General features: G+C 32.1%; 10 protein-coding genes, 1 long non-coding RNA gene and 1 other non-coding gene across 38 annotated transcripts; 7 read left to right on the forward strand and 5 right to left on the reverse strand.

Moving 5' to 3' along the window:
* Positions 1-8,317: 8,317 nt before the first annotated feature.
* LOC130898746 (uncharacterized) lies at positions 8,318-61,746 on the reverse strand. 4 transcript variants are annotated; one of them, XM_057808233.1, is made up of 8 exons: positions 61,540-61,746; positions 58,508-58,743; positions 57,560-57,806; positions 20,139-20,358; positions 19,301-19,414; positions 12,803-13,092; positions 9,209-9,427; positions 8,318-8,871 (listed from the first exon to the last, which is right to left on the reverse strand). In XM_057808233.1, the coding sequence occupies exons 2-8, from the start codon at positions 58,697-58,699 to the stop codon at positions 8,390-8,392; spliced, it is 1,764 nt and encodes a 587-aa protein (XP_057664216.1). In that variant the 5' UTR covers positions 58,700-58,743; positions 61,540-61,746; the 3' UTR covers positions 8,318-8,389. The 4 variants fall into 4 exon arrangements, with proteins under 4 accessions (XP_057664216.1, XP_057664218.1, XP_057664217.1 ...); XM_057808235.1 differs by having other exon boundaries at positions 8,324-8,871; positions 12,809-13,092; positions 61,540-61,737; XM_057808234.1 differs by having other exon boundaries at positions 8,324-8,871; positions 12,809-13,092; positions 58,508-58,809; positions 61,540-61,737.
* A 2,815-nt stretch (positions 61,747-64,561) lies between these two features.
* LOC130898502 (protein LSM12 homolog A-like) lies at positions 64,562-70,054 on the forward strand. The gene is made up of 5 exons (XM_057807858.1): positions 64,562-64,720; positions 65,080-65,213; positions 68,066-68,227; positions 69,004-69,084; positions 69,698-70,054. The coding sequence occupies exons 1-5, from the start codon at positions 64,600-64,602 to the stop codon at positions 69,770-69,772; spliced, it is 573 nt and encodes a 190-aa protein (XP_057663841.1). The 5' UTR covers positions 64,562-64,599; the 3' UTR covers positions 69,773-70,054.
* Positions 70,055-71,957: 1,903 nt separating this feature from the next.
* Positions 71,958-72,029, reverse strand: Trnad-guc (transfer RNA aspartic acid (anticodon GUC)). Its single transcript has one exon. It is a non-coding gene; the product is annotated as a tRNA-Asp (tRNA).
* A 284-nt stretch (positions 72,030-72,313) lies between these two features.
* Positions 72,314-89,603, forward strand: LOC130899132 (delta-1-pyrroline-5-carboxylate dehydrogenase, mitochondrial). The gene is made up of 11 exons (XM_057808910.1): positions 72,314-72,612; positions 76,329-76,536; positions 78,053-78,180; positions 79,362-79,502; positions 79,561-79,732; positions 80,515-80,702; positions 81,954-82,176; positions 82,635-82,813; positions 83,462-83,650; positions 85,460-85,578; positions 86,331-89,603. Exons 1-11 carry the CDS (start codon positions 72,569-72,571, stop codon positions 86,441-86,443), a joined length of 1,704 nt encoding a protein of 567 aa, XP_057664893.1. The 5' UTR covers positions 72,314-72,568; the 3' UTR covers positions 86,444-89,603.
* Positions 89,604-89,852: 249 nt separating this feature from the next.
* LOC130898702 (zinc finger matrin-type protein 3) lies at positions 89,853-99,658 on the reverse strand. Of its 4 annotated transcripts, none has more exons than XR_009059925.1 (8): positions 99,523-99,652; positions 99,176-99,466; positions 98,931-99,082; positions 98,577-98,764; positions 97,032-97,103; positions 94,975-95,243; positions 94,386-94,626; positions 90,419-94,090 (listed from the first exon to the last, which is right to left on the reverse strand). XR_009059925.1 is itself a non-coding variant. In XM_057808168.1 (7 exons), the coding sequence occupies exons 1-7, from the start codon at positions 99,536-99,538 to the stop codon at positions 94,460-94,462; spliced, it is 1,155 nt and encodes a 384-aa protein (XP_057664151.1). In that variant the 5' UTR covers positions 99,539-99,658; the 3' UTR covers positions 89,853-94,459. The 4 variants fall into 4 exon arrangements, 2 of the variants coding, with proteins under 2 accessions (XP_057664151.1, XP_057664150.1); XR_009059924.1 differs by having other exon boundaries at positions 94,386-94,644; XM_057808168.1 differs by having other exon boundaries at positions 89,853-94,626; positions 99,523-99,658.
* Positions 99,659-99,857: 199 nt separating this feature from the next.
* On the forward strand, positions 99,858-115,464 carry LOC130898429 (splicing factor, suppressor of white-apricot homolog). Of its 2 annotated transcripts, none has more exons than XM_057807723.1 (10): positions 99,858-100,146; positions 100,200-100,375; positions 100,441-100,601; positions 101,139-101,361; positions 102,447-102,529; positions 106,810-107,053; positions 108,486-109,127; positions 110,215-110,571; positions 111,299-111,749; positions 113,516-115,464. In XM_057807723.1, the coding sequence occupies exons 1-10, from the start codon at positions 99,959-99,961 to the stop codon at positions 113,619-113,621; spliced, it is 2,631 nt and encodes an 876-aa protein (XP_057663706.1). In that variant the 5' UTR covers positions 99,858-99,958; the 3' UTR covers positions 113,622-115,464. The 2 variants fall into 2 exon arrangements, with proteins under 2 accessions (XP_057663706.1, XP_057663707.1); XM_057807724.1 differs by having other exon boundaries at positions 111,302-111,749.
* Positions 115,081-140,759, reverse strand: LOC130898430 (hyaluronidase-like). 17 transcript variants are annotated; one of them, XM_057807731.1, is made up of 7 exons: positions 140,687-140,759; positions 128,604-128,941; positions 124,346-124,661; positions 120,643-120,696; positions 116,760-116,964; positions 115,489-115,726; positions 115,081-115,337 (listed from the first exon to the last, which is right to left on the reverse strand). In XM_057807731.1, exons 1-6 carry the CDS (start codon positions 140,749-140,751, stop codon positions 115,562-115,564), a joined length of 1,143 nt encoding a protein of 380 aa, XP_057663714.1. In that variant the 5' UTR covers positions 140,752-140,759; the 3' UTR covers positions 115,081-115,337; positions 115,489-115,561. The 17 variants fall into 17 exon arrangements, with proteins under 17 accessions (XP_057663714.1, XP_057663713.1, XP_057663711.1 ...); XM_057807730.1 differs by lacking the exon at positions 140,687-140,759 and adding an exon at positions 132,450-132,656 and having other exon boundaries at positions 128,604-129,146; XM_057807728.1 differs by lacking the exon at positions 140,687-140,759 and adding an exon at positions 132,450-132,656 and having other exon boundaries at positions 128,604-129,177.
* Positions 140,760-150,748: 9,989 nt separating this feature from the next.
* Positions 150,749-156,606, reverse strand: LOC130898431 (trigger factor-like). The gene is made up of 5 exons (XM_057807744.1): positions 156,469-156,606; positions 156,228-156,342; positions 154,466-154,771; positions 152,852-153,230; positions 150,749-150,927 (listed from the first exon to the last, which is right to left on the reverse strand). The coding sequence occupies exons 3-5, from the start codon at positions 154,562-154,564 to the stop codon at positions 150,842-150,844; spliced, it is 564 nt and encodes a 187-aa protein (XP_057663727.1). The 5' UTR covers positions 154,565-154,771; positions 156,228-156,342; positions 156,469-156,606; the 3' UTR covers positions 150,749-150,841.
* Positions 155,831-156,416, forward strand: LOC130898432 (uncharacterized). The gene is made up of 2 exons (XR_009059900.1): positions 155,831-156,073; positions 156,164-156,416. It is a non-coding gene; the product is annotated as an uncharacterized LOC130898432 (long non-coding RNA).
* Positions 156,607-157,226: 620 nt separating the features above from the next.
* Positions 157,227-169,362, forward strand: LOC130898433 (WSCD family member CG9164). 3 transcript variants are annotated; one of them, XR_009059902.1, is made up of 6 exons: positions 157,276-157,467; positions 159,374-159,605; positions 161,598-161,805; positions 164,956-165,207; positions 166,478-169,023; positions 169,129-169,362. XR_009059902.1 is itself a non-coding variant. In XM_057807746.1 (5 exons), exons 2-5 carry the CDS (start codon positions 159,495-159,497, stop codon positions 166,810-166,812), a joined length of 906 nt encoding a protein of 301 aa, XP_057663729.1. In that variant the 5' UTR covers positions 157,227-157,467; positions 159,374-159,494; the 3' UTR covers positions 166,813-169,362. The 3 variants fall into 3 exon arrangements, 1 of the variants encoding a protein (XP_057663729.1); XR_009059901.1 differs by having other exon boundaries at positions 166,478-168,006; positions 168,094-169,362; XM_057807746.1 differs by having other exon boundaries at positions 157,227-157,467; positions 166,478-169,362.
* Positions 169,363-169,872: 510 nt separating this feature from the next.
* On the forward strand, positions 169,873-177,349 carry LOC130898616 (uncharacterized). The gene is made up of 5 exons (XM_057808031.1): positions 169,873-170,067; positions 172,142-172,204; positions 172,266-173,102; positions 175,010-175,337; positions 176,959-177,349. The coding sequence occupies exons 1-5, from the start codon at positions 170,005-170,007 to the stop codon at positions 177,294-177,296; spliced, it is 1,629 nt and encodes a 542-aa protein (XP_057664014.1). The 5' UTR covers positions 169,873-170,004; the 3' UTR covers positions 177,297-177,349.
* A 2,791-nt stretch (positions 177,350-180,140) lies between these two features.
* Positions 180,141-208,197, forward strand: LOC130898457 (E3 ubiquitin-protein ligase COP1-like). Of its 2 annotated transcripts, XM_057807790.1 has the most exons (6): positions 180,141-180,401; positions 180,456-180,568; positions 204,879-205,042; positions 206,438-206,995; positions 207,085-207,360; positions 207,807-208,197. In XM_057807790.1, the coding sequence occupies exons 1-6, from the start codon at positions 180,309-180,311 to the stop codon at positions 208,139-208,141; spliced, it is 1,539 nt and encodes a 512-aa protein (XP_057663773.1). In that variant the 5' UTR covers positions 180,141-180,308; the 3' UTR covers positions 208,142-208,197. The 2 variants fall into 2 exon arrangements, with proteins under 2 accessions (XP_057663773.1, XP_057663772.1); XM_057807789.1 differs by lacking the exons at positions 204,879-205,042; positions 206,438-206,995; positions 207,085-207,360; positions 207,807-208,197 and adding exons at positions 184,339-185,507; positions 189,818-202,258 and having other exon boundaries at positions 180,158-180,401.
* Positions 208,198-216,566: the final 8,369 nt, after the last annotated feature.

Genomic DNA, 216,566 nt, shown 5'->3' on the forward strand with positions numbered 1-216,566 from the left:
AATGCAGTAATCTAACGCTGCCTCGATGTTAACAAAGAAATTCATACGAACTTTATTGATTACAAGAAGGCTTTTGATAGAGTTCGACGAGAAGAATTGATACAGATACTGATCTCAAAATAATAGAAATTGATCATAACCAGACAGCCAAGATAAATATAGAGAGAACTAACAGAAGAAATACATATGAAACGTGGAGTAAAACAGGGTTGCATATCATCACCAACAATTTTTAATATATTTTCGGAAGTAATTACCAAGGAAGCACTAGCAGAAGAGGAATCGGTGATTCGAGTAAATTAAGTCCCAGTTAATAAGATAAAATATGATGACGACACTGTTTTAATAGCGGAGAATATAGGAAACTTTCAAAGAATTACAGAAAAGGTAAGAAGAGTCAGTATGAATTTAAATAAAAATAAATACATGCACTTCACGAAGATGCAAGATCAGAATGCACAGTTACAAATTGGAAATAACCACATTGAAAAAGTACAGAAATACAAATATCTAGGGACTTGGATTAATTCGAGAAATGGCAGTACTGAAGAGGTAAAAGTAAGGATTGAAATTGCTCGCAGTGCATTTTATAAAATAAAAAACTTCATTCGATATAAAAATCAAATTTGAAATGTGGATATTGAGAAGTATATCATCAAAATATTATGGACAGATAAAATCGCAAATGAAGAAGTTTCACCCTAAAATCCCGTAAAATAGAGTACCTTGGTTATGTAATGAAGTAACAACGATACAAATTCCAGATATAATTATGCAGGGAAAGAAAGAGGAAAACAGAGGTATAGGACGGCGAAGATTATCATGGCAGCGAAACATAAGAGAGTGGCTTAACTGCACCAAACCAACTGTTTAGAGCAACTGTGGATAAAATACATATCTCTTTTGTAAGTATTTTTATTGTATTATTTCATATCAAATTGGACATCATATTCATTTAGGACAGCGTCAAACAACTCAATTCAATGCATATTTCTTTTTATCTTTATTTTCTTCGTGATTTAATCTTGTTCAGAGTTTTTTTGATGTCAGTTATTGGTATTTAATGTTTATATAGTTCAATAATTGGAGATATTACAATATATGTGTTAACAATACCTCATTATCTGTATCGCAAATGTTAATAAATTGATTGATCACCAAATATTCTATATTTCCTATATTTTGTTTATTAATATAACATAATGTGTTAACGCGGTAATTATGTGTTAACAAATGTTCAAGACACTACATCGTGTATTCGAATATATAAGAAATGAGAAATATAACAAAATAATCTTGGAATAACTCCAAGAAATCCTTCAAAATTTGTTTCGTCCACAACCAGACTACTACAAATTGAAACAACAGTTTGTTTCAATGACGTGCCAAAACATTGACGAAGAGATTATTTAAAATTTTCACACCTAATTATAGGGAGTAGTGTTATTCTTATAAATAACACTGTATAATGTACAGCATTGCACGGAATATCATATAGTCTATTTAATTATTATGTTAGAGTGCCCTCGAACAAACAATGTTACCGGAAATAACTGTTGATGATTTCATTGGAGATGGGAATGCGATATCAGAATAGCTCCATGCTAGAAATTCTAGAGTTGGTAACATAAATACTGAACTTATTATTTACTGCTACTGTAGGTAAAAAGAAATTATATAATTCCTACTTTCTTGCGCTACAGACTCTCAGATGGCATAGCAAGTTGTAGCCGACACCATTTGGTTTTCTTCTGAACTGAATTTACTTTGAGGCTGGAAGTCATTGGAAATTCGTTGAAGATGGTCTAGGTTAATTTCCTATGCGAATATATAAAAAACTTTTGCTTTTGCAACCGTACCACTCTTTGTAGCGAACTATTTTCGATATTTCGATTTATATAGCCTCTCAAGATTACTTAAAAACGAAACAGATGGAGTGACAATCTACAGCCTGAATGAGGGAAAATATCGAAGAAGGAACAGGCGATTGACCTGTCATGGAAGAAAGAAGAAACTTTGGTACCAGCTTGTTCCATCACAAATGAAGGAAAATAATAAGTTTTATCAAATTTCTACAGCTCTTTTTGGTAGTAACTTTTAATTCACAGAATATGTGATTTAACGTTATCTATGTATCAAATATTTTACATTAAATTAAATATGAGTACCGTGTTCCTAGCTTAAACTGCCTACTTCCTTTGCTTTAAAATTACTACCGTTATTCCCAGAGTAACTTGTGAATAGTCTTGTTGCATATATGTCATATAACTATCAGACTTTGAGCTATGATAAATTCAAGTGAAACATCCCTTATTCATGAATAAGATCGTCTCGAAAGGTTAACAGTTATGAATCGAAATTGACCGTCTGGAAACGTTAACAATTATCTATCCAAATTTATCTTTGGGAGGGTTAACAGTTATGAATTGAGAATAACCGTATCTAAACAGTAACAGTTATGTATCGAAATTTATTTTCTAGAAATGTTAACAGTTATAAATAGAAAATGACCGCCTCGAAAGGTTAGCAGTAATATATGGAAATTTACCTTTTCTAAAGACTAATAATTATGAGGTTGACCGTCTAAAAACGTCAACAATTATGTTTCTAAATTTACTTTTTCGGAAAGTTAACAGTTATGAATCGAGAATGACTGTCTGTAAACGTTAACACTTATGCATCTAAATTCACCTTCTGGAAAGGTTAATAGTTATAAATAGGAATTGACCACTTTGAAACGTTAATATTTATGTATCAAAATTTATATTAACCTTTCGAAAGTGTTACCAGTTATGTATCGAAATTTTGAATCTTCTTCGCGTGCTGTTATCATGTTCCATCACTAACTCCATTGTTAACGATTTCCTCAATCCATTTCAAATTGATTTTTTTCAAATCTTACATCAAGTTTCTTATATATTTCTTATTAATCATGAAATTTTTTTAATACGACTCTCAGAAGGCTTATTTTTCGAAAATCACTACATTTTTTAATTTATGCTTTTTGGAATTATCACAATAGTGAACCTCAACCTATCTGGACGAATAATATTATATTTTATTTTGTCCAAGCAGCTCAAGTGTTTCTGGCTGAATATCATCTACTCTGATTTTTGCGCAGTTTATTACCTTGGACACTTCGTCTTCCTTTATACTATAACAATAATATTTCGAGAGAACGCATGAAGTTATATCGCTTATCAATTTTACAAAAAATTAGAGAAATCAACGTTATAAATCGTTAACTTTGCATAGCGGATGAAAAAATCTTTTCTTCCCTAACAACATAAAAAATACGATTCAAAGCCTCGTTATCTCAATCCACAATGTCAATATTATTATGAAGAAAATAAATAATGGAAACTAATGATCAATAATATTTTTCTGAGAATTCACATCTACATTAATAATAAATGAAATGGAAGTTGTACTGATATATTTTTCCGATTATTGAAAGTTATAAGACTTTTTCGTGAATTCCACAAACAAGTAGATTAATGGTTGGCAATAACTGTCGAATCCCACGTGTTTTTAGGAAAATATTTATTTTTGCGAAGAAATAGAATAAAGTGAAGTCAATTGTGTTTAGATCCGTACTTATTTATCTACTCACATATTAGTTACAGATGACAAACTATTGAGTGGCGAGGTGGATTATGTACCATGTCCAATTCTCATCCTTTTTTCATTGATAATGATCGGTGAAAGATTGAGTTAGATTATAATTGCCCATAATACTCACATCAATAATCTTAGTCAACTCAACCTACTTATCAGAAAATTTTTATAATATAAAGGCTCGTCTCAGTATTTAGGAAATAGACTAAGAGGTCATCAATACGATAAAAAAACTAGAACTGCATTAACGAACCATGAAATATCAAAAGACATAAATTAAATTATAAAAATTCAAGTCGAAATGTCGAAATTTATCTTTCTTTTAAAAAATATAAAAAAAACAGAAATTTTAAAACAGAAGAGACCTAAAATCAAGAACACTTAGATACATATTTATATATATATTTACTAGATTTCAACTTCAATTTATTTTCTCTCTAATTTCTTGGATTAGAGTGTTAGTTATGTATTTGTAGAATGGATATAAACATATTAGTAGATATCTCAAAGACATTATTAAAAACGTACTATCTCGAAACGATATTATACCAGGTAGATTGAAATAAACCAATTAATCAATTTAGGGTAAATTTGACTGAGGTTTTTTATATCTTGTCTATCATTCATAGAACATTTATCTCGTTTTATGTATATCATTTCTTTGATTAATAATTTTTGATAGTTCGGGTTTTCAGCTAAGATTTTTGTTTTTTTAAAATCAAATTTGTTAATTTAGAAAAACAGACTTTTTTTAAAAAAGAAAAGAGCTCGTACACGTATTCGCAATTGATGGTTGCTAGATGGCGTGATTCAAATCAACTCCACTGTAGTTTTTGTTACAACACCTAAATTAGACCTTCGACAAATAAATCGTGACAGAATGTCGATTGATAACGACATGAATATGTTGAGAATTCAGAGAAGCTTTTGAGAATAGGCTATACCTTCACATTGGAAGTTACTACAGTACATTTTATGGTGTCAAAGATCTAATAATCTGAGAAGTTTTCTTTAAAAAGATGATAGGTTCCATATATAATGAAAACAATTGTGAAATGATATATTACTCAACATCTCACGCCATTTTAAAGTTTTTAAAATAGTATCTATGGACGTTAAAAAGGTAAAAATGAACTACAATAAAAATTGCGACCCTCCTAGGTTGAAGTTGACCATTTTTACCAATGAATATAAAAATAAGGACTGAATTTATATCAAAACTTTGAAGCCTATTAGAAAATTCAATTATTATGATACAGTATAGCTTAATAAAACTTTTCTGTTCTCTTATTTCGATTGAAAACCGATACAACCCTTTTCAATTGTGGTGAACATCTTCGCATTGTTAATCCAAGTTTATTATTCAAGCTTCTACGAATCCTTGAATCAATTAGAAACCATTCAATCAAACTATCGAATTATCCACTTGAAATAAAGAGCAACTCCATAAATTATTTGTCTTGTACTCAATTTTTAACATAAATAAAGATATTTCTTTATATCTGTACAACAATACAAACAAAAATTGTTGAAGTAAGTTATGCTATACGCCGGTTTTAAGTTAAGAATGAACACCCTAGATATTCTAATAAAGTAGTAACCAATATACAGTTCTGAGTATAATCCCATTGAACACCTGAATGAATGATAACTATTTCATTGAAAATTGACTTTTCCGTCAATCTATTCTCATATAAGGTTGGTGGTTTGAACTCGGGCTTGATTGATAGATTTAGTATAATACCACTACACTACGTCGACCAGTATTAGCCACTGTTTCAAATTATCAATAGCCAACTGCGGTCTCAAACTATAAACGTTCATAACTATTCTACCTTCATTCTCATTTATTCTAACTACCAAGCCAAACCAAACCGAAAGATTATACGAAAGAATCTTTTGGATTGTAATCGAATCGTACTGCAAACATCAAAAGTCCATCTTAAAGAAGAACACAGCTATAGCTAACACGATCATGCCTTTCGGTGGCTATTAGATTTTTCACAGTCTGAATAAAAATTCAAGTGCTTAGGTTAAAACACCTGCGACGCTTGGATCCATTTCAAATCCGATTCGAAATACTTGCATGGGTGTACCTCTTTCGGAATTTTGATATTTTTCAAAAATACCTTACTATGGAATATTAGGAATATATCGAAATCCATTGGATAATAGTAATTACTAAAAGTTTTGAAAATAAGAATATAATAAATGAAGACTCATTGTTTCTAATTGTTTTTTCTTTATTGACCGTTTAAATCTGAAGTTATTTCTTCAATTGTACCAGATCAATGAAAATAAAAATGATCACTTTGAGAAACATAAAATAGAAACAAAGTGTAACTGTTTAAAATTTATAATTATATATTCTGTATTTTTGAAAGATTTAGATTCTGGCGACAAAAAAATAATCTATAAAAAATCCTGAAGGATTTTTTATAGATTCTATTTCTAAAAAATTGATTAGTTCCAAAAATAAATCTTACTAATTATATAAATGATAGGTATGAGGAAGAATGAAAAATTTTTGAAGATAATCGAATAGAATTAACTACGCATTGAAAGCTATGGACGATAGTAACACCAAAAGAAAATAATATTGAGTAAAGGTATATTAAGGTGGTCTAGGTCCATATTATGAATTATCAGCATCTTATTTAATAGAGAAAAGGATGCTTAACAAAAAATTCAAGTTAAAAAACGTAGCTCAAGGTTTATTTACAAGTATTTCAATATACATAATATTTGAAAGTAAATAAAACTGATAACAAGTCATAATAAACGTTTTAATTTTTGAAAGTTTCTGTTTTTAACTCCTGTTTGAATGTACAAAAGAGTTTTCTGTTTTATTCTACATTGTGTAATGGAAATGTTTGCTTTTCTTCTTATTCTTAATGACTATCATGTTATAATCTTCAAATAGTTCAACCTTTTTCGCCGCTGTATAATTAACAGCATTTGAATTTTTTACGAAGCTTTCATCTTGAAGGTAATGAACACTGTTGTTACATATCTCAGAAAGTAATCGAGAGCAAGAGTTTTTGATATGACGAACAGACAGTATTTTCTTCGTTCTTTGCTCAGCAAAATCTTATGTAACCTCCGATGCAAGCTTAGAACAATTACTTCGTACTATTACCGTTGTCAGAATTTATTCTTTGAGCATTTGTCTGTTTATCACTCAGACAGCTTCTCCATTTACCGATGTATCTGCTAGCCGAGACATTTCGATCCATTGATAGGTTTGATGTTTATAAATTATTTTGAAAGAGAATCTTCCAAGCACACAGCAATTTTTCAATCCAACAGACATGATGAATGGCATCTGAAGTGGACCGATGCATTTCGGCAAGTGATCAAAATTTTTATTGTGAATTTAGTTTTCTGTAATCTTCTCTCTCCAAATAGAGAGGTTGTTGAAATTTTTAGAAAATTAGTTACTTACCCCAGCTTGGCGTAGATCAGCTTTTTTCTTAGATTACCTAAATGACATTTTCCTATTTTTACAGATGACATTTCACTTGTAAATCTATGCTATTTCTCATTAACGGCCTCAGAAGAGTACTTAGAAATAGTAATACTTCCTTTCATAATCTAGGTACTTGTCCTATCATTTTACTATAAAATTTGTCACCCCAACACTTGATGAATCCATTTGATAAGCAATCGCGCCCATCAAATTCACGATTTCTCGTCGTCTTTTCCACTTTGTATTCCATGAAATAAACTTTCAATTCAGCTCGATTCCTTACCATCAGGAATTCATGAATTATAGAACCCCTTTTTGCTACAAAATTTTTGGGATTGATTGTTGCAACTCCTGGTACCTCCACTGTAGTATTTTTTATTGTAATTATGTATTTAAGTGAAAATTCATCGGTCATATAGACTTTCACAACTCGTTCTACTTCTAATCATATTATATTTTGTGAAGATCAATTTATCATCGGATTATATATCCAATTAGTTTGAAAAGTATCATCTGACATTTACGAAATTCTATAATCTTAGAAATCCTAGGATAAAGCAGTAGAGGAACAATCTACTCCGCCTCTGAACTGATGGGAAAATCCAACCCAAAAGCTGCTGAAAGCCTACTTTCCACGTACTGGATTATCGGAAAACGTGTCTCCTCCGAGAGAATTCAATAACTGGATGAAGGAAAAGCAACAAATGTCTCTTGCCAAAGGAAATGTGAATAATGTAACGTTCCAGGTACCGTTGAGGTGGTCATTTAAATGAGAAAAAGATTTAACCAGTTTCGATTTTTTTGAAAATAATAAAATCGACTAATGTAATTTGCGAAATGTTTGGGCTTATGTATAAAAAATAAATAAGAGAAATTCAGGAACGTCAACTCTTTATATATTAATGAAAAAGTTGGCATAAAAATCAATTCATGCGAAAAGTTCAGAAACTAATAAAAAAATCTCAGTAAGAAATCGTAAAAAATTCTCTTTTGATTATTTACTGATTTCACTCTACCTGATATAACGACACATATTGAACAGAATCATTTTTGCAGAAGATATTCTGTCTAACATCATAATATGTTTTCCAAATACCTTCCATTTGAGTTTCAAAGTGAATTGAGCTGCTAATCTAACATATAAATTGTTGCCGGAGTTTAAAGGTTCATTTAATACCTATAGGTAAATTGTCTTCATAGAATGCGTTGAGTACTACAGTGAATTTTTTTAAAATCTATTTGGGAAAAAATACCAAACACTATTCATTATTTTTTATTTAAAAATAATAAACACATTTCATGTTAATCGTCTTCTTCGTCGTCAGAATCGCTTTTAATGATTCCCAATTTTTTGGCAACACTCTTAACATTTGCTATCACTTCTTCTTGAACCAAATTGAAGCTCATGGCTAGTAACGAAATTCCAAACAACAAATACAATGAACAGAGCGCTATACTTATAGTAGCTTTATCGCTTCTGCTCACTTCTTTAGCGGGTACCAAATCACCAAATCCGATAGTAGTTAAGGTAATGAAACAGAAATAGGCAGCGTCTAGGTATTCCCATTCTTCCCACGTCATAAACAGATACGCTCCCGCTAAAATATAACTAACAACTAAGAATACACATAACCATATAGGAACTGGCCGAATCCTTGGTTTACCGCTGTCGTAAGGATCGTCACTATAATAATAATCATCATCTGTATCTTCTTCTACATTACGGGTTCGTAGACCGTAACCTAATGGAGTCATCATTCTTGGACTGGGACTCTTTACAGTTGCTGAAAATAAAATATATTTGATCATTCGAAGGAAAACTGTGTTTCTAAAAGAAAGTCTCATTAGATCAGATAATATTTGTATATGGTTAGGATTGTCAATCCGAGTGGAAACGACTTGAATTATGCAACTATCATCAAAGCTCTTAGTTGTAAATAAAGCTTCATTGTTAAAAATATTTGTTAATTTTTGTTAATGAAAATTCATCTTGTTCCACCCGGACTGTTCCTATTAATATTTAAGTATTTAAACTTTTTCCAAAGTAAAATACAATGAATATCTCCGATAAAAATTGATATGAATAACGTTACAGCTTGAGTATGCTAAATATTAACTTACTATTTGGAGAGCGCGATCTCCCTCTTCTTGAAGGTGTAGGTTTTCTAGGTCTTGAGAGAGTGCGATCATCTTTGATAGAATCCAAATCTTCCTCGTCACTTGAAGAAGGTATTCCGGGAGGTTCCAAAAAATTTCTTGATCTCGGCCTGCTTTTGCAACTTCTTGATGTTGATAGATTAGCGAATCTCTTGTCAATTTCAGTTTGCCTAGGTGTGATACCTATAATAAAACTTATAGTCACTTCAGTCACTAGATAAGTAGGTTGTATGGCTTCATACTAGGCGACAAGGAGTGAGTCAAAAATATCGTCATCATCTTAAATTGAAAACGTACCGTATTAGTCAAGTCTTGTTACATAAGTGTGATACGTGAATAAATATCATATAATATATTCTGAAGTGCTTTGGTCAACTCATTGTTTACTTGGTCTTCCTTGTTGCCTTTTCTTTAATTCACCTGAGTCATAATTTGTTTTTGTTAATTTTCGTTAGCTCTTTCTCATTTCATATCCATACAAATTTATTTGTTTCTTTAATGAATTTGTCATTTAATTGATCTATTGCCACGTGTCTTTTCACGTCTTCTTTGCATAGATTTTGTAACTTGTTATGCGGCTTGTTTTCCTTCAAACATTTTGAATATTCCTTTGTTAACGTATTGTAGGACATTAGTTTGTTATCGGCTTCCCATTCCATTCAGAAAAACTCACTAAAACCTCGGAAAGTATTCGAAATCGTCCTGTAAATTTTGGTTGATTTATGATGATATTATTCATCATATTCGCTGGTAAGTTTTTGAATCTTTCTAACTTTGCTTTTTTATTATAGTGCTTAACAAATTATGTTATTTCTATTAATTCCTTTATGTTTCAAACAAATTTTATATAATGGTGTGAATTTTTTATTTATTTGGGGACCACAACGAATAAAATAGAACAGATTTCTGTTTTTTTTATTTGTTAGGGCATAAACCTCTTATTATTCAAATCTCTTTGAGTTACTCTCTCTTTTTTGAGTAATTTCCATCTGTGCTCCCCTTTCTTTCCTCATTTTATTTTTTTCCGTAGTTCTACAGCTTCCAGGTTGGAAGTTCAATAAAGGACTCAACCGGTGCACCACAACACACCAACAAATACAACTCCATCATCCGGGAATCCAGTTGAGGGCTACAACTCCCGTATTTCCATAGAAAAGTCACAGTCTTATAATCAATATACAGAAATTTGAGTTGTTTCTAATACATAACTTATAGCCTCATATACCCTGGCAGGAAACTCTTCTTCAGAAGTGGTATTCGGCGTCAGTTAAAGTATATAAAAACTGGTACTCAGATGGGGTGAACAATTAATATTAAATTGGACGCCACCAGCTTTTTAACGAACGAAGTTAAAAATTGATAAAAAAAGCGGAAAAGCTTGAATTACCTCATAAATTGCATTGAAAATAAAAATTAAACAATTTAAAACTATTTTCGAACACGATTATCCAAATTAATATTCATTACTAAGAGCAATAAAAAAGTTTCAGCAACAAATTCGCATCTGAACAAAAAGAGCTTATGTCCTAACATATGAAAAAACTGAATTGATATATTTTTAAATATAACCAAACAAGAATCTGTTCTGTTCTATTCGTTCTGTTCCCCAAATGAAGTCATATAAAAACATTAAGATAATTGGAATTTTTGTGAGCACAATATAAAAAGCGAAGAAAAACTTAACAGTGAATATAAAGAATAAAATCACCACAAATTTATTAAAATTTAATTTTACTTTAAGTGAAGATAGATAAAGGAAGAATTCAAATCCATTTCGGGTTTTATTGAATTTCTCTAATGGAGTGGGAGGTCGGTAACAAATTAATTTCTTCAAAAGCTCGAAAGTTAGAATAAATAAATCCGAAGTGAATATTCAAAATGTTTGAAAAAAAAACGTAACAAGCCCAATGGCATGATACAAACTGTTCTTTATTCGTTGTGTTCTTTTGGATACGCAGTTAATGCGAATTTATAATTTTTTGAATAATTTTATTTGCTGCTGAAACTCTTTTTATTGTTAACAGCAATAAATATTAATTTGGACAATCGTATTCGGGGATAGTTTTAGTTTGTTCTCAAGGTGTTTCCAGCTTTTTTTATTTACTTTTCACGTTTTTGTCAATTGTTCACCCCACCAGTAATTTATATACTTTAACTGAGACAGAAGACCACTTCCTGAGAATTCTTTTGTACACCAGTTATCTGTTCCTAATAGAATTTTTCCTTCAATTTTTTCATTGTTTTATTTCCTACCAAAAAAATAGCAACTCGCTCAAACTGTCGCCCATTTAGCCCCTTCTATAATTAGGAGCTCTTCTCATATTCATTGTCCTATCTCTACCTGGAATATTACTACTTCTCATTACTTTTACAGCTGATATTCGTATTTCCCTCATTTTTCTGACGTTTCCATATTTCTATCATATTTAGACATTATTTTTTGCAGTTCTAGATTGTTCAGTCTTCTGAATACAATCGATTCTTCACTAGTTCACTTGGCTTTTATAATAAGAACCTTCTACATCGAGCTCTACCCACAACTTGTTCCAATTCTCAAATCTTCACCAAATAATGAAAATTAAATATCTCATTTCTGGATGAAAGAATTTTTGTGTGCAGCATTTACTCACACTATCTCCATTTCAACTAAATGTCTCATATCGATATGTATTTAAACTATAATTTTACTGTAATCATGTTGTCATAATTTTCATTTTCATGGATGTTATTATATTACCACTAACTTCCTTCAAGTTGAAAAAAATTTCAAAGGAATTGACGATTCTGCCATTGCCCTAATCAACATCATTATTTGCATAAAGTACAATTGTAAACGATAAGCCAAGAAGATGTAATAACGGTTTTCTACTGTCAGTCTATACTGTTCCTCTTTTAAACAGAAATGTGCTGAAGAAAAAATTTTTGACATCATTCTTGACCATCTGAAGGCATATGACATAGCTGATGATAGAAAAAAAGTATCCATGAATACTGGAAGGAGTGTATTGCTAGTCAAAGCAATACTTTTAACAAGATTGTTATTCGGTTTCAATAAATACCAGATTTTTGATCATGTCTCGTATCTGCCTTTATTATAAGCTAAATACAATAAAACAGCGAAAACCAAACATGTTTTGAATAATAAATGAAAATCAGAAGCCGTTGTTCGACGCGTTTACTTGAAGAATCTGTTATAAAATACTCATTTGAATAAAATGATGATAATAATAATCTAAAGATTGAGATAATTATATGTAGATAGAATTAAGTGGGTATTAATGGTAAATCATATTCAAAAAAAACACGCATGTTAGCTGATTTTTTAATTGTCTAAGACAATTTTTTTCATGACCAGCATAGTTTTCTTCTATGTTCAAGTCAAATGCTACTTACGGTAATTAATAGTTGTCCACTACATGCAGCTTCCGTTAATTTTGTTTGATTCTCAAATAAAAAATAAAATCTGATGAGAAGAAATTGTTACAAATCTGGAAATTATTAAGAAAGTCCTAGGAGGTTCTGGTGTTGTTAGTAAAAAAACAATCCAGGGTATTTTACCTTTACCTGGTATCGTCCTGGTAAACCCACCGTCTTTACCTACGACATACTTATTGAACAGAATAGGAGTATTATCCAACAACATAGGATCAAGTTCGATTGCAGTTTCTTTCACTGACTTCTTTCTATCTAATGAATAACCCCTGAGAGGCGGGATGTGGTTTTGAGGATTATGGTTGGAAATTGTAGACGTTCGACTTATTTTTCTTTCTTTTTCGTCATGTTTCATGTATCTACTTGTCCTAGAACGGGGAAAACTCAAACTTCTAGATGGTATTTCATCCAAATATCTGTAAAAGAGAAATTTATGAAAATTAGTAGTTCATTGCAGTTCGAACTATTCGTGATATCTGATATATAATAAGAGTTTTTTGCAATTTTGAAAAAAAAACATCAACCTTTATTACACACTGAATCACTGATTGCCTGTGAGTATAGTTTGTACTTGTGATAGATCACTTTTCATAGAAAATGTTTCTACAATATAAAACAAGATGAAATATATATAAAGGATGAAAATGGTAGAATTTTAACAGAAGGAAAAATAATGAAAATAGTGAAGTCATAATTTATGCAACTACTGATAGGAACAGAAGATAATAATGACCTCAATAAAGAAGCTGATAAATAAATAAAAAAGGAGACCACGTTCTAAATAAAGAAAATATAATGAGTGAAGAAGTTATAGAAGCTATCAAATGGCTAAAAAATGAAAAAGCTGCGGGCTGCGACAAAGTAACACCTGAAATGTTGAAAGCTCTTGAAGGGAGTGGTATAGATCTATTCACAAAAAAAAAGGAACATAGCTTGTAATACTGTAAAGATACCAAAATACTGGAAAGTAACATTGTTACCACCCATTTATAAGTTAAGAAATAACAAGCATTCAAACAACCAAAGAGAAATAACGTCGATAAAAGTTTAGGTAGAAAATACACTAAATGATGCACACAGTGGATTCCATTAAACAAATTATAGATGAAGATGCATTATGTGAATTTATTGATATGGAGCAAGCTTTCGACAGAGTACGGAGGGAGGGTGAAAAAATGGGAAATTCAGAAAGAAGATTTTGACTTACGAAATGCAATCGTGAGCTTATATAAACGAAATATGAACCATTTTATTAGTAAAAACCTAATTTCATAGGCTTTGTAACCACAAAATGAGTGAGACAATGTAGGGGATTGAGTCCATTACTTTTCAACACGTTTTTTAGATGATATAATAAATATCTGCTCATCCAATTCAAAGAATGTGTGCGTTGGAAACAAAAAGCTGCAAATCGTGAAATATCTCAAGAAGCTTATTCTGATGTTAAAGTCCTTCGACATTTGAAACAACACACAAAGCAGTTTGGTATAAGAATAAATGTAAAAAAGACTGCAGTAATGGCATCCAAACAAAAAATGATAAGCATAGAATTAAAGAGACATATCGTTAAAACGGTGAGCACATTTAAATACCTTGGAACAGAAATAGGAAACACAGGCAATGAAGACGCAGAAATTGCCAAGAGAATTAAACATTCCTTAAAAACGTATAACGGCATAAACAACTCTCTGTTAAATAAAATAGTAGTTACAAGAAATACTAAACTAAATATTTAGATCTACTTTGTCTTTACCACGGTTTCGTTTTGTAGGGTAATTTTGCAGAATATTGTGGTCAATTTTACACACCCTTTAAGCAATGCACTTTTAGTTTATCGTGGTCACCAACGGTTCCAAAAATTCAAACTTAATGGCCAAAATTGATACAAATAAACCCATTGTAAAAGTGAAACCACTTAGCAAAGAACAAATAGATCCAGCATCGATGTCATTTTCAATTTAAGGAAATCTGAAGATCATAATAATAACTAACGAGTGATTTTTTTGCTGGTATCTTTTTGACAACACTGTTTTTGGCAGATCACGCGTGAATCGTGTCATTGTCAAACTTGTTCAGTTTGGTCTAACATTTGGTGAATGGTAGCTGGCAAAGTTGGGGGAGATCCACTTTTTTATCGAAAAATTGTGTTCAGCGACGAAGCTCATTTCTGGTTGAATGGATACGCCAACAAACAAAATTGCCGCATCTGTAGTGAAGACCAGCCAGAAGCATTACAAGAGCTACCGATTCATCCCGAAAAAGTCACTGTTTGGTGTGGATTATGAGCCGGTGGCATCATCGGTCTATACTTCTTCAAAAGCGGCCGGAACGTTACTGTGATTGGCGAGCGCTACCGCGTGATGATTGACGATTTTTTTGTCCAAAATGGAATTGGAGATTCCTGACATGTGGTTTCAACAAGACAGTGCCACATTCCGCACGGCACGGGAAACAATAGCCGAATTGAGAACTGCCTTCTGTGAACAATTCATCTCACGTTTGAGGCCCGTCAATTGGTCGACTACATCGCGTGATTTAACGCTTTTGGACTATTTCTTGTGTAGCCATGTTAAGGCTAATGTCTAGAGGGATAAACCAGCATTTATTGACGCACTGGAAGCCAATATTGAAGCTTTTATTCGTGAAATACTGAAGGAAATGTGACAAAATTAGACTGTGCGCATGGGCTATCTTAAGCGGAGCCGCGGCCAATATTTGTATAAAATCTTCGTTAAATATTAAATTATACTGATCGTTCTATCGATTTCAATCAAGATTTCATAAATTTTTTTGTGGTTTTTTCAAAATATACTTCTTAAAAAATCACTGATTACCTGAATGCTCTATAATTATATATCTGATCCAAGCATCCATATTTCTTGCAAAATGAATCCAAAATACATTTTATATAAAATAGTAATTGCCTAAATTTCATATTCAAACGAACAGAATGTTGGACAAATTGTATAAGTATATTGAGGAAAACAGAATGGACTTACAGTTGAAAATATAAAGCTGCACTACCTGGGGCATATGATGCATGGCAAGCAATGTTATATTTAGTAAATCAATGGAAAATAGTAGACAAAATACGAATTTCATAATTGAACAATTCGAGAAAAGGTTTGTTACAGTTTGGGGTTTTTAAAGTGGAAGAGGGTCATCAAAATATGTCAATATAATTTTGAAATATAAAAGCTTCATAATAACAACTGTTTTATATTTTGATTTTCGGAGAAATGAGGATCTACTCGAGTCAATTTCAAACGCAGGTAAGCAATTCACAAGATACAAAGAAGCAGAATATTTTCTTGTAACTTAAGAAATCTAATTTTCCAATTCAGTGCGTTTTGCAGATTTCAAAATAAAGCTGCTACCTATATGAAATCCCAGCGAATTGTATTAAAAAAGTACGAAAATAATCTGCTTATATACATCCTGATATATCTGCGTGCTTTCTAAACATATAACTACACTCGCAAATCTAATTTTTCCAAAGATAAAATGTCGTTATCTGACAAATTTCATAGCACATAAATAAAAAGTTCACTAGACTTTTCATAATATTTATAAGATTAATGATGATTACTTTATGACATGTTATATACAATTACTTTCAGTACTCACTTATTCTATTCATAGATTGAAAAATTGAATATTGGGAATATTAGTTAAATTCTGGCGCGAACCGATATTTCAAGAAAATGTATAATGAGGACAATAAATACTGATAATCTGGAAATTAGATCAAGGAATTATTGAACACCATTTATCGAATCAAAAATTGGACTGATATTGATGAGTTATTTAATCCAGCCAATGGGCTTGTAAAATTGAAAAAAGACTCGAAAATGTGTGTAGAACGTGATAGACTTAGTTTCAGCTGGATACGAGATACTTAATGTGGGATTTGGTTTTATTTGGGATGACTTTGATACAGAAATATTTCTCTCTATGGAGCTTTGGTTGTTTTCGTCGTAATTAGCACAGGATTGGTAGATATTTCTAGCGGATAAAAGCAATGTTAATATCTTTATTGCCGGGATGAAAAAGAATTACACGAGATAAATAACTTAAATCACAACTTTGAAAAACTATATATTAACAGAAAATATAAATAAATGAAATGGTTTCATTTGCATGTTTAGACTATATAGAACACTCTATGCGTCTTTATTCCCTCTTAAATACTAAACTTATTGTATGTAAAACGACAAATAAAAGGGTAAGTAATTTGATAAGTTAATGGAACTTCAAGTGTCTAAGGAATATATAGAACCAATTAAGTAAGACGTTGGGGACGGTCAGTCTACAATAAATCTTAACGAATACGAATAGTAAGTAGAAGTTACATAGGTAGATTTACGATTCTTCATAGTCACATTGATATAAGACAGAAACTAGGTAATCCGAGACGATACGTTAATGGAGGATAAAATTAGAGACATATTCTATAACTTAATATATGGGTAACAGATTTTAAATAGTTCAAATCAGGAGTGGCGAGATAATTCAAGTCTCTGCCTTAAGCATAGAGTGAACGTTCTGTTGTCAAGTATAAGAAAGTTATAATCAAGGTACGTACGTAGTTTGTTCTAAATCGTGTGCATTTTGGCACTAAAATGACTCTATATCAGAATTATATAAAGTATTCGTTTAGTTGTATCGTTAACTTCCACCAGTTTTCCATTTCATGTACTATCTAGCACAACGCGATAAATTATAAAATATACAATCAGAGTTTATTGTTAAATGCTTAAATACAAAACTGAAAAACGCCAAAATCAACAGTCGAAACCAAACGAAATATGTTTTTTTATATGTATGTTCCTTGGCGCACCTTAGCGTCACTTTGATTCCTTACCGGGGTTACTAAGAATACATTTACTAGTAAAATTTACTGACTTTGTCGAGCGTATATATTTTAAGCGGTTCTTCAAGACTCAGTCAGGTATATTAATTTTGTGGTTTAAAGTTTCCAAATTCTATGAGTTGAGTGATGTCAATTACGAAATTTTTCACCAAATTAGGGGAAAAGTCATCGGTAATCGGTCAAAATTTGAAAGAAGTTTAGGTACGGAGAGAGTCGATGAACCGAATATAGAGCACACATCAGAAAATGTTATGCGTTCACGGAGGTTAATCTGTTTGGCTTTGTGCTAATATTGCAGCCATGCTACTAAAGCTACAGGTTGATTCTTCCCATCGGAAAAGCGCCAGAGCATTCATTATTAAGATTCCATCAGTTTTTGGCTATTAGTTAGAAAGCAATGATTCCACACTATCCATACAGCACATATCTGACTCCATCAAAATTCTGGCCATTTCCTAAAATGGAAAGAAATCTGTATGAATCATTTGAGTTAATTCACAATTAGAAGAGGACAGTTTGGAAAAGTTATTACAGACAGGCCTCCAAACTTGCTACCTGAATTGGGAGGAGCGGTGGAGCCATTTTTTGGCATACTAGGGTAGTTACTATGAAGAAGTTACTGCTTGAGATATACCACTTTCTGTAAGTACAAAATTTATAACCAAATTCTCGTTATTTAGCTGCCCCGCCTCATAACCAGAATCCTAAGTGTGGATTAAGATCCAGACCCTGGAAAACTAATGGTTCAATAAGAAGTGATTGGAAGTTATGAAAAAGTTATCATATTACTACCAAATGTTATATTCACTAAATGGAACGGAAAACAGATAATATGATACAATTATCCAGTTAGTCAACCAGCCTCGCACACTTTTTCAAATGTACTGACTTTTTTACATTTTTCTTGGTATTATTGTGCCTAAAAGATAATGACTTCTATGCCTATTTAATGAGTGATGTTTTTATATCTGACCTATAAAACTCCTCAATAATCTAGGTCTCAATTGATAATGGAACTTTTAGATTCAAATCCGTATTTTTCAAGGTTAGTTATTACAAACAAACCTAAGAATAATCCAATTTTTCTACGAGGTACGATAGAAAATACGGTGAACTGTTATTTATTGCAGCACTTACTGACGTTTTTTAACTTTGGACCAGTTCTGAATTGTCATTGCTTTAGTAAAAGGAGCTTCGATCTTCAGTATTTGATTTTCATGACTTTAACCCCTAAAAGTCTCTCTACTTGTCCACATCGTCTTCACTTATATGTTTTCCACATTAAGACTTACAGCTCTAGCCGAGAATGATTCATAAGAAACTTTTCTTGATACAGTTCCTGACAGGACAGAAGACCACAACAGTACAAATAATAATCATCTAGAAAAAAAAACTTGCAGAAAACTTCCTGTTACGGCATGTTTAACAATTTTATAAGTAAAAATTCAAAGGGGCGTTTGGCAATAGGAAAATCTGCGAAAAAGAAGACACCCGCTATTTTTCCCCAATTAAAATTCAAATATACTGACCACTAATTTGTTTAAATGAACAATTTACGATGATTTCTCAACACTTCCAAATAGATCAATTCTAATTTCATGGTAATTTTATGGTACCGGTTTACTTAATTTCCAAAATGTTTGAGTAGCACCTCGTATCATAATATATTAAAATAAGTGAATACCACTATCTGAAGTGAATGAACTATATTGCTAACAGACTGTAATTTCTTTATTTGGATTTATACTCACCTCAATTCAGTATCTGAGTGTGATATTGGACCTCCCAAATCCCCATATCGTTTCAAATAAGCCCTTGGAGGACCAGTGTATCTCTGACCTTTAAACGATCTTGAATATCCTCTCCTATGAATGAATAACAAGTAATTGAGTATAACTAAAAAAAATGTACGGCGTGGTTACTGAGTATATAGTTTTTGAATATGAACAATCATTTTTTTAGTTGGATCTTAATATTGAATGACAAAGGAAAACGGGCAAACCCTCAAATGAGCAAAAGACAGCCAATAAATTCCTAACAAATAAGCAATCACCTAACCGAAATGGCTTAGATTGGCAGTTATCAATGCAGAATACGCGCACATAATTCTTGAGACTGATAAATACTTTTTCAAGAAAGAACAGAGACAAAGAAAAGATGAAACTGGAGAAGAAAAATGGATGAAAGAAAGCATTGAATGACAGTAATATAACTTCAGATTATAGAAAAGATCTTATAACAAGAAATAGGGAGCAAAGCGAACGAAAGGTCAGGAGAAAAGATGTATGTAATAGTAATTGCATATTACAACAACCCCTACGAAAGTCTTGTTTGTAATAGCTGAACTATTACTAATACACCTGTTGCTACTAAGAGATGAAAAGATCGATATGTCTCACGAATAGTGATGCATTTTTTGTTGAGAATTATATAATCCGTCCAAAAACTCAAATTTTTTGGTGACTTAGGATCGAAGGATATTTTTGATATTTTCTTTGAAAACTTTGAACGCGTATTTGAAAGCTGGATTCACAAGAGAATATTATAAATATGATAATGCTCGCTATAAAATTGAAGAGTAGCACTAACTCGAATCTTGATGATCCTTTAAGGGATTTTCCTCTCTTCATCTTTTTAGGTTTCTTCTGACACATGTAACAACAAACTCTCCAATACAAAAATCTGAAAGAACTAGCCATAATATCACCGATGTTGGATAAACAGAGCAGCATCAATGGAATACCCAATATCGCATAAAATATGGTAACGACCTTACCCCAAGTAGTTTTCGGAGAGATGTGTCCATATCCTGAAACAAAACGGGTTGTGAAAAAAAAAACTTCAAGTGACTCAAACCCAATATTATAAAAAATACCGTTATGTCATATTATTATTTTGAGATAAATGTAAATAAAGCTACAGATAAAATTAAATTTCATTATAGAGAAGAAAACCACAATGAGTAACAAAATTATAGGTGATAGTAATAAGTAAGAATTAGTATATAAGTCCATAGCAGTAGAGTAGAAGCCACTTTCCAGTAAATATGCCCTCAAATTATTGCGGAATGCAGGGAAAGATGATATCAATTTAATTTCAATTGGCAAGTGATTGTGCATTTTTTGCATTGTAAAATATTGAGCCCTTAACTAATTCTGAACGTGAAGTAGGTAGGTAAAGGTCGTGTTCAGCGTTCCTAAGTGGATAGCCGGTCAACTATCTTTCTGAAATTGGAGAAGTGTGTTTACGAATTCGGCATAGGGATTCGAAGATGAATAAGGAAGGAAGAGTCAGAATTTTTAATCTTTTGAAGAAGTCCCGTTAGTGAGTCTGCTGTTTAGTAAATATCTAACAGCTCTTTTTGGGTAGTTTGAAGATTCGCTCAAAATGAGTCGCACCACACGTACCCCAGAAGCAAAGGGCGTCTCGCTAACAAAAGAACCTGAGACTACAAGAAAGGGAAAAAAATCTTCACAATCAAGATTCCACGGAGACTATCGATGCCAGTGATTCTCAAGATTTTAAATCCGTAATATCAGTAACCGTAAGTGGACCATCTAAAATTTCAACTGTATCTCTAGCTTCTGTTAAGCGATATTTTTCAAGATTAACAAGAATTTATGAATTTTCAAAATTTAATGAAATTATTTGTTTTATATAAAGTTTCTTCTCATACAGGCTGAGGTTAATCAGTTTTCATTCTACATATTCAATTGATTATTATATGTAATAATATATTATTAAGGGTAGTATTAACATGTAATACACTAATAATAGAAGTAATTTAGGGACATTTGGTATTGTCCATCAGTATATTCTTCAATTGACCTTTACCTTAATGTCATATACAATTAGTAACCCAATGCCCACTTTAATTGCGTATAATCTAATATTTAATTATTACTATTATCAATAGACCTACACTGCCAGAAAATACATTTACTATCTATCCAATAATACACATGCAAAGTCGTTAACATTTTCATTCAGTAGCGTAGGAATTTGACAAAAAAATGAAATATTTTTTATCAAATTAACAAAGGCAACACAAACTAAAGTAATCGTCAGTTCTTCCAAAATACATAGAATTATCTATTTCATATTTTCTTCCATTACTGAGTTTTTGCCGATAAAGCAGATAAAGCTTGGTTTATTGTTTGATGTAAGATTTTGCATTTGCCATTTTATTGCTATTTTGACATTTTTATTGCTTTAGTTCTATGGAAAGATCTAGCTGTTATCAACTTCTTCTCTTAACTTTATTTTGTTGTTTGTTTTGTTATGAGTGAATCCGCGATCAAGCAAATTATCTCACCACTCCTTATAGGAACCAATTTTGTAATCACCAATTTTTTGTTTATATCTCGTTTTTATGTCAGTTTTGTAGATAGTCAACTTTAACCACATTAACGTATCATCCTCCATTATTTATCATTATTAATGTGACTGTGAACGGCCATAAATATTCATATCTACTGATTTTATAATTATTTACAGTAATTATTGAATACAATAAGATTTAGTATTCAATGCAGCTTGTACTCTGATACTGTGTTCTTATTATTTTGATATTTGTCGAATAGGTACGCTAATCAGATTATTGAGTTGTGAATTGAGCTATTTATCTTGCGGCACAGTTTTGATTTGGATTTTAAGGTACTGAAGCACCACAATCACTTTAAATGAATATATTTTCAGACGAAATAATTGGTTGAAATTTGTATTATAATTTCCACGTAAAAATGAACGAAAATATATTTTTGAGGCATGACATCAAGCGTTTTATATTTGACTCTTATTATATATCACATGTTCAAGATTCTTCCCTTTTCACTTCATTCCATCAATTGTCTTTTAGAAGTGAGCACCCAGTTCTATATCACCATTGTAACATTCAGAATAGCTTTGAAGGGGTTTTTCAGATTCAACACTAAGCAATTACCGATTTTTTCCAATATTTAAAAATACTTGCTTAGTAAATAATTCTTATAGCAAGGCTATAATATCGATCGAAATGGAGAGAGAGAACTATTCATTATATAAGAATCATAAATGCAAACGAGTTTAATAAGTAACCACTATCTCACTCAGAACTCGACGATATAATGATTTGTCGTCCATATTACTATTTCTAAATTTTTCCTTGTAATCCGATGTATAACTATTAAAATATCCAATTATCTAGTGTATTCTCATTAGTATTAAATGGATAACCACTTTATATACAAACTATAACACAATGAAGATGTTTGTTCCACCAAAATGAAGTAATTAACGATTTAATCAATATACTATAATCTGAAAACTTTCTATGTGGTATTGTGTTTCTTTTACTTTAGTGAGGCAATTACAATCCACTCATTAAAAAATATAAGTTGGTTTTGTGTCCATCTACAACAGACGATGGACATAATGAGGTCAATGTCGATTTTTATTTTTTTCATTGTAACTGATGCGTGATTTAATTTTAAAACAATAATGTGAGGAATTCCAAATTAAATTTTATGAAGTATTATGCTGTGACCTAATGTTGAGAAAACTTCAGTCAGAGATATTCGACATTACAATGATATACGTTTGAAAAAACTATGGGGAGTTCCTTCGGACATATTCAATAAATAAATTTGCTATAAAAAGCGTTTGTACATAGATAGTCTAAAACAATAAGAAACTAGTAGGAGAAGACTTTGTATTATATTCAAAATGCTGTATGTCCAGCAGACTTCGGAGGTTATAACCGTGACCATCATAAAATAGTAACATTCTAATTATTATATAAATTCATTACTAATATAATGTTTTTAAAAAGCCTCATATTTCTCGTAGTTGTTCTTGTGACACATATTTTTTAATATGCATATAAAACACAATTGAAATTGTTGGTAATAAGCAGATTTGGCTTCAAGCTTAATGATATGTTGGATCGACATATTAGTTGGTTGTCAAATGTCAAATATTATGGTTGCGTTCAGAAATTTAATTTGCGACAAAACTTATGATTTATCAATCTATATATAGTTGGTTGTCATATGTCAAATATTATGGTTGCGTTCAGAAATTTAATTTGCGACAAAACTTATGATTTATCAATCTACATATAGTTGGTTGTCAAATGTCAAATATTATGGTTGCGTTCAGAAATTTAATTTGCGACAAAACCTATGATTTATCAATCTACATATAGTTGGTTGTCATATGTCAAATATTATGGTTGCGTTCAGAAATTTAATTTGCGACAAAACTTATGATTTATCAATCTACATATAGTTGGTTGTCATATGTCAAATATTATGGTAGCGATCAGAAATTTAATTGGCGACAAAACTTATGATTTATCAATCTACATATAGTTGGTTGTCAAATGTCAAATATTATGGTTGCGTTCAGAAATTTAATTTGCGACAAAACCTATGATTTATCAATCTACATATAGTTGGTTGTCATATGTCAAATATTATGGTTGCGTTCAGAAATTTAATTTGCGACAAAACCTATGATTTATCAATCTACATATAGTTGGTTGTCATATGTCAAATATTATGGTTGCGTTCAGAAATTTAATTTGCGACAAAACTTATGATTTATCAATCTACATATAGTTGGTTGTCATATGTCAAATATTATGGTTGCTTTCAAAACATCAAGGAAAAACAAAATTGTTGTTTTTACCTAATCCCGAGCATTTAGTTTTAAACCTTCTCTGGACTTCTACAAATAATTCAAGAACAAAATTAGTCAAATCGGTCCAGCCGAATTTCATAGAGACTAACGAACAACAATCCATTCTCATATATATAGATAATAATCTGTAAGAGGACGGATTTGATTGGAATGCAGCAAATATTTTGTCAGATCAATCAGTCAGATCAATATACGAATTACAATAATCATCGATATTGAACTGTTTACTACCAATAAATTAACACTCACGATCACACTATCACACGTCTGTCTCTTTCGATAGTTAAGTTACCTTCTTGACACCTCTACAAATATAATGAAAGTAGGCCTCGTAAGTTTCAAAAATTTCAAACTAAATAAAATCAAGCCAACACATATTAATGAGGAGAACTGTTTAACGATGTCACGTCTAATAGCTGTAGCTTAAGTACGAATTTTATTTTCCTATCCTTCAATATACTTCCAACTCTAATAAACCCACAAATACAGATCCACTCTTACGTCCAGCTTTTTTTATTTCTTAACTGTTCAATTCTTTTTTCTAATTAAATTTAGTAATAAAATTATCTGTTTTTATTACATAGACAGCAATATTTCTGAATTCAGACGTGTTGAAGTAACAAATAATACCAGAATCAATCAACTCATGTTCCAATTACCAAAATTTGCCAAATGAAAATGTGGTATCAGCAAGACGATACTTTTTCCGATTATAATGTGAACGTTCATAATTAGTTATTTGGAATATTTCCAAACATTAGATGGGAATCCAATGACCAGCCATGTCACCAAAACTTACTTCTCTAGAATATTCTCGAGGTTATTTAAAGTCAAAATATACGCCAATCTAGAACTTTGGCTCATTTCTAAATAACTGATAGATCATTGTTGTCATGAAACATTTTATTTTAAAAAATATGAGGGATGGCCACTTTCATCATATTTATTTTTACTAGAATCAACAGTTCTTTCACTCATCATCACCTACTGCTCCTTCTCGAAAAATTGATGTAATTGTCAGAGCCAACAATTTCAATCGTTATTCTTCAAATAATATTTTCATTAAGAATATTTCCAAATCATAGTCTGGTTTATCACGTATTGAGATAGACCCGAACTGTATTTTATGAGTATATTGATATTGATATATACAGATATATTTGATTGAAATACTGTATTTTTGTATCCTTAATTCCATATTATGAGTTAACAAATTAATTATTTCAAAATATTAAATAATCTTATTTACTCCAAAATGTCAACTACTCTGTTGATATACTGTATAATTAAACTAGGTTACCAGACTATGAAAACATATTATTTAAGGTGTTCTGAAATAAATGGAGCATACAGAAATAATACATAATATAAAATACTTGGAAATGATATAAGAATGATCATTCATCCAAGTCAACAGATACCAAACCACTCAATACAAAAATAGAACGTCATATTCAATTGATTGAAACCTTTATGTAACTATTAGAAAATGCTGTGTCGGTGTTGCAACAACATTCTCTCGAGATACAAGTAACATTTTCGGGTTGTTGGATAGCCAGATGATGTCCAATGTTGAATTTGCCACAAATGTTACCTGATTCCAGCTCCGTGGACTTTTTATGAAATTATTGTGTAACCCAATTATATACCGGAGTTTATAATACTCGTAGATTATTTACATAAGTGTCAATGTTCAGGAAGTCTACGGATGAGCCTAGAAATTTCCAATCATTGCAATAACCTTGTAATATAAAGTATTTCTGTACCTTATATCGGAATGTTGTATTTCTTCATCGTTAAAGTAATAAGTACACTCACAATAACAGTTGGTATTATTATTATTTCTTCAATCTATGGCTATCGACAATAACCTATTTGTTCGATACTACTATTAGTTCGATTCCTTTTTATAAGATAACCAATTTCTAGAAATGGCTATATCCCTCCTCGGCTCTAGAAAAATGTCACCTTTCCAATCTCATGATGTGATATATTAGAAGAAAAAGAGGATGCCAAAAATCTACGTTTTAGTTAAACCGATTCACAAGTAATAATCCAAATTGTAATTAACCGTTCAGATAATGAATATTCAATTATTACATAGAATACGAGGTCTGGCTATTAAATAAACGAGACTGATTACGAAAAAGGATTTTATTATAGAAAATATTCTACATACGAATGCTCCCCTTCAATATACTCCCCTCCCCTCGCCATCGAAGCAGTGCTGAAAGTCTTCTTTGGTGAGCGACTTTAGCAGCTCTGACGTTTTATGGTTTACCGCTTCCATCGACTCAAATCGGGTCCCTTTCAAAGTAGATCTTTTTCTAACCTTTCTAACCTTTCAAGGAAATCTGAGCAGACTCGTTGACGCAAGAGCTTTTGGTTAGAAGTCATATTTTTTGGAGAAACTTCGCACAGACTTTTGTAATTTGTAATTCCTTGTGTAAAATGTTTTTAACAGTTTCTTTATCGGTATTTAAAGCCTCAGCAATCATCCGGATGCTCATTCGCTGATCTACACGCACAATTTGGATGAATTTGGTTACTTTTTTTGGAGTTGAAACAGTCTCCCCATAGACCTCTTGTAACAATTTATAGCACTCATAGTTTTTCGTCACACATGGTTTTCGATACGAGAAAAAAACACGTTCGTTTCAAATCGCTTTTGTACAAATTCTATAATAGTGACGGAAACGTATTTTGGTACATGCATAGACAAGATATCTAGATACCCAAAGTATTACTCGTTTTTTAGCCCTCTAGGCGCACAGTCTTGTTATTCAATAGCCAGACCTCGTATATCCAGAATATTTCACATGTTAACACTTCAGCTCTTTCGAGAGCGGTTGAGGAGCTCGAGCGAGCAGCTGAATCAAGAGGACTAAAAATCAATGAACAGAAAACCATGTACATGAGAACGTCAAGGAGAGCCCCCACCACCCAAATCACGTTCCAAGTCAGAGAACATCGCTTCCCTGTGCGCCACCAATTCAAATATCTTGGAGCCTTGATAACTGAAGATAATGACGTGACAACAGAGATCAAGGCAAGTGTTGCTGCTGGAATAGGTGCTTCTGGGCATTTCCAGAGAGTCTAGAAGGTTCTCATGAAGATGGAATTTCACAATTTACACGACAATAATCCGATATGCGGATGCGAAAGATTTTTGGCAATGTTTGCGAGATAGGTGTGTGGAGAATCCGGAGGAATGTTGAGCTGAGACAGATGTATGGGGAGCCAGATTTGGTGGCGCGTCTGAAGTGGCTTGGAAACGTAGAGAGAATGCTTTCTGATCCATACCCGTGCAGACCCACGTTTGAAGCTCCTGGAGGACATTGACTGAGAGGAAAACCGCGCTTTCGAGGACGTTGAAGCGGACCAGATCCAACTACAGATTCGACGCTGGAGGCCCCATTCTCAGGACAGAAAGGATTGGCAGTTGATTATTGAGGAGGCCCTGGTTCTCAAGGGACCGTAGCGCTGGTTAAAGTAAAAGAAGGAAGAAGAAGAGATTTTCTGTGAAACATCCATAAATAACATATGAATCCAACAGATCGTGCAGCCAGTATGAAGATATCACCCCGTAGTAAAAATATGAAATGTTAAGAGCTGCACAAAATTCCGAAATAAAACCACAATTATCAACAGCTAATGAATAAGCCAATCGTTTGTTGTTAGAATTTTCCACTAGAAAAATGTATATTTCTACCATTTAATACTTGTATTACTTCCAAGAGATTATCGTACGAGAATCAGTCAACTTAATTAACAAACAAAAAAGTATCTTAGTCGGTCAATATTTTGAAGATAAAAAAACTGTACCTAATTTCTACAGAAATGGTGAGACTATCCATAAGGAATAAATAAGCTGTGAATAATGTGTTTCAATTTGTAGCTAATTTGAACTAATCCTTTAATCCTATCACATATTCTTGTTTGCCCCAACTGAATCTAGTTCATATGCATATCACTAAGAAGCAGACTCCGACCCATTGTTTCCAAGAAATTCAGATGCCATGAAACAACGACATTGTTGTCAGATTGTGATCCTTTTTATTCCATTACCTTGAGTTTAATCACTTACCCATTATAAAATAACGTATAATGGTTTTACTTTATGGAAATATCTCACTGTCTGTAAGATTTAATCAGTGACGTGTATATTATTATTAAATTAAAATAAAAAGTGCTACAATATTCTGCATCGAGAATTTATATATGACTGGCCGGAAATTTGGTAAAAGTGAAAACTAATAAACGATTGAAGCTTTTCAAAAATTACTTTGTGAATTAAAAAATTGATCATTGACTCTAAATTTGATTTGATTTGCCATCAAAATATAAATTATTCTCATTTACATTTTATTATTTATACTTCCAATAAATAAAATATTTGTAGATTATCCCATCGTTGCTTCAAATCCACTCCACAGGCAACGACTTAACAATGTATTAATCTGAAATATGGAAAATATATGGATAAGTTAATATAATGCTATTAATGATATATTTGTTTTTGAAATCATAATTTGAAGCAACTCCTTTTTCTGAGAATACAAATAGAGTGGGTAATAACAGAGTATCAAGAATGCACTGCAATTTGGAGTAACTTGCAACCGATTCGTATAAAATTACCAACTGAAGTAGAATGGAGAAATATGGCAGAAGACTTCGAAATAATAAAGCAATTTCTTCATTGCGTTGGAGCCGTGAATAGGAAGCACATCTGAAGAAAGTACCCTCCTCATTTTATTCAATTGTCTTACTCGCAGTTGTCAATCCGTACAAAAAAATTATTATTAACGAAGCCGGCTCCATAGGCTGATTTAGTGATGGATAAATTCTCACCGACAGTGCATTTGGTAAAAAGTTGAAAATGGACAATTAAATATGCCTAATGATCAACTTCTAATTGATAGTGATGATCCCATATATTTATAGATGATCAAGCATTTACTTTATGAACAAATTTCATGAGACCAGATCCTCAAACTGCATATCGAAACAATCGAGAGGAAATTCCAACTATTGTCTTAGCAGAACACGTAATTTCGTGGAAGATACCTTAGGTATGTTATCAGCTTGTTATTTCGACAGCCTTTTGAGTCTAATTTAGAATTAGTCGATGGCATCGTGAAACTTGTGTTTTGCATAATTATGATAATAATGATATCAGCCAACAATTTGACCGAGAAGCAGCAGTCATTTACTACGTCTACATGACAATATACGAGCTACTAGAGAAGCATTCTGTGTCAGAGAGTTACTTGGTAATTGTTTTCTTCTTCTTCTTCTTCTCATGCCGTCTTCTCATTGAAGGTTAGCGACCACATTTTTAAATCTGTCCCTCGCAACATGGGACAGTTCTCCGACGCTGAGATTTGTCCATACTCTTAAGTTACGAAGCCAGTATTCCTTTTTCCTCTCGATGCCTTTCTTTCCCTCTACTCTGCATTATTTTCTGTTTTGGATATACACGCAAGAGATCCGAAGATCCTGATGGAAAACAACAAAGTGGAAGTCAGCCATAGAAAGGTGAACCAAAAATGCCCTGGGAACAAGTAATGCAGGATATTGCAACGATGAGGTGAGGATATGGAGACATGTTGTCGGTGGTAGATAAGAGTGGAACAGGATAGTGAGGATAGCTAGCAAGAAGCTGTGGCAGGTTGGAGAATACACCAATTCCCACACAATGAATCCATAAGTATTCGATAGCTCGGAAATATATTAGAGTTAGTACACTTTGGTGTTTAATTCTCCCATAATTCCACTACGAAAACTCGTATCATTTCATCGCGTATAGGATAAACCAGTTGACACTTTTCTTTGAAACTTTGTTTCCATTGAAGGAACTGAAAATAATATTTGGTTTATACGTCTAATGGCATGGATTCAAGTTTTTTTTTTGTCAATTTTAATTTTTTGTTGATGCTCTATCGCATTACTTGTTTAATTATTATGTACTTTCAACGTTTCATTCTAAGCAATCTCTAGTCTATTGTACATTAAATTTTATTGCATATTATATATGACGTTGATTACAAAACATTTTAATAACTGCTGATTAAATCACTACCACTTTTACAACGTTCCGATGATATCGTCTGCATACATTGATTTTTATCTGGATATTAGTTGATAACAATAAACTAAACTTCTTTTTCTAGCACATACTTCTTCGTTGAACGGCCATGAGAAATACATCGTATACGAAACAGATCCCCCCTAATTTCGGTAACCAATATATAAGAAAATACTTTTTAGTATTTCAAAATTATGTAATTGAATCCGCTGCTAACAAGTTTGTGATATAATTCTTTAAATTTTCTCGTCCGAGTGATTTTATTTTTTGTATTACTTAATTCAGTTTTCAAATAATTTATTCAATAATGGGTCAACAGATAAGTAAGTTTTTATTTTGGTACGTTATATGTAAATTTCATATAATAATTATATTCTATATGTATTCATAAATTATACAGGGATCAGCTAAATTATGGAATGAATCAATTTCTTGAAAATAAATTATTTTTCACAAAAATTCTAAAATAAGTCGATTTGAAATTTCACATCCAATTGAATTTGAATTTCAAAAGTTTTTTGTTATTATAATCAATAATATCTTAGTTGGTTTTTCTTTCTACAGGGCGAACAAGAATTTATTTGTTTTTAAGTTTTACGATTTATACCACTGTTAAAAATTATTAACAATAAGCTAATATTGTTGAATATTTCTGGTAACTACTCTATTATTCCATTAACTACTAAAGATCTATGGGAGCAATAGTCCAATTTTCGTCTAATTGAATTTTTACTGATTCTTGTTTATTTTTTCCATTTGCACCGAACAATAACAGCTTAAGCTGTCTAATGAATAATTTTTAGAATATATCAATGATTATAGAAACTTAAGTCCTTTTATTGACACAAAAACAAGGACACCAAAACGTAACTCCACTTTCTTCCGAACCAGATAAACTCATAGAGCTTCTATCCTCGGAAACTCTGGACTTTACACCATACATAATAACTCTAGCAATAAAACCTGGTGGTATGGTAGTATAACTGTGGTGTTGAGGTATATTTGATTTCTGTAAACAATTCCTAACCTCACCGATGTTAACCACAAATATATCTTGACAAAAATGTCCTATTCCGCTTTAATCAACAACAGTGTGACTTTATCTGCGGCAAGATGTATGGACATGCATATCTACAAAACTATTTACAAAGAAGATTTCACATATGGGTGATTCCATTATAACTGTGATATTCAATGTCCTGTATTGTTTTTTTGTACTAGTCATTAATTAATAATCAATTAATAAAAATTTTTTGTTAATTGAATAATTCTTAAAATATTTAAACATTATTTTTATACAATATAACTTGCCACTTAAAGAAAACTTATACTACATCACTTGAATGTCAGTACCGTGTCATGTCCATTCCTAGAATTTACCGATAAATTATTAATTTTTTTTGTCGTAACAAATGATTTAAACTAATTACCTTATAAATTCTAATGTTTATGATCAAACTGAGGAAAATTGATGCACTTGTTGTTTAATATCTTAAGTTACCATGTCAGTACCGTGGATAAATGAGTCAGTACCGTGGATAAATGAGTCAGTACCGTGGAACTCAAAATCTGACATTTGTGTCTTGCTCGTGATACTTTGAAGTTGTAGTAAATTCCTCTTAGAGTTTTATTTTTACAGTAAAATAGATGAATAATATGCATAAAAAAGTTAGAAAAGTTAAATTTTAAAATCTTGAAATTTTGAATACAAAAAATCACAGTTAGAACGGAATCACCCATATGTATTTATTTCCATGCCGCCGCCTATTCTTTCCATTTGAATGACTTGAATAACCATGAAGAATATTACAAGTAGGTAATAAATACAAAAATCTCATTTGCAACGAGAAGAAGAAGAAGTTGATTGCTTAAAACTGATTTTCATATTTTCTGCAACATTGAATTTAGGAGGAAAATCCAAAAAGTGCATCGTAGCGCCATTAAGTTTAACGAGCTCTTTCTTTTGGTCTAAAATTTGCGTAGAAAAAGTTAAAAATGTATCGGGAAAATGGATAATTTGTTTCAAACATTTGAATCAATTAAGCGAAAAGAAAAGCATTTTTTTAAAGGGTCTTGTAGCACCATGCAACTAAACGGATAGATGTTACGTAGGGCCGACCTCCATCCAAATTTCAAAATAGGCCTTTAAAGGTTCCTAAAAATTTCAGCATTATACGCCCATTTTCATAGTACTGTACTGTAGCCTCGAGAAATTCTTGCTATATTCTTTATTCATTATAATAAGAAGCCTAATCCACCCATGCACTCATAGGTATTGAATCACAAGTTTCAAACAAAACTTTTGGAATAGTTTTAGGCTGGAGAAAAGTCATTTTTCATAAGAACCTCATATTTATTGTACTTAGTTATAGTTTATAGTAAGAAATTTACAATTATCTCATTAGATTTGTTTTGTTTACATTCTTGTATCGATTAATAATTCACAGCAAGTTTTTCTATAATTAATTCACAAATCTGTATTTAACCTGATTACATAATTTAGCATTGATATATTACAACAAAACTCCTACGTTTGACCATGGAGACTTGGCCTTATTTTATGCAATGAATGAAACAGAGTTCTTTTTTAAAGGAAAATACGAAAAATTCGCAAGGTTTATCTCTCCTATTGAGATCAATAACATTATTTGTACTTGAATTATCTATTGACATCTATATACATGTGATGGGACGATCATATTTCTAAAACTTTCGATTTAACATAAGAACTTTCTAATTATTCAACTAAATCATTTATGCTTCCGGCTGAACTACATACTAAGTATAATCCAGAATCAACCGATTGTACTGTCTTTAATTCAGGTCTCTGCGATTATAAAGCAGTATTAACAAAATTTTCGGTAAAATCTAGTACTAAAAATGCTTCTCGCGAATTATTCCGTATGTCCAGAAGAAAAATTTTTGAAACTTCAAGCTCCGTTGTCAAACAACTGACTGGAATAAAAACACTAACTAGTCTGGCATCCACTACTTATATTCCTCTAAGGCATATTAAAAATAAGCAAAATAAAGGTCCACTGGTCCACCACCTGGTCCACTAAAGGTTTACGTATATCTGCAAAGAACATGCGATCTTCATCTCACTTAAGGAAATTCTCGGATAGTGTCTTCTTCAAAAATGCTGTGAAACTGTGTAGAAAAATTTATCATAAGACAATAAAAGCTGCCAAAGATATTTATTATAATAGGAGACTCGCCAATTTTCGTCATGTTTCTAAAAAAAAATGGTCCATTGTGAATGATCTAAGAAATAAGGCTTCTTCATCGAGCATAATCTCTACTTCACCTGTTAATAATTACTTTATGAATGTAGCCAAAAATTTATCAAATTCTATAACTCCTTCTCATGATCCGCTTTCATATCTCCCTGATGTTAAGGGTAACATTCTCTATTTTACTTAGTTATTTCACGTTTGTACTTTGTATTTTTTGTTGTGACTATCCATGTTCCATATGTCAGTATGGGTATGGCTACTTTTTATGTATTTTCCTTTCCATTTGTTTTGTTATTCCCTTTTTGACTAAAAACTGTGTCTTCATTGTATTGAATAATCTTTCACTTGCTTCAATCCTCTCGTTTATCTCTTGTTCTCATCTTCCATCTTGTGTTAGTGTCATGCCAAGATTCAAAACTTTTTTTTTCTATTCTTATTCTATCTTATATGTCTTCTTCCTTCAGATCATTATCATGACATGTCATGGCTTGTCGTGATTTAGAAAAACTCGTTTTATTTTTTATAATTTTATGTAGTCTGTGATGATAATTCATTCAATGGAAAGGCAGCTAAGCTTCTTTTCTTTACAATTACACACTCATCGTTTTCTCAGTACCATCTAGTATAGTATAGTATATAATTCAACAAGCGAGTAAAGATATTATTACTGTTGAGAATGACTTTTGCACCACAAGCGTCACAGTTGATTTCTACCTTTCTGGATTTTTCGCAGCTGTGATGTTACCAGTCTCACTCACACTAATTGTTACCCATTTTCGACAAAATGTACTAAACGTGACAGATATATTGACTGTGAAAATTAACTTCGTCGTAATCTTCTACATCTTCAGTTCCTTCAGTGTAAAAATCCTGGCTTTCGAACTGGCGTTTCAGGAATGCTTGCAGCTTTATATATCTTCTAGCTGGTAAATATTTAGGGTATTTTTTAGCATTAAAATGAAAGCCCATAGTAATAACGACTCGAACTCCTTATTCAATTTAACAAAGTACATTTTCTATAAAATTTTTGAATTTCCCTTTTGATTTTGTAGGTAGCAGATTTTCTGTCATGGTTGCGGCTGGCTAACTCCATTTTTTTAGAAGTATGAAATATTGGTATTGAATATTTGAAGTTTCTATAATTATTTTTCCAAAAACAAACAATTTTCTTCACCATTTTGTTATTGAAAAGGTCCATCTCATTTCAAACATGTAATCACCTTCTGAATTTGATTGCATGAATTCAGAAAACCCCTATTTTTATTTATTGTGATTTCGCCAGCGCAACAAAATTTTTCATAAATTCATTTGCCTCATTTGAAATGAATTTAAGCTTTATACAGCTACCCAGATCTACCAATTAAAATGAATACATGAAGAAAAGATATTAAAATGGCTAAACAAACTCAAAAGTTTCCTTCGGGTTTCTACTACAATGAAACAAATAACGGTGAAAAAACGTTTGTATTGATTCACATATATTTTTCTTACACACCAAGCGTACGTAATAGTAAATTAAATATAAACATTTAACGATGTTTATTTATTTTAAATAAATTGTCTCCTCAAATTGTTCAATTCAGGCTCCAATGGTCGTTGTAACGTAAATATATACATAGTATAAATTGTTTATACAATAAATCGTTTAGATTCAATGATATCGAGAATCAGAGTCCTCTATTTATACATCAGGAAGTATATAACATGTTGCCTATACAAATGACACTTCGCATATTTCGGAATTAGACGACCCTAGATGATTTAGAGCTGACAGTACTACATTTTCAAATACCACCAGCCTCAATTACTAAACTCTGAACGTTATCCAGTCGCGGGTATCACAGAATAAACAGTGGTACATACGATTAACCATCGAAATATGAATTTATTAAGAGAACTTGTACGCGATGATCTCCCATATAACTAGTTTTGTTTTTTCTACCTTTCTTACAACTCATGTTTCCGTATGTAACTGTTGATCCTATTATTGTTCGATATATTCTAAATTTCACTACTCTAGATAAATCTTTTCAGCTTATTAACTTTCTTTATCATTCCAAGCCATGTTTTTTGTCATTACTCCTCCTAGTTCGCCAGCTTTTTCTATTTTATATGTTCTGCTCTCGCACGCTTTGACCTCTATGTATTCTTTTCTACCAACCATATTCTGGTTTAGCACCATATACTTTCTTTTCTCTTGGTTCATTATTAATCTATAATTCTTGTTCTTCTAGTTATCAGAATGCTTTTTTCATTTCATTCTTTGTTTTGGTTATTAAAGCTGAATCGTCTGCATAAGCATAAGCATATCTGCTGCTTATGGTAGTAAATAAGCGTTGCGTATGTATCTTCCTATATGATTCAATTTTTTCTCAACACAATATTAAAACTAATGCCCATTTGTTTTGAACTGATATTGAGCCCTCGTGCGTTATTTTACTGTACGATCAATTTCACAATTTTCGTTTCTTAGGATTCCTACTCGATTCAAACTGTATATATTATAATTCCATTCATTGTGTCATGACCATACTCAAAATTTATAATCATACCATGTAGGCTTATAATCTTAATATATAAAAATTCAGTGTCCGTGTGTATATTCCGAGTGAACTCAAAAACGAGTCAACTGATATTCATGAAAATTGGCATATATATGAAATTTGTTAAATGATGAAATATATGAAATTAAATGATAGGATAGTTATTATTTAAATGAATAGTCTCAATAATTAATAATTGAGAATAAACTGATCATCAACGTTGATTGTTGTTATTAATCGTTGTGTCCATAAGTCTGAACCAGATGGCGCCTTAAGCGAATTTCTTTAGAGAGGACTGTAAAATTTTGTTCTTTACACCTCACAGATGGCGCCACAGTTTAATGTGATATATTTTCTTAGACCACACACTATACATGTCTTATTTTGCTTATAACACTTAACGTCGCTCCTTTCATAAAAACACAATCAAATGCATTATTTTGAATATCCATTTTATAATAAACGTCACGTTTTCAACTAAACGTCAAAATATGTCAAGTTGTTTTATAGTTCTAAATAATACAAAACTCGGTTACTATAGAAACCAATTTACCACTATCTTAGACTAACTATTTTATTTTTTCATCAAAGATAGGCCGGAAAATGAGTCCGGTAGAAGCTTTTACCGGACTATCACAATAATTTTCTGGCTCGGTCCGACAAAATGAGATTTTCTGACCTAAAACCGAAAAGTACTAATTTCCAGCCCGTGTCAAAAAAAATATGTGAATAGTTTATGGGAAAAATTTGACTATGCTTAGAAGGCATCGAATCTCATTCATTTTGTGTATGTCATAGCAATGGGTCTCCTTAACTATATTGAAATGACATGCTATCCCATGTTAAGTTTGCACTTATTCTATAATATGTTTTGGAGCTGATCCCAATTATGGTTTCTGTTTCAGAATTGTTATTTCCATTCTTGCTGATCATCTCGCAAATAAATGCGGAAGACGATAGCAAATGGGTTTGGGGAGGAAAAAATAGGGAGAGTAGCAGAAACTTCGATTCTAGGTAAAAATATATTCATTGCGTACAATAAATATAATCGTAATTCAAATATCTATCAAATTATATTCGATTGAAAGATTCATAATATACTGTTTCTTTGTTTTGGTGTTAAAACAACGTTATTCTCGCACGCATTTTCGTGTAAGAATAAACTCTATTTTCAAAAAACTTTCAGTAATTTTCTGTAGTGGGTTGGTGCCCCTAAATAACAGTTTAATTTTTTTTGACAGCTGATGCATTATTCGGTCATGCGTGAGAGTGAGTTTTCAGACAAGTAAATGTAGTCATGAAATATGGACAAAACCTACAAATCTACAGTGGAGAAATTTCTTGGAAAGACCTAACCTTAAAATGAATGACTAAAGCAAACTTTCAAATTCAAATAATATTTCCAAAGGGAACTGTCAAACATGAATCAGTACTACCAACTGACTACATACGTTACGATGTAATTTTCCTAAAATATATTTTTAACAATTCTTCTATGAATAAATAATGTGATAACAAGCCGAAACCGAGAAAATAATATAGAAAACACTCGTAACAGAAAACCATTCCAGCATTCGTTCCTACGGTCAATTTGTAACTCTTGCTGAAATGAAAAGTCTTTTGATTGTTATATTTTAATATACTAATTTCAAATTAACTTGTCAATAGGTAAATATGATTGAGACTGCATGGAAAATACTGATTTCCAATCGCCACAACAAATTCAATATTTCTAAAGAAAGCCGTTATATTTGCTGATAAATATTTCAATTTCTATAAGTTTTCCAAAAAAAATCTTGAATGTAAGTTATTGAGAATGGTTGTTCTTTCTTTTTGTTAAACATAAGCAAATTTTAATTGTTGTAATTAACAAATATATTGTACTAATGATAATGAGAAATGATTTATGACATTTAAACATAATCGATGATAGAAAAATCCACCACTATTTTTGATTATGTATAATTAACACATAATTTATAGAGTTCTAAAAGAATATTGACAAGTAATAAAGTTTTGATAGCTCAAAATATTGACAATTCGAAGAACTGAATATACTACAACGAGCGTATAATGATGGATTTTATTCTTCTTCTTCCTGCTGTGTATAGGCATCATTGCCTGTTTTTCTTCACGTCATTGCCTCTGCTCAGTCACCTGGGAGGTTGTCACTCCATCTTTTGCTAGGTCTTCCAAGGCTTCTTTGTCCTGCTGGTGATTTGTCCCTTGATATTTTCACAATTCGATCTTCCGTCATGCGGTCAATGTGCTCATTCCATTTTATCTTTCTATCCAGTCATTAATATTATCTATCCCGCATGTTCGTCTTATGTTTTCACTCCTTTCTCTATCCATTAGTGTTCTTCCCGCTAATCTTCGAACTATTTTCATTTCTGTAGTCTCCAATATTCGTTTCGTTTTAGAGGTCTCAGGTCGGGTCTCTGCTGCATAGGATAATATAGGTCTGATTGCGGTCTTGTATATGCGGGATTATGCTTCAGTTCGAATGTATTTATTTCGCCAGATTGTGTCATTTAGGTATGCTGCTGCTCTTAAGGCTCTTGTAGCTTGGTTTCTTACTTCCGTCTCCACGTCCCCATGTCCAGATGTATTATTTTGTTATCCACCACAAGCTTACATCTGATCGGTGTCTTGGATGTAACCATTGATTTTGTCTTTGCCGCTGATATTATCATATTGAACTTTTTTGCTGTTTTGTTAAATTGGTACAGTAGCCTTTGCAGATCGTCCTCGTTCTCCGCCAACAGTACCTCATCGGATTTTATTCAGGAGGATGAAAATTTCGACACGAGCCGAAAGCGAGTCCATAATTCGAAAGTAAAGACTATACGTTCTCCACGACTATATACAAAGAGGAAATTCCACTTTGAAAATATATGTTTTGGTGCATGAGCAAGAATCATTTTGTTATCTTGATACAGGTAGATTTGATAGAATCCTGTGGAGCAGCAGATAATAATATCTGTGGTTTATTTTACGAAGGAATTGAACCAGTTATCAGCGGTTAAATTCCTATTAGTCCCTGTTATTGTTGAGGTGAGCTTTAGAAGATATTTAGCAGGTATTGGCAAATCACCTTTCTTATTCGTTATCTCCTCTCCAACGTACGAGATACCTCTCATAAAATAGTACGAATCAGCGCCTACTGTAGGCGTGAAAACTAGCTTCAGTTAATGAAATATTACTTAGCAGAACAGTGTTCCTTGGGCTCTTGTACTACAAATATTGGTGGGGGGATGAGACACTCAATATAAAAGGAAGTGGGTCAGATGTGACCCCCACCTTACCTTTAGAGGGTTAGGAGTCCAATTAAGTGATAATTCGACGCTTGATTTTTATCTCCTCCTTTATGCAGAGGTATAATTATTGCCGACTTAAGGCAATTTGAAAAAGTGCCATTTTGAAATAAAATATTTATTACTCGAAAATACTTTCAATGTAAGTTCATCGATACCAGATGAGAATTGTCATTAATTAGACTGCGAAGTTCTGTTAAAACTAGCGTTAGGAAGAAAAATTAGCAAAATAGGCCTGCAGGACGTTTCCATAAATATAAGTTACTTTATTAATATTTCTCCATTGCATGAAAACCATATATGTTCGATTATAGTGTTTCCGACAGGGTAAATATTTCATCATTATTCATCATCACTTTTGCTGCTATCTGAATTCGGTTTGAGAAAGAAAAGTTTAAATTCTGACTTGTTTAGCGTGCGTCTTTCTGTTTCTTCTGTTAATTAACTACCTTGGAGTGACATTGCACCTTATATACTCCTATTCGATTGACAGAAAATTATTTGGAAAATTGTTATATAACATTTCCATGCAAACATTTTATAGACGGCGTTACAGTTTATTTTTTTTTATTCAAAGGAAATGACTTGCTGTGCAACCAAGTTATAAATCTCTACGAATATTGAGAACGATGTGTCCAGAGAGAGTTGACATAAAAATTAACAGAGAATCAGATTAATAGGAGGATGTATATTGGAAGCGCACTGTTATTCGAAAGCTTGTTCTACCATTAGTTCGGAAATGGAACACTGGAAATTATAGGATATAACGGTTGAAAAAGTATAGCAAATGACCGAATGGTGGAGAGAGGGGCTGAAGCTCGATCAGTAATAAAAATCTCGTAGTTAACAATAACAACAATGCTAACTTCTACATAAGTAATTTGAGACACAAATTTATCAGAAACTAGCTGACCCGATAGACGTTGTACTGTCTTAACTATGAATATTAAATTTAATTTTTTCGTATTTATTTTGAGATTTCTTAAATTCTACCGGTCCTAATCGGTCCAAATTTTATTCAAAATCTAATTTTGGTCAAGCCCTTTTGAATGGCGTCAACCGCGAAGAAATCAGTCAAGTCGTTATGAGAAGTTTACACACAGACACACACACACTCAGCGTTGGCAATAAGGAACCTGGTAAATGATATATTTGACCGTTACTCTTTGAAGTTGGCGTAAAATTTTCTCGAATACCTTTTGTTGCACCAAATTTTCTGATTGGAAAATATCTTTATCTTGAAATTCATTGTATTTTTATTGTCGGATAATTTCATACTTAACATGTTTTATTGGTTCAAAAATAAGGATCATTAAAACAAAATCTATTAACTTTGTTCTCAGAGAAGAAGCGTCCGCCAGATATGAAGTGTATGACGATGATCGGCCATATATCAATTATCCACCCAATGGAATAGGTCCAGTTCCAGAACAATATCCAGGGTCTACCATAAATAAGTGAGTATGGGATTTATTATGTTTTCCAGGTATCAAATGTTATGATGTAAAAATATGTCATTTCTTTAATGCTCAAAGTTGGATTCAAGAACCATATTTTGAATACTTTAGAGAGCTTGAAACATATCATTATTAGCGCTGCAACAACAAAAGTATGACTGTATGCCTGAAATGTAGCTGTGAACGATTTCCACAACAGTGCTGTCACTTGGTCATCATCAGCTTTCTATACAATGTTACCAAATCTGAAAAAGGTGAAGAATAGGCGAGAAAATTACGTTTTTTATCAGAAAAAAAAGGAAATACGCATCCGCACCATCAGTGGCCACACGAGACCGACCGTTGTGTGAAGCTGTATTACACGTGTAAACATTTGTTTTGAAAGGTCCAGAGACGTTGCAGGTTCGCTGCAATAAATGTATCCAATTAAGAGGAGAATATCTTGAGTTATAAAATATTTTGAAATTGAAATTTTGTTTGGTTCTATAGTAAGCTAAGAATTTTTCAATATATCCTAATAGTTGTTAGATGTGGCAATGTTTTGTCACGATGAGGGAAAAATTCTCATTCGCGAATTGGTAACTTGTAACCTTAAATCCCCAACAGGAGACTCTTCCTCAGGAAGTGGTATTCGGCCTCAGTTAAAGTATATAAAATTAATATAAAATTGGACGTCACCAGCTTTTTAACGAATGACGTTAAAATTGACAGAAAAAGGCGGAAACACCTTATAAATTGAATTAAAATAAAAATTAAACTATCCAAAACTATTCCCGGACAGGTAGTCCAAATTAATATTCATTGCTCATAAAATAATAAAGGCTTCAGCAACAAATAAATTCGCATTAACTGCGTATCAAAAAGAGCACTACGAACAAAAGCAATTATAAATTAAAAACAACTTAGATATATATTAAACATAAGGCTGGGATTTATCTATAGAAATCCGGGATGGTTGCAGTTCTCAACTGGATTCCCAGATGTTAGATTTGAGGTTGAGTTTGTAGTCTGGAAACTCCCAAGCTGGCAGCTGTAGAACAGCGAATATAAAGAATAAAATCACCACAAATTTATTAAAATTTACTTTTGCTTGAAGTGTAGATAGGTAGAGGAATAATTGGAATCAATTTCGAGGTTTTATTGAATTCCTCGAACGGAGTGGGAGGCCAATAATAAATTAATTTATAATAAATAAATCCGATAAATATTCAAAATGTTTGAAGAGAAAACGTAATAAGTCGAAAGGCATGTTACAAACTCAAACAAACAAATGTTGGACTTCCAGATACTCCAACACCAGACCTACCAACGAAAACCTCAGCCTCAGCCACTTGGTGCTGCTGACTTCTTTTCCTAGCCGTGCTGTAGGTTTCTCTTTTTCTCTGACCTTGTTTATGTTTTTATTTACTTCTCTGTCACCTTTTCTTGAGAGTATTATAATCTTCTTCCTTCTTCCCATTCTTTGTTAACTTCCTTGTCTTTAAGCATGAGTAGCACTAAGATACTTCCAGCATCTCATATTTCCTTTTTCAAGTCAACTATATATTATAGTTGCGTTTTACGAATTATTGCGTTTTAATCAGAAATCCTCACCTATAATTAGGTTCACTATTGCTGCCAAATTACAAAATTTGTTCATTGTTTTTGTTTTTTGAACCTGATCCCCGTTTATTATTGTTTCTATTACTTCTCTGGTCTTCTCATAAATTTTATCTTTTTGTTTTGTCCTTTCGGTTGGTGCATATAACTTTAGACACGATAGTCTTTCATCTAGTGGATTAAATTCTAGTGTATTATGCTTAGCTTCTTACCATTCCATATTTTTCTTATTTGTCATTTCCAAAGGACTACAAGCTAAATACTTTTTTCTATTATTCCTTATTCTTTTTATCGTGTTTCTTGTAGTGCCACTATGTCTACATAATATTTTTTTACATGTTCATAATCAGTTGTTTCCTAAACAAAAGCCTTTTTCTAAATCTAGGTAATTGTGTTTATTTACCATTTTTCTTGAGACGTTGATGATATTGAAAACAATATTTTCGAAGATATATTGCATTTCAAATGGAACATGTTTGGTTTTGAAAATAAATGCGCTAAAAGATCACTTATCTTATTTGAAATCATACTGTCATCGATGTTTTCGATTTGATATACCGTTTCACAAACATTATACGAGGGCGTTTCGACGGAAGTGGGACTTTCTAAGAAATTTATTTTTCAACGTAATCTCTTTCAGCTCTATACAGTTAGTCCAGCAAGTTCCAAATTTTTCCAAACGATCAAAAACACATCTTTCGGAAGTTCAGCAAAATACGTGTTTGTCACTGCCATCACCTCCTCATTTGTCTTATAACACATTCCAAATCGCATTTTTTTCAAATTTTGAAATAGAATGTAATCGAACGGAACTAGATCATGTAGATATTTTTTCTAATTTCGTCATCAAAACGTGCCAGCATCAACATAATACTTTTCGGAAACTATAACCCGAACTCATGTTGATGACCTACTAGCTGATTAAGGATCCTAGCCCAGAACGAGATTTAGGTCACAGTTTCTAACGTCATGTTCAATTTTTAGTGGAAATGTCAAATTTAAAACATGATGTACAAGAAATTTTGATTTTTATCACTTTTTGAGCGTTAATTCTTCCATGATATTTATTTAGTTGTATAATAGAATCTAGACGATTAATATGTATTATTGAACAGTTCTCTAAACTAAACTTTGAAACTAATAAGCCATTTTTATGCTAAAATATCAAAAAATATAAAAACCGGGACCCCAAAGTAACCTATCCATGACGTTACTCATGAGAATTAATATTAGAGACTAACTAGAAGAGATAAATAACATTCAAACTTCAAAAATCCTTGGATAAATGAAACAACCCGTCAGGTAATCATATTTTCTCATCGGTCTACCAGAGTAGAAATGATCATAACATATGAGTAGGATCTGATTAACTCGATCAGTTTCTGAACAACAATGAACGTAATCAGGTTTAGTTTCCGATCATAATTGGGTTAACCCGATCATTGTTTCCGAAACGTCCTTTATGCTAGTTAACTTTTCTAAATAATCAGTTTAGATTCAATATACCTTTGGACTTCAAAAATACTGTGGCCGTATCTTCATTGTTCAGTTTATTACTTGTAAACAAGATCTCCTTCATTGTTTTGACGGTATTTATGTTTCATGTGCATAATAGTGATCGCAAGTTGTGTCTATTGTGACATATCGATGAAAAAATTTACTTAGATGATATTTGAAGTGAGCGACCTTTCGATTAACCTTAAGCAATTGCGACACTCACCTTGTGGATAGTTCTACCATATGTGACCTTTGAAGCAAAATATTTGCATATTCGTTTGGTTGAAATATTCACTTAGTTGGCTATTACTACGACAAGGGCACGAATTTTATCACCCATTTACGAAATTGCTAAAATAAATGACGGTCCTAGAACTTTAACTATATTCGTGTTTACATGGTCAGTTTTCAAATCAGAGAACAACTCACAAATAATTCTACGGAACGGTGGCCTTTTAGAATCGCATTTAATCAACTTAGCTTCGATTTCATTCGATATTTGGTCTTTCTAAACAGCTTTCTCCATATGAGTATTGAAAAGAAACAATTTCTTAAATTTATGTAAAATATATATACACGATATCTCTAGTATGGCGAAAAATAACAATCACCATAGCGAAACTGTTGTCAACCTTCGAAAAATCCTTTTATGCCCTCGTATTTTATCAAAAAACTTTTTAAGATCCTTTCTCAGGCTACATACAATAGGAGTTTCCCCGTGGAGAAAAATTTCCATTTAATTTGATTTGAAAACTCAGTTAATGAGCAGTTAAATTAAATAAGTGCGTTGCTTTTAGGAAAGAATACAGTTTAATGAGTTTTTTCACAATATTTATTCCTTCCAAGATAATTATACGATGCAGGCTTCTTAAACTGAATGTTGAATTGAAATAGATTAAGAAAAGGAGAAAGATTTCGGAATGGAATATAAACATGATAATCAATCAAATTTACGTAGCTGTGCTTTCCCACTTCTCGACCTCACGTTCTTTTCTCGACTGCTACTATTCCATCAAAACACCTCCAATTCCCACAAGCTATATGTCATCATATCACGATATTCCTTTCTAAAAATCAATATTGACACTAAATTCTGATGCTTTTGTCCCGGAGATTGGATTGATCGGCACAGGAATCGAATTTTGCAATAATAGTACATTATTTTTTGATCGATTAGCTGATTGGATTCCAAATTCATAAGATGTAATTGAGATTCCTTATGTATCTCGATGGATACAAAAAAACCTGTTTTGTGGAAAATATCTTTATTTTCAAACATCATATTACGGGTACATAGCCGCACGCTATCCGACGGTGCCAGTCATAACTTGATTTAGTGGAAACTATAAAATAAATTTTGGATGTTTCTGGAGAAAAATTGCTATTACTGGGCACTTCTTCTATCATGCTCTAAAACATCGTAAATATAAGCGAAGAATAGTTGAATAATGGAAATACGAGGCGAGGAATTTTTAAATTAGAAGAAATACCGAATTATTGACTTCCGATTTTTTGGCTGTGCAGAGATTTCAAATATCGCGCCTAAATCAAGAAGACTAGAGCTTACTGTGCGTAATTATGATATTTCGAACCAACATTATGGAGAAATTGAGAAAATGATTTTATTGGGTTATTATTAACGAAGATGTAGCAGATTGATGTCGTGAATCTACCGAGTGGTAGTCAGTAAAGGATCTATTAAACACCTATTAGATAGCGATTGATATGACAGTACCTTTTCTACAAACGAAAAGAGATAATGGATATATCTTGGTGGTCCAGGCTACTTTAGTAAACAAACGGAAGTCTACGCACTTCCCAATCAAGAGAATCAAACTACACTATGAGCTAAAGTGGAATTTCGAGTCTCACGTGCTCCAGAGCTTGAGAATTAGGGAAGCAAGAACTGCTCTTCCGCACCCCCTAAGCCACGGAATGTTGTAACGATTTGATAATACCTTGGAAAACTTTCTTCGAATATTTGTCAGCTAACATTAAGACGAATAGAACGAATATATATCCGAACATATATGATATTGATGGCTCCCTAATTAATTGTACTTGAAACCACGGGAGCAAATAACGTGTTTGAAACAGAGTTTCGGTTTTATAATCTCTAAGAGCCGAAGAACTACGTTGAAGAATGCGGCTCATTCATACTGAGGTACGTAACAAGGTAAGGCTTGTGAAACGATCACATGAAAAGCCATTATGATATAGGGAGAAACGGTCCTCCAAAACGATATGGTTTCTCTCAATAATCCTACGAGGAGAAGGGGTAGGTTTATCAAGCTCTAAAATGACTGGGACAGTCCTTCGACGGTGATTACACGGATTAACAATCTGGTCCACCAAATACATCGATGCCCCAAAACAAAGATGAGGGTCACTTTTTTGAATCAGTTCCATCCCTTCGTGAGTCGGATGGAACAATCTTTTAAGGACATACAGTTTTAGGAGGGAGCAGTGTGGTGGCGACACAATCGCACACATAACTTTATAGTGGAAACTGTAAAGGAAATGGTGGGTTATTTCATTTATTGCGTAACCATTGAACTGTGCTTTAGCCACTCTTGGAATAAATCAGCTATTACTGAATACTCTGGAAAGTCAGGAGCTCACAGTTCAAGAGAAGTGGTTGAATATTGGAGATACGTGGAAAGCAATAAAAGGCAACAATTAATATATTAATTAACAATTAATTTTTTACTACTACTCATTTTGCCACATATAACGATTTTATGACTTAAAATCCGCGGCATGAACCATATGAACAGACAGATCGATAGAATGACATATTCATGGGGCAAAAACAAGATTTCATGTGCGTGGAACCTCTTAATTTTGAAATACGGAGTGTTAAAGTTTAAACAAATATATAAAATTTAATTTGGAGCAAATTGGACTCCGATTTTATTGGACTTATGGTGTTCGAGTGAAAAAAATTGTTTGATTTTCATCACAAAACAATTCAAATGAGATAAGGAACTACTATTGTTTTCTAAATGTTTGAGTATCCATAGATCTTATTAATTTAATTCAGTAAATGCCTGATAACTAGCAAGAGGTGTCAACTAACTTATGTAATGTAATGTTTTATAAAAGTGTTCAAAAGAAAATACCACATATTGACGATTTCGTCATGAACATCAGACTGAATTTGCTCCATGTTAAAAAACGTGAATTTTAAAATTATTAGTTCTGAAAAATAAGTGATGCTCCTTTTTTTTTCAAAAATATTTAGGCTAAATCCCGTTTGGACGTCACGCCAATGCAAAAAACAAAAAAAGTAGCAATTTGAAACTACTATATTATTGTTGTACTTCAAGCTACCTTGTATTGTAAGTTTTAAGTTTTGAATATGTTATTAAAAAAATGAAAGTACCTACCTACCTCGAAATGACCTTCACAACAAAACCGATTACCTGTACTTGATAAAACTTTTACTATCCTTTTTAATTGAATTAGACCATATTTTCCGTAAATTTTCTCCCTTGAGGATGCAGAGGTACATTTTGGTCTCTACAATATTTATAAAGAGCCTTTGTCGATCCAGGCTTCGACATCCTAACAAAAAAATACAACTAATACGACGGGATAGGATGGTAAAACAAAACAACGCTGCTGTAGCTTCTCAAGTAAACCTCGATCGGCGCTAATGACGTAAGCAAGCGATTGGCGCGTTGCAAGAAGAAATAAGGGCAGAGTAAAAATATTACTTTTGAAAATTCATATGAGGTTTATTATGGGTGCTAGAGATGAGCGGTAAATTGCAAAATTTTCCAGGCCCATTGGATTATGGTTTGGGATACTTTGAAAAGTCGTTAGACCAAAAATACCTAATGAGACACCACTACTTCATAATTGTGATTCTTTTTTTTTATTTTATTACGAAGTTTAGCAAGAACGTTATGATCTTGATTAATGGTTTCACCTTCAGGAACACAGTAATGGTACACATTCCTACGATTACGGAAATTGTACAACTGTTATATGATTTAAAAAAAAAAGACATTTTTCTAAGAATTTATTAAATCTCACTTCTATTTGTTTTGAATTTAGTGATATTCCATGGATCAACGTGATGCTTCAGTTTCTTATAAAACTATTAAAAACGTAAGTTTAAAGTTGGACAGGTGTTGGTAGACAGAATTAATAACGAACACGTGATGAGAACTATGTTGTAGCATTAGAAAATATCACACTTACAATATCGTTTGATGCCTCCCAGAATCACATAGATTTGGTTCTTTCATGATGCATATTGATTAACTACTGCATTTTCATCAATTATTGAAATTCATATATATTGTGGAAACTCAAAACAACGCACAATTAGAAAAACTGTGTAAACCAAACATCTAAATATTAAATAAGGAAATTCATCCCTTTGTTTTGCTCCTGACACGATAAAAAATTGTTGATGATATCACTTTTATTTATTAGATAATGTCCGTTTAACTACTTTTTTAACGATGTTCTAATAGCACTACTACTTTCCTGAAGAAGGTTGCGTCTTTTGGTGATGTTGAACCTGGATGGATCCATGACTCAATTATTGTTTCTAATCTAGTTAGAAAATACGACTGTCAATGTCTTTTCGAGATTGCTTGTTTGCATCTTTTAACATTTCTGGTTCTCATCAGCAGACATTTTTCGTAGTAAATATATTTTAAACTACATGGTATGAGTAGTTATTCATCAATCTTGTAACATAGGATCATAGCCTTTCAAACATTTTGGTGTGTAGTAGAAGTTATGGGTGCTTCAACTGGATATTTACCTGTGAAAGAGTGTTTACCACATTCAATATCACGACCAAAGGCCGACTATCTCCAAGCTTGGAGATTATCGTATCCCCCGACTGTAATTGAACCTAAAGATGTAGTAATGACGAGGAATGATCTGCCTTTCTTGATGTGGCGCACTCCCAATTGTTTGAAGATGGAAGCTCCTTTATATAAAACGACAGCAACCCTGCTCATTTATTGCTGTACCAAAGCTTGCCTACACCTCGCAAAGCAGAAAATATGTACCTAGAAAACGACAGGGCTATACAAGCTGATCAATACTGGAGCAAAAAAGCGTGCCCTGGACAGGCTAATCAGGTCCTTAACGCGATCCATACCAATAGTGGGATGTGATTCTCTCGATTTCGGGCTTCAACAAGTTAAAACTTGACAGTTTCTGTCATATGTCTATAGATATACGACTTAATGATGAATAATTATTTTGATTTATGATGGGTCAGTGGCGAAGCAAAGGGATCAACCTAGGTATCAAATTCGTAACAAAATAATTAATTCAACAATTTTTTGTAGACCCAATGGAGTTTACGATAATAGTAATCAAATTTACGGAAGTGGAGGACAGGACACCTATTACCCCGATGACAGACCTGGGCCTGGTATACTGACCGGACCTACACAAGAGGGTCCTTTCAAAGAATTCGACAGATGTAAATGTACCGAAAGATTCAATTGTAATACGCCTGGAATATCATATGTAAGTGAAATACGCATCATGCATTCTGTATTAATTGATGCATTAGGTACTGTATAATTTTTGTCTAATTTTTCCTTAAATAGATAATTTTGGTCAGATATTGAAGAATCTCAATAAATTCTTCAGTTATTAAGTATTCCACCTCTCAAATTTAAGGGCAAAATTACTATTGCCAATATATCTTGTCAAAATTTGAGTCATTTATTTTGTGGTTTACTCGTAATTTGAAGAGAAAATGTAGAAGAGTGAATTTCTTGAACTAGTTGAGCATCTATTGAAAGAAACTATTAATCAAACCGAGCTAAGCTATGAATAAGAAAAAATTTCAATCGTAAAAAAGTGATTTAATTATTTTGGAACAAAATTGAACGCTCTTGAATGTTTGGATGCTGAATTAAGTTCTGTATATTCTAAAAAATTTTGAAATATCAGCAATAACAACATGTGAACTACCTTTAGCAGGAAATCTTGCTTCAACTATCAACTTATCCATTGGTCAAACAACTTTTAATATAATTTTAAACAAAGTTTATAAAAAGATCTGCTGCAAGATGAAGTGGTATTAGTAAATAACCAATTAATTATTAAAAACAACCAATTCATTCAGGACAATCTAATTCAAGAAAAATCTAGACATTGTATTGGCAGATTGAGTTCTCTCAAGCTCTCATTGGGCATCCCCGTTACTTATTTTCACATTTCTCTACCAAATCCTTTTCTCTTGCTCTCCATTTTACAAAATATATCCAGCTCATCAAAGTTGTTGGTTTGTCATTGTTTTAATTACAGATTCAATATTCGAATATTCTCTTAATGTTTCATTTTTTATTTGATCTTCTCTGGTAACACCTCTGAATGCGTAAGTACTTTATTTCCGCTGCTTCATTTTGCTTTCAAGGTAATTTGGCAGTACCCAGTATAAGGACTGGTCGGAATATAGATTTATACACGTCCATTTTGTTTTTTGCTATTTTTCTTCTTCCCAGAAAATTTCGGATTAATGCAGTGTTTTCCATAGTGATCCACGTGAACCCCCAGGGGTCTAGTTCCTCGTTACTTTATATATAAGTACATTTATATTAATTCCCAATTTTTTCGGTCGGTGTCAAATGCTTTTTTTGAGTAGTTAAATGATAACTTTTATTCATCTACATTGGCTGTAATAACTTTATTAGTGTTTGTAGACACTTCTCGTTTGCTAGTTCTAGATGACTTTAATCTTGGATTTCGAGTTATTCCTTTGCTTCAGAGTTGAGATTAACTTATAAAAAAATATGAAAGACTCAATCAAAACTAGCCAGAAGCTTTCTCATTAGATTTCATGTTATATCGAATTATTATTATCATAAGTCTTAGAAATATTTGAAACTTTTCTGAAAGGGAAGTTCAAGCTAAAGTTCAAAAATACGCCAATGAACCATATGAAAATGAACTAATGAACCAAGTGATTTTGATATCAATTTGTAAATGTTTCTTCAAACCTTCCCCCCTTATTTGATAGAAGGAAATATTGTGATTCAATACCAATCGTTGAAAATCAAATATGGATTTAGTAATAAGTGAGGATTTTATTAGAACGTGGAAAACCGCCCGGGTGGCTCTTATTTTCAATGAAATATAAAAATCACTGTAAATTTCTAATTTGAATCTTTAGGGACATTGTGATGTTGGTAAACGTTACTGTTGTTATTCCACAAAAAAAAGTAATATTGGAGGTCCTTTTCCGAGTAGACCCATCCATTCTCCAGAAAATGGTGTTTTAGTTGGTCCAGGTGGACCAGTTGGTGGTAATTATCCTCAGAGACCAATTGGATCATTTGGAAGTTCTGTTCGACCAGGAGGCTTCGGATTAGTGGGAGGAAGACCCATAGGGTTAGGAGGTAAGCTACGCACTTTCTACAATTTCCAAATCATAGTAATAACATTATCCATCTTCTAAAACATATGAAAATTACTCCCTCTCTCTCTCTCTCATGAGAATTATAGTATGATAAAGATTAATAAAAGTAAGGGAGAGCTAATTAATCGGTAACAGTGCTAAAGGAGATTGGTAAACTCAGTCGAGATGCTCATACTATTTTCTGTACAACCTTGCAAAAATTATGAAAATAGTTGTCATTTTTTTCAAACGGAAAAATTAAATTGTCAGAATGATCTGTTACGTTTAATGCTGCTCTAGTGATCAATTCTCCAAGAAGTGGATTTGAAAATTAAAGTTACTATTATAAAATCGCCTCGAGTATGTAGAAGTTTTCAACTGGAATTTGTTGGATGATTGTTATGCTAGATACGATGTTTCCAGATAACCAGTGGCAAGTTGTTAAATATGCATTATCCTCCATAGACTTTAGCAGCAGTTGAGAAGACATCGACCAACATATCATATCCCAGTTCCAGTGTATGAGGAATACTGAATTCGTCATTTAGTATACAGCAAATAAAGAAGTATTAGCACCACCCTATTAGTCCTTAAAAATGATTAAACTTTTTTGGTCAGTAAGAGTATACTGACAATTGTTTTGACCCTTTTGATATAAATCATACTTAGATAGAACAAATAATTTTCTTTTCAGGTGGGCAAAACATACATTCGCCTGCTAATGGGATTCTTGTAGGACCTGGAGGACCATCTCGACCTCATTATGGGCTGAGCAATGGCTATATATCTAGATCAGCGAATAATCAAAAAGATTAATTTTATAAATGTTCATAACATTCTAAAGAAAACTAATTGCTAGAATTCAAAAGAATATTGTACCAAAAAGTATCGATACCATGGGTTAAAGTACTGCTAAAAATAAATCTTTTTAGTAAAAAAATCTTGTTTTTTATTGATTAATCAATTTACTTAATTTTTACGACTTTTTCGCCTGATGAGATATTTTATTATGAATATCAATAGCAACATTTCTAGGTTATTATTATGAGGTTTATCTATTAAATAATTGAGCCGACCTTTTCGATCCAACAACAATTATAGGAGAAATGTTATTTCCTTTAAAGCACATAATATCATAATTAATATTCTCAGTATGTATTGGTGACAGCGATCTCGTCGCTTTTGTTCAAGCCACTACCACTTCCAAATAATAGGCGAATACCGTAGACGGTAACGTCCTATTTTGATGAAAATATCTCTCCTGTAAGTGGATCTTTGAGGTTAGAAAACAAAAAATAGTCGCTGGGGGCATATAAAGTGAATAAGGTGAGTGGTAGAACAATTGCAGTGTCTTAAATATGGCCACAGCAATCACCGAAGTCCGAGAAGGTGCATTGTTCTAATTTAAAAGTACTTTCATGCTTTTCAAATATAGTCGCTTCTTTGCAATTTCTCCCTTTCCCTTATCAAACAATAATGCGTTATCTCCTGTATAATTTAATATAATAAGCCCATGACTATCTCAAAAAACGGTTAGCTTTCTGGTAGATGGAACCGTCTTTGCCTTTTTTGAAGCAGATTTACTTATTTCAATTCACTGTCTTGGCTATTTTTTCCTTACAGAAGTGTAGTGTAGGAACCAGGTAAAAAGCCCAATCTATTTTGTTCGAATCGCTTCAAAAAGGCCCGTGAGATGTTCAATTGAAGGCGCTTCAAGTCCAAAAAGAGCAAATGTGTCAAATGCGTTCGATCGTTCAGTCACATTTGGTGAATTTTTTTAATGATATTGCTGGTTGTTGAAGTTTTTGGTCGTCCCGAGAGCTCATTTTACGATCGTAAATAATGGTGCAGAGTATCCATACACAGTGTCTAACTCTTTTATTTGCGTAGACATTTCAAAATCAAATATTTAATGACAGCTCCATACTCTTTTTTTTTCATTTTTCAGGAGGTTCTTACTCGTATGAAATTAAGATGAGTCTTTCCTATAACAAAATGTCCTCAGATCACCACTTTTCCCAGATATCACCCTTAAAAGGTGGTCACTATAGTTTAGTTATTATTTGTTTTTTCTAAATTTTCAGTGGAGCTAAAAACTTGTGAAAATTTTGTAATTTTCGTGCACTAGTAAAGGGCTAACCACGGGAATTTTTTCAATATTCCTATTACATTATACGGTGGTGAAATTAGCAGCCCTTACTTTTTTGCAAGATGGAGTTTTATAGAATAATATTATAACGTTTTTTTTATTTAAAAATATTTATTGTTGTAAATTTTTTTCCCGACACCAATAGCTGAAGAGAAAAAAAATTAACATCGTAATTGTGTTTTTTTTTAATAAATTGAGTGGAAAACAGTAAATATTTGAAATGTAATACGATTTCTTGTGGTGTCACACGCTATTTGAATACGATTCTTCAAATCGTTGATATCAACTAAGGGTGTCGTGTATACTAATGATTTAAGGTAACTCCATAAACATAAATAACAAGGATTTAAATCTGGCGATTGAGGAGGCCAATGTTGGGGCCCTCATCGACCAATCCAGGTATATGTAGCTAAATATTGCCTAGCAGTCCAGCTGTAGTCTGATATTGAGTGCGATATCTTCAATTAGTTCAGGGAGATCATTTTATAGAAAACTGTTAAGGCAGAAAATGTAACCCAATTAAATTATTCCTTACAATATTGGCTGACATTTTAGGGTGTATATCAATTTTATTAAAAATTGCTTGTTCTTCCATTACATTTCTGGAAACGATCAGTGTTGAATTTCTCTTGCTTGTTTGCATATTTTAACATTCGTGGTACCCATCAGCAGATATTTTTATGTTGAGTAATTAATATTAAGTATTTGGGGTATTTTTACGCAATAGTTCTAAATAAAGTATTTGTGAGTGATGGCTATTACTCATTCGAATGAATTTCATCATTCAACCCATAAACAAAACAATCTCATGAGTAATAACCATAATTACTCGTTCATTGATTGATATAATATTATTTTCATTAGTATATTATTGATTGATACAATTATACAAATTGTTAATGGCTATTTATATTATCCTTAATGCCGAAATTAGATGGAACCGTCAAGAATATAATTTATTACCAAGTTGGCAAAGACTTCTCTTGCATTTATATACATCCTTCCATTCAAAGAATATTCTTTCATTCTCACAAACTTTTATGAACAACTTAGCATTTTGCATCTCCATAAAATATGGTAACAAGTTTTCCAGATACGCAAAACAAAAAGAAACAATTCCAATGTTTTATTGTATAGATTGGTTTCACACCATTAGAATTCAAGATTGTTTGCTACAAAACAACAGACCATCATCCAAAAGTTTACGGAAAGTAAACAAAACTTGAACTTGTAACAAAGATATTGAAACTTGAAGGTTTAACATTGTTAGTTAAACAATTAGGTAGCTACCAACTTTCCTGTTTATCCTAAGAAGTAATACAAGAAACAAATCTTAATTCATATCCAGAGCTGCATTAAGGAAATACTTCCAATTTGCTATTGGTTGAACATTAGTTTCTACTTATTCCACTAGGTCAGGGATGGGGAAAATTTTTTCTTCGCGTGCCAATTTTTCTAACAAAACATTTTGCGAAACATTATCCACTAAAATAAAAATATTGCTATAATTTTTCTGAAACACCAATTTATTGTGCAATATTAGAAAATAACATTCTTAATTACAATTAATTGAACTGAACTTAGCTGCGAAGTAGCTGTGATGCTGAAATTTTTAACAATGGAAAAAGGTGGTCATCCGAAAGCCTATTACGAAGACAATTTTTTCTAAGTTTCATCATTGAAAACATTTGTTCGCGCAAACATTATTTTCTGGGCGTGGGCAATTATATTTGGGTATTGTGTCCTAGATAAGGACTTATAAAATTCCAATCTGCTGGTGTTCAAAAATAGTTGCTTCAAATAGATATTACATTGCTTCTCAATTAATTCAAGTTTGAAGCTAGCGGGTGTTTCGTCGATGCTGACATTAAAAGACATCGAAAAAATATTTATTTCCTTGAAATCTTGAAATCACTTCTCAAATTCCTCGTGCAGTTTCATCAGTTGTTGAGTGAACCGATTTAAGTTGTCATCTGAGACAGGTGATATACTGCTCAATTTGGGAAAATGGATTAGTTTATTTTTCCCACAACTGCAAAACAATTTAAGCTGCAATTTGGAGGCTTTTAAATGTCCCCAAAGCTCATGTAAGAAAATATTTTTGCCCTGAACGTTCGTATTTAATTTGTGTGACAGCAAATCTGTGTAAAATGTGAAATCAGCGAGCCAATTTTCTTCAGGCATGATCTTGAAGTGGTCTATTTGCCTTGCACCGTCAGATAATCTTGAATCTCCTTTCTTAAGTTCCATATTCTCTCGAAAGCATCTTAACCATCTTACTTTAGTGTGGTAAAGAAGATCTAAGAACTCGCATTCGGTAGATTTTAGAAATGCTTGTCGATGCATCAAACCCTTTGAACGTATTTTGTTGATAAGTTTAAGAACCACATTTAACACGGGTGTTATTTCAATAGCTGCTTTATACACCATATCCTGGTGTGTTGAGCAATGCAGAAATAATACATTATTATTAGGGGTTTCTTTGCAAAATATACGTATATACCCCAAATTGCTACCAATCATATTGGGTGCTCCATCCGTGTTACATAATTTGTCCACAGGCAAGTTAAATTTTGAAATAACGTCAAAACAAGAATCGTAAATAATTTTCCAAGAAGTTTTTTCTTTTAAGGATTGGAAGGATGCTAATTCTTCAGTAATGTTGAACTCTGAATCAATTCTTCTAATAAACATCAACAATTGGACAATATCGCTCACGACTGTGCTCTCATCGATGGTTAGACAAAAGTATTCGTTACAATTAGTTTCCAATTGTGACGATAATTGTTCAGCGATGGCCTCAATTCGATCAGTTATCGTTCTCCGTGATCAAGCTAAGGATTGAAACTGTTCACTTTTTTCTGGACAAATAATATTGCTTACAGACACCATACAATCTTTTACAAATTCAGCATCCGATAATGTTCGCTTACTTTTAGCAATTTTGTAAGCTAAAACATAACTTGCCAATGTTGGAGCCTTCTAAGTATCAGATTGCTTCGTGAACATATTCTGCTGTACACGCATGTTTTTTGAGAAGTGTCGAGACAAATTGAAATCTTTAAAAATGCATCTGTTTCATTACAAATAAGGCAAACTGATTTGCTTTTAAATTCTGTGAAAAAATATTTCTTTAACCATTCTTCTTTTAAAAATAGACACCCAGAATCGACGGACTTCGATCAGACGGACCGTGCGCGCATACTCGAGCTTCATTTTCGCTTTTCGCTCATACCTCTTGTCCATGCTCGCACATGTTTTATGCGCGACGTGCACTGCCATTACTGCCAATTGATGAGAATGTAATTTCCAATAATACGAAAACTTTACTTGATTTCTGTTTAATAGTCGCTGGCCGAAATTCAACGCTTTGCGGGCCGAAGATGGCCCGCGGGCCGTAGTTTCCCCATCCCTGGACTAGATCAATACAAAAAATACAATACAGTTTGAATCATATCAGCCCATAGTAAAATTACTTCAACATCTATTCGGTTTCATCTGAAAGTATGTGTACGGTAAACTTCCAATTAATTGTGCCCTACTGGCAAAAATCTCGCTCTGTCTTGTAATAAACGTTTTCATTTACTTTTCCATCCTTAGATTAATATGTTCATGTTAGTAAATAAACGTAACTGTCGCGAATATATTTATTGTTCCGAAGTACAAAATTTATGATCAATGAATAAACTTATGAACAATTTCCAAATCGTCTAGAGGAAGATAATGAACTTATGAGATTGTGGAATTTAATCTGTTGTGTTCTCAGTTACAAATGAATGTTAAATGAATTCAGGAGCAGTGATAACATTACGTACAATTAAAATGAGTAATATCCAAGAATGTTTTATAGTGTAAGGGCAAACAAACAGTATCACAATAAATTGTAAACAATGTAATATAATTCAGTCGTAGAGGATTTCAATTTGTTTCATGTTAAGTAACAAACGGAATATTAGAAGAATTAGATTTAACTAGATTGATCACACATAAGCATACAAAAGATTGTACAGATTGTCTATAGGCAAGTGAAAAAGCAGAAACAAATATCTACTCACTTACCTATAGTGGTAATAACTATGATGGAATAGAAAAGTGCTCCGGTGCGTGTCCACTGGACTTTATCAGGATCTTCTTCCCCGTCCCATCCTTCTTTGTTCATTTTATCTAACAAAGAATGTTCGAAAGCCATTAGGTATTTCATGGCACCTTTGGTAAAATTCTTTTGATCTAAAGCTCTCATTTCTTGGGTGAAGTTCCAAAGATGATGGGTAACATTTTCACGAATTTTATAAATGCCACGTTTAATCTGGAAATAAATTGAAAAAGAGTTTGTTGATTTATTGCTTCAACCATATTTAGTTCATTTTAAATACAAACCACCAATTGATTAATATGATAGATTGTCAAAAATTAAAAAAAAATTCGTAAAAGATGAAGTTATAATATAAAACTTCAAATATTATTACAGAATAATATATAAAATACGATCTTAGGTTATTCCATATAGTAAGGAGGTCAAAGTTTTGTATTCTTAACAGTTTAGTTGCAAATTGCGGTTTGCGAAAAATCGGTCTTTTAACAGTTAATGAAAAAAACAATTGTTTCAACTCATTTACATGAAATGAAAAAGTGTTAATGACACAGTTTTCACAACCTCCTAAACTCAACAATGAATTAATACGACCCTCAAATTCGATCAAGTTTCCTGGTCCACACGTTGCTTTTCAACAGTCTGCACGTAGAGTCTTTGGCGAAAGAATTATCCTATGCTTGTTTTGCCATTAAAGTTGTGTGTGAATAGCTCGGTCTCGTACTGCTTCAACAACTTGGAACAAATCGATTTTTCAGCACGAGATCAAGGTTGTTAGCGGTAGTGGATGCCACACCTGCATCTTCGTCTGTGTACTTAATTTAAACCCACTTCATCTTCTCACTCATATAATACCACAGATTATTCAATACTCACATTTTTGCATTACCCCTTATATAATACAATTAATCACTCACCTGTTTTTCATTCTCCACCTCCAAAGCTTCAAACGTAAAAGCTCCCAATACACAATATGACACAACCATTGACACTAAAGTCACGTGAGAAAAAAGACACGTGATAGTTTTCCACGTGTAATGCAAAAAACTGGTGCAACATTTTGTAGCTTCGTAATCAGCGATTTCAGGATCTGACTTATAACGAGACATTGCTCAACTGTTTCTCTTTATTAGTCCCAATGCTTATTATGTTTCTATGTACAGAACAAACGAGCACTATTAATTTGTACAATTTTTATATTTTTTGTTCTCTCATTGGACTGTTTCACGTAGTTAAGTGAAAAGTGTAATTATTGGTACATGTAAAACAAAGAATTGTTATGAAGCGTTATTCAATAATAATAATAACGCTCGATACCAAGGTAGATAATATTGTTCGTTCAGTTGTAACCTTCTTAGAAAGAAAATGATTAAATTCGGTCATGATGATGAAAAAAATGAATTGAATCTCCATGATTTATTCTAGATAATTCAATTACGAATTATAATGTCTGTTTTTATTAACATATAAAAGTGATGCACATCGTAATTCTTAAAAAAAAACTAGACAAAGTACCACCAAATGTAATATTCGTTGAGTTTAATAAAAAATGTCATTTGAATAAACCAAACAAAAAGCAAACAACTCTATGGACAAAATACACCTGTCGAAAACTAACAATTCACAAAAATCAAATACGGCTTACCAGCGATAACGTACGTGTCTCCCCAAGGCTCGACAATACTCAACGAAGGTTCAAAAGAGATGGTCATAATAGAAAGCAGAAGAAAGCTCCGAAAATTGTGATTGAAAACTGCGATGTAAAAAAATTTTTCATCGATGAATAGCTGTTTATAAACCGGAAATAATGTTCCAAGGGAAGAGATATCAATTAATTATGACTGAAACAAATACCCATTCTGATGACAAAATATTTATATAAGAAGGTTGAGAAAGCGTTAGACTGATTATATCAATCTCGAGGAAATTATTTTGATTAATAAAATGAAATCTCACTGAAAGACATGTTCTTTATTTATAAATCGGAGACTTATGAATAGATGTGCTATTGTATTGTTCCTTGGAGCGATATGAATAAGATTTCTTAAAAAAATTGAAGCGTTTGAAGGTTTGAAGGCGTTAAATTTGAAGTATTTAAGTTTTCGGTGATTTTTCCCTAAATGATCTCCAGAATTACTGAAGGATGCTGAGGAAGAAGTAAACGAAAATGAAAAGAATAATAAAAGTGCAGAAGACATGAATATTCCGATAGAAACTCTTAAAACTGGGATAATATGGTTGTTGTTGACACAAGTATGGCGAATAGAAGAAATTCCTGGATTGAAACAAAGCTTCAATCATACTAATTCACGAAAAAGTTCCTAAGGAACATTGTGATTACTTCCACGGAATCATTTTAGAAGTAATATACAAATTCTAACAATAATATTGTAATAAAGATTAGACAAATACCACAAAAAAAATGGGGGAAACTACCAAGTAGACTTTATTGCAAGAAGATCGACAATGGACCAAATTTTCATTATGAAACAACTTCAGAACAACAAAATCTAAGTATACTTTTGCTTATTATCGATTAAAGTCAGACCATTTAGAGAAAAAAAATTTAAATGGAATGGAAATGTTAAATTAAGACCTTCAGTTACCTAAACGAGGAAAAACTAGATAATAAACAAAAAAGAGCAAAATAAGGGAACGTACAATGCTCAGAAAGATTTACGGTGGAATTGAAAAAAGTGAAGAAGAAGAACAAACAAAATCAGGACAGGAGATAAATGATTAAAACGAAATGTATAAGGTAGGAAAAAAGAGAGAAAGACTAAGAGAAAATTGATCTTCGGGATTAGAATTTATTTTATCTACTACCAATATGTAATATCAAACATTACGATACTAATATGAGTTTCGTAATGAGATAATTTACCGCACTAGTCTAATGAACTCATGAATAAAACAGTAAACCTCATTTATTATGATAATTAAACACAACACTTGTGAATTTAGTGATGTTTATTCCAGCTTTATTTCTTTATTTTCTAAGGATGTTTCTATATATCCTTCAGCGACACTTTTCCTCTTCAAAAAAGCCAATAGCTGTGAATATTTACTTATGTCCACATTGTTCCCAGCATACTATAATCTGTCCATAATGATGATGCCTTTTCTTTCTCAACTTTCCCAGCAAAATAAGCTGATTAAATTTTCTCCGATATATCACGGACTTTTTTTGAACTGCACCAGTCTTCGAATCGCTTATATTCTTTTTCGTATCTATTGCGGGATTTAGCGGGTACTAGGGTTTGTATTGCGTTATTTGCAGCAAGTTCTATATCAGATTGTTACATGATTCTAATATCATTAATTTCAGGAATATTGACTAAATAATTAACATTATTGGTAGTAGGTAAAATAATGTACTATATTCGTATCGTAAATTCATATTACGATATTCAATGGGACAAATTTCCCATCTCATTTCGTAATATGAATCTTTATCGTAAATATCTATTACAACATCCTCTATTTGGAAGTAACATTTATAGATATAATTGCAAAACTGATATGGTAAATGTAAAAACCACTATTTTTAGATATGCTCGATCATATTTGGAAGAATAATACGGAATGTATATCCAATATGATGCTGAAACATAAAAGTATCTATTTATGGTTACATAATATCAGAATTAACAAAGAATTTAAATTTGAAAAATATGAATTAGTAGAGATATTATAATCAATAGTAGAAGTAGTAAAGCAAAAATGGTGATGATAATGTATCGAGGATGAAAAGTTTGAAACATTGGCTTCAAAGGAACATAAAATATGTAAAAAATTGTGATAAAGTACAGAGAATGAGATATTAATTACAGCATTTATACGATTGTTATTAAATTCGCATCTACATTTACAAACTTAATACTTCCAATTCATGACGAATATACTATTTAAAAGAATAGATCAATTAGCTGACATGTTATGAACATACTGAATATATATTTATAAAACGACACCACTAAAACGACACTGTACAAGAATATTTACAAAACACGTAATATTTTACGATTTTTTTCGACAATTATACACTTTCAAATTTATTACGAAAACTACTGTTTATTTGCGTTCGACATTATAAAGCTGCGGAAAAGAAAAAGTCAATTTTCATCATTGACTCTAAGTTTGAACTAACTCGTCTAAATTTAGGAGCGTTCATTTCAACGATTCTGTAGAAATACAAAAATAACTACACAAGTGGTTTATTAAAAGATCTTAGACCAATCTCTGAAGCTAAAAATTAGGAAATTTGTCAAAAACCTTTTGTACAGTGATTCCCAACCTTTTTTGTGCCATGCCCCACTCAAGCCCTTCTAAAAGTCTCATGCCTTACTATGTAATATATACATAATTTTTATCATAAAAAAATTGAATTGTTCAATTAAGAGACTCAAATAATGAAAAATCCCTAGAAAATTATTAACAAAACACAGTTAGTGAATTTCCAAAACATATAATGAAAAACTAAAATTCAAATTCCAAATAATGTTACTAAAGATTTTTTTATAATAATTTAATATTTTAAATTTAGTTCAATGATCTTAGCGTCTCTGTACTGATATTTCCGGAAGATTTCTTCTTTTACCAGTAAATCATTTACAGCACTAAATCGACATGCAGCTAAATATGAAGATGGAAAGTTTTCTTGTACATTTGGTTAAATTTGGCTATTTGATATCTGTTCCCTCACAAAGCCATGCCACCGCTCCTTTTAAATGATTCATCATTTTGCATAATCTGTGATTTCCTCTTGATACTGTCAACAATAAGACAGAGACTAAAAACAGAGACTAAAATCTGAGACTAAGACACCTTGTATGCACCGGAATTTATTACTGAAGACCAAATGTCTTTGGCCTTGAACTTACGCTCGTGGCAGTGTAGTGCTTAAAGACTGGTCTTGCTCGGTACAACACTTATCGATAGACCAACTTCACGTATCTCAATAATCTAATTCAAAACATCAACGATCGGCCTAATATTTAATAATTTATACTCTAGAAAAGACTTTTAGTTTATTATTTTTCCATTTACTATTAGTAGGTTGATTGTTTGTTAGATGAAACATATATTTACGTAAATGATTTTGTGGGTAATTAGGCTAAGTGTGTTTCAGGCATCTGGAAAACTTTATGAAGATCGAAACGCATTAAAAAGAAACTAATGTTGATTATCCAATAGTCATAAAAATTGTTTTCACATACAATAATTGTATTTGTATTTTTAGAAACAAGTACATAGCTTATATTAGATACTTTTAAAACGTTTATAATTAGATATGTGGTATATTTAATTACATTTCTTGATCAAAAAAATAGGATTATATGATAAGGTTTATAATATCAGATTTTGATACCATTTTGAAAGATGTAAATAACAATTGCCAAAAAGCTATCGACTGCAATTGAGACAGGGCTGTAAGTCAGCATCTTGGGTGATGATATTTTATGGCATAAAAGACGTGTATTTTATTTACTTCAATACACCCTAACACAGTTGCATCTTTATGTTCGTAGTTTTAGCAGAGCTTCGAAGTACAATTAATGACAAAAATAAATACTCTTCTGGAACTGATGGACCTACATTAAAAATGTTTTAAATAAGACAATGTGGAAATAACATAATGTTTCAACGGATATTGGGGACTACGAAAAAGACAAATTGATACCCGATGGTATTATGAAAGTAATAATAAGTTTGTCGCCCTGTGGGCCTAACGGACGGTTTCCAAAAGACCCAAAGCAAGAAAATAGATCATTCAGTGAAGTATATAACAAACAACAGTCGATATGACAGAAAGAAACATTCAATTTGCCTTATATTTAATACTGAGAATATAAATTACATTTTTCTACGTCCGTTATAATATTCACGTTTTTTTTCGCATTCATTTGCATTTATAAAGAATGTAATTTCTGAATCGGACATCATACATTTTTTCACGCTTTTGCGTACCGTAGTGGTTCATTTTTTCACGCAATTATAAAATTGTTTTATCAAAATACTGGTCTGTGAACGCTTTCTTTCTCTTGTTAATTCGTTTCTCTGATAAACTGTCACACTTTTATTTCTGGATATTCGTTCAAATAAATCCGTTTTATGTCTAATTGAAAGGAGTGTAGTATTATTATTAGTGATGGAGAGTAATAGTGAAGAAAGTTTAAACGCACACCAGAAGATGTTGGATTCTTTTATGGAGTAGCGTACTAAAAAAAGGCAAAACAGCTTCACAGAAAGAGTGTAATTTTTTCCAAAATGGGTAGACAATTGGAGCAGTTGATCCGCTCTTAAAAAATCATTTTTTCTCGGTTTGTAGAGGGGTACAAATAGTATTTTTGACATAATTAAATGGTACAAATTAAAATAAAGTTATTTACTCCATAATTTTATCCAAATCTTCTATTTTTCTGCCAGAAATATACCTTTTTGGATAAACAACAATTTAACAAATTTTCTGAGAAGGGGAAAATATTAAATATATTTTTTCTGTGTGGCTTTTATCACCCTCGGCGAATTACTGCTAAAGATCACGAAATCGTTAAACTATTTTCTGATGTGTCCCACTATAACTACTTGACTTATGGACTAAAAGTTTAACAGAATATTTGGAAATCCAAGTGTAATCTTTTAAATGGGAGATAAACTAACATGAAGGTAGTTATAGAAAACTTTGAAAATTCAACTAATGGTTTTCATTGACATCTATCGGATAATAGCAGAAAATATCTTCTTTTCTATAAGATGTGACCTTTATATCATATTTATTAATCCAGTTTATGAGATAAACTAAATAATTCAATGAAATTTACTCTTTCTGGTCAAATATCTATATAACAAATCAAAAACAAACAGCATTAATTATATATTATTGATCTATTTTGTTTATGATAAAAGACCTTGAAACATGTCAGAAACTGTTGCAGGCCTACCATAATCTAATATAAATACTTTAACGATTCCCTAGTAACTGAAGTTGCCATTTCTATTTTGCGAAATGGCTGCTGTTTCAGACTTTTTTTCACTAGGTAGTATTGTTTGGTGTAGAACTTGTTATAATAAAGAAATTGAGGGAGAAGTCTTGGCATTTGATCCACCAACGAAAGTATTAATATTGAGTATCCTTTTTAAAATAAAACAAAACTTTGGAATCTGAGTACAAGTTTTTCTTTGCTAATGTTTGTGAGTACTTATTCCTTGAATGCACATTATATAGCAACAGAGTCCAGAAGATAGTGTTTTGTTTTGTTAATTTAAAATGAGTGTTATAATTCAAATAATATTGATACGACCTAAAATCATAACAAAACAATATAATGTAAGTGTAATCCCTGTTTTCAGCCATTTTTGTTGTTAATATGAACTAATAGAACTGAAAATATTGTTTAAAAATAATGAGTATATACTTAGTTCAACATTTGGGTAAATTGCTATACATTCCTGTAAATTTATGTTGTTTTCCTTAATAACTTTCTAGAATGTACATCCTCAGGTGGGGATCCAAAATTAAATGATATTCATTTTGTTAATTTATCCCTTGTTAGTGAATTACAAGTCAAGAAAGAAGTGACAAGCGCTCCGGACATACCACAGTCTTTGAATTTACAGAGGGTAAGTTTAGTTAAATTTCCATAGTCATGTTAATACAACCTTTTAAATGGAATGTGATTTGTTTTGCGTTATGAGGAATATCCACCTCACAGACTGATATGGGAATTTAGCTCCTTTTTTGTAAACTCTCTCAATTTTTTAAGGCATTTATTTACCCCATCTCACTTTTTTTGTTAGTTATAGCACAAGAAAAGTCCAAGGTATGTATTAAATCAATAACAGAAGCTCATTAATCATAAAATTATTTATTATTTAAATAGAATGTGGAACATAATAGCTGACTATCAAACACAAGAGATTGTAATACAATAAAAATATTGCCAAATATCACAAAGAAGTACCTAATTCAAGAACACGTTGGAACAAATATTCAACATATGTAATTACATTCCTTCAAATATAAAAATAATAATAAATCATCTTTATTGGTCTGATATGTGTACAAGTTACAGTTACAAAGTATACCATATACACACATCATGCACAGAAATGGCAAGATTTAACATATATGTCCTTCCACCCAACCACCTCCAGCTGCTTATTCAAAAGAACTTTATACAGTCTCCACTATATTTTGATTAAATAATTACAAAAACCCAAAAAAAGTCAGTTAAGTTTACTAAACAAAATAGTATTTAGGTTTAAAAGAATTTATACCACACAATTTGAGGTCCTTGTGGAGAGCTTCACAACCAAAAACAGCTAATTATGTGAAACATCTTTGAAAAAGCGCTATGCTGATGCATATTTAACAGATTTTTATGTTTCACGTGTACATTATGTATTTTTTCGCGAAAATCAAGTTCCTCAAATAAACAGGTGTCCAATGTTCTAACACTTTCTTAAAAAGACACAAAATGAGGGTTTACAACATTCAACATTTTTAATCAATTTAACTCATTAATTTTGGCCGAAATATAGTCGTATACTACTTCCTTCGCTTAAAAATAAATTTACACAACACATTTTTTGTACATATTGCACACGATTTTTCAATGTCATGTCAAGACAAGGATAATAAAACAACATTACAGTAGGTAAAAATAGATAATACCAAAGATTAACAAAGCTTTTTCCTCATTTTAAAATTGAGAATAGACCTGTTTATATACAAGAGTTTCATCTTTAAATTCCAACGTCCACTGAACAATTTCAATTTTAAATTTTGTTGCAAATTTTCTCTGCAACACCAGATACTATTTCGCCAGCCTCAGATGAACTCTGATCCGTGCAAACTCTCTGCTTTCTTCCTTTCAAGTAAGACTCAAGACATTACAAGATATTTCGTCTAAATATGATAAAATAAAGCCTAAAGTCAACACCTCAAGACTTGAATGTTTTTATATCCCCAGTCAAATTATAGCCCTGAGAATGGTGGGGTTAAGTCAATTGTTTGCCAGTCTATTAGAGTATCTACTGCTAAGGGTGAATTTTTTATTTTCTATCTGAGATATATAAAATAATTCAACACCTCAAGACTTTAACTTTAGAAAAAAATTAGCAGAGCATTGCAAGTTAAATGTGCGAAATCAATAGGTATTTGAAGTAGAATGCTTTCATTATTAAATAATCCGTTGTTTAATGATAAAAATTTTATTTGGAAAGTTAGCAGAAAACCCGCTATCTCAAAGACTTGCACAGCGGCAAATTTCGTAATATGGTACTTAATTTTCCGTTTATTTTTGCCAACTTTAGTGACATACGAAAAGTATCACTTCACAACCTAATTGTATTGTTGTATATTAAATGATTTCATTGTGGTAAATAGACACTAGTTTTGAAATATTTAATTTCCTTTATTATACTGGCATAATCTAATAATTAAAAAAATTATTTGGGTGGCCTATCTTAATTCCATTTTTTATGTTCCATAATAATATACATATAATCATGAAATATAACAAAATTCATTCTGCTTTATTAGGAGTAAAATCAGAGTACCTAGCTAGTCATAAATAAAGCAATTACCAGTCCATATATTTCTGAAAAATGGAACTATTATTTTCCTACTGTTGTATCAAAAATCATTATTTCTGTCTTATTCAAAAATTTCCATATTATGATGGGAAAATCATCTAAATACACGTAACGAGAAATGTAAAATAAGATCTAAAAGCAAATGAACAGTTTGAATGATGAATTTGTTGCTATAGAATTAATTTGTCACTTGTTGATTCTTCCCATATGATTAATATAGATAAGAAACAAGCAAAATTGTAATATCTCCTATATAATAACTTCCTTAATTCTTTTTTGAATTCTCCTTTGGCATATCATTTCTAGAAATTTAATTTATTTGTATGTATAACATACTTGATTCAAAGAAATTTATACAATTAATGTAACTTCTCTCAAGTATCAGATCTCTTTATACACAGCTAGATAGGAAACATTCATTGTACAAGATTGTCGAAAATTATCAACATTAATTTTAAGAGCAAGTGGTACATTTAAAAATAAGGATACTTTTAAATGTACACTTTTTCTGTAACAAAAACCCTTTAATAAGATTTTACAGGGTTTTATCAATCAAAAAAGCATAATCTTGAATGTATACAATTATTATTGTTTTCGAAATCTTAAAATAATAATCCTCCTGTATTCCTATGGTAAGAAAGGAAGCTGTGACATGATTTCAATTATCCGAAAATATTAACCCTATAATCTTAGAAACGTTTGACAGAAACATAGAGTATCCAATTAACCCCTATTTTACAATTTTAGAAAAAAGTATCAATACAGAAGTATGTACTCTATTTTTAATCTTACTATCGCCTGTAGAAATTAATGTACAAACTTATGGATCACCTTTCTTATTGGGTAGTTTAAAGATATTAATTTTTTGTTGGTAGTTAAACACAAGGATTAGAAATCAAGTAGATGAGAAAAAACGAATGTTCCAGGCTAGAGCCGCAAATGTTAGTTCTGAAGGACAGAGTTTGTTTATAGCTATAGCTAAAACGATTAGCGAGGTTAGGTGGAACAATTCTGAAATTGTTGTCTTCAATCAAGATGTAAGTATTAGAAGAAACGAGAATTACTAATAATTTTTATAGTGACAAAAATTTTCAATTAAGAAACACATATTCACTCTCTGTGTGTATAAATTCTCTGTGACAGAAATCTGAACAGCCAGTAAAAAGTTTGTTATTTAAAAAAATCCCAAATATAAGATTAGAATTTGGGAGTTATCTGCAAATTTTTGGGTACAAGAGAGATTGAATTGTGTTTGGAAAGCTGGACTGTCCTTCCAAAAAATGTCTAGCAGAATAAATATATTTTGTCAGATGTTAGCAAGATAGGCAAATCAACACTTTGCAAAACACGAAAAAGTCCATTCAATAAGATTTGAACTTTTTTGTACTTAACAAGAAATTGACCTTAGGTGGGATCAAGAACATAAATGCCAGACAAACCAAACTACTTGCACAGTATCAAATTTTTCTCCTACCTTACTCCCCAAGATCTGCAAATTGGTTCCCAGTTATTTAATAGAATGTTACTAAACTTACAGCATCCTCCTCAAGCTCTGATGACTCTTTGAAAAGATGGTATGGTATGAGAAACCCCAAAAGGACATTGATCGCCTGATTATGAATATGCCTAGACATGTATAAGGAAATGATTTAAAAATCGTGGTGCTTTAATCCAGTATTAAAGAGCAGAAACTCATATAATTCACAAATCGTGATGTGTGCAAAATATTACTAAAATAAAATAATACTTACTGAGTGTTTGGGTTTCTATGTCACTGAGTATATTCATATGTATTAAATATATTTTATTTTAGGTTACTATTAGTCCTCCCTACCAATTGGAAAATATAAGAGGAAATATAAACAGTAAAGAGTACATATATATACGGAAAGTGGTAAGTGATAATAATAAAATATATATGAAATTCCAAATTATATACAAACTTGGTGAATATATTGAAAGTATATAATCAAAAGAAAGAGCATTTAAAACTGATTAAAATGACACTACTACCATCTTTAACTCAATTAAGAGAAAAGCTATGGTGATTTCAAAATATGTCTGTTGCGTTTTTTAGTGGATTTTGGGAAACTTTACATAGCCGCAATTTTTAAACTGTTTGATATATTTGAAAAAAATTGGCATCTATTTCAATCATTAAGAGGATAACTTATACCAAATTTCGTTAAATCTGAGGGGTCAGATTTATACACCGAGTTGATTTGATATGGATTGAAGATGTAGCTTTCAAGCCAACATGTATACTGAAGTTCGTTAGAACTCTGGACGTGTAGATGTTTAAAACAGCTCTGCTATGCAAAATAAATCTTGAGGTTGCAGGATAATGTAATCACGAATATTGTCTGTTTTTTACATTGTAGTAGGTGGATAAATTGAAATATCAGTCTTCATTTCACATGTTTTGAAGTGTAATACTGTGTAACTTTGCAAATTTTTTATTTTAATCATAAATTCTGAAACTTTAATATTTTCTTTTTTTGTTTTAGGTTGAAAAACACATGAAAGATCTAGCCTTAAACAGTCAGAATCAAGGAGTTTGTCAGAATAATACTTTGCAATAAATTTAAAAATTAACATCTAGATAATTTATATATCTATTGCGCAATTTACCTCTGTTTTTATTGATTTTCCAAACACTAAAGAATATACTTTATTTGCAGATCATTCTAAACTAAATTTTTCAACGTTTTCAAAAATTAGAAAATCGGGTCGTTCTTTTTCCTAATTTTGTTTTTTTTTTTTATTCTGTATTGGACAGTCTATAACATCCATCTTTATTTTTGCCGATACAATATCCATCTATTTATTTTATATGAATAAAAGTGAAAATTTATTGGTGTTTATTTTTTTGATGTTTTATCTCCAGATTGTAATTAAGCGAGTTCGAGCAAGAGATAACAATATAGTATTATGAAGATCAAGGGAATGACTGAGTACACTCAACCTTTGCTCCCTATTACTTTTAACCATTAAAATGAGTTTTATTGGAAATTTTTTTCTCGGCCATGCAAGAGGGTACTATAGAGAAAATTTTATTTCAAAACAAAACACTAGTTTTTCTGACAAAAATTTTTACTGTTATGGATTTTTTTTATGCTTTATCCCCGACGACTGTAATTGAACGAGCTTTAGTAGGAGATAAAAATATAGTATTATGAAGATTGAGGGGATGGGAGGGTACATTCAACTTTTGCTCCATAATATTGTACTGCTTTAGTTTACAGCATATGGGAAATTCTATTTTAAATATTAAGAAAAAGTTATTCCCTTTAGACAAATAAATACTCCCTAAAACCCAAATTAAAATTTTTCTGTCATATTATTTTGATAATAAGAATAATACTCTAGAATATACCTTCATTTTTTATAATGTTGAAAGTTTTACTCCAATTACTTTTAACCATTAAAAATGAGTTTTATTGGAATTTTTTTCTAGACTAAGAAAGGGTACTACAGAGGAAATTTTATGTCATAACAAAACGCTGGTTTTTCTGACAAATTAATTTTTTTATTTGAATGTGTTGATTTTTTCAAAATTCGTCTGGATAATGCGGCTGAACTTTTATTTCTTTTTGGTGGATCTTACAACTACTGATGTTTTTAGCAACGCTTGTATTGCAAAATATTTGTCAGATAAAAGATTCTATTTGCGATGGTATTTCAAAAAATATTTATTTAACTGTTTGCCAGTGGAATGCCATATAACTTTCAGATCACTCTTCTTTTTGTTTTCTTAATTGTTTCTTGGATATTTTGAAAGAGCTCCATCAAAATCATAAGATTTTTCTACACAGAAGTTTGTGAACTGCATCCATATACTCGACCCGTTTTTTTATATTCTTATATTCATGGGTGTTAATTATTGCTAAATTTCCTGACGAATATTTTCTTACTTTTTTAGCCAAAATAAATCATTTTTATGATTACAAAGTTATTGCAACAAAACTGATAACTTCAGAAAACTTTTTGAATTAGGGCTTTACTCAATTACCCTGCGAAAAAATGATGTTTTTTGTCTACGGTCCATAGGTCCGCTCTGGGCTAAAACTTTCCCAGGGTCCCAAAGCAGTCCTATGGACCATATACAAAAAGTATAATATTGGTACAATTTTTATTTAAGATAAATCTTTTTATTACATATATTTGAAGGTACACCTTACTTGCAGTATGAAAAAACAAAATTTGCTTTTTTATCCTTGCAATGATAATGGATGTAAAAGGCACTAAAATGTGTTTTGGAAAATATTATATAAGATCAAGATAACGTGAAGGTGGTACAAATTTTACAAAAATTTTAGTCAAATATTATTTGAATTATGTAATGTTTCAAGGACCTAGGACGGTCCAACTAAACTGTGAAAGACATTAAAATACGGTGTTTGGGCCGTCGAGAAATAAAAATATCGACAAATCAAAATATCGCTATTTTTTATTCTGCATAAATCGAAATTGTTTAAAAATATCGATATATTTTTTCATTTGCCTATCGCTAAATCCAGGTAAAAATGCTGAACGGGATGTATTAATTTCCGACATGTCAATAAATGGATCCTACCGAATTTCGAAAACGCAAAACTAACGTGATTTATTATGTTTTCCATCAAATTAACCAATTGTAGTTCTTCCAATATCAATTGTAAAAGACAGTTGTGCGAGGAACATTCAATAAAGACATCATTACTAAAGAATTATTAGAATGGGGGCTATTTATTTTGTTAATTAAAAAACAAAATGTCAAAAAAAAACCTCCCCGGCGGGGAATCGAACCCCGGTCTCCCGCGTGACAGGCGGGGATACTGACCACTATACTACCGAGGACTTATTAATTGTAAATGCACAAACATTAAAAAGTATATAACATCTACTATCTAAATAAATCAGTTATTTTTAAAAAGTAAATAATAGACTATTTATTTGAAATATGTAAATAATATCCAATTTTACGGTGCTTGCTTATAATTTGCAAAGCCGAAGGTTTTAAAATATACTATCGAACAATGTTGTATAACATCAACAGAGTGAGATTTTTTTATTTACAAGTAATTTGAGGCATGTCAATATTGGCAATAATAGTGTTATTCAATAAATTAATGTATACATTCTAGTGAAATCTCATTTTCATAAATTAAATGTACATAAAGATCACATCAGAATCACCCTCTATAATTTCTGTCAAACATCAAAAAAATAAGAGAGAGGCTCCACTTCTATAAAATTACGTCACATCAGTTACCTATTAAATGAACTTACGTTGATGTTTATTTTAGCTTTTTGTTAAATGGTGCGGTGGAGCATTTGTATTTCGATAATAAATAGTGAATAATTTCTTAATTCGAATACATCAAGAACTTAGAGCTATGTTATCTTTATGTAAACAGAACTTGTCTTCAAGTTTTCAAAGGTCAGTCAAAGTTGAACTTTTACAAGATAAAGATTTATCTGGAATTGTAAATATTTTTAATATGTGTATCATATAATTCTTGAGTTTTCTTTATTTTCTGACCTAAAGGTTATCTGTGAGAATTATCTTTAGAGATAGTTCATGTGAAAACTGGGTTCGTTGGTAATTTTCCATCGACACTTGTATTGCTAATTATACAATTTAAACGGATTTATTTATTCCTAAGCAGGAGTTGTCATACTAGTACACATAATAAAAGTCATTATATTTTATTATTTAATTGTTTTCCTCTGAAAAAAAATCGGAACAGCTGATTTAGAGATTTATAGGGAGAGGTCAATAAATATTGACTCAATAAGTTAGAATTAACGCCTATAGTAAATTAGTTATTGTTTAAGTATGAATATTAACATAATATATTCTGTGCAACTATTTTAAAAACCTTTTGCTAACCTACACATCAATTTGTAGGTCAAGGAAATAAACTAGAAATTTATAAATGGATAGTACTAAAATATATTTCTAGAGAGTTATTTTGGTTCCAAATGTATTTATTTCCAGTGTATTTGATCTTCATTTTATTTCTAAAAGTATTAAGTGGATTCATATATTTATCTATTCAAATATATCAGTAAATAATAACATGGTCATGTTGAAATGAGTTAGTTTACTTTACCAAGTTTTGTTCAACATTTTCTGTGAGAATTAATTAATGATGTTTTTAGCCTCTATTCAATAACTTCTTGTGAAGTTGAAGTGACACATTTCACAGAAGTGTTTGTTGTAAACGAGGCGCTATCCAAGTTTAGTTTATTTTTTATCGAGTTGTTTATGCTATTTTTTTATAAAAAATTACACTTTGTTATAAATATTGGCGCTTAATTAAGCACACAACGAATTGATAATATCAATTTTTGTTAAAAAATGGACGATCGTCTTCAATGGAATCAGAATTATGCAGAGATTATAATTTATATAACAAAAATTAGAGAGCTGGTATAAATAATACATTAGCCATCCCTTTTAACTCTTGAGGGATTTCTTCGATGGTGATGATGTGTTTGGGGCTGTTATATTGGTATATTTAATTTAAAGCCCATAATGCCTGCTCAAATTCCCATTTTGAGCCCTGTGAGCTTATAATTTGATGGCTTATTCAACAAGTGTACTTTCGAATGAATATTTTACATAGACTCGTGTACATCTTAATTCATCATGGATTTCCTTAAATTTTTAGTTGCATTTTCGACAAAATGGCTATATTTCTACAAGAATTGCATATTTGGAATTGCGAAAAATGACTTGGTTCATCTTCAGTGTTTGAGTTGCCATCACATTTTGGTGAAAGACTACTCTATCCCATCATACTTTTAGAGGCACGACTTGGTAGAAAATAGTAATCACTCAAAATTACCCAATGCCTTAGGTAGAACGATGCAAAGGCTGTTAGAAATGTTTTAGGCGTTGATTGCATCTAGGTGAATTTTTTGACATAATAAATCGATAGGTTCTTACTATAAAGTCCATATAGTACAGTAGATTGTGTCCAAATGTTAGTGATGTATTGACAGTTTTCAGAAGATATAAAGACTTTTCAGAAACTATGATCGGATTATAAAATCATGACCAGAATGTTTGGAAAATAATCTGGATCGCGTTTACTGTTGTTTGGAAACTGATCGAGTTAATCATCCTGATCCTATTATATAAACATCTAGAATCTATTATATAATTCAATAAATATTATCTAAAAATTAACACACGGAAAAAAGTATAAAAATCTTAGGTTTTTATAGACCAAGTTTTAAATTTGAAATTCCACTGAAAATAGAATTTAACGTTCAGAATCTCTAATAAAAATCTCGTTCTGGATTAGGATCCGCAATCAGCTGATAAGTGTTCTACTTAACCCAGCGTCATAGTTTTCAAAAAGCTATACAGTATTCACAAAACTTTATTTATGAATTTTATTTAACGGTTAAGGATATTAATCGGACGTTCCGGAGTGCCGCTGGTGCGTGGAGAAGGAGAAAACTGTAGACCACGTCATATTATTATGTGAGTGCCCAGCACTCGTGACGGGCCCAAGAAGAGAAGGCTATGTGCTTAACGGCCGACCGCTTCAAGAAAACCGTTTTTAAATATTTCTAACAGTTTAAAGAAGAGCTTTTACCTATTCTCTAGAAAGTGGGATCGATAGACATGAAACCCTATCAAACATTGCACAAACTAAGGCCATTTCTTGATGAAGTTAGATGTCATGTATCACTTAGATGGATAAATTCTAATTACCTTGTTTCATAAGATGATACCATTGTTGTTATAACTTATTTTGTAAAAAAAATTCAGAGTAAGGTTAATCTCTAATACTAATAGGGTCAGTTTATATTTGCTGGTTGTGCTTAAATATACAGGGTGTTCCGGGACTTGAACATTATGGATTTTCAATGGATGATTACGTATGTCCATGTAGTGTGTGTTTGACAAAATAATTAATTCTACACTACTATCTGAATGCCTGGGGGGGAGTCCTGCACAATGATTAACAATCCTTAGCTTTTACAGGGCAACCTGTACAATCTAAAGATAGCAAAAATGAATGTTTCAATCGATTTTTAAACAAAAAGGTACTCTGCTTAACTGGATGAAATTTATGGTTTAGGACAAATGTAGATTTTTAGATCGCTGTACATGCCAAGGAAACTGTTAACCATAGAGACATTCTGAAGAAAATTATCATAAATTGTAATTATTTATTGAAAATACTTGCTGTATTGAAACAAAAACAAACATTTCTTATTGAACTGCATACTGTTGAACATCGTGTTACTTACATAAATAAAAAATTGAAATGTAGAAAAATTCAGTTGGTTAGCCTACAACTTATCAAATAAACATCAAAAAACTATATTAAATGTTCGAAGTGAGTACCTTGCACTTCTACTCACTTCCAGAGTCAACGGAGGATATTTCTTTGAACTTGGAAAACATTCCAAGATCCTGCCTTGTAGGGTTACAATGGAAGTTTATTCTATCGATAATTTCGTTACTTGTGTTTACTGGTGTTGCATATACCAATCTTTTAAGATAAGTATCCCCAAAAGAATCCCTAAAAATGTTATTAAGATGATTTTTTACATCATTTAGGAAATGGGGAGGAACTTCATCATGCATGAACCATATATGCAACACCGGTAAACACAAGGAACGAAATTATCGATAGAATAAACTTCCATTGGGACGCTGTATGGCAGAATCTAGGAATGCTCTTACTAGTTCAAAGAAATATTTTCCGCGGGCTCCAGAAGTGTGTAGAAGTGCAAGGTGCCCACGTCTAACAGTTATTATAGGTTTTTGTTTTTATTTGATAAGTTTTTGATAACCAACTAAATTTTTCCACAGTTTAATTTGTAGTAACACTCAATAAATAGTTACAATTTATGATAATTTTTTTCAGAATGTCTCTTTATGGCTAACGGTTTCCTTGGCATGTACAACGATCTAAAAATCTAAATTTCTCCTAAGCTGACTCCCGAATTTTTTGCATCAAGTCCCGGAACACGTTGTATTATTGACAAAAGCGGCATGGTTTTAATTAGAATAATGATTGAAAACAAAATTTTTTTGGTACTAATATGATTATTGCCAATAAATCAGTTTCCTATGTTGGTCAAAGCACAAAACTTATTAACATCTGCTTTATTCAATAATTTCAGAATTGGTGCCAGATGTATAGCTTCTGTAGTACCAGAAATCAAAGTAAACGATACTGGTGTATCAAATGAACCAATTTTACAGTATCTAAAGGGATCGAAAGAACGAACTGAATTAGAAACAGCCCTGAAAGATAGTTATGCTCAAACTGAAGATGTTCCTATTGTCATTGGAGACAAAGAATATCAAACAAAAGATGTCAGATATCAGGTAAGGCTATCTTGTAGTGGATTTAAATTTTTTTTAACTTCAGTTTCTAATTGCAAAATGTCTAATAAATATATTATCAACTAATATATTTGTTGTCCTTGTTCTTACGGGACCCTTGGAGTTTTGTCAGGTTTTCCGCAGGCATTTTCCGCGACACCTGATTGGGACTCAAGTACCATTCATCTCTACGCACGATTGTTTCCGAATTGGATTGAAACCATAAAATGAGCCATCCTTTGCACATACCGCTCTCCTATTGCTCAAGTTGGCGCGCCCTAGGAGGGCGGATACAAGGCACCTTTACCAACGTCAAGGTCCAACTGCTCCTTGAAGGAATCAGTCAGTAGTGTTATCACAAAAAAAATAATTTACTTATTCCATTTTTCTTCTTCTTTGGGTGTTATTATATACACTCATATCAAATCAAATAACACTAGATGGGAAGTTATGCTAGAAAACTCACATAAAACAGATACGAGAAAAACTCGGTATCAAATATAAGAAACGTTGTGGTTGCTGGGAAGAAAATCTACTGTCAATACAGAATAAATTGTCCATAAATAAATCCTGAAACCGGTTTGGACTTACGGGATTCAACTATGGGGATGTACCAGCGAAAATAATACCCAGAGATTCTAAAATAAAGTGGATTGTTGATAAACCCTGGTAGAAATAGTTGTCTCCATCGCGATCTGGATATAGATAGTTAAAGGCAGGTAATCACATTTTCCAAGAGTCAAGAACTGCGGGCCTCAAAACACGAAAACGTCGAGGCAATCCATTTCCTCGACAACACCAACTTATAAATAAGATTGAGGAGGATAAAGACTTTTTAGTAAGTTATCTAATTGCCAGAGGTAAAAGAAGAGCAAAGTGCGAAATCTCGCATATTAGTGTTAGTATTAGTTGTAATACAATTCAAGGAACTTCATCAGAGAAAGATATTCATAGTAATTTGGGATAGAATAAAATTGTTCATTGATCGCTGATGATCAGATTATAATGTTTGGGAAGCCTTTAAGGTTTTTCTTGTCTATATTTCTAGTACTAAAATTATTTTGTATACAAATAAACATTAACAGAAACAGCATTCCAGATGAATTTCAAAAATCGTGAAAAAAAGTAGAATCAGACCAAAAGTGATACTTTTCATAGCATAGTAAGCTAAAAATACTTTTATCAACAACAAATTTTATTAATAGTCATTTTTCAACTTTAGAATATTAATATAGCGAAAAAAAATAAAAATATTACCCGAGTAACAACTTTCTAGTTTCAAGTAATAAAATCATCAAGTATATGCAAAGTAAATTTTCAAACATCCAGGGAATTATTATGTTGCATTCTAATTAATGTGACGAAAAATTTACAGGACATTCTATATTTTAAACTTAACACTTTTGTACCATAAGTAGTGAATGTACTCGTAACAAAAATAATAGATAGTGAGATGTAGTAGATAACATAATATGTCTGTGTGTGCAGCTTTTGTAATGTTATAATTTTAATGTTCAAGGTAATGCCACATGACCATAAAAAGAAATTGGCAAAATTTTACTACGCCGACAAAAATCTTCTCCAAAAAGCAATTGAAACTGCTAGTACAGCTCAAAAGAAATGGGATTCAGTACCAATACCAGAAAGGTGAGCTCCACTTTTTTTATTTTTATTTATATGCTACATTAGCGGTGATATCACTTTGTCATTTTGAAATGTCCAAATTCTAAACAAAACAAACTTCGTTTACCTTTGAGTTACTTGATACATCATTTTAAAATTGACCAAATTTTTGTTTTACAGATTTTTTTTAATCGATTCTCTTGAAGACATGCGATTATCAAATATACGAGGTTACGAAAAAGGGTTTTATTATAAAAATTATTCTGCATTCGAATGCTCACCTCCAATATACTCCTTTCCTCTAGCCACACACCTTTCCATGCTTTTTTTCCATTGATCAAAGCAGTACTGAAAGTCTTTTTTGGTGAGGGCCATTAGGAGCTCCGCCTTTTTTTGCTTTATCGCTTCCATAGACTCAAATCGGGTCCCTTTCAAAGCAGATCTTTTTCTAACCTTTCAAGAAAATCTGAGCAGACGTTTGTCATGTGTAATTCCTCGTGTAAAATTTTTGTAACCATTTCTTTATCGGCGTTTACAACCTCGGCAATCATCAGGATGCTCATTCGACGATCTGCACGCACAATTTGGTAGATTTTGGTCACTGTTTCCGGAGTTAAAACAGTCACAGGGCGACCTGGGCGCTGGTCATGTTCAGTGCTCTCTCGGTCCTCACTAAAGCGTTTACACCACTCAAAAACACGTGCCAATTCTCCTCTCTTGTCTTTGCAAGCCAATCTATGGAAAAATTTTATCACATTGGGTTTATATTGATTCTTCTAAAAACTCTAAATCACTAGTACCGAACACACTTTCTGAAGGAGAAAAACTACCTTCAGTATCTGAAAACGAAAATTAGTTATCGAAAAGTGCGTGAAACAGTGTAATTGTGAGTTTTGCTGTAGTAGTAGTGAAAATAGTGTGTTTAGCATGAATTTCACCAAAGGTTCCATAAATTCATGTTTACTTTGTTTTTATCGAGATTGATACATTCAGCTGAATAGTTTTAATGTATCATCTTCACCTGTCTCAACCCTTGTAAGTTTTTTTCTAGTAATAGTCATACTCAAAATACTATTTATTTCGTTTCAATTTTGCATATAAACACACCTTGTCAAACATTGTAATTGGGATTTTCGGTGTAGTGATAGTAAACAGTGTGTTTAGTACAAATACCACACTCAAATTGAACAAATAAATTGTTGTAGATTGAAAATTTGGGAGAAGGCAGCAAATATGATGGCTAATGAATACAGAGCTAAATTGAATGCTGCGACGATCTTAGGACAAGGTAAAACAATAATTCAGGCAGAAATTGACGCAGCCGCAGAACTGATAGATTTCTTTAGGTAAATCAAATAGTAACTTTATTCCGATAAATTGAAATTCATACATTCCTGTTTACAGGCTTAACGCTTATTTTTTAAAAGAAGCAATTAAATATCAACCTATATCAGAAAATCCTATGGTTACTAAAAATTCAATGAGGTACAGAGGTATTGATGGTTTTATAGCTGCTGTATCGCCATTTAATTTCACGGCAATAGGAGGAAATTTGGCATATACACCAGCACTCATGGTGAGATTGGAAATTTGTTCCCTTAGTAGTTTTAATTTGGATTTATAATAATTATACAATAAGTTTTTATAAAGCTTTGATGTAAGCATTGCTTATATCAAACATTTGATGCAACATTAGCTCAGTGGCGGATCTACGGGTGGGGGCTTTCGGTCCTAAGCTTCCCCCAAAACGTCTAAGAATTTTTTTTGTAAGAATATAAATTTTATACAAGTATAATGAGTTTGAAACTCGTATTATATTCATTGGAAAGAATGACCTAATTCCAATACTACGTCTTCAATTGTATGATATCCGTCTACGCTTTAATACTTTGTATAATGTAGTTACATTTACTGTGCTTTCAGCTCCCCCAAAAATAAAATTCTAGATCCGCCGCTGCTCTATCTCAACGAGAGATTGGGTTCCAAAAACCATCATTATTTCTTCAGCAGAGGAGGACATAATTAAACAAAAATTTTTGAAAATTAATTATTTTCGTAGTAAGCTAGGGTCGCCATGCCGATAATTCAACAAGGAAATGAGAAGTGAAATAGGCTAAATTGGGATATTTATAATTTTAACAATATCTATTAGTAATATTAAGAATAAGAAATAATTGAAACTAATAATGAGTAACTAATTTTCGATATTACTACTACTACTATTATTACTAATCATATGATTCTAGAATTTCTCTGTCACTGATTTATTTTAGTTTACTCCCTGGGTTATAAAAATTGTGGCATCATTCATATCAGTACATTTATTTCAACTTTGAACTAATTGAAATGATCTTTTAGGGCAATGCAGTTTTGTGGAAGCCTAGCGACACTGCCTTACTTTCAAATTGGTTAATATTCAAAATATGTAGAGAAGCCGGAGTACCACCAGGTGTTGTTAACTTTGTTCCAGCGGACGGTCCTGTGTTTGGAGACACAATTACTGCCTCTCCTCATTTGGCAGGCATCAATTTCACAGGGAGTGTGCCGTAAGCAGTATCCAAATATCTATAATATCAATATAATATATTAGTTTGTCAAAATTAACAATAACGGGTATTTTCAATTGCTTGTCTTTTATATATCAAAATATCATAACTTGTAAATTTTGTTTCCAAACATAAAGAAATCCCTTAAGTGTGTTGGATACTCCTTTCAGTGAAAATAAAATACCTCTCTCAGAACTATGCTAAATAGTGATTGGTTTGCTGAAAACCTTGATATACCTAAAGAAGACCTTAAATTTCTAAGCTCTGTAGAGCAGCCATCTGAATTAAAAGTAGTAGATTTCCCATACATTTTTTTATATTTCCTGAAACCAGAAGTGGTACAAGAATTAGTGTATCAAAATATTTTACACTTAATCAAAAAACGTCTGCAATGTCTATATACCTTACTGATAATGAACCCGTACAATTCATAGGTACCTGCTTGTATATGTGAATTGTGCAGCTCGTAAATGAACCACATCCTATAGTTAGCCAACTCGAGTTTTCGTTTTAGCGTCATCTCTTGGTTCATGAGCACTACTAAACGTACAAGTTAGTTTGCTTTTCAAACGTATTATGGTTATCACAAAACTTCTTGAGTTTTTGATGAACTTTCTTCTTCTATTTACTGTAATAGGGCGTAATGGAGTACTCGCGTCTATGTATACAAATATTATTAAAGATAGTTATATACACTTATTTTGAACATCTTGTAATCGCACCCATTAAACCCACCTTCAATTGTTTTGTTGAAGGGGTACTTGGGGTGGAAACCAAAAGTTATTGTTGGAGCCTCCAACAACTGCGGAGTCTATAAACTATGTGAGTTTTCTTACCCTGGTGCAGTTACTTGGTCCTAGAAGATACTGGAATTTAAATCTAAACCACCTTTTAGGCTCCAAAGTCAAGTTATGTAATCAGTTAAGACCATAGTTGCTGAAAGTATCAAAAGATGGAAGAATAGTTACTTTTAATAAAAGCCCGCTCTACAATCTAACAACATAACTTTAAGAAATACCATAAATGAGGAAACAAAGTATTTACTCTTAGTGAGGTTATTGAAATTTTTGTAAGATTATGAAATATTTGGTGTGACTTAGCATAATACCGTGCAGATTTAGATATGAGTTCTAAATTTGTCCTTTGGCTAACATAAACAGTTTCCAGATATTTTCAAATATTCTATTCATTTAATTTGTCCAGATTATAAGTTTTGTAAATCATTTAAACAACAAATAAAATAATTTCTAGAACGTTCACAAGATTGTGGAGGCAAGTCGGGGAAAATATAAGTATTTATAAAAATTTCCCAAGGCTGATCGGAGAGTGTGGAGGTAAAAACTATCATTTTGTGCATCCTTCAGCAGATATACAAACTGTTATTAATGGTACAATACGAAGTGCTTTCGAATACTGTGGACAGAAATGTAGCGCCTGTTCCAGAATGTATGTACCGGAATCGCTTTGGCCAAAAGTAAGTAACTCTATACAATACAAACAATAAATTTTATATTTTATTTTCTACTCTTTAATTAGTCCTATCTTGAGGAAGAAACTAAAATTCATTATTGAATGAACAAAATTCATTAAAAGGTTTGTTTTCAACAATCCTATTTTATAGTAAAATAAATGCTGACACATGTCATGTTTACATAATATCATCTTCTGCTTCTTATTTTTTTAGAATATTCCATATTTTTCTTCATATAACTCGACCAATTTCTTCAATAGTTTATGAATACTTAGAGATTTTTTGTTTAGAAACTTCTTACAAACAAACTATTAGAAATAATAAATTTAATAATTTACATTGATGGTACTTAAAGAGAAAAACATAAAAATGGTCTAATATCATTCATATTAGATCCAATACAATATTGACATCATTCATGTATATCAAAAATCTAAAATTTTAATGGTTCTGTTTTATAGATTAAGGAAGGGCTTATAACTAAACGGAATCAATTGAAAGTAGGAGATCCGACAGACGCAACTAACTTCACTTCGGCAGTTATTGACGATAAAGCCTTCAAAAGAATTAAAGGCTACATTGAACATGCTAAAAACTCATCTGATTTACAAATTTTAGCAGGAGGTAAATGCGATGACAGGTATTTATTTTGACATTCCTATCCGTTTCACATACCACCTATTCTTGAGGTTCTCGAGTCAAGCGCGTTACATTTATTGCTCCTGTGACGCGATTGCCATCTGGCGATCAGATACGACAACTGGGCGTCGGCCATATTGTTGATGCGTTTTTCGTAAACAAACCAGAGTGATCATAGATGTCATAGTGGCAGCACATTCACAAGGAGGAAATACAAGCTTAGAGGTGAGGAAATTATGAGCTTCTAAACTCTTGTAATTCTTTTGTCGTAAAGTTCGTGCGGAAAACTAGGTAATCCAGTCTGTATAATTCAAACACGCGTGGCCACTAGTCCATATCTTCGTACCGCAGCTCAAACGGGTCACAACCACACCCTGAACTTACTTCTTATAGCGTTCACGGACATGATAAATCAATTTCTCTCTATATCCCCTAAAAAAAGCCATACTTCATCAAACAATAATCACTAGCAATGCTCCGGTATGTCCTGTCTCCTCGAAATGTATCAACATGGTGGCCGATGCCTTGTTTTCATGACTGCTCAATAGATGGCGCACACTTCGCGTCGCCCTGCTGGGGACTCGTACACCCCAAGGATTGATTCGTAGAAAATTTTAAAACTATTGTTATTTTAATGAATTTTTTTTAGCGTTGGCTATTTCGTTGAACCTACGATTGTCGAAACCAAAAATCCCAAGGATAAAATAATGGTGGAAGAAATATTCGGCCCTGTTCTCACAATTTATGTTTATAAAGATGATAAATTGAAAGATACTCTTGATATGGTTGGATCTACGACGTCATTTGCTCTTACTGGAGCTATCTTTGCTCAAGATGAGTAAGTGAAAATTATTTTGAAAACTTTTCTTTCCACCGTAGCTAAGAAGTTTAGAAATATGTTTTCTTCTCATTCCCCATGTAAAGGTGCGGTTGACAAGGTCGCAGTATACCAGTTTTGGTAACATATGTTCTGGATGTCTTAAGCGTTCAAAAAATCCATATTAAGCCTAACATTGTAATTTACCAAATAGATCACACCTTAATATCAAAAAGGAGATCAAAAATGATTATCACTTAGTAATAATCAAAATTAAATTAAGGCGATAAAAAGCAGAAAATGGAATGTGCAGAAACTGAAAACGAGGGAGGAAGAATACGAAAAAGAAATAGAAAAGCAACTATAAAAGTGTAAAGAAAAAGTTACTATTGTTAAGCAATAGGAAGAGATTAAGAAAAGTGCTCTAAATGCAACGCAGAAAGTCATTGGTACAAAAGATATTAGAAAAAATAACGATTAGTTTGACACGGAATGTATAATAAAAATTAAAGAGAAAAAAGAAGCTAGGTTGAAATGGCTAAAAACTATGAAACAAGAGGATTATAATATACTCGTATATAGAAAAATAAGAAAAGAGAGCACCAAGTTAATAAAAAACTGACAATAAAAATATTGTAAAATTATATCAACATATGAAGAAACAAAATAGGAAACGAAATACAACAATATCAATGAAAGAGAATGGAGTCAGTATTTCATAGAATTATTAACGGAAGAAGACAGTGGATACGAAGAAGATTATATGAGTGACAATGGTACCATATCAGAGAATGAAGAAAAGCCGACGGAAGCAGAATGTAATGAAATAATAGACAAATTGAAACACAATAAAACAGGAGGACCAGACGAAATAGTGAATAAACTAATAAAATATGGAGGAGATAAACTAAGGTACAAGATATTCAGAATCATAGAAAGAGTATGGGAACAGAAGCAATGCCAAGAGAGTGGTTTACTGGATTGCTTATACCAATACTGAAGGGAGGAAATCCCAACATATGTAGTAATTATAGAGGTATTAGTTTGCTTAATACCATATACAAAATACTAACAACATTAATAAATGATAGACTGAAAAAGGTAGTGGAATCAGAAATAGGGGAATATCAAAAAAGTTTTAGGTAAGGAAAATCTACAGTAGATGCCATACATACTATAAAGCAACTGGTCGAAAAAAGCTATGAGCACAACATTAATATGCAAATGCTATTCATCGACTTCAAACAAGCATTCGAGAGTCTAAAAAGGAGGACGATTATAAAGGACATGGAGAAACTACCAGTACCCCAAAAGTTGATATGATTGGTGAAAATGACTATGCTCAATTCTAGGACAATGCTAATAACAAAAAACGGACCAGCTGAGGAATTTGAAATAGATGCTGGGGTAAGACAGGGTGACGGACCCTCAGAGGTATTGTTTATTATAGTTAAAGGCATAATAAGAGAAAGTAATATCAATGGAAGTATCATTAATAAATCAATATAAGTAATAGCATATACTGATGATAGTGCTGGTTGGTTAATCATTCAGCTAACTGATGAACTGTTCAAGAGGTTACATTGTCATAATGGAGAATGACACATCTTCTTTGAGGTTATCAAATTTTCTCCAATTATTTCTGGTAAACAAATGGTTGTGTAACCAAGTGGAATTGATCTTCTTATGTTTAAAGCCACTGTTTCCACTTACTAATACAATACCAAAGAAACAAGCTACCATTTGCTTCATTGTGCTTCTTCTGTGATTAACTTTTGGTCGAATAACTTGTCTATATAATTAGAGTAAAATAAATAATTTTCTTTATAGGGCGTTCCTACGAAGAGCCGTTGAAGAATTGAAAATGACTGCCGGTAATTTCTATGTTAATGATAAATCTACTGGTAGTGTTGTTGGACAACAACCTTTTGGTGGTGCTAGATTATCAGGTAAGAATTTAATAAATATTGTTCTGATGTTTACTTTTACTTTGTACATTCCAATTCTTGAAATCGAAAACAGTCTCTAATTTTATCTAAAGAAAAAAAAATAAGAATATATAGCTATAAAGTATTAGCTCCAAATAAACAAGCGCTACTCCAACTACCTAGCGACCACTCATGAGTACAAATTGTACCCCTATTTCAATAGGGCTATTAGCTCAAAATGCTAAGTTTACAAGAAAACCAAAACAATAAACGATTGCAAATGAAATGTACTTAGGCGTACCGAATTCGTTGCGTATACAAGTTGAAGATTTCTTTACTGATTAGTGATCTAAATGTATTGTAAAATGTACAGATAGCTTTAGAAAAATTTTTTTGTATACTTTTATTCCCCCTTGTTTGTAAGTCAAGCCCTGAGATGGTTCTGATAAACGAAAGAAATGCAAATGCTTGTAAAAATCTTTCTCAAAATCTATCCCAACCCGATAAAATGTACCCAATTATAAAGATGAATATTAGAAAAACCTAGAAATCAAATTTTATATAATCAACATTAAAATTCTCAATAAATTTTTTTCACTTATCCAGATCCCACTTAACCAGTTCTATGTATTATGTAATGTTATGATGAACATACAGTTTACACTTCACCAACACTCACACCGTCTGAAACGCGATTCAATTACCAAGTTATCGTCTTCAGAGAATGAAAATTGTGTAATCAATATGAATATCACTATTTTGGTTTGTTTCAGGTACAAATGATAAAGCTGGAGGCCCTCACTATATTTTAAGATGGGGAAATCCTCAATCCATTAAAGAAACATTCGTTCCTTTAACAGATGTTGAATATCCATATATGAAGTAATAATTTTATGTTTTTATTCAATAACTTTATTTTAGGTTCCAAATTAGTTAGCATATTCATTTTATTGTGATAAAATATTGAATGTCGGATTTTTTTTTGTTATTCATATACAGTGATGTCGTAAATAATTCATTTTTTACATACTTACGAATTTAATTGAAAAATCTTGAAATCGATCGATATTTGCATACATTTTTTATATGTTTAAGAAAGTTATGTGTACATCTGGTCGAAGGTGACCAACTAGCAACATTTACTTGATACTTACACAAGGTCAAGGGGTTTTGAAATCTTCAGTCTCCTCTTTGGATCATATTGATCAAAGAGCGAGAATATTTTGATTTTTTCTTTAATATGGAGTACTTTTGAAATCTCTAGATAAATCTTGTGTTGGTTTATCTAGTACAACCCCAAACCTGTAGTACATATGTCCAAATAAGTTTTGGAGTCTATTTGTATATAATGTATTTTATTTTTATTATTTTACAATAATAAACATTTACAATGATGAGTCTTAAAGTTAGTATGTGCTATGTTCGCGTTATGACTTTCCCAAAAAGAATACAGTTTGAAAAAGGTGACTCCATAGAGCGAGTTGGTGTTAATGATACCAGATAGCTGTCGGTATAGTCTATTTTTTGTTAAGAGTTTATGCTGAGTGTGGAAATTATCTCTTCTGAGATACACAACAATTTGTCCAACTTTCTGGAATGACCCCTCAAAGCATTCATTAACCGCTTTTGAGAATCGTGAGCTGTGGTTTTTGAAGTCTGATTTTATATTATGAAATTTCTGAGCAGTTTTACATTTTACGACTTTTACTGACATTTGGAATTGATACATTAAATTCTTGTGCTCTATTCGTTGAAGTGATTGGCGGCTCGTTTCAATTTTTGTTCTTGTTGCAAAGACAGTCATCTACATATATGGCGATTTTTATATTATCTATATCTGGTATATCATATGTATGTAGTAGACTTACATGAACCAGCACCCACCTTTGTGGCATATCTGCTTTTATTTGATTCCAGATTTTTCAGATTCTTCTATAAATAATTTGTTCCATTTTGTTATAAGTCCCCCAAATCATACATTTTCAAACACCTGGGATATGCATAAGAATAGTGTATACTTATTTATCTTCATAGACTTGTCTATCACTGGACACTTGGTCTATTCTTAAAGGTGTTTCATAGAATTTAAACTAGAGGTCTTTTGGATTATATTTCCTTACATAATAATCTATTATTATATTTAGTGTTTTGATATCTCAAACAAGAAGGGAATTTAAGTTTCAGAATGATAATAACTTGAGCTATATTCCACATTCTGAAAACCATATTGATCGATTTTGTGAGTGGCACAATGATTTTTTAGGTAGTTTTTGATTATTGCTTCTTCGATTAGGTCGTATCCATGCAATTTTTTTGTATATGTTTGATTTTATCGATTTAAACGACAACTTTTAGGAGAATAACTAATGATTAATTTTTCTTCTTCAGCTGTTTGTCTACTTAATAACGTTCCTTTAGTTTATTCTTTGCGTTATTATTGTTTGCTCAACTTTCCACTCCATTCCTAAAGTTTTAGTTGCTTCCCAGAGTAAATAAATGTTATATATTCTTTTTGTCTATAAATTCTTGTAGCTTAATTTTTCTTAGCTTCTAACTTTTCAAAAAGTTTAATTTCACATTCAAAAGTTGATGTATTTCAGGATTTCTCATCTGTATCTCTATAAAGAAACAAATTGGTGCCTTTTCTAATTATATCAATGCTCCAATCAATATCACTATTTGTAATTTTCCGATCATTTTCCATTAGATATCCTTAAAATACAATATTTCACATAGTTTATCTAATAACTAATAATTTGACTAGTCCCAGAAAGTATTAAATGCTTAAAGCTAAAAATTATAATCTATTCTTGTAGATATACGTTTTATCTTATTTATAATTTAAAATACAAAACAAAGTAGATTAAATATCAAAAACAGCATTTTTATATACACAATCTACGTGTTTTTCAAATACTACCAATATCTAGGAACTAAAAGTAAGACGGCATCGCTAATATTATAAAGATATTTTATGTTAAGTTTGCAATTTGGACATTTGGTAGTGAGAATTACAGGCATTGAACTTAATCTCAAAATCCATATTGTAAATAAAATAATTGCTTCTATCAAAGAAAATTACATTCTAAATGTTGGTAGCTATGAAGCATCTGTGTTATGAGATTATCCAAATCAGAATATTATCTTAGTACTTGTTTTGTAGTTGTACTAATTGTCGTTTTTCATTTGTATTTTATAATTTCTGTGTAAGATATAATCAGTTATTTTCTCAACAATTGTTAAAAGATTATCAAATATTGTGAAATACCCAATCCTTCATTAAGTAATTGCAAGAAAATGATAACATATCCATGGGTACATTTCACAATGCTCTCGACCACCTACATTCCTATTCTACTAATTAAAGGCGTTGTAGTTTGAATGCGCTATAATCTTCATTGAAATTTCTTGTTGAACACGTTTAGTTTATTTTGCATGCACTGTTGATGCTATTTTGTCAAAACTGACAATTATGGTAGATCTGCTGTCTGAGCAGATTGGAATTACTATGCTTCTATGGCGTCAATTGAGTATCGCAATACTTTAGATTCAGATGTTCCACTTATTTTGGGTTGTTCTCTACAGAAGTCTATTCCAGCCAAGCCATTTATTATGGAGCCGTCTATGTACAAATTGAATTGTAATAAGTGTCTTGTCTTGTTCTATTATTTGAATTTTCGCTACAGTGAAGTTATATATAACATCGAACGATAATTCGCAACGACCATGGGATTAGGTGTATGGATAGTATCATACAATGGTATTAAATGGAATGTAGCCATTTTGACACCTTGGACTACTAATTCCAATTACTTTCGGAAAAGATATGTTTTTAAAACACTTTATATTTAAATGTTTTAAATCAATTTTATGCCAACTAGAAAGTAATCACAAAGTGCCATGATGTAATATATCTATAATATGTCTTTGTAAACTTATCATAAAAGCATCTGTTATATCTCATGTTATTCTTTATATTGTATAACTGTTTTTTGTTCATTTTTGAAACAAATATTTTTAAATTGTAGCAATAAATTTTATTTGCAGTCACTTGTTTTATTTTTTCCGTATAAAAATAAGGTGCGAGTTTGGTGCTGATTGGTAGCCACCTATAAGTAATGATTTATGACATTTGTTTTGTTTCCTTTGTTGCTGCATGCAGTCGAAGTAGCAGTTTCAACTGTAACAACTAGAAATGTTTTAGAACCTTGTAGAATGTTTGTTGTCATTCATTCTTTTCATTTGAGTTGAATTTCTTACCGACGAGCATTTTTTTGAGATAAGAGAATAGCTAGTAATGATTGGGGACCAGATCTGAACTATAAGGTGGATGAGGAGCAATTCGAAGTGGAATTCGTTTAATTTAACCATCATTGCCATTGACTTGTGCATTGTCTTGGTTAAACAATGGTTGTCTTCGGCATATGACGCGGTTTTTCCTTGATTTTTGCAATCAAACAATCCAACAACCATGTAGTTTTCGCTATTGAGTGTCTCCCTTTTGGAGATACTCGATGAACAATATTCCATGTTGTAAATGTAAGATTATTAAAATTCATAGTAATATCTGCCAAAAAAGGCGTCAATGCCTACCATTCATCGTTGAGAAAATTTGAATAGTATTTATCATTTTGTCGTAGGACAGGTATAATTATTTCCGTTTTTAAATTAAAGAACCGTTCTAGAACTTTTTCTTCACTCAACCATCTGATAGCAGTGTATAGGACTACATCACCATAATTAGTTTGCAATTCCACAAGTAGGTCTTTAAATTTCTATGGTTCATTGGTCCACTATATTTGTAACCTCAGAAAACATCAGTTTCAATATAACTACGGTACATTAATAATTAGGAGTCGAGCGCGCATTTTTATTATGGGTTATGTCGTGCGAGGCTTGGATATCAATAATAATACTTTTAAATTATAGTTTTTTATAATTACTACATTCTCTTTTAAGCGGTAAAAAGAATGAAAGGGAGCATAACGCGCTCTAGACATACATAAATGACAAAGATAGTTCAACTTGTTTAAAAAATGTGAAAACGTACACAATTATTGCGCTTGTACGCGTTCTTGACGTCGAAGTTAGCCAGCTTTTTGCGCGTTAATCGTCGCTGAACATAACCTCACTTTTCTAAAGTAGTTTGTAGTTGCAGATACCCTGAAAAATGAAACAAACAGTCGACTAGATACAACAATTTGATAGAATATATGGAATCATTCGACCATTCTAAAATTCCATGACAAGAACTGGTGTTTAACTTCCTCATCTAATCTAAAATCAGGTTTTCTTATTGAATATTTTGTTGAGTCTCTGCTCAATAAGTTCAAAAGTTAATCATATGAACCCCGATTCATTCTATTTTTATCTCAAAATATGTTGTAGTTAATATTTCTGTTCAAATTGAGTAGTATCACCCACCAACGCCGTGTCAAATGATGCTTTGTATAAATTTCTCTACACATTTCATATAGTAAAGTAAGTATATCATACATTCTAAATAATTCACAATCTTTGATCACTGTTCAAATTTCTTTATATACATGCACTTCTAAGGTTATGTTTACGAGCGAACCAGCGTCATGTTCACGTTCATTCTGTGTACCGCTTTAGTGACATAAACATAATTGTATGGATTAGCTGGTAATATAATCAAATAAATATACTATTTTTAAAATAAACTCTGTTTTTATTTTATTATTTACAGATACACAAATGAATATATTTCAAAAAATCGCTCAATTAACCCTCTACCGTATATAAACCCATATGTATATGGTTCAAGAGTTTTAATATTTTTTTTTCATGTTACATTGCACAAGCAATAACTATAAGCATGCTGGAAATTGTAATTGTTATGTTGGTAATACGAAAATATTTTTTTTGTAAATGGTCTAACGTCATTTTGGTTTTAACCTCACTTTTCTAAGCGCTTGTGTGAATTTCAGCTCAGTGTCTGTAATACATTGTCCAAAAGAGATATTCTACATGAAAAAGGTGATAAAAAAATAAAACAATCTGCTGTTCTACTATTTTATATATCTGTTATTTAATCTTTATTTTTTTTGCATATTTCTATCATATTGGAGGCCTTTTTTTATGAAACCTTATATGGTTTCGTATGCATTCTAACTTAACTTAATCATTTTTCCGCTATACCATAGATGGTTTCGTATGCTCAGAAACAGGGCCGAGCCGTGCCGGGGGTGCATGGCATCCGGGCGGCACTGACAAGGGGCGGCAAAAGGCAAAAATAACAGAACCCCATGTTGCAAAAAAATGTTTATATTAATTTTCCAAAAAATGTTATTTCAATCTAAAATGTAAACAGTAAGTGCATCATACATACACCTCAAAATCGGCATTGAATGAATCAATTACTCCTATCTCCAATAAGATCTAGACACATTTGCTAGATAGAGACGGTTTTTACTAATGAATATTTTCCCGTCGTAGGTAGGTACTTTTCTATCCGACTAGACTAGAAATTTACCTCATATCTCGCCTCATTAATCAAATTGTTGAATAAAAAAATAAATAAAGCCTAAACAACCATAGAGTACTTTTTTTTCAATTTTTCATAATTCGCGGAGTAGAGGGTTAAAATAGAAACTTCATTAATTTCATTAAAATAACAATAACAAAAAACTGTATACAACAAAAATAAATTTAAATATTTTCACACACTTTTAAAACGTTCTAAGATCCATAACACGTTTATATAAATATTACATTCCATGCATCTAAATGTTCTTGATTTTATTTTTCAAAAATTATTAAAAAAACTAATTTTAAAACAAAAGAGTCCTAAAATCAAAAAGATTTAGATGCATTAATATATCAAAAGGTCTAAGAAATTTATTACATTCCATACATATAATATTTCCAGGATATGTTTTAATTTTCAACTTTTCAAGAAAACTGAGTCGTATTGATAAAATATGGGTGGTAGAAACCAGAAGAACCGTCTTGTATGGGGTACAAATGTCAACACTCAATACCGTCCGACGCGCGTTTTGATAACCAATTTATCGTCTTCAGAGACTGAAAGTAAACTAAAAAGCATGAACTGCAGATTCAAGAAATTAAAAATAGGAAAATATTTCGTTTGATGTAATTTCAATATTTCTTATCGTGCCAATCCTGCATACACTCCAATGAGAACTCATTCTAATTATAATAATTTTGAGGCTGACAACACAACATAATATCTATAATTAATGAAAATATGCGTAAACTAAAACCATTTCCAGTACAATAATGAATTTTAAAAACAACTTTAGACGATTGCCTATCACCATTTTAATCAAATCATTTTGAAAAACAGATTAGCCAAAAGTTTCAGTATTTTGACTCATAACACATCTTGGAACTCAATTCAAAATATCCACTGAAAATTATTCATGGCCTGGAAAATAATGGACAGTTACCAATTTAGCTAGCTTAATAATTGAGAATAAGAATAGGTACTTTCTGGTTGATTATTTTCATCATATCTAACATAAAATGACTAGTCTCTATTTCCTGATACATTGACTGATTAATTCAATAAGGAAAAGACTTTGATTGAGGATCTAGCTGTAGTTAATTGATTAAATATCATAGATTTAAGAAATCTTATTGTGAGATCATCTTGTTCCAAAATCAAAACGAATAATTCGTTCTGAGTTTTAATTTGAAATCTCCGATTGTGTTACCACACAGCAGAAGTGTTAAGCGATCCTTTGCGGCTTTAAATCCTGGTACTCGTTTCTCCAAGAGATAGATATGTGTCCGTACAGCACCTCACCAAACAAGAAACACCAACTACACGGTTTCGAATATGTTTCGGACATATTTGGAAACTTAGCGCTGTGCACAAATTCGGGGAGTCCCCGGTTTAAAATAAAACAGCGCTAAACAAGAAAGCGTTAAAAGTTTCAGTTTACCTTCAATTTCTATATATGATAATTTGGTTATCGAAGTGCGCGTCAGACAGTGTAATTGTATGCTGTAGTGGTTGTAAATAATGTGTTCAGAGTAATTCAAGTAGTTGTGTGTGTTGGATTCGAAAAATTAATATGTTTCGTGTCCTGTGCAGTATTTGAAATCTCAACCATTAACATAAACAAATCTAATTTAATAAATATAACCTATAAAACTTCTAAACTAACGTGGTTAGTGATTTGATTTTTAAAAACTTTTGTTGAAACATTTTTTATTATTATTATTAATTTATTGTTTCAAATATCTTTTTTTGATCCGCAGTATTTATAATCAATATAGTTAGATTTTCGTAAAATATACTTAAATATGCACTACAACTAATTGGAAATATTTCATTCGTTTTCAATTTGCTATTCTATTCTAATAGCTCATTGTGATATTTTTATAATCTCTCCACTTGCTACTATGGCGCCAACTTATTGGTTTCCTTTCAGTCGATACTTTTCAATACAGTTAGTCCTCCTTACTTCTACCTCCCATATGAGAAAAGCATAATTTGTGGACCATGGTTTGCAGTATAGTGATATATTTTTCCTAAACTGAACTGAAAACGACAAATCAAAAACTGTTATTCATTTCTAATATGTAAGACGGTAACTAACGCCTTCTTCACTTCTAATTAGGAACTAATAGCTCATGTTTTGGTTCTTTTTTACAATCATCAATTAAAACACGTTTCTGTCTCAAATAGATGAATACAAAAATAATTATATAAAATTGCAATGCAAATTAAATTTTTGCTAAATGAGAAGATAAAGAAGATTAATTAACTGAATATCATTTTAAATGCGATCTATTACAATCAAACTTTACACTTGAGAATGAAGATTAAAACTGACCGTGTTCCGGGAAATAATTCCTATTAAATAAGTATTTTTGTTAAATTCTGATTCCAAGAATAAATTACGAATATCTATGAGGGCTTCATAGAACTCTTTTTAATATGTTGCTTGCCTTTAATATGCAACCTAAACTGAATTCCAGAACTAAGAGTCAGGTTGCAAGATGGACAGTAGTAATCACCAGATGGAGTACGATAAACTGATAGATTCATATCTGTAACCACTTGATCAGGTGCACCTGAAACCAAGAATCCATCTAGATAAATTAATAACGATCTGAAGGTATACTAGCAATTTTTAAATAGTAATAGTGAGGGAGATTCGAATAATAGCCATTCCTCGTAAATATAATACCAAAATATATCATTAATTTTTGTCAATATGATAATTATAAGTAAGAGGAAAGTGACCAAACATCTAATAATAGAATAGAAACATTAATTCTGATTCTTGTTTTAGGAATCAATAATTGATTCCTTGAAAAGAAATAACTATTACTTTTTCTTTTAAAACAATTAAGATTCTTTCTGAAAGTCTATATTTATAGCGAAGTACAATAAGAAAAATAAAAACCAAAAAAACTTACTCTCTCTTTGTGTGCTCTGAGGCCCCGCAGAATCATCATATATTCCTAATTGTCGTAATTTCTTCTTATGTTTTTGTCCATGAAAGTGTATGTCTAATTGTTCCTGACATGTGGTACCTACATTACAAATTGAACAGTGAAATTTACTTTGAGTCTGGCTCTGTGCTACAGAAGCGGGTATGGCAGCTACTCCAATTTCAATTTTATCTTTCCTAAAATCTTGTCCAAAAGTATCCTCGCCGTCTTTTAGTTCTAATTTCTTTGACGGGCTGCATACAAACAAAACCTCAAATTGGTTGTAAGAAAATTATTCATGCTTGGTTTATGCAGCCAAAATTAAAACTAAATTAAAATTAACACTGAACTAAACTTTGGTGGTAATTTTTTGGTTTATGCAGTAAATTAAGGATAATTATAAATTAGTTGGAAATTCCCTGTACGGATCCTTTTTGTTATAAAAATGTGGAAAGCTCCTGACACTATCTATCAGGGTTCCGTCGTCTGAAGAACATTGCTGACTTTCATTTATTGTTTTTCCTATTTTTTTGGTATTAGTTTTAAGAATAATGCGAAAAAATATTTCCATAACCAAAGAACAAGTATGTTGTAAATCAAACAATAACATAAATACAGATTGATCTAATAGCTGCTTTTCACTTAAACCAAAACCTAACCAAAACTCGGATTATTCTCACCTATGACGTCGTAACTCAGTTCAATGCACATTCCATTTCAGTCTCACAAATGAAACCTAATTGAGTTTTTACCCGCAATCTGCACAAACTTAAGACCATGTGCTTTAGTGAGTTTTGTGAACTCAGATTGAAAGTGAGGTTGAGGGCATCACGTTGTCACATTTTGTCATCAAAATAAGCCAATAAGTACAAATATCATCATTGATGTAAATAATATCATATAACTAGTGATGTGGACCGGGTAAATACCTAGCGGGTGGGTAAATATAAAATGGGTGTTTACCCGAGGCCAGGGTAAATACCCAAAATGGGGGTATTTATGTAAAATAATGATTTAAATCGTATTTTAAGCATATTACACCAGTAATAGCTTTATTTAAAGCTACTTAGAGAATATAGTACCTTTTTGAGTGAACTCCCCCCTCAATTCTCCAAAATTGTCATACAAAAATACCAAAAAAATAGGTATTTATTATTATCAAGCATATGAGTAATAGGTACAAGTATTTTATTATTTCAAACATAATGCCGTATTTGAAATCTTCAACCTTTTAAAAGAATAGTATATATTTTTTTTAATTACGCAAGGCTAGGTATTAATGTACCCTAAAATTTTTTCAGCATTTGTAAATGTAAATAACTTATAAACAGAATAAAAATTTTGGTTCTATTCATTTGATTGAAAATGGAAAACATCTAACGTATTCTCTGCTCATAACCTTAGTTTAATTTTATTTGAAATTTACTGTTAATTTTCTGCATGAACTATAAGTAGCATTTCAGTGTCTTTCAATTAATAATTTAATTTGTTAGTTTAAAGGGTAATTTGTAATTTTGGCTCCATAAACCAAGCGTTAATTTTCAAGTTTAGGTATACTGTTGATCAGTAATTAGCTAGGCATTTGACATAAATTACTAAAATATAATTTAATAAGACTGTAAACTTATTTAACTAAAATTAGCTAAAAAAATTTGTATACTTGTAAATAATAATGGGGATAATATTCATAAGTTGTGGCCAAGGAATTGGCTGAATTATAAGAAAAACTGATGATATTACTAAATGACTGTGACTGATCTTAGACACAACTTGTTTATTTGTAATAGAAAAAGTATAATAAATAACCTACCACATCCAATATTTATATAATAAAGTCATCCAATGGTAGAATATGTTAGTTCCATTAACACAAGTGTAAAGAAACTAAATATTATTATTGTTTTTATAAATGTATTTTTCAATGATTCTCTTCAGAATAAATAATGAAATTTACATAAAACTATGTGAATTTTTTTCTTTGTCATTCATATTTAATTCAGGTTTCAAATGCAAACATTATTCAAAATTAATTTATCACTTACCCTGATCTAACCCATTTTCCTTCATCATTATAATAACCTCTACCAGCTGGCATTTTGTATCCCATAATAACTCTAGAATAAAATTTTTTATTTCAATGAAAAATATAATAAATGTATCAACAAAAGTGAAAAAAAAAATGTTGTGTTATGACAATTTTTAAAAATTTATGGAAAGTGGACTAGAAAATGACAATAAGTATCAAATATATTTCAATAAATTGATGATTTTCGTCAAGTTTTAGAAGAAATGACACGTTGATACGTTATTTCAAAGGCCTATTTCGAGATTATCAAAAGAAATGAGGCGACTTTTTGTCTTATAGCCTGCATAAAAATTTATTGAGTATTTCCCAATCTTCCTGTGTTTAATACTGCCGAAAGGTTGTCGAGTTGGAATCTCGGGGGGTGGTTTTCGGGACCGGGGATTAGCGCTAACTTTTAGCAATTAATTTGAAATAAATTAACTCGAAGAGCACGAGTTCGTAACTATTTTGTCATATAGCGTTTTCAGGGAGCCACAGCTTAACACCACTGAGGGGTTATCGTATTCAAGTCTTGAGGGTGGCTTTCAATATTTGAGACTGGTGCTACCTTTAGCAGAAATTATCGCGTCCAGCTGATTTTGATGGGTTTCACCGTTGTTGAAATAATGCATATAGCTGTTATAGCTTAATATTAAGGCAGGGAGAAACAGGTTTCTCGGTAATGGCATGAGCAACTAAATCCGTTTCTATGTAATATATTAGTAATTAAATAGCAAAAAATTATAAATTACAACCCAGATTAAGGTAAATTCCCTATCAGCTGAATGCAGATATTAATCCAGAAGGAGATTTAGATTACCAATTCCAAACATTGTGTTTAATTTTCAGCGGAAATTTCAAATTTAAAACATGATGTTTCATTTTATAATTTTTTTGTTTGTTGATTCTTCCACTGTATCAATTTAATTATATAATAAATATATTTAAATACTTAATAATTGTGATCAAACAGCTATCCTCAGTAATATGCTCATGAGAATCAACAGAAAACAGCCATTTAAGGGGAATAAATAATTGTTCAAGTTCAAAAAACCGTAGACAAATGGAACAACCTGTCATATGACTACAACCCAATTAAGTTGATCAGTTTCCAAATAATAATGAACATGATCTGGGTTAATTTCTGAACATCTGGATCCTGATTGTGTTAACCCGAACATAGTTTTCTAAAGACAGTAGTAAGACTGGTTATTGCAGGGACAAGTCTATACACAAGAGAAGTTTTGAAAATGTTATGCACCAGTTCACCATCAGATTTTAAAAATCATATAACAATGACAACTGACACATTTAAATTTTTAGTACAATTGGCTTTATAGAAAATATAAAACTGAGGCACACAACTAGTGCTATAGAAAGATTGGCTGTCATAACCATATAAGAAGCCTAAAAGGGGAATATGTAAAATAAGCACCTTTCAGAATAAAACACAAAATGGAATGGATAAATTCCTTTCCTAATATTCCTGTGGTTCATATTTTTAGCAAAATTAATTACTCACTTATGATGATTTTTACCCATGTAATGTGACTCAGCATGCATTTTTCCTGTTAATGGTAGGTCACAAACATCACAATGAAACCATCTGGGATCTGTCTCTTCATCATCTTTTGGGATAGCTGTCAACTTCGCTCTTTTATGTAAAGGAGTTCCAGTCTTTTCTGCATGCTCAATTAGGAACTTTCTGACCTAATTGAATATAAACATGTGTGAAGCTTGGACAAATTAGAAAATTTAAATTTTAAATTAAATTGAATTAAATTAATTTTTAAATTAAAGAAGACATAAATCAAAAGTAAAACTGAAGGCTAATCAATATTTCATGGTATCTTAAAATGATTAATTCTGGTTTTACCTTTTTTTCATGATTTTTAGATTTATAATGAAGTTTAGCCATAACATTACTGCTTAACTGAGCTGTACAGAGTTTACAAAATAAGGGCTGAAACTGAGATGTCAATTCTTTTGGGAGAGTTGAATCATTAATATCTGGAACAGTATCTCGAACTAAAATAAATAGGGTATACTTATGAATTTGAAATATAATAATTTTAATTGAATTTCCACAACACATTGAGATAATTTAATAAAAATACTTACATATATCTCTTTTATAATTTTTGGGTTTCTCTTTGATACTGCTTAGAGTTTTATAAATATTCTGAGTTATAGGTTCTACTGAATTGGTAGAACCACTTTGTGAGGCATAATACTGTTGGGGATAAGCAGTAGACTGTTGCCATTGTGCTTGCGCATACTGGTTATAATATTCGTAATAAGAATTTTCAGCCAAGGAATTGCCTGAATTATAAGTAAAACTGGCATTATCAGAACTAGTCGCTTCGTCTAATTTTCTTTTTGGTATTTTGAAATTTTTATCCCACTGATTATCTAATAAATAGTGAAGAGTATGTAAAGAACAAATTTATAATTTGTAATTAACTTACCATTCGATTGTGACATTGAAATCTTTTTAAAACGCCGCGTTAATTGTTTACATCCAATAAGTTAAGAATGATATAAATATTTATAAAAGTATTATAGGCTGTCAAATGTCAAATAAAAATCAACTTGTGCTCAAATTTGTTTTCATCTTGTCATTTCTACTATCCAGGGAGTGCCATCATCAAACAATAAAAATAACAGATATTGCATATAACAAAAAAAGGTATCGAATTGTTCCTGATTATAACAATAAAATAATTAATTGTGTAAATATTCATTGAAAGCTGTTGATTAGTTAGTACTATATATAAACAATGATAAGAGGAAAAATATTTTAGGGCTATTCGCAAATGCCATACTGTTGGTATTTCTGAGTGGAAATGATAATTTCAATTGTCACATACATCACAATTACTTCAAATAGTTGTGTAAACAGAAATGGCGAGTTGGAATGGTACTTCCGAATCAGGAATTTTAAGAAAAATTATTAAAACGGAAAACCATGACGAACTCTTAATATTTGGATATGCTTGCAAACTATTTAGAGATGACGAGAAAGCCCTGTATATCGATCAAGGAAAACACCTTATTCCCTGGATGGGTGATGAATCTCTAAAAATTGATAGGTTAGTAGTTATGATTTAACAGTGCATATAAATATTTATGAATAATTTTTTAGATATGATTGTCGTGGTGCCTTATCAGATCTAACAAAATATGAGGCCAGCAGAGAGGGCTATGATGCTACTAGATGGTTGGGACTTAGTGAAAAAGAAAGAAATGTTGAAGAATTATGTGATAAGGAAAGGTATCACTCTCTTTTAATTAATGAAGAAGAAGAACAAATGTATAAAGGTATAACTTGTTATTAGCTATTATTACTAATCGAGTAATTTATATGAGTGACTTTGTTATTGTAGAAGAGGAAATAAAAAGACAAAACACCAATACTTTCCAATATAGTTATGATGTACCCCAGAACCCTGAACTGAAAAAAAATGAAGATGTTCCAACAGTTGCTGAAGCTGAAGAAGAATACAATCCTCCACCTATTCTTGACCTACCAATAGATATTGAATGGGTAATGTATTAAACAGTGTTATTACTATAATATAAGAATCTTAAGTTCCCCATATTAACTATTTGATATAAATGTCTGTTTTAAACAATTCAAATATATATTCTTGGGTTTATAGGTTAATAAAATGATGTATAGTACTAAGCTGTATCTCATCACTTCTTATTAGGAGCATTTTCAAAATATTATTGAAATCTTTGAAGATGCATAGAACAGTATTAATGAAAAATTCTCCAAAATGTCAATAAAAATATAATATATATATATATATATATATATATATATATATATATATATATATATATATATATATATATATATATATTTTCCGAGTTTTCGAATACTTATGTATTCATCATCTGGAAAATAATCTATTAAGATTTCCGGTGATTTTTGATGTTAGTAAAGCTTGTAAAATTTTCTAATAAAATTATATATAAGTTGAGCTTTAGTCATATTCATATATTCATATGTTCATATTTTTAATATTTTACAAACCGTTATACTTAGTTATGAATTTATGAATAAATTTTATTTTAGCCTAAGACTGTAAAGGAGAATGCAAGGATAGAAAAAACTGCATTGTTTGTGAGCAAACAAGGACCACAGATGGAAATCCTTCTCAAGGCAAAGCAGGCGGATAATCCACAATTTTCATTTCTTAACCAAGATGATAAATTGTACACATTTTATAGACACATTTTATCGCTGTTTAAAAGTGGGAGGTATCATGGATATGAGGCCCACACTAAACATACAAATGGTAAGTTTAATAATTCATAACTATTTTCATGAAATATCTTCTGAACATTAGCTTTGGCTAGTTTCCATTTTACAAAGAAATTTCCTCAAATAATTCCCTGATACAGGGTGTAACCTCTTGTTAAAAATGCGTTCTCATGCATGAATATTTTGTCTAAAATTAGGAGAATTAGGATCACTATTACTTTATCACAGAGAGCACATACCCTTTGATTCATGAAGTATTCGTACTCACAATTGCTTAACAAATTATTAAAGGTAAAAAAAAATTATTATAAGCTACTAAAACAGTTAAACTTTCAATCAACAATACAGGAATTATTAAATGTACAAAAACTTTAGATTATTTTCTTCCAGAAACTGAACTTGAATTTCAAATGTTAGTATTGACTGATTTAATTCATCACAGCTTTTTTTTTTAAAGCCAGCTGCAGAAACTGTTTAAGCACAAACAAGATTAGTATCTTTGAATAGGTTGAATAGGTTTTACCAATACTTATAAAAAGAAGTTTTGGTTATTTTAAGTTCCATTTAAATTTATTTTTACCATCTCTCATCACTAGCAGGGAAGTTTACAACCCTTAATATTCAGTTTTAAAATGTTACTCTTTTTTAAGATAAGATAATAGCATTGTATAAGCAATCTTCAAGATACAGGAGATTGAAGAATAATCTATGTAATAAAAGCATTTTAAAAGTAAAAGTTGACTTAGTAACTTAGTCTTATTGATAATATTTTGCAAAATATATGTATGGGAGTGTACATATTATATGAGCCGGTCCAGAGTTATCTACCGTAACTTGTATAGCAATAACAACAGTACCCATTGGGTTTATTTACTTCTGAATAGATTAAACCTTTTAAAATGAATGTTATTCCAAATGATTTTATTATTGAGCTGATATTTATAGAGTGCATAATATAGAGTAATAAGTAATAATTAAAGCTGGTAAATTTTTGAAAAAGTAAGATTCTCTATTTTCTTCTATAAAATGTTGTATCTCCTATATTCAGTTATCCTACATAATTCTGTATCATTTTGTATTAATTTATAATGATGTAAGGTTGAGAAAATCTTGTTTCAGAAAACATATCAGAAAATTTGGACCATGATTCCAGCTCACACTATTTGCATCCAAGTTTGACTTCATCAACAGCAGCAGAACCGGTAGGTGTAACTCGTGTTATCATTATTCAATTTAACAAAGACACTTTTCTTGTAGTAATAAATATAAGTGAGTTTGTGTACATCAAGAGGGGTTTGAATAAAACATTTTTAGTATTAAGTTGTCTTATTACTTGTTTGGATTTACTAATGATTTAGTTTTTCTGTTTACAGGTGGCTAGTGACATGTGTGTGTTTTCATTTTTTTATTTACAGAGTCAACTATATGACGATTTGCTTCGACAAATGGAACCCAAGCTTTCTATATTTTTCAGTTTCATAAAATTTTAATTGCCAGATATATTTGCGCATCGCATTTAAATCTGAATCAGTTAATAATGTTATTGAAGCAATTTAAAAATATAAAGTAATAACAATTTTCATAAAAATCTAAATTTTATGAATTATAAATTTCATATAATGGGGATTATCACAGACAAATCTCAATTTACCTTTTCTTTATTTCATTAGATGAATCTAAAATATTGAAAGCAATTTAAATGGTGTCACAATATTTTTCAAAAACTCATAATTCATTAAAGGGCACTTTCATGGGGCATATGAATCGTTGAGGTTAAAAACATCACATCATCAATCTTAGCTCTTGAATTTTGTCAATCCAGCTATATTGATCTTATCCAAATAAACATCTGAACATTATGTACTCAATATATAGAAATTATAACAATAAATATTTGAAAAATTGGATATTAAATTATTATAACAGTTGACCTGAAATTATTTTTTCATATAATGTGATCAAGTGGTCTCACAGATATATCTCCAAATAATTTTTCATTTCAAGTCACAAAAATCAGAATATGTTTTTACGTGGATTTGAAAGTACCACAAAACTTAATGAACTGAGAGGGAAGATGAATAGAATCACAGTTCATTGGACTGCATATGATATTAGATATTTTACATTGTTATTCCTATATCCCACAACATATTTTCCAATAGCGTATATGAAAGCACTAACTTCAGTAGTATTGTGTAGGATCAAAACGTACTTACGAAGTACCATGAGTGAAAAAAGATTAAGTAATTTAGCAATATGCCATATTCATAAACACATATTAGATTCCTTGGATTTCGTAGCACTAGCTCAAGAATTTATAAATATAAATCGTAAATTTGAAAAAAGGTAAAAAATTTGAGAGTTAGCTTGTTGAGTCCTTGCCCAGTTCGTTATTTGATATTATTTCGATTCAAACTGTGTTCAGTGGTGTTTTCAACCAAAACAAAATGTATGTGTCCCATGAAACCATTCAAGTTTTTAAACACTGCTTGACTTAGAGCAATACAGGGTACTATGCAATCAAATGTCACTGAGATCAGCTGATCGATTGCTGCAAAATTTAGTCTCCTGAGGTTAATCTAACTTGTTGGTTCATATTTTTTATTGCTGAAAATTGTTTACCTCATTTTTAATTCTGCGGGGTCGGCAAGGGTACAGAAAAGAAAATGATTAGTGACAAGACAAGGTGCAATATTAATGCAATGCAAAATATCAGCCTTGCAAGAAATTGCATGCAGCTTCTTACTGCACCTTAGTTAGCAGGCTTTAAATTGAAAGAATTATTTATTTTGACACCATTTGCAATGCTGCAAAATCTTGCAAATTAATGATAAACTTCAATTCTGGGTTATTTCAATACATAGAATTTAAAATACAGAAAAAATTAAGGGATTGAAAACAGGATTCAAAGTCTACCGTTCGTGTCAAATTTATGTCATTTCTATAATTTTTAATATGACTGCTAAATGATACATGCGGGATTTATTTGAACATTTACATCTTCTAAACTATACGTTTTATCTACTTTTCGACTAATTGGAAATTTTCCATATTAATTATTTTTATCCTATATTGAATTAAAATTATATATTTCAATCCATTTGCTCTCTGATTCTTTTATGAGGTATTTGTCATTGATTTATAACAATTATTTTATAAGCAATATTCCTTAGCCTATAAATATTAGAATTTTTTTCAGGTTTTTTACATTCCATAAACCTAATATGAAGTGCTTTACATTACTTTTTAAAATAAGTTATTATTTTTTGTTTTATTAATTAAAATTTCTAGAACCTTTGGGGTTATTGATACTAAGCACATTATTTACTCTATCACTACACCAACACACATACTCACTACACCCACACTTGTGAGTGTAGGTGTAGTGGTAGCATAAACAGTGTGTTCAGTACGTTGTATTAATATTTATACGCTCTTTTATTAATATTTGTTCAAAACAAATATTTCATTGTTTCATTTTATCAATATTTATGGGCTCGTTTTGATTGAAATTTTCCAATCAAAATTATTTTTGATGAATTACACTTTTACACATACTAAGTTAAAGTTTACTGTTTACACTACCACTACAACCAATACTGTAATTGTGAAAGTTGGTGTAGTGGTAGAAAACAGTGTTTATTTGATACTATTTTTTTCCTGCATAAACTTTTCAATATAATTTATGGAATGAAATTAATATAGATGAGATTAGATATTCTCTACCAAATACAGAAAATCATCACGGAATATTTTGTTCCATTTTCATGGTTTTAGATGTACGAGGTTTGATTAAAAAAATATAGTGAAATATTTTTTATAGTTGCATATATTTGAACTACTATGTATCATACACTATTGTGTTGAGACAAACTTTGACAAATTTGAATATCTTAAGATTTGTCGGTCTGTTACTTCAGCTGCTTTAGTAGGATAGTTTTTGCAATATCTGTCTTGTAACATCGATCATGTTGAGCCTTGTTTTATGTTGAAAAAAAGTTGAAAAACAAATGAATCTGCATTTTAGAGATTATTTACTAATAAGATCAGTGCCAAATTTGCTCTGAGACTTCTTACTCATGATGAAATAGAAAAATTTCATTCCAATTTGCGTGAAATTGGAGGATCGATATAGATTTAACTGTCAAAAAAACACTGAAAAACAGTGTTAAACATTAACCTAACAAGGCCTTTCAATCCAAAGCATACATCAAGGACATTGTAATCGTTTTCTTGGATTGTGATGGCATAATGCAATCACAACTCATTGCAAAGGGGACAACTAAACTGCGTGACTACCGGATTTATATGAATCAAAAAGGAAATATTTTGACATAATTCTTGATATTGATTAGGCATCGACAAAGCAGATTAAAGACATTCCACAAGATGCCTTTCAAAAATGTTCCCATATCAATATTGCTGGTCAATGTATTTCAATTCAAATGTTTTTTTTCCTTTTTTCACTTTGTTTTTGATAAAATAATTGACTATACTTTTTTATCACGTCTCGTGTAACAAATTTATAAATTTGATCGTTTCATCCCGTTGGATCTCTCGATTAACTACTTACTGCAATAACTGTTCTTCAGATTTTCACTTAGATGTAGTCGATCTTCACAATTCTTGCCTCGTATTGTTTATTTATGTAAAGTATTTCTTTTCTTTTTTCACTATATGAATATACGTCTTCCAACTGAGTTGGTTTTATTCTTGGAGTTGTAAATAATTTTCATCTACAATGGCTACATATCTTATATGTCAATGTATTAATTATTTATTGTCTTTCAAGCAATTGCCTCAATTACAATTTCAACTTTTATTGAAATTGTTAAGTATATCTTTAATTTCACTTTTGATAATATATCATTTATATTTCTTATATATTTCAGTTAAAAGGAATAAATGAGTCTAATCTTCAATTTTTAATTTCTATAATGAAATATATAGTAGAAAAAAAATTTATATTTGCATAATGAATATATATAGTCCTCTGTCCTTTTCCTGTCTTTGGAATGGTAATACATAAAGAGATTTTGAAACTTAAACAGTTGTAGTCTTCTAGTGATGACACTTGATGTAATTATAATACATGAAGTCATGATATGCAACAATACTTTGTTTTAGAACATCAATATTATCATGTTCAATAGCGTGTATCAGGTGGTTGGGCTATTGGGCCTCATAGTCTAATCATACAATTACCTCCACACTATTACTGATTCAATTGATGAATAGAAATTTGGAGAAGGGCGATCCATTTGACGACTACATCATGTGTCATCACTAGTTGGTAGAATTTGAAAGTAAATCTTGATATAATTAATTTTGAGATGTGATTTGATCATAGCGGCAAATAAACTTGATGCCTTCACAATCAATACTACATTTTTTAATCATCAAAAAATGCGTAGGTATTAGCGGTTTTGCTCCCAGCCGATCTCACCTTTGTTCAAAAGTAACTTAATTTATTGTCAAACAGGCGGCTACCACTGCCATTACCATACCCCAGATTCCATACAAGCCGTCAGTGAACTGCGCTTATAGTCAACTGGTAAATCGTATACAGGGTAATCAAGCTGAGACACAAGAGACGCCCAAGATGCCGGATTATGCGCAGATGACCTACGAACAACAGCAATACTACCAGTATTACTATGTACAGCAGTATTTTGAGTATTATAAGCAATTGGCTTTACATCAACAAGGACAAGCTGGAAATCCAGGTAAATAATGAAAGTATCTTTCAAATAAAAATAAAATTTATTTCGGTTTCTTATTTCTTAGACGCTTTTATACGTTTTTGTTCATCAATTGTTTTTATTTTAAATCTCTTCCGATTAAAAATTAGATTTTGAAATAAGTAAAAACTTGATCTCTTCTTCTTGATTTTCTTCTAGTTTTCTTGATATTCTTCTTTTATCTACATTCATAATAATATAAAATTATTTCATTCGTTGCTTTGAGACCTCACCGTATGTTCAAGTAATTACGTTCATTCATTTTGGGCTGCAAACTTTTTCTTTAACATTTATTTCACTTATTTTTTCTCTTTTTGGGCTCCATGGGTTTTAATTTCGGCTTACAACTAGCCCAGCTTTTGAATTACACACAGTATACCAACTGTGCTTAGTAGTGTGATGCCGCTATAATTTCTGCATTCACTTAGTATATCAGAAAAATTATGACAGTTTGCTAGTCTTCTGGTAACACATCTATTCTCAGTATCTCGTTTATTATAGTTCTAAAATATTCTAATATTAAGTTATTTCCAGCTTAAAAGAGTATGATTAACGGATCAGCTGGGCTCTCCAGTATCGCAGCGAGAAAGGGGTACACAATAGATCCTTCGGGTCGCAGTGTATACAATACCCCAAAATTCATACGTACATACCTACATATTTTCTGCTTTGAGTCTGTCCACTGGTAGGACTCTTTTCCTAGTGCTCTTTCCCACCTTCATTTTTTGCATTACTTTTATTAATTCTTCTTCTGTTTTATGTTATCTCTTGTTCCTCTGGATCAACCAGTATGGTTTTCTGTTACTTTGTCTTTCTTCGCCTTCTAACAATTGTTTAAAATATCGTTTCTGTCTTTCCAAGATTTCTTCTTCCGTCATAATATATCAATCTTGTACATTGTGTAAAGTTGTCACTGGACAGCTATGCAAACAAACTATATAGACACATAATGCGTGGTAGCCGTTTGATATCCTCCAGATGATTATGATGGGTAAAGTTGAAGGTCCTAGAGGGATTGGAAGGAAACAAGCCTCTTGGTTAAATAATATTAGAAAATGGACTGGGATACGATAAGCAAGACAGTTATTTGGACTAGCTCAAGATAGACAGATTTTGCAATGCTGATCGCCAACGTCAAGGGGACTTGATACGGCACGCTAAGAAGAAGAAAGTTGTCTTTCTTTTGCTCTTAACTGATCTTTTTTGTTGTTATACCACATGCTTTTTCTGCTCCATTCAATATTGTATGTTAGGTTTGCATTTAGGTATTTTTGATATTTGACCTTGGTTCGTTTCTCTTTTTATTTATTTATTAGTATTTATTATTTAAACATGTTAATCACACTATCTACGACACACTAATGCAGCTTATAGAATGCTTCTGTTATTTACTACATTGTCTTTTTCAAATTTCTAGGTGAATTTATCCCACCGGCAGATTTCCAAAACTTAGATCCATCACTTCAAACTTATATCCAACAAATAGGCTACAACCAGTACCTTCAATATCACCATCAGTCGAATAATTCGTATGTTCAGACAGCAACTAAGGCAAATGAAGGCGCTAATAGTACAGTAACCCAATCTCCTCAATATGTGCCAGGTACTAAACTAGTAGAGGAAGAAAGGACGGTTACAATAGTCAAAGAAAGAAAAGAAGTTGAGCTGAACAAGCCGTTATTGTCACTTGCCGCTTATGGATCAGGATCTGACAGTGAGTCGGAAGATAGTACGGAAAGTGATGATAAAACTGTTATAAGAATTGATAAAGTTGAAGTAGAATCTTATCCTGTCCCTACAGATGAAACTAAAATCGTTATAGACAAAATGGCACTGTATGTTTCAAAAAATGGGGAACAATTTGAAGAGATCGTCAAAACTAAGAATGATCCTAGGTTTGACTTTTTACATAACACTCATATTTTTTATAAATATTATAAAGAAACTCTTAAAGGGTTTACGAACGAGAATACAGAAAACGGGCAGCAAGATAAAGAGGAAAAAGACGAAAAGGACGTAAAAAAGACGCAAAAGGAGAAAAAAGAGAAGAAAGTAATCGGTAAATATTGTCCCTTTTCTAAATACTAATAATTCACACTTATCGAGGTACAAAACAAATTTTAACCTCAGAAAACGTCTTATCAATTAACAGGATTTTTTTTGTTTTATATACTTTGAAATCATCTTCAAAGAACAAACATTTTAAATTCTTCCAGCATCTAAAGCCAAAAATTTCAGTGGCTTCAGTGGATGCTGAACACACTGTTTACACTACCACTACACCAACACACACAACAATTGCACTGTCTAACACGTGTTGCGATAACCAAGTTATCGTCTTCAGAGACTGTGTTTATTTTCAGTTATCGAAACACGTGTTAGACATAAGAACATTAATTCTGGAATATTTCTTTACATTACTTCTCTTACTACTACTACCGCTGGCACTACGGCCCTCAAAGAGCCTCGGCCTCGTCCACCATATTCCTCAAGTCATCACGCTCTAAGTCTAGGCGTCTCCACCCCCTCACGCCTAGTTTCCGAAGATCTTCTTCGACATCATCCAGCAATCATTTTCGCGGTTACCCAGCCAGTCGCTAGCCCTCGGGCTTCTGCCGGTATGCTTTGCGTACGCCCTGCTCTTCAGGCATACGTTCCAAGTGACCAAGCCATCAGAGTCTAGCCCTCTTGACTTCTATCACCAGGCTGGATGTTTGTCAAGATGACTTTAGTAATCGTTGGAGACTACTCACATTACTTCTCTTACATATATTAATATCGTTTGTGACGAGTCTTATTAGCACTGGCTTTTGCATATGCTATCTATTTGAGAGGAAGGTGGCCGCAGCTTTTGTATTCAAGAACGTACTGTGATCAATAGCTTGATAATTAAGAAACTGTGATATGTTTGATGTCGAAGGTAATGATACCTTTTTTTCTTTTCGACAATAATTTCATTTTTCCCAAAAAAAATGTAATGTTTCCAATTCAATGAAATTTGAGAAGAAATGAGAAGTTGAAAATCTATCAATTTATACTATCGGAAGTAATATTCTTTATTGAATATATGTAAAACATAGTGTAACACAAAGTATGTGAATGTATGTTATATGAAATTTTTTTTAATGGTACTAAAATTTTTTCAGCTCCGGTAAGTTTTTCCATAAAGAAAACAAAAGAAGAACCTTCAAAAGAAATTAAAAGTGCTTTACCAGTAGAAGAAAGTAGTGATGAAGAACAGTCGAATTCAACTTTAACGACTCCAGAGAAGCCCAAATCTCCTGTATTGCCTTCTACCCCTTCAGTTACCGTTTGGAGAATTGGCGGTGAAGTACCAAAAAAGATTATACCAGAAAAAATAACAGTATCCGTTGCTGAAAATACCGAAGAAGTTAAACAAATAGAAGAAGATAAGAAAAATTCTATTTTAAGTGAAGAAGATCCTATTCTAGAGATGATGGAATTAACAGATGGTTTGGAAGAGAAAAAAGATGTCAAAAGAGGTAAAAAATAGTCTGATCTTTCTAGGTTTAAAAATTGAAGTTTATTCACTAAATTGTAATAAAACTTTTTGTCATCATTACCATTTTATTCACCATTTTTCGTTTTTTTTTAGTATTAGAAAACTCTTTGTCACCTCAACATCTTAGGGTATATAAAGTTATCAATTTTTTTCTTATATACTATATATAAGTGAAATGTGGTAGCAGTTGAAAATTATAAATATAACAAATTATTTTTCTATAAGTGTCCCTGTCAAAATAGCCTATTATTATCTATATTCTCTTATTTTTTGTGCTCATTTTTTTTTAATTAAGTACAACAAATGAACAACAAAGCAAATCAAAGACAAATCCTCCCTCATACCTGTTCACTAGGCTATAGCAAAGTGGAGTGAAAATGTCGAACAGTAAAGTTTAAAAGCGAAGTTAAATTGAGTTTATATTGTTTATGAATCAAAATTATATTTTATTCGAATTTTATTGATTATGATTAGAAAAATCAACAAGCTAGAAAACAAATTTAAGTTCATATTGAACTCTTCAATTCATTATTATGCGAGTGGAGAAGAAAATACTTGAAAGATGATATTTTCCTCTTCTAATAGTAAAAAATTCAATAATTTTTTCAATTCATTGATTAAAGAAATTGGAAATTAGTTCATGTGCACAAAAATTTATGTTCAGTTTGAGCTATATGATTTATATTAACTAATTTTTTATTTTACAGCAGAAGATAAAATAAAAGACAAGCTAGCAGCAGCCGCTAGAGAGAAACTTGCTTCAGTTACTCGAGACAGAGCTCTTCAGTTAGAAAGAAAAAAGAAAGCAGCCGCCTTTCTGAAACTAAAATCAGTCGAAACCAATCACAAACCAATCGAAATCAATTCTGAAGATAGCCATAATTCCGATAAAGAAAAATCACCCCTTAGACGAGATTCTAAAGACTGCATTGAAATAATAGAAATAGATTCAGAAGATTCTCCTCCCAAGAAGAAGAAACATAAGAAAGATAAAGACAGACATAAAGATACAAAGTACAGTCGGTCTAGAAGTAAATCAAGAGAAAAACGGAAAGAAAGAAAAAAGGATAGGGATAGAGGTAGACGTAGAAGTATCGATACTGATGAAGAAGAAGAATATAGAAAAAGGAAAGAGAGAAGGAAAAAGTCACATAGGAGGTATAATAATCCTTTTTAGCTGATTATTTGTGTTTTTTCGTCAAGAAACTCATGCTTTCTCAATGGCAGGTGGTAAGAAACTCTTATTTCCTTGCCCTCTGTCTACCTACTAAAATCTCGCGTCTTTCCTCTTGCTGTTCGACTAATTTTTTTATTTGCGTTATTCTTTCCACATATTTCACGAAAATATGCCAGTGTTGTATTTATGTATGTAGATATTGGGGTGTCATATACACTGCGACCCAAAGGATACATTGTGTCCCCCTTTCTTGCTGCCACACTGAGGAACTCAGTGCTTACAGCTGATCTTTAAACCCAATCCTTCTAGAAAGTTCATAATGTAGGATGGCTCTAGCTGCCGGGTGTAGTTCTCTGGGGTTCTATAGTGTCTCACACTTCGAGAGAATGTGGATAGAGGCTTCGTCCTTTGAGACGACTGTGCCCTGATAGGACTCCTGTTTGTATTAGTAGGTTTTTTTTACTTAGGTTGATACATTCTTTACCGGTCTCAGCCCCTGTAGGATGTCCCAATAATTGGTTTTGCTCCTCTTTCTAATGCTTTTTTAATTGTTGTGTAGCTAATACTATAGAAGGGTATGTCTGCCCCTGTTTTAGCGAGCTTATCAGCTATTTCATTTTCATTCACTCCAGTGTGTTCCGGAATCCAGTGTAGGGTAACTTTATTTTTCTTGCCTAGCTTGTTCAATTTTTCTAGGCAATCACAAACGAGCTAGAATTTTATGATGATGGATGATGATCTCCTGTTTGCGATAGTTCCTCTCTAGATTGAACTAGACACATTTTTCACTTTCATAAATTTCTGCTTGAAAAATACTTGGAGTGCTGCTGGGCCCGTATGCTCCTATTCCAGTTCTATCTGCTGCTTTGAATCCGTTTACATACCATTTAATGGCATTTCTGTTCATTTCTTGTATGGTGTTTCGATCTCATTTACTTCTAAAGCTTAGTTTTAAGGTAAATTTTTTGTCAAAACTAAACTTTTTTAATGCATTGTGATTCCGTCTCTAAATGATGTTTTTTCTGCCACACTTTCCAGTAGTATGTGAAGAGGTGAGAGATTTGGAATCACTTTAAGTGCAGCTGTTGGACATGATTTCACGGCCCTGGTCACGCATATGCAAGCCAGTGTTTGTACATTCGAGATATTGTTCCTCGTGGTATTCAAACTAGTTCTTGATCTTCCTTAGCATTATTCAAGTACCTTATAAGCATTTTATGTATATAATGCTGACATTAGAGTATGGTATGCTGGGCATATACAAGCTGGATTTCTGTATTTATATTACATCAATATTTAGGTGTTAGTCATTTTATTCTTTATTCAGGTTTCACTAGCCTTATCATTCTTTTATAATTTGTTCCTTTATTTTCGTTGTTCTTAGAGATTCAGCTCTATGCTTCCAGTTTAGAACCTTTTTCCTTATCAATTAGTATATTGGCAGTTTGCTGATTATAACTTGTAGGGCTTTGTAAAGATTATCTTGGATTCTCTCTAGAAGTCCTCTATTTATGGCCCATACATTGTAGTTGAATTCGTACTCCATATAATAGCAGTATCTTGCCAAAACTTGGTCCATTAATTTTAGACATTATTAGTTGTTATTAGTAGCCACTTTTGTGGCCCTTTCGGCTTTTCTCTCCTCATAGGTTCTTAAAACTCAACATAATTGAATTATTGAAATAACAAATTAGGGGTTGATTTTCCTTAGGAACGTATTAAAACAAATTTCATATTTATTTTTTAGGAAACATTCAAAAACTCGACACGAAGGAAGAAGTAAAAGGAAATCCAGAAAACGACATCAAAAATCTGAATCCCGGAGCTCTGACAGTACTGACAGCGTATTGTGACAACGTCTCTGAATTATTAGTAATAAGGTTATTTGTTTATTCAATAAATATGAAGGACATTGTGCTAATAAACAAAATATTTCTCAAGATATCTTAAATTTATCTAAGTAGTGTTGAAGGTTATAGCCAGATCTTTACTTCTGTCATACAGCTGTAAATAACTAGGATGATATGAGGAAACAGTGTTGTTGGTCTTGTTGATATTGTAATTTTAATTTTGTGAATGTATATGTAGTATTTGAAACAAAATATTGTGTTCATTTTCACGAAAAATCATTCTTCAAACTTATTAAAAAATTCTTAAAGTGATTTTGTTAACTGTTATTAAATTGGTCTAATTGATCAGCATCCATACAAACTTAATACACGAATTCAAAATATAATGTGGAACTGAGTGGAAACTTTCTTTTATGAAAAGTTATAAGAAACTCATGAATTAATAAAAAACATTTTGAATCAAATGGAATTGCTGAAGTATTATTTAATGTTAAAAATTAAATCAAAAGTTAAAAATCAAAAATCTCCAAAGAATGAATCCATTGAAAATAAAATAATTTAATCAATGTTAGCTTACAATCATAGCATTCATTCACACATAAATAGAAGAGTTGCTTGAAAAGTTTCATTTTAAGCCTATCCGATCTACCCCTTTCTCCTCAAAATGAAAATCTATCCTGAAAGTGAAACTTAGGGTTAGGAAACAGGAAAAAGTCTCTGGGGGCTGGAAATGATATGCAGTGGGAAGTCAACCAATTTGAATGGCAATTCATGAATTTTAGTCATGGCAATCACTGAAGTGTGAGAAGGTGCGTTGTCCTGTTTGCAAAGTATTTCCTTTTTCTTCAAATGATGTCGCTTTTTTGCAATTTCTCACTCTATCTTATCAAGCGATAATCCGTGACACTCTGATGTTATTGTTTTACCTTTTTGAAGATGTCTATCAACGCAACCCGATATGACTATACTTTTTCGGAGTAGGCTTGCCCAAATCTATGTCTTGATCATTTTTTCGTTTCAGGAATGTAGTTGTGGATCCAGGTTTCATCTACAGTTATGAATCGACGCAAAAAATCCGTCTCATTTCACTTAAACCACGATATTGAGGCCTAAGAAATGTAAATTCGAATATAATTTTGGCCAAAGTGGCACCCATCGTGTGGATAGCTTACGCATTCATTATTCATCAATCAGTATATGGAAATGCGTTATTTTAATATGCCGTTTACGTCTTCTATCTTTCTAACCTTAATCCGACAATGTTCCAGTACCATTTGGTGAACTTTTACGATGATAACGCTGGTTTTTAGTTTTTAGCTGTCCCGGCGTATTTCCTTTCAACTTATATTGTTAAGTGGTGACATTTTCAAACAAATAATCCTCGTAGTAAAGCACATCTCAGTATTGAAATATATATAAAGTGGTGGCCCAAATCATAAATACAAAATTAAATATACAATAATTCATGTGAAACATAATTTATTTCAATAAAAATAAATCAGATTCTGTTCACAATAAAAATTGAAAAATTAAAAAACGAAAAATATACACAACTAAATACGAGGCTATTGAAAGCCAACTAACATTGAAACACGCACAACTTCAGGCAAGATTATGATAATGTCTGCCATCTTCATTCAATCGAGTAATTATTGACTCGAGTATGATGTTGAATTGGTTGACCTACATTTTTGTTGCATCTTGTATATGTGCTTGAAACTATAACAGTCAGAAATAAGTTTCCCAATAAAGAATTTTATAATTATATTTGTAAATTATTTATTATCATTTTGTATATAACGGATTTGTAGAAAAAATTAAGTCAATAAAACAATTTTATATTAAAGGCAGTGTTTGATTGCATACCAACCTCTAAAAAGTAACACTTTTTGTCAGTATCACAAACACTATAGTACGCTTTATCAAAACAAGGCTTCAATCTACTAATTTACTAAAATATGGCTAAGTATCGGTCCTAGTACATCGTCAATATACTGATGAAGTTCTAAGCACTTTTGTTTAGTATTCACATCATTACTGCTTCCCCAAATGACCACTCCATCGATATTGCTCTTTGATATTACGGTAAAAAGATTTAACAAATCTTCCTAAAAATAATAGGACATGTTAAAGCATATTAACGCTTTAAATGTAGTTTTTGGAGAGAATTACAAACAAGTACAAAATTTCAAATTCATAGCTAGTGAGAGTAAACAATTAGAATTAAAATATTAAACACAAACACAATATTTTCTATATACTGCCCCTTTCGGTTAAGACATTTTATTGGTACATTCAATTCTATTGGTTATTTTGTTGATTTGGATACTACAATGATGAAAACATCAGATTTGTTCTGATGAGTCTTATCCAGTGAGAAGAATGTTCATTTAAGGTCTGGTTAGTTTCTTTTTAGTCTTCGGTCATCTCTTCCTTGCACCGATAGTTGGAGTAGGGGACTACTACTTGATTCCAGCCTTTCGAAATGTATTTGGCTTCTTTGTTGTATTTTTGTACTGTTGCAGTTACAAGGTCTTCATGTATCATCTGGTTTGAAACGTTCTAGAGAGCATCAAAAGTTACCCGTAGAATCTTAGATTGTGCCTTTTGTACAACGGCTATACTCGATTTGCTTCCCCATAAGTCCAGATTGGAATGATGGTAGTCATGTACAACTTCTGCCTAGCAACCAATACAATTCTGTTCAGTTTAATTTGGCATCTAAGTGCATTCCTAGATATTTAATGCAAGATTATTGTGGGACTTCTACGTTGTTGATGTATATTCAAGGATATTATTTTCTTAGTGTAAAAGTTATGTGTTGCGATTTGATACGGATTGTTGACCATTGGGCATGAGCCGCCCCTGGCCTTCAGATAGTAGTGTGGAATTATTAATTTCCTCAAACATGGTCATACATAATCACCCATTAAAAGTTCATAATGTTCGAATGTATAATTTAGAAAATATAATTATATAAAAGTTCCGATTTTGCAAATTTAAAGGCATATAAAACTCAGAAACGAGGGATCGTATGAGAAAAAGCATTATTTTCACGTCTTCTATTACCTCCTGAATTTATAAGCTTAAATGTTATTAACATATGAATCTATGATATTTTTTTTTATTTTAACTACTTACCTTGGATAAAAATTTGTTTGTGTCTTGGTACTTGAACCAAAAATATAGAATGATGTTTTTTCTAACGTTCAAACTATTTCTTATTCTAATCGATTCATTAATTCTTCCTTTAACCATTTTAATTTTATCAACCATTGAATAACTTGAGTTTCCTATATAAACTGACGGGTAAAAATTGTCTGTAAGCTGGAATAACCATTTTAGTCTGAAAAATAAATTCCTGTTATGAATATACTCATACAGAGTAGCCATTTAGGACTCCATACCTCCCGTACTAGTAGATTGAACAAGAAAAATATTTTTAAAACCACATTATTGTATAGAGTGCTGAAGCTTCATTCAAATTTCAAAAAGAAACATTAAGTGTGTCATATTTCAAAGGTAGCAACAAAGTCTATTTCAAATTAGGTATTGCTCATAGTTTGTTGCAGATTGAAACTGTTATTGGTGAAAAACTGTTTGAATTATCATTATATTAAAAACATACTCTTCCAGAGTGTCCATTAAAAGAACTCGATATATATTTTCATTTTAATCTGTCTCCTATATAATTTAGTCTTTTTCTCACCCATACAGGGTATCAATTTGAAAACGCACCATACCTAATACACTTCAAAAATATGCACAGTTAAGTCACATTTATTTTTAAGTTGGAATGCCTATAGACTGATTTTCCATTTAATTACATCAACTCTTCAGTGGGTACGGACACAAATAACCCCTCAAATATAAAATGAAAATGAGGTTCACTTATACATTATTCAAGTACCTCTTTAAAAATAGTAAATACTTTATATTTCTTATGAGTACTTTTGGAGAAATGAACCAAAACCGTGAAGATATTTCATGTGTTTTATTCCTCGTGCTGAACCGACTGAATTCTACTTCCAAATTACTGATTTAACTTATAACAAATCAAATTACGAGTTGTATATTATTACCTATAACAATGGTGGTATAATAGTGGTGACCACTTCAAAATAGCTTTCAAGAGGGCCCTAATAGGACAAAGTCTTTTACCGTGACATGAATATTTGAAAGAAAATACACATTGGCTTCTCTCTACAAAAACAAAATCTTTTTATAAGTTTTGTAACACTTTTGTAAACTACTTTGTTCTGTGTTGAAAATATATTATTTGTTTTGGATTCCAAAAGGATTGGAAAAATTAAGAAATTCTTTCCAAACCAAATTATTTTTCGAATAATATTTATCTTGTTCAATTTGTGAAATTTCTTACGTAATAGGTGATGAATCACACCCCAAGAAAGTCGTTACAGTATAGGTTTAATAATGTTATTGTGTTCTAACAATTTTTATTAATATAAATATGAATCTAGTTGAAAAATATTGAAACACGTTTCATATAAAAAATCTCCACTTTCTGAATAAAATTATGGACTTCTTTTACCACTACCCCTACTCGTATATTCGAATGGAATCATAGCATGTGATATCGCGCTTCAAATGATTCAGAATTCTATATTCAATAAGATTTTCGTCTACGATTATATCGACAATTTCAATAGTCTAAAACCTTATCTGAAAAAAAAGTACCTATGTATCTATTGCTGACTTTGTCTTTTAAACATTAATGAAATGTTACAAGGGTACATCATTTAACAGCCAAGAACATTTTCTTAGCAACTAAGGAGAGAGAGAGAGAGAGAGAGAGAGAGAGAGAGAGAGAGATTCGTTGGTTAAAGTTTGGTAGGATAAGGAGGATTGTTGTAAGGAATGTGGTTTGTTTGAGTAGGCCCTGATATAAGAATAGCTCCTCTGCAGGGCTGGGGTTGTGGTGGTTTCGTTGGGTTGTTTGCCTAACTATTTCTAAGGGGGATTTTGACCGAAGAAAACGAAGTGGAGCTTAGAAGTAAAAACGGCTCTTCTCGGTTTGTTTATTTTATTTTTGGGTTTTTTGGAATTTTGTGTTTTTTTTGTTTATTTTAAATTTAATTTGAGGTTGCGGCTGCGGCTGTATTATTCCCTCTCATCGGCCATTTGGCTGGAGAACTGGTTCACCAGGTTGCAGGGAGCAACTAAGGAGTATAGAATGTCAAAATACATTTTTCTTAGCGAAACCAATCGTATATGTGTGGTATTGTAGACACGACGTTGGGTGTTTTAGACACAACAATATGTCATTTGTCAGGATGATGAAAAAGACGACATTTCCTGTCCGAATTACGTCGATAACGCCTGGTGTACTTACTTGTATTAGTAATAAATTCATTATTAAGTATATTTTTATCATTATTCAAGTAATAACATAACATTTGGCGACGAGAAACCTTCGACTCACAGCGGAAAAATTACAATGTTATTGCTGGTGGTACAGAAGTCGCGCCGAACAAAACAATAGAAGCTTTACTTTGTCTTATTGGACAAGATACATATAAGATTTTTAGGGATCTCTGTACTCCTTCAAAACTCAGCCAGAAGACATATAACCAATTATGTGCACTCTTGAAAATGCAATTCTCACCCACAACATGTGTCTTTAAATAAAATTTAAAAGCTACATTATTAGACAATGAAAATGAAACACAAGCTGAAAGTTTAATAATTAGCAGATATCTATATTGAATTACAGAAATTTAATCCACTGCTCAATAAAAGAAACACCATTCAAATTGATGACAGGTAGAAATGTAAAAACATTTGATCTTTTGAAACCAAATAAGAGTCACAATTTACAATTGGGAGGTGTGTATTAGGATTTTAAAGAGGGAGGAAAGGTTATGATGAGAGATTATTAACATAAAAATGACAGCTACCATTAAAAAGGTACTAGGTTTAAAAAATTACATAGTGACCAAATTAAAAAAGCAAAAATAAATGATGTATCAGGTGAAATAGAAACAGTATCTAACAGCAGTGTGTATATAAAAATCCTGCAACTTGTAGTGAAGATGGCATGGAGGAAATAGTAGTTAAAAAAATGACATTCCATTTAATTACTTACCCAATGTAAGCTTAAATCTCAGTAACTCTCCGTCAAGGCGACACTTCCTGTCCGAACTACGTCGATAACGCCTGGTGTACTTATTTTTGTTGGTAATAAATTCATTATTAAGTATATTTTTATCATTATTCAAATGTACAACATAACAGTATACATCTCGAAACAAACAATTTCGAGTATAAAATCAACGAATTTCTTATCAAACACCACAATATGTCACACTAAATAACTGACAAGCCTTCATTTCATTATGTCTGGGAAGATAAATAAACAACTTGTTGCGAATGACAGATACACTTAATATTTTTCTAGATAACTCTGTTGCAAGCTTAGGACATCTATACAGATTTGTACACTTCACAAACACAGCTGTCTGTGCTGGCATTTAGTGCATGGTGACTCTTTTTGTAACATCAATAATCTTATGTTTTAATAGATACACCTCGTATATCCAACTTAGAAAATCACTGTATTTGTTTTTTCTATTCCACTCGCCGAATACTTGAAATTGTGCCATAAGGATTCTATTCAAATTCAATATATCCCATCCAATGCCTTATATTTTAATCTAGCAAAAAAATCAAAACTGTTACATTATTGAAAAGATTGAAATTGTTCTTTTCATACACTAGTCCTTTCTATTTAATTTTTTTTTAGTGCGTTCAATAATTTTATTCAGAAAAGGTAATTCCATAATATGTAAAAAATGGCTGGTTCTAGGATTTTTAATTTACATTCATAATCAAAGAGAACCTCACTGTATAAGGTGAACATCACTTGTTACATAAGAATTACATCATTATCTGTAATCTCATGATTTATTTGTTGAAGCGTGAAAAATTTTATGCTTGGGATAAAACATCACAAATGTTGATGAATGATAGCAGCTTATGGGAGCACAATGGGAAATTAACTCACTTCCTTTTTGCTCTGAGACGTTTAAAAGTACTTTTCCGGTTAGAACGAATATACCTAAAATGTTGTAGAAATACAAGAATGAATAATTGTTTTAAATCTAACACGACCTTCGTACGTATTTTCAAAAAAATGAAACGAATTGGATTACAATGAACAAAGTAATGTCCTGTTATTGTGTAAAACCTTATATTTCTAATACTATCTAGTGACCCAACTAAAATTTTTATTCCCAAAATTTCGAGTTCATTTAAAACTTTGAGTAAATTATCAAAATAGGTCCATTTTAATGTAAGGGGGCCTCAACTTTTGAATTGCCGACATTTTCTTTAAAACCCTGATATTTATTTTTAACAAACCTTTGTTATGGTAATAAAAGCTAAATTATCATTGTACGAGAGTTGTTTGAAAAGTTTCCGACCTACTAAAGAAACAAGACATTTGTTTCCATTATCGTTTCTCTATTCAACATAGTCTACTTTTAAGACTATACACTTAGTCCAGCGATGCTTTAACCTTTTAAAGCTTTTCAAATAATAGTTGCCCTCTTTCTCTTCAAAATATTATGCGATGATGTCCTCCTTTGATGAAAATCCTTCTCCTGAAAGTAAAACTCTAAAGATAAAAACAAGAAAACGTCGTTGGGGACCAGATATAGTGAATACGCTGGGTGGTCAATCAATTCTAAGTGCAATTTGTGAATTTAGTCCTGGCAAGCACCGAAATGCGGTGAAGAATTCAATGACTACCACAAAAAACGCCCACCATCCCTTTTCCGAACGATAAAACCGTCTTGTAATCCACTTTCTAGGCTGTTTTTCGTTCTAAAAGTTGAGTGGTGGAATCCCAGTTTCATCTCCAATTATGAATAAATGCAAAAAATCCGACTTCTTTTGCTTAAACGACGTTAATTCGTGCGGTTCGATAAGAGATGGCGTCCAATATTCTGAACCTGCTTTGGAAAGCTACTGTTATTGTACGTCTTTTCAGTATATGTCATACATTTGAAGCGTTAACAACAATAATTTTATTTCACTCAAATATGTCGAACTTTGATCCTGAAAAAGTATTTTTGCGAGGGGCTCTTCTTCATTACTTTGATATGAAGAAAAATGCCTCCGAAGTCATTGTATTTTGGTGGTGGTTTCTGGTGAAGAAGCTCTAGCTGAGCGAACGTGCCAAAAGTGGTTTGCACGATTTAAAAGTGGTGATTTTGGCTTGGAAGACGATGAACGTTCTGGGAAGCCAAAAAAGTTTGAATATGATGAACTGGAAGCATTACTCGATGAAGATTGCTGCCAAACACAAGAAGAGCTCGCAGAACCTTAGGGTGTCACTCAATCAGCCATTTCAAACCGTTTAAAAGCAGCTGGATATATTCAAAAGCAAGGAAATTGGGTTCCATATGAACTCAAGCCGAAAGTCGAAAGGCGATTTTGCATGTCCGAAATGCTACTGCTGGAACGCCACAGAAGGAAGTCATTTTTGCATCGGATTGTTACTGGTGATGAGAAATGGATCCATTAAGACAACCCCAAGCGCAAAAAATCATATGTGAATTCCGGCCAACCAGCCAATTCAACGGCAAAACCGAGTTTCCATGGCGCGAAGGTAATGCTCTCTATTTGGTGGTATCAGAAAGGTGTGCTGTATTATGAGCTGCTAAATCCGGGTAAAACCATCAATGGAGAACGCTACCGAATACAATTAATCCGTCTAAAGACAGCAGTAGCCAAAAAACGCCCGGAATATGCGACCAGACACGAGGCATAATTTTCCATCACAACAACGCTCGGCCCCACGTTGTTATTCCGGTTAATAACTATTTGGAAAACAGTGGATGGGAAGTTTTACCTACCCGCCTTATAGCCCAGACCTTGCCCCTTCTGACTCCGGCCGATGCAGAACGCTCTCACTGGAAAACATCAGAGCAAGATATCAAAAATTGGCTTGATTCATTCTTGGCTGCCAAGCCGGCGCAGTTTTTTTGGGATGGGATCTCCAAATTGCCAGAAAGATAGGAAAAGGTCATAGCTTCAGCCGGGCAATACTTTGAATAATACTATTGTACATGTTTTTCTTAAATAAGCGTTCAAATTTTGAAAAAAGCCGCACGAATTAAGTTATAGACCACAATACATTCCCAATGGCTCGCAATTGCAAGGAGAGATTGTTTGACTAATTTGTATTCGTAGCAATATTTTTTTGTCAAATCCCAAAATGAAAGTACTATGTGCAATCTGTTCAAGAGAATTACTGTTTTATTTCTGTTTAGTTTTATTTACACATAACACTTTTCACTAAGTTTGTTAGGAAAATCTATATTTTGTCAGTTTTCATTTTAAAAATGATATTGTAATGATGTCTACTAATTTTCCTTGGTTTAATTGAAAATGTATATAAATATCATTTTATAAATAAAAGTGTCCCAATTCTAAGATGTTTTTTTATCGTGAATTCAGGAAACTGCGAAATTAGAGCTGGATGGAAATGAATAATAAAATAATGTAGATATTCCGCAATGTAAATTTAAATGAACCGCGTAAATAGATTAGTTCTGCCATGTACCATCGAGGGCACTGGCATCGAAAATCCATCATGTTGTTTCCACTGAATAACAACTTAGTTTGCAGATTCTTCATAGGGTATGTTCTGTGGCAAATACGTTGTTTCGATATGTCTATAGCCTCTCCTATCTCTCTAGCCTCAATCTGAAGGTTTTTCAGTACCATTTTATGAACCGATGATATCGCTAATTGTCATAGTTTTGATAATGATAATGCAGAGTTTCTGCACACAGTGTATAACTTCTCCCCTATTTGCGTATTGCCTCTCATAAACAAATATTTAATGGCAGCTGGTAAATTCATAACTTTTCTATTTTCTCACTTTCTTACTCTAAGTTATTTAGCTATATATTTTCAAACTCATATTGATAACAAGACACGCTTCAGGTTGGGGTCGAAAACTTTTCAGACAACCTTTGTAGATATCGTCGAAATTCTGCCCAATAAAACTATCAGACCTAACGTTATTTGACACGTCATACGTACTTATAATAGTGAAAAAATATTAAAGCGCGGTGCATATAGATTCGAAAAAGTTGTTATCATGTACAGTTTGGCAAATATAGGGGAGTGAATGTCGAGAAACGTGCGAGAGACACGAACGAAGTTGAAATAAGAAAGTATTCGGATGACAAAAAGGGTAATATGCGTAATAAGGGTAATAATAATTAGTACGGTAAATAACGCAGTGCTCTCCACTATCTAACAGACACAATAGAACTGAAAATAGTAGTAAAGTATACCTGCTTGAGGGACCGTACTAATCCCTACTACCATCATCTAGTAACGCGCATTGACGGGCGTGGCTATTTCATATTCATTCCTGTATTTGCCAAAGTGTAACTCAACTGATTCAAGTAATGTTTTTTGGATTTCTGTAATAACGATTTATAAATTAATTTGTTCAGCTATAATTGCTAAACCAGTTAATCCGACTTCATATTTTTTAATCGCGGAGCCTTTTAAATGCGAGGCCGTGGATAAGGGCCCACTTGGCCTACACGCCACTGATAAACTAACTCTCAGTTCGTTCAGTGCTTCAAAGCACAACTTTCGTTACTTTATGGTGATATTAGTTACTGAAATAGTGACGTTAGTGAATTTACGACGCAGTTTTAAGAATATTGTTATTTCATTACCTGCCATTTTCTGCTACGACTTCAGGAGGACACGTTTGCTTCATATTATTTGGCGACATATTAAAACAATAAGGATATGCATAATATCCCCAAGTTGCTTTGGGTCTTGATCTTTTTGCAATCAATAAAGTTTGTGCCATGAATATCTTAGCAGCATCCTCGAACCTTTGTGTCGCTTCTTTAATTAAGAGATTTTTGGTCCAAAAAGGATGTTTTTCTTTCTCTATAGCTATAGAAATTGATTTATACTCATCTAGTTTTCCAAAGTTCTGACGAAATATTGGCCTCCAGCTTTCGAAATCGATTATTCCAATACCTGTTACAAAATGTCGATCAATTTTTCATAAATTGAACCAAACATATGGAAATAATATTCTTATTCTGTGTAGAGGGTAACAAGCCGCAATTCACAAAATCTTGAGGTATAGAGGTAACAAGTCCCAGAACTGTTTTCTCGCAAATCCGTCAACATTTGGCAACGCTGCGTAAAAGATTCGATCTTGCGTCTAACCATTTGAATGTGTTTTATTGGTCAAGAAGGAGACAAGCCAAATGTAATTTAATATAGCGTCGACAAATTCAATAGGTGTTGAGCGTAAATTCCTCCAAAACAATAATAGTTCTGCTAGTTTTGTATCGGACTCCGGATCAGATGATAGTGTAAAGGATGAAGATTATGTGGAATCAAGTTAAGTTAGTGGGTCTAGCGAATAAAGTGATTTTACGGTATGTATAAAAAACATGTGGCTTATTCCCTTTTAAGCAAAATAGAGATAACTTTTTCAAGTAAATATTGGCTTATCATGACTTCCATGCCATTGCAGTCATTGCTTTTCGGCAAAGAAGAGACAGTTTTACCATTCTTTCTGGATTTGGGATTTGAGATTTGGGTACGACGAACAGAATGCGGCACTATATAGGCTACCTTAAGAAAAGATATTAGTACCACAAGAAGACAAAAAGACATATTTCCACTTGGACAGAAACTTTGTCATATTCTGTGGAGATAGATGGAGTTGATAGAATGATATGCAAGGAGGAATTCCTGTGTATTCATGGTCTTCAAAATTCATAGAAATGAATATATATTATTTGCAAACAGATTCGCAAGGGATTTGGGACTTCAAAAACGAGGTAAACATTATAAGCGCAAGAACCGATTAACTGAGGAAACAGTAAAAAGTGTGCATGATCATATTAAAGCAATAACTAACTATTATATTCCATGGTGTAGAGAACAAGGTATTTCATCACCTATCGAAAGATTTTCTGTCGCCTGTATAACATTTGGCTTAAACTGCCAAAGAGCGACACGTGTGAAACATGTGATCGGTATAAAACTTTACTTGAGTTAACTGAAAACGACGAAGCTAAACTAAGAGAATTTAAAGCTAATTCAGAATTACACAAACTAAGGTATGCAAGCTAACCTTGAAAATGAAGAACTGAAGAAGCCAAACAAGAAACTTGTTATTTCTTTTGAATTTCAAAAAGTTCTTCCAGTGCCGGATTTGATTATAGGAAAGGCGTTCTACTTTAGTAAGACCTGGATATACGATTTTGAAGTACATAACTGTAACACATGTGGAGAATTCATGATACACATAGCAGAACGTGGGTGCGCCGAAATAGCAAGTGTTATTTTCAAATATATCAAGCAGAAGAACTAATAATTTTTACTGACAACTGGACGGTAATTTGTTTATGGGTGCAGATGATACGTAAAAAAGAAAATTAAAGTCATTGAACGTCGCTTTCTTGTGCTGGAGAATACACCCTTACTAATAGATAGGGATTTTGCCGCTATTCACAAGCACCAAAAATATCTGAAACAAATATACTCACCAGAATAGTGGCATAACGAGAATCAAAAATAAAAAATCCGTTCGAAGTAATACCAATGACAGAGTCAGATTTTTATTGCTTTTAGATATTCTAAAAAAATATCTGAACAAAAAAAAAGAAAAGACACAAAAGAAAACCTAAATTTCAACAAAGTGCGGTATTTTCGATTTGAGATAGAGCATCCTAATACTAGGTTCATAAAACATTATCTGAATGAGCCTTTCAAGTCGGTAAATTTAGGAAAACGAGTTGTTCAACTGAAACATTTCTGACAACTGACTTTTTATCCCGTTCGACAGCATTCCCGTGTGACTTGACATGAAATTTATCCCGTTCGACAGCATTCCCGTGTGACTTGACATGAAACGTCAGTCACTATAAAACGAGGTATAACAAAAAAGAATCAGACTGGGAATAACAAAACGCAAATGACAGCTATGTAATTGACGTATAATGACAGATATGTAATGACGTATGGATGACAATTTGATATTTGTAAGAAATCAATAATAAAACTATTTCTATTAAATAAATAATTAACAATTATAATGTAATGATAGTGCCATTGCCCATTCGTAAAAAGTGAAGTGAACTATAAAACTCGGTATGGTTGAAAATTTGAGTTTTTAGGTGAAGTGAAGTTTAATTAATAATGCCGCGACCAAGACGATCGAATCTTTCCCGACAAAGCCGTGATGCAAGAAGAATACGAAATACTGCAAATGAAAGGACTGAAGAAGAAAATTAAAAAAAAAACTGCTTATTTATTGCCATTAAGGCGGAACAAACTTCGCCGGGTCAGCTAGTTTATAAATAAATTTGGTACCAATTACGATTTGAAATAACTCAAATATGTGACTTAGTGGCTTGTTACCCTCCCCTCAATTGTGATACGGCATGTTAAAGAATATTGCAATAATTAAATATGTACGAGGTTAATATTATAAATAAAAGATCCATCTAAATAGCAAAAATGTATGTAATTATTGAGTTCATCAACATAGCACCGATGTATAACTTGTGTTTCACTTTTACTGAGAGATGCAATACAAAGAACGGAGATCGTACTAGAATTATTTGCGATAGTAGTATATTACGAGGAAAACTTTTACCAAGTGTAATATTTTCTATAAAAAATCCTAAAAATAAGCAGGGCCGTCTTTCAAGACCAGGGTGCCCTGGAAGGGCATGTCATGTCATTTTTTCTCATGTCAACTCGTTTCTCTGATAAACTGTCACACTTTTATTTCTTGATCCGTTTTGTGTCTAATTGAAAGGAGTGTAGTATTATTATTGGCGATGGAGAGTAATACCGAAGAAAGTTCAAACTGCACACCAGAAGATGTTATTGAATCGGCAACTGCAGCGACTATGAATCTTGACCCCTGAGAAATCTAGGGAACAGTATTTGAAGGAATATAATTCTTTTATGGAGTGTTACTAGCTTACTTTGAAACTAAATCGAAAATGGGGAAGTCTTCAATACTTTGGTCGACTTATTCAAAAATAAAAGGCATCCTAATGGATGTTTCTGTTGCAAGCTCTAGACGATCATTATCTCATGCAGCAAGAAATTTTGATGTGAGCTTAGATATTATTTGTAATATCTTTCAAGTTGCTTTAATATTCGGAATCGCAGGAGCTCTGCGGAGGGACGAATGATATAAAATGAAGTGGAACGATATTAATATTTCAATTATCACAGTACCTGATACAAAAACTCATGTTCAACGTCGATTTACTGTTATTGGTGAATTATCTGACAATAGATTGAACTTGGTAAACATTTATAAAAAGTATAAAAACCAACTACCTACAAATGTCAAAATAGATTATTTCTTTTTGCAGTATAGAAATGGAAAATGCAAAACCCAAGTTGTACGTATTAATACCTTTTTAAAAATTTCCTCGCTTATCGCAACATATTTGAATTTACTTAATCCAAAAAACTACACTTGGCATAGATTTCGACGTTCTTCGGCGTCTCTATTAGTGGATTCCGGTGGTGATATAATTCAACTATAGAAGCACGGTGGGTGGAAATCCAACATAGTTGCGGAGGGTTACGTAGACGACTCAATAAAGTACTAATCCAACTATAAACGATGTTATTTCTTTGAACTCGTTAAATGTTACCAATGCAAGTACCAATAGTAATGTAACTTGTCACATTTTTCACTCACTTCACGGAATTGTCGGTCAAACCACCTTAATCGTGAAAAAAGTATTACTTTACACATTTTGCTTTTTTTTATTCAATTTCAGATATAAACTTTCTTCCATACGGAATATGAAAGTAACGCTGTTTGTGATTTCCAGAAATCAGCTGAATAACAACGTGGATTGTCTTGGTGGTTTGCGATACCTTTGCTCAACGTAATAAAGGGTAGTATAAAAAAAGAAGAGAGCTTACCTGAAAACGATTCATCCGGAATTAATTGATTTAGAATGTTCTCAAATATTTTCAAATGTCTTGTGAGATTTCCTTCTTGAGGTACGCCACCATTTCTTAATACAGTCTTTGTACCAGTTTTTAAAATAGCAGGAAAATCACCAGGGTCGTATAAAATATTAATAAATTTGCCTCTAAATCTGTCGTTGTCGTTTTGTACAATTCCATATTTTTCTGCCAACGCCGAAAAATTCAGTTTATGGGAATCACATTGAAAAGTTGGAATGTTCCAGTATGCGTTTATTTGCTTTTGCTTATTGCTTCTTATGATTACAGGATGCTCTAGATTAATATCTTTACTGAAATAGATAATTGCACAAATTGTTAGGTTGTAGTTAAGTGTTGCACGGCATATCCATATCTTTACGAAGAATGATACACTTGCCATTTTGAATTATATTGAATATAATCGATTAAGTCTTAGTCATTTAAGTATTAATGGAATCACGTAAGATAATAATTGATTTGTTTTAACGTTAGAACATATTATAGTGTTACTATATTCTTATCAAGAAATTCAGGAAGGAACTTGTATCTAACTTACGTAAATAAATACAGCTTCAAGGCTTCAGACTCCGATAGCTTCGTTTATTACAAACAGGATCTTTTGATATTAATACTAATCAAGTACATGAAAGGTGGTTCTTAAAAATAAATGTCAATAAAAAGGGACTTCAAGAATGTTCGTAAATTGTGATAATATTATAAATTTTTCTTACACACCTCAATTTAAATTTTTTGTATTGGTAATTTGTAATGTCTCATATGAAAGAATTTTCAAATCTTTATTCAACAATAAACCACCGATTTTTGGACGGTGGTACCTATTAACAAATAGTTGTTATTCATATGAATGTAAAAAGTAACGTTTTGTTTTGTGAGTGGACTTTTAACAGATTATACAAAGCATTTTATATCACTGTTATCGTGATACACGCTGGATTACCTTAGATATACTTTATCTATTTTTACTTGAATGTCCATAAAAAGTATCAAAGAATTTCAACCACAAATCTTATGTGCGGGTTTTAAATAAGCTATTATAGTACTCATTTGCAAGACAAAACTAGTGAATTTTACTAGTTTACATAGTTATAGTAACCCGGTAAGAAATAACGTATCATCAAGAAACACGCATCAAAAAAAGCAGCTGATAATTTCAAAGAAGCCGTATCATTATTTTCGTTGAATAATATCTTCTCAGGTTTCTATTGTTGGCTGTGGAGGTTCCCAGGGCTGTATTTAATACATCATTTTCACTTGTTTTTCAGATATTGTTACTCAATTTTAGTATTTTGCTTCTAACTATCTAAATTCATTGAGAATAATGACTTTTTGGCAACTTGGTGTGAGATATTGACGGAAAACTTCATTTGGATTACGTTTGGCGATATTCAAATATTCGCTTTATTTTTTAATGCGAGCGAGGTTTTGATTGGCATTAAGCAATCGCGGCACCCTCTTTGCAGATAGCTTTTTCATGTACAAGGCTGTGCCTTTTATCAACTATTGATGGAGAAGTTACAGTAAATCACCGATTTTTATTAATATGACATTTTTAAAAGCAGAATACCACTTAAAAATAATTTATTGGGATGCAGAATTTTCAGGATAATATTCAAGAAACTTTTATTCGGTTTCTTTAATTGTCTTGATTAACACTTGAGTACTTTTTTGTCCATATTAACAAAAAATATAGGTAGAAACACTAATCTATTTGCCAGATTTATATAAAATATTTACAGATCAGAAACATTGCGTAAAATATTAATATAATCACCGTAGGAAATGTGTGGTCAACCTCTTCCAACCGCACTTATAAAGGAAACAACAGCAGCACGAAAAATGATGAAATTCTATAATTTATGAGAAATACAAATTTTTCTGAAAATATTTAAGTGAAAAAAGAATCATTTGAAATACTGATTTCATCTACCAATATTGGTACGAGGGTGGTTCAAATATAGACGAGAATTTTTATTATCAAGTTTTTCTAGATAGTTTCCGTCATACTCGATCCAATTTCGCCACTCTTTCGGAAGTTTTTGGATGCCTTTTTCCTAAAAAGCCGGTCGGCTTGTCACGTAACCATTCGCACATGAAAGATTCTACCTCCGGAGTCCGACAAATGCCTCTTTCAATGAACCAAATAAATAATAGTCGTACGGCGACAAACAGGAACTATAAGAAGTGAACTGTTTCCCAACCCAATTCGCGAAAATGCGTACAAACTTCTCAGCGTGTGAATTTCTGCTCAAAATCTGGCCGAAATTTTGCGTTAATCGAGCCGTTAAAGAGTTAATTCCCAATGTTTTATCCATATCGCGTAATGCATTGCGTTGGTCTCCCAAAATGAGTTCTTCTACAGCGCTGACGTTTTCATAGGTAACACTTTCATACGGAATACCAGTCATACACTTAAATCTTGGAGAGGCACTCATTCCCATCAATTTCCGCGTATTTTTAACTATCTTATCCTAAAAACGAATAATGATGGGTTGTTCAACAGATACTGGTACATCTTTTTCGCTCATAGTTACGCGCTTCCTGCTATTATCTACACTTCCTAACACATCAGTCTAACATCCAGTGTAGCCACTTTCACGACAATAGATTTTTCACGCGATTATTCAAAAATTCCAGTTTACATTTGAACCATCTTGGTGCATCTAATATATTAGCGAAATAATTATTTCCTGGCTAATACCACCAAATATTGTGACGACCATCAACATCCCTAATGTCAGCTCAATTTAGTTTGAGACGCTTCAGGTTTCTAAATCGATTTATCAGAAAATAACAATCCCCATACTTCGATTTATTGTTCTACTTGTAATAATAATTTGTCTTCACATATTCCGATCGGTTGTTTCTTCCTTCAATCTTATAACTCATGCCCTGCATTAGTCTTTGTCTATTTCTAATCATTTCCATTTGGGTTTTCCACGACTTTGGTTCCTTCTGGTTGATATTATAGCATATCATACTACTTCTAGTCCTTGCCTCTACTTTTTTATTTTTGATCTTTAATTATTTTTACTGTATCATTTCCCTATTTATTTCTTCTAATACGTTTTGATTTCTTCTTCTCTTCCATACTATACAGTAATAGTTGGGGGTGAAGTCGTTTAATTTTAAGCATAGAAATATTTGGCAAAAATTTTGTGATGATTATAGCGATCCAATTTTGTTTCCTGCTTGTACCTTCTCAAAAATAAGCAATTTTTTAAGATTCACTGGTTTTATGGTACATTATCATAAATAGCTAGTTTTATAAGCGATCCCTATTAATTTGAACGATATAAAATATTTTATAATTTATAAAAGATATATGCAAAACATTAGGGCGTTGTTATCAATCGATAGGATGAAAAATATCTTTGTTCACATTAACTAATCATCATATTTTTATGTATTGATGTCTGTCGGATAAACGTTGATAGAAAAATTTGTCTTAAATCAGGTTCAAAAAGTTAAACTCCTCTCAAAAAAATATAGTCTAGTTATTGTGGTATTTATTATGTCAGTTCATTTCAGGATACGATATTGAGTGTGACTTTCCTACATTCAGTGCAGATTTTGTGTCTTCATATATCGAACAAATTTCATTTAAAATTTTTATAGAAATACTTTTAACTTTAAGGGGTTGACAAGGCAAACGTTTTATTCAGAAAGTTTGTATTCGTAATTACGTAGAGAATTTATTCCTTTCTTTAGGCTCTCACTGTATAATCAACTGAAAGCAATTTATATTTGAAATAATCTTATTTGAATGAATTTTGAAACAAATGTTATATATTATCTTACGTGATGTTATTAATTGTTTAACACTTGCACATTTCAACAACACAATTTCGACAAAAACGGGTAATACACTTGCGGTATTTCTTCCCTATTTCCTTTTACACCATACTTCATACTTCGACCACTAGTTCACGATCACGGGTCTTCCCTGTGGTTTTCTTTTTTTATCCGTTTAGTCGAGACCAGTATATTAGTTAAAGAAACATCGATCTGTTTATATTTTTAGGATATGGATGTTTGAGCGCCAATGCCACATTCTTGGCAACTAAAATTGGTGCAACGTAGGTACATCTTTATTTTCATTGTAAAATATAATATTCAAAAATGTATATAATTGAGAATAAGATGATTGTTTTTGAAATTTCAGAATTGGATTCAGTGCTTTTGCTACGAAAAATCTATCATTAAATAACTTATTTCAATTAAAGATTCATGGAAAGGTATTCAAAGAATTTTTATTTGATTTTCTCGACAAATTTATTCATTACGTAAACTTCTTTTAGTTGTTTGTCGTGTATATTTGTTTGTTTTATAGTAGTCATGGAGATGTCGATAAAAATCATTTTTGTAAAGCGATTAGTATATTTTTATTTTTTATATTGAGCACACTGTTTACATTACCACTACACCAACACTTACAATTATACTGTCCGATGCGCGTTTCGATAACCAAGTTATCATCTTCAGAGACTGAGGGTAAACTAAAATCTCTCAACTTGAACTACCTGTTATCTACTAAATTTTCTCACGAATGAATCTTCTCCTGCGAAACTTAATTCCACTTCCTTGGCGGAAATCTTCACATTTATTCCTTGGCTATTAAATTTTTAGAGTGGCCTGTAAGAATTTCAAAGCATCCAACCATTTATGGGATACATTTTTTAACAATTTTATATTATTAATATTAATTTCATTATTATAACAAGCAGCGCGATCGATTTTTCGGTCCATCCGTATTTTAAATGTGCTATGTGCTCTTTAAACCGGACATTAACGGATCTCTTAGTCTGTCCAATATACTTCCCGTCACAATCACCACAGCTAATTTTATGTGTACCATTCTTTTCAAAATTTGGTATTTTGTCCTTATTCTTAAATTTTGAAGCAATGATCCTGAACATTTGAAATGTTGTTGATGTTATTTATATCGTAAACATTGGAGAGATATACAAGAAATCAACAATTCTCGTACAGGAAGTGTTCTTCAACTAACTTAAAATAAAGTTTAGGAATATTATTAATTGCCTAAGCCGGTACTGCTATATTTTGTTTTTGATTCTAAATCTTTTATCGAGCAATATCGATCGGAGTGTTTGTTGATATGTATCTAAACACTAGGTGATATATCATTATAAAATCGTAAATATTTTTTATTTGTATGAAGATGTTATCATGAATGACGAAATAAAGAGCAATAATTGATTTCACAGACATAAAGGAAAATATAAAAAAAGAAAACACATTAAACGGAACGTGGAATTTGGTGTACTAATAGATAAGAGAAAATTGAACCGAAGTTCACCGTGATTTTCTGATTCCTGAGTTTTGGAGTACGATTCGTGAAAAAATCCTTGGGTTTTTATTGATATTTTCCTGGGAAAATGATATTTTTCAAGTAAAACAAAATTGTGTCCTGCCACGATTTACAGATTCCTGCCACTTCCACAGAACTAGATATAGTTTATACATATTCTTGGAAAAGGTCTTTTTTTTTGGAAACCTCAACACTGTTGCCTCAACAAACACCTAAAGACACGAGTCCTAGCAGATAATGCGGGTGCAGTTTTTGTTGCACAGAGGATGCAACCTCCATCCACATTCTTTCGAAGTGTGAAACACTAAGGAACTCCAGAGCACTACACCTGGGTGCGTATGAAATAGAAGTTGAAGATCTCTCGCAATTAGCCATCCCACATTCTAGACTTTTTAAATGGAGTGGGATTAATGGATCAGCTGTAAACACTGGGTTCTTCATTATCGCAGCAATTAAAGGTGGCAAAATAGATTCATTGGGTCGCAGAGACCCCAAATTTGTATATACATAGAAACCTCAAAAACTAATATTGAAATTTAGGAGATCTTTACGAATGTTCAATCGCGGCATGTCACACTTTTGTTATTTTCCCTTTCAGTACTCCGAAAGGCAGGAATACCTCCTGATCTGTACAGCACAGCCTTATTGAAAAAACATAAAATCAAATATTACGAACTTCTAAGCTACGACAAAATTTGTTTCTGATTAATATGAAAAACAAAATTAAGAGAATCATTCAGTATAATTCAGTTTACAGACATTAATAATTAGATATAGTTTCAATAATTACGAAATAATCTCAATCAAGTTTTTCCGCATCTATGGATTAATAGACGCGGCGAAATTATATGGTCATCCTATTGTTACAATCTGCAATCATTTATGAAGCTATTTAACATAAAGAAGACTAATATTAAAGCAGCAAATATGGCAAGACATTAATCAAATCCTAGCAGACATGTTGCGGAGTGATGTCAAGCACCGTCTTTTTTATCAAGAAGTGAATGGCACCCAGTGTAAGCTTAAGGGTTAATCTTTTATTATTATAAATTACCTTTTATCGTCTCATTAACCTTTATATCCTTTTACATATTCTTATTCATACATCTTTTGTATTTAACGACAAATTATAAAATCTTATGCAAAATCTTATCTTATATGCAAAAAATAGAACTTATCAATTAATGTCAAATAGTCATCGATTCATATCTGATGAATAAAATAGAAAAAAAATAATCAACATTATCTTTAGGGATAAAACTATTATTTAATTGATTCTATTTTCAATAAATTTTATGGAAAACTTATTATAAAAGGGTTGCTACTCAAGTTTTGAGATGGTCAGATGAAAACAAATGTTCATAATTGGATACAGCTTTTTTTTCCAAGTATTCTCCATTAAATCCGATACACTTTCCTATGCGTTTGAACCAATTGTCCATTCCGATTGAGGTACCTCCAAAACATGTGATTTGAACGTATCAACCGCTTCTTGAGGTGTAGAAAAACGTTGACTGTGCAATTTATCATCTGCGGGAATAAGAAGAAATCATTCGGTGACAAACAATGACTGTACCCATCAATTCGATGTTTTCACTGTTCAAAAAGGTATTTGTTTGAACTGAGCTCGCATAGTCGTGGTGGAGAATGTTTCGTCTTCTGCGATTGGCTTCCTTCATTTTTTTGGAACACTTCTAGCAAAAAAATGCTGGTGTACCATTCAGAATTGATAGTTCTGTTGGATTTGGCTGGTTTTGAAACATCAATTCAGTCTATTGTTGCTTAGTTACGGGTTCGTATACATAAAATCATGATGCATGGCCTGTAATGATATTATAGACTTCACTGCGATCAAATTTTTCCAGTATTTCTTTGTACCAATCGACACAAATTATGCGGTATCCAACACGAACAAATCTTTTTAACAGCTAAATGTTCATGTATATTGAATATATGCGAGTGAAACTAATGCCCATGTATGCCTCAATCTCCCGGTATGTCACATGGCGATCTTGCAATGTCAGTTTACGCAAAGCTTCGATTTTTTCTAGCTCAACAGCCGATTTTGGACGACCTTCATGTAATTCATCCTATAGAGAAGTGCGATCGAATTCGGGAAATCAGAGAAACACGGTAACTTGAGATGGTGTTTTATCACCAAAAATCGAAGCGAGCACACTGCTGTTGGTTTCATCCACATCGAAAATCATTGTACGAAAATATTGGAGACTGAAATAGCACTCGTATGACAACACTTCCTGACTATGTTCACCATTAAAAATGTCGAACTTTATGATGACAATGTCAGATTTGACATGCTATATCTACATTATTGATTTATTATTAGAACATTCTGTAATTATTCTTGAATGTTCATCGCAAACTGCTTTATCATATTTTTTACATAATTTTCACGTGTATCTTCACGGAATCTGTCTCTTGGGAAATACGACCTGACTCACTTGATGTTTTTTCTCTGGTTGTGAAATTTATTAATTTTCCAGCTCCAACTACAATCCGAATCGTCTAATTTCTCATGATATAAATATTTTGCGATTGTGGTTTAATCGATGTCGTACATAATTCCTCATTCAATTCCTTACTTTGCTGACTTTGATAGTATATAGGTTCCGGATGAATTCACTTTGGCGATTGTATGGGTAAACTTGCTCACCGTCCTACCTTTGTTAATTTCTAAAAATCGGATCACTTGACATTCAACATTATCCATATATTCTTGTCAATATTTTCTCTTTTATTTTCTTCACTTGTATTGATCAATCAATTGATGTTATTGTTACGAACAATTCTATCGAACATTTCATCTTTGAATGTTTCACTATTTGATAAAGTCTCTTCACATTTGCTAACTAGTATGACTAATCGTAGTTTAATGTTGAATTGTTGGTATTTTAAACCAGACATTGTTGTCTATAGCAATGAATGTTATTTATCTGTTGTGAAGATTTCCCACTAGTTGGAAATCTCTCAGTAGATTCATCATCATTCTCGACTGACTCAATATTATATAGAATGAAAAAATATTAAAATATCGTAATTATTTTTGAATATAGAAATGTAGGAAAAAATATTAGTACTAGATTCTTCACTATCCGAGACTCTTCGTCGTTACTATCCGAGGCATAATTCTCATTCTCCCAAATTTTCTCTCAATAACTCAAAGTAATATATATTTCTCTTTTCAAAAGTTAGTCTAAAATTATTATTTTCATACTTATAAAATAAGCGTTCGTAAAAATATAAAGTAAATCTAGTTCAAACTGCAAGCATTTTTATATAAATGTTAAAGTACCTGGAAAACTCAGTTGGTTTTATATTTTCTATTATTTATAAAAAACAGTTTAGAATTGATAAGATCGATTATGAAATTTAACTAATTTAAATATAAGGAAAACCCCGGATCTCATTTTATCCTTCCTACTTGGACTGTTGTGTCCTTATCACTTGTATTGATCAATCAATTGATTGATTTCCACATATCCATTGAATGACTTATATTCGAATTATTTACACTTGGCATCATGAGAATTTCCCAGATTGCGTAGAATTAAATTTCTCCATACTAATTGCTTTTTGTAAGAATTGTCTTCTTGTTATTGTAACCGAACAATTCTATCGAACATTTCATCTTTGAATGTTTCACTATTTGATAAAGTCTCTTCACATTTGCTAACAAGTATGACTAATCGTAGTTTAATGTTGAATTGTTGGTATTTTACCTGGAAAACTCAGTTGGTTTTATATTTTCTATTATTTATAAAAAACAGTTTAGAATTGATAAGATCGATTGTGAAATTTAACTAATTTAAATATAAGGAAAACCCCGGATCTCATTTTATCCTTCCTACTTGGACTGTTGTGTCCTTATCACTTGTATTGATCAATCAATTGATTGATTTCCACATATCCATTGAATGACTTATATTCGAATTATTTACACTTGGCATCATGAGAATTTCCCAGATTGCGTAGAATTAAATTTCTCCATACTAATTGCTTTTTGTAAGAATTGTCTTCTTGTTATTGTAACCGAACAATTCTATCGAACATTTCATCTTTGAATGTTTCACTATTTGATAAAGTCTCTTCACATTTGCTAACTAGTATGACTAATCGGAGTTTAATGTTGAATTGTTGGTATTTTACCTGGAAAACTCAGTTGGTTTTATATTTTCTATTATTTATAAAAAACAGTTTAGAATTGATAAGATCGATTGTGAAATTTAACTGATTCAAATATAAGGAAAACCCCGGATCTCATTTTATTCTTCCTACGTGGACAACAAAAACGGTGTGACAAGAGGGAAACTATAGGAACGCTTGATTCGCCACAATGTTGTAAATTTTATTGTTGTGTCCTTATATGGACTGGCGTTGCGTGCGACACGAGCGAAATGGGCGCCAATAATTCTTGAAACAATCAATTTCAGTAAAATCCCCAAAGAATAAAGATGAAAGAGGTTATTAACCTTTCAATTAATACGTTAATGTCAATACTTACAAACACATTAAATCAGTATTAATTTTTTTGGGGTATTTTTTAGTATTTTTTACAACGGCAGAGCTATTTTATATAAAAGTGTCTCAATGATTATTAGTAACAATAATAATTACACTTGAGTAATGCAGTTCAACAGTCCAATATGATATCATGGCACATTGAAATTTGACAAAAATATAATTATAACAATCATTGTGGCAAAAAAAATCAACAATTTAGTAAACACTTATTACGATGAATTCTTAGTTTACTAGTTTCACTATTTATAATGAATAGAAATTTATAGTGAATAGGCTTATAAATGATTTTAAAGATCTTAGTGTTTCTACTTGATTTGCTTGTCGGTTTTTTTGTCCCCCCCCCCAGAATCCATGGGACTGACTGAAGTTTCTTCAGCACAAGATTTTGGACGATCTATCCTACTTGCCTGGGGTCGTTCCGTAATTGTTTTAAAACTCGACATAACTTTGAGGGTTTTTTGGCAAAATAAAACGCCACGCTTGCCATTGCGTGTTATCGAGTGTGTATTTCAGCCGCTCCTAACATGGAGATACAGACGCTGTTTGAAGCCGCCCACTCTGGGTCAGACGCCTCACCGTTGGCGTTGGCATGGAAGATGGCTGATAGATGATGATGATGAGGCTTATAAATATTCAAGCAATTCATAGTGAATAGGCCTATAAATAGTGAAATTACTCTTCGCAATCCTCGACGTTACTATCTGAGGCATAATTCTTGATAGCCGAATTTTTTCTCTATAACTCATAGAAATATTTATTCTTCTTTTCAAATATCAACATGTTAAAGCTATTAATTTGATACTCATAAAATAAGCCTTCATAAAAGTGTAAAATAAATCTAGCAAATACAGGTATAACTGCAAATGTTTTCCTTGAAAACTCAGTTGGTTATAAATTCTCCACTATTTATAAAAAAATTGTGATTATTACAAATTTCAAGTCCTACACCAAGTCCTGTTTGAAACTGACGCATACTAAACAGCTGCAAAGAAATTTGTATTTTTTTCTAAGTTTGATATTGACTATTCGAAACGAGTATACTCCGTACAAAATGAACATAAACCATAAATGGTTACTAGATACAGCCCCCTTTACACATAAAACTTTACACTTATAAGTAAGATCATTGAATTATTCCCGCATTTCTAAACAATATTTCATAATATTATAGACTATAAGAGGGAATATTTATTGATCCACAGATCCCTAAACTTATAAAAGATTCCCAGTTTGAAAGTCAGTGAAAAAGATACTTGGAAGTTATTCAAAAAGATTGTCGGAGTGTTTTTGGGAAATAAAAATAGTGACAATTATGAAGACATTAAAAAATTTAGAATAGGAGTGAATATATCATTGAAGATTCATTTTCTGCATTTATATTTGAATTTTTTCACTGACAACTTAGGAAGTATGAGTTTGAACAGGGTGAGCATCTTCATCAATGTTTAAAGATATTTGCAAAACGCCATCAGCGAGTTTGGTTTTGAAAAATTTTAGGGGATTATTGTTAATCTATAACAGTTAGTGTGCACCAAAAAACTATAAATAGACCAAAATTTTTCATCCTTAATTATTTTTTTATTATTCATAGTAAGTTAACAAAGTTTTAAAAATAATGAAGACTTTCTAAAACCAGACAGGACAGTACATTTTTATTATTCTATCTGGTTAAGTATTATCCCAAAAAAAAATTAAACCATAACTTATGTGGAGAAACATATAAGTTTTTGTTATTGTACGAATCAAAGACTTAAAAATTGATTTTTCTTATCACGTCCAAGATTCGGAAGCTGTATTGTTGAATTGAAAATTGTTTAAAACGCGTTCTGATCTATTAGAATGCATAAAGGAAGGATTTCTTTCATTAAAAATGATTGACGTTTCCACCCGACTTTGGTATTCATGAAAACGTCAATATTTTTTAGTTATTTATTCAAATACTCCAAAAAATGAGAGCATTTACTCAAGAATATAAATATAGAGCAAGTCTTTAAAGTAAATAATTTAAGAAATTATATATAAACTCTACAAAATGAGATATACAATTATTATAAATGAATGAACATTTTGCTTGAAAATCTTACCCTTAAAGTTTTTTGGCAATATCTTCTTGACTAAATAATATATTGATGTTTTGAGTTAGTTTTAAAAAACTTATACTAACCTGTAAATAGAATCACCCTTATTGAACTGAACCAACAAAACTATAAAAAATATCACCTTCATCATAACAACGATTCTATCAACAACCAATCCACATTCATAGCCGCGTATTTTTTAGCACCCTGATAAATGTAACATTATTTATATACAAATAAAACAAGCAATTTATCAACAGTGAAGTCAAATAAATAATCTTATTCAAATTAGAGCATTTAATAAGTTCTAGTGAAAAAATTTACTACGGAAATTTATAAAACATGTGAGATACGACTTGGTTGTTTTTTTTTTATTTTTCTCATCGTACCTATTTTCTTTGTAGTATCAAGAACATCTAATTGAAGGTCGAGATGAGTCATATACAGGGACTTTCAGATATTCAAAAGCAACGCTACATGAAACAAGTTCTCCATTACAAATACATATTCTGTTGGACTTAACTTTTGCTAAAGAGCTGCTGTTACTAAATAAACTCTTTGATTAAGTTACAATCAAATATTGTATAACTGTAATGGGAGTAATATTTCCCATAAAAATAGAAAATTAAACCAAAAAAAAAAAATAAGAAATGAAACATATATAGTTTGGACACAAACATCAGCTCTCCGAAAACAGAATACAAAAAAAATGTTTAAATAAAAAATACCATGTAAAAATTATGAAAGGGGACTAAGAAAAAATGTATTGAAACTGTGAAAGAAACAACGAAGTCAAAGATGATAAAATTGGGAGAAATAAAAGATGAAACAAAAGATAGAAACACATGAAGGAAAAAGTATATGTCATAACAGCAATCCACCCCATGGAAATCTAGCCTGGATTAAATTAAATGCAAATACAGCAGAACTAAAACGAAACTGCTTATTTCAGCAGGTTTGATAAAAATAACATGGAAAAGGAATTTTAAAAAATGTGTAGAAACTATATATTTAATTTCATATATATTTTTTGTTATGAATTTTGGCGTGAGTTTTTGTTCTTAAAATATAAACAATAAACAATTCATCGTGTGTTCTGATATTGAGTGAATAGTTTTTGTGAATAATATAATGTAATAAAGGCACTTGTCTGTCTCTAACATTAACAGAACCGAGATACGTATATATTGCAAGGTTGTATGGGATACTTACATGTTTGAAATGCATTCGACATGTCGCAAAATGTGATTAGTAAACCCAATGATAGATTTCGGTAAACGTGTGAAGTTTCTACCATAAAACAATAAAGGTAATCAAATGAAATTTGATGATAGCTGCTGTGATATAAAGTGATATAAAGAATGTTTAATACTTGTCTACATAGTATGAGCTTGAGGGATCAATGGCTGAATAGAACAATTTAATAGTGATCCACGATGAGTGAGAATATGTAGACAACCTAGAGCTCGAATGCAGTCGAATTGAGGCCAAAAAATTTATCCTTACAGAGTTCGAGACATCAAATTCGAGTTGGGTTTAGATGGTGTCACGAAGTTGTGTCTATGTAATGTCACTATGGTTTTACATATCTAAATGATAATCGAAGCAATTTAAATTCATCATACAAGATTGCCAATGAGATTACCAAATCTTAATCCCATTGAACATATTTGGGAAGGTCTTCAACGGAAAACCCTTGATGAGGCATTCTGCCTGAGATTTGTATCAATTATAACAGCAGGTCATAACAGTTTAAGAAGTTTGTCTAGATATATAACAGCAATTATAAACATTTACGCTCTTTATGTCGACTTAGAATATATAACAAGAAAGAGGAATACAGGAAATGGGGTCTGGAAGTAAATTAGAAATAAGTCGTTGTACAAAATTCAAATACCTAAGCATGATCATCACTAATGATGGAAGATTAGATGAAGCAATCGCACAAAGAAATAACCAAGGAAGACAAGAAATAAGACAGCTAAATAGTGTATTGTGGGACAAACAAATATCCAAGAAAAACAAATATCGAATATACAATAGCATAATAAAAAGTATAACAACATATAGTAGCTAAGACTGGCCTCTAAACAAAAAAACAGTAAAAATGCTTGAAGCCACAGAAATGGGTTATTGAAGACGCGCGGCAGGAATCTCAAGAAAAAATAAGAAACGAGAGAATCGGGGAGATCATGTGCAGCATACGATTACAGAAGACATTAGGGGGAATCAGTTTAGATGGTACGGACATGTCCAAAGAATGCCTGAAGACAGCAAACCCAAACAAATTTTAAATTGGACATCACGAGGAAGAAAAAAGAGAGGAAGACCAAGATTAAGTTGGAGGGAGGGTATCGAGAAGGATATTCGAGAAAGAGGATTGGAAGAAGATCGAGAAAGATGGAAATTGAGAATCGGAAGACGGCGAAGAACGTTTTAACCCGTGTTCTTTATAAATGTACGAATAATAATAAGCAGATCTGGTATAATTATGGACCTAAAACTGTAGATGGCACAAGTGCTTCAATTTATTTAAAAAATACAGTTTTGGTAGAGATATTTGTATTTTAAGAGTCTAGAAGACTGCAAACATGCAGGCTTTAGACTACATTCATCACTAAACTGAATACGCATAGAAAACTGATACAACTGTTAGATTGAATCTACTACATTTATGGTGTATCAAAGGAAATTAGAAAGAAGAAAACTTTCATCTGATTCAGGAAATAATTGATAACAAAGAATGAGAGTCAATTCAGGGTCTAGGCACTAGAAAAGAACATGTTTTTATAAGGGTTATCAACAGTATTGCCGAATATACTTTATATAACTAGTATTAAGCGATGTTCCAGGAATGGACGTTCATTAATTGAAGAAGCTTTGTACAAAGCTTCATCCTGTGATATAATATTAAAGCACTCATGATAGGAATAGTTAGTAGATTTTGCAGTCTTGTAACATTTTGTATCATGTATACAAATCTACCTTCAATTATAAGCTAGTGAACACTAGTGAGAGATTTAGTGAAAGAATGTGTTCCTATATTAAAAAGTTTGTGTTCAGACATCGAAATTATCAACATTGTGGCCCATCACTGAATTTCCTGTCACATTAATTGCCCTGCATTAGGTGGGAACGTGCGGACGGAATCAAATTCATAGTTATGACAGTCGACAGTCAAGAGCCGATGCCCACATAAGCCTCCTAATAAGCCCGTTGTACTCCACTTAAAACTATGAAAGGATGATGTTCTGGAAAAAGGTAAACAAGTACCTTGATCGTCACTGGGCAAACTGTAAGACTTGTCCATGAGTTTGGTACTCGCAGAGGACGTAATCTGCAGTTTCTTGCTCCTAAATGTAGCCGCGGCATTCCGGATTGTACGTGCTATCTGTAGCACGGAGATGGCGTCTTAGATGACCGTGGCGGTTGAAAAACCAGTGATTAGTCGTATTTCACGCCTGTTTTAGTGGATCAGTTGATTGGTAAGAGACGCAGAAAGCCGATTCATATGTGTCTTAGTTTATCTTATTACAAGTGTTTATATCCATGTTAGTAGTGACTTGCGAGCAGACAAATGCGTACAAATGAGCGTGGAAATAATCATATCAGGTAATTATTTCCGTATTCGAACATTTGATCTTTTTTCGTAGTGCTTCCTTCGACGGCACACGTGATATTGAGTTTGATGTAAGGTATGTACAAAAAACTGTGTGAAGTGACATTTTCGGGGCTATTCCTTATGGAAACTCCTCACTACCTCACTACTTGGCTTTATTCGAAGCAGAATGAAAGGGACGTCACGTTCATAGATTTGTTTCCAATGAAGTTATTGATAGTACACTGTTGGATCATACTGTATTTTTTTATTGATTTGTTTATCATTTTACCTGGGTACACAAAATAAACACGTTGGCGAGACAGGTGTTGTCAGTTTGAAATATATATATATATATATATATATATATACGAGGTGTGTGACAAATATATTTCATTTACCAAAGCTTAAGACTGTCAGACCCACAGAAGTTGATGTTTCTACTCTTGGTACCGGTGCTGGAAGTCTCCAACTAGGAATGGATTGATCAAACAATCGTTTGATGATGATGTCCTCGTTACTTCCAAAATAAGGTTCTGAGATATTTTTCAAATTTGAGAGTCGAAAAAAGTCACAATGATTCAAATAATAAATATAGGGTTTCAAGCACAACATAAATGCATTTAAAGGCCAAAAATTCTCCGATTCAAATGACCACGAATCAATATTTTCCTTGTCAAAGACAGTTAACGATTTATTCTGGTAAAACAAATTTCTTTGTGAACGATATCATTAATGTTATTAGGCAACTGAACTGAACTTTGGTCATTATTTATTCTGTTAATTGTCTCGAAAGAGCCGTATAATATGTAATGAATTTATTATTAATGGGAACACCTCTTCCATGGTTTAAGTCATTCCTTACCAACAGAAGTAAGTAGAGAGCTATTAGATCCACTGCAGGGACTGTTTTAAGAAATTAAAAATTCTGACTCTTCCTTCCTTATTCATCTTTGAATCCGTTTGCGTAATTAATAAGCATGCTTTTCCAATTTCAGAAAGGTCTTTGCACGACTATCCACTTAGGAACGCGGAGCACGACCTTTACGTACCTACTCCATGTTCAGAATTAGTTAAGGGCTCAATATCTTACAATGCAAAAAAATGCACAATCCCTTGCCAATTGAAATCAAATCGATATTATCTTTTCCCGTATTCCGCAATAATTTAAGGGTATATTTACTGGAAATTGCCTTTTATTCTGTCAATGACTTCTAATAATGATATTTAATTCCGGGCAAGCTGTATACTGGTTTAATGTTTGCTATGGACTTTTATACGACTTATATACTAATTATTACCTATACTGTTACCTATAATTTTAATACTCGTGTGGTTTTTTTCAGTATATTGAAATTTTTGTCTACAAATTATAACAATAAAGCATTTCTCTCTTGGTACTCAATTTTCCTTAGACACCTGTTTCGAAAGTAACACTCTCGTTAAACACAAAAGTGATAGCACTGTCAGAAATAATATTTCATTTGTACATTGAAACAAATATTGCCCGCAGTTTTACCAGTCTCATTACTTTTCTCACGTACCTTGTATATATTGTGAGTTTTTTTATGGTAATTTTATATAGGAAACACTTATAATTCAAAATTTCGACATGACAAATATTTACGATTAATATGATTAAATATTCCCGGTTGTGTTACTTCCCAAGTCTATCAGATAATTTTGTAACACCTTGTAAATATCAGTTGATTATAGTTGTATCAAAATATTATTACTCAGCAGTTTTACGAAGTAATGTAAATATTTGTCATGGTAGGTTATTTACTTAGGTTAACCTACTTGTAAAGACATTTAAGTAGCACAATATCTTTTTCAAAATATTTCCGTATTGAATCTTATTGAACTGCCAAATATAAGCAACTGTCTATGTATTTCAATTTTAACTACTCACCCTATATAAAGCTGAAAGCGCTTTATAATGAAATGAAAAAGTGTGTCAAAAATCGAATATAACTCAGCTTCCAATTTGCCCATGATAGAAAAAAAAATGTATATCACTTATCATAAAATATAAATAACTTAGTAGTTATACGAGGGTTGTGTGAAAAGGTTCGGAGCAAGTTCGTTCTGCGAAATGTTCATTTGAATGCGGTTTTGACTAAAGTGAGCAAATGCATAAATGATAATGCAGTATCCAAATCCTCTTTCATATACGTAGACGTATTAAAAAACATATATTTAATGACATATACGATTGTCAAGGAGAAATTAAGCGTCCAAAATGGCTAAAAATTCAGGCTTATGTTAAAAATTATTCAGACAACTCTTGTATGTTCAATTTACTGATTTACTTTCAGCTCACTACGAACGGGGTTATACAAAAAAGTGACATTTAAATGAAAAAATTGGTTCACTTCAGATAAGATTTTCAATTTTTTTAGGCCATCCAGAAAATATCGCTGACCAAAAATGAAGTAACTACAAAAATGGAAATAAGGCCATAGATAATTTAAGACACATATCCCATACACATGGGAACATGGACGTAACTGTAATTCCAATTATGACCGCCAGATGTTACGTGCCTTATGGTGGAAATATCAACTGTTATTAAATTCGTTCAATGAATCAACGCCACATGCCTCAGTTGCAATCAAAGGTGAGGTTTGTTGGAGTTGAACTTTATATAGGAGCTGCTCTCCTGCAGGGTTAGGTTTGTGAGGGTTGCTTGGCGTTGTGTTTGCTGTTCTGGCTGGAAAGGAGGAAAAGCGAACGACACTTTCCAGAAGAAAACGAAAAGAGAGATCTAGTAAGTAAAAACGGTTCTTCTCGGTTTGGGGGTTTGTTTTTGTAACTTTTGTTTTCGGTTTGTTTTTTGAAAATTTGGTTTTACATTTAAATGGGGGTTATTCCGGGCTGGGTTATTCCCTATCGACAGCCATTTAGATGGTGAACCGGTTTGGATTGTCTTGATAAAATAGCTTTCAAGGTTCTTTTCTCCATTCTTATTTATTCAGCAGCGAAAATTTCAAGAAATCACTTGAAGAGTTTGTGTCTTCTAGAACAAGGAACAATTTTAAGAGAAAAGTGATGTATATGCATTTAGGGGTTGAAATTAGGGTAATTAAATCCTTGTAAAGAAAGTTAAGCCTATAATTATCCTATGCTTTTAATCTACCATTTTTTTCTGTCACTTCTGTCAGGTTCCTCTTTCCAGTATTTGATGTTTTATAAACATGAGGCTTAGAACGTGGTTGGTCGTGATTCTTGACCTCAAATCAGTGATTATCTGATTCACGAGGCTGAACACTCTGATGAACCACAGGGGATAAATTTCGTGACGTTTAATAATGGCGTAACTTCCTTCTGTAATCTTGAGCTATCCTCAGTATAATTTCTAAGGGAGTTTGTTCAATGTTCAATTTCTTCCTCACCAAACCGTACCGATTTTTCAGTTGGCCACTAATCAGTTTCCAGGACTTCAAAGTCTGACAAGATTGAGTCATATTCTACCTTATTGGTTGAGGTACCATCCGCTGATGTCGATTCATAACTGGATGTGGTAGAAAGCATTCTTCTATTCAGGTTGTTTATGACTCTGGTTATAAGTTGGTTATGGTTGATGACCTTAATATTTTAGTTGTTTTTGAGAACATTGTTAAATGGCCCTCTTTCTCAGCAACGCAAAGTTTCAAGATACTTGGTTTTCTTCTCGGAGTTATCGTGTACTTCTTCTAATTAACTTATCCGCATAAACAACAGCAGTTTTTCGATTTTGCAAACATTCTGACAGCATTGAAAGTTCTGCCAAAATATCGCATATAATCGCTAGATTTAGTAAAAACTAAGATGATGAAAACTTCTGGAAAGACCACAGTATATAGTTGAAGTTCTCTCTGCGTCTACTGCAGCCTTTCCAAAATAGTTGGAAGAACTTCAGCTAGTTCACCCCGATTTTTTGGTAATTTACTATGAATGGAGTAGATCTTATTCATAAAGATTTAAAAATGATTCACAACTCCAACTTCAGCAGTTGCAGCACTTAATGCTAGCTCAAGCCTGTAGTTCATGCAATATCAGACAATAATCTCTGGATACACTCATCCTCTGTATAACGCAGGATTTTTTCCCTAACTCAAATTCTACTTCAGATAATTGTTCATGATCCGTGATTTCAAACAGCTGAGTAAACTGTCTATAATGACTTTAGACGTTTGTTTACTCAGTTCTATCAAGTCTAAAAACAAAAAGTGCGGTGGATGTTCTTTGTTGAATTCGCAATTTAAATAGACGATTACAGTGGACTTTGCAGAGTAGTTGACTCGTCTATAAGAATTGAAATTTTTCCATAAATTTGTGAAATTTCGTTAGTAATCAGCATATTTTGAAATAACCAAAAACCAGTGTCGGAATGGCGTGTCGCCACCATAGCACCTCGTTCACTCGTTAATTAAACTATAAATTGAATATTTATCTACACGATAGCTAATTTAACTGACTTCACTTTAACGTTTAAACGTAATTAATTAAGCTTTTGAGAAAAAATTCGTAATTTTTAATTATATTATTGTTTATTTGAAACAAAATTTATATTTTGTTTTTGTAATGGCTTTTAAGGAGACAATTTACGTATTTTCTAAATTGTCTAATACATTGGTGCTCTTGAAATCCTAAAAGTTTAACAGGATAATTTTAGTTTTTGAAAAAATTTTGTTTTGAATTCTCGGTTCATGATAATTGTCACCGAATTCCTTCATCCACTATAATGCTCATTATGCCACCTTCCACATTTATTTTTCGATTTGTACTTTAGTTTTCTGAGATATGAACATGCATTTTTCATCTATTTTAGTTTATTTTCAGTATTCATTAACAAATATTAATGAATACCTTGTAATATGTAGGACATTTAGGTATATCTGGGTCAAATGAATATTTATAATATATTTTTTTAAACAGTCCTTATCAAAACGCTTAATGTAAATGTTAAGGAAAAAACATAATTCAAACTAAAAATGGATAAGCAAATAATTTTTCCGATTGCTTTGTAAATTATATTAATGAAATAGTTCCATTTTAGTAATTGCAGAATCTGTTTTTATAACGAGCAATCAAAAACTCACTTCGCTACCATCTTATACAATACAATGTAGTCAATAAATTCACGTTATTATGTAGTATGATATTTTTCACATACATAGAATTTTCTCCTTCTATCTACCCTTCATATGAATACACTATTTTTACATACCTCTAAACACTCACGACAATCACGTTCACGACCACGGTCTTTCTCGAGAAAAGAAAAAGAAAAAATAAAGCGAAAGCTCTAAGAGGTTATGTTACAATTTGAAAGTCATTGAATTTTTTAGTCAAATGTCTTCTACGGCGATAGTAACATATTTGGCGATAGATAACAAGAATGCTCCAGAAAGTACTAATAAGATTCCTTACTGCATCAAATAAAGAGATTCCCATGGTTGCGATCTTTTTCCCTTTGAGATTTGAAATTCTTTCAATACTAACTTCGACCTATTCCATGACATGGGTCGTCGTGAGCATTCGTCCTTGTCGCGACTACAACGATCGTAGTTGTCTTGTAGAAAACCCAAGAGTATTTCAGGCAGCGTCGGTTTTACGAGGGGGCTGAAGACAAGTTAAAAAAAAGTAGGTTTTTGGATGGAACAAAGCAACCAATAGATCACATGCAAGGTATTGCTTTAAACGTATAATAGAGAACAAAATTTTGATCGCTTGATCACTAGGGGGCGAAAAATGAGTTCAATATCTAAAACGCAAAAAGCAGAGATTCTTCCAAATGAATCACCACAAGCACCGCGTAACCAGGTTTAGATTCCAAAAAGACGTTTGTGTGTATACGCGGAATTGTTCATTTTGAAATGATGTAACATGGACAAATTATAAATGCAGATCTTTATTGTGAAGAAAATTTTAATTTAATATTAAGAGTATCCGCCGTATTTCAACACAAAATGCGTTATTCTCCACTACAAGACAAACCTTAAAAAAATAATTGGGGTGGGAGTTACTGTCTCACTCATCATACTCGCCTGATAGCGCACCTAAGATTTGCATTTATTCCGAACGCTACAACATTTTCTGGCCTGTAAAAAATTTGGATAATGTCCTAAATGTCATCATAGGCTATCTGGAAAAACAATTTTATTCGGTCTCCCTTTTAAAAATAGTCTTTTTGTCCCTTCAAAAATAGATCACTATAGCAAGGGGTCACAATCTAATAGTCGCCATTTTAGTTGCATTAGAGACTGCATTAGTTTGGCATCATGTCGTGAGAATTAATAACTTATAAGCTTGATTATTACGTTATTTGAATATGACAGCTGTAACAATTCATAAATAATTCACCATTGATTGGGCGAAGACTCCGAAAAAGAAAAGGTGGTCATTATCCATTTGTAGAAAAAATAAAAGCAGACACCTTGGCGTCTACTTGCTCAATCTTATCTGAGTATAGATACTGTAAGGTTAGCTGACACTAACCTTACGGTATCTATAATTTTTACACTTTTTTGATGCGTGTTAAAACAGTTGCTGAATAAATTCAGAGTATGAAATATTATTTTATTGGAAAATTAAAGGTAACATGGAAAACGGAACTAAAGATAACATATATAGAGTAATATATTAGAAACTTTAACAATCAGTCAGTATCAGTATCTTCTGTGACATCGATGAAATTTGTCTCTGCTGCTGATTTGATACTGTCACTAAGAATTGAAGGGTTTGCTGTAAAAAATAATTTTAGGTAAATTTCAGATTAATTCAAAATTACACTACAGGGATTATACAAAAACCACCTATTTTACAGACGTTTCAGGTTGAATCATTCTAATTAAGGGTCAGAGCTCTAGATGAATCTGCCAGCATAAGTAGATATCGAGTTGCCGAATTTAACTGGATAATTTAATGTTGGTATATCATGTACAGTTTCTCTTGATTATTTATTATTGATTAGTTGTTTTTGCGTTTTTCTGATTATGTATAGTTTTAATTTTTTTTAAATATCTTTCAATAAATGTCAACATTGCGAATCTATTAATGTAATGCATTTGTTGCCAAATTCTCATAAGGTCTTATTGACTGTAAAGGATTTGTTATGAAGTTCAAATTTAAAAAAAAATATTAAAATTAGGTCTAATTATTTAATATGTAACATTTTAATTAGCTATTTTGTATACAATCTTTTATTTGGAAATACTTATTTTCTACAAGTTTTATTTCCTCTTTATTAATAAATAATTACACGTTTTGTTGAGGTTATTATTATAATTAAAGGATTAAAAGACTTGTATTTTTGTTATTACGATTAGTGGAAATCGGTTATTCAAAGAAAATATTTTCTGACAGCCATTTTTTAGTTAAAAATACCAAATAAAACTGCTTTTACATTTATTTTCTTGTATCTTACTTATTTATTTTAAACCATTCTGAATACACTGTTTACACCACCACTACACGAACACTTACAATTACACTGAAGAGACTGAAGGTAAAAGGTTTACCTTCAGAAGAGACTGAAGGTAAAAGTTTTATCTTTAGAAGAGACTGAAGGTAAAAGGTTTACCTTCAGTCTCTGAAGACGATAACTTGGTTTTCGAAACGCGCGTCAGGCAGTGTAATTGTGAGTGTTGGTGTAAACAGTATGAATATCGCAACAGAAATTCCACCTTATTTTAAATCAGTTAATCCCCACACATAGGATGTTTCTAAATTCATTCTGCTACTTATTTTGGTCCATTTTTTTCCAATTGAAAACACAATTGTAAGAATCTATTTATTTAAATATAATTCTATTTGAAGCATCATTTAAGGGTTCCAGTATTCAGTTATTTAAATTTTTTTGATAATTCTGGCAACTGCAACCCTTAAATACAATATTAACCTTCCACATACTGCTAATAGAATCGAATACTGAATCCTATCTAGTCTCGATCTAGCATCCAGATATATTGAAGGGGTTGTAAAGACAGGCCTTAGAATTCAAAAACTAACTATACAATATGACAAGTTCCTTAATAATAAGTTGTAAGTGTTGATTTATTGAACTTAACATCCTAATGAGCACTATCATCTACTATTATCAGTGATTTCAAAAATGGTGAACCCCAAGTGGTCCACGGGAGATTCGACAGTGGTCAATGTAATTTCTAGCTTGATATCTGATCGCAAATCCACTATCTGATGCTTATTTCGATAACCAAGTGAACATCTTGTGAAACTATAGGTAATCTCATGTCGGAAAATGGAATTGAGAGTGTTGGTGTAGTGGTAGTAGTGTTACCTTTATAATGGTGGAAATTTTGTCCTAAAATACAAACTTCACATACAAATAAAATGACTGAATTTTTTATTTCTAAAAAGTACATCTAATTTAACTGAAACGACCGCGCCGGAAAACTTTCGCATAGAAATTTTCAATAAGAATATTACCAGTAGTCTCAGTTATACAGGTTCAATTCATTTCATTGTGCTGTACCCTGCACATGACAAGAAAATATAAATTGGTATAACGTGTAAGTTACATAATAGTAAAATATACATAAATTTAATTGTATAATTTCAAGTTGAATTTGGAATTAAATATAGTGTAAAATATGCAATAAATCAATTAGAAATATTCTATATAAAAAAGTAGAATTCATAAACTTACGGCTAGGCATATCCTCGTAAGTAACATAGTCGTCAATATCGAAACTTTGATAATCATTCTCATCAACGCCATAGTTAGTATACAAATCGCAAATGTCAGGCATCTGGGATTCATCATAAAGTTCATGGAGAACATTTATATCTTGCGTTTCTTCAAAGATCTCATCATCGGCTTCAGAATCGTGGTTGGAATTATAATCATAGTCATCATTAAAATCATAAACATCATTATAATCGTCATCAGGATTATAATCCTCATCAGGACTATCATGAGGATTAGAATTGTAATCGGTGAAATCATCGTCTTCGTCCAACCAAACTGTATCGTCATCGCTCTGTACGATGTCTATTGCTATATTACGAGGAACAATTTCCATCACCTAAATAAATATAAAAAAAATAATTATTTCCCAAAAACTTACAAAAATAAATATGACTGTAGTTTTTCACATTTTTTATAAATGGTGGAAGCGCATTAAAACTTTTTATTATAGCGGGCGGTTTATTTACAGTATTTCTTCTAAATAATTTCCAAGAAAGTCTATTTATTTATTTCTTCTATTTCTTTTTGTTCTAAAACTTTGTAGAATTTTATTCAGTTATATAAATGATTTGTATAAACGCAATTTAGTTAATTTTAAATGAATAGTCGTAGTGAATACAACGAATTGATAAAGTGATAAATAAATTAAAAAGTAAGAGTCAATGTTAATTCACCCCATGAATGAAGAGTGTAGATAAATATGAAAAACGTTACAGTATATTTGGTATACCCTGTTTTTAAGCTAGGAGGATCATTTTGTGAAACCTAACCACTGGTAGTCACTAAAAAGTTACTGGAGTTATATAACAAAAAAAATTTATGTGACTAAAGTTTTTTAAAAATAAATTTTCAAAAGTGAAATTTATAGTTTTGGATTGGAAGCGATGACATAAAATACTAGTCATACTAAAATTATACAGTCTGGAAATAATGAACCACAAACTAAATAATAATAAACCTAATAGACACACTGTAGAAGAGGGAATACATATTAGGTTAATAACAGTTGTCAAATTTGGAGGATCATGAAGTTTTGTATTTTAAAACAATTGTAAAATTTGAGTTGTTTCTGATCAAATGTAGCATGAAGGATTTTGATTTTGATATTTGTATTTCTTCACTATCTTACAATATCGTAGCATTCATAATGGCATTCATCATTGTCTCTGGTTCTTCAAGTGAGATTTGTTTATAGAAATACACCGTAGAAATAGGTTAAATAAATAAGAAAAACACTACAATACAATATAAATAATGATTTTGCGGATTCTTAGGATCGCAAAAATGTAATGTTTCACTGTTACTCTTAATACCAACAGATAGTTAAGAAAAAATATCAATTTATTGTTGTTAAACTGAAAGTGTAATAAAAAATATGTATCAATGTTACTTGTCTCAATATTATTCATATGTTAACATTATTCAAATGTTAAATAGTTTAAAGACATCCTTAATTTTGTAAGAAAAGGGGATATTAGTAATAACAGTAGTTGAAAAATGATTTTAGCTAATTTCTATCTTGCTGATGAGTTTCATTTTATTATCAAAAAATCAGTTTGGTACAATACTTACGACTGTATCAGTTGGTAAAGTAACCCATTCTTCTTCGCCATTTGGTTCTAAATCACTATCCCAAAACTCTAGTGGATTACCTAAAAATTGAGGAGGCATATTGCCTTATTTCTTTTTTAGAAGATTCTCTAAGGACTGAGTTGTTTGTTGCTCTGAAAGCTTATCTACTTTTTTTTGTTTGTTACCCCGTTTATAAGGCTTGATTTTGATAGATTTGTTGTTTATTTTATGTTTTTTCAAACTAATTGCCGCTTCCTTCAACTTATCTTGATTTTCAAAATCAACAATACACCAACGGCGACTTTTCTGAAATTCGACAAATAACAAATTTCAATCAAGAATATTATTAATCTGAACATACATCAATTAATATAATCTGATGATTTTGTGTTGGTAGTGCATAAAGGGTATTTATAAAGTAATAAAATTTTTGTTAGATTTACAAAAATGTTGAATAAAAGTTTTTTCAAATAAGTTATGCATATATCAATTAGAAATATCTAGAGTAAAATATTATTTCAAGATCTCTATAAACATATTTTTTGAATAGGAACAAATATATATTTTCAGTTTTTCAGAATCTCTCTCACACACAATAGTTTTTAGATATTTCCTGAAAAAATAGCTGTCTTAGAAAAATCCATTCATGTAATTTTAAACAATACTGAAGTGTGTTAATATCCTATTCTGTTGGAATTAATGTCATTAAAATTCTGTCTGTCAGTTGCCACTACAATTTGTTGCTACCAAAGGAAGGAAACAATTCAATAGCTTATTTGGCTTTAGTGAAGGAAAAACTTTAGTCTCGTATGTTCCTCTGGCAAACAAGAGTGATTCTCATATCATCGCTTCACAATGACAATTCCATTGAGTTAATTCAGGTGATAAGAACAAATCAGACATTATAGGATTTTATAAGTCTATAAAAGTAGGTGTTGATACTGTAGACAAAAAGTGTGCCACATTCATTTTATCAAGAAATATCAAGTGTTGGCCAATGGTAATATTTCTCACTAAATTGAATATTGGTGGCATCAACATTCAAGTTCTTTACCTTGGCAATAATATGGAATTGATATAGAGAAAACTACTTCTGAAATAATTGACCCATGCATTAACAATTGGAGAACTGAGCCAAAGAATTTTGAAAACTGTTGGCATGCCTACTTATCCCCAAATGAGGTTGAAAAGATTTTGTACTACTTCCCAGGAAGAAGAAAGATAGCCCAATAGCCACTAAGAATTACGACGTTTAGTGTGCACCTCAGAAATTGACTTGAGAATATAATTTCTATCAATGACTTTTTGGAATTGAGTTAACTTTTATTCTATAATTACTTGTATTTCTACTTGTATATAGCCATATATCCTATATTTAATCAATTAACAACCTTTGGAGAACCTAAAAAATGTTGCACACTGTATATCTGTCATTTGAATTATTGATAATAATCAATTTTGAGCTTGGATAGGCACATAATGCCAAATTTGAAAGTTCATACATTGCGCCTTAGAAAAGGTTAAATGCAGTTATAAATTAAATCTTGTTATCTAGAGCAAAATTCCAGAGAATGTTCATTGACTGAACTTTTCACTAGTATCTCAAATGTAGGTAACAAATATCTAATAGTTTGACGATTTTAGTAGGACAAGCAAACCAAATACAATTCAATACATACCAAACTTTTTGAATTTTAGATGTCAAAATAATAATATAAAGAAAAGAAAATAACCAATTTATGGAAATTATATGATAACATACCTGCCTCGGGAGGTGTACTCTAAGAATATTTGGATGCAAATCCTTAATTACAACTTCGTCTGCAATTTTTATAGGTAGACGAATGTATAACTTTTTAACCTCAGAACCCTCTATGCTGGAAAATAATAAAAATGGACATGTTTGATATTCATTATAACCTCTAAATATATTAATTAATCCATGAATCAACTAATGATACAATTTAAAATATTTTAACATATTTACATAATTTTTTACGCACCCCATAATTTATATGAATTATATAAAGAAAACATGTGCTTTTTTTAAGAAGTAATGAGAATTTCAAAATTTCTATTATAATTTACACCAAAAATTTGAGAAACGAGAAACACTTGTCAACTGTCAAATTAAGCTCCTTTCAAGAAAACTATTCGTTTGCACGAGAGAAGATTTATACATTTTGTGGCCAGAGGGCGCTAAAGTAAAAAATTTGAATTTATATATTTACCGCAGTTCAAAGAATATGTATAAGCAATGGTAAAATCGGTAAAAATTTTAAACATTCACACCGGATCTATAATGTAGAGAAATTTATAAAAATAGAGTAAGATTACAATAAATATTATCAGATACTTCTTGACCAGGAACAATAAATATGTATCGACATGATAGGAGGCTATGGACTTTACCTTAAATATACGTATACACACAATACAACAAAAACGTTTTTTGCAAAAATACAGCGTTTTCATTAAGTGACAGTTTAAATTTATGTAGCTAATAAACTTCAGAAACATTCAAGAATCACTCTGTACACATTAGAAAATAATAAATACATCAATGGTTGTATTGTGTTCAGAAATTCCCATAGATGGCAATAGAAGAAACAATTTTGTACATTCAGATAGCATTTTAAACAAATTTGTTCATAAATATTACAAAAATATTAAACGTAATAAAAACTATATATTTCAAAGCTCTTTTATTAACTTAGAAATCACTAAAGCCCAAAGTAATCCTAATATTCTTTGCGTCCATGTTTTTCCGTCGATGCCACCATCTCGACGCCTGTAAATGTAATAGAATACAGACGACGCCCTCAAAGTTGGGATTTGCTCATTATGTAGTGAACTCTAAGTGCTTCGCGAATATAAGGGGAGCGGAAAACAGTAAAACACATTTCGTCTCACATGAAAGATGTAAAATATAATAATTTCGATATGTGAAGAAAATGTTTAGTTTAAGTGTGGATAGATTTTAAAATGGGATTGATTTCTAGGTAAGAATAAGAGGCCTCCATTTAACGATAAATGCTAATTTAATTGAACTTGCGGCTTATGACTTGATATAAACAGTTATTTGTGGTTAAAAATAATTTGTTTATACAGGATGGTTTAGAACTATTAAACATTAATTTTTGGAGATGAAAGTACATCCTCAAAAAAGGGTTTACTTTTATCTTTAAACTGAACAATAGGGCAGATTCAACCCTTTATGAATTGAAAAACTCATCTTTTCAAATATTTGTCAAGATTAAAGTCATGTCACCAACTAACTTAACCCATATAAATACAGGGTAATTTTAAAGGGATAGTGTGAGTTATAATAATTGAAAAAATATTTTGGATAATTGTTTCCTTATATTTTTTATGAATTAAGCCGTGTTAGAAGTTTATAATTTCACGACGTTTCGGTTTCCACTTTGAAAGAGTAAGAGAAGGGGCGACCATTTATTTATTAATCTCAGTAGTGATTCAATTTCTTTATCTTAATTCGCCTTCTCATTGCACCAGATTAGTTCTGCTACCTGATTAGATTCCAAAGTCTTAATCTGTGTACTACTTCTAGTGATAAGTAAAGTAATTGCCTTACTAACCAGATTAGTTTAGAGACTAAAATTTATTTTATTCATCAAATTTCACGTATGTATCTGTAAGTAAAGTTTTTCCAATATCAAATGCAGATTATAAAAAGCCTTGCTGACAATTTTGTTTGATCTATCATACTTTTAAAAATATATCTTATGCGAAAAAGTATTCGTTAAAAGGCAATCGAATCATTATAAATTGGAAGGCATTATTCGCCGTTATTTAGACAGGTGCACTTAATTGTAATCCTACTTGGAACTTAGAAAAAAATCATTATTTTACCTCGTTAACTTGCTATAACTGAATAATAAATAATAAAACGTAAATAGACGAGTAAAATGTACCTACCTGCAAAGGAGTTTGGTTTAAACATGCTACCAGACGTGAACTGATCCCTTTTTGTACCCCATTCGTTTTTTTGCTGGACAAAGAAATTTCAAAGCAAAAACAATAAAGGAAAATAAAACAAAACAAAAGAAAACGTTTCAATTCCAAAGTATCTTTATAAATAATAATAGTAGTCAAAATCGATTGAACTAGATTCATCATTTGATTGAATTATGAAGGATTGCAAAGAGGGTGATACCACATACTCATCTTCTTCTTTGATAAAATTTTCAACACAGTTTTTCCAAAGCTCTTGACAACCTCTTTGCTCAGTTCTGGAGACTGATTACATTTTCGTAATTCTGATTTTTCGTTTGCCAGTATTAATTCCATAGGGTTGAATATGCAATAGTAAGGAGGTAGTCTGACATCGACTAAAATGGAGAGACAATCAATAACGAGTATTAGACTTGTTGGATCGGCTTAATATGTCGAAGAAAAAAACCACTGTTTCACCAAGACAATGCACCGATTCACAAATCGATGGCAACGATGGTTAAAATGGAACGAATTACACTTCGAATTGCTTCCTCATTCACCGTATAGTTCAGATCTGCCCTCCCCTCTTGACTACTGGCTATTCCCTGATCTCAAAAATATCTCACCTGTAAGAAATTCAGCTCAAATGAAGAAGCAATTGCTGAAACTGAAGCTTATTTTGACCCAAAAGACAAATCCTTCTGGTTAGAGAAGTGTTGGAATGATTGTGTTGCTCTTGAAAGGGATTAAATTGATGAATAGAATCGTTGATTGGCAAAGAAATATATTTTCCTTAATAAGACACACGACTTATTGAGTGATGTCATACTTCTCCTTTGATATTGTTGGTAGCAGTTTTTCTGTTGTGCAGACTTCAATACCTTAGAAGAAGTATATTATTTCAGTACTTCCCTCACTCAATACTAATTATATAATACTTTCCATTTTCAGGACATGAAATATGGAGAACAAAAATATTACTCAAAGAGATATAAACTATGAAGAAATTCGCCGTTTTTTGCTCACTTAATGATCTTCCCAACGATGTGAATACATAGAAAGGCATTACCAGATGCTTTTGAAAAAAATAAGATTTTGGATAGTGATTTTAATGCTCATTTGTTATATAATTGGAATATTAATTTTGACTGCAATATCGTTACAAGATTCCAATAGTTTTAAGGTAAAAAAAATCTTATAGAATATGAAGAAGGCATCATTTGTAGTATTGGATGATATTTTCTAGTGGTAACGAGGTTGTGATACTTGCCAATGTGAATCACTCCATCGGCGGCCATATATTAGTTATGTCCTGAAACATAATGACTACATTATCAAATAGATGACTTATTTCATTTCTATTTTTCATTTTGTCAGTACAGAAAGATTACTGTTGGTGTTATTAAATATACGACAGTGCAAATGTCTTGATTTGCACATAGAGAGGACTAAATGTTACCAATTTCTTGACCACTGTTCCACTTCAATTGGAGTATGATTCTTTGTTTATTCACGTAGACCCGAATTTCAAGAATAAACAGAAAAAGAACTCAGCTGGAGATAGGTACGAGCTGTAGGGAGGTCATGGCCATTTTCTCTGCACGAGTCACTAATTCTTTAACCACTCTCGTTGGATTTATGACAGATAACTGTGGTTAAAAACTAGTTCTTAACATTTTCAAATGTTCTGCAGAGTTAATTGCATTAAAAAAAGTCGATTATGCCCTTTGCCGTCCAAACCGTAACTTCTACTGATGAGAAAATTTTTTTTTACATTTTTTACATTTTGTAACTAATAAATCTGAGTCTGCATCTCGGTTTTTGTAAGTCTGGGATATGGAGATAGAAGTGAGGAGAAGTATCTGATATGGGAGAAAAGTTTGCAATTGTACAGTTCAAAAATCTTCCAGAATGGCGTTGGTGTAAACAAAGACTATGGTATAAATGTAGCAATTGTAGATGAATTGAAGTATGCCGAGTAAAAAAAATTAAATTCATTATTGAAAATTTCATTATTTTGCGTTGTATAATTATCCAGAGCGTATTTAATATTTGGCAAATTCATATTATACTTACCTCTACTCTCCATAGACCATTAGCTCTATCTTTCTAGCTCCCATGCAAAGGATACAAAAAGAAATTTATAAATCCTGGCGAATTTAATAAGGATAATCAGATATTTCGATCGAATTATTACATCGTCGTCAGTCTTTGACAAGTGGACAAAGTTTAGATTTAATCTGATCGTTCAAAGTAGGCAAAAATTGCAAAAATGCAGTTACAAACATATAGTTCAAACTAAGGTTCATAATTCATGGAATAAGAAATACAATACTATAAAAAACGAGTAGTGCGTTGGGTATCTAGATATCTTACATATGTCCCAAAACACGTTTGCGTCAAATCTGTTGTTAAATAAAAAAAAACTCCGACTGAAATCTATAAATTGTTGAAAGAGGTCTATAGGGACAATTCTCTATCTCGTGCGCATGTTTTTGAGTGGTATAAGCGGTTTAGTAAGGGCTGAGAGAGGAAATCAAAATTCAAAGCAATCGTTTTATTCGACATTAACGTTATCGTGATGAATGAGTTGCAGATGGTCAGACTGTCAACCAGACTTACTATTTGTGAGTTTTGGCAACACTGCGAGAACGAGTTTGTGAAAAACTACCCGAGTTGTGGAAGAACAATTCGTGGATTTTCCACCAGAACAACGCACCTGCCCATAACGCGCTATCTCTGAAGCAGTATTTGGCCAGTAAGCGCACTCGAGTGCTCGAACACCCGCCGTACTCACCAGATTTGGCACCGTTCGACTTTTTTGTTTCCAAAAATAAAATCTGTTTTGATAAGGACCCGATTTGAGTCGAGGTAAGCGGTAAAGCAAAAAAGGGCAGAGCTCGTAAAGGTCCTCATCAAAGAAGACTTCCAGAACTGCTTCGATGTAGAATATTTTTTATAATAAAACCCTTTTTCGTAACCAGTCTCGTTATTTAATAGCTAGATCTCGTATGTTGGTCTTAGATAAATATTGGTTGCAAGATTATTAAAATAAATAACTATAGCAGTCATTCATATTCATATTGCGATTTTAAAAAATTATATACTTTGTCTTCTTTATTATTTAGTATCTATGACAATTATGCAGAAACGAAGAAACTATATTTGATTTCAGATTAACTCAAATTTAAATAATAGATATTTATCCAAATCAAAGAGCTTCGAATATGGTCTTCCAGGATTCAGACCGTATTTGAGACGGTCTAAAATCAATTGGTGTTCAGAACTGAAATATCGTAATCCTTATGGCCCATCTATTGCTCTAGCTTCTTTTCCTGGAAGTGGTAATACATGGCTAAGATATTTATTACAACAATCTACAGGTAAATTGAATCATTATAAGTTGAGAATGCCTCAATTAATTTAGAAATGACTGATAGATTTTTGTATATTTTGTTTTATAAAAATTTGGTATCATGGCGGTAATCACAATGGTATCAGATATTTCGACCTAATTTCAATTTTTCACAGAGGAACTGTTGAGTAATGAGCCTTAGTACAAAATATTTTTCAAAACAAATAGCTGCAGAAAAAAAATAATAACAATAAATATTAAATACTAGAAATAACCATCTTTACCCTGTTTTTAATTACAAATTTTTGAAATAGTACGCTGTTTTCGACAATTCTGTCTACTCAATTTTTATTCAAATTGTATTAGGCTGATGTCAAACACTGTTGTTGATATTTAACAAGTTTACATGGATTTTGTGTATGGTATGGCAAATTCTCGACAAACTAGACGTCTTTATGCTGAAAAATATCCGCAACGAATGACGCCTCATCATTCCATATTTGCAAATATTCACAACTGCTTATTCGAAACCGGAATGTTAAAAAGAAATTCAACCAGCACTCGTCGTTTCCGGATAGTTAGAAGTATAATGGTAGAAGGAACAATTTTAGATGAAATTGATGTATACCCGGAAACAGCAACTAAAAAAATTGCTTACCACATCAAACGGTTTCAAGCTTTTTTACCAAGAGATTTTCGTCAACGAGTTATATTTTATGCATGGTTAACTATGCGACAAAGTCCTCAATTTGTGAATAATGTATTATTCACGGGAGGGGCACAGATTCACAATAATCACGTATGGACAGACAGATACCCCATGAGATTATAGAGCACCATTTTCAAAATGTTTTTTCGGTCAACGCATAGATTGGTATTGTAGGGAATAACTTAGTTGGGCTACATTTTCTGCCTCAGTCATTAAATAAAATTTTTCACACTCCAGTCGGACTGGTAGGCAACATATAGATGAAATATATCCTAACCGTTGAATTGGTCGAGGAATGCCCCGAGCATTGGCCTCCTCGATGTCTAGAGTTAAATCCTTGTGATTTCTGTCAGGCCCGGATTAAGATTTATAAGGCCCGGGGCTAAAATAATGATGGGGCCCCCTTAAGGAATTCGGAAACCCGGAAAAATTCACAAAATAATATCAATACGTTAGATTTGTGGTATCAACACATCAAAAAATACAGAATGATTTCCAAAATTGGGGCCCTCTTGGACCTGGGGCCCGGGGCTATAGCCCCCACAAGCCCCTGAATTAATCCGGCACTGATTTCTGTTTATAGGGTTATCTTAAAATATCAGTATCAATAAAATTTGGGTTTATTTTATTCTCTGCAACTATTGGTTTTGGAATATAATTTAAGAATATTGAAAAAATGCTCATGCTCATCTTAATTTCATACGAGCAATCACCTCTTGAACTTTGTCGCATGAATTTGGAAACACCCTGTATGTTAAAAAACATATCATCAAAAAATAGTGCAATATATAATATAGACAAGCTAATCAGGTTACCAGACAATAGAAGAAATAATCCAGCAAGAACATAGGATAGGAAAAATGGCAAGAAAACCTCCTCATCTTCAACGGGGGTGTCCAAGCTGGGTTAGGAATACCCGGAGAAGCTTAATAAGCAAGGGACACACTGGAAAGGAAGACAAGTAGTTGCTAAAGTAAGGGCCGATTAACCCTCTGTGGAACCTAAACCATTCTGTTAAATCGGTTACAGTCCCTAAAATAATCTACAGTGGTTGAGACAGCAAAGGTATTTTAGGGAGCGTATAACCAAAGATTTTATTAATGGGATCAAACTGTATAAAACACCTCAATGGACACCTCAAAATACTTAGTTTAGTAGATCGAGACATTACACTTCTGGAAATTTTTGCAAAGAGTGGAATTCATAGATCCGCAGTAAATATTGATCTGAATCCGAGTGTTCTAAAAAGAGACACCATAGTTCTTCTGGGTTGTAGGGTTCATGACATCCCAAACTTCACATAGATCAAACCATCAGTCTATTATGATAAGCATTCTTCCATAGTAACTGAGCTCATTAATATTCCTGTTGGGTGTGTGTTCTGAAAGTGTTCAATAGTGATGATTGGTGAGTCAATCAGTAAAATTTTATTATTTTTCGCTGGTATATGTCTCCATGAATACAAATCTTTAAGTTGAGCTTTAGTTACAAATGATTTCGCATGATTTGAACTTTCTTCTGCTGTTACTGAACATTTTAACTAATTCTTAGTATCACAGCTCACTCATTACATAACCCTGAATACAAATGTTTTTAACAGATGATTCAAAGAAAATAGCTGTTTCTAAAATGTTTTTTATGCTGATTCTATATCTGCTTTTTGTTTTTCTCTACCAGGTCTAGATTTTGTACAATTTAATAATTTCATTTCAGTCGACTATTATGTGTATTTTATGAAGTAAATTACTTTTTTGGAGAAGATACTTGAATCAGATGCTTTCTTTTAATAAAGCGGTCACAAATTGCTTCATCAATCCAAGCTTTATGTGCAGCGGTAGTAGCAAAATCTTCTTAGGGTCAATCAACTGTTCATGCAGCACTGCATTTTCATATAACGCAGCTGTTGACCTCTAGCAGAAGGCATGTCATTTTGAAATCGCCACACACAAGTCATTGATTCTCTGCATATTTGATATTTCCCAATAGAGTTCGTATATTTTCAGATGTTTCCTTCAATTGAACGGAATGGGCAATTGAAAAAGAAGCGTATTTATTGCCATTATGCAAAAGAACTCCTTTGAAACTTCTTTGAGAGGAATCAATAAAAAGTCTCTACTTAGGAAGATCTCTATTTATTTCGTCAAAGATTTTGATGCAGGGTGGTGTTCTTAACTCCGTTTTGTACAAAGCTACAGAAAATTTTCATTGAGTTGATGATGAAATTTATTATAAACAATTGAAAAAAAATTATAATTCATAATAGCTTGAACATGTTCAAATTATTTTATTTAGTTTTTACAACTTACATTCTTCATCCCTTAACCTCTACGCACCAACAGTAATAGCGGAAAATATGGTTTATAATTAAAAAAAACTTTGATTTGAAGATTCTTTTCTGCATTTTGGAAATCATTTTCTTGGGCTATAATTTTCGTATATGATAAATTTATAAGCCATCATTTTTCACAGGTTACTTTACTGGATCGGTCTACAAAGATTATGGACTTTTAAAGAATGGATTTCCAGCTGAGAGTGTTTTCAACGGCTCAGTATTAGTAGTGAAAACGCATGAATGGGGAGCACCAAATAGAAAAATGTTCTCTAAAGCGATTCTGCTTGTTAGAACTCCCTCTGCTGCCATTCAAGCTGAGTTTAATCGTCAAAATGGTGGTCATATAGGATTTGCTGCACCAGATAAGTACAAAAGATTGAAAGGGAAATGTAAGTATGAGGACTTTTTTCAAATAGTGTCATTGATTTGAGCCACATTCAATATATGTACTACTACAGTCATGAAGTTCAAAAGTGATTCAGCATTCAATAGAGATTAAAATGGGTATAAGAATCGCAGTTGATACAATTTATCCTATCACTGATGTCAATAATAGTCAATCTGAGTAATTATAGACGCCAAAGCTGAAGACAACAAATTAGAAAGATCTTTAATATGATTCCATTATTAACGGTCCACTTGCTTTGAAAGTATACAATATTTGAAGGAACAAAAACTTTGTTAATTATTTTGTGATAAACTAGAACACATTCTGTGTCACACTACTAGGCTTGGAATAGCTATAGCACAGAACTACATGAAAGATTCAGTTTTTTGACGATGAACTTCGATCGAAGATAAGGCTGAAGAATTTAATCTAGAGGACCACAATAGATCTGAAAAGATTGCAGTGTTATAGTGCACAAGCCACCTCCATATAATCTATCTGTCCTAGAAATTTCTTGATACTTGCCAGCAAATAAATTACATAGATGAGAATGGTTCAAGTATGTAAATATTTCTTAGATGCCTAGGGTTTTTTGTTTTCACAACTACGAAAATATTTTATAGATGGAATTTAAACAATGAAACTGATTCACAAATGATTACAAAAAATTGAAAAATAAACGTGAGCTTGATACTAAAAATATAGAAATATTGAATAATAATGTAATATGTTGTATTTATTAGTTAAAAGAGCGGAAAACCGTCTTTTGGAACTTGATCATTCAGTATCACATTTCCCACTGACTGCTGATTGCTCTCTCATAATTGTTTGCTGACTTCCAAAAACAAATGGGTTTGAAACTAGCTTGTGGTTTTGAAAACAAAAGAGAATTGACATTTTCATTCACGGGCAAGGGTTCTGCCCCTCGCCCGTCCACAGAAAATTGTGAAAACAGCAACGTTAAATCAAGTATTTATGAATTAGTACCGTGATTGACGATTCGTCACATAATTACGTCAGTTTTATGCCGTTGTATTGGCATAATTGGCATTAGCAGAATTGATTGCTAAATTTTAATTCCTCTATTTCTTCACAAATAATCGTAATTTTAACAAAAAAAAACACTTTTTCAAATTATTACCGGACAACTGCCCTCCTTGCCCCCGGAATTACGCCAATGCTTTTGGTGAAATTGAAAAATTTGATGAATTTACACTGTAACATGAATAACAATCTCATCTAAATGAAATTTGCATCAACATTTGTTTCAGATTGGCAAGATTTCGTTTTAAGGAAACTGAAGCAATGGCACGACATGAACCTGGATTGGTTATATAACTTTACAGGGCCTACACATGTTATTTTCTACGAGCAACTGGTAAACGACTTGGAAAATACGTTAAAAACCATTTTACAATTTATAGATATACCATTTAATCAGAAACTATTCAATTGTGCCATCGAGAGGAAAGAAGGAATATACAGAAGGAAAAAAAGGGTGTTAAACTTTGACCCATTTAATGATAAGTTGAAATCAGTTATTAAAGAAATTGAGAAAAAAGTTTTTGATGCTATTTACAATGTAGCTGCTCCGGCGGAAATGTAGACAAATAATAATATATTGAAGATAATAATTAATTTTTTATATTTATCGATTAAATAAAACGACGATGTATCGTTTCTATGTAAATGTATTTTTTTTAAATGAAAGAACATTTAATTAGAGCCAAGACAAATTTTTTTATAAACCGTTGAACTGAATAGATTCTTTGAATAATGTATACGGGGTATGGCTTTAAATAAGTTGACCGACAGTACTATAGAAGTTTGCATACGCTAGTAGTGATACCTACATGTACTTGTTGCGCAGATTAAACGTTTTAAAGATGGCCAGATGGCCGAGATGACATACTAGATGTTTCCCGACCAAGTCATCATTTCATATCGAAAGCATCGATAATCTGATGATTGGTTTTTTTCAAAATTCAACGTATTATGTTTCTCAAAGGTCGAACTCTTACGTGGATGGTCCCAGAAGTACCTGGCCTAACCTAGAAATGGCAGTAGTTACTTAAAAATACCACTGCATTAGAAAGTACACAATGTATACAGTATATGTTTCAAATTTGAAGACGCCACGCTGTTTAGTATTTATTTAGCAGCCAAAAATAGTGAACGTTTTCAGTGAATTTGTAAACATGACAAAAATTGGTCATCGTTATTTGATACAATACTTTTATTTGAAAGGCTGTAGCCCAACCAATATAAAAACTGAACTAGATTCTACTCTGGGTGAGACTGATCCCAGCAAAGTTTAGGCGAGGCCGTATGACCTGCGATAATCAGCATCGCAGTGATCGACCCAATGAGGTAACGACTCCAGAAATGTTGAAGAAAATCCATAAAGAGGTACTGGATGATCGTTGGCAACTCAAGGCACATCGCATATTAACTAAAAATTTGGACATGAGAAAGCCATGCGCAAGATGGGAAGCGCGTGGTCACAATGGAACAAAAACAGAATCGTGAAGATGTTTCCACTGAGTGTTTGGTAATGTTTCGCAGAAATAAAGTAAGAATTTTTGCGCCGTTTCTTAACCATGCATGGAGCGTGGATAAATCACTTTGCCCGAAACAAAAGCCTAAAGAAAAAGTGATATTCCATCAAGACAATGCACCAGCTCATACATCCGTTATTTCAATGGCCAAACTTAATGAATTAAACTTTGAATTGCTACCTCATGCACCAGATTCAGTGCCTTCGGATTATTTTGGTCAAATATTTTCCAACATTGAAGAGGTGAGTCGCTAAAGCTAAAAGGAGATTAGGTTGAAAAATAAATATATTTTTTTCCAAAATTTATGTGCTTTCTGTGTTGGACCAAAGACTTCCGGAACCATTCTCATAATCACCATTATTTCCTTCGAGATTTTTGGAAAGAATGAGAAAAGCAATCATAAAAGTGGAAGCAGAAGTTATGGGTTCAACATCACTTTTAGACCATCAACCTGTTAAGCCAAATGTTACGGCGTGCTATTTCTATCTGTTTTCTAAGGTAAAATATAAATCTAAAGGAACACGATTTGAGTTCTGTAGTATTGTAAAGAAATAACGATATTCAAATAACCCTCCTTAGTTTAAATATTAATATATATTATTTATTTGGTTTATTACTACTTTCTCTACTTGGAGGCGTTGTACCACGTTGTGATTGATTCCTTCTCTGAACGTCGAATAAATAAGATAACATTGTCGAATTAGTCTTTTATTCGAGACCACTAAAATTGGAATCTCGTGGTCAAAGACATCACAAATAGGCGATGATTATTGATAAAATGACGAAAATCGGGCACCTGAGAGAATTTCCTCCAGCAAGTACTGATTGGGTCATTTTCAAAGCAAGGCTACTAAACTATTTCTCAGCTAATGGAATAAAGAAAGAGATAGGCAAAATCAAAATAAAGGCAATATTGCTAAGTACATGTGACGAAAAGTTATACAAACTTAGTGAGTCCTGCCAAGCCAGAAGAAAGCAGAACGCTTTCTTAAATACCTGACAGGTTCTATGACTTTTCATGATAAGGTTAATATTTTCAGAGATATGAATTTTTAAAAGTTCCAATAATCTCAAATTCAAGTTTTTTTGACCCATGAGAAAGATATTTAAACAATTTCGGCTTAAACAATATGGTACGGGGTTGCCCCAAGACAACATACATTTATATCATCAGAAGGGCAATTTGAGAAGGATCGCATAAAAAAATTGAGGTGGAATAGTTTTCTGTACTCATGCGCTGTTTCCTCCTAGACTAATAGGTATTATGTCGAATATTTTAAAATTTACTAATCGAAATTATTTTTTGTTGGTAATACATACAATGTGATATATAATAATAATTGTGATTATTTGACGTTTTTTAGATGATAGTGGATATATTTGATGTATAGCGTGAGATATTATATTCCTAGAAAACAAACAGTTATTTCGAAAAAAAATTATACTCAAATTTTGAATTTATTTCATAAGCTGAAGACATTTGATAAAAACTTTTCCATTATCGATCATAATGTGTATGTTAATAGAAAATTTGCTCAACAAAGTTTTATTTACTGTACCAGATGTTTCGTTATTGAATAAATTTTTTTTCATCAAAATTGTATTATTTGGGAAAACATTGTTGTTACTTAAGTCGAACAAGCTAAAAATCAAATAAGTCAAGTACATTATAGATAATTAAAAACAATCCGATTCAATGTGTGTTTCATAAACTACGATTGATTATTACTTTGATGTTTTTCTCTATTCAATACATCTTATTTCATATACAGGGTGTGCCACGACGAGTTAAAACTATCTTTATATACAAAATAATTTCGGATACGATCTTTTTAACTAACAACTTAACAATTTACGGAGTATGAAGATGCAGGTAGTGCTATTTTAAAAATATGATAATGAGTTATTCTGGAGTAACGGTAGATATATTCGCCTAAGTTGTTTGAAAAATTTTCGATTGAAATTCCACAATATTGAAAAACTAGACGAATTCCTGTCTCCTTATATTAAATTCGAAAAACATATTAACCGCTAACTACCGTTATATGGTCGCTATGATATTCTGTGGTTTTCTCAAAAATTAAGATAATATTCAAATAATCATTTCCAGATACAGTTTTGCCAGTGGTCTGATCAACTTAAAGATTCATTCATCACGTTTTTAATAAAATGCTTTAATTTCACTATTAAAATACGATAAATACATTTAAAAAAGGGTGTCATTATATTTAATATTAAGAATGTCATTATTAGAAAAAATTCGGATGTTGAATAAGGAACAGTTAATAATAGTAATTAGAGAGGTAAGTTTAATAACAGTTAAGTAGTTATATAAGTAGAAATATTAAGTACAATCTGTTTTATTAAGCTATTTGATATTATATTAACATAAAAAGAGGACTGATAATATTGCGTGTACTATATGAAAGTTTATAATTCCAATAGTTCGAGAGCCGACCGCTGAAAATGGCACTTGATCGTTAAAGAAAATATGCTATTGGAAAAGGTAGTATTCAAATTGATGAAAATAATGATATAAGAGTCTAAGTCCCCAGTCAGTCTCTTGACTTTTTTAATTTTTTGTATAATTAAAGAATCAAATCAATCAGAATCAAATGAAAGCTTAAACTTTCTAGTTTTAGAAAAATGGTTACCCAGCCTCTGACCTTAAGTAACTCTGTAAGAATGTTATATCAATGAATATCTCATTAAGTTTTACTAATTTTTTATATTTTGATTATTTAAGGAATAAAAAAATGAATCAACTAATTTTACAATCAATTTTTTTAATGTTCACGTACATAATTCAAATATATATATATATAATACATATAATCAAAATATACCAAAATAAATTAGACCAAAATGAATTAGACAAAAATATATTTTGAAACAAAATATTATTACAAATATATTCTGAAATTGTTAATATTTCCGAATATTTTTTTAGTACATTATTATTCTTTTTAAACGTAGAAAATATTATTAAAACAAAGAAAATGAATTGGAGAAAAATATATTTTTAAAATAACTATTTTTCTGAAACAATTTATTCGAATTTAGATAAGCGCATCCTAATCAATCATTGGTCATGAAGGTAAGAAGGGTCTGAAACTTCCCTTTTGCCAACTATTGCTCGTCCCTTATTCATCATACTTCTCTTTTCTATCTATTTATATTTTATATGTATTCGTTCATGTACATACAGCATCAACTTAAACATTTAAAAATTCTAAAGTCATTCTATGATGCTTCAATAATATTCTCTATGTTTTGGCTATGTTTTAATTATGTACGTGCATATTAAAAATATTGAGTGTAGAGAAGATTAACTAAATTATTTAGTCCATAAATATCCAATTTCAATGAGATATTCATGAATTAAGATATAACGTTCTTACAGAGTTTCTTATGGGTTACTCGTGTTCAAAGTGGGCCGCCAAAATTTATAGCGGTTAGAGAATAGGCAACAAGTTTTTTTTTCTAAAACTAATAAGTTTAAGCTTATACTTGATGCTTGAATCATGCTTCAACTAATAAGCTAAGCAACTACTACTACCAACGTTTTAAAAATCAAAAGTGACTGGCTGGGACTACGACTCCTACATCATTATTTTACTATATACTACCTTTTTCAATAATATATGTCCTTAAACGATCAAGTGCCATTTTCAACGGTCTTACAAACTTTTATATTATCTGGAAATGAAATTTGCGGGCGCATTTTAATGAGAGATATGGACGTTTAAGCCCAGCTTTAGAGCAGTATTATTCAATTTACGATCCTTTCTTATTTGCAAACCAGAAGTTACAAATTGTGATAATATCTTAACATTTACAAAATGTAATATGTATGTAACGCAAAATTCAATGATTTTACCTTTGTTGCGAGGTATACATCATCTGGAGATGGAAATGTTTTCGATTTCTTCGGTTGATAGTTGATATTTAGTTAAGTACATGCTCCAGAAAATCACAAAATTTTGTTAAATAGACCAAGGAAACGTTTATTCATCTATTCCCTAAAACCCTTTGTGTTTCCTTAATTTTTCGGATAATAAATTCATCATTATTATCATTTTCCTCGTATTAGAATATAATCTAATAATGTGAGGTATCAGCAATAAATATTTGACTTTTTAAATTGTGACTTATTCCGAAGATCGTGCAACGCTCGTGGATTCCGAAAGGAAGAAGTATTTGATGGCCCGCAGGCCATGGATTCCGAAGTGGAATCCACTGGGTGAAGAGTTGATAAAATTTTTCAAATCAATATCTCACATGAGATATTGATAGTTACATAGTCGTGAAGAAAACTATGCTTTCAATATTCCGCACTGAACTGTTAAATATAGATGACCATTTCTATTTTTACAGAATGGATTTGAAGGCATTGCCGAGATTCTGGAAGATAAGGACATAACTGGCCAAACGTTTCTTGTAAGTGGAATCTTGGGAAATGTAACTAATGTATATCTACCAATATCATTATTATTTTCAGAATCTTCCTACATTTCAGCTTATCAGTTGGAATTTATCAATAAGAGCAATGAAAACTCTCACTAAATTTATAGAACAAGTTAAAAATAATCCACAAATCCTCAACAGAAACAATTTACTCAAAGCATATCAAGAAAAACAGGAATTTTCTACAAATACGAGTGTAAAAGTAAAATCATCCCAGAATATTGACGCTCAAAAATCCTCACATTTGAATGATTTTAAAAATAAATTAGCGATCACATTAAACTCAGAAAAATCATACCGGTTTCAAAAACCGCCGATGATTGACAGAGATCTATTAACTAATAAGGAATCTAATACTATTTCGCAAGATCCCAGTGAATTTCATATGAAACCAAAGCCTGTACTTCCACTTCCCAAAGTGAGAGAAAAAATACCAACTCCAAGGATACATCAAATACCTTTTGTTAGAGGAAAAAACTCGGAATATCCAGATTCCGATTTCATTGTAGATGTTAACGACACACAAAATAATTATACTAGATATATAAAGGATCAGAGTAAAAGATCTGCAATGTGCCAAAATCCTTTAAGTTATTCAGAGGATAATAGCTCATCTGTAAATATTAGAAAACGTCTACTGACTCCAACAGAAGTTCAAGGCAATCTGGAAATTCCCGAAGATATTAATATGTCAACAGAAGACTTGAAATTCATTTCTCATAGTAATAACAATACATATCCATCGAGTTACAGACAAAATCTGCCGACTCCTGTTGAAGTTTCTATCAATAGATTTAAAAATATTGAACCACTTCCATCGAATTTAACTAAAATGATTCCTGACCATGAAGGCATTACTCGTTTATATAAGGTGAGTATTACATGTGTTTAATATGTGTTTCTAAAATAGCAAACAATTAGAATAGAGTCGGAATAATTTAGAATGGAGAGGACTCAATATTTTACATTTCCTTTATATCAAGAGATAAACGCTTGTATAGAAACCATATAATATTATCATTATTAAACAAATTTCATTGTATTGTTACTTAGACAATTAATTTTGAAGATATAAAATGTTTATAATGTCGCAACACAAAATTTTATATAAAATGAATGAATGAAATCCCTCAGTAAATATTTTATTTCAAAAATAGTGATTATTTCTGAACCTCTGACTTAAGCTTCTATGCCCATAAAGGCATGTTTAATTTCATTGTCGCTGTTAAATCTTCTACTTTCAGCTTTACGAGCAAAAAATAGTCGGACGGGGCCAGATCAGGGCTATATGTACCCTTGAAAAGCAAAGCAGTATGGATAGGAGCATTGTCATGAATCAAGCGCAAACCTCGGCTGATTTTGCCTCGCCTTTTTTGGATAATTCCTCAATGTCAATTAGAAAGATACTTTCGAAGTACCATCATTTTTTTAGTGCTTTTTTGGCACGGGCTATTCTTTCCGATGAGTCTGTTCTTAAGACCAATCATGCTTTTAGCGGTTGCAACACCACGTCGTTTTATAATATTGGAAAGTCAAAATTTATCTACATTCTCGAGAGGAATTTGGAACTATAGTCATCAGTAGAATTTATTGGCTGACCATGAGGCTCTAGTTTGAGCTGGAGAGCGATCTCTCATCCATCGCCTTCTATAGCTATTACAAACAGGGGAAAGCTTTTCAAAGTCAATGACGACAAAGAAATTGAAATCCTTTTTTGAATTTTCTGAGCATATCTACAAATATGAAAGTAGTTTGGAATTTTCGAAGATTTACAGGAATGGGACAGAAAAAACGAATCACCACAACCTGGTCCAAGTGGTCTGTGTACTTATAGTAATGATAATGAGTCAAGTCCGTATTACATTTTCACGGAAACAAATTCTACCAGAATATTCAGAGACGTGATAAACAAATTCAAAACAGAAAAATCACAATCTAAATTAACTATAACTGGATATCACCACATCTCATCTGAAGTAGAAGGTTGTAAATTTTATAGTTAAGTATAGTGATTATTGTCTTCGGTGGTTATTTTATTTTAAATCAACACAGCGAAATTCTTGATCGTGTCTGTCCATTACCAAAAGCAACTAAAAAGCGGTAAAAGGAAGGCTACGAGCAAGAAGTCGGAAGTTTTAACAAGCACACCCTACAAGACAGTACTTGATCAGAACTTGAGCAATAAAAAACTAAAAACCAAAAATAAATAAAGCCAAAAATACACAACAGATTTATTCCAAACTTCTAAAAAAATAGCAAGTGTACTCTATCAAGAGAAATTACTGGAACATGTCGTGTTTGCAATGAAGTGTACTCTGATCCCCAAGAAACAGACCTGATACAGTGCAAAACCTGTGAAATATGGTTTCATGAAATGAGCACCGCAAATGAAAAACTGTACTTTTGCGATTTGTGCCCGAAGGGTTGACTACTTACTCTTGGATAATACACTGCGTAAACTTGAGATCCAAGAGGACGCATTTTGAAAAATTTTTTTCGTTAACCTAATAGAAAATCGTTAAGTTTTGATTCGTTTTTGTATTCCTGTATATTCCTCACTTGAATAAATATTTATTTTCGAAAATTTATTGAGTACTAATTTATAGCCCAGAATAAGTTATGTGGGTACTCTTAGGCAAACTTACCCTATATTACCTGCAGAAATATCTTTATGTTAACATCAATCAACGTTTCAGTAGAACAGCTGATTAATGGGAAATAATCTGGAATGTAATATAACTTGAATAAATTATTATTAAATATATTCTGATATTTTAGAAACCATTAGTAGAGGATACTGATATACTTAACAAAACAAAAAACGTATCAAAATCTCCAGCTAGGATTTTTAATACACCAGGTAATCTCATTGAGCGAAGGCCTCTCAAAACTTATGAAAATCACCATATCGATGATAACAATCCGAACCGACTTGACCAAGATCCAATAGAATTCTACAAAAATCGACCACTGCCTCCAGTTCCAAGAGATGAAGAGATAATTAGCTGTGTAAATTCGAATAAAACCGACCGTAGAGTACCAAAGAGTCTTGATGATAATTTAATAAGACGAAATGTTATACATGGAAATGCGACACGTAGATCAGGTAGGAATTACAATTTCCTGTTCTTTTGTTCCCGACTTATATATTGTAAGGGTTCTTGTATGAAAATAGTTACTTATTTTACAAGGAAAAAGATTTTAGCTTCAGAAAACCGAAAGCTAGAATCGAATCCTTTTTCCCTTGTAAAATAAACAATTTTTTTCAGTGACCGGAACAACCATAATTTAATATTATCGATGTGAAAGTCTGTTTTTTGGTTTTCAGTAACTATGTTCATTTTCCACTTTTTAGTTCGATTTATTGTGAGTGCTGTAAATATCCGACAGAGGGGAAACAGTTATGAAACTTGTTTCGATGTAAAGAGAAAATTTGTAGAGATAGTTTAAAAAAAAATTGGCCAAAAAACAATTTTATCTTATAGCGTGAACGGGATTTGAAGCCACGACCTGCGAATCCGGACATTGACGCCCGATCGGCTAGCGAACGTAATTAAGTGGTGGGATATACTAACAGTAATAAGCCACAAAGGGGAGGTAGAAACAAACAAGCTCACTAACTCACATATAGGGTAACCACCTCTTATTTAGGTATGGTGACTTAGACTCATCATTGTTGTCCAAAACTTTCGCAAGATTATTTTTGCAATAATATCATTAGAATCCAAAAGGTAGAAGATATCACTTAGTAATTGGAGGATAGTGAATTTATGTTATATTTGAATAAATCAAGACAAGGAGACCAGAATATACCCAAAGTTTTAGTTTATTAAAAATCTCCTAGCTTGAAAATATTCGATTTTTTCCCAGTAAATCGCGCCAAGTCAAAAAAATATGTTTTTATTGGGCCACATGCTAGAAAGTTGCTGAACGATAGTTACATCCGGCTCAATCATCCTAAAATATCTGCTAATGGCTCTTCAGTCAGTTCCTATCCACTCCTGGTCCAGTATTCTAAACAAATGAAAAAAAGCAAATGAGAACCATTCGTACAAGAGGTTGAACTCCAAGAAGTTAATTCTGACTATGTACATGATCGATTACCGAATGGTAATGAGGCTAAAGTTTCAACACGACATCTATATCCTAGGAGAAACCGAGATATGCGACAATGGAAAAAAATCAACAATAAGGCCGGAAGAGGAATACCAATATGTGTTTTCATCGGATCCAGATCAAGAGATGGTGCCAGACTCTTCCAACAGTAGTGATCAGTCAGTCGCACTCACAACGGGCCCAACGTGAAAAAAGACTACTCAAGAGACTAAATTTAAAGCTGAGTGAAAAAAAGTGACCGGGAAGTTTTTTATTACAATTAATTTTATATGAAAGCTTATCACACAGGAACTTTGAGCTTGAAACTCATTCATAAGTGTCATGATTGGATTTTTGAGCAACCAAGATATAGTATTCAGAGAGTGAAGGAAAAAAAACGTTTTTTTGTACTTTTAGTCTCTGAAGACGATAACTTGGTTATCAAACCGCATCTCAGACGGTGTAATTGTGAGTGTTGAAATAGACGTAGTGTAAACAGTATAAATATGAAGAATTTTTTATGCCTTCGATTACCTCGTTTGTACAATTTGTTGGTTAGCACTTGAGCATACGTTATTCCCTATCCAAATATTTTTCTATTATATTATTTTATTATTATTATTATTTTTCAGTTGACTTCAACAACGAAAGATTCTTCAGAAATACCGATAGAAGAGGAGCTGAACGTCTTTTAATGAATTTGAGAGATGGAGCTTTCCTATTCAGACCGAGTAAAAAATATTATTTGGCTTTGACTATTAAATATAAACAAAGCTTTTATAATTTTGGAATTGAAAGAACGTCAAAAATGACAATTCGTTTAAATGCCGATACAAACAATGTTGCACCAGAATTTAGAACCCTTCGGGATTTTACCGAATATTTCACCATAGAACCAATTTCGTTCAAAAACGAGGATGAATTAGTTGATATAATACTAGAACCAGTTCTTCCTGATAATTTTAATTAAGACTTATTTATGCTAACTTTATTAAATATATCTAACTTAAAATTCTTATCATTAATCTGTCTTTTACTCAAAAGTTGTGTCATATTTTCCGATTTCTTAAAATGAAGCCATCAAGAATACATCTACCGAAGTTAAGGATGACAATGGAAAGAGAACAAATTCCAATTAAATTAATCATATGGCTGAAATGGTGTATAATAAATACTAAGGATTTATATGCAAAGAAGTTACTTCATATATGTATATATATATATGCACCAATTTTTGGCAAAATATCCACTAGAGTCTCGAAATATCCAACAATATTATCCTTTCTCCTTTCCCCTCTTTTTATAAAAACTCTCCTGCAAATAAGGCTGGGAAACAAGAAAAAGTCGCCAGATCTGGTGAATATGGTAGGTGGTAAGAAAATTCGAAATTCGGAAAAATTTTAACGATCACGGAAGTGTTAGAAGGTGCGTTGTCCTTATGAAAAACTTTTTTCCTCAAATGCGGTCACTGTTTTAGAAATTTTTTGAAGATAGCCTATGAACACAGTCCCATGACTACCCCAACAAACGGTCACCATTACTTTCCCGTCTTAGACTTTTTCAGAACAAGTTCTTCCTTCAGAATTCACTGTTTTGACTGTTATTTCGTTGCAAGACTGGAAGGTTTCATCAACGGTTATGAATCGATGCAAAAATCCGGCTCGCTTTAATTTAACCCGCGTCAATACGGCCTGGAAATACTCATTCGAAAGCGCTTTGGTTCCAAAGTAAGCAATCGCGACATCACCAGCAGTTTCTAGTCGTCTTCAGTCAAGTTGATACGGCCTCAATTGAATAAGCTGCCCACAATTTAAAGGACGTAAACGATCAGCCCCCGTACATAATGTTTGGTTACTAATTCATTTCCATAGGCATATTGCCATTCGAAAACAAATATTTAATAACAGATTAATAGTCAATTTTTCCATTTTCAGAAAAATCTACACAACGAATAATGGTTAAAAGTTTAGTGAGACGCGTGCGTAAATATATTTCCGAGCTTTTATTGACAAATACTGGCATCTTCCGGTTGAGATTGGAAGCTTCTCAAAGAATCCTCGAAATTATAATAATTCACATGTTATTATTAGATACTATTAAAAATAGCTTCGTTAACACTTACAGCTACATGTTTTTCTGAATTTTTGACTTTAAAGAACTATAAAAATTACTTTCTACGTGAACCGACGTAATTGGTGCATATTTCAACGCTGACAATAATACAGGTTAAATATTTATTTCTGTTGAAAATTCGACTAAACTTAAGATTATGAATCGTCGAATGGAATGTTTATATTTTCATGGCAAATAGTCCATGAGGTAAGAAGTGTTTGCTTTTCAGCTTTATGTGAAGCGGAACGTAACTTATTCAAGACGCCATTTTATATTCTGTGATACATGGCGTATCCATTGTTGCCATTAATCATTTAGAGGTTGGAATATATCTCAATGCAATTTTCTCAAGTATATTATTACAGTTACGATGCCATACTTCAATTCAGTTTGATATTTTCATTTGTATTTCAAAAATTTTACTAACTGGCCTTTTTTAAAACACTGTTTAGCCTAAAATTTTGACACAAAGTAAGAGGCCGCCTTGCCGGAAACAGAAGAATGACTCGGGAAAAAACATACAAAAAATGACAATATCATTGGAAGATAAGGACGGGGAAGGCCGAATGAACGAAGAAACTCATATAGAAAATCAAGCCATGGATGGAGTGCGGATATAATAAGACCTGGTACTATTTCACTCAATTTCTTACGGGGCGTAGCCCTGATGGCAGGAAAGGCGTACGGTAACAGCGGAGATAGGAAACCTACCCGCAGTAAGTGGGATTATACCATACACGCTAGAGAGGAAACAAAACTGCGACAGGCTTGATAACCTCATAACGGGTATAACAAGAACAAAAGAAGAAGAAGAGGATAGAATAGGTGAGGGAAAAATAGTGGAGGAGGCAGTAGGCTGATGTTTGAACTACTTGTTTATTCCGGCTCCCCTTTCAAATTTCTCCGCCTGAGAAGGGTGGTTAATGCGGCGAAAGTCCCACACGCACTCACAGTATTGCACCGCCCGCTGTGTTGAGGGCATAAGCTTCCACCTCACGTCTTTGGTGGGGTGGAAGGAGAATTTATGTTAGGTTATGTTAGCTTGGGTTAGGCTAGGTTATGTTGGGTTAGGTTAGGTTAGATTAGGTTAAGTTAGGTTATTAATATTTTGTACTTCATTTAAAACCTCAAGTGAACAATCTACTGGTATTATGTAGCCAGTACTAATATCCACCGAATATAACCTAAGTTTTAAATTATTTAAAGAAAGGCCCTCTTAAGGATGAGGGTCTTGCAGCTCTTTCCAGGTGGTAAGCACCCCTAGCATCTCCTTTCGATGACGTGGAGAACTCATTAATACGTTCACAATTTACACCTACCACCGCCTGCATATCACTATAAATCGACGGTCCATGATCTAAAGTTTTGACGAAAATTCTCAACTTAATACTTTTGACGTGTTAGTTGAAGTAGCTAGCACTTCTTCTATTTGTTTTAAAATTGATTGGATAATAGCGTCATGGAGTATATAAACCGTTGACTATAAATTGTGTAAAGCTGTAATGAGTCGAATCAAGATGTTGTATTTTTACCCACTGAAATGAAAGGTACAATTTCTTGTTGACGCTCGACGCTGACATAGAGCGTCAAATGAGGTAAATTTTGACAATTTTGACTGGAACGTCATTTTAAAATACTGCAGCGTCAAAGCTAAACATGTTAAAGGCCACTATTACGACAAAAAGAAGAAATTATCATGACCAATTAAAAATGAAAATGTCAACAGATGTCAAAAATCAATTTTGTTAGCTCGTAGGAGACCATTTTTTACAAAGTACATTAGAAAAAAAATTGTTTATTTTATACTATAATAGCATACTTCTTATACATTGAGATAAACATTTCGTTTTTAATATATTCTTTTAAAAGTATGGCTTTGTGTTCCCGACGTATGAAATATATTAGGTTATGTTCACATATCAATAATTTTATAAAGTTTTCTTCTACTCTTGGTACTGCTAAGGTAAAACTTTGAGGTATTCGTGGAGAATTTAATTAACTCAATGTTTTTTAATAGAAAGGATTAGTTTTGGGAGCCTATTCAAACGAAAACAATGGAGTATCGCTAACTCCAGTAGCTGCGAAATATAATGAATTATCTGGAGGCAAATTATTGGAACAAATTAAACTGTAAGTATTTTAATATCATTTATTGTGTGTTATATCAAATATTCAATCTTTTGTTATAATGGTAGAATGGTTCATAATGATATAGTATTTATCCTTTGTAACAATAATTTTTTCGGTTAAGGATGGCTATTTGAAGTAACATTATAAGATACGGTAATAAATGTGCAAATGATTGCTTTTAAAGCACATATCTTGATATATTCAAATATACAATAAATATAGATACAAAGTATAAGTATTGCTTTAGCTTTCTACATTGATATAAAATATATATATGAAACATTAAGAATGTAATGACTTTTTGTTCTTGAAATAAAAATAATTGAAGAGAGAGAAAAGTGTTAGTTAAAAAATGTTTTTTCCTGTTTTTTGGAGCAGGAGAAAAATGAATTATTAATAAGTAAGTCTATTCTAAATACAATTTCATAATGAGGTTTATATCTAGTTGTTTGTTTTACCACATAGGAAGAGAATTTACCATTGATAGTATTATAGTATTAGTATTTAGTTCATAAATTATGTGCATTATTTTCATTAATTGTATTCTATTCATTTTGTCACTTATATCAGCCGACCTGAAACCAACAAAGTTATTTAAATACACATGCATTCAATTTTTCATTTCAACATTTCAATTTTTTCTAGATGTATGTTTATTAAAAATGATTACTAAAAAAAGTGTCTTGCTTAGTTCTTTGTTCGACAAGAAATATATAGAATTATGAAGAAAGCTACATTTTCTTTTTTTATGTTATTCCTTTTTATATGATTATGCAGTTACAGAATATTAAAAGTTTCACTAAAATGATCTAGAACTGTTCTTAAAAACTTAGAATATAATAAAATAAATAAAATAAAATAATAAAAAGGTTCAAATTTCATTTTGGCCATCTGTAGCATCTGAAATCAAATAATTGATCCACCTATTGGAATTTCAAAACTACTCATACTCTACTTGATCTTGCTTTATTGTATAAACATTCCAGTAGAAAATAATGATAATCAGATATATGTATGTAATGGTGTGTAGTTATTGCACCAATTTTTTATAGCTATTTTATCTGAACTAATATGGATCTAATATTCATATTACTAAATGGTATTGGAATGTTTATTAGCCCCCAAAGTTACTGAAATGATCTGATTAACCTGTAGATCAAATAACACTCTTTGCCAAGCTTAGCTCCAATATCCTCCTATTGTATCCTTGTTTTTGATTTCAAAAAATGTTTCAGATTTGTCACAGATTTTATATTTTTCCTTCACCATAATTGAGTCACCAAAAAAGAAGAAAAGAAAAGAAAAAGCATAATATGTTCTATTCGCTTCATTTGATTCTTCATTACCTTTCTTTTCTTTATTTTTATTAGATTCATTTTTCGTTTTTATCATAAGGGTCTTGTATAGCTTTGCAGTGTTTCAGATTCTTCTATTTATCAATATCTTCGTCATTTGTTTAGCACTTTTCACACTCTTCATCAAATCATCCCTTTTTTTCCATTTAACCAATTTGCTCTTCTATTGTTTTCGTTTCCATAGCTGTCCACTTTGCGTCATATTGTTAGTTACAACTAGTTAACCCATTTTGTTTTTTTTTAATTTCCTTTGTATGAGTTATTTTCCATCCAGTTCCTGTTCCATTTGAGTATAATTTGTACCTTCTTGATAATGTTGGAAACATTTTTGATTTTAGTTTTAGCTAGGAAATGGTTGTTGGAATCATACATTGATTACATTGGTCAACACTGTTTTTGTTATACGAAGTTTGTGATGATTTTTATTTGTTTTGATATACCCTCATTAAAAAAAATATTACTTTGTTTCAGTCACATCCAGTTTTTTTTGTGACAGCTTATGTTAGATGTTTACCTTTTATAACGGGAGTAAACATTATTTTTCATTTCTTGATTTAGTATGAGTGCCGTGCGTATTTATGAAATATTGATTGCTCCTCGCATAACTGTCTTGTGCAATTGATATTGGAAGAATTACAACTAAGTTACGTTTGTTACATTGTTAATATGTCGCGAAAGTGCTTTAATAACCTGGACAGTTTTTATTATGTGTGTGTAGAATTACTTTTTACATCTCAGTGTTGAAAATTTACGCCAGTAATATCATCAAATCAACATCTTCCCCAACAACGACAGTTGTTTTGAACTTTTCCATTGTTCTATTGCTGTTTCAATTATATTTTAAAATCTTCATTTAATGTATATAAGTTTTATTGTGTAAGTAACACAAACCAATAGTTTCTTATTTTCATTTATATTTAACGTATAAAGGCTGCATTTTAGTGCATATTATGTAAAATATGAATTTTCTAATGATTAAAATCGCGATATCTCAGGAATGGTGAGTCGTAAGAGAAAAAGTGACTGGACCATTTTTGTAGAAAATTGTATGATCTACAACTTTTGTCTGACCTACTTTCACGATAATTCCTACCGCTTTCGAGAAAAATGGAAAAAACCCTAATTTTGTACTTTTGACCTTGAATAAAATTTTTGCAGAAGTAGGATCGAAGGGGATTTTTGATATTTCATTTATAATGATGTATTTAACGTCTCTGTCAATTTTCAGCTCTATGCGAATTTTGGCTAAGTTATGACTTATTTTTGTCTATCTTGACTGGATTAATTGTTGAATTTCGCCATAGAATAATAAGATCTTCCAAGTATATGAAGCTCGGTCTGATGGAAAATTTTCTGAAAGCTATGCCTAAAGATGGCAGTTGATTCATATACCTGAAAGAGAAATTTTCCAAACTCAGCGAGGCAAAAATGAAAGAGGGATTATTTATTAGTCCATAAATATGGGAATTAATGAAGAATACAAACTTGGAAGGAAAGCTGAATGATCTGGAAAAAGTCGTATAGAAATGTTTTGCGAAAGTTGTCCAAAATATCATTGGTGGAAATAAAGCGGAAAATCACAAAGTCTTAATCAATGAGTTTATTATTTTGTACAAAGCTTTGGGATGTAATATATCTTCGGAAATACATTACCTGCACTCTCATTTGGATTTATTCCCCGATAATTTGGGTGTGAACCAGGCGAAATATTTCATCAGGTCCTTAATAGAAAAGCGCTATCAAAGGAAAATTGTCCAGGAATGCTAGTAAATTATTGTTGGAGACCTAAAAGGGCCAAACATTCACAACAATCATGACTATTTATTGTAAATTAAGGAATATTTTGTTAGTGATTTTTGTACTTTTTATAAAAATATATGTCTTGAAGTCACAAAGAAACCTGATGTGTCAAAAAACGTCAAATTTTTTTCCATTGATATATTATTGTTTGGTGGCCATAGTACATTCAAAATTTGGTATAAGTTTTCATGTAACAAAAAAAGTTCAAATTATGTTGAACAGTGTTATGTGCAGCTTCCAATGTCTGTCTAATAAGAAATTTCATAGCATGTTCTTTGTGACCCAGAGATGTATTTGAAGATCGCTCTTTGTCGCGAATGTTGAGTTATTGATATCATATAATAGTACAGATACTTCTTTTTGCTCTTTGCTCTATGTGGGCATCAAAATTTCCCATCTCTAGCAACATCAAATTTTTTGCTGATGTCTTTGTCGTGATTTGTTGGAGCATAGTACTGTGAACAAATATTTTAGTAAACAATAATTCTTTATATTGTCGAACTCTTAATTTTATTTCAATAGAAACTGATAGATACAAGTTGCATTCAAGTAACCATGTTAGATGTTGTTAAATAATGTTCTCGACATGGTTGAAACGATATTTGGTTGTTTCAGGTCGGTAGTGATTTAAATAATCATACAGTCGTCGCATCACAACGATGGCATCTAGTCGCGATGGTAGAAGTAGTTCTGCTTCCTCTCACAGTGGTTCCAACATACCCCCAAATCGTTCATCAATACGTACCCCAAAACGGCCACGTCCCACTGCGAGTGGAACATTCGACGAAAAAAACTCAGACTTTTTATGTCCTATATGTTTTAATCTCATCGAAGAGGCACACGTCACTAAATGCGGTCATACTTACTGCTATAATTGTATAATTAAATCAATAGAAGCGATAAAACGGTGTCCCAAATGTAACTCATCATTGTCTGTTGATGAAATTTTTCCAAATTTTCTATTGAACGACGTTATTAAAAAACATAAATTGCGCGTGAACGGTTATGAAGCTCTCGGTTTAACAAGGGACAGTTCGGGAGAGTTCGCTAATACAGCTGAGGGTTTACGAGATTTCGTTGCGAGTGAATCACAGAATCTAACGTTGCCAGACGTCAATGTCATGTTAGAAGTCCTAACACAACGTAAACAACTTTTAGAAGCGGAATCTTGTGCTGCTCAAAACAAACTATTATTAGAATTTCTTAAACACCTACTTTCTCAAAAACGGGAAAGGCAAACACAAATTGCTAAGGAAATAGCCCTTATAGAAAGAGATATAGAGGAAGTTGGTAAAAAAATAAGTGAAGTGCACAGTAAATGCCCAACTCTCGAAGAAGTCGAACGTACAGCAGCTGGAGCGTCTGAAACGGACGCTTCTACGGTTAATGCCATGAAAAAAGAGATGATCGAAATAATTGATAACATTGGACGTAAAGAAGAGGATACTCCGTCACGTTCAAATGCTTCTCTAGCAATGCGACGTAGGCGTATGCACGCCTACTTTGATGATTTCGTCGAATGTTATTTTTCCCATCGTTCTAAAGAAGTATTTTTCGGAAAGGATGCCGTTGATAAAACTACTAAACCAGCCGCCGAATTGAATGTAGGATTAGACCAATTTCGAGAGAGTTTGATTAAATTTTCAACTTACAACTCTTTACGTGTCCTTTCTACACTCAACTATTCCAGTGATTTATTTAATAATTCAACTATAGTGTCCAGCATTGAATTTGATAAGGATAATGAATTTTTCGCAATTGCTGGTGTTACTAAACGTATTAAGGTATGTTCAGATTAAATTATTTTATTGGAATTTATAATTGTACATTAAGATGAAAACCTGGTGAAAAATCGTTTTCGTCTTAATAGTAATAATATCCAGAAATTAAACTACAGTGGACTTCTTTTAAATATTCCTATTTTGTACATTCGTCGGTAATGTTTAAGGGGGTATTCTGGTCTAGAAGCCAAAATTTTAGGCATTTTTTAAACTGACGTAAAAAAAAACATTTTACTATCCGAGGCGACGAACGAGCCGAGTCAAGAATATCTAATCGAGTACCGTAATAATAACGTCGAACGTATTCGGTATTAAAATAAAAAGCAAAATTATATTAAACTATGAAATTTCACATTTGACAATTTTACTTTTCAATAACTTCTTTGAATATTCTTTTATTATTTAAAATAATAAAGGTAACATTGTAAACAAAGGCACATATATTGAATTCTTGGAAATACAAAAAATATTTTCGTAAAGAATGTCTGATAATTCGAATAAAATTGCTGAGATAAGTGCGGAAACAGTAGCGCCAATCGTTCCAATTAAGTCTTCTTCGAAAAGTTGTTTTTTAGAAGCATTCTTTTCAAACCTCAAATTTTCAGTCAAAAACATCAAATAGCTCTTCTAGTCTAAGAGCTAGTCGCCACTTCGACTAAGGTATTTTCACAAGGCTAAAACTTTTTAGTCGAATTTTTCAAGGAAAAATGACTAGAAGAAATATGGGGGGCACATCATTTTTCCCATGTTTTGAGACCTCCTGAACACGATTATGATGGTTTTTCGAATGATTTGGATGATTCAGCGGTTGAAAATACATAAGAATAAAACTGTTTTATCCTTGGTCCTATGATTGCACACGGCAGCATTGACCGCTCCCGGACTATTTCAGGATTGGTAGCTCTCGCCTATTTGACCACTTCTCCTTAATTTGTTTTACTAATAAAATAGGCAAGTCAACTGAATGTTAATTTATGTGAAATACTTGCAAAATTATGGACGAGCGCCTTTTATTCAGAATTAAAAAAATTTCTTTGTTGATTTTCATGACAATTTTAAATTTTTTCGCCAAGTTTACATACTTATTCTATTTTTGTTTTATTATAAGTACCTCTATAAGTAAATCAGAAATTTACCTAATAAAAAACAATGAATCTTTGAATCAAAGAGACAGAGCGACGTATTAGTACCCTTAATGACTTCTATGTGGTTGTTCTTTTGTAAATGTTATGAATCATCAATAGTGTTTTGAATCAGACAATCATCAACACGGTTAGATGCTAGTGACTTTTTGGTTTTTAAGCCTCATTTATAATGTCCTCTGTTAGTCGTATTTCCATTATTAAACTTGTTGTTCTATGCAAAGCGTTTAATACTAAGAAAAAGAGAATAGGGAATTTTGTAGGAAGAGTCAATATAACTGGGCATGAGCTTTATTTGACCAAACTGCTGATCTACAGAAATAAAACATAATTTCTTTTATCGAAGTGGTTGTTCAAAGCATCATTTGAAGTTTCGAAGTGCGGTTATAACTTCTTTGACCTTTTTTTCTCCACAATACTGAGTTCCTTTGAGTAATGACTTTGTTTTAGGAGAAAAAAGTCACAGGGAACAGTCTCGAGACTATTGAGTGGTAGGTACGACATTGTTGAGATGCATTTTTTACCCAAAACTCTTGCACAGTCAATAAGGAATAGGAATATACAGAAAGTGCATACCCTTAGCCATTTCAGGAACATACAAGGGCTATATTCGGACGACCTAACTAATTAGTAATTATTTTTTAACAAAAAGTCTATAACAGTGTTTCTAAAATTCCTATGTAACATACATAATATTTTATATTGGAAAACTGGTCTATTGACAAGTTTAATCGGTAGTTTTTAGGAAGAAATCACTATAAAACACATTCGATACACTGCAAAATAATATATTTTTCCTCTTGACAATTTTCTGGAAAGTTATGCTTCTAAAATTAAAATAAACACAATCAAATACACTGGAACCCCGCTAATCCGACATCCTTTTGAACAGAAATACGATTTATTGAGGTTTACAACATTGTATTACACCACTAATTTTGCGAACGGCTCGTTATGACGGTCAATTTCCATTGCTTCAAAGAAGAAAACCTGTTTGATGCTGTGATGTTGCGCCATCGCCGTAGAAACAACAGGTTAGTAGCTGTAGACATAGAGCTCTGCTCTGCGTAGCGCAATACAACTTCATTGCCACCGGTGGTGCTTTCCTCGTCTTCAATGCTATCGGTTTCTTCTTCTCGGCGGTTAACTGCAGCCCCAATGTCCTCGTCGGCAAGCTCCTCGTGGGTTTCGGAATCTTGTGCCATCCACTCATCGATGTCTGAGTCGTTCCCCACAACCGGGAATATCTCTTACCAGTTGAAGCAAAGGTCCTTGGTTAGAACTGTATCTGGCGGACCATTTGAATTTGCATTCAAATGCAAATCGAGATAACTCGAGTCGAATCCCATTATCAAATTGTCCCCCTTAACAACTATATTGCCCCTATATAGGAACGTGGGCCTCACTTTGGGAAACACCTTTTTAACTCTTCCAAAGAATAGTTGCTGTCTTTTTTCTCAAATGAGGCGTTTACGTATGATGGAAATCTCTCTCTTGCGAGTTAAATTTTAGGGTTAGGTTATGAATGAACGCAAAAAAATCCGATTCATTCTGATTAAACTCTTGGAAATGTTCATTCGAATGAGCTTCTGATCCAAAGTGAGCAAACGCGGCACCCAATTTCTTTATAACCTCAATCCGGCGGTCGTATAGTAACATTCGGTGAAATTTTTCGATGATATTGCTGGTTATTGCAGTTTCTGGTCGTCTTGAACGATCGTCGTAAGTCAAGCTGACATGACCACGATCTTCTTATATGACTTATACGTTTGTTAAACAGAAACTGAGCATTAAAATTTCTACAATTTTAATGAAAACCTGTCAACGCATGCGAAAATTTATTTCTCCACTTATATTGCTGCACTGATGTCTTCAGGTCGATATGAGAAACTTTTCAGACAGCCCTCGTGGTCACGATAAACGGTATCGTGAAAATCATTCGCAGATCGCTTGTCTCATTTGTTTTTGATCATGTGTAAGCACTTTTGACACCATAGTTGTGCAAATCTTTTGTAAATTTAATACATAACAATAAATTTTCTTTCAAAAAAATACGCACAAAATAAGAACAAAAGTGCTATTGCCTTCAGAATTGAAGTAAACCTGAAAGAGGGAGCTACTATGTTAGGGAGATGCAGATGAAGTGACGCATCGTTGCCACGAGATAATTTTAAATTTTCCAGTATGGAAACATTACATTTTAACGGATATCTTACTTAATTTCTGATTTACTTATTATAAGGTTGGCAACAAAGTACTTTCGATTTTTACTGATAGAGACCTTTGCTTTATTTTTTGAATAACTTATGTTAGTGCTGTACTTTGCCTTTTGTCACGTGATACTGGTCACATTAACGTAACTTTAGAAGCAAGTAGTGCGTGATTTTTATTAAAGCTATTAGTTGTGGATTAATTTTAAATGGAGTGCAGAAACGAACATTTTATTTTTTTATTTCCGTAAAGGAAAGAAAGTTGCTGTGACTCACAAAGAAATATGTGAATTTTTTGGTGCTGATTGCTTAACAGAGCGCACGTCTCAGAATTCCCTTCTGTAGATTTTTCCCCCAAAGATGAGCAACGTTGATGATTACCAAATCAAAGCCGTCATTGAAGAGGATCGTCATACAACTGTTCGAGAGATTGATGAAAAACGGGTCTTGTACAGTAACATAGTTCGAAAACAATAATGGAGCAAACACGATGAACCACACCGAAAGCTGAAAAACAACAAAAAAGCTCATGCTGTCGGTTTGGAGGAATTACAAAGTTAATGTATTTTTTTGAGCTGCTTCCAAGGAACCAAAAGATCAATTCTGATGTTTACTGTCAACAATCGGAAAGTTTTAGTGTTCTACCATGATAATGCAAGGCCTCACACATATTTGGCAACTCGTGGGAAACTATTGGAGCTTTCACAATTGACGAGACCTTCAGTCGCACCTGGTTTAGTTTTTTTTTCTGATAAGGACTATATATTTCATGTACGCTGAATCATGAAGCTGAAAAGAAGGTGGCAAAAGGTCATTGAGCAAAATGGAAAATATAAAATTGATTAAAAACTATTTTTTGTTTTATTTTATATAACAAAAACGAAATTACTTTGTCGCCAACCGAATAAAGAGGTATTTGTTCCTTTATTATTAATATCATTAATTCAAAATTATGTTTAAGGTATTTGATTATGGTGCAGTCATCAAAGATATAGTTAATGTTCACTACCCTTGTATCGAAATGATTTCAAGATCGAAAATATCTTGTGTCAGCTGGCATACATACCATAAAAGTACTCTGGCTTCCAGTGATTATGAAGGAACTGTTACGATATGGGACGCATCGACAGGACAAAGAACAAAAACGTTCCAAGAACACGAGAAACGTTGTTGGAGTGTAGATTTCAATTGTGTAGATACTAGATTAATAGCATCCGGATCGGATGATGCTAGAGTTAAATTGTATTCGTTGAACGAGGAACATTCTATTGCTACTTTAGAAGCAAAAGCGAACGTTTGTTGTGTTAAATTCAATCCGAAAAGTTCATCGCATTTAGCCTTTGGCAGCGCTGATCACTGTGTTCACTATTATGATCTAAGAAATATGAAAGAGGCTGTAAACATATTTAAAGGACACAAAAAAGCAGTAAGCTACGTTAAGTTTTTAAATAGTGAAGAGATAGTTAGTGCATCTACAGATTCACAATTGAAAATGTGGAGTATAAATAGTCCGTACTGTTTGAGATCGTTCATTGGTCATGTTAATGAAAAGAACTTTGTAGGATTAGCTACTGACGGGGATTATGTAGCATGCGGTTCAGAAAATAACGCCCTTTATATATATTATAAAGGATTGAGTAAAAAATTGTTTAATTATAAGTTTGAAGCTGTTGAGGGGGTTTTGGAACAGGAGAGGAGAGAAGACGATATGAATGAATTTGTATCGGCTGTTTGTTGGAAACAAAATTCGAATGTTGTGGTTGCAGCTAACAGTAGAGGAATCATTAATATATTGGAGTTGGTGTAATTCTGTTGATTTTTTTTTGTTATTTTTTATTGTATCAAATTGTTAATAATGGAAAGCATCATCTGTAGAAATTGACGTATATTAATTTCGGTAAAAAAGATACTCGAGCAAAACTAAAATTAAATCTACTACATTGCAATATCCACATTCTATAATATTTTGTCCAAATATACCTTAAAGGTATAATTTTTGTTTATTCAGATAAGTACTAATTATTAAATTATGTGTGTATATTATATGCAGACCATTTGGGTCCATAGCCTTGTAATTTCAATCCACTTCTTTCGGTTCCTTGCTTTTTCTTTTCAGTACTGGAGTTTTTTCTCTCCAAGGTCTTCTTCCACTACTACCCTTCACCGTTTTTTTGGCCTACCTCTTTTCCTTTTACCCTCTGGTATCTTCCATGCAACTCGTTTCATGAGTCTGTCTTCGTCCATTCTTCTTGTCTTTATAAACGCACTGATTGGTGACTTATTGAAAAGTTTGTAAGTTTCATAGTCCGGTCAATATAGACATTTAAAATAGCAAAAATTCCCAGAAAGTCAAATATTGGTGGACAGCTGGGGTTTACCATTAAAAATAAAGTTTTAAAAATCCCCATCGATCCTATGTGTGCTACAAAAGTTGTCGGGGTGAAGGGTCAATTTTTTTTGGATTTTTTTTCGAAAACAGTAAGTTTTATCCAAAAAAAAATTCAGACCAAAGTTGTAAGTCTTAAAATTCTCTACTAAAATGGTTTTAATGTTTTTAGGATAATTTAAGGGAACAATGCCCGTCTAATTCTAGATATGACCTTATTATTGATATTGATTATTGAGTTGAATATTATTTTAATTTCCTCAGATATTTTAATCAGATTCATACTCTTGAAAGTCTACTTCAACAGTCTTCTTTTTCCTCTACTCTTGTTGGATGTTCATAAATTGTTCAAATGTGACTGAGTCATTGGTCTCGTCATTAAAATCACAGGAATCTTCCTCTATTGTACTCAACTGAGCAAGACTGACCTTGGCACTTGCTATACGCTGGAGAACACAACAACATCAGCCACATTTGGGACTAAAACATTACCTACCTTAAGAGTTTTTTGTTAATCCAGTGGAAAGTCCATCCAAGAATGCTTGCCTTGAGGATTGTATGGAAGAGTCCACCCAAACCTTATCATTAGGCCCCTTTCACACCAAACGAATCCGAATCAAGTTGAATCTGATTCGTCATCTCCACTCTTTCACACCAGCTGAATCAACCTGAATCTATAAAAATCCTTTTTCCGACAAAAAATCCGCCAATTTTCCTCCACAGAAGATATGATATTTCTGTTGCTGTGATTTTTATCACTGGCGTCATAAATCGCACTATTTTCTTTAACTTTTAAAATTAATAACTCCACGTCCATCTCGTATGGTTGTTGATTCAAGACTGACCGGACGAGGAATCTGACAGGTTGAATCAAGTGCGACCTCGAATCAAACCTGATTGAACCAGATTCGTCCGGTCTGAAGGCGGGAAAAGAGTCCCTTCACATTTAAACGGAGCGCTCGAAGCCGAATCTTGGTCAATCGGATTCAACTTGATTCGGAGTGATTCTGATTGATTCGGATTCGATTGGTGTGAAAGGGCCCTTAGTATATCCAGCGTTTACCAATATTTCATCAAGTTATTGAATTTGTGTATTTTCTTCACGAATTTCTTATTTCTTCGCATATTTCCTTCACACAATTATTTCTGCTTTCTGAATGATTAGCTCTGTACTGACGAACGATTCGTTAGACACTTGAAGAAGATACTTCCGAAATATTTGCCGCTTTGGAAATATCTTGCATTTCATTTTTATGAATATTCACAATCCTTTGTTTTTCGCTAGCGTTGAAATGAATTTTTCTATCTCTTGTCGACGGACTATAGCTAATGTCAACAACTTCATCAGCTGTATTCGTGTTAGACATGTTTAAGAAAATTATGCAACAGACAAATACAATACAAACAATCTCATTGCAGTATGATAATACGATGCCCTCCCTGTACTACACCTGATCTAGAAGCTTTTGCAGCAATGCGGCACTTGTCCCACTTACGCAGCTTTTCATTAGTGGTATATCTAACCTAACCAAGAACGGTGCCGCGCCTCGTTTCGCACAGGATGTTCACGGGATGATCATGCACTGATCATTATTTTGGTTCACTATTTTTGTTCGGTAAATGGACTTTAGACGCAACGTAGCTTCATTTTTGTATTGAGTTTTTTGGATAAAAGACAGGGTTTTATGTGATATCCAGGTTCGTGTTTCTACATGACTGAAACATCTAATGATCTTTTTTTTTATGTTAACATGGCTAATCATCTCAGCTCACCATAAACTTTTATCAACTATTATTCTTTTTAAATATTTCAGTCGTAAAAATATTAGTTAATTATTTAATATAACGTTATTTTCTTTTTGTTTATTTTTGAAATCTACACGAAATGAAACATCATTTTTTTTTTCGAAATTACCGTGTTTGATTATTGTGGTGAAGAGAAAAATGTCGAGAATGTTGCACCTAAAAAGGTACTTTTAGAATACTCCAAAACATAATCCAGGAAACCTAAAAGGTTAAAAAATTTGTCTACATAAAATATGTTACATTTTCATATAACCACCCAATATAATGGTGCCATATTGATGCGCATGTTGTTTTAAATAAATTTTTCTTCGTTTTGTTAAAATACCTAAAAAAAAAATTCCTACCAGGTACACTAATGTTATAATTACACAGTTTAAAAAAATGTCACATTAACAGATAAAATGAAATTCACATCATATTGTAGTTCCTTGAATAATAATATTTGCTCTATACACTATTTGTGTAAATATGCAAAACTATGTCAAAGCCGTAACGAGCTGAGGACATCTATATTTTTGAAAATGATTACCAGTATTCAATATAAATGTCGGTCCCATTCATAGTGGTATACAATGTAGTCCAATTTGACCCGGACTGTCCAAAAAAAAACATTTTCATTTTTAATATAAATAGTCATTATTGCCTTAAAAATATTAAAAAATTACTTTTTATGGCTTCAATGAACTCGTAACGTATTTCCCGAAGCGAATTATTGAGTTTTGAATAGAGCAAAAAGTCACAAGGAGTCAAATCTGGCAAATAAGGTGGTTGTCCAAAATATCAATGCTGGAATTAACATGAATCGTTTGCTCATAAATTTGGTATTATACTATGAATTGCTTTAACTAGACGCCTAGAAACGACTAAGTTGACCCTTTGGTACAAATTTATGGGGAACGACACCACGGTAATCGTGTTCGACCGACGTGGTATTTTCGGTTTCGGCTTATTTTTGAATCACCATTCGCTAGATTGTTGGGCATATTCGACATCATATTCATAAACCCGTGTCTCGTCTCCATTAATGATGCACTTGATAAATGTGGGGTCCTGAGCATATCTTTTGCGAATTCGACATTGTTTTTACAAAAGATATTTTTGTGGAAGTTTAGCATCATTACATGACGTCAACTTTTATTCTTATCGCTTGCATTATACCCCCAGCAAAAAATTCGACGGTGAACTTCATTCAAGTAACGTAAAGAGTGAATTATTCCACGTACCTAGATGTACCTCAAAGCTAAATCATATCAGGATATCAGTGAAAGAAAATACATAGAACAAAAATAACAACCAGGATCACATGGTCAACAATGATTTAAGAATAGGAAGAAAATAAAAAGGAAAGTTTGAGGTTTAATAATTATGATCCAAGCTGGTTTTGAAATGCATGGAGATTGTCAAAAAGAATAAAGTTTTTCTTCAATGGGTTCCAGGACATGAATAGATTTGCAAAAGTAGGAGCAGTTAAATCCTTTTTCAGCACCTAAACCCTTATGTGGAATCGTCTACAGAGCAATAGAAAGAACACTATAACATGAGGTATTTAGGAATTTCACTGGAATAATATACATGATTTGAGACGGGCAAAGATACTCATGGAAACCTATAAATATAAAGAAGATCTATTGAATGTATCAACATAAATTATGTCACTCCAATGGACACCTGAAGACTCTAGGTTTACAAAAGTGTAAGATGCTTCGTTCCATCCAAAGTTACTGGAATAATTTACTGGGGCTGAGGCAGGCAAAGATATTCATGGAAACCTATAACTAAAGAAGATCTCTTGAATGTATCAACATGAATTATGTCATTTCAATGGACACCTGAAGATGCTAGGTCTCTTAGATAACGGTCTGACGACCTGTCGTTAACAGAGGGGGATTCGCGTAAGGCAAGTTTTCGACTACTTGAAAACCTTCACTGTATGCTTTGTACCACTCAAATACTTTTTAGCGATAAATTAGGGTCCTCAAAATACCTCTGTAATATTTTCAACAAAAATTTTGAACTGAACTCGTTGCTCAACTTTTTTTTAATAGTCAATATCGCCGGCCAAAAAGGTTTCACCAATTTAGAGTAAAAACTGTTCGATATACACGAGTAGTTTCAATGTACCTGTCCGAGTCAAATTTGACCAGACTATGTATCATAGAGTGTAAAAAATTGTTTATATTCTAGATTAGCTTAAAATTGTTTATTGATTGTGATCATTTATCGTAAATGTAGTGATCGTATGGCCCAGTATCGTTTTAATTGAATTGAATCAACTGTTTTTGTATACTAAAGTAAAAATCCATAATGCGCACAAAATTAGATTTATAAATTAGTATTATTAGGTATTGGACCAATTTGTAGAATAAAAGTCGGGGAAAGTAATGTGAAAAATCAAATCAACTTTTTCTCATATTATGGAATAATTTTCAAAATTGAAAACACCAACACACTAAACTACTAACACTTATTATCTAATTTATTCAAATTCGCCGTTTGGTTTACTTCTTTCCCGATGTGTTCACCATGGCATCAAATTATTTCTTACTCTCCGGCTGTTAAATACTATCTCACTTTCTTAAATCATCAATTTCCTGGAAAACTTTAATTTGCTGTAAACAAACAAAAAGACCTTCTTAAAAATTGTCTCTTTAAACAATGACAACGTAATGATAAACAAAACTTGTTGTAAATAAGAACAGGACCGGCTTCACGATCTATATCAGTAATCTAGTTCGTTATTAATTTTATTTTGTTATTTCGAATGAACTTGCCGTATAAATAAACAAATTTTTATTGAGAATTTAGGAAAACGATCGTGGGAAATAGTTGATTGTTTTCTAATTTCCCCTTTTTGATTCATTGAGGTCGTTTCGGAGATTTCTGTTATGTTATTACAAACTATTAATTTGGTACTGAAACGAACTACGTGAACTTGTACAATTCTACATATTTGTCCACTACAGTGCCTAGAGCATTAAAAACGGGTAATTTTTTAAAATATCAAAATCTTGAAAACCGATTGTTTCAGATACAAAATGATCCAAAATCCATGCTTTGTGTCATTTTTGTTGATCTTACCTTTTTAAATATTGATAATAATTATGCAAAACAAGGAAGAATGATGAATAAGCAATACCTTAACAATAAGTAGACCAAAGTTGTCCAATTTCAAGTTCCTGAAAAGTCGTATTATAAAATACTTCCTATGCAACTTTACTATTTTTTTATTGGTATTGCACACCCGGAAAATATGGATTTGTATCTCATTATTGATTCGATCCCCCTTCTAGCCAGATTTTTAAATTGCATCGCACATTTTACTCGACGAGCACGAGTTATCATGACACAGACACAACTATCTGAAACACGAACATGCATCGATCGACAGCGTTGTCGGACGATATTTTGAGAGCGTTATCTGACATGTATTAAAATACAAGATATTTGGTCTCTTATTAATGTTGTCCTATTCTAACAATTATCGGTGTTTTGTCACAAATTTCAATATTATTTTTAAGTCCAAATGCAAATATTTATGCCTAATCTCGTTAAATGGCACCAAATTTGATTTAGCAGGGATTTATAAAGATAACCAAATTAGAAAAATAACACATTTAGTCACAAAACGTTCTCATTATGCACGGGATAATAATCCTGTTTGCCCACAAACGCCATATTGACAAAATTATGAGAGGTGATTGAAATGCCTGATTTTATTTATTGATTGTAGTGATTTGGATTCATTTCGTATTATTTTCAAGATCTTATTATTAACGCTGTTTTAAACAATTACAAGCGTCATTTAAATGTAATTAACCCCATTCTGCTGTACATTCAAGAAAGCATTGCTCATTATTGTAAAATTAGTCATAGTAATGTGTGTGCCAAATTTAAGTATATTAGACGTCCATCAATGATTATGTTATCCTTGTATCATATAACAATCAAAGAAGGGAGCCTCAGAGACAGAATGGAAAGTCGGGATACTAGAGAAGGACTAGAAATTCAGGATATGATGAGATGAGTTAGAGAACGAAAACGATGTTGGAGAGATTATGTCGAAAGAATGCTAGGAAATTAATGAGCTAAAACCAAACACACGGATAAAACTAGAAGACCTCCAAAAGCTGGAAGAGGCTAAATATTCGGAATTAAGCAAAACAGGATTCTGTCAAAAGAAGAATACTGAGGTATATAAATGAAGCAATTTTTTGCGAGATAGGAAATAAAATTACAGTATCTAATTTGGTATTGTAACTGTATTGAAATTACCTTAACAACCACCCAGAAAAAAATCCATTATTTAAAATATATGAAACATATTCAACTGCATTTAATGAATTATAGTGAGAATAAATATTTTGAAAGAAGGGGATATAGAATTCTGTACAAGAACAACCGAAAGTATCGATTAACTAGGAGAAGATCATGTTGACATATTTCTACGTGGTGTAGAATAAGCATAATCGCGCCGAACTCATCCTAGTCATTCGTTAATATTGTACAATCATTTAGCGCTTCAGGGCGGCTCTATAAAATAAAAGTATATTCGTTTATATAGTTTTATGGTATTTTAGCTTCACTACATTTTACTCAAATATGAAACTTTATATTACTTATTCATCGATGAGGTCTAAGCTCTGAAATCTACAAGACAATTGATTTCTGATAGTATATCAATAGAAAAACAAGCGAAATTTTATCATTGACCTTCACAAAAATCTCCAATCAACTCTTAATCCTGTCAATTTAGACATTTGAAGTTACATAAATTCCCATCAAGCTGAAAATCAGTAAAATGGCTTAAAATACAATTGAAAATAAAATTTGAATGTTCCCCATCATCATGTTTACACTAGTGTTGAGTATCATGTCTCAACGTGATTCACTCCCGTCTGAGGTCTAAGGATTATTGGAGAGCCAGACTGGCGCAGTACCAGATCAGAGAGGTTCTACTGTATTTTTAATTGGTCGAAGTTCACTTCACACTCCAAGAAATTATCTTGGTAACTGTGGAGATCTACCTCCCAATATTAAAATCATACAGTCTCCAAAATAGGGTTCTGAGAATGCTCCATGATACGTGCTGAATTCTATAGAAAAGTACTTTCACTCCCGTCTGAGGTCTAAGGATTATTGGAGAGCCAGACTGGCGCAGTGCCATATCAGAGAGGTTCTACTGTATTTTTAATTGGTCGAAGTTCACTTTACACTCCAAGAAATTATCTTGGTAACTGCGGAGATCTACCTCCCAATATTAAAATCATACAGTCTCCAAAATAGGGTTCTGAGAATGCTCCATGATACGTGCTGAATTCTATAGAAAAGTACTTTCACAACCCCACCTTTAAAAGTAAACTACCATGCTACATTGAGAGATATAAAGACATTTGATTAAATCATAATCAAACGCGCTTGCAAGTGATTTACTTAAGACGACAGATTAAGTGCTCCGTTGAAAACGTTTCAGACCGACAGATATTTTGACTAGGTTCAATTAATTATTCATCCATGTAGTCTCAACGGCGGAATAACTAACTTTCAATAGGGAATATTTGAATGAAATTATTGTAATGTATACAGTCATACTATTTCTTTCTTCTTTAATGATTAATCACATAATAAAAAGCTAGTGAATTTGGATCAACGCTAAGAACCCGAAAAGCTTAATAATTAAATATTTCAACTTATGGTTGTGCTGGAAATGAATGCAGAAAGTTACAGGTATATAAAGGTTCAAAGTGGTCAAATTGAAATACTATAGAACCTGATAAATGTGAATATGCGAGCATACATTTATTTTAGATGGAGCCTCATCCTGTAGCACCTTATTTGTATTGCTTTCATTTAGGTGATTTGCTTCGCTAAAAGATTGGACCACAAGATTATTTGAATGTTGTAACCCAGTAGAGTTGTGAAATCTGTTACAAAATCTATAGGATTTTTACAAGTAATTGATGCTGATGGCGATGACACAAACAGGATTCTTTCAAAATATTTATATTTACAGAAAAGTCGATGTTTTGATCATTGAATTGGAAACTTTACAAATATATTTATTATCAAAAATTTAATATAATCCATTCCATATTTTGTATAGTGTTATTATTTTGGAAATTATACATATATATTTTGTAGAAATGTTGGAGCATATGAAGAACATTAGTTTTTTAAAATTTTGTATGTATATAAATAAATCGATTATAGAAAATGATGATTTTGTGAAACTTATACGAGGACTGATCCTTTAGCTCAATCCCTAAGCTCACTATTGTATTGTTAAAACAGACTAAGCTGACACGATATTATTAACTCATTAAGTACAAAATTTTTTGGAGTTCAGACTTTTTTCTAATTAATTCTAATTATAACTCTGGAAACATGTTAGTTATTATAACTTTTTTTGTTTAAATTTTAATGCCCATTTGGGGATCATGAGAAATATAGTGAATATTCTAAATAAATTAATAAAAAATTGTTTGTCTATATATTGGTGACATATTATTATTTTTAATGGAATATGGGACAACATTCTACATGCAAACCTATATCACTTCGGCATTTTGTTTCTCACGTTTGTCTTCCATACTCCACAAAGAAGCTTTCCTTCAAAAGCTCTTTCGCTGTTCCTGTTCGGTACAAGGAAGCTAACATTCTTCGCATGTGGTCTACCCACATTTTTCGGATCTGACGTAGAAGAAACTTTCAAATAGTGCATCAGTATTTCACGTCTTAAATCCAGAAGTGGCATTTTACCATTGACAAGACAAAAAAGCACATACTCATTGATAAATGCTGTATCCTAACATTTGAGTAAATCTACTCCCCCCAACTTATTATATTCTAAAATCAAATATGGTTGAAGAATACTTTTTCTCGCTTTTTCTGTTCTGGACTATCTTTTGACAGGTAATATGCTTTCATGGTTGGAAAGCAACTATTCATTCTTTCAAATCTACATGTGCCCGTTGCCCGTATGTTCATTTCTAGAAGTTTTTGGACCAACGAAACACTTGTAACGAAGTTGTCCAAGTAGAAGCTATTTAGTTGAGGATTTTCAACTTTCGAAATCAACCTCATTGCGACGTCTCCTCCTATTCCATGTGAGGTTCTTTCGTTCTTTTTCCTTCATAAACCTGAAAATGGTAACAATAACCACTAACCGAATAACATCTAGCCCAAATTTTGAACCCGAATCTTATAGGTATTCCTCTGAATACCTCTGCATTGTTTGAGGTAGTAGCGTTCGAAGTATCTTACCATTTGCTCATCAATACTCATGAACTTATTATTTAGATGCTCAATTAACGGTCGTATCTTGAACAATTCGTGTCTTTTGTCCTTGGGAGAATCATTTATTTCTGCATTATTTGCGAAATGAAGTTTTTTTTATATGAAGGTAGCGATTTCTACATATACATTTTGTAACGACTGGTATACAAATATCTTCATCTTCGCTCCAGTACATTTTTTCCTGTGGTAAGCTGTGATATCCAGACAACAAAAGAATACCCAAGAATTTTCCCAAACTTTGAGCTTTCACTGACGATGTGCTCAAAAATTACGTCGTCAAAAAATAAATCAAAAATGCCATGAGGACTTTTTCTCTTCAATTCCATTTTTATATTGTTGTGTTTTTCTGTGCTCGTTCTTTTCTTTTGTAGAGAAAATAGTAGTTAGAGCAAATCATGACCTAGACCACTTTCACAGCTCGATGGCACATACCGTCCAGTTCTTGATAATTGAAGGTGAAGACATCCGGTATCTTCGGAGGCTCTTCTGGTAAATTTTACAACAAGAGGTGAAAAATTGAATAGTGTAAAAAGCCTAGAGAGAGAGGAAAGTGTTTGACGGATTCGGATTCGAACTTGTGTCGTTCGGATTGCGAGGTCGAAGCCTTGTCCGCTGCACCGTGGCGGTCATGTAATTATATGTGCAAATCAGTCAAGGGCGCGGAGAAAAGGGATCAGCCTACGTACTAAACAAAAATATAACTGAGGTTCCTTCTACTTACATAACAAGCCAAAAAAATATTTACGCCTTTCAAATTCATAATTTTTGAAAACATTTTAGAAACACGTACAGATCAAAATTAAAATGAAATATGTTACATTTAATTATTTGCTAAACAGCGTTAATCAAATTCAAGAACATACACTTTGGCAGATACAGGAATGAATGTGAAATAGCCTGTCAATGCGCTTTACTAGATGATGGTAGTATTAGTACGGTTCCTCAAGCAAGTATACTTGACTTCTATTGGATAGTAAAGAAGTTTATTAAATAGAAATTTTATATATGAGGGCCGTTTTTTTTCAACCTCCGATAGGCGCTAAATAAAAAACAAGTTCATATCAAAAAATAATTTTATCATCAAAAGATTGGTACACTTACCTCTTCAAAGAAAGTTGCCGCCAATGAATTCAAGTAGTCCTTATTGGTTTTAAAGCGCTTCCCACCAAGCCACGTATTTAGTTTAGGAAAAGATGAAAGTTTTCTTTAACCATTCTGCCAACTCGTTGGACCAGGTCATTCTGAGTATAATATTGTGGAAGTATGTTCTACTCTATTTAGTTCGTAGCCCTTTGCAAATAATTTAAATATTTTTTCGCTATTTTTAAAATTAAGTATACAGATTATTATGTTAAGTGCAAACGCAATTCTTATCATAAATACAAATGTGGATAACCTTTCAGATCTTGAATATACATGCAAATAGTACCAAGAAAAATGATCAACAAAACTTCTAAGTTTAAATATAAAAATAAACATTTTTTTGTTAACTATGCATAAAAGATAACAATAAAAACCATCTTTTTGATTTAAAAATAATTATTTTGAAACTTGGGAAGCCTAAGTCCATAATAATTCAATTGTAAATTGGTTGACACAATAGAAGGAACCACAGTATGCAACAAAATCGCACTATTCGTTAAAGTTCTTTTTTGTGAAGATTATTTTATCACCAAAACTAATATTTAACGAAATGTGTGAGAACAATGTAATAATTTTCGGAATATACATAAATAATGACCCCATAATATGATTGGAATACACTTCACATGTAGATCGCACCCTCATATGAATGTTCATTTTCAGTTAGGTCTCTAGAAGAACCAATTGTGATAGAGAAATATGTTGAAAATACTAAATAAATGTAATTTGTGTGAAGTAGCTGTACAAATGTAGCAATAAATATTTCTCTTGTAATATGTTTTTCTCTCATACATAACTGAAACGTGTCTATAATAATATGATGGTACAGTGACAAACAAACCTCCTCCTCCACTTAGTTTCCGAGGACCGTTTTTGAACATAGTAGTTCTTCTAGGCCAGTGATATACGGCCTAGACGAAGTTCGATCCGTGTTTTGCCCGAATTCAAGGTAAAATTTGTAGTACTGAACGCAAGACCTGTATAAACGCCCGGTTTGTGCTAGGAACTAATTCAACATCAATAGTCTAGCAGTCTTTTTGCAAATATGAAATTATCAAGACCATTCTTTGTTCATACTTTGTTACCGAAGAAAGAACAATTGCTTCAGAAACATTTGGGCTCTAAAGAAGTTCAAGGCTCAAGACCAAGAAACCATCATGAGAAACAGTTTTGTAAACAAATCTTCATCTGTTTCTGTTTTTATTTATTCTTATAAAAATCTGTCCTACAGTTCAAGCCTTTCGTGTACAAAATTCAATAATAAATCTAGATCTGTGTCCCTAGATACCATTATTAAGCACCACGGTATACGGACACTGCTATTCAAACGACACCAAATTATTATTTTGGAACAAACTGTGTGAGGATTCAACAGCGACAAAATGTTGGATAGGCGCCGCTCCGGACGATCATCTGGATTGTATGATCCCTTCCATTTAGTACGTTGACTGTTTCGAAAAAAGCCCAGTCCGGGCGAGTAGAGAATACCCAAGCGAACAGGCCGACCGGGCGTAGTGTAACCTTGTCTAGGTATACCTCTCGATATACTCGTAGCTTCCCTGGATCGTGAGTCCCTGCGTCAGGCTGAGTCTTTAGTGGCAGCGATAATTATATGCGATTGCATACGAAAGTCTTCAGTGACACCGAAAACGATGCCAGCGGACCCAAGCGAGATTTGATATTTGAGTTTTTTCGTGCGATTGGACGCGCTTATTCGACGCAGAGTTTCATTTAAAACTGAAATCATGAACGATGTCCAAAAAGAGTATCGGTTATTTGTTTTCGCGCCACATTCGAAAGGGAGCGGGGAGGGGTTGGTGGCATCTGCCATTTTGTGGAGCTTTAGTCACGATGGAACAGTACTCGGGGACGCATCACGCATTTTGCGTACGAGCGTATTATCAATAGTGACTGCTCAACGTCTGTTTCGTGCGGAATATCGTACACGCCACGTGCCAAGTGTCGATATCATTAGGAAATGGATCAGGATGTTCGAGAATACAGGTGTGACAGTTAAAATTAAAACTCTGGTCGCCCTCGTTCAGTGCGCAATGAAGAAACAATTGAAGAAGTTGTGGCGTCGGTTCGTCGAAATCCATCTTTATACATCAGAAAGTGAAGCCAAGTGTTAAACATCAAAAAATCGTCCTTACATCTAATTTTAAAGGAATATTTGCATTTAAAAGCCTATAAAATTCAATTAGTTCAAGAATTGAAGGATACGGACTATGCTAATCTAAACTAAATTTTGCGAACGAAATGATGCAGCGATTTAACAACTTTGAAAACATACCGTTCAGCGACGAAGCAAATTTTCACCTGAATGGTCATGTTAATAAGCAGAATTGTTGGTACAGGGCAGTGGAGAATCCGAGACGAAAGTATGAACGACCCCTGCACAGCCCAAAGGTCGTTGCTTGGGCCGCTGTGTCTGCTAAAGGAATGATTGGTCCTTATTTTCATGAAGATCAACGAGGCCGAGCAATCAATGTGAATAGTGACCGTTACTGCGATATGTTGCGAAATTTTTGGGTCCCAGAGTTGAAGGAGTTTGCACGTTTCAACTCAAGAACGTGGTTCCAGCAATATGGGGCCACTTGCCATACGTCGAATGACTCGATGGAAGTTGTGAATCAATTATTCCCTAATAAAGTCATTTCGCGAAGGGGTAACATCAACTACACCTCTCAGAAGCCCCGACCTTAGCCCGCTTGACTATTTTGTATGGGGATACCTTAAAAGTAAGGTTTATCAAAATAATCCAACGAACCAAACCCAATTAAAGGAAAACATCAAGTCAGAAATGGCAGCAATATCAAGAGCTTTGTGTCGACGTGTTATCGCTAATCTTCGTTCCCGTTTAGAAGAATGCCAGCAACGTAACGGTCATCATTTGGATAACATCATCGCTTCCAAATAATTTTCCAATTCATATGGTATCAAAAAACAATAAAAGTTTTTATTGCTTATAAATATTTTTTGTTTACTTGAACTTACAAATACCCGATTCCATTTCTGGATACGTTGTAGATATTGAATTACTTTTTGAAACAGTTTCCTGATAACTAAATGTCAAAACGATTTGATTCGATTAGACATTATATGAAGCGTCCTCAGAGACCGATGATAAAGTTTACGGAATGCGCCTCAGACAGTGTAATATTTTTTATCCGAATTAGATTAGAAACATTTTCCAATTTTTATAGGTTTTTAAATTAAATTGCATCAATAACATTGCATACGTTATATTAAATTTTTTCATAGTAATGTTTCAATGAAATAAAAGCCGGTCATGGATTTGTAGGTATTTTAAGTTTGTAAATTTTTTTGCAATTTGAATGCAATAAATTTGGATTGATATATTTTGGTAGTTAAGGAAATTACTCTATTTCAGAGCTGGAAATGAAGTTAAAGCTGGAAAATGTTTCGTATTTTGGGGCTTAGATAAGGAATATCATTCTGTTGCAATCGCGGGACTAGGTAAGAAATCTGTAACTCATAATGAAGACATTGAATTGCTGTGCGAAGATAACGAAGCCGTGCGGATAGCTGCTTCAGGTAATTAAAATTTCAAGTCAGTAAATAAAACACTTCTTAAATGTATGCAAAGTGGATTAACGGATTCGCGAAATCTTCTTAACAGGCTTGTTTTCAGACTTCTTACTGATAAACAAAAAGAAAATCATATTTCAGTTCCCATTACAACAACAAAATTGTTATTATAGACAAAATTTGGGTCTATATCTATGACCTTGAGTCAAAAATACGGTGCTCTCAGTAAAAAATTAGTTAGTTACCTCGCACGTCAATCAAACTCGACAATCAAAGTCATTTGTCAGTGTTTTTTTTGATTGTGAGAGCAGATGTTGATCTAGAGTATGTGCTACTCCGAATTTATCAAGTGGGTATTTGGAGGTTTACAATAGTAAATTATTGTGATTACATTTTTTGGATTCACATACAGTTTTCCATTATAATTTGACCCCTATCTGTCAATAGAGATACAAATAAATGTTTTATACACAAGGTTATGGAAAACCAACAAAATGAAATGAATGGGTACCACCTGAAAATTCAATAGGTTTTATAGATTTTGTTGAAAATATTTGCACCGAACTGGCAACAATGAAAAAATTATTGAAATACAGCCAAAAAACTTTGACTCGGTCATACATCTAATTCAAAATTATTCTAATTTTGACCGGGTCTCCAATCACCCTTCCTCCAAAATCATCACCAAGTCTCAGCCATGTTTCACAGGATTACACATTGATCTAACATAAGTTCTTTCTTCGAATTGTGCGCAAAAAATATTCTCTTTGACCCATCACTCCATAAAATTCTCTCCCACTCTTCATGCGTCAAATTTTTAGTTACTTTGGCCTACTGCAATCGCTTAATTTTATTTTGACGTCTTAAAAGAGGTTTTTTCACTGCTACGTTTCCAAAAAGGCCAGCTTTTCTCAAAGGCAGATTCCTAGATTCATTAATCTGAGCTGCTATCTCTGAGCCCATGGGTCCGTCGATCACGTTTACTGATTGATACTATATGCTTATCTTCAGCAGTTGTGGTTTTCCGAGGCCGCTTCTGGTGGATGTATGTTTTGTCACGTTGTAGTCCACGGTACGTCGAGGTATTTTTAATTTGGCCGCAACGGTACCGTCACTTTTACCTAGACTATGAACACTTAATACACGAGTTTAAAGCGATAGTTCCGTGGTTTTACTCATTTTCAAACTTACGAGTCTGAATTTGTGAGAACGAAAACAATTAGTATACGAACTTCACAAAAAAATTTCTTGATCCAAAAAGTAAAATCGTAACAGATTCTTGCAATTTTGAAATTTAACGAATGGATTTTAGGGTGGGCAACAACTTTTGACCGGTAGTGTACATTTCTTCAAGATTGGATTCCATTAATAACACGAATTAAGATTAATATTTATTTTCAGCTGGTTGTCGTGCTTTGGATTCAGTCGGAATTAAAAATATAGATGTAGAAGATTTTTGTGACGCAGAATCAGCTGCCGAAGGAAGTAACTTAGGCATATGGAAATTTCAAGAATATAAAACTAAGAAAGAATCTCTTCCACAAGTCTCACTTTTCAAATTAAGTGAAAACGCATCTGATGATTGGCAAAAAGGAGTTATAAAAGCCGAAGCTCAAAATTTAGCTCGAAGGTTGGCTGATACACCAGCAAATCTTTTAACACCAACTATATTTTCTGAAGAAGTAACGAATATGTTGATTCCTCTAGGGGTAGATGTTAAAATTTACGACAAAGAATGGGCTACGAATCAAAAAATGTTTTCTTTTCTGGGTGTAGCTAAAGGTTCCATCGAACCACCAAAGTTTTTAGAAATTACGTATAATAAAGGTAATAATTCTGATGCGCCATATCTTTTGGTCGGCAAGGGAGTTACTTTTGATGCTGGAGGCATTAGTTTGAAACCGGCCCAAGGTATGGATGAAATGCGTGCCGATATGGGAGGTGCGGCAGCCGTAATTGGTAAGTTTGAAGTTATTGCTTTGAATCGATTCACTAAAAAGTAATCTGCTTTTAGTTCATATCGTAATTATAGTAAAATTTCTTTTTAGGTACAATATTTGGTTTGGCGAAACTTTGTGTGCCAGCAAATGTTAAAATCTTGATTCCTCTGGTAGAAAATCTTCCATCTGGAAGCGCCATAAAGCCGGGAGACGTTATTAGAGCCAGAAATGGTAAAACTATATGCGTGGATAACACTGACGCAGAAGGACGGTTAATTTTGGCGGATGCACTATGTTATAGTGCCGAGTTTAAACCAAAATGGGTATTAGATATTGCAACTTTGACTGGAGCTATGCGAGTTGCATTAGGAAATGCAGCAACAGGTAAAAACATTATTTAGGAGTTGAAGAATCTCAGAAAAATCTTATTATTTTTGTCTCTGTCTCTAATGATGATATTTTCGAAAAAAAAAATCCTCTCACCGCCATTTGAACATAAATTAAGGCTAGAAAAATCCAAAAATACACTCGTAAGCAAAAAAATCGACTCAAGTCGCATGCTAGCGGTCAAAACTTCCTGTCAAAAAATCTGTAGCTTCCATTCTTTTATTGAGTTATTTTTGTAAGCCGTTTAATTTCATACAAAAATATATATTTCTTTTTACTACACAATATTTCGTTGAAATACATCAAAATTCCAGAAGGTCAATTTCGGTCTTCCAGTTCAACAAAACTACCCAGTTATTGAAGATAAGAAATTTGAACTTATTTTGTCATGTTTGCTTAAATTAATTATATAAAACAATTTTATATGAAATACAAATTTTTAGGTGTGTTTACCAACAGCAATAGCCTGTATACGAATCTTCAAAACGCGGGCTCGTTAACAGGTGATAGAGTTTGGCGGATGCCCTTATGGAAACATTTCACTAAACAAGTAGCTGAAAATACCGCATACGACCTTAATAATATCGGGAAAGGTAAAGGAGGTGGCAGTTGTACAGCAGCAGCATTTTTAAAAGAATTCGTACCCGAAAAAACGAACTGGTTGCATTTAGATATCGCCGGTGTTATGGGACCTCAAGATGACAGTCCTTATTTACACAAAGGTATGACCGGTAGGCCTACAAGAACTCTAATCGAATTTATCAGAGCTCAAGTGTAATATTATTCGATAAGGTAATTTAAAAAATTGTTATAAAATAAACTTAGTTGCCACAAGTTTTGTTTCATTACCCAAATCATTACAGCAATAAACGTATAACAGGGAATTTCAATTTTGATGTCACTAGTTTATACATACAGTAGAACCTCACTAATCCAACCTCCGAAGGTCCGACTCCCCGCTTAGTCCGACCAAACATCCCCCGCTACATTCAGGTCTGCATTACCGATGACTCATCGTCTGCGATATGGATCAGTAGGCAGCTGATTGTCGATTGGTGAGGTAGTATGTACAGTTTCGACATAAAATAACTTTTTCGATATAATTGTTATTGTGCACGCAGTTGTGTTATAAATTAGTTACAGTGTTCTGCTATGGCATCAGAGAAACCTAAGCTGTCTTTAGCGAAGAAACTGAAAGTGCTTGTAAGGTTAAATAAAAGCGAGCCTCTTAAAAATGTTGCAAGTGAGTTACGAGTTGGGATAACAACTGTTAAAGACTGGAGAAAAAATAGGAAAACTCTTAAAATTCATACAGTAACGATCGATGATGAGAAAGGACTGAAAATGCGCAAGACTTTGAAGAAGCCTTAAAGTGAAATTCCAGACAATGTCTTGTAGGTGTGGTTTGAACGGAAAAGAAGAAAAGGAACTCAACTGTCTGGATCCATTATAAAAGAAAAGGCATTGGTTTTGTATAAAAAGTTAGGTGGAAAAAATAAAAAGTTTACAGCGAGTGAAAGCTGGCTACATCGGTGAAAAAAATGACACTGCGTTCGAAATATAATTATTTTCAGCGAGAAGCTGTCCGCTAACGAAACAGCTGCTAATGATTTTGTTCCAAAATTTCAAAACTTGATCGAAGAGCTTAAGCTGTCCCCTATCGAGTCTGGCTTAAACTACAAAATACTCCCCGGAAGAACTCTTGCTACACAAAATGAATCGGTAACTGGTACAAAAATTGCCAAAGATATAATAATAATTGCTCTCTGTACTGTACTAACGCTAATAGCAGTCACAAGATACCATTGTTTGTGATCGGAAAGGCAAGAAAAACAAGGATGTTCAAAAACATTACCATGGCATCACTGCCTGTATATTATCGTATAATCAAAAGTCAACATGGATGGATTCCAGCCATTTTAAGGAATGGAAAGGTAAGGAAAGCCATCCCATCAACCAGGGGTTCATTGAATGGCTGAAGAGACGATATCGTCGAAAATACATTGGATCAATTTTAGAAAGGACAGAAGAAGGCAGCAGCTTGTTTCAAGCAATGAAATCAATAAAAATCAAAGATATGATCTATGCAAACATAGTTCATGAACACCGAATTCACTTACAAACGACCAAAACTTTAATTTCTCTGGGCTCATTTCTTTGGAGAAGTGCAAGCCTGTGTAATCAGCTACCTCGAATTACTCGAGTGTAAAAGGGTTTACCTTCTTGTGCTTGCTTTTTACATAAAAAAAAGAAATATTGTAACGAGAGTAGATTGATAGCTTAACTGGAACTCTAACCTGACATTATCCTATATATTTTGACGCCCTTATCGAATATTCTGGAGGTTCTGGTTCTGGTTAGTAGGAGGAAATTTAGAAAAACGTCAACGTTAAATTAAAAAGTTACAAACCTTGATTTCTGGAATGTAGAATAAAACATTTTTTAAGTATGTTATGTATATTTATTTTAATTTATCATATCACAATTTTGAAATTCGGTAACGTTACACTGAAAAAACAGCACAATACACAACTATCGAAATGTATAATGGTAACTGAAATATTCCGTTTAATATGTGCCCTAACAAATATTTTTAATATCAATATAAATATATATTGCTAAAAATGGAATCGCGTGACAAAATAAAATCATGGTGCTAGACATGTGATAACATACATACACTTTATGATAATAAAAACCATACTGACCGTAATGTTCTGAAAATAAAACTATAAAATGGAAATTGTTAGATTATAACTATAAAAATTACCTAAGTAATACATAAATCACGTACAATTATATATAAGTACATAAAGAAAAAACAGTAGGAATATAAAATAGGAAAAGATATTTTTATATATATATAAAAACAACAAATAAATATACTGACCAACAACAACATTTCATTTACTACTAGAAACTATACTATAACCTAAGAGCAAATTAAATTCACTCATAATACATATTGCCTTCATTTTTGCAAATCAAAACGTTTCATGAATTTTTTTAGTCCCATATATTACTCTAAGAAAATGGACCTTAAAATTAACATTTAACTTTTAATAATTAACCCAGGATTGGAAAAATACCCCGATGTGTCTGAGTAAACCTACAATTTTATTCAATTTATTAACATTAACATTATTAACCTTAATTTCATTATTTGGGTAGTTTCATGACTTTCAATTTGTCTGAAGTTATCTAACAGAGTGATTGATTTCATCCGTTTCACAATTTACAATTTACTAAATTACGAAATACTTAGTCATGATCTCATGATTCTAACCTAACTTACACCTTTGGGAGGATTGAGATAACTCTTGTGGGAAGGTATGGGACAGTATGAAGAAGGAGCTAAGGAAACAGAAGAAAGGATGTTGGAACAAAAATTAACATTTAATAATTAACCCTTGATAAAACTCGAAAAACAATACTCAATAAACAATACTGTAACTATAGGGTAGCAGGCTTGGAAAATACTCCCGATACGTCTGAGTAAGCCTACAGTTTCATTGAATTTATTGAATATTATTAAACTTAATTTCATTATATGGGAAGGTTCATGACTTTCAGATTGACTGAAGTTATCCAATTCAGAGATTGATTTCATTCCTTTCACAATTTACAATTTACTAAATTACGAAATACTTAGACGAATTCTAACCTAATTTACACCTTTGGGAGGATTGTGGGAAGGTATGGGACAGTTTGAAGAAGGGGGTAAGGAAACAGAAGAGAGGATATTGAACAAAAATTAACATTTAATAATTGAACCTTGATAAAACCTCGAAAAACAACCCTTAATAAACAATCCTGTAAATGGTAATGCTTAGTCATGATTTTTAGAACGAATTCTAACCTAACCTTTGGGAAGACTGGGGTAACTCTTCTGGGAAGGTATGAAGAAGGAGCAGAGGAAACAGAAGAAAGGATGTTGGAACAAAAATTAACATTTAATAATTAACCCTTGATAAATCTCGAAAAGCAACCCAATCCTGTAACTTTAGGGTAGCGGGGCTGGAAAAATACCCCCGATGCGTCTGAGTAAATCTACAATTTTATTAAATTTATTGAACATTATTAAATTTATTGAACATTATTAAACTTAATTCCATTATGTGGAAAGTTTCATGACTTGCAGTTTGACTAAAGTTATCCAACAGAGTGATTGATTTCATCCGTTTCACAATTTACTAAATAGGAAATGCTTATTCAAAACCCCATTATTTTAAGTTTATTTTCATTGATGAGTTCAACAGTCAAAACTACTAAAAATAATAAATAGTTCACACTACCTACTGATATAAACTTATAAGTAAACAAGATATTGAGTAGTACTTTGAGCACTTCCACTACTTTAGTAAGAACTTTTGACTAAAGTTATTCAATAGAGTGATTGATTTCAACCCTTTCACAATTTACAATTTATTAAATAGGCAATGCTTATTCAAAAACTGATTTCATCGATGTAACTGATTGATATCTTTTCGAGTCATGATTTCAGAACAGAGTTCTAACCTAACTTTGGAAGGATTGGGATAACTCTTGCGGGGAGGTATGGGACAGTGTGGAGAAGGAGCTAAGAAGAAAGGATGTTGAAAATACAAATGAAATTTCACACAAAAAAAAGATGCAGATAGAAAGTTTGATGAGAAGAAAGTCTTATGAATTTTTCAGATATCACCAAAATAAAGGTCTTTACAAGTTCCTAGGTTATTTTGTTCCATTGTTTGACCTTGATCTTTATTTTTAACTTTAGCAAGTACACTTATCAACTATATGACTGAGTCAAATTTGTGTTTACCAAAAAAAAGCCAATTGAATTTATTGTTGGGGTATACATTCGTTAAACTGTCTTGATTTGCAAATATTAAATAACTACAAGTCAAAAATAATAGTTCATTTATTTAATAATTGTTCTTTTGTACTGTATTTGAACCATCATATTGTGATATTGTATTATCTAGCTAAAAAATTTATTTTTATTAGGTGATTATAATTTCGATCCTTACTTTTACTTTTTTTATCTGTTGAGTTAAGTAACAAATAAGAACTCAACTTCTTGGTGTATCAAAAAGCACATAATTAGATAAAATCCTTTTATTTATATGGAATAACTACCATCATTTTAATGCAATTACATTGGGAAATTGCATTTAGAAAATGACAAATTTAGGTGCTAATTAGGTGCCAAGCTCAAAAATTAGTTGCTCTGTAATTTTCACAGCAACGGAATAATCAAAGTTGCGGTGCTAGGAAAACGTGATGCTAGCAACGCAATGAAAATAATTACAATACATTAATTGTTGAGGTAATAAAATAAGGTGCTTATTAGGTAATGAAGAGTCAATATCGTGAAAGTGACAGCATAAATGATAAACGAGTTAATTTCCGTGAGATAACGAGTCTAAAAATCAGTATCTCTAAAATTAAAATCGATACTCAATCAAGAATTGGTAAAATTTTTAACCGTACATAAATTTAAGTTAGTTACGAGTAGAATTCCGAATTGTGCACATTTTTCTAAGATTTGTTGAGTAAAATTGGTTAGTCAAACTACTTATTCATATTTGCAAAAGGATAATTATTCTCGTCAATCTAAAAACAGGCACTTACAAGTTGAAAGAATAGTTTCAGAACATAAGTCATAGGAAAAATTTACAGCTGAGTCTTATATGATTATTGAGTGATACCTTCATTCTATGGTAGTTTTTTAAGATACTAAAATTCTACCAGGACTTAATACATCAGGCATGGTTGTTTCAAGGTCTCCAAACACTGCAGAAATGATATTTCTCGACTGTGTCCTGATTATTTAATGAGCACTTAATTAGCACCTTATTTTATGTCAGTTTGAGAGATAAAACATTTCTGCTAGAACTTAGTACATCAGGCATGGTGGTTTTGAGGTTTCTAAATAATGTAGAAATGATATTTCTTGATTATCTCCTGATTATTTAATGAGCACTCAATTAGCACCTTATTCTTTGTCAGTTTGAGAGATAAAACATTTCTGCTAGAACTTAGTACATCGGGCATGGTGCTTTTGAGGTCTCTAAATAATGTAGAAATGATATTTCTTGACTGTCTCCTGATTATTTGGTTAGCACTTAATTCTATGTCAGTTTTCAAAATGGAAGAAACCTAATAGGACTTAGTATATCAGGCATTATGGTTTCCAGGTCTCCAACCACTGTAGAAATGATATTTCTCGACTGTCTCCTTATTATTTAGTAAGCACTTGATTCTATGTCAGTTTGCAAAATGGAAGAAACCTAATAGGACTTAGTATATCAGGCATGGTGGTTTTGAGGTTTCTAAATAATGTAGAAATGATATTTCTTGATTATCTCCTGATTATTTAATGAGCACTCAATTAGCACCTTATTCTTTGTCAGTTTGAGAGATAAAACATTTCTGCTAGAACTTAGTACATCAGGCATGGTGGTTTTGAGGTTTCTAAATAATGTAGAAATGATATTTCTTGATTATCTCCTGATTATTTAATGAGCACTCAATTAGCACCTTATTCTTTGTCAGTTTGAGAGATAAAACATTTCTGCTAGAACTTAGTACATCAGGCATGGTGGTTTTGAGGTTTCTAAATAATGTAGAAATGATATTTCTTGATTATCTCCTGATTATTTAATGAGCACTCAATTAGCACCTTATTCTTTGTCAGTTTGAGAGATAAAACATTTCTGCTAGAACTTAGTACATCAGGCATGGTGCTTTTGAGGTCTCTAAATAATGTAGAAATGATATTTCTTGACTGTCTCCTGATTATTTGGTTAGCACTTAATTCTATGTCAGTTTTCAAAATGGAAGAAACCTAATAGGACTTAGTATATCAGGCATTATGGTTTCCAGGTCTCCAACCACTGTAGAAATGATATTTCTCGACTGTCTCCTTATTATTTAGTAAGCACTTGATTCTATGTCAGTTTGCAAAATGGAAGAAACCTAATAGGACTTAGTATATCAGGCATGGTGGTTTTGAGGTTTCTAAATAATGTAGAAATGATATTTCTTGATTATCTCCTGATTATTTAATGAGCACTCAATTAGCACCTTATTCTTTGTCAGTTTGAGAGATAAAACATTTCTGCTAGAACTTAGTACATCAGGCATGGTGGTTTTGAGGTTTCTAAATAATGTAGAAATGATATTTCTTGATTATCTCCTGATTATTTAATGAGCACTCAATTAGCACCTTATTCTTTGTCAGTTTGAGAGATAAAACATTTCTGCTAGAACTTAGTATATCAGGCATTATGGTTTCCAGGTCTCCAACCACTGTAGAAATGATATTTCTCGACTGTCTCCTTATTATTTAGTAAGCACTTGATTCTATGTCAGTTTGCAAAATGGAAGAAACCTAATAGGACTTAGTATATCAGGCATGATGGTTTCCAGGTCTCCAACCATTGTAGAAATGATATTTCTCCACTGTCTTCTGATTACTTAGTGAGCACTTAATTAGCACCTCATTCTCTAACACTTTCGAAGATAAAAAATCATTCCCTGGACTTATATAACTCATGACGGCTTTATGGCTTTTATCACCCATAAAGTTGAATATATTGCAATGTTTTCTTTTTTTCATTAAAGGAGCTTAAATAGTCAGCATTTTAAAAATCTATTTTATATTTTGCCTTTTTTATAGTAGTATCAGATACCCTGAATTTTTCTTTCATTCGCATATGATTTTTTTCATCTAAATTTCCCACAAGCACCTAATGTTCCTGCTTAGTGGATACCTGATTGAGTATTAATTTTTAGATTTGTTATCTCGAGGAAATTGACTAGTTTATTAATTATTTGGGCGTTTTCATGATATTGACTCTTCAGCATCTAATAAGCACCTTATTTTATTACCTCAACAATCAATATATTGAAATTATTTTCATTACGTTGCTAGCGTCACGTTTTCCTAGCACCGCTACTTTGAGTATTCCGTTACTATGACAATTACAGAGCACCTAATTTTTAAACTTGTCACCTAATTTTGGCATTTTCCAAATACAATTTCTCGACTTTGCGTTGCTTTAAATATCCAATCCAGATTAGATTGCACCACCTACCTTGTACTAATGAGTTGTTTAACGAATAGTAGGTGGTTTCAATTTAATATCAGGTAGATCTTACTAATTTTTATCATATCTTGATGGAAAAAGAATAAATAGCCACTGGAAATATTTAAAGAAGCATGAAATTGAGATACTTGGAAAATGGAAGGGAAACCTCCCATAGAAAAGAGATGGAATAAAATCATGAAATGGCCTTTAAAAAAATGCTCAGTGAATTGAGAAACTCGAATGAAAGGAAGACGGACTCACAACAAAAATAATAGAGGAGAGTTTCGAACTGGAGAAATGTTATAATCAAAAAATTAACGTACAGATAGGTAAACAGAAAACTAGAAAAAGATGAAATATGTGAGAAAATAATGGTAAAGACAAATAGACACTCTGAAAAATGTTACCATTATATGAAGGATGGAAAAGAAGTATAAAAAACATTTTAATAAGTAGAGAACACCAAGAAGGTCCAACAAGGTCCCCAAAATTAAAACTTCTGGAGAGCCTAGGAGATGGAAATCTTCAACAGTAACCAAACTACATTACGAAGATTCTATTTAGAGGTCGTTCCAAATTTTTCAAAGTTTCCAAGACAAGTATTTTAATATAGTAAAGTAAATTGGTAATAATGATGTTGCAGCAAGACTCCTGCAAAAAGAAGAAAAGGGAACGTTGCATGAACATCTACACCGAAATAAGTGGATACAGAGGGAAGAAAATCAAACAAATTAACGAGCTCGTATGGAGCTAGAAGATATAAAGAATGGGTGGATGAAAAGGAATATATTCGGCAGATAGGAACAGGAGTTGGAAAAAGAAAAATACAAATAAAGTAAAACTTACAACTACATGTTTATAATAGATTTTTTCAAGTTTTGGGTTTTCAAAAAATATGATAATATGAACTTGTAGTGCCTAATATGTTAAGTGTGCTATATCTCTAATTGATAAGTGATTCAGAAGTACAAAAGAACCAAGTTCGGTAAGATTATATAATTAATTTGAATGGAAATTATGTTTTCAACAGTAAAAAATACTAGAAATAATAAATAGTTCACACTACCTACTGATATAAATTTATAAATAAACAAGATATTGAGCAGTACATTGGTATGTACTTTA

This window comes from Diorhabda carinulata, chromosome 10 (genome assembly GCF_026250575.1).
Source record: "Diorhabda carinulata isolate Delta chromosome 10, icDioCari1.1, whole genome shotgun sequence".
Classification (NCBI taxonomy): Eukaryota; Metazoa; Arthropoda; class Insecta; order Coleoptera; family Chrysomelidae; genus Diorhabda; species Diorhabda carinulata.

Coding starts and splice junctions, on each gene's coding strand:
- LOC130898502 (XM_057807858.1), top strand. CDS start 64,600: ATGGCTGCTGTTTCAGACTTTTTTTCACTAGGTAGTATTGTTTGGTGT. Junction 64,721..65,079: donor AACGAAAGTATTAATATTGA/GTATCCTTTTTA, acceptor ATAACTTTCTAG/AATGTACATCCTCAGGTGGG. Junction 68,228..69,003: donor TTGTTGTCTTCAATCAAGAT/GTAAGTATTAGA, acceptor ATTTTATTTTAG/GTTACTATTAGTCCTCCCTA.
- LOC130898429 (XM_057807723.1), top strand. CDS start 99,959: ATGGCGAGTTGGAATGGTACTTCCGAATCAGGAATTTTAAGAAAAATT. Junction 107,054..108,485: donor AGGACAAGCTGGAAATCCAG/GTAAATAATGAA, acceptor TCAAATTTCTAG/GTGAATTTATCCCACCGGCA. Junction 110,572..111,298: donor GAAAAAAGATGTCAAAAGAG/GTAAAAAATAGT, acceptor TTTATTTTACAG/CAGAAGATAAAATAAAAGAC.
- LOC130898616 (XM_057808031.1), top strand. CDS start 170,005: ATGTCATTATTAGAAAAAATTCGGATGTTGAATAAGGAACAGTTAATA. Junction 172,205..172,265: donor TAACTGGCCAAACGTTTCTT/GTAAGTGGAATC, acceptor TATTATTTTCAG/AATCTTCCTACATTTCAGCT. Junction 173,103..175,009: donor GCATTACTCGTTTATATAAG/GTGAGTATTACA, acceptor CTGATATTTTAG/AAACCATTAGTAGAGGATAC.
- LOC130898457 (XM_057807789.1), top strand. CDS start 184,383: ATGGCATCTAGTCGCGATGGTAGAAGTAGTTCTGCTTCCTCTCACAGT. Junction 185,508..189,817: donor GTGTTACTAAACGTATTAAG/GTATGTTCAGAT, acceptor ATTATGTTTAAG/GTATTTGATTATGGTGCAGT.
- LOC130898431 (XM_057807744.1), bottom strand. CDS start 154,564: ATGCCTCCTCAATTTTTAGGTAATCCACTAGAGTTTTGGGATAGTGAT. Junction 153,231..154,465: donor CTTTACCAACTGATACAGTC/GTAAGTATTGTA, acceptor ATATTTATTTAG/GTGATGGAAATTGTTCCTCG. Junction 150,928..152,851: donor TTACGAGGATATGCCTAGCC/GTAAGTTTATGA, acceptor TATTTTTTACAG/CAAACCCTTCAATTCTTAGT.
- LOC130898746 (XM_057808233.1), bottom strand. CDS start 58,699: ATGTCTCGTTATAAGTCAGATCCTGAAATCGCTGATTACGAAGCTACA. Junction 20,359..57,559: donor CATAGTTATTACCACTATAG/GTAAGTGAGTAG, acceptor GTTTTGTTTCAG/GATATGGACACATCTCTCCG. Junction 8,872..9,208: donor GAGATCGCGCTCTCCAAATA/GTAAGTTAATAT, acceptor TTTTATTTTCAG/CAACTGTAAAGAGTCCCAGT.
- LOC130899132 (XM_057808910.1), top strand. CDS start 72,569: ATGTTATCTTTATGTAAACAGAACTTGTCTTCAAGTTTTCAAAG. Junction 79,503..79,560: donor GAACTGATAGATTTCTTTAG/GTAAATCAAATA, acceptor TCCTGTTTACAG/GCTTAACGCTTATTTTTTAA. Junction 83,651..85,459: donor GCTATCTTTGCTCAAGATGA/GTAAGTGAAAAT, acceptor TTTTCTTTATAG/GGCGTTCCTACGAAGAGCCG.
- LOC130898430 (XM_057807727.1), bottom strand. CDS start 129,030: ATGGCAAGTGTATCATTCTTCGTAAAGATATGGATATGCCGTGCAACA. Junction 120,697..124,345: donor GTCGTAGCAGAAAATGGCAG/GTAATGAAATAA, acceptor ACAACATTTTAG/GTATATTCGTTCTAACCGGA. Junction 116,965..120,642: donor CGTCTCAGAGCAAAAAGGAA/GTGAGTTAATTT, acceptor TTTATTTTTCAG/ACTAAAATGGTTATTCCAGC.
- LOC130898702 (XM_057808167.1), bottom strand. Junction 99,083..99,175: donor AAATTATAAAAGAGATATAT/GTAAGTATTTTT, acceptor TATTTATTTTAG/TTCGAGATACTGTTCCAGAT. Junction 97,104..98,576: donor ATGGGTAAAAATCATCATAA/GTGAGTAATTAA, acceptor ATTTTATTCTAG/AGTTATTATGGGATACAAAA.
- LOC130898433 (XM_057807746.1), top strand. CDS start 159,495: ATGCTTTTGAAAAAAATAAGATTTTGGATAGTGATTTTAATGCTCATT. Junction 159,606..161,597: donor AAGATTCCAATAGTTTTAAG/GTAAAAAAAATC, acceptor ATTTGATTTCAG/ATTAACTCAAATTTAAATAA. Junction 161,806..164,955: donor TTTATTACAACAATCTACAG/GTAAATTGAATC, acceptor CATTTTTCACAG/GTTACTTTACTGGATCGGTC.